The sequence below is a fragment of the Natator depressus genome, chromosome 15, assembly GCF_965152275.1.
Source record: "Natator depressus isolate rNatDep1 chromosome 15, rNatDep2.hap1, whole genome shotgun sequence".
Lineage (NCBI taxonomy): Eukaryota > Metazoa > Chordata > Testudines > Cheloniidae > Natator > Natator depressus.
In genome coordinates this window covers 26,350,552-26,576,574 of record NC_134248.1, presented here as the reverse complement: position 1 = coordinate 26,576,574, position 226,023 = coordinate 26,350,552, and the positions used below count along the sequence as shown (strand labels likewise).

The window sequence follows — 226,023 nt, the reverse complement described above, 5'->3', positions numbered from 1 at the left end:
GAGAAATGCAGAACCCTGCTGCTGCTCCCACAACCCCACCCAAACCTGCTGAAATGATCAAGTAGCTCACACATTGCCATATCAGTTTGTTAGTCTGAGTTCTAGATGACTACTTATGCTTCTGTAAGATGTGTGAGGCATATCTTGGTGATTCTCATGGTTGGTCTAACCCTTGGCCTATCTGAAGACTGGACTGGCTGAGGTTTTCTCTCTCTTTTTTTTTTTTTGTTACTGTAAAGTGATATAAAACTTTGTGAATAAAACTGACAATACAAAATTGGTTTCCTTTCTCAAACAGATACATGGAAACATTTCAATGTTTAGGGAAAGAAATAAAATGTATTGAGGAGATTAAATATGGGGAACAGGAGAAGAAGTGGGTAAATTAAACTTTCCTCCTGTGTTTTCTCTTAAGTGAGCACTCCAATTTAGTCCGTTTCCTAAAATAACTTAAAAATATGCTACAGGCACAAATCTGTATGCCTTCTCAGAATATCGTGTGTAGAAATGCATGGTTTCAAGTGGAAGAAGTTTTCCATCTCCAACAAATAAGCAAAAGTTGAATTAACATCCTATTATGTCACATCCTTGAAAGTACCAAAAGACCAAAATTCTGGAGTGCTGGGCAATGAAAGGCAATTGTGCTTTTTTTCATTGTGATAAAAAAATTGAGTAATAGAGAATTCGTCTCAGAAGACTTACTACTATTGTTGTGATCATGTGTTTAATTTAAACTCTAATAGTGATTTTTTTCAATCTTTTTTCATTTGTGGAATATAAAAAAACATGTCAAATGGATATGTGGTCCCTTTGGGAAATCTTAGATATAGTCTGCAGATCCTAAGGCGTCTACAGACCACAGGTTGAAAAACACTGCTCTAACAGATTTGTTGAAACAGAAGAAATGTATTTATCACAGACATATGGAATCATGAAACTTAAGTATTGAAATGGAGAAATTCCTCTTTCCACAACTTTCCAAAGTTCCTAAACAGGATTTGCTCATAAAGAAATTGCTCCGAATACTGGCCATTTTGACTTCAAACAGACTAAGAAATGGTATGTTCCATTTCTGTGTCAAAGTTCTGAGAGTAATTTCACTGTTGGAAAAAGTTAGAAGTTTATCAAATTAAACTTGAATTTTTCCAACCAATTAGCAGGAACAAAGTGAGTATTAGATTAAATGTGTGTAAAAGAGAGTTACTTCTCACTTAATTTCTATTTCCTTGAAGTAAGTGTTCAAGCTATTTGGGAGTAGGAGGAAAGGAGCATTTGAATATAAAGATTTATGCTTCTCAATCCATAGAAGTTGTAAAAATTTTCCCATACTGAAGAATGTGCTATTTTCAGTCAGTGACTGACAGGAGAACCTTCTTTACAAGACAATTTGGTTCTTCTATCTAGGACCCTACCAAATTCATGGCCATGAAAAACACATCATGGACCATGAAATCTTGTCTCCCCCAAGAAATCTGGTCTTTTGTGTGCTTTTACCCTATACTGTACAGATTTCATGTGGGAGACCAACGTATCTCAAATGAGGGGTCCTGACTGAAAAGGGTGCTGTAGGGGGGTCATGGTATTGCCACCCTTCTGCGCTGCTTTCAGAGCTGGGTGGCTGGAGAGTGGCAGAGGGCCTGGCAGCGCCCTGCCAGCAGCAGCGTGGAAGTAAGGGTGGCAATACCATCACCATACCATACCACCCTTACTTCTGCGCTGCTGCCTTCAGAGCTGGGCAGCCAGAGAGTGGTGGTTGCTGAGGGCTCAGCCCTGCAGGCAGCAGCCCAGAAGTAAGAGTAATACCATACGATGTCATACTTCCTTCTGTGCTGCTGCTGGCAGCGGCTCTGCCTTCAGAGCTAGGCTCCTAGTCAGAGCCTCCACTCACCAGCTGCCCAGCTCTGAAGGCAGCGCCGCTGCCAGCAGCAGTGCAGAAGTAAGGGTAGTAGTACTGCAACTCCCCTGACAATAACCTTGTGACTCCCCAAAACTCCTTTTTGGGTCAGGACCCCTACAATTACAACACCATGAAATTTCAAATTTAAATAGCTGAAATTGTGAAATTTGCAATTTAAAAAATACTATGACCATGAAATTGACCAAAATGGACTGTGAATTTGGTCGGGTCCTGTTTATATCCTTTAAGGGCAATCTACCATGCTTGATATAAGCAAAAATGATGAGCTTTGTGGAGTACCTTTCCCCACCCCTGTTAAAACTAGTGAGGTCTGTCTTTTGAAGAAGTAAGCTGAGAACAGAAAGTAACATTTTTTCAAGAAATCACTGGCCAAAGGGGAGAGTGCTCTGCTGTGCCTGCTATCTATGCATTTAGTAAAAGTATAGCAATAGCTTTTTGGTAGTCTGTTCTCAGTTCCTACCTTTCTGCTAGGCAGGGCAAGGTAGCTATACAGGTGGTTCTAGCTAGTTTCTGAGCACAGGCTATGGGTAGAGATTTGCAGTATTATGTGTAATAAATAACATCAATAAACAATGCTACATACAGGTGCTGTCATCTGAAATATGGGTTTTATTTCTCATATTAGTTGGAAAGTCCTATATTTGCTTCTTTAAGAACCACTGTTAATATTTTGTATTTCTAGAGTGTCCTCAGAAGATCTTGAACAGCTTTTTGGGATCCTTTTCACCATAGGAGAGTAAAATTAGCATTAGACCCTATCTATGTTCCCTTTTTACGTGTACAAGAGATGCTAGATCCTTCTATGCATATATGTACATTATTGTGGCACCAGCCAAAGATCCTCATCAGAATTGGGACCTCATTTTGATGCGCACTGGACAAAGACGCAAGAAGACAATCCCTGTTTAAAGAGGTTACATTTTGAAAACAAAGAAAAAGAGCAGAACCCAAGTAAACTGATCAAAGCATGAAATGAGTCTCATTAGTTCCACTGGTGTTATTTTGCAAAATAAAATATGGCCACTGCCCTTCTATTAAACCAGTGGTGGGCAACCTGCAGCCCATGGGCCACATGCAGCCCATCAGGGTAATCCGCTGGCAGGCTGCTACAATTTGTTTACACTTTCAAGGCTGCCTGCAGCTCCCAGTGGCCGCGGTTCCGGTTCCCCATTCCTGGCCCATGGGAGCTGCGGGAAGTGGCATGGACCACAGGGATGTGCTGGCCGCAGCTCCAATTGGCTGGGAACGGCAAACCACGGCCACTGGGAGCTGTGGGCGGCCTTGCAAACGTAAACAAACTGTGGTGGGCCACCAGCAGATTACCCAGAATGGCTGCATGTGGCCTGCGGGCTGCAGGTTGTCCTCTACTGTATTAAACCCCCACATCTCTACTGCTTCCTGCCACTTCCTTTGGAGCAGGGTTAGAAACACGTTTGGCCAATTTATGTGTCTCATGCTAGAATCAGACATTTAAGACAACTCACTCGCAGGGGGAAGTTGGAGCTGAGAGCCTTGATTAAGTTGTTTCTGTGTTTGTTCTGCCAAATACACCAGAAAGAAAAGGAGTACTTGTGGCACCTTAGAGACTAACCAATTTATTGATTGGTTAGTCTCTAAGGTGCCACAAGTACTCCTTTTCTTTTTTGCGAATACAGACTAACACGGCTGTTACTCTGAAACCTGTCAAATACACCAGCAGGGTCATTTTTATTTATAATCTACCAGAGCAGTATAAGGTACTTCTCAGAGAAATAGGACAGTTCCTTGCCCGTGGACCTGCCAATCTACACCAGGGAAAAGACAGACAAGTGAGATTATAAAATACAGGATTCAGATTAAGAAAACTGTGTTGCACAGGTTTGTCACAGCAATGCAATTTTTAACATTTCCTTCTCCATGTCCCTCTGGATGTTCCCTTTACTCATGCTTACAGCCAGTTAGCTCTTGCCCAGTGCATGGGGTTCCAAGGTTTTATCCAAAAGACACACACACACACCCGCCTCACCCCCCGACACGTCCTGTGATCCTTGCCTCCAGTCTGGAGGTTGCTGTGATCTGCATGTCTCAGGGAATCTCCAAATTCAGCTCAAACCATCCCCTCTGGACTACAAATCCCAGCATACAACGCGCCACCTGGAATTTAGCGGGGGGGTAGAAATCCCAACATGCCACGCTCCTTCTTGCTCTTAACCCCCCCGCCCCGTGGACTTCTAATGCTACACTGTAAAGCGTTGTTGGCCTATAAACCGCTATGATTAAATTGTGCTGTTGCATGCCGGGATTTGCAGTCTTTGGAGGCCACCTCCATTCTGCGGTGACGACGCCGTTCCCGTTGGAGATCCCGCTCCGCCTCTCCTCCCCCACCCTCCGCGCTTGGAGCGGCTGAGGCGGCCGTTACCTCTGCCCTTTGCCCCTTGACCGCTCTCCCCCGCTTCCTGCCGCAGCCTAAGATGGCGGCGGAGGTGGACTTCGGGGATCGCGAGCTCTTCGAGCAGCTGGACGGGGACGAGGCGGCGGCCCCGACGGCGCAGCCGCTTCATACCCGCTTCGAGGAGGATGAGGAGCTGGAGGAGGCCGGGGAGACGCTGCGGGAGCGGCTGAGGGACTCCGAGGAGACGGTGCGGCAGCTGCGGTCCGAGAATATCCTGACAGGAGGGATCTGGGCCTGGTTTCGGTTCATCCCCGGGCAGGGAACAGCCCCAACCGCGGTCTAGTTTCGTGCTGGTTCCTTTCCGGCGCAGCCTCAGTTCCTGCTTCTCCGGGGCCTGGGCTGAGGAGTCTCCTTGGCCCGCGAGGCACAAAACCTTTCAGCCCCTCTACTGTTCCCCAAAGGAGGGGCGCCGCCTCTTCCCTACTGCCGGGGTGGCGGCGGGGGCGTGTCTTTCTCCCTCCCTCTCATCTCTCTCTCCTCCTCCCCCCCCCCCCCCAAATGAACGTGGTCTCTGCTTCACCGGGGTGAGGCCTTGCTACTCCGTGGTCACTGAGTCTAGTTTGGGTTTTGCTGTGAGTTCCGCCACCCCACTCAGGTCGTAGTGATTTTCTCTGGGGCTGTGTCATCTGGGCAATAACCCAAAGTATGGCTTGATGAGCTGTTTAAAAATCTCCTTTGGGGAAAAAAAAAGTGATTCTAACTCAAATCATCATAGTTTGAAACAAGTCTGGATTCCTAGGGATATTGGATGTTGCAGTAAAGAAAAAACATCCCTGGCTGGTCTGCGGGTCACGTTTTTGCGGCTGTCTCAAGCTTTGACTGTTTAAAAGATCATTTTTAGTTTGAAGGGATGGATGCAATGCTCACCTTGTTCTGAGTTACTTTTGCATTTTGTAACTTTATGTAATCCAACAAAATGGTAAGCAAGTAACTTGAAGAGCAATTCTTTTTAGAGTCATTTAAATGAAATAGTTTTTGTACAGTCCTTTTCATCATATGAGGGTGAGAGATGTGGGTTTTGGGGGGTTGGTTGGCTTGTGTTTTTGTTAGTTAAACAATTTTTAACAATTAATCTAAAATGAGAAGGTTCTCGTTCCTCAAATGAAAGAGAGTTGGCAGGTCTGAATTCCTCTTCATCCTCTTTGGCCTTGAGTTTTCAGTTTTTGTTTTTGTGGTGGAAAGATTTGGATTCTTGATCATCTTGTGTTACAACTAAAAATGTGTAAATGTGGAAAGTGTATTTAAAAAACAACTTTTCTCTTGGTACTTCAACCTATTTGTTTTCCAGAATAAAGAAAAGCACCAATAAGTGTTTTATAGTTTAGAATTTAAAAATCAATTTTTACATTTTTATGTTGAATTTTAAACCAGAATAAAACCTGTAGCCTTACACTGCGTCCCAAGTTACCAGTGTCTCAGATGTTAACTTGTTTTTAAGCAAGGTGACAACAAGGTGGACTCGGAAATGCTCTTTGTAGCTAAAGTTTTATTCTCCTGTTTTGTTTAGTCTAACTGTGAAGTATTTCTTGGTACTTTCAAACTGTGAAACTGCTGGACTGAGTAAAGTATTTGGAGTTTCCTTTTAAATTAATGTTTTTTCCTTTTGTGGGGATGAAGGTATTTGTGGAGGAAATATGCATACCAGGGCCAAATGTGACTGTTAGTCCTGCCTGTTTGTATTTCTTAATTTATTCAGCATATTTGTCTTTGTATAGTGGGGTTTTTTAAATGATGATCACTTTCTGGTTCTTTAAATTTCCTTCACAACTTATAGTTTTAGGCTTGAACTTGTCCATATCTTAGTTCTCCGTTTACGTCGGACTTACCTTGCATTGCTTTCTCTCCCTGTAATGCTTGCTTTGGTCAGATTTATTTGAGTAATTTTAACTATAGCTTCTGCCATGGGAGTGATGTGTCATCCAGAGTAGATGCCTATCAAGTAGAGACAAAATACCATCAGTCACAGAACTTTTCTATAGTGCATATTGTGAGTTACTGTTTAGAAAGAGACAATTTTCTCTCTTTAAACCTGCTTTTCACACTCACTTTGTTCTAACCCTCTAAGTTCAGTTTTTTGGTTGGTGAGTTTATGAATGGCTTTATGTAGTGCAATAAAGTAAGTGAAAAAGCCCAAAATCCTGTTCGCTGTTCAGTACAACTGTTGTAAGAGTTGATTCTTTCTTAAAGTGGTATACTTTGATTCTAATGATTAATATAGAGGAAACCTGTATTCCTTGACAAATAATTAACATCAAGAACTTAGAAGAAAACTGAAGATTCTGACACGACCAAGGTATGTTAATATTGACTTTTCAAGTTGGAACACTCAAGCAATTGTGTATTGTAGACATAAAATGGACCTATGTTAGGCCAACTTACAGCCACCACAGCAATTGCTGCAGTTTTTCATGTTCATACTACTCCTTCTGTTGGCGGTACGTGTCCTCACCAGGAGCGCTTACAGTGACTTAAGGCGGGGGAATGGGGGTTTGAGAGCCCAGGCTCTCAGCTCCCTGCAAAGCTCCCAGCTGGAGCCTGGCTGCTGCCTAGGGCTCTCCCAGTGACAGCCAGGCTCCAGCTGGGAGCTCGAGCTGAGAGCTCTGGGTGGCAGCTGGACTCCAGCTGGGAACTCCGTGGGGAGCCCACGGCTCGGGCTCTTAGTACTGGTCAGCAAGGTTCCAGCTGTCAGTACTGCTGGGGCTCACAGCTGAAACACCCCCTCCCTCTCACAGAGCTGTCAGTTAGCCTGACAGGCAATGCAAGTAACCCGAACTACGTTGACTAAGCCTTATGCCTCTAGTCCATGTGGATTTACTATGTCGACGTAGCGGGTGAGTTACAGCAGCAGGAGAAATGCTGTAGTGTGCACGCTTACATTGTAGTGTAGACATGCCCTTAGTAATACAAGATCTAATCAATGAGTATATTTAACATAGACCCTTTCAGAGCATAGGTAGCTTGCCTAATCACCATCTTCTACACGAGCACCGTGAACATATAAAATTATCTTTTCTAGAAAAGGTTTCATTTATTGGGTTTCTAAAATGCCTGAGTACTCTGGACATGATCTCTGTGCATTCAGACTTGAATATATAGAATTTAAAGATGTTTTATCTTTTTATATAAATAACTGTTGACATAGCCTTTAGGAAAATGGATTTCTCTGAAATTGAGTAGCAATAATGATCAGACCTGATAATCACTTTGACCTGTTAGAAATTTCTCACTGAATAAATACTAATTGAATACATATATTTGTGGTGATCTGTCAATTTTGAGTTAAACTGCAGCCTGTTGTATTTCTTGTGCCAATTAGTAGTAAGAGGAGAGCAGTAATAGTCTTTCAAGCAACTTATTGACATTTCCTGCTGCGTTTGCTTGAGGTGGAAAAACTGGATTTAAACCGAGGGAGAACTGTAGCCTAGAATAACAGAATCGGTGAAAAGCAAATAGCATTTGTATTGGCCAAGCCTACTGCGTGTCTGCCTTGGAAAGTGAGAGTCCCCTTGACTAGTGGCATTGCTGTGATAAAATGAGTGGGCTGCTGCACACACTGTTCTTGCAGAAAGGAGGGGAAAGTAATTACACAGTAACTTTACAGTATCTTTTTTCCTTCCAGTGGACTTTCAGTGGACAGTTCTAAGTTAGATGGACCTTTGTTACAGATTTTATTTATGAACAACGTTATTTCAAAGTAAGTAACTTCCCCTGCTAATAGTGTCAGTCTAATTCCCTTTTAAGATTGCCTTTGTTTGGGCTTTGTTAGTGTGCAACTGTGACATGTATTAACTCATCTATGGCTGTGTTACAACAGTCTAATATAAACCCATTGTACCCTGGTTACTTATTCAGTTATAGCAAAATGTCTTTAATATCCTGTTTCCAACTGGTACACTACTTTCATATAAGCCTTTTTATAAATATAATTTTCTCAAACATACATATACTGAGGTATGTTTAAGTTAAATGAACACTAACAACTTGATGATTTAAATTAATTTTTTTAAAGAAAAGGAGTACTTGTGGCACCTTAGAGACTAACCAATTTATTTGAGCATAAGCTTTCGTGAGCTCAAATAAATTGGTTAGTCTCTAAGGTGCCACAAGTACTCCTTTTCTTTTTGCGAATACAAACTAACACGGCTGTTACTCTGAAACCTTTTTTTAAAGGTGTTTGACAGAACATCCTTTAAGTTCTGAAATGGGTGTTTAGTGCTTATATTTAAAAGCTTCTCTTTAGATGGGCACAAGATTCGCAATACAAAATATTCTCAGGCATACCTCTCCTTCCCTTCCTTTTTATGCACACACCTGACAGCTGCTCTTTTTATTTTCAGTTTCAGCTCTGCTGCTGCTTTAGTAATCACCGTTTTTAGGGCTTGAGGAAAATGAGTCTGAGTTCCCCAGACCTCTGTGTTTGTGATAAGAAGGTCATCTGACCACAGTGTAGTGAAACAGACTATATATAATATATAGCTTTCAAATGCACAAAATGAACAAACTGAAAACTTTTTCTCTAATTTTAAGTATAGTAAGGGTTACTTTTAACAGTTGTACATACCTTTTCAGATAGAAATGTCACTTAACAGTTGTTTGTGTCCCTTTTAAATATAGCTGCTACTGTTTTGCAGTATTATAAGTAACAGAACTGCTAGATAAAAGTATAAAGCCATCAGGAGTTTGGTTGTAAATAGGTACTAGAGGCTGAAATTTAGCATGCAGTCTAATATTACTAACTTCTTTGTTACTAGTATTGCAAAGTTTTGAATATTCTTTTTAAAGGAATATTTGGAGTTGTTGCTAACTTATTTCTCATTTAAAACAGTCATTAGACTTTTTCTGCTGTTCATATACATCATTTTTTAAAAAGAAAATATCTTTGAAAGAATCCACGAACTGATGCTTATGGTTTGTCTCAGTCAATTTTAGAGCAGCCAAATGAGTGGGAAAAGAAGTGTGAAGTATTGTAAAATCTGAAAAAGTTGGAGGAGGGGTATAACTATTGGGTCTGTAGTATATTTCTGTTTTTCCCTTGTCCTATATCCTACTTGGAGCCAGTTTGTAGTACTTTATCCAATTTAATTTAAGCATTCCAAGCAATGGGACTTGTACCATTTTCCTTGAGAAAGTGGACTGTGGAATAGTTTCTCAAGTACAAAGTCTTTCCTGATGTTTAGCCAATATTTTACACTAGTTATGCAAGTGTCCTTGTCCTTGGTAGTTACTTATATTTTTTTAATGTAAAACCAGATTTTTTTTTTTGGTTTTTTTTTTTTTGTTTTGTTCTAATCTTGATCTAACTATGTGGCTGGATATGTGGCATCCAGTTCCATTTGTCTGTGTTTAATTTCTTTTCATTATTTAATCCAGTTCTGAAATCCACAAAAACTATATTAAATAGCATGGTTGCAGTTTTGTATGTCTTTCTCTTCCAATTTATAGATGTGATGTGTTGGTTACATTGGGGCAGCATGAAAGTTAGATTTACCAGCTGTACCTTAAGATGTACACATCTAGCAATAAAAGGTTCCAAAATAAAATTCTTATCCTGAACATTGAACAAAGTAACTTAATTAATACAGTGTTTGAAATTTATAATTTCAGTTTCAGGAATCCTTAAATACACACATGCAGTCTGTTGTATTCTCTTATATTTCTACCTTTTGCAGGCAGTATCATCAAGAAATTGAGGATTTTATTTCTAGTTTAGTTCAAAAATATGAGGAGCAACAGAGAGCTGAACCAGAAAGGACCCACTTCAATGTTAAGCCGCAGGTATATAAGTTCAAAGAATATAGACCTCATCTGGACTACTGTGTGCAATTCTGGTCTACTATGTTTAAGAAAGATGAATTCAAACTGGAACAGGTTCAGAGAAGGGCTGCTAGGATGATCGGAGGACTGAAAACCCTATTTTATGAGACAAGACTCAAAGAGTTTGGCTTGTTGAGCCTAACCAAAAGAAGGCTGAGAGAAAATATGATTGGTCTCTATAAATACATCAGAGGGATAAATACCAGGGACGGGGAGGAGTTATTTAAGTTAAGCGCCAATGTGGACATAAGAACAAATGGATATAAACTGGCCATCGGCAAGTTTAGGTTTGAAATTAGACATGGATTTCTAACCATCAGAGGAGTGAAGTTCTGGAACAGCCTTCCAAGGGGAGTAGTGGGGTAAAACTTAACTGGTTTCAAGACTGAACTTGATAAGTTTGTGGAGAGTATGAGACTGCCTACAATGGCACGCAGTTGATCTGCGACTGCTAGCAGCAAATATCTCCAATGGCTGGTGATGGCACACTAGATGGGGAAGGCTCTAAGTTACTATAGAGAATTCTTTCCCAGGTGTCTGGCTGGTGGATCTTGCCCACATCCTCAGAGTCTAACTGATCGCCATATATGTCATTGGGAAGGAATTTCCTCCGGGTCAGATTGGCAGAGATCCTGAGTTGTTTTTTTTGCCTTCCTCTGCAGCACTGGGTGTGGGTCACTTGCAGGTTTAAACTAGTGTAAATGGTGGATTCTCTGTAACTTGAAGTCTTTAAATCATATTTTGAGGACTTTGGTAACTCAGCCAGAGGTTATGGGCCTATGATAGGAGTTGAGTGAATGAGGTTCTGTGGCCTGCAATGTACAGGAGTTTAGACTAGATGATCGTGATGGACCATTCTGGTCTTAGTCTGAGTTTATAGAAACATAATGGTTTGGGTTTTTTCCCTCCACTTTTTTGGTTGCAATATCACACTGCTAGTATATCCAAATTACGGAAAGATTTTTCCTACTACTTACAAATGGTATATTTTTCTTAAACGTTTGGAAGGAGAGAGTTCATTAAGTGAAACAAGGCATTTCTCTTCACCCTCTCCTCCCAACCCTCCCTTTTCTTCTTGCCGTCCCAGAGGCCGAGCATGTTTCCTCCATAGCATTCCCAGCCCATGACACCAAGGTTCTAGCCATGTCGCATCTTGGGTTGTACACAGTATTACCACTAGCCTACAAGTCTCATACTTCATATACTAGCATGTGGTTAATTTGTGTGTACATAGCAATGAAAAGCTGGAATTGGCAATTATATCATCTGTGTTTTATTTGCAGCAATTAAGGAGTTTTTTATGTGGTTTTTTTCGACTTTTCATATTAGCCATCCAGTATCCTGTTGGAAGAGGACCATAAAGTGACAAGCTCTAATACAATAAAAAAAATTAAGGAAGCTTTCAGTGTAAGTTAAACTTTATATTCTTCACTGGTAATACAAATAGTTCCAAAGTTCTATTCTTACATTTAGTCCACAATGTCATTATAAAGATATGCAAGGTTTTAGCAACGTAACTCTGATTGACTTTATTAGAATTCATGGTGCTTTAGCTGCATAATACTTGGAAAATTTACCTATATGTACATTCAGAAGGCATGGATGGATGTTTTTGTTATGTTTAAATCCTTAAATAGGAAATAAATTAATTCCATTATTTTTGAAATATTAAAATACTGTGCCTTTCTAATATCAGGTAATCTGATTGAAATACTGACAATTTTCTGACTCTTTCAACAGGTTGTAGGAAGTGTTCTGTATTTTACCAATTTTTGTCTTGATAAACTGGGACAACCTATATTAAATGAAAATCCACAGCTGACAGAAGGATGGGAAATACCCAAGTATCCTGTTTAGTAAAATGGAGCTCCTTTTTTTGTTTATATAACCAAATAACACAATCAGACACAAAGTTGAGATTAAAACTTTTTCTGCAATCTTTTTTAAAACTTCTAACTATGACAGTCTGCTGGGTCATATCAGTGTTGTATCTGAAATCAACTGAACTATTTAAAGTAGTTGGATGATAGATGTCTAATATGGTTGACTTGTTCATTGAAGAAATCATGTTCTGCATGAATTAATGTTGCATTCCCATAAACATGCTCTGCTGTCAATCCAAGAATTGCTGTTGGGACCACGTGTGACAGGCTCTGGAATGACTGCTTATTCCAGAAATGCTGGCTGTTTACTTCTATAAAGCAATTTATTTAAAGTGGTGAGGAGGGAGAGCTAACAAATCCTAAATGTACTCTATGGTGTTTTGACTAAATTTTAACTACATCTTGAAATTTTGGGGGGAAAATGAGTCATATTTAAGCAGAGAATATTTTAGTCCATTTTTCCAGTTGCTCTCTTCAGTATTTGAGAGCTGGAACTCAGGTAGAACATCCTTATTTATGTGATAGTTCTTAATTTCAGAAGAAATTAAATAAAATATATATATAAATAAAAATACAAACAGAAATTGATGTTCTATCCTTCTCTTCTCTTCTCCTTCCCATTCACTTCCTGCCTGCAAAAAGGCCAAAGTCTGTTTAAAGCGCCACAAAGTATTTCTAGGATCTCTACGTTTTGTTAGGCCTGTAGTAAAGGGGGACATTCATAGTCCAGAAGCCCAAAATGTCTGCCCTATTGCTTTATAATTCTGTAAATGATTTAAAGTGTGCCTGCAGCGAGTGAGAAATCCCATCTGTTTAGCAGGCCAACCTGGGTTTGTTATGTCAGCCTTTGACTACATACACATCACATTATAATTTGCTCTTCCTGTCGTCTGCTTTTTCGTAAACTATCAGGAAATTGAATTAGCACAGCTTTTCTACTATTTAGAGAGTAGGGTTCTGGTCAATGTAAATATTTTAGTGGCTTCCAAGAAAGTAGCTACATGAAAAGAGGATGGTTTGATGTGTCTGATAGTAAGGGAGGGGAAAGACTTTGCAGGGGGTGGGGAGAAATAAACCTTTGGGTCTCAACCTTGACATTTTCTTTAAATGTATCTGTTGCTTTATATTTCTGAGGTCTGTTTACATATATGAAGGGTGATATACACCTTAATTTAGCTTCTAGTGGCAAGGCCAAAGGAAGACTTCCTTTAGGCTTAGCCAAGGAAGCTTCTGTCTGTTTTGGCAGGTGGCAATATGTACTGAGTAAGTCAAGCTTTCAGGTGGGGACTCCTCTGTACAGATATTTCAGTGAATAAGTTTATAGTGGACTGCAATTGGAATTGATTTCTATAACTTGAAACTAGGGCTGTCAAGTGATTAAAAACCATTGCGATTAATCACATGGTTAATAATAGAATACCAATTTAAATATTTTTGGATGTTTTACATTTTTAAATATATTTCAGTTATGACACAGAATACAAAGTGTACAGAGCTCACTTTTATTTTTGATTACAAATATTTGCACTGTAAAAAAACAAAAGAAATAGTATATTTCAATTCACCTAATACAAGTACTCTAGTGCAATCTCTTTATAATGAAATTGAAATTACAAATGTAGAATTATGTACAAAAAAATAACTGTATTCAAAACCAAAACTATGTAAAACTTTAGAACCTACAAGTCCACTCAGTCCTACTTCAGCCAATTGCTCAGACAAACAAGTTTGGTTACAATTTGAAGGAGATAATGCTGTCCACGTCTTGTTTACAATGTCACCTGAAAGTGAGAACAAGCATTTGCATGGCACTGTTGTAGCCAGCGTCGCAGATATTTATGTGCCAGATGCACTAAAGATTCATATGTCTCATCATACTTCAACCACCATTCCAGAAGACATGCGTCCATGGTGATGATGGGTTCTGCTTGATAATGATCCAAGGCAGAGCGGACCAACGTATGTTCATTTTCATCATCTGAGTCAGCTGCCACCAGCAGAAGGTTGATTTTTCTTTTTTGGTGGTTCGAGTTCAGTCGTTTCCGCATTGGAATGTTGCTCTTAAGACTTCTGAAAGCATGCTCCACACCTCGTCCCTCTCAGATTTTGGAAGGCACTTCATATTCTTAGACCTTGGGTCAAGTGCTGTATCTATCCTTAGAAATCTCACATTGGTATCTTCTTTGCATTTTTGTCAAATCTGCTGTGAAAGTGTTCTTAAAACAAACATGTGTTGGGTCATCATCCGAGACTGCTATAACATGAAATATGTGGTAGAATGCAGATAAAACAGAACAGGAGAGACACAACTCTCCCCCCAATCTCAGTCCCCATGGGTCTGAGTCCTAAATTCTCAGTCATAAATTTAATTAACGCATTCTTTTTTTAATGAGCATCATCAACATGGAAGCATGTTCTCTGGAATGGTGGCCGAAGCGTGAAGGGGCATATTAATGTTGAGCATATCTGGCACGCAAATATCTTGTAACACCAGCTACAACAGTGCCATATGAACGCCTGTTCTCACTTTCAGGTGACCTTGTAAACGAGACGTGGGCAGGATTATTTCCTGCAAATTGTAACCAAACTTGTTTGTCTGAGCAATTGGCTGAACAAGAAGTAGGACTGAGTGGACTTGTAGGCTCTAAAGTTTTACATTGTGTAACCAAAAAAACCCTACATTTGTAAATTACGCTTTCACAGTAAAGAGATTGTGCAACAGTACTTGTATGAGGTGAATTGAAAAATACTATTTCTTTATCATTTTTACAGTGCAGATATTTTTAATTAAAAATAATGTGATCACTGTACACTTTTGATTCTGTGTTGTAATAGAAATCAATATGTTGAAAATGTAAAACATCCAAAAATATTTAATTTCAATTGATATTCTATTTAACAGTGCGATTAATTGTGATTTAGTTTTTTTAATCACAGTTAATTTTGACTTAATCGTGTGAGTTAACAGTGATTGATCGACAGCCCTACTTGAAACTTATTCTTGAGAATGCACTTGTAGCTTAACCCATGGGGACATTTTTCTGTATGAAGTACTATCACTGTCAATTAAAACAAGATTGAAATTCTGCTTTGTACAGTAGCAGTTCCTTATTGAAATCTAAGATACCAGCAAGTTTTCAGCCATATTCTCTCTCTGGATGGGCAAGAAATACAAGTAAAAGCAAAAAGGTTTGTATTTATCTTAACTATAAATTTTTTCAGATTAAAAACTTTTTAATAGTCACAATGCACATTTTAGGGTCCAGTATGTGGGGGAATAAATTGCTTTTTATGGTCCTAAATTAAGTTAACAATATTGAATTTTGCACTAGAAAAGTTTTGCGTTGTTTGGAATATAGGATGCTCAAAAGAGAGGCAGTCAAATTAATGTGTAAGAGAAATCTGTTTCTGAACTAACTGGTTTTGTGCTTTGCTCGCTTTTTCTAGCTAGCATTTTTAAATAAATGACCTTGTCATCTTTGCATTGACGTGCTGTCACATAGCTTTTGTTCTATGCAGCATTTTTTGTTTGGTCTGTTTTCTCTGCATTTAATAGAAAATGATCTTGGAGTAGTTTGTGTAGCCATTGTGAGGAAAAGTAGAATTACAGCAGAGTGGTCACTTTGGAAATTCCGGATGACCCTCTGCCTAGTTTTTCCAGCATCTGAAATACCTTATTTCAAATGTAAATAGTAGTCATGGAGGCAAGTTCAGTTTAGCTTTCCTATAATCTTCTGCATACTCAAGTGAAATATTACGTTTTGAAAGAAAAGTAGATTTGCAACCATGCTGTGCTGTAGATACTTCTAGATGGTGGATAAAGTATTCTGAGAGAGCAATTTGCACCAAATCTGTTTAAATCATACCTTCTGAGAAAACAAATATGCCTCCCCCTTCTCCTTCAATTCTGTCATTAAAAACAAACCCCTTATAAGAGACCTTAAAACCTAGGTTGCCCTTAGGGTTGCCAATTTTGGCTGGATATGTTTCTGGAGGTTTCATCACATGATGTAGTCTTTAATTTGAAGATTAATCTTTAATTCCTGGAGACTCCAGGGCAATCCTAGAGGGTTGGCAACCCTGGTTGTCCTCTTTATCCGCTCTCCCTTATCCTATTGGTAAAAGTGACCACGCTCACAGGGAACTAACTAACCAAGTGCTTAAAGAGGCACTAAATTTAAACTTGGCCCAAATATTAAATCTTTTGAAAACCAGCCTTTTTAAAATCAAATATCAATAGAAACACTTCTATGATTTAAAAAAAATTCCAAGAACTATTGTTTTTAGACAAGATAGTATTCTCTTGCAGCATTTCAGACCCAAACACTGAAGCACTAAGAACCTGAAAATGAATCTGTGACAACAAACAAAATTGAAACTGGCTTCAAATTTCTTTCATTTTCCTAGATGAGAGAAATTCAGACAGTGAATTGAGCATATTAGCAAGTAAATGAGATTTCTAAAATGTTCTTATAATAATCCAGAGTGGTGGTTATAGCATCTGAAAATAATTGTTTACAGCATATCTGTGAAGTAGATAGTGTCCTTTTAACCGAATCCTTCAGCTACATCGCTTTTATAATTCTCTCCTTTCCATCTTTTCCCCCAGCCTTTGTGTTGTCTGCAGGGAGCGTGGAAGCTCCTTGCAAATGGGGGAGCAGAGTGGGAGGTACTGGGAGCTGGCTCCAGGCTGGGAAGGAGGATCCCAGGGTTGCTACTAGACCCATTCCAGCCCCTTCAGGTCCTGCTCCCCCACTTGATCCCAGGTGGCACCACAGCCTCTCCATCCACTCCAGGTCCTGCTCCCATCCCTTCAGCGGCTTCTCTAGTCCCAGGGAGTCCTGTTGCCACCTCCATGCCTCTTCCCCTCCCCCTGGCTTACATGAGTTCACAATATTTCCATTACAGGGTTGATAGCCCCCTACACCCCGGTTGTCTAGATTGTAAGGTGTGGGGGGCAGAAACCTGATCTTACCTTGCTAGCTATTTGCAAAGCAACTAGCATACTATTGACATTTATATAACTTTCATTAAAAAATATTTCAGTCAAAGGAAAGAGAGTTCTTTAATGGTCACTATCTTCCTAAAGGGACATAATCTAATTTCTGTCTGGAAATATTACTTCAACTCTTATCTTTTCAGTTTTTGTTTTCTGCATTTGATAGTGCTTTATGTGGCTTTCTCTGTGATTAGTTTCTCATGTTTCACCTGACAGCAACAGAAACACTTTTTTTAAATAGGAAGATGATTTTTTTTTATTTTTTATTTTTTTATTTTTGTTTAAACTACAAAAATTGGGAGGAAGATGTATGTTTAGGTATAGTACACAAGTTACTTTACATATTTCTTAAAATTGAATATATTTCAAGTTAATGTAAATCTCTGCATGTAATAGAATAATGAAGAATAAGTATGCACTTCACTTCAGAAGTACATTTTTAAAGGGATAAAATTACAATATAAATTTATTTTATTGCTTTCCTTAAACAGGCCAAAACCTCATTGTTTCAATTGTGGTTCTGAAGAGCATCAGATGAAAGATTGTCCAAAGGTAAACTTTTCCTCAATATCTAAGATTCTCTGAATTACACAACATATTTCGGTGCAACAGGACGTTTGTAGAATGGGAAGAATCATATTGGTCATGATCTTTAATTAAAGATGAATAACTGTATGTATATCTCCGTAACACTTGTAACTTCAGAGATTTAAATCAGTATTTTAAATGAGCCTATCGTAGCATAATACGCCTCTACCCCGATACAACGTGGTCTTCGGGAGACAAAAAATCTCACCATGTTGTAGGTGAAACCACATTATATCGAACTTTCTTTTGGCCCCTCTGTTCCTTGTTCCCTGGCCACCCTCTCCAGAGACCCCTCGCCCCCTGCCCCCTAACAGGCACTCACTGGCAGTGGCGGGAAGCGGAGCAATGCGGCCCCAGCCCACTCCACTCCGCCAGCTCCCAGCTGCGGTGCTCCGCTTCCCACTGCCAGTGAGTGTGGGGAGGTTGGGGAAAGGATGCCCTCTGCACTCACCGGCGGTGGGAAGCGGAGCGATGCAGCCCCAGCCCGCTCTGCTTTCCTTTCCCCAGCCCCAGACGTGTTGGTTGGGGAAAGGTCCCGCGCTCACCTTTGGCGGGAAGCGGAGCACTGCAGCTGGGAGCTAGTGGAGTGGAGTGGGCTGGGGCCGGGCTGCTCCGCTTCCATCGCTGCTGGTGAGTGCAGGGGGGATCCCTTCCCTCAAACCCCCTCCCCTGAGTAACACAGCTGGGGCCGGGGCGAGGGAAGTGGAGCGGGCTGCTCCTGGCCCCCCACGAATCCCCCGGGCCACTCTGGGACTGCGGGCCCCACCCCCGGCTCCTGCCTCCCAGACCTGGGGCAGGGGGAGCCCCTGACCCCTCCCGAGACCTTCTGCCTCTTATCCAACCCCTTGGCCCCAGCCCGGCACCCTTAACACGCTGCTCAGAGCAGCGTGTCGGAGGTTTACCGCATTGTATGCGAACCTGCATTATATCAGGTCGCGTTATATCTGGGTAGAGATGTAGTTTGATCCTTCCTTTTTAAAGAAAAGTCTCTTTACATGTTTCTAGCTTTCCCACTGAAGCTGGCAGATTTCTAAGTTACACTGGAAGTTATAATAAAAATGAAACCATTCAGTGAAACAATGAGCTGGCCTTGGTCTTCTGATGTAAGATGTGTTCCATGCCCTTGACGGGTAACTTTCAAGCAGCTTTTAATAACTTGGTTTGGGTTGAGTGAATTGTGTGCTTAAATTGCAAGTTGCATTATGGTGAGTCTCCCAACTCTATTGTCTTTAAGCCACGGAATGCTACCCGTATAAATGAGAAAAGAAGAGAGTTCATGGAAGCCTGTGGTGAAGCAAGTAACCAGAACTTTCAGCAACGTTATCATGCAGACGAAGTAGAAGAGAGGTTTGGGAAGTTTAAACCAGGAATAATAAGGTATTCTCCCTCCCCCCCCCCCCCCCCGGTGTCTTCCCCCCTCCACACACATTGATTGGATCACTGTACTTCTCACAGACGCATCAAATAACTTCTCTGCTATTTGTAATGTACAAAAGTTGACACTTACTGTATAATAATTCTCTTGGTAACTATATCTTCAGTTGTGTTAAGACGCCTTTTGTAAATGTCTTCATGTGTTGATAAATTCCTCAAGTTTTTTTTCTTTTCATGATGAAACTTACCCCATTAATTCTACCCTGTCCAAAGTTTTCCCTGATTTGACATGTACTGAGTCCTCAGGTTAGTCTTTTAATGAGGGAGACTACAAATATTTCTGTGGTTCCTGTGACCCTTTTTTAGGGTCATTAACAGTTCATGCTGGATTCAGGAAATTTTAAGCTTTTCATTTAAAATATTTTTTCTATATAAAATATGGCTATCCTGTTTAACAAGAAGACAGCACTTCGGTTTAATCTAGCTTTACAGGAAGGATATCTTTTCCTATACAGATTACCTTAAAGGTTATAGGTTTCATCTCACAAATCCAGAATGAATTGTGGCTCTCATAGTAGAGGCAACTTTCTAAGGTCTAGATTTAGACATACATCCATTTATTTGCATTGTATAGGCAAGTTAATGTCAGAATGAGAACTATTAGAATGTGAATTTTAGCTTTCTAATTTCCTGATTTGTCATTTAACTTTGTAATCTTTAACATTAATGTAGTTCTGCATCTAATATAATAATTCAAATAGATATCCCAAGGGATTAACAAGGTATACAAATGAAACAACTTTAATTTTTTTTCCTCTAGAAGGTGACTGTCTTGCTTTTATAACTAGAGACTTCTGTAACTGAGTAACTTAATCTTAAATCAACTAAAAGTCTTAAAATATATGACAATGGTTATAGGAAGATTATTTTTGAGTTTTGGTATTCCTATGTTCTATCTAGTGACGAACTTCAAGATGCGCTTGGTGTCACAGATAAGAGTCTTCCTCCATTTATATATCGCATGCGCCAGTTGGGTTACCCACCAGGTTGGCTCAAAGAGGCTGAACTGGAGGATTCAGGACTTGCACTTTATGATGGAAAAGGTAAGTAGTATGCAGCTAGGAAAGCCTAGCTGACTGTAGAGGTAACGCATTCCCTTCCTACTTAAAGGAAGAATGAAACTACTGAACTCTTGAGTATACAAGTTTGCCAGTTGCTTGACATTGACTGTGGGTTATAATTAAGGCTAAGATTTTTGTCATGGTTATTTTTAGTAAAAGTCAGACAGGTCACAGGCAATAAACAAAAATTCACGGAAGAGTGACCTGCCTGTGACATTTGCTGCTGCGGCTCGATAGTTTCCCCTGCCACCGTGGTGGCTGGGAGCTGCAGGGTTCTCGCTCCCCCCCTGCCCCCGCAAGGCTGTCTGTGCTGGAACCCTGAAGAGGCTGTCACCTGTCACTGAAACCCTGCAGGGAGACCTTGAAAAGGCTTGCCTGTTGCTGGACTCCTGCTGGGGCCCCACTGGCTGCTAGCTCCAGTCCCGCAGACCTAGGGGCTGAAGCATAAAATGTCACGGAGGTCTCTGGAAGTCACGGCTTCCTTGACTTCCATGACCTCCATGACATAACGTAGCCTTAGTTTATAATTGCCACTAGTTGAGAGAGATGGTGTGAAAACAATCAAGGTTGCAGTAGAACTACTTTTAGTTTACTCTTTTTCCTGTTTTCACATTCTCCTGTGTGGGAGATGTCCCTGTCTGGTCATCCTGGCATTCTACTGAAGATAGACTGCAAAATAATTCATAGAATCATAGACTTTAAGGTCAGAAGGAACCATTATGATCTAGTCTGACCTCCTGCACAATGCAGGCTACAGAATCTCACCCACCCACTCCTGCAATAAATCTCTCACCTATGTCTGAGCTATTGAAGTCCTCAAATCATGGTTTAAAGACCTCAAGGGGCAGAGAATCCTCCAGCAAGTGACCCGTGCCCCATGCTGCAGAGGAATGTGAAAAACCCCTGGGGCCTCTTCCGATCTGCCCTGGAGGAAAATTGCCATATTTGGGGTTGGGAAGGAATCAGCTGAACCCTGAGCATGTGGGCAAGATTCACCAGCCAGATACCCAGGAAAGAATTCTCTGTAGTAACTCAGATCCCACCCCATCTAATATTCCATCACAGGCCATTGGGCCTATTTACCGTGAATAGTTAAAGATCAGTTAATTGCCAAAATCATGTTATCCCATCATACCTTCTCCTCCATAAACCTACTGAGTTTAATCTTGAAGCCAGATAGGTCTTTTGCCCCCACTGCTTCCATTGGAAGGCTGTTCCAGAACTTCACTCCTCTGATGGTTAGAAACCTTCATCTAATTTCAAGTCTAAACTTCCTGATGGCCAGTTTATATCCATATGTATATGTTCTTGTGTCCACGTTGGTACTGAGCTTAAATAATTCCTCTCTCTCTCTGGTATGTATCCCTATGATATATTTATAGAGAGCAATCATATCTCCCCTCAGCCTTCTTTTGGTTAGGCTAAACAAGCCAAGCTCCTTGTGTTCATACAATTGTCCACAGAGGCACATGACTTCACCACCACCACCACCATCCTGCCCTGATTTTAAAAAAGGAGTGGTTTGGTTACAAGGCAATATTTCTGAATGGTCCTGGGCTCTGACACTGACTTTGATCTTGGCGTGCTAAAGCTTGGATTTATAACCATTTCTGGGTGTGCCAGAGCTTCAATTTTAGGGCATGCTGCAAAGCTAATGGATTTTTCTTTGGCTTTTGGGGAATGCATGGATAGAAATAGGGATAATAGCAATAGCCGTCACATAACACATTCTTTTTTTTCTGGTAGCTGTTTTCTTCCTGCATCAGATGTGCTCCTTACAGGAAAGGTTGAGACTGCAGTGAGCCAGTTTTTCTCTTAATTTCTCCAGTCATGTTTAAAAATACCAATACTGCTTGACACCTAGCTTTGCTATGACAGTGAAGCAGCTCTGCTCTTGCTGAAATGACTTAATCACATGGTTGGAAGGATTTTGTCCCTTTGATCTCACTATCTTTTAAACCTCTGATACTAGACCATGGAGTCTGTGGAAAAGCTATTTAAGTTTGATATATGACCTGCTGTCAGACCTGCTCTTGCTTGATCACACTTTTTCAAAGTTCCGTAATTATTTCTATATTAATGTTTTGTACTCCCTCATTCAGACTTGTCTAGAGCATATATCAAAGCCCAAGTTCTCTTCTCTGTTTTTAAAAAAAAAACAAAAAAACCCAAAGACTTAATTTATTACTGAGTAGTTTGCCAATTTCGTTACATTTTAATGCTGATTATTCTCTATCCCCACAGTTAAGTAGCAATGATACAAGACAATCTCCTGATTTCCTATCATGTGTATTACCTGATTGAGGTATTTAAGATGATAAAAAAAATAATTAATCTTCTTTTCTCTTCAGAGTGACATTATTCTTTATCAGTTGCTCTTCCAGTTCATTCTCTCAAGAAAATTCAATTGATCCAGACTGCGTCAATAAAGCCTATGACTAGCACAAATTGTTAGCACGCATTTCTCCTATCCACTCTCCTTACACAGGCTTTGCAAACACTTCAGCAATTATTGTAAAACTTTAACCTTATAAGTCTTGCTTACTTAGATTAAGTTGTATTTCCTAGCACTCCATTCCACACTCATGTCCTTAGTTAATGGTTCATTAACTACATCCACATAGAAATTGTTGCCAGAGTCTTAGATATTTGTTTCTCAGGGCTGTGTTGCTCTGTGCCTAGCTTGGTTAAGTTGTCCAATTCTGAATGTGTTAAAAGAAGATGGAGGACATTCCTAGTTTATCAAGTGTTTTAGTTGGTTTTAAAACTTCAAACTGTGGTGCTTCTTGATGAAACCTCATGAGAAAATGTTCATTTTATTATTTTAATTCAGTGTCTGGCAGCAGGAAAACTATAATTTATGTATGGCCATTCTAAAAATATTAATATTTCCCTTGCCCTCTTTCCTTGTTCAACTTTCTTGTTGTGGAGAAACTTTTTTCCACATAACCACCCCACTATAGTCTTGGGTTTCCTTAAGTATCTCACTATTAAGGAGAGACCCCAGAGAGACCAGTATTGGAACATTACTCGAGTCAGTGGAACAAGAATAAGCAAAGCTGGTTCTTTACCCTCTTGTGTAGTGTGCCATTCTTTCCTTATCTGCCCTAGCTATGCCAATTCCTTGAGGTAATGAAGACTGACTCCCACAGCCAAAAAAAAGAGAGCAATGATTTCCAGACCTGTCTTAAGTCCCTGAGTGGAAAGAACACAAGCTAGTGACACAGAACATAGGATCAAACAACAGATGTAATGTTCTAGAGCCAAATTCTGCAAGGATACCAATAGTAGTGTCAGAATACTGCTATGGCTTTAGTTGGGACTTCAGTGGAAGCTGTGCATGCATCTAATGAGAAAATTTGCCACTGTATTCCTGCTACATTGGTTGCAAACCTTTTCTCTAAACTGTATTTCAACTTTGCAACGTGTTTGTGTTTTTCTGCTGCAACTTTTTCTCTAACGTTTTTCCTCAGTAGCGATATTAACATTTTATGATACTTTGTTATAGATGCTACTGGTGGTGAAACAGAAGACGAAAGATCCTATCAACAAAACAAGTGTGTCACTTACGATGTCTCTAAGTTAATAAACTATCCGGGCTTTAATATGTCTGCTCCAAGTGGGATCTCTGATGTAAGTGTATATGCTACACACAATTGGTGTGGTATTCTAAAACAAAATATTATTACCTACTTGTGGATTATTCAAACTTTGATGGTCAACTTCAAATAAGTTTGTTTTGAATTAGCCATTATTTGTGGGGGGGGGGGCGGGGGGGGATTAAGTATTTAAAAGTTAATAAAGATCTCCTGAAGAAACCTGTGCAATAAACAGTCTATCTGGACTTTTGCTGATGCTAGTAAACCTCCAGGAGGCTATTAATATATAATGCTGCTTATTTCCACTTTGAGACAGGAGCATATAATACTGTACCTGATGCTGATATTCAGATTGTCACTTAAATGCCAGTATTTTTAAAACAAAGCTGAATGCACGTTATTCATATGGATCTAAATTTTCTAAATGTAAAAAATGTTCTTGAAATGAGAGTATTACCATAGCAGTGCTGTACCATATAATCTTTATCTTTGCTAAACAAAAACTACATCATAATGTGTCTCAGGAATTGATGCATAAGTTCAGTAATGCATCTTTTAACATTTGGACAAAATGGGGCAGGTTAAGAAACCAGTTAAATAGGCACCTGTTGAGCCTTGATGTTGGAAGGTGCCGTAAAGAATTTTTTATTCCTTACACTGTTTTCTATCTGGTGGTTAAGAGTGGCCTCTTAATGTAGCTTTTCCTCAGTCGTTTTGTTTTGAATGTATTGTCATAGGTTTTAGCTTAACTATTACTAATAATTAGGAAGACTTTATTCAAGTTGTAGCTCTTTATGTTCACTTTTCCTCCTGAACTAAATTTTAATAGCTAACTACAAACTTTGAATAAGAGGTTTGCAACAAAATTGGCTAATATCTCGTTAAACTGGTGCTGTGCTTTCTCACCCAATATAGCTCTATGCAGCAGACATTTATATTTGCAAGTTGGAATGTAGCTCATCTTTTTTGCTAAAAATTCATATTTAGGGATCTTCCTCCTTCCCAGTGAGACAAATTTCTGATCGGAACATTTACTAATCTCAGTCCATATCATGTGTGTTATAGTTGCATGTGCATTATTAGCTGCAGCTTACTGAATGTCGAGCTTTATTGCTGATTTGTTTTTGTCTTTTTTCCTGTAGGAATGGAGGATATTTGGTTCCATACCCATGCAGCCATCTCAACAGAAGGACGTTTTTGCTAGCTACCTTTCTAATTTTCAGGCGGTGAATATATTTGTGTTATGTTTGCATACAAAAAATTGGAAAAATCTTGTATTTCTGTATTGATGTTACCAGTTGTCAGTGGTCTCTTGCCTCCAACTTTGGCCAAAGATGGCTAATAGAAGGTATTGGGTCTTGGTGTGAAGTCCTAAGTAGGTTTTCATCAGTACAATAGCCAAAAACAGTTCACGAGACTAGAAGGTAGCCCCTGAATAAACCATTACTCTTGTCCATATCCTTTTTAATCTTTTGGGCCGCCTGTTTGATGTCAAAAACCACTATCTTATAAAACAACTTAGACTTTCTCTTTATCTGATCATCTCCTAAACCCAGTGCTAAAAGACTCTCTAGTTCATAGTTTGTAGGAACAGTTAGCTTTCCATTTGGATATATGCCTAAGTTTTAAATTTTGTGTGGACTATATCTGAATTCCATACTTGTCTAAAGGTCCACTTTATAGTTGATTATCATAGGCATGCTTTCAGATGTTTCATGGTTTAACAGCTTAAAACTATGTTTACAGGACATATGTGGCAACTTTGTTACATAACTTTCTCTGAGACCTTTCTGTAAATGTTTAACTCCAACCTAGTGTTTCTTGCTTGACGCAAGGAACAGTAGGTTTAATTTCAGTCTCCTGTTTCTTAAGCTGGAAGTATGTTACAATTGACCAGACTTTTTTTTTATGGGGGTTGAGAGTAAAGCATTAAGTTGTTCTATAGGTAATTAAAGAACAATTTCTATGAGATTGCTACAAAGGAAATGTCCTGTTCATGTGACATGGTGGCTTCATGAGATCTAGTTGGGTAAGCATGGAGAAAAAGAGTGTTCTTGAGGCCCTGATAGGGATGCAGACAAAATTCCTTTCTCATTCACCACTGAAAAACTAAACAAGATTGCTGGGTTTTTTTATTCAACTACATTAAATGTCTCAAGTTTCTCTGACAGCTCAATATTTTGCTTACAAAATGGACCCTATCAAATTGAGATCATTGAGGATTATAATTAGTATTTTTGTAGCAGGAAATATTGCCGCCTTATTTCACATAAGAGTACCTGTATAATACTAATTTGTATTCTGTTTTCCTGGCTAACTTTTCCTCAGCCAAGTCCAAAATCTAGCAATAAAAGGTCTGCATATCCATCAAGTTCTCACAATTCAAAGAAGGTAAAAGGAGACAATTCAGCAGTATCAGTAGCTGACATGGACATGGATTCCGGTATAGTTTTCTTTTTTGCAATTATGATTTTATACTTTCAGAATAACTTACTCTGTAGTGAAATGTGGACTTCAATGCTAACATGGTTATCAATATTTCAATTCATACTGAATTCCTGACACATTATCTAAATGTATTGTATGATATTTTAACTGTACTGCTAAAATAGAGAACTAACCATATTTGTCAAATGCTTGTATTTTGGATTACAGTTGGGTCTTCTGTAATATACCAATATTCTTTGTCAGAGTATTTTACTCTGTGTTGTAACAGAGTGAGGACTATAGCTCAGCCCAAGAGAAGTGGAATCTTTAGGTTGCCACTCCCAGTCTAGACTGGTTCAGTAGTGACAATTATTATTTGGGTCACTGAATAACCCACAGAAACATGAGTTGGTCCCATCCAAATTTTGGTGGACAGGTATTCTCACTACAGCTGATGCCATCGTTGGTATTTTCAGAAGAGACCAACTGTCAAGTGGGCATAGAATTTGAATTGCCTTTCACCCTTAAGTGAGAGAAGGCATAAGAATGGTCCAGTGATTTAGCTTTGGGTTTGGGAGATCTGGGGTCAAGTTTTTCCTCTACCATAGATTTCCAGTGTAATCTCGGGCAAGTCACTTATCTTCTCTGAACCTCAGTTACTCATCTCTAAAATTAGGATTATAATATTTCTACCTCAGAGGGATGTTGTGATAATGTATACATTAGTGAGAGGTTGTTAGACTACAGTAATGGGGGTCATATAATTACCTAAGGTAGACAGAAGTGGCACAAATTGGGAATGAGGGCCAAGGAACCTTGTACTGCAGATACCTTCTCTGTGGATAAACTGTTTAGTTTTAGGGCTGTCACTCTTGCACTTTTCTAAATCCACTTTTTAGAATTAGGGGGTGGGAAATTACACATTTTGAAAGCATGAATTTTACCTGATTATAAGTTTGAACTAAGAAAATTCCCATAATAGAAACAGGATTAAAAATATACTCTCCAAGCTAACATGTTTTAGTGTTGAATATTAGTATACCATATAAGAAAGCTGGGAGGCAAAATCTAAATCAGTGAAACAATTTTTCCTAGTTCTCCCTAGATTTTTATGGTAGACTTAATCAACTGGGTTTGCCACCCACAGAATTCTCTAATTTACTGTTTAGAGGTATCATTTTATATTTACTAAAATAATAAATTTGAAGGGCTAATGTGTAAAAACAAGAATACTGTTTATATAGCACCAAACAGTGCGTTTGACCCTGAATAAGCCCCAAAGAGTTCCCTGCTCTGACGACTTAACAGTTTAAATGAAGCAAAGATAAAATGTCGTAGAAAATTCAGGAGATAATTTCAATTTTTTTATTCTAAATTGTTCCATTCTTACAACTTGTGGATTGCAACAGAAGTGAGATTTTTAGGAGGAATTAGAATGAGGAAAGCTTAATGGCTGTTTAAAGGACCAGAAAGCTTTCTTCTTTAAATGTCCTAAGAAGTCAAATTTGAGAATAATCTTCTATAGCAGTTCTCCCAGCTGCCCTTCTGGATTCCCTCAAACTGAGGAGGGAATTTCCACACATCTTGGATCTAAAATCTTTAAGGTTTGGCTTCAAACTTTGTTCAGTATTATCCATATTTAAGAGCATTTAAAAATGCAGCTTTTAAACCAGCCATCAGGGTTCCCTCTGGAATCCAAAATGGCAGATTCAGAATGGCAAGTTTCAAGGATACTAGGACGTGCAAAAATTTAAGCATCAGGATAGGCTTTTCAGCTGATATGGAGAAATACCGCCATAAGCTGCTGCTACGGTTCCAAAGGCTGAGAACATAAGTTTACGGTCTTTAACCAAAGAAAATATATTAGATTTGAAATCTGATTAAAAGTAGGGTAAAGTAGGAATTAAAGCCTCAGTACTACTAATGGAGATTTATTTAATCTTCTAATTTTAGATTTGGAAATGCCACACAGTTCTCTATCTTATGACAGTTTTCAGTTCCAACCTCCACTGCCACCTGGATCTCCATCGATTGCAACTCCGCCCCCACTGCCACGAGGAACTCCTCCACGTACTCCACCCAACTTCACATCCCCTCTACCTCCAGCGCCTAATGCCTCTCTTCGCAGGAATACTCCAGCATCAACTCCTTCCAGTGATTCTGCTCAGCCAAGAGTGGGGGATTCAGCCATGGATGAAGATACTTTGACCCTAGAAGAACTTGAGGAGCAGCAGCGATTGATTTGGGCTGCACTTGAGCAGGCAGACAGTACAAATAGTGACTCTGATATACCTGTTGATACACCTTTAACTGGAAACTCTGTTGCATCATCACCATCTAGGAATGAACTGGACATTATTCCAGAAGGAAGAACATCTGAGAAGCTGGTTGCAGTGGAAATTGGGATATCAGATACTGGTATGCAGATATCCAGAACTGAACATTCTAAAAGTGACCCTAATTCAGGGGATGGATTATCTGATCTAAAGGAAGATGACACTGATCATGTGGATTCTGAAGGCATGCTGGAGAACATCACTACAGGCTCAAAATGTGAGATTAACAATGGAGGAAATGAAAGTGTTACTCATGTGGTCACGAGTGCTGAATCATCTACAAAAAATTCAAATCCTGTTCCTGACATGAGCAAGTTTGCGGCAGGAATAACACCATTTGAGTTTGAAAATATGGCAGAATCAACTGGTGTTTATCTTCGAATACGAAGTGTATTAAAGAATTCCCCAAGAAACCAGCAAAAAAACAAAAAGGCTTCAGATTAACTTGTCTTCCTTTAAGGTTTTATGGTGCCCCCAAAAGAAACTTAAAGTGTCTACCAAATTGGATAATCTCTCATGTGCCCTTTTGTGAAGAACATCTGAGTAGTTAAGAGTGGACTAATATAGTTCTTCTGCATTCTTCCCTAGTGTTTTTTTTGTTTTTTGTTTTTTTTAAGTTCGTGCAGGGCTTCCATTTGACCAGGACCAGTGTTGACCATTCAATACATGAGAACTTGACTAAATCAAAACCTTCCACTAAGGGGTGAAAGGACTATTGATTTATTTGTTCAGCATATTTTACACTCTGTGATACATGAACCTCTTAAAACAGTGAGTCTTCGGTTGCTGTTTAATATTTTGGTTAAGATTTATACTATCGTTAATGGTGAGTTTCAGGTGGAATGGTGGTTTTTATCTGTCCTTGTACAGTAGTCTGCTCTTTCTACATTTTGCTAATTATCCTGTAGATAAGTTTAATATATTATTACAGTTTTTAAAAATTCCAGTATTTTAAAATGCTCCACATGAAAAGTCCTGGCAATCAGATGGAAATAATCAGGGATTACCAGCATTATCCTCACCATTTCGGATATTTTTTATAAATTAATTGTGGGTCAGTTTTTAAGCACCACTTCTACCTTTTGTAACATCATTCTTTATGTAAACTTGCTGTACATACCTGTTCATTCTTGTGTACAGAGGTTTAATAAATGAGTTTTCATATAAATATTTTCAAAAATGGTTGATTCTCAAACATCAAAGCTCCAGTAAGAAACTTGTTACTACAGCTACATGAAAACTGAGGTCATTTGGCTGTTGTCTGATTTAATTTGTCAGATATGTGAATTGTTATACATACTTAAAAAAATTAGTTGAAATATGAGAATGAATGTAGTTTAGAAACCTCTGAACTTGTGCTTTGCCATAAAATACATTTAACTATTAGTTATTTTAAGTAATTACTTAAAATCATAGCGTTCGAAGGGACTGCAAAGGTAATCTAGTCTTAACCCCCTGCCAAGATACAGGGTTTGTTGGGTCTAAACCATCCAATCCAGATGGCTATCCAGGCTCCTTTTGAAAACCTCCAGTGAAGAAGCTTCCACAATCTCCCGAGGCAGTCTGTTCCAGTGTCCTGCTGTTCTTACAGTTTGGAAGTTTTTCTTGAGAAATCTGCTTTGCTGTAGTTTTGAACCCACTGCCTCTTGTCCTGCCTTCTGTGGCTAAAACTACTTAAATAGTTTAGGTATAAAATTGTCATAATTTTGAAGAATGTCTTCTGGATTATAAGTAATTCTAAATTCTCTTTAATCTACTGTTTTTATCACTAAGATTTTTTTTTTTTTTTTTAAATCTTTTTATGAAGGACCTATGGATGGATTGCCTGGGCCTTACTGCAGCACTGCTGGTAGAAGGAGCCCTTCTATAGCTAGCCAAAGCTTTTGTTAACCATGTTCGTCAGTGCTGGCAGTGGGTTTGTTCTTCGTAAATGCAGGGAGGAAAAATCAGTTGCCAAGTAAGAAAGATGAATAGAGGAAGCAACTTATTTTCAAGACTCTTTGAAGCCATTTCAAAAGGAGGAAGAAGAATGTAACTGATACTAATATTAATGATTTGTTTTAACAAATAGTAGTGAAAGATGCTAACCGGAGCTTTGGAGCCCACAGTCGTCCTCCCACAGAACAGGTACAGAATAAGCAGTGTCAGTGGAAGATTTCCAGACCACCCTTTAAATTGAGAAATAGTTTTTCAGTTGGAAACACTTCAAAATATTTTTACAGTCAAAGATTTTTAAAATCAGAAAAAATTGGGCTGAGGGTTAGTATGTTTCTGTGTGTAAATAAAATGCCCTTCTGGAAGATTTTTCTTTACTAGGGGAGGATACAATAGGAAGAAGAGTGATAGTTTGTTTGAACTTGTCAGGGCTATGATTGGACTGTTTAGCTGTGGAAAGCAATAATAATAAGTTAGCATTTGCGGGACATTAAAATGTTCCAAACTGAGTCATTTGTTTGTTTTTTCTCAACTTTTGCCTTGGGGGGGGAAGTTAGAATTATAGAACAAGAGAGAATTTACGCTCATTTCCTTTCACAAATAGGTAGATATATATGTACTGTAGTTGTGAAACTGCGGGTTACAGAGATTTGTTTTCATAGGTTTTCTTTTGCAGTAGTTCCTTACTGAGGGCTGGATTCTGCCTGACTCACATGTAAATAATGCAGCACAGGGTATGAGGTAATCAAGACCTGAAATGTACACACCTTGGGTGTGTTGAGGCACTTATGCCTTGAACATTCACTTGCAGTTTTTGAATCTCTCCCCGCACCTGGAAGGCATTTTATAGCACTTGTGAAATTATTTTACTTTTAACATGACGTGTGGCCTGTATTTTATTTACTGAAACATGAAGTTTAAAATTGTTTGAACTATACTTAAACAGCCCTTTAACACTATTTAGCCTTTTAACAATATATATACAGTACGTTTACAATAAACTCATTGTGCCATTTTTTAACAGCTCAGAATAGAAAATTATTCCATAAAAGATAAATTGGATTGGGAAGAAAAGTAGAATGCAACTGTTAATTCTGCCTCTTGTTTTTAAGGGTGTTGGGAAAACTACTTAAGATATATGCAAGGGCGGCTTGTGGAGCTTAACACTTTTCTATCTGTTGTAAAGAAGCGTGTTTGCTATTTGCTATTTGGAAGATGATAGACTGAAGTTGCTCTTCTGAAGAAATTCAGAGTTTTTTGTTTTTGTTTTTCAAAAGCTTTTCTTAGACTCATTTAAAACCTCTAGTTATTCAGGTTGAGTTTACTACTGTACATTCACTCTAACTAGCAGATTTTTTTCCCATCTTCCCTGATAGTTGAGGTTTATGGCAAGTGATGTCAAAATTTAAATACACACTTGGATTAAAACCCACACCATCTGATTAACTCAGTTTTTAATATTACTCACTTTATAAATGTTTAAAAACTTCCACATAGCCACAGACATAGAAATGTACATATTGTTTGCAACACCTTTACCGCTTTTCCCACAGGGAGTTAAGTCTGGAAGTTGAACTCAGGTGTGTTATAGGGCAAAAGACCCAAACCATAAATGTGAGAAAATTACTGCTCTCTCAAATCAGTCAGATTTGCAGTATATAGTGGATATCATTAACTCTACTAAGACTTAGAATTCCGAGCATAAAGTAGTAATGATTATACTGATAAGTCCATATGGAGAACTTTTTTTCACTCCATTTAAATTCACTTCATTTTCTTATTCTAGCCATATATAATTGAATACCTACAAACATGATTTTTCTTTACAATGTAGGCTGCTAGCTTCTAATCTTTATCTCCAGTGATCTTTAATAAATCAAACTGTTTAACTTTTCATAAGCCTAGAAGTCTTAATGCCGGATCTGTCAAAAAACAAAATTAGAAATCTGTGATTTTTGTTTTTGTGGTCCAGGCCTTGCTTCAATGAATGTGCTTTAAAAATAGAGTGGGGAAAAATAAAAGTAATAGTAAGTTAACAGATTTTTTTAAATCAAACTCAAAATGACAGGGAGACAGTGGGCATGTGTGCAAGTCTCAGAACTGCTAATAAATCTTCAACCATAGCTTAAATTTTTTTCATTCCAATGGCCACTTCATGCCTTAAGTTGCCATAATTTTATAGGTAATATGTTCAGCATTTTACTGCTTTGAGAAGGCTCCTTTGCATTACTGTATCAGCAAAAGCAGTGGGCTAAATTAATGTTTGGTCCACTTCCACCTGAAGTCAGTAGAGCTATACTAAGGTTGGATTTGGCCAATTAAGTTTTGACAGTAGCAGATGTTCTCACTGCTGCTGGCACAGATATGACTGAGAATCTTAATTTCCAAATAACTTTTGGGTTGACTTTAGTAAAACTTTATGCAAAGTTCAATATGTTGCTAGACTAAACGCTTTTAAAGACACATGCATGTATGTATTGAATATTTCTAGCTTTGTCTTCCATGCCTGCTCAACATTTGAGTAGTTATTTCTACTTTATCCCAGAATTCACCTTTCATTTCAGTTGCTCGGTTTTGCTGAGACAATGTATTTTCTTGCTCTTTTAAAATATTTCTATTCATATTATGGTGATGGGTGTGGTATAGGAACCTAGATTACTCATTCATTTTAATGAGCTTTAATAACACTTGGTATGAGATAGGTATGGTGTGAACAGACACTGATCAAGTTTTCCCACATCCCTCTGTCAATGGGATTCAGTTCTGACTTGCATCACTCCTGCTATTCTAGTCTTGATGCTCTTTTCAAAAGAAATTCTATAAACATTGGGCATGATTGCCAGTAGGAAGCAGGAGAATCCATGCTCATTTGTACCCCAAATTACTACATAGGAACCCAAGTCTTAAAAACTAAATACCATGTACTACCCCTTCTCCCCCTCTTCCCTCACAGAACAGTTGAAAAGTTGCATTAGAAAAGTAGTATCAGTCAAAAGGGAATAATTTAAAAATGCAAACAGAATACTTTTGAATGAGAACAAATTTGAATTGACAGGTTAACACTATACTTAAAAATGGGTAATCTCTGCTCAGTGTCGTTTGTTTTTTGTTTGGTCTGGTTTTTGTATTGTATGTTTTGTTTTTTTTATTGAGGAGAGGCCATTGCATTTGTTACAATATCAATAGATCAATCAGAGCAGTAGCTTGGTTTCAGGAGTGACTAGTACTTGCTGTTTTAGAAGAGAAGATATGATGACTGTAACCAATATGAGTTTGCTGTGCAGGTTATCTGGCATCAGGAAGCTTGCTCTTCTTTTATCTTAAATGACAAATGTACTGTTCATAAACGTGATATTGGATTTGTCAGGTCTGTGAGCAGCTGTTTCCCTGTCTCAGAACTCTAAAACTACGGACTTTAAGTATATTTAATATCCTCTGTTAGGGGAAAAGGATACCTCAGATGCCTGCCAATGGGATACAGAACTTTAAATCTTTTAGTCACTAGTTCAAATCCAGGTCAAGTCAGAAGCAATGACAATGGATTGTCCGCTGTTTAGTGGTCTGCATACCATATGTTTCTGTGTGTTGTGATCATCTTTTTACTAAAACTGCAGTGAAACAGTCGTTACAACTAGTCCCCTTCTCAGCAGGAGCCAGATATTGTATTGCTGGATTATCCTCTTGCCCCTAGAAGTGATCACTCTAGAACAGGGTCGATGGATGCTGGTGGGGGGAGTGTAGAGAAGTTTGAACTGCTGTGGCCTGTGCCCTATTTGTTCTGCTGATGAACAGGATACTTCAGTCTCCAGGGCTGTCAATTTGGCAATGTTTGAAAGCACTGAATTCACCTCAGGAAGGAGAACATCTGCCATGTGTCCTGTAATTTGGGGATGCAAATCTTATCTCAGTTTGCTCCCATTTTTGGAACCGTATACTTAGAGCATTTAGAATAGTGAAATGCAATCAATGAGACTATAGTCTTAAATATGCTTACATTAATTTTTAAATGAAATATCTGCAGTACTTTCAGTGTAACTGCTATTCTGTAGTTATTCATGTAACATTTGGTAATCTAAGTTGGTTGTAATATGTATGTATTAATAGACTATTGAGTGCTTTAAATATGAAGATGAAACACAGATGAAATGTTATCAAGATATTTGCAAGACACACAGTAACTTTACTGAAAGGAAATATATATTACAACATAAACTCTGGAGAGAGAAGTCCAAAAGGAACAAAAACCATTTAAATGTATTAAAATTGAGTTAGTGTGTCAGGCTAAGTAGGGGTCCTATGCTACTGTTTACCACCTGAATCATGTACCCAGATTGTGTTGTCTTTAGATAGAAAGATTTGTAATTGAAAGTGAATGACTTTGCAGATTGATTCACCTCCCTGAGAGCATATTGTGTGTTACAAGGAGAGAAATTAATCAGAGGAAAAGGACTAGCAATTTAGTCATCAAAAAGCAGTTTATTAGTAGGGTGGATTTAATAGCATTAAAATTAACATGTTGTGTAAATGACTATTGTGTGCTCACTAACCCCAAAATGCTTCAAATAATACAACATTGCAAAGTAATCTATAGTGAAGCCTGTCTTATGTGTTTCCCCCTAAAGACTCAATAAAAAGGATTGCCTATCCAGTGGTTCTCAAACTTTTTGTATTGGTGACCCCTTTCACATAGCAAGCCTCTGAATGCGACCCTCCCCTTTATAAATTAAAAGTGGGGGAGGGAGTTAATTTAATAGGCTCAGGCTGTCAGCCCTGTGCCTGGTGGAGCTGGGGCTGACAGCTCACAACCCCCAGGTAATAACCTTGCGATACCCTGAAGGGTTGCAATCCCCAATTTGAGAGCCCCTAAAAACCCAAACAAAAGTATTTAAAGTGGTCACTAAAGACTGACCATTGCCTTTTGTAGGTGGGAACTTTAGTGCAGCTTTCACTATAATACATTGTTGTTTGGAAAAACTTTATAAAACATCCTTGTTTTTGAGCAAGTACATTTAATTTTTTTAATTACTACTCTTTTTCCCCACTGCAGGACACTGCCGCAGAAGAAAATACTTTTTGGTCGCATCAAGAATTTTATTGAAGTTAAAATTAGTCTGAAAATGAGGTAAGCAAACAAATGGGGATCATTTAGTAGCATCTGTTTTTCACCCAAAATTATGCTGTCTCAAATACTTTGCAAAACTTGGTAGACTTTGCTTGCTGTAGACCTGCAATAAGGGATACATGGATTTGGATCGGTTTTTACTGGTCTGCTGAAGCAGGAAAGGATTCATTTTAGGCAAGTGAAGAATGGGGGGGGGTGGTGGTGGTGGTGGTGGTGTTTTGTTTTGTTTTTTTTTTAATTTTTTTCCCCCCCAAAGGATGACTCTCCCTATGTAACTTTTGATCTAGCTATGCTGTGAGAATAGCTCCTGATTCTGGATTGGCTTACCAAGGTCACTAGTTCTGGGAGTGCTCTTTGTTACTGTTTACCCAATGCAGTGAATGGCATTTTACAAAACATGTTAGAGGAAATCTGAGACTCACCTGGCCTAACTTCAGTTTAATAAACTGTTACAATACAAGAAGGACTGGAGAGATCACTGATGCCTAATGTAGGAAAAGCTTATTGAAAACAATTCTGTAATCTTCCACTCACCTTTGCTGAGATTAGATTCCCCAAGTCTGTTAGCTTATTACAGGAGCCTCTTTCACAAATAAAATGTTTATCTAAATCTGCTTTACACGCCAGCATGTTTTTACACAAGTCCCACTTCTTCCCTCCCTCTTGTTTTGTCATCTGTTCATTGGACTTTATACCACATAACTACACGCACACACTAACTGTGGTCCTGTTACTTGTGTTTGCAAGATTACATAACACAGTATTCAGCTGGATCAGTCAAAAGATGTCCCATGCACAAGTCATGGAGACTACAAGGAGGCAATAAATACAAATGAGAGCCAGAACAGAAGTAAAATGGAAATAAATGCAGCTGTCTTTCTTAATTAGTATCTGTAGTAACTCGATAAAACAATATTTAATGGATAATAAATTTGCACGAGAGCCTTCCTTCACTGAACAGAGTCCTGCTATGTACAGAAGGAGGAAACAATAGGAATCCCAGTAAGTGCACAGGTGAAACTGAAATTTATGAGAAGAGCCAGAAACTGAGTGCAAACTGGGAACAAGCAACTGAAGAAGTGAACAGGAGCATAAAGGCCAAATTTCCTGTGCTACATATTGCAAGCATAGCTTATTTCTCTGCTTGACAGAATATTTTCTCTTGTGTGCCTCTATGCTGCTGCTGCTTGATGAAAGTCCATGGGGACTGAAATCTTCATCTTGCTAGAAAGCCATTCTCTGTGCTCGTTCCTTAGTACAATAAAAGTCAAATTTTGGCATGTGTTCTATACACTGCAACTTCTAGAAGAGAAAATGGGCATTTGCCATAAAGTAACACTATCCTTTATACACTAGAGGAATATTGCACTTTGTTTTTGCATAAGGTCACTTGTAAACTGACTTTGTATTTTATTTATAATAAACATGTGAACAGTTTTATTTATATCATGAGATCCTATAGGATGTTTATCATAAGAGAGCCTCAGTACAAGTAAACTCCACTTGTATGTATATTTGGTACCAACGGTGAGGAAAAACATTAAGCATGCAAAAATAGAAGGATGAACACACACCAATCATGTTTGGATTGATTGTAGAGATAACTGAAAACTTAGCAACTAAGCTTTACTATGAAATATAGCTTGGGTCAGAAGCACTGTTTGTTTATTACATCCCTAGCCATAACCAAGGATGTAAGATCTTAATATCTGTACAACATCTAGCACATTGCAGTCTGTAGATACTACTGTAATATAAATACTAGATATAAGTAGCAACAATAGGGCTTATTTCCTACCTTTTTTGTACACTAAAACCTCTAGGGGGAGAGGGCACATCTTTCACTACATGCTAGAAGGGCAGTGAGGAAATGCACACATTGTAGGAGGGCAGCCAGTTGCAAAATTGAGAATGATAGATATATCTCTCACACACACACACACTACTTTTTATAATTGAAAAATGAATCTAATTAAATTGAGGACTGGATTTCTAAGGAGAGTATGCCCAAAAATGTGTTTTAAAAAATGTTTTCTACTGCTGTTTTGAAAGCTCTAATTGGTTTAGAGGCTGTACAAAGATGAGAAAATGGAAGGAAGAGCAGTGTCACTTTCCCACATTCACTGAAGGAAAAGATCCTCTAGGACTGAAATAGGCTTAATTTATTGACATTTTACTATATGGTTACGATGCCAGAAGTTCTGTTCTAGCTGCATGTCACTGGGATATCCAGTGATTCAATGTTAAGAGTGTAGGAAAAAGTGCACAGAGTGCCTCAGACCATACAGCTAAACTATAGTAGAGCTGCTATTAGAATCTAGGAGTTCCTGGCTTCCAGTCCTGTGTCTAGTCCATATGGCCACTCTTGCCAATGCTTTACAAGTCAAAACAAAGTACATAGCTAAAGACTGGATAGGTCTATCTGCAATGAATGCATATGTAATTCAATCTATTTAAGGTTTGAAAGTGATTAATCCACATTGATACTCGAGTCCATTTCTATGCATCAATCACTTTTAGAAGTTGCCAAATAGTAGCTTTTAATATGTATATTCTATATATAATATAGAATGCTGTGATATGGTTCGAATGATGGCAGGGTGGTCCCTCCTAACTCTCCATTCTGTTCTCCAGCTGTTCCCTTTCCAGGGGTAAATACAATAAAGCTCTTGTTTCCTGTAGGATGGTTGTGCTCTTAATGGAATGAGAGTTCAACAAGAACTACATCTAAAATGATTGCACATTTTGTTATAGTTGGAGGCTTTTTAAACTGTGCTTTACCCAATTCTTGTTTCATGAGCTAGGGATTACCATTTTAGCTTGCTTTCTTTTCCTACAAGTATTAAGCTATTGTCTATAGTTTACTTGTATATATTTCATCATTTCATGCTGTTATACTACTTGCATTTTACTCATTTTGGCTAGTAAAACCTTCAACTAAGGTAACACATCTTCCAATCACTACTTCTCGCTTTATAATTCCTATGCATTAGTACAGTTGTTTTTTTACTTTGTAGAGCTGCAGCATATGCATTTGAATTGTGATTTAAAACATAGAACTACAGCAGTTGTATATAGAATAAGAACTGTTAAATGACTGAACTAGTCTCCCTCTAGCTGCAGGGAAAAGCTACTTACCTGAATCAACAGAAGATTTTTTCATTGACTTCAATGGGAGCAGAAGTAAGCTGCACCACTTACTCTTAATTTTAGATATTAAACTGATTTCTGTTCTTTACATTTTTATAGAGATAGTTTGTGTGTGTTTAAAAGGCCCCTTGAAACATATTCTTAGAACTGTTTTTCATATAGAATGTTAAAATGACTACATAATATTAGTGTACTCTACAACAGCAACTCACATACATTTATCAGGAAAAACAAATGCATGGTACTTACAGAGGCCAAGAGAAATACTTTGGTTCAGTGCTGATATAAACTTCAATCTGAAAAGCACTAGAGCGAGACATGCCATCTTTGATCTAATCTAGATGCTGTACACAGTGGGTTCCAGGTCTATGACTAGGGCTCCTAGGCACTACAGTAATACAAAGAAATTTACACTGCTCTTTACAAAACAGTCTAACACACGGTAGGAGTCTGATTCTGCAGACCTTAGTCTCAGTTATGAGTAGAGCCCTGCAAATCTGCAGCTATCCACAGACACAAATTTTGTAGCCACACAGGGCTCTATTCATATGTGTCAGCAGAAATACTTATATAAATAAAGATTACTCACATCAGTAAGGTTTGCAGGATCAAATCCTTATGTCATAAGCACAGGATGGATCCATGTATGTTTTTTAAATTAAAAAGAATGCATTAGTTAAAGCATTATTTTTATGATAGAAAAATTGTAATATTAGACCTCAACCAAAACTCATTGGGGGAGGGTAGGGGAAATCAAAGTTGTCTGAGGATGGGCATCAGTATTTGGTTCAATAACATTTAACAATTAGAATAAAAGCTAGTACTTAACATTTACGAATTAAAATTCTACCAGACGTTCGTTGCTAAACGCTGATCAGTTTATTTTAAACCAGTTATTTAGAGTCCCTGTTGCCCTCTTTCCCTTTGTGCTTTCACATGCTATACAGAAGGCTGGGCTAATGCCAAGGAATGAGGCAAAAATTAAATACAAATCCCAATTAGGCTTCAGTCAGCAGCTAGCGCAACTGCTTTTTTGTCTCCTTTTTGTTTAGACAGTATCTCTCATAAACCAAATGATCTATGAGACTGCAAACTCAGGTCTGCTTCAGGACTAATACAGCAGAGGTCTAGGACAAATTTGTCTGGAAATTGCACGCCATACAAGAGGTGGTAACTTGGAAGTGAAACAGTCCTTTGTATCAGGCTTAAGAATTTATCTAAAACAGCTGGTGCTGCTGGCATTAACAGGCAAATCTGTTTTTAAGGTTAGAAATAGGATAATGACACGTCCTCATATGGATTACTTCATAAATGTCTTAGAAATTAAAATATTTTGTGTTTCAGGGGATGGGAATGGAAGATAAATTTGTGGGTATTAAGACAAAAGGAAAGGAAGATAAAAGCAGTGACCAGTGAAGCCTCTTAAGATCTAGGCTTATTTGTATTGCCCTGTCTCGTATCCTTTTCTCTCCTTCTATTCCTACTTATTTGCCCGAACTGAAGCGGTCAACAGTTCGGTTAGCCACATTCCCATCCTATTGTCTCTTTCCCCCCCCTTTTTTTGTGGGAACAAAGCCTTTTATGAAGAGAAAGTCCCTGGCGTAGCACTTCGAGTTCTCTAAACTTGCTTTTTCCTATATCTGAAAATTCCTTAGGGGAGCAACAGCCGTGCTGCTGTTGCCATGGTCCTTGGGAGCCCCAGAGCTGTCCGCTCTGCAGTGGGCTGTGACTCAGCCCGGCTGCATGTGTCTTGTCAATTTCAAAGCCGAAGCTGTGGGAGGAACGTGTGATACTGACAAGTCGGGTCCGTGTGCCTGGGAATGACAACAAGCTTCCACTTCACCAGTGAAGGGGGACGATCCATGGGTCTTAAGGGATGGGGCGTTCCCAGCAAGGTCTGACTGAAACTGTCCTTTCCGTGCTGGAAAACCTCCCTTCTACTCTCCCATGCTGTCACTCCTTCCATTGACAGGGACGGGTCTTCGCCTCCTCTAGCAGCAGGAAAGTGGGGGTGGGGGGGAAGTGGAGAGAAATCCCCCACCTGGGCAAGGGCCTTCTGACATTTCCTGCCCCCGGAGGAGAACGCGAAGGACCCCCGAACCCCCCCCCCCCCCGGTGTGTGAGCGAACAAAGGCGGAGAGGGAAGGAATGGGGGGCGGGGAGACAAAGGGAAGGGGGAAGGAAGAACAGGGGAGGGCCCCCTCTGCGGCAGTCTCCGCCTTGAAGTGCCTGAGGCTGGGCCGGGCGCAGACGTCTGTCTACCCCGCCCCCTCCGAGCCGGAGAGGCGCCGTGCCGCCGCCGCCGCCGCAGAGGGGCCGGAGCAGCAGCGAGGAGGAGACAGCCACGGTGAGCGGGGCCCGCTGGGGCCGGGCCCGCGGCAGAGCCGGGGCCGGCAGGAGCTGGTGTGGCTCGCGGGAGGGGGGAGCGGGAGCCGTGGCCGGCGCGCGGGCCTCGGCTGCCCTCCCTGCGGCGGCTTCCCGCCCCCCGGCGGCTCCTCTGGGCTCGGCGCGCGCCCCGCCTGAGGGGGCGGCGGGGACCAGCCTCGGGCCGGGGGTTTGGCCCTGCCCTGCCTAGGGGTGGCTGAGTGAGGGGCGGGGGCGGTGCCCCGGGCCGGGGCGGCGGCGGCGGCAAGAGCCCCTCGGCGGCCTGGTGATTTGCCCCCTCCGCTCTGGCGTTGCCCGGGTGACAGTAGCCGGTTCCGCTGGATCTAGCAAGCGGGCAGCGTGCCCGACTGGCGTGTGCCGTGGCTCCGCCTGACTCGTGTCCAGCGCGGGGGGCCGGGGCCGGGGCCGGGGCCAGGGTTGCGGGGGGGCGGTGCGTTTCCACAGCCCCGCTCGGGCCCAGAGCGCTGCCCGCGCTCCGTGAACTGGGAGGGGCGGCGGCAGCGAGCAGGAATCAACTGGTGTGTGTGGGGTGGGAGCGCTGCGGCCCGCGAGACCAGAGCCGGTCTGGTCTCCCACAAGAAGTGTTACGGGGTCTTTAAAGCCCATGCAGCGCCGAGGGGGGTTTCCACGGTGCCATCTGAAAGGCCCGCGCCTGGGAACCTGTCAGAACTTTGTCTCGGGCTTGGAAGGAGCAGCACTGAGCCTTTTGTGATTCGAATAGATTTATTTTTCTGGGGTGTGGCGGTGCTCTCACATGCCCCTCGTTAGTATTTGCTAGATGTTGATATATGGCTCATCAGTCATCTGATTTATTTTCTTTTAATGTGCCCGGAGTTTCGTGTTTTAAGCTTTGTTCCCCATGTCTCCATTATTTTTGGAAATTGCTGATCTGCAGATGAGAGGCCCACCTGTGCCACCTCGCCAACTAGGGGAACTAGTACCAGAATCAATGATTGTGTTAGAATCAAAAGTGGGTCTAGCAGCTTCTTAGTGGTTGTGGTGTTTTGGAGTTTGTTTGGGTTTTTTGGGGGTTTTTTTTTTTTTTTGGTCTCTTCCTAAAGCAGATAAGGAGAGGAAGCATTGTCTAGTGGTTAAAGCATAGCACAGCACCAGGAGAATTGAGTTCTTTTCCTTTCCTAACTCTGGGCAAGCCACACAAATTGTGCTGTGCCTTAGTTACCCCAGCTGTAAAATGGGGGTGGGAAGATAAGGGCATTCACAAATTGCTCTGAGATTATTGGGTGGGAAGAGTTAAAAAAGTGTGATGTATGTGTTGTATAGGAAGTAATGTTATAAATACCTTTTAGGGCAAGTAAACCCAGAAAGAGAAGGGCCACAGGAGAGGAAATGCAGGGAGAGGACCTTAATGGCTGGTGTTCTGTTGTGTATTTTAGTTAAAGAACTCATGAGTGGTATACAACCTTAGTTTCAACAGAAAAGTTATCAATGCCAGGGAGTAATTTCTTTTTTGTTCCTGATACAACATGAAATGGAATTGCAAGTGAAGTAAAATGGAGAGAAACTGAGCAACATGTTTGGTTTTTTTCTTTAACAACAAGGTATCTTGGTCCGTGTCTACAGTACACAGTTTTGTCGACAAAAGTCAGCTTTCGTCGACAAAACGGAGGCATACGCACAACAGTACTCCTCCCGATGATTTAACTCCCCTGCTATGCTGACAAAAGAAAATCACTTTGCCAAGTGGCATAGAGCTCTTTGTGACATAGTTAGAGCGCCGCAGTGTCAGTGTAGAGAATGCACTTGCTTATGTCACCCTAACTGGCTTCCAGGAGGTGTCCCACAAGGCCCATCATGACCGCTCTGGTCAGCGGTTTGAACTCCACTGCCCTGCAGGTACACAGGCATGTGCCCTTCCCCAGTGTAAAGGCCCAGGAATTTTTGAAGGTCCTCTTCCTGTTTGCTCAGTGTGGACTGTTCACACAGCATCTTCCCAGCTGATCATGCTGGCTTTCCATGACAGACATGTTTCCGCATGGAGTACACTGGAGCTGTTGGATCTGCTGGGTCTGTGGGGAGAGGAGGCTGTGCAGTCGCAGCTTTGCTCAAGCTTTAGGAACTTTTGATATCTACAAGCAGATTGCTCATGGCATGAAGGAGAAGGGACATGCAGCAGTGCTGTGCTAAGATCAAGGAGCTGAGGCAGGCCGACCAGAAGGCAAGGGATGGCAACCATCACTCTGGTGCAGAGCCAAAGACATGCCGCTTCTACGAGGAGCTGTATGGCATTCTTGGCAGTGACCCCACCAACAAGAGCCCTGTGGATATTTCAGGGGGACTGGAGGCTGCGGCCAACAGAGTCATCCATGAGGATGAAGTGGTGGATGAGGAAGTGGAGTTGGAGGAGGATGTGGAACATGCAACAGGGGTATCTGCTGGCGTGGCAAACCAGACTTACTTTTGACTCAGGACTGGCTATACCCCTCTAATCCGCCCAGCTCATGAAGCAGGAGAGACAAGCTCTGGTAAGTGTGCATTTTGCTTTGATACAACACAGTGATAGCTATTGAGATCTCACTTACTTTGTTATACGGAAGAGGAGGGATAAGGGATAGAAATGAACAACAGAGCCTATGCAGCTACCTAGTGGGGGCCTAGCGGAAAAGTTTGTTAATGTACCCAGGATGTTCTGGGAATCTTCCATAGAGATCGCAAGGAAACTTTTGTGTAGGTACTCTACAATCCTTTGCTGAAGGTTCCTTGGCAGAGCTACCTTGTTTCTTCCCCCGCTGTAGGAAACTTTGCTGTGCTAACCAGCAATTATTTCTGCAGGGACCAAAGTGGCAAACAGGAGAGCAGCATACAGACCCGATCTGAAGCTGCATGCATACAGGAGATGCAAGTTACCCTCAGGAGTGAGATATTGAGTTAGATTACCCCAGCCTGTGGAAAAGAGTGCCAGTATTCAGAATACTCCCCCTACCACACATGCAATGACCCTCTTCGCAAACCACCTGGACCCTTTGTCCCATGTTGCCCATTTCCCCCTTCCCGACCCCACCCTCCCCACAGAACTTACCATATTTGGGACTCTCGCTGGGGTGTGTGCTAGCAAAGGGACAGTGAAAAAGAGGTGTATGTGACTTTATGATTCATGGCGTTGAGTGCACTCTCAATACTGTCTCTGTTCATTGTCTCTTTGGTTTATGCAGATGTGCCCTTGAGGACTAACTCCTACACACTGGCAGAGCTCCTCCGTCAGATAAACAGGTGAACCAGAAAGAATAAGGAGGTTACGTTTAGAGAGGTGCTGCTGTCAACAGATGCAGCACATAGCGAAACAAGAGCATGGAGGGAGACGCTTAATGAAAAACTCAGGCTGGATATCCTGGAAAGGAGACATGGGCAGGAGCGGATGATAGATGGACAGGAGTGGATGATAAAGCTACTGGAGGAACAGACAGCGCCCCTTGTAATCCACACCTAGAGCCTGGTTTCATAATGAAAGCTGAAGTTACACACAGCTGTGAGAACGTGAACTGAGAGACTGCTCCTCATTGCCATGTCACCCGTTTGAAAAACAATACATTTTATCCTTTATTTAAAGTCTAGTCTTTGAAACAAAATGAGTCTTTATTTGAGTCATGCACATGGTAGTTGCTGCTAAAATTCAAGCACAGTGGCTATAGGCAGGAACACTTGCTCACTACAATGAAACCTCAGGAAGCAAGCATTACCGGGGTTATTTAAGGTGGTAAGTGAACATTGCCTGACCAAATGCATCCCATAAAGACACACTACTGGTGCTTGTTATCAAAATGCTCCTTCAGAGCCTCACCGATTCTGATAGCCCCCCCGCTGAGCTGCTCTAATTGCCCTGGTATCTGGCTGCTCGAAATCATCAGCCAGATGATCCACCTCAGCGCTCCACCCATGGGGAAACATTTCCCCTTTTGCTTCACAAACGTTATGCAGAGCACAGCAGGCTTCTGTGACCATCGGAATATTTTCCTCATTGAGGTCTAACGTGCCAAAAAGGCAGTGCCAGCAACCTTTAATCTGCCAAAGGCACATTCAGTGGTCATTTGGCACCTGCTGAACCTGTTGTTGAAGTGCTCCTTGCTGCTGTCTAGGTTTCCAGTGTAAGGATTCATGAGCAACAGGAGCAAGGGATTGGCAGGATCTCCCATGGATCACTATGGGCATTTATACATCCCCCATTGGAATGGCAGCATTCAGCTTTCTATACAGTCCAGTGTTCCATAAGATGCATTCATCATGAACTTTCTCTGACCAAGTGGCATTGATGTCAGTAAAACGGCCCCAATGATCCACCAGCATCCTGCAAGACCCTCGAGAAGTAGCCCTTTTGGTTGATGTACTCTGTCGCAAGATGGTCTGGGGCCAAAATTGGGATATGGATATGCGTGCCATCTATCATCCTGCTGCGGCAAGGGAATACCATTGCCGCAAAGTCATCAATTATTTCCCACACATTACCCAGAGTCATAGTCCTTCATAGCAGGATGTGATTAATGCCTTGCACACTTGCATCACTGCAACCCCCACGGTGGACTTTCCAATTTCAAACTGATTCGCGACCGACCGGTAGCAGTCTGGATTTGCCAGCTTCCACACAGCAATCGCCACTTACTCTGAAGGCAGCTCTCATTCTGGTGTCCTTGCATCACAAGGCAGGAGTGAGCTCTGCGCACAGTTCCAGGAAGGTGACCTTGTGCATCTGAAAGTTCTGCACCCACTGCTTGTCATCCCATATGCCTATCGTGATGCGATCCCACCACTCAGTGCTTGTTTCCCGACCGCAGGACCGAGGGTCCACTGTGGCAAGCTGTTCCATGAATGCCAGCACCAGACTTGAATTATTTGTTTCCATGGCAGACAGCAATGCAGGCATCACTGATTCATTCTCTGTTTTGTAGCCCATGAAATACTGCAGGACCATCTGCGTTGTGCTCATAACGCTCATCAGCAGAACGGTCAGCAGCTCAGGATCCATGCTGTCAGGCAGAGATGGCAGGCGCACAGTTTACAGAGGTAGTTAAAAAAATGGCACAAAACAAAATCAGAAGCCCATGGAATGATGGGATGGAAAGAATTGCATCATGGGATGGTGAGCATGCCCCCATGATGCACTGTGATCCATTCCCAGATCTCCCAGCAGCAGAGGGTGGTGAGTTGCACAGTGGGACACCCACAATGCAACACTCTCTGTCAATGCAAGAGCTCAGACTGTGGATGCGCTCTGCAGACACAAAATGTTGTGTGGATGTGCACAACAAATGTAATTAAAACAGCATGTGGTTGTTGATATAACTTAAGTTGACTAAACTCTGTTGTGTAGACAGGGCTTTAGTTTGCACCATGTGTAAGTATTTAGTTACTGGCAAGTCTGTGGTTCTTTGCATACTTAAAATACATGATAGTCATAAAGTGCTAGTGGAAACAGTGTGAGTGGGTTATTAGTCCTTCTGTAGTTTAAAATATCAGCATTACAGTCTATTTTTGTTGCACTTAATACGTAATAAAGGATTTCTTGTATTGCTGGGGCTGCATTAAACTTTAGTATGTGCAATATATTTTCCCCTCTAATATAGAGTTGTAGGTATATATTCTTTTTGAATTGTAGATCACCACTAAGGTCAACCTTGCTGATTGTTGTATGCTTTTATTTGTATGGTTGTAGAGTGTGTGTGTGTGTGTGTGTGTGTGTGTCCCTTATAATTGGAAATTTTTCTGTTCCTGGAGGTGTACTATGTTTGTCTTAGACTGGGTCAATGAGGTGAGATAGGGTGCAGTCAGGGAAAAGTGCAAAGTTCTCTAGTTTTTTAGATGATCAGGTCTTTGGAACTGGAGGCTAAATCCATTTAAACTGAATCAATATAAAATACTGCATTTCATATTAGCAAAGATTAGTTTAAAGTAGTGTTACTGATAATCTCCATTTCTGTAGCACTCGTAGGGTATTCAGTTTAATTGAATGTGGCTAATGCCAATTAACACTTTTTAAAAGTATTGTAGCTGCAACCTTTTTTGTTAAATTTTACATGGCATTCCTGAATAATAATAGAAATTAGAGGTAGAGAAGCTCTCTTAGGTCCGATCTAGTCTATCCCCTTCTCACCCAAGTGCAGGATTCTTCTCTACACTATGCTCTCCAGATTAATTTTGGGTCTTGGTCTTGCAAATGTTCACTACCTTAAGCTCATACATGTAAGTAGTGCCATTGATGTCAATAGGATTACTCATGTATGTAAAGTTAAGTATGCCTTTGGATTGGGTCCTTAAAAACTACTTAAAATGGGGCTTTCAACTCTTCTTTCAGGAGACCATTCCATTGCCCTCAATCTCTTTCTTAAATTTTTCCTGATATTTAGCCTAAATTTTCCCTGGCTTAAAGAGATGCCCACTTAAAAATCGTATATTAAAAACAACTTTATTTATTCATGTTACCAACTGTATATTAAAGATGAAATAATTTATTGATTAAATTTACTTGTCACTAATTATACTGTTTCTTTACTTTTTGCATTTCAGCTTGAAAAGTCAAGTAACTTTCAAATTTAGGCTTTTGCTTCATAGTGTTGCCAGCTCTTGTGATTTTTTTATTTTTATTTTTTTTATCATGAGTTTTGTGATATTTGGTGCTTTTCTTAAAGCCCCATCTCCTGGAGTGAGGTGATTACTTGTGAATCTGTTTTCTTTTTTAAAGAAAAGTACACTACTTCTAGCCCTTATGGTTGTGGAGAAAAGCTTGAAAACATGAACCCTAAAGGCTCAATGACAAGAAGGCAAATAATAATTTTTTATTTTTTAAAAATCATAGGATTTTTAAGTTCATCACATTTTGGGGAATAGAATCATGATTTTTGAACACATAGGGTCAGCAATATTGTGTTCTTAGTGCTATGTTTTGGGTTTCAAATACTACAAAGGAATGTGCTTGTTTAAATACAAAATATAAAAGAAAACAGTTTATAATATATGGAAACGCTTGTACTTGCTTTTTTTTTTTTTTTTTTTTTAAGGGGGAGACCTTGAGTACTTATGTATGTGAAAAAAAACTACAGACTGCCTTCTTTACATTAGCATGTTATATCACATGGTAAAATAGACACCTTTTTTTCCTAGTGCAGATACAACTTTAGGGGGAAGAGTGACTAGCACCACTTCCTGGGAGGCTTGAGTGTTCCTTGGGGATCTCCTATCCATGTTCTGACCTAGCCCAAGTCTACTTAGCATATGATTGATGTTGATTTATGTCAACACTCAGGGTGGCTTGACTTTTCTTCCTTGTAGTTTAATGTCCTTTTCTTTGTTCCCTTAGTTATGTCAAGGTTTTTCTTGGGATTGATTGAGAATACTTCACCTTAGATCTTTGTCAAGAAAAAACTCACGTCATCTGTCTCCCCAGTATAATTTTTTCAAATCCCACTTTCTTCATCTGTCTATAAGATTCAGGTCAAATGTTAACTCAGGCCATGTCTACGCTACCCGCCGGATTGGCGGGTAGTGATCAATCTATCGGGGATCGATTTATCGCATCTGGTGTAGACGTGATAAATTGATCTCCGATCGCTCTGCCGTCGACTCTGGAACTCCACCACAGTGAGAGGCGGAAACGGAGTCGACGGGGAAGTGGTGGCTGTCGATGCCGCGCTGTGAGGACGCGAAGTAAGTGATTCTAAGTCGATCTAAGATATGTCGACTTCAGCTATGCTATTCTCATAGCTGAAGTTGCATATCTTAGATTGATTCTCCCCCCCCCCCCCCCCACCCTCGGTGTAGACCAGGCCTCAGTACCCTAAATGCAAGCTTTTGGATGTATGAATTAATGCAGTGGTTTTCAAACTGGGGTACATGAGCTTTCGTCAGGGGTGGATGTGAGAAAAATCCTGTAGTGGCGGACATCGCTCTCTATTTAATAAGACTTGGCAATCAATCATAGGTATATTATGACCCTATCTCAGATGGAGGAATGCAGTAGACTACATTATTTGGAAAGGTGCATGGAGCCTAATAGTTTGAAAACCACTGAATTAATGCAACCTTTGTTTAGGGTTTTGACATGTCTTTAGGGTCTCTGTATTGCTGACATGTAGAAAAGAGTTGGGCTCCTCACTGGTTATTTCATTGGGTATGTTAGCATGTCTAGAAATGTCTCCATTGGATGCAGTTTTGTTGTTTTATATTTTACATGTTTATAGTGCATTGGTGGCAAAGTTTGCAGACGATACTAAACTGCTCAAGATAGTTAAGATCAAAGCAGACTGTGAAGAACTTCAAAAAGATCTCACAAAAACTAAGTAATTGGGCAACAAAATGAAATTTAATGTGGATAAATGTAAAGTAATGCACATTGGAAAAAATAACCCCAACTACACATACAATATGATGGGGGCTAATTTAGCTACAACTAATCAGGAGAAAGATCTTGAAGTCATCGTGGATAGTTCTCTGAAGATCGTCCACGCAGTGTGCAGCAGCAGTCAAAAAAGCAAACGGGATGTTAGGAATCATTAAAAACGGGATAGAGAATAAGATGGAGAATATCTTATTGCCCTTATATAAATCCATGGTACTCCCACATCTTGAATACTGCATACAGATGTGGTCTCCTCATCTCAAAAAAGATATACTGGCATTAGAAAAGGTTCAGAAAAGGGCAACTAAAATGATTAGGGGTTTGGAACGGGTCCCATATGAGGAGAGATTAGAGGCTAGGACTTTTCAGCTTGGAAAAGAGGAGACTAAGGGGGGGATATGATCGAGGTATATAAAATCATGAGTGGTGTGGAGAAAGCGAATAAGGAAAAGTTATTAACTTGTTCCAATAATATAAGAACTAGGGGCCACCAAATGAAATTAATGGGTAGCAGGTTTAAAAGAAATAAAAGGAAGTTCTTCTTCAGTCCACGCATAGTCAACCCATGGAACTCCTTGCCTGAGGAGGTTGTGAAAGCTAGGAGTATAACAGGGTTTAAAAGAGAACTGGATAAATTCATGGAGGTTAAGACCATTAATGGCTATTAGCCCAGGATGGGTAAGGAATGGTGTCCCTAGCCTCTGTTTGTCAGAAGGTGGAGATGGATGGCGGGACAGAGATCACTAGATCATTACCTGTTAGGTTCACTCCCTCTGGGGAACCTGGCATTGGCCACTGTCGGTAGACAGGATACTGGGCTGGATGGACCTTTGGTCTGCCCCAGTATGGCCATTCTTATGTTCTTATGTTGGTGATGATCTCAGCTGCCCTGAGCTAGGTGGAGTAACTGAGGCACCACTCCTCTCTTTTTGATCAACAGTATCAGAACCAGCCCTGCAGGTCACGTAGAGCCTGCATTCTGAAGTAGATCTTGACTTGGGCGTCTTGATGTAAGAGGGAGAGGTAAGGGAGGAAAATAGTGGAATGTGAGTGTATCACATTTCTTCTCTCATCCTTCCCCCTGCTGCCAACCTGTCGCACCTTGATTAGTAGCTTAAAATTATAATTAACTTTATTCCTTGCTCTGTACTCTGAGCAATTCCTCACGTGTTCTGGGCTCTTCCAAAATGACTGCTGGGGAATAGAAAATTGGAAACAGAAATTACAGATTTTTAAGGACTCTAAGTGTTAGAAGATGGAAGGAAAAATTCTCTAGATAACCAGTTTTACTCTATAGTGATTGGAGGATAGGTGCCGTTTGTGGAAGCATGAAGAGTTATTTGGGGGACTTTATTTGAGAAATGTTAACTTTCACCTTTGTTTCTAACACACAGAACTTCTCAGCAGCCAGAAAGTATTCTATTAAAATCTAATATTGACTATGGAGAGGACTAGCAATTCTTAAATAGATGGATCTGCAGTCTCTTTGGGTTACTACTGTCTTGCCAACAGCCTTTCAAGGCATGTGGTTCTCCCCATAGCACTTGTCATAGTTACTGGGCTAAATGCACCTCTGACTCCTCCTAGTCTTAGACCATCACCTCTCTTGGTGATCACATGATCCTCACACTGGACCTTTGGTGGTTGTCTCCTGTGTATCAGTCGTGACCACCTGTACAGGTCTAATCTGTGTTCAGCAGCTGCAAGTCTGTTCCCTCCTGGGACAATGACCGTGGTAACTTAGTGACCAAACAACCTCCTTAAAGCGAAGTATTTCTTTATTTTAAATAAAAGAATTTGGGCATGTACACACTACCACTTATGTTGGTATGAGTAAGCCACCCCCCTGAGTGAAGCCACCCTCCTGAGTGTCGTTGTGGACAGCACTTCTCCCATCTTGCGGAGGGGGTTTTATTTTGCTGATGGGAGAGCTTTTCCTGTTGGCATAGAGCATCTTCACCAGACATGCTACGGCTGCACAACAGTGCAGCTCTGCCACTGTAGCACTCCTAGTGTAGACTAGCTCTTTAAGCGAAAACAGGCCTGCCTCTGGGGTCTGGCAGGCATAATCCATTCCCTTACCTCACAAAACACTTACCCCTTTGTTCCAGAGAGAGCTTCCCATTCCTCAAGCCGGTCAGTCCTTTTGATCTCCAAGTCCCTAGCCTAGCAAAACAAACAGTAGATCTTAACTGGGGACAGGATCGGTAAGATCTTCCAAGCTGGTAATGTCCTCCATTGTCCTGTAGTTCCCTCCCTCCCTCAAAAAAAAGTGTTTGGAGGTTGCTTATCTTGGATCCCTTCTGCTGCTTCCTGAATGTTTTTCCAATAGCCTCCATTGAGTTCAAGCATTATAGGTATGTGATAAACATTCCATTATACCATTGTAAGTTCTATCTGTATCAATAACTAGGTTACATATCAGTATTCCTAGATTGTGAAGCAGCTGTGATGTAGTAATCACAGAAAGGTGAGAGCTAGAAAGGGATTGCTGATTTTTAGTGGACAATTCTGAATGGCGTGAATTGTTCTAACTGCTCCCTCCACCCCCAGAACCATCTAAGTCTATCAAAATGAATGTTTACTCTGGAAAGTGGCCTCCTTGCTTCAGCTACTTCACTTACAATTACATCAGTTAAAAGCCTGGGGTGCTGGATGTCCTTGTTTATATGCATTCCATTTTTGAGAAAAACGGGAGATGGTGGTATTATTACCACATCCTACCTTCTGTGCCTTGACTACTTTCACTCCCAAACTTTCATCAGAACGGTACATTTTTAACAGTTTAGATGCTGTGCTCAAACTGATGTACACTAAAATTTCAGTCTCCATCACAAGCTGCATTTATTTAGCAAGGGGTGTGTGTGTGTGTGTATATAAAATATATATATATATATATATATATATATAAAAAAAATTTCAGTGTCAGGTGAAAACCAGCCACTGTAGGTAAACAGATGACCTGTTTGAATCTACACACATTTTAAAAGTAGGGCTACAGCAAATCCTTGTCTTTTAGGGGATCTGTAGAATCAAAACTTCCACACTGTTCACCTTTCCCACGAGTGTTAAGAGATTTCAGGATGCAGCTAACTAAGGGTGGAAGTCGATTGTTTTGTAAGGTAATGGGACCAAAGATCTCCCAGTGGCCAGTCGTATCGCTTCCTTTTGGTCTCTTGTCAGCATTCTGCTCATTAAATTAATATTTTTCCCAGCAGGACTTAATCTCCTTATGTTGAAAGGAAATTGGTTTTGTAACTCCACCTAGTTACAGGTAGAAGGAGGGAGCCTTTTCATCACGCAGGACCTAGATGCAAGGCTGTTGAGATTCCTCCTTTGGTTCCCGTTGAAAAATTCAGAAGGAAAAAGTAGATGTTAAGGAACGGCTGATTAAAAGGGGTAAGACGGTGAAAAGTTCTTCTCCTTCCCAATCCTAGAGCCTCAGACAGGACAGACTGATGTATGCTTAAGACAATGGACTCTCTAATCTTTCAATAAATTACAGAAGTTGTAGATTTTATAATGTATGTATGACTTTAAATAACAGAATATACACTAACAACTTGAATCAGGGTATTACACCTTAACATTGTTCATTCTGCAAATTTTGGCTTTTTATCAGCTATTTCCCTCTGTTAATTAAAGGTGGCGAAATCTAGCAATTGTTTTGAAATGGCAGCATAGCTTTACAAAGAATTACTCATGATGCCCTGAGCCAAAAGTCTATAACAATTCAGAATGGCCTCTTATTTATCTTTCTAATACTTGACTATAGAAAGTGAAGTGCATAATTCTTCATGGTTCTCTGGTGCATTCCATCCAGGGATCTCAGAGCACTTCAGAAATCTGAATTAAGCAGGTAGATAAGTAACCATCCCTCTTTTACAGATGGGTAAACTGAGGTACAGAGGTGAGGTGACAGTCCTGTGGGAAGTCTGTGGCAGAGCCAGGATCTTTACATAGAATTTAAGCCTTTCTGGGATGCTGGGATAGATAATTAATGTCTGTAAAGTGGTTTGAGATCTCAGGCCTTCAACTGCATCATCCATGCAAAGCGTCTCCTGGTGCCTTTACTGTGCCTTAGCCTATACTTCCTCCCTACAAGCCTTTACTTCCTCCCACAAAAAAACCCCCAAACGAATCCTTGTTGTTTACCCAGTTTTAAATGAGATGCTGTACTACGCAGGGTGAAGAGAAAAGAATACAAAAAAGGGGTACAGGATGATCAAGAGGTCTCATTAATATGTTTCAAGTTTACAAACTCAATGAGCAGTAAAGAAAAGAGCTAAAGATTAAATATAGAGACAATATGCATAATTTGTAATATTTTGTTAATATTATATGTGACTGAGAGGTGTAGAATCTATTAAACTATCTCAGATATGAAAATCTATGTAGATTGTTTGTTAGTTAATAAGTAACGTACTGTTTGTTCACGACCTTGGAGCTGGTCAGACCAAAATTGTGGTGCTTTTATATTAGTTCCAAGGAAGATGGGCTTGGTTTTATTCTCTGTAAATCCCTGACAACTGTGTAATACTGGCAAAGGACACAGTAGAACTGGTGAACAAATTGCAGCAATTGCAAACACTTTCACATGATATCGGGTTGGAAGTGAACATGTCGAAGACAATGCAGAATGAGCATTGTGCAGCAGGAATCATCACTCTAAATGGGAAAGTAATCAAGGAGGTTGACAAATATATTTACCTGGGTCAGCAGCTGAACAGAGACTACTCATTCGAAGGGGAATGCAGTAGGAGGAGAAAGGTGGGGTAGGCAAGTTTCAGCAAAAGAAAGACATCTCTAACAGATGATCAACTGCCCATGAAGAAAAGGAAAAAACTGTTTAACTCTATTATTCTACCAGCAATGATATATGGACTGGAAAGCTAAAGTGGAGGAAGAAAAATTTGCTGTCGCCCAGAGAGCAATGGAAAGGCAAATGTGTAAGATATCACTTCATGATCACATACTGAATGAGGAGATCAGAAGGCATACAGAGGTGACCGATGTAGTGCAGGCGATGTACGACACAAAGCGGAGGTGGGCGGGTCCTGTAGTCCGCAGGCAAGACAATAGGTGGACAACCCGCATCAATGACTCGATCCCCAGAGACCACAAGCAACCGCTGGGCCGACCAGAAATGCGCTGGGCTGATCCCATGACAAAATTCTTTGGCCAGAAATGGAAAGAACGTGCTTGCAATAAAACGGAATGCTGTGGCATCGACTTGTGTTCTTGGAGGGATGGACAAGGACAAGCCAGGCAAAGATAAATTTCACAAAGGTGAAATTTTATATCTGTTTAAACAAGAGATTCTCAGCTCTAGGCTCTGGAGCCTCAAAAAGCATGTGGCGGGCTTGCCGACAGCACTCAGGGTGTATATGAGTCTGATCAGCACTATCTTCGTTCTCTGTCTCTGGTGAGACTGTAGGGGGAACGTTTAGAAAATGGGACTACTATTGCTTTGAGCTGTCCTTCATGATACCAAGGAGGAGAGGTGGGTGCGGGGGGAAGCAACATTACTTCCCCTTCACCTTTCAGAATCCAGGAAGACCATAACAGGTGAGAGAGAGAGAGAGCCCCTTCCCTCTTAGTTCCTGAGAAGTAGGGAGATATAAGACTCCCTCAGTTACAGAGAACCAACAAATATTCACGGTGCAGTATCCTAATGTGCTTTGTGATAACGTGGGATGAGTCGTGACAAAGCAACATGTTGTGACTGTTGTGTGTGTCTACAACTCTATTTGGTGAAGTGGCTCTTTAAGGTTGATTAACAGATCAAAACCAGTGCCCAGTGGACATAACTTGAAGATTTTCCGTGTCTCGTCTAGTAATCACATAAATGTATAATAATACAATGTATAGCTTTAAACCTTGGTGAGCATAATCCTTGAGTAGCATTATCATGGTCACCCTAACTGGTTATATTATCTGTCAAGGTGTGCTGTGTAGGTGGAGAAATATCTTTTAAGGAGAAACTTCTTAATAGTGAGAATCTTTTGGTTTATATTTTTTAGACAATTTTGAAATACAATTCACCACAATGTAGTCTGTGCATTTACTAAAAATCTTATGCAGTAAATGAGTTTCTTGCAATGGTCCAAATAGGTTTCCAGTCTTCTGAAGGCAGGTCAGAAGTGCAAAAGATGGAAACAAATTTCATTCAATTTAAATAGAGATAACTATTAAAATATCAGATGTGCACACATCCAGGAATATGTCCCTAAAGAAAGAATATAAAGAATATATCTTATAAAATATAAAATGAGTCATAATGCTAACCTGGCCTGAATCTTACAAAATATCAAGAGAAAATCATGCTTTGTGGTTCAAACAGGATGGGTATCTAGCTAAATAAGCTCTTCATGAATACAGAATTCTTCTTTTCATGCTAGGGATTGTGTAGTTCTCATTGGAATATGTTGAAGTGCAATTATAATCAGAAAAGTAGCTGTGATAACTCAGAAAAGTGAAAATGGCAACAGCAGATGTTTCGTCTGAAAAAAGTATTTCTGCTTAGTTTACTGATGAAATTGGGTTTTTATTCCTTGTAGCCCTGCAAAGTCAACGCAGTTATGGAAGAGTGAGCTGAACCCTATTCTGCCTTGTCCATCATCAATTGAATTGTTAAGCAAGTTTCAAATACAAAATATTTACTGTTGATGCATGATCTGCAAAGAGCACAATCGCGTAGCAGGCTGAGTTTTTGGTGCTGGCAGTTACCAAAACATCTTGTAAACTGAGCAAATGTGATCTGGTGTCAATAAAGAAATAATAAACATAGAACTGTACAATGCAGATTTTTTTAGTGTAACTTTTTTATAACAGAACTGCTTTTTAAGAACATGTCTCAAATCAACAGGGGGAAAAAAATTAGGATGATTCATAGTGCCACCATTGAATGACATATACAGTATGTAGGGAGATAAAACAAGATGTTCTAAACTTTGGGCTACTCATTACTGTACTATCTTTAGTTATCCTTGGTGGAATACAAGTAGCCAAACATGGACTCCAAAATGCGAGCCTATATAATATGGTCTGAAATTTATTTATTTTGATTTTAAATAATAACTAAAGAAATCTGTCTAAAGTACTGCATCCTAATACATCATTAAGAATATAATTAACATCTCCGCAGGGGATTAAAATGGTAACAATTGATCAATTTAGTTTAAAAATGACCCCTCCTACAAAAGCTGTTTCATCAGTGCAGGCTGTTGCATTTTGCTTTATTATATGAGATGCTTACAGCTTTTTTCCTGGCTAGCATCCACCTTACACTTGTTACTGTTTCAGTAAAGGTTTGCAGCTAAAAATACAGATTGATTCTTGCACTCAGTCACATGCCCTTCAAGTTCAGCAAAGCATCTAATTGCCAAGTAGCTAATGATCTTTAGTGGGTATGTACATGGAGAGCCTGTTGTGATTTCATAGTTCCAAAATGGTTGTATTTCAGTAGTAAGTAGGTAAGAACATAAAGTGCATTGTGGATTACACAGGAACAATTCTGTAAAACTAATGTATGCAGACTTCCAAATTCATCATTTGGTTTAATTATCATAATACTAGCACTGACTTTGAAGCTTAGTGGGATATTATATACTGAAACATTCTTTCATTGTAAATGTGTAGGCCAACATTTTCAAAAGTGTTTAGTGATTTTGTGTGTCAATTTTTGGGTTCTCAACCTGAGACACCTTCATTTGAGGGGGAAAGGAGTCCAGGAGAGCTGGCTGTATTTTAAAGAAGCCTTATTGAGGGCGCAGGAACAAACCATCCCAATGACCAGTGGTTTCAAGTTGCAGTGTGGGAGGTCTAGGTTGGATATTAGGAAAAACTATTTCACTCGGAGGGTGGTGAAGCACTGGAATGGATTACCTAGAGAGTAATCCTAGAGAGTACCTAGAGAGGTGGTGGAATCTCCATCCTTAGAGGTTTTTAAGGCCTTGCTTGACAGAGCTCTGGCTGGGATGATTTAGTTGGGGTTGGTCCTGCTTTGAGCAGGGGTTGGGCTAGTTGACCTCCTGAGGTCTCTTCCAACCATAATTTTCTATGATTCTAAAGGGCACTGATATAAAATGATGGGGTCTAAATTAGCTTTTACCACTCAAGAAAGAGATCTCACAGTCGTGGATAGTTCTCTGAAAACATCCACTCAATGTGCAGCAGCAGTCAAAAAAGCAAACAGAATGTTGGGAATCATTAAGAAAGGGATAGATAGTAAGACAGAAAATATCATATTGCTTCTATATAAATCCATGGTACGCCAACATCTTGAATACTGAGTGCAGATGTGGTCGCCCCATCTCAAAAAAGATATATTGGAATTGGAAAAGGTTCAGAAAAGGGCATCAAAAATGATTAGGGGTACGGAACGGCTTCCATTTGAGGAGTGATTAATAAGACTGGGACTTTTCAGCTTGGAAAGGAGACGACTAAGGGTGAATATGGTAGAGGTCTGGCTGGTGTGGAGAAAGTAAATAAGGAAGTGTTATTTACCCCTCATAACACACGAACTAGGGGTCGCCAAATGAAATTAATAGGCAGCAGGTTTAAAACAAACAAAAGGAAGTATTTTTTCACACAACACACAGTCAATCTGTGGGCCAAGACAGGGTCAAAAAAGAACTAGATAAATTCGTGGTGCATAGGTCCATCATGGCTATTAGCCAGAATGGGAATATATGGGAATGGGAGACAAGGAATGGATCACTTGATGATTACCTGTTCTGTTCATTCCCTCTGGGGCACCTGGCATTGGCCACTGTCGGAAGACAGGATATTGGGCTAGATGGATCTTTGGTCTGACCCTGTATGACTGTTCTTATGTTTTACAGGGAGGGTGCTTTCTTAAAATCAGGCCCCTTTAATGTGTCTCAAGTGGGGTGCCTTAAAGAGCTATTACAGAAATAAGTCAAATTATGACTTTATGCAACTCAAAATTGCTACCGCCTTGCATTTAAAAATGAGTCAGACCCAAAAAATTACTGAGATTTTAAAAATAATAAATATGGCCACCTTTTTATTTACCTTTTGGTTTTTGAGTGTAGATTTCACATTTTCAAGCTTTTCTCTCAACCATGTGGGTTAGAAACTTTTTTTTTCTTTGAGAAGCTGGGGCTCTAAGGAGAACACCAAATATTGTGAGAGCTGGCAATACAGGTACCTGTAAGTGACCGAGGCTGCGCTCGGGAAATAGCAGCAGTATACAATTGCAAAGTAAAGCACGTAGATGCAAAGAGGGGAAACATTTTCACTGAATTTAGTTCCTTACAAAGTAGATATTGGAAGAAGCAAATACTAAAGTAATGCAAAAAAATGTATTTTGTTTAGAATTGAAGTTTGATGGCAATTTTAAATTATGGGAAACATTTTCAAAAGGTCCAAATCCTATGGACTTTTAATGAAACTTTTAGATTGTAAAGTCACTTGGGGTCAAGGTCCTCAATGGTGGGTCCTAACTAATGCTGATTTCAATACTTAGATATTTTTGGAAATTTAACCCTCGATATTACGGAAGTTTGTTTGTGGTCACTTAAACTAGGTAGTATAAACAGTAAATCTGAATACTGCTGAAGGCACTTACTTTACCATGAATAAATATCTGCCTTTGGAATTTTATTTTGTGCTGTTGTAAATGTATGTAATCGTACAAAGTACTGCTTTGCTGCAAGGGTTTGAGCTCTGTGTAACGCTTTTGAACCAGAAGACAGCTCCTCGCTCCTCCCCCTAACTTTCAGTCTTTAAGCCAGGGGTGGGCAAACTACAGCCCGCAGGCTGGATCCGGCCCCTCAAGGCTTTGGATCCAGCCCGCGGGATTGCCCGCTGGGTGCCGCAGGCCCCGTACCACTCTCAGAAGTGGCCAGCACCATGCCCCTGGGGGGAGGGGGGGCAGAGAGCTCTGTGCGTTGCTCTTGCCTCCAGGCACCGGCCCCCGCAGCTCCCATTGGCTGGGAACGGGGAACCACGGCCAATGGGAGCTTCAGGGGAGGTACCTGGAGGCATGGCAAGGGCAGCGCGCGGAGCCCTGTGCCCTCCCCCACTCCCCCCCCTCCCCGAGGCCCCACAAGGACATGGTGCCGGCTGCTCCTGGAGCAGTGCCATGTGAGGCCAGGGCGGGCATGCAGGGAGCCTGCCCTGGCCCCGGTGCGTGCTGCAGCCACCCTGGAGCCGCTTTAGGTAAGTGGCACTGGGCTGGAGCCCGAACCCCTCCTGCACCCCAGCTTCCTGCTCTGAGCCCCCTGTCGCACCTCTCCACCCCAATCCCCTTCCCTGATCCCCCTCATATGCCCCACACTTCTGCCCCAATCCCTTGCCCTGAGCCAATTCCTGCACACCCCACTCCCTCCTGCACCCCAACCCCCTGCCCCACCCTGCATACAATTTCCCCACCCAGATGTGGCCCTTGGCCCAAAAAGTTTGCCCATGCCTGCTTTAAGCCAATCTCATGATTTGAGGTATGACCTTTTTTATTATTATTTATTAATGCTTGGGGTTATAGAAAGCACCACAGACGTGAAACAAAGTTAAGAAATTACTTTCAGGCTGATGTTTTAAACAAAGCTTCCTATGCTGAACCATTTTAATTCAAGAAAAATCAATTTCCTAGTTTTTTGGTGAGCTGTGTTGAAATGCATTTTCCATAATTTTTTTTACCAGCTTACACCAAATGAAATTCTTACTTATAATATATGACTTCTTCACAGTATGCTCACATTTTCATTTGAGATTTGCCATTCAGCCAGCACACTAGTTGAGTCTTACATTGTAGCATTACATATTTGTGTGTCCAGTCTGTTAAATACTTTTAAAAGCTTGTGTAAAGTAGGTAGCTTTGTAGGCAGTGGTCCTTAGCATTCATATAACTTCTGCAAAGCATCAGTATGCTTAACAAAATTAACACACTGGAATTTTTTTTCTTTAGAATTTTGAAATTTGTTCGCATTAAAAGGCATATGCCAAAGGCGTTTAATCTCTTAAATGAGTTTAATTTTGATCTTCTTAATGAATCTCTTGAATAACTCATGCATGACTTGCTGTGGATGAATGTACACAAAATAATTGTTTCACACCAGTTATTCTACATGTACACCTAGTATGAGAAATAATGTTCTAGCAGGAAAGCATGACACAGACGATCAAGGTGTGTATGTTTTAGATATATAATTATTGTGAATAGGAGATGGGGGCTAGGCAGTGTTGAGATGATTTAAGCAATAGACGACTTCATTCTAGATTGTGAAATTGATAATATGTGGCTAGGGCATTCGCCATGTAAACTCTGCATTTATCCTGTGGCTTAGTTGGTGAGCTGAAACATTGGCCAGAGAAGTTACTACTTTGAACTGTAACAAAGCCATAGGTGCAAACACGATAATTACCAGTTAAAACAGTATATGACTGTGATGATACTATCTGTAAGGAGGGAGAGTCTAGAGGTGATAGAGCATTGTGCTGTCTTTCAGGTGATATCAACTAAGTTTTATTTAAAAAATTATCTATATTTATCTCTCTACTTGACATTGTATGGACTACACTGACGGTGTAGTTTTTTTAACACTTGATTATGGGGACAGTCGTGGCTGTTGATTTAGAAGTATGGTATATTTAAGAGGATCGTGATGAGCAGCCAGTTCCAACCACAGGACATTTCTTCCTTTGATTATTTCAAACAGTTTGCTTTGAGCCGATGTGAACAGAAGCAGAAATGTTTCTAAATGTCATACTGTGGCATACATACTGTCTGAGACAATTGAGAGAGCCTGACCACAATAGCTGTAAAGTGTCAGGGTCAAATTCATATTTTGAATTTAATTAATTAGCATCTTGTATGATTGGCTGGAGCTAAATGTGCTTCCCCTTCCTCTTCCTGGTATACTCTTAGGGTTGCCAACTTTCTACTCACACAAAACTGAACACCCTTGCCCTGCCCTCCTCTGAGGCCCCGCCCCCCGCTCACTCCATCCTTCCCTCCCTCTGTTGCTCACTCTCACCACCCTCGCTTGCTCATTTTCACTGGGCTGGCTCAGGGGATTAGGGTGTGGGAGGGGGTGAGGGCTCCGGCTGGGGCCTGTGAGCTCTGGGGTGAGGCCAGAAATGAGGGGTTAGGTTGATGGACAGGGCTCCAGGCTGGGGCAGGGGGTTGGGATGTGTGTGGCGGGTGAAGGCTCTGGCTGGTGGTGCAGGCTCTGGTGTGGAGCCAGTGATGAGGGATTTGGGGTGCGGGTGGGGGTTCCGGGCTGGGCATGGGGGTTGGGGGAGCAGGGGTGTGTGAGGGCTCTGTCGGGGGAGGCTCTGGGGTGGGGCTGGGGATGAGAGGTTTGGGGTGCAGGAGGGTTGCTCTGGGCTGGGATTTGAGGGGTTTGGAGGGCAGGAGGAAGATCAGGGGGTTGTTGGGGGAGCTCAGGGGTGCAGACTCCGGATGGCGCTTACCTCAAGCAGCTCTCGGAAGCAGCAGCATGTTCCCCCTCTGGCTCTTACACGGAGGTGCAGCCAGGCGGCTCTGCGCGCTGCCCTGTCTTCAGGCACTGCCCCTGCAGCTCCCATTGGCCATGGTTCCCAGCCAATGGTAGCTGCGAAGCCGGCACTTGGTGCAGGGGCAGCAGGCGGAGCCCCCTGGCTGCCCCTACATGTAGGAGCTAGATGGGGAGACATGCCACTGCTTCCAGGAGCTGTGCGGAGGCATGGCAGGCAGGGAAGCCTGCCTTATCTCCGCTGCACCGCCAACCGTACTTTTAACGGCCAGTGTCCCTTTTTGACTGGTTGAAAACCGGACACCTGGCAACCCTGTATACTCTGGCTGAAATTTTCAAAAATTACTAGGGAGTTCAGAGGCCTTAGTTTTTGAATGCCCAACTTGAGATACCTAAAAAAGCTGGATTTTCAGAAAGTACAGTAGAACCTCAGAGTTCCGAATTCCCAGGTATTCAGAGATTGTTTGTAACTCTAACTCTGAACAAAAAGTTATGGTTCTTTCAAAAGTTTACAACTGAACATTGACTTAATACAGCTTTGAAACTTTACTAAGCAGAAGAAAAATGCTGCTTTTAACCTTCTTAATTTTAATGAAACAAGCACAGAAACAAGCACTTGTCACATCTTTTTTTATTTTTTAAACTTTCCCTTTATTTTTTTTTTTTAGTAGGTTACATTTAACACAGTACTATACTGTACAGTATTTGCTGGTTTTTTTGGTCTGTGCTGCCTGATTGCATACTTCCGGTTCCAAGTGAGATGTGTGGTTGACAGGTCAATTCATAACTCTGGTGTTCTTAACTCTGAGGTTCTACTGTAATGTGCATATGCCCTCTGAAATTTAGGTTACTTTTAAGGTGAGTCAAGCGGAGCACTCAAAATTTGAGGGTCTTAATCACTGGTCATTTATGAAAATGTAGGCCTCTAAAAATACTGTTAATCTCAAAGTAATCCTGCTAAATTCAACAGCATAAGAATGCTTGATGTTAATGAAAGTTGAAATTTTAGAAACCATCAAGTTGTCTGTTTCCTAATTTAGCACTGTGTGTCTAAAGAGAAATCACAAACTCTTAAAGTGTTAATATAGTAGTATGTATTCTCTTAAACATTATTTTCTGCTGTCCTATACTAGACATTACAAATCAAGTTGGTATTGACGAAGCAATGACAAACTCTGGATCCGATGAAGTGAGCTGTAGCTCACGAAAGCTTTTGCTCAAATAAATTGGTTAGTCTCTAAGGTGCCATAAGTACTCCTTTTCTTTTTGCGAATACAGACTAACACGGCTGCTACTCTGAAACCTGTTTCCTTTGGTGACTGGTATTGCAAACTCTTGGGTTTCCTGGGACAGACAAAAAGTTAAATTGCACAAGAGAAGCTAGAGATCAAATTAGCAGTGACACCAACTGAGTCCCAAGGAAAGCTGCTTTGTGTTAATTTAAAATGTGTAGCTGTATAATAAAGTGATACACTTAAATCTAATTAGCAGGCATGTTATACTTACCATTATTATGTGCTTCTCAATTGAAGAGTGCGGGCTCACTTTGTTGCTACATAGGATGTGGCCCACTGAAAGAACTCAGAGCAGGAGTATCAAACTCATTTGGTGGAAAGGGACAGATTCCATGTTTAATGATGGCCTGTGGACTGGGACATAAATTTAGGACTACTTCTTCCTCCTTCAGTCCACAATAGATTCCCCCACTGATGTTTGTTAGAGGAAGGAGGAGAACCCACCCTTTATGTAATATCTAAATGTTCATTCAGTCCCTTATCACATTCAGCATCACTCTGTGAGAAAAGCAGCTCTCCTTCAGGCTGCTGCTACATGTGCTCCCTCTTCCTTCTCCAGCCTCATTTCTGTCTGCCTCTTCCACTATCTTTGAGAGTCTCTACTGTGCTTCCGTTTACATTTCCTTCCCAAAGGAGCTTCCAATTCCCACCTCTCTGAGAGCATCATTCCCCCACCCTTTTCCTGATCCATCTGTTAGGATGACCAGCAATGGAATTTAGGGCATGGGTTTTTTTTTCCTGTTTGCACAGCACCTAGCACGATGGGGCCGGGCCCCAATTCTGATTAGGGTCTTTAAGCACTACCATAATACAAAATTTTAATAACTGTTAATCTTGATGTTGAAGTGTCATCACTGGGTCTTGGAGCTGATGGTCCCGTGAATGGAAAGTGGGGCACTTTACACTCATGAGAGCTATTGTATCAGACTCTCTGCAAACTCAGGCAGACATCGCCGTTGGTTTACATTTGGTTCACATTTTAAGGTTTTCTTCACAATCCTGAGGGCTAGAAATGTTTGTTTTGCTTTTTTATGAGAACTGAAATTGTGCATATATCATGTGGGCCACATCAATATGTCATGCAAGCTGGATCTCGTTTGTGGGCCATATATTTGACACCCCTGCCATTATTCCTTTGGACCTCTCATGTCCTTTTATGTTGGTTTCTCTAATGCTGGTGGGAATCTCAGGTATATATGATAAGAATGTACAGGGTGTTGTAATTTTGTGTGTCATCGTGGTGTCTTGTGTGTGTGTTTGAGACCATCTCCTTTAAGCGCAGTTCATTTGTATCGGTGCCTGTGGTGATTCCCATCAATACCAGCACAAATGGAAGGTTTGTGTTGACTAGAAGTCACTGTTTGAGTGCAGTTATGTAAGACCATAGGAATGGCTATACTGGGTCAGACCAATGGTCAGTCTAGCCCAGTGTCCTGTCTTCCAACAGTTGTCAGTGCCAGATGCTTCAGAGGCAATGAACAGAGCAGGGTAGTTATTGATTGATCCATCCGGTCATCCAGTCCTAGCTTCTGACAGTCAGAGGGACACCTGGAGCTTGGGATTGCATCCCTAACCATCTTGGCTAATATCCATTGCAGTTTCAATGGGATACACAGCTTCATAAAGACTTAGGATGGGCATATATTTGACTGTCTCCCTCTGAGCATTCTCCCACCTTCTTGTATGATCTTTGGGGAAACCTGCAGTTGAGTTACTATGCAATGCCAATAGAGATTTGTTTGCACAGAAGCGGAGAGAAATAAAGGAAAGTGTCCAAATCAAGGAAACAAGCTGCTATTACATCATGTTAGTTATCACAAGAGGAGATGGTGTGAAAATAGGGAATTGTCTAGGCCCTAAGAGGAAATAATATAATGCAGAACAGCTTAAAGTCAATTTGTGCAAAGCAAAACAAAAAAAATATTTCCATGTTCCCCCAACTCTGCTAGGAGATACTAGTGTGAAAAGGAAGGTGCTGGGCTCTTTCTAAATGTAGAATCTGCACTTTAGCTGTGAAGATAACACATTTTAGTAAATTGCTGCTTGTTACATTTTTGTGTGTAGTTCGTTGTATTAAGCTATAATTTCGGTAAAGCTACATTATGTGGACTTAAATATACAGGTGATTGTGTTACGTTTGACTTGGTTGGAGGCTTGTATATTGAAGAAAACAAATGACACAGCAGATATATAACCCATGACTGCAGAGAATGAGATTAAACTATGAATGAGCACCCTGAGCCAGGAAATACAATATTAGAATGTTCTTGCTTCTTGTCTTCTGAATGTTTGCCAAACTTTATTTGAAAATCAACCTTGGGAGCTGCCTGTGCAAAAACAAAATGTAACCTCTTAGTATATTTTATATAAGTTGCTAGAATAAGATTTTTAGTCCTCTCTTGGCAGAAATTAGATGACTGCTACAAAGTGTAGCGATGTAATGAAATTAGTTTATGCTAAGAGTAAGTATGATTGCATGAAGCTTAGCCCCTATCAGTTTGCAAGGAAGCAAGAGCTCAGTTAGCAGTAGGAAGCAAAGGACACTTATGCTTCTGTCAGTCCCTCTGTCGTCTTCCTGCTGCTTCAGTGCATCCTGCTCTGGCAGAGAGAGAAGAAAGTATAGGATTAGATGACACCAAAGGATACCCTCTCTTCCAAGGGAGCAAAGTGTGAGTAAATCTTAGAGCTCTTTGTATTTTTAAATTTCCCCGCATTTCAAATCTAGCTACAATCTGTTTTATTATATTTCCTTAATAGGTTGTCCACAATTGCAGTTTCCTGCACAGTGAACACTGTAGAAAAACCGCACAGATATTTACAGAACTTAAGTAGCCCTCTAGGAACTCTTCCCCTCAAAAACAAAAACAAAACACCAAACAGACCCCTAGTATGAAGAATACTGCAGAGCAGCTGTAGTTTGTTGTATTAAAATTAGGGTATGTTAATGTATAATATAATCAACACAAAAATAGTAGTAAGTATCCTCTGCAAATGAACATGTACCTGGATTTTTATAGATTTATAAGGGAGCCACAGAATGTGTTTGTGCTAATATCTGCTTAGTTTTATTAGGAAGGAGTGAAGTAATTCTCCTCCCTGTAACCTATATGTCAAATGGTAGCAAAGATCTGTCTTTAGAGCCTCAACAATAAATTGTTGCTTTCCAGGATTATATATATTTACTTAACAAATATTTCAGATTTCAACCAGCCACAGTTATAGTAAGACTGCACCAGAGAGGCAAATGGTGCTCTTAATTGGAGAAGACCGGCTACCCCACAAAGCTAGCATGGCCCTTCATATAGTTCCAAGAGGAGTTCTAACAGACATTCTGGGAACCAGGCTGTTTACTTGTGACATCACAGCTAGTGAGGTCACAATACAAAGAGCGGGGAAAATGCACACATTCTTAACTTACATGTTGATACTGTCTGCATCCTAAGAGCCCAAGTTCAGGGAATTTCTGCTTGCAAAAGTTGATGCTGTCACAAGCAGTACAAGGATCTAAACCCTTGGATCCTGTTCTAGGCATTAGTGTTGTGACGCATGGGTCCTGGAAAGACGTATCTCAGCTCTTTGCAGGTGAGAAGAGGTGGATCAGATTTTCATCTTTTAAAAATATATTTGTAATATTGTATCTATGTATCTTTGGTTAGTGTCTTGCACTTTTTTTTGTAAATAAAAAAAAGTTCACTTTTAACCACTCACAGCTGTTGTATCTCTAGACCTTAATATAATTATTACAACTTCAGATTTCAAGTAATTTTCTTAAATGTGATACCCACAAGAAATTGGACAACTAATTATCCAAAGACTGATGGTCAGTCATATGTAGTTGATGTATATTGAAGGGGAAATACATATTTAAAATGTAAAGTACATGGTTTGACTACATCCCTTTTCCCTAACTCTTTATATGTTGCTTGCTCTCTTAGGCCATGATCTTGCAGTCAGATATGCTAGTATGGACTTCTGCACCTCTGGAGAGCCCCAATGACTTCAAGGAACTTTTTGCACAGGTGCATGGGTCCTTGCTAGTGGGTTGGATTTCTGGATTGGAGCCATAGATTGCAGCCTCCTTGGGGCAGGGATTATGTCTTCATGCATGCCTGGGCATTGCTGCAATACAATAAAATACAGCACTTATTTTCCACTACAGCATTTCTCTACAGAACAGCTGCACGCAAAACACTAAAAAAACAAATATGACGGTTAAAGAAAAAAGTTTTTGAAAATTTCAAATAATGTGTGTTAAATACACTATTAAATACATCAATTTTCAAGAAAACCGGTTATTGAAATTGAACTGTTTCATACAACAAGAGTCTATTGCCGTCCCATGGTTTAGTATTTCCCCACTAACAATCAATCTGTGACAAAGGGTAGATCTAGTTAGCCGAACAGGGAAAGACCCCAGAATTCTGAAAATATCCTGTCTTAGGCTGTACTTATGGAATACATATTTTGTCAAAGAATCTTGATAAACTGCAAGTGCAAAGTTTTCATGGTTTAAGGACTATAACCACAAAGATAGTTATGACATATGTTGTTCTTTTATCAGCATTAGTAGTCTTAACACTAAGAAATTAAAAGACAGGTTTGCTGTTTCAAACGTTCTGTTCCAGCTGCTGGCTCAGTTACTTCTGATGTCATACAGCATGTTGAATAAAACTACTACACAATAACTAAGCTAAGCTGCTCCACATTGCCTGTTTTGGGGAGCTTCCTTTTGGACAAAGAGGGGAGTTCAGTCTTCATCCATGTCATTTCTTTGGCCCATGTACTGGGACTAAATATGGTGCTAGTTGCAGGGTATAAGCAATAGAGAATCTAGATTCAAAGAGAGACTTCACAGACTTCATAGTCTAGATTCCCTATTGCTTATACCCTGCAACTAGCACCTTATTTAGCTATCCTCCTCTTGGCTCAGTTATACTGCCCCCAGAGAGAACTTACTGCTTCCCCATAGAGGTAGTAGACCCAGGACATTGCTGCTGGAGAGATGTCATGCCTAACTCAGGGTATTGGATTAGACATACTTCCTCCAGAGCGCTACTATTGCTTTTATTTTGGTAACTGAAATGGCACCCCACCTTCTGGGATTAGAAGGAACAATTTTGATATTTAAATTCTGATCCATACATCATCATCATCATACTGGATGCAGAGTTTGCCAACCCAATTTGTGGCAGTCTCATCAGCGAAGTGCAGAGACCTCAGACCACCATCAAATCTGGCCAGAGGGCAGTCATCCGTGACGTACAGCATTGTTTGTCTTTGGCCACAGCCACATGTGGGATCCTCTCATTGGCCCCGGGTATGAAGGCTGGCTCCATGTTGACCTTGACCCATTCAGAAATCTGGTCAGAAGGGCCCATGTCAAATCAAAACCTGGTACACATGTGGCTGAGTCATTTATAAGAGACCGGTTTCTGACATCAGCTGCATACCATTCTTTGATGTTGCAGTCACGCTGACATTGCAAAGAAGCGTGGGCAAGGCAAGCGGGCCCAGATGGGTGCCGCGGCAACAAACGTGCTCTTTATGGTCGAAGAGGACTGTGCATTGTGATAGGCTTGGGTTTGTCCTGATCTTCTCAACTATTCTGGGTTTAGCATCCTCACAATGGATGTGTGGAGGAGTGATGTTGCTTAACATGCGGAGCCACAGCTCTAGTGTGAGTCAAATTGTCCCAGTTACAGTGTGTATGGCTGAATATAGTTGTGTGTCAACCAACTTGATGCGAGACGAAGGGAGCCAGGCTGGAGCACAGTATTCTGCTGCAGAGTAACAGAGGCTAAACTGGCTGATTGGAAAGTTTGAGCATTTGCACCCCACAAAGTGTGAAGTGCCAGCCAATTTGCTTAGAAGGTTGTTATGTGGCCTCTCCTTAGCCACAGTTTTCCTCAGGTGGTTAAGATATCTTAGAGATTTTTCAGGGTTACTCCAAGAGACTGGGTGGGATTTATGTTTCAAGTGATGTCCATTGAGAAAGATATTCAGTTCTTGGACTTCTTTGGCATTGTAAAGATGGAAAACACTCGATTTTCTTGGTCACACTTGATTGTAAATGCCACCGACTACAATATTCGGCCATCTTAATCAAGCCAGGAATTAGGGCATCTTCAAGTTCTGGGAATGACTGTGCTTGGACACCTAAGCAAATGTCATCTGCATACGTGAACTTATGGGACTGGGTAAGAAAGCTGAAGGTCACTTGTGTACAGGTTGAAAAGCGTCAGTGCCAGCACAGAGCCTTGGGGTAGACTGTTGGTTTGTCGTCCACGTGCACTCAGAAATGTCTATTGTGGAGGAGAGGGTCAACAATGTTGATTACCCATGCAGGGAGTGCTCTTGACAATTTGACTGTGTCACATGCTGTGTACTAGACTGTGTCACATGCTGCTGTCAGGTCCAGAAATATGGCTCCCATCTTTGGGTTATTCTGAAAACCTTTTTCAATGAAAGTTGTCAAAGCTAGCACTTGATCATGCTCCAACCTGTCTGAAAGCCCCCTTGCTCGATGCTGAGTATTGATTCCACTTCTGGGGAGATGTACTGAAGAATGAGACACTCTAACACCTTGAATGGCATGGACAATAGAGATATTGGTTGATACTGACATAATGTTGCAAGCTCTTTCCCTGGTTTCAGGAGAGCAATGACTTTTGACATTCACCATGACTTCAGAAGTCACTTTTCAGTGACCACTTGCGTGAAGAACTGCGCCAGCCACTGATGGACACGAGTCCTGAGAACTCTGGTGATATGTCGTCACAGCCAGTAGCAGAGCACTCCTAATTCTGCTCAGACTTTTGTCTAACTCTGTGGCTGTGAACAGCTGTATGAATTGGTGAGTGGTGTTTCTTTTCTTTGAAACTTGACGCCATTTATTACGGACTTGTCATCTGACTTGGTTCTCATTTAGGGCCTTTGATACGTTCAGCAGACAGCTGGCAGCTTGGTTTGGCGTGACGGGTGGTCAGCTTAGGGTTGGTGGTTGCTGAGCTGCGCCGAAATGATGAATCAAATTCCAGCACTTTCAGCTTGAGTGAGTGACATCTAGATTCAGTGTTGTCTCTTCCCATCATCTAGCAGCAGCCAGTGACTTGGTTAAGTGATCAACAATATCTGGCTCGCCAGAGGATTCATGCATGGTAGCATGCCTTGGTGCCACCAGGCCAGTTTGGACTCTTGCTGTCATAGGCAGCCACTAATGGGCTGGGTGCTGAGGACAAACGTTTTGGGAATGTCCCAGTAATAAGTTAGCAGTAGAGAACTATACTATTCTTATCCAAGTACCAATAAAAATTACCTTAATTTCTCAAACATCTAGCTGTTGGCATTTTCCAACTGAATGACCCTGTTCTTTGGTACGAGCCACCTCTCATCTTTGGTTTTGAGTTCAGATAAAATCAAAAGTGACTCTGTCACTAATCTCAGACACTGTTCATCGGTTCAGGCAAAATAAGAAGTTAGTGGGCTCAGTTCAGACCATCTCTGAGGTGGAACAAACCACAATGGGGACCCAGGTTTGCTTTGGGGTGTTTGATTCAGGAGAGGTTGTACAGTGGTGTGTGTATACTTTCCATTTTGACTTGCCCTGTCTACAGCAGCTGGAGTCCAGTAGCTTAAACTAGAACGCATATGGCTTACACTTACCAGCCTAGGGAGCAAAGGGCTGAGAGGCTACGTTGCCCACATTCTAAATATGGATAAGGCCATTGTCTATCTCTGGTTGTATGTGTAGACAATGTTTTTAATACAAATAAGGGTGTGGGGGAACTACAGTCCTTTAAAGAGCTTGCTACATTAATAAATTAATTTCTCAGCTTGTTTTCTGTTAAAGAAATGTGATAGTGATGCATCCCTAACTCCTTCCACATGCTTTCACCTGCTTAATCCCTCCCAGAGTAAAATTTATTTTTCGTTGCTGAAATTGGCTCTGTGGAGTTTTGGGGCTTTTTTCCTTAGAGATTTTCTCCAAAACAGATTGAAAATGAGACTACGGTGCTGTTGCTTTTAGCCTTGATTTATTAACAGTGCAGGTTATCTGACACATGTTGTGTTTGCATTATCTCTGTAGAAAATAACCTGATAGTACTAGCAAGGCAAAGGACTACATTTATTTTGCCAGCATAAAGATGGACTAAATTATGACTATGAAATGGGCATTGTGACAAGGCTGCGAAGCTTGCCTGACTCCAGGTCTGACCGGTCAGACAAGGAATAGCTTCAGTCTGTAGAGTGTGTTCATAATTTTCCTGCCCTACAAGTTATGGGTTTACTGTTTTGTTAATTGTCCCCTTGAGAGGAAGGCAGTGAATAGCATCATACTATTTAGCCATTGAGCCAGCTATTGAATCAATGTCTAGTGAAGCACTTTGATGTAGGAAGGAAGGGGGTGGGGAATGTCTTAAATATTCTGCCTTTGTGGGTGGGATTCCTTCTGAAGTTAAGGAGACAAGGAAGGCATTTTAAAAATGTAACTTTCATTGTGAGGAAATCAACGTATTAAGAACATGTCACTGACACTGAAAAGCTACAGAATTCCCAGGACCCTGATTATAGAGCACACCTGCCAACATCTGAATACTATAAATAGGGACATTTGAGCTCCAGCTCCTCTAAAAGATTGCCTGTGTCTTGAGATTGTTTTCAAGATCAGATGTTGCATTTAATTTAGCATGGCTACGCCATGCTGTGTCTGTCTGTCTGTACTCCATTGATACAGGCTGGTGTAGCTGTATTTTACTTGACATTGTTTTTTACTAGTGAAAACAGTTTAAAACATGAGCAAGCTTGTAGTATAAATTTGACCTTGGGGAAAAATAGATGCTGTTTTAAGCTTAAAAGAAGTAAAGTGATCTGAAAAAGCTTTTTGGAGATTGGGGAAAAAAATTGTCTTTGAGACTATTCACTCCTTAGTGGGGATAATTGACACGTTTGTATTTTTGTTACAAATTTTCATCTTAGGTAGACAAACAATATTCTGATTAAATACAAACAAAACAGTAGAACGCCATTTCAATGAGTTGAAGATTGAAGCACAAACCAACAAAGGGAAGCAATGTCAAAATCTCCAAAAGAGATTCAACAACTCTGTGCTTCTGAGTTGATTTTTTTCCCTCTTAGGGCATGTTTACATTACGGTTAAAAACCCACAACTGGTCGGTGCCAGCTGACTCAGGCTCGCAGGGCTTAGGATAAGGGGCTGTTCAGTTGAGGTGTAGATGTTTGGGCGTGGCTGGGGCCTAGGCTCTGGGACTCTGTGAGGTAAGAGGATCCCAGAGATGGGCTCCAGCCTGAGCCTGAGGGCAGGTCTACACTACCACTCTGGTCAATCTAAGCTACGCAATTTGAGTTACGTTAGTAGTGTAACTCAAGATGACGTAGCTTAGATCTACCTACCATGGGGGCTACACTACACTATGTCGACCGGAGATGCTCTCCCGCTGACATTGCTTCTGCCTCTCATTGATGTGGAGTACAGAAACCAATGGGAGAGTGCTCACCCATCGATTGAGCATGTCTTCATTAGACCCGCTAAATCGATGCCGCTGCATCGATTGTAGCAGTGCCAATTTAGCTCCATAGTGAAGACCGTGTCTACACTGCAATTGAACAGACCCATAGCCCAAGCCCCTTAGCCTGAGTCAAATGGCACAGGCCAACCGTGGGTGTCTCATTTCAGTGTAGACATACCCTAGTCATGTAATTTCCTTGATGACTGTGTGTTTGCCTTTCACCTGTTATTGGGTCCGGTGCTGCTGCTGCTGCTTCTCTGGCTCAGCACAATAAACCCGGTTCAAGCTTATTTTTGTAACTGACTTTAGAGGCATGTCTGTCTTGTTCCCTGGCCCTAAGAATTATTTTAAAAATATTTGCTCATCCATCATCACCTCTGTAGATTTCACAGCAGTAACATTTTTAACCCTCTACACTTGGCCTCTCCCTTCTACCTGCCACTATTTCTTGTAGCAAATCTCCCAAAATCATCCTGGGGATTTTCAGATGTGTTTTAGATCAGGGATTTACACCACTGGCATTAAATTAAATAGATTTTGGCTTTGAAATGAATACAGGATACTGTAGCATTTAAAAGGCAGAATAAAATATATGTCTTTATTCCCTGCCTGTTTACCCTACTTTCCCCACCCAAAGGGAAAGTGCTTATCTCTTCTCTCTGCATGTTTAGTTAATTGAATAGTAAGTCTTCCGCTTTTTTTTATTATGAACATGTGATAAAGAGCAGAAATAGAGAGTTTGGAGATGATGGGTGAAAATGCAGGGAAAAAGTAAAAAGATTAGGACTGTTTAATTTAGTTAGGGGATGTGAGAGGTGTGTATGAAATAATAAATTATATAGAATAATTAATCAGGCAGTCCCATTTATTAAAATGCATTAAGGGGACATTCAATATAAATTGAAAAGCAGTGAATAAAAACAAATACAAGGAAATAGCCTTTTCTATACACATGTATAACTGACCTGTGGAACTCACTGCCACAAGACTGAGTCAAAATGTTTAGGGGGATTCTAGGAAACTATTATATAGTTAATAAGAATATCCATCTGGATTTGGCAGGAAAGAGTAGGAGGTATATAAAACCCGCATGCTTGAGGTCATAAGTCAACTTTTAACAGTCAGAATTTAGGAAGCAACTCTCTTTATGGCCAGGTTATTCCATAATTGTCCACTATGGGGTTCTGCACTTTCTTCTTAAAACTTTTTTACTGCCAGTGCCTGAGAGGACACAGAACTAAATGGATGACTGATCTGAACTGGTACAGCAAGTCCTATGTTCCTGACTTCATACTGAATCCTCATTTATTGCAAACTTGGACTTGAAACCAGCAGAGTCAAACTGGCCATGATTATGCAATTGGGTAGAGTGAGAGAATGAAATTCCGGATTACAACAGCTCTGTTGGTCCTCTGCACTCCTTATTGCAGCCTTTCTGCCCTGCTTATTTTCCTTCTAGGTTAATTTGTAGGGTTATTGCATGCCCTGAAAAGGGATAAACATGCAGGTTATTGTAAGTGGGACGTGCTTCAGAAGAAGAGCTGTAGAATTTCTTGTTAACTCCATGAGGTTTTAGTAATGAGAATCATTATGCGGAGTTAAATCTAGTACAAAGGTTCTCAAACTTCATTGCACTGCAACCCCCTTCTGACAACAAAAATTACTACACAACCCCAGGAGTGGGGACTAGGGACTGAAGCCTGAGCCCACCCGAGCTCACTGCCCAGGGTGGAGGGGCCAAAGCCCCACTGCCCTGGACAGGGGGCGCAAAGCCCGAGGGCTTCAGCGTTGGGCAGGGGGCCTGTAATCTGAGACCTGCTGCCCAGGGCTGAAGCCAAAGCCTGAGCCCTGCCACCCAGGGCTGAACCCCGTAGGCTTGGGCCTCAGGCGGTGGGGCTCGGGCTTCAGCCCCGGTCCCCAGCAAGTCTAAGCCAGCCCTGGCAACCACATTAAAACAGGGTCACGACCCACTTTGGGGTCCTGACCCACAGTTTGAGAACCGCTGATCTAATATTTCAATTTCAAGATACAGTATCTCACAACTCTGTACCTTTGTCAGATACTATGGTATTTCCTCTTTCTCCTTCTTTTGTATCCCTCCCTCGGTCTCGAAGACTTCCTTACCCAAAATGTGATGATTACCTTGGCTGAGGACTGTGTAAGATTCTCTTTCAAGCTAGTTGCTGGTACTTGGTCAGAAAGATGGGTACAAATTGCTTTTTAAGTTGAATTGCTCAGTTTAGTGCTGCCTGGTCCTTTTCCTCTCCTTCACCTCTCCCCATGGGTTTTGGCTTTGAGTTTAGGTTTGGGCAAGATCATGTGACAGAATCCAGGTAGCAATTTGTAGCTTTTCCCAAAAATACCTTTAAATCACAAATTCTTTAGGGAGAAGAAAATGGAGGCAGAAAAGCATATGAGCTGGCTTATTACGGCTAGACTTGGAACGAACTACAGTCATGAATCTTGATTTTAAAATGTTTGTTTTTAGTGAAGAGTCAGTTTCCTTCACTTTGGGCTAACGGTAAGCTGTCTTATTCAGTGTTGGTGGGACAGTGTTGCCTCTGAGAATACTGAAATGGGCTATGATTTTACTTATACAGCTGAGATCAATGAAGACTCTTGCAGTTGTAACCTGAAACTTTTGAGAGCAAGCGTTGCAATGGTGGTGTTCACAATTCCTGTATTGCTGAAGTTGGCTACAAACCTAATCACTGATTGATTAAATTACCAGCCTTTACTTAATAACTATAACTATGTTTGAAAAATTTAAATGAGCAGGTATTCTAGTTGTTCAAAATGGACCTAAGATGAGTCAGTTGTACTGATGGATAATAAAAACTAGGTTTAGCATCCATCTTGATTCAGTTTGCGAAAAGTGCTAAATTATGTTGAAATTATTTCTAAATCTTTCTTGAAACTTTAACGTTAATGGAATTGAAAGTTGAGAACTACCTGATTAGCCCCTTGTGTCAGAGGAAGTGCAGAATGGGGCTGCACACAGACTCTGGCATGGGGGGGCAAGGAGACAGATGGGGCAATGGGGGGGTATACAGAACCCTTGGGATGAGGGAGGGTTGGAAGTGGGGCTGCAGGGAGCCCTTGAAATAGAGGGGGATGGGAAGATGGCAGAAAGAGAGAGAGAGAGCTTGGGGGAGGGGGGGAATGTAGGGATACAAGGACACTGATGGATGCAGTGTATTTGGCCTTCAGAAGCAACAAAGTGTGTGACCCTCTAGTTCAGGGGAGTCCAACCTGTGGCTCTGGAGCCACATGCGGCTCTTCAGAAGTTAATATGCGGCTCCTTGTATAGGCGCCGACTCCGGGGCTGGAGTTACAGGTGCCAACTTTCCAACGTGCTGGGGGGGGTGCTCACTGCTCAACCCCTGGCTCTGCCACAGGCCCTGCCCCCACTACACCCCTTCCTGCCCCTGAGCCTGCCGTGCCCTCGCTCCTCTCCCCTCCCACCCCCCACCCCCCCGCTGCCTCCTGCATGCCACGAAACAGCTGATCAGAAGGTGCAGGGAGGGAGGGGGAGACGCTGATTGGCGGGGCTCCAGGTGTGTGGGAGGCGCTGGGAACGGGGCGGTGGGAGCTGATGCGGGCTGCTGATGTAGTACTATGGCTCTTTGGCAATGTACATTGGTAAATTCTGGCTCCTTCTTAGGCTCAGGTTGGCCACCCCTGCTCTAGTTATTCTTGTTTATAAAATGTATGCCTTCCTGTTCTTTCACAGCTTAGTCTGTATTTGTCATGACTGTCTGTCTGCTTTGATTTCAGAGGGCTCTTTTCTGTTGTTCATGCATGTGAAAGCTCAAGTTTAAGATTCATGGGTGATTTATGCATGCCTCACTAAAAGAATAACCCCAGAGACTTTCTCTTCATTTAGTCATAACTCTAACAAAGGGGTTGGAGACATGTTTCTAGGATCACTTGATGAAGAATGTTACTTTTAGCAACCTCAGAATTTTCTTATTTATGTGCATAACTTAAGCGCCAAACATCAGAGGTGGTAATTACAGCTTGTTAGTAAAGTGTAAATTTTTAGCATAGCTATAAGAACATGGTTTGAATTTGGCACGGCTGACCTTGAAATAGTACAAGAATGCTTCACTTAGTCACAAAGTCTGCGAGGCAGCATGACTGATACTTTTTTTGTTTCACAGTGAATTGATTTTCAGCAGCTCTAGCATGCTGTCCATTAATAATACATGAAGAGTAAAATTGACTTGGGTAGGTAAAAGGCATTGATGTTGTCCCTCCTCAGTCTTCAGTGCTGTAGAATGAATTTCGTGTAGCTCACGAAAGCTTATGCTCAAATAAATTTGTTAGTCTCTAAGGTGCCACTAGTACTCCTTTTCTCCTTCATTACTGCTTCTCCTGCTTTAGGATTTATCGTATGCCAAAATTGCAGGCCCGGGTGTTGGTAGTACTTGAACTGGGAGAACTAAAAGCCGCAAGCGTCTGGCCTGTGTACACTAAGACTACTTAGTACAAGACACTAAGGCTATGGCTACACTCCAGAGCTTACAATGGCACAGCTGCACTGATGCAGATGTTCTAAGCGGATGGCAGAAGCTCTCCCGCCAACATTATGCTGTCCACATTGGTGCTTAGGTCGGTGTAACTTACATCACTTGGGGTGGGGTGGCGGCTTACCCACACCCCTGAGTGACATACCTTATACCGACATAAGCTGTAGTGTGTACATAGCCAAGTAAATAGTAGGGTCAGGACCCACCTTTCAGTTCCTGCTTGTCATGCTCTGAGAAAATAGTTGAACAAGTAGAGTGTGATTTCTACATATCTAAATTTCTTCTAACCTTTTCCCCCAAGCTTTTGTTCAGCTCCCTAGTGCAATTTTAATAGTCATTTGTCATCACTGCCCTGTCAGTGTTTCTTTAACCAAAATGCTATTAACTTAAATGCTGCCTTTGTAAAATTTAGTGTATATCCAAGGTATGTTGACTGTAGAACAGTGTGTAGTTTTAAAGAAAAAACCAAAACACTGGCTTTAAATTCAAATTATATTTGAAGGAAGCAAATTCTAAAGCTTTTGTAGTCAGGAGAAAAGATGCCTTCCTTCTCTTAGAGCAAAAATCTCATGGCATGTCTCCTTGGGAAACCTATAGCTGGTCTCTGAGTCAGAGCTGCTCTTTATCCCAGCAACCTAATTCCTCTTCCTCCTGACTCTGGTTCCAAAGGATTGGAGCTGGGGCACTGTATTGGGGACTTTTATGATGAGCTAATGGGTCTCATGATTCTAAATGCTGGATTCCAAGAGAACTGAGGTGGGTGTTTACTTGTTAGCTCTCTGAGTCTAACAGACTCTGCTGATCCATCTTAGCTTTTCAGTTCAAATCATTTTAAAAAGCTTTCTGTTTGTCCTAAGTCCCAAGTCCCTTACTGACTTGCAGTTAGCTCTCTTGCTAGTCTAAATTTGTTTTCACTGGGCTGTTGCAACACTTTAAAAATACTTGACTTAAAACCGTACGGTGCATAGAATGATTACATCTGTGCTTGGTGGTGTTAGTAATGCTGTTAAGGGCTTTGTTTTTCATTCTTAAAATAGCTCTTTAGTTTAAAGCTCAAGCTGAACACAGCAGTGTTTAATGTCGTGAATTGTCTCAATGCTTTAGCTTCAGACTCGAGATTTCTTTCAGTAGGAAATAGTCTTCTAAAACGTGGGAAGTGCCTGACTCCCGCTGAGAATATTCGTGTTGTAGTTGTATGGGACTTTTATTGTACTGTACTTTCTGTACAGCAATTTCTTTACAAATTTTTTATTCTGTAGGATTTAAAATATGTATTTTATGTTGTCTCTAACGTTTTTATATACAGGCTTAATCCAAAGGCAGAAAACATAGAAGCACATACTGCATCCATGTTTGGGAAAAGATAGTTACTACGGACAAAGGGCATAAACATCGACGACATAAGAAAGATGAGTATGTTAAAACCAAGTGGGCTTAAGGCTCCTACCAAGATCAGCAAGCCTGGAAGTACAGCATTGAAAACATCTGCATCTGTTGCTGCTGGTAATGAAGATTTTAACATCTTAACACTTTTTTCTTAAGTATCCTTTCTTCTAACAAAAACTAATCTGAAGGTTGCAGTTGAATTCTTATATATCTGGTCTAACTCAACTGATGTCTTCAGTACGAGTTAAAATCTGAATTTACAAACTGGGCATAATTCTGAGTTCATAAGAAAAATGCATTTTAAAAAACTTAAAGGATTAGTTTATTTCCTTGAATGTTACTCCATTTACCTAGTGATATAATGTTCAAAGAATTGATCGTTCTAAGGAAGAGCATTCTATTTCGGAGTGTGCCACGCTTCCAGACTTGTGAATTGTGAGCAGATCACTCATAACAAATTAAGGATACCTGGAATGCAGCTGACATGTCATTATGTGGCATATTATTGGTTATGTGAGGTCTGAGGTATGTGCTTGCCAGTATAGCCAACTGCTGTTTATTTGCCCCTCAGTACAGTAATCTCTTAAAGTGATCATGCCATAATACAAGGCTTCAAGCCTTTTTGACAGTAATATGCAATTTTACATTCTAGCTCTTAAATTTAAATTTAGTGCCGTAGTATTGTGTATTTATTATTTTTGATCTTTCAGAAAGTTCCAGCTACTGAGTAAAATATGCTGGTACTTTAGAGTCTTAGAAACAAACATTAATTTCTGTATACATACAAATATTGTAAAGTCTTGGAGGCCCAAAGCTCTCATCTTCTCAAAGCAGCAATTTTTGCCAAATTGACCATCTAGTCAGGCAGCTCAAAAAATGAAGCTGATGATTATTAAATGTATCCCATTTTTAAATGGTCCAAAGGAGAGTAATGAGCTTATGGTTAAAGCATAGGCCTGGGAGTCAGACTCCATGGATTCTAGGCCTGACTCTATGGACTTCCTGTAGGTTCAAGCTTTTTTGTACCTCTGTTTCCTCACCTATCAACTGTGACTAATACTACCTCAGTGGAGGGTTAGACTTAACTTGCTAAAGAGTAGGAGGACTTGTGGCACCTTAGAGACTAACAAATTTATTTGAGCATAAGCTTTCGTGAGCTACAGCTCACTTCATCGGATGAAATAAATTTGTTAGTCTCTAAGGTGCCACAAGTCCTCCTTTTCTTTTTGCAGACACAGGCTAACACAGCTGCTACTCTGAAACTTGCTGAAGAGTGTAAAGCATCTTGAGATGTTCAAATTAAATTCACAATAGAAATACAGACTGCGATGTTCAAAGACACCTAAGGAAGTCAGGCGTCCAATTTCTGCGGGAAGTCAGATCTTGGATATCTTGGACAATCCCAGCACCAAAATGCAATTCTCAGTTATCCAGTTCTGATATGTTTATAATGGAACAATTTGGTACATATTCAGAATATGCTTAAGCCCAATTCAGAGTTCTGAGGCAAGCAATTTTTCTTGAAGAGTAAGTAAAACATTTTGTCGTCATAATGGTAAAGGTGGGCAAGTGGATTTTGTGCAGGGCTGGTAAATTTTCATTAAAACATTGCAAGACTGGATCAAAAGCTGTTTAGTTGTTAATTCCTTAAACTGGTTAAGGAAATGTGAGAATACTGCAATCTCAATTTAGTAGTAAAAAATACATGTTTACTTTCTTCCTTCAGAGTTACATACTGGATATTTTTAAATGGAAACAAGCTCATGATGCATACTGGAATATAAATGTGTTTTAACTGATATTGCTTCCTTATTGTGTTTGGCTCCAGTTCCAGCAGAAAAAGCAGTGTCCAGTGAAAAGCCGACAAGCGCACCCACCTCGGAGGCACATGATGACTTTGTGGATGACTTCAGAGTTGGGGAGCGTGTTTGGGTCAATGGAAACAAACCTGGCTTTATTCAGTTTCTTGGAGAAACACAGTTTGCTCCAGGACAGTGGGCAGGGATTGTCTTAGATGAACCCATTGGCAAGAATGATGGCTCTGTAGCTGGAGTTCGGTATTTCCAGTGTGAACCTTCACGGGGAATATTTACAAGGCCATCAAAGCTGACAAGAAAAGTGCTGGCAGAAGATGAAGCCAATGGTACACAGACAGCTAATGCTTCTAGAGCTACTTCCCCAGCCTCCACATCAGCTGTTAGTATGGTTTCTTCTCCCCCTGCAGCAGCTCCCCCTACAGGAATTCCTCAAAAGACTTCTCCACCAGCAGGCAAGGAACACTCCACTCCTACTCAAATTAGTAATCTTTCAAAAACTGCAAGTGAATCTATATCAAACCTCTCTGAAGCTGGGTCTGTAAAGAAAGGAGAAAGAGAACTCAAAATTGGAGATCGAGTTTTGGTAAGTTTTGGTATGAGTTCATCCCCATATCTCATTTCAATCTAACAACCTATAACTTTTGATATTGTTTAAATTTATTTTTTGTTAATTAGTGTTAATTCAATCCAGATTCAAATACAAGCTTTCTGCTCTGTTGAGTTATACAGGCTGGAAACTAAGAAAGTTATAATGAGATGGTCCATGCTGGTGGGGTGGGGATGATCACTGCCCACTACTGCATGGAATCAGAACCTGTGTGTCATATGGGCCCTACACTACTAACAGGTATTGAATATTCTCCCTAGCTTGTACAGTGCGGGACTGTGCTCTTGGAGTAGGAGCACCACAATTACACCATGCCAGGGATGTATGATTCAGATGGCTGTGCAGTATAGCACAGTGTCAGCTGTAAAGCTGCAGATTTGTTCTATGCCATGGCTTGGGTAATACAGATACTAGTCTCCAGTTTCCATTTTTGTTTAATAATCAGATTAATATATATCATTTGTTACTGTTTGTCTTTTTATGGCCTACTAAATCAATTTCCATCTCGCTTTCATATTGATTTATAATCATACATTAGAGTCCTATGCTGCTGCTGCTGTTACATAATGATGCCACTTATCAACATCCATCTGGAATTTCAGAAATACTGATTTTTAACTGAAATCTTCAAAATTAACATTAATTTCAATGTTGTTTTCTGTGTTTTGACTACTGGGCTAAGTAAAGCTGCTACAGCTCTCTACTTTAGCTCATCCCATTATGCCAGAGTATCACAGAACATATGGTGTAGAATTTCTGCACCCTGTGTGGAGATCTCCGAAATACTAATGCAGAACAGAGGCTGGTTTTGCAGCTTTCATTCTATTGTGCTTTGCCAGCATTCAGTAAAACCCTTAATCATGCTTTAACAAGCTATTTATATTTTCTTCATCTTGCTCTAATTTTAAGCAGTACAATAGTGCTAACTACAAACTGCAGACTTGTCAGAGATTTCCGTCCAATCTTTCTTTTAGTCATTCAGGGCTCAATGTCTCCAGCAAGCTTCTCAACAGTAGAATGCTTAATGGCTCCCATTAGTTATGACAGGCAGCAACAGAAGCAGTCTTTTAAGACCAGTGATCACCTGAGGATTAGCTGTTCTGCCACTGATCTGTGAGTTTAGTTGGATGCCCTTCATAAGCTTCAGAACAGAAAACTTTTGTATCACAGTTGTGATTTTTATTTTTTAAAATAGCTTCAAGTTCTCTTACTTGAAATGACCATTTTAAAGCTTTAAAATGCTGTGTATTGATTTTTGGCCTTAGCTTAGTCCAGTGCAATAGAACCTGGTACCTTTTTTGATAACCTCTTTGATGTGTGTCTGTGTCATAGAAGACTCCTGGAGAAAGATGTTCAGAGTTGTGGAAGTGGTGTTCAGCTGCTGGATGTGAGCACCAAACTTTGGTTGTGGGAAGGCCCCACAGAACTGGAATTATGTTCTTACAGGACATTTTTAAAGGCTTCTAAGCACCAAAGTGGTGGATTTAAAATAAAATTGAATTAATATTTGAAGGGTAAACTCCACCAGACTTACAACCATTTGGGTCTGAACTATTGAGTGTGTCCCTTGTATTAATCGCTCTTGGAGCAGGAGGTATAGCTTGCTGTAACTTTAGTATTTAAAGTATAGCAAATGAAGAGGCATCTTATGTTTAAATTTCCATTAGCTAAGACAGGACAGGAATTTGTATTACTGGCACAATCAGCATGTCTGAACATGCTGTGAAAATCTTGTCAAGAAAATTGCATGGATGTTATTGTTTTGTTTGTGGTGATACCATAAAAGTAATGACTCTGTGATGAAAAGGTGGGTTGACAAACAAGGATACAATTTCTAGGAGATTATTCAGTGTATCAAGTGAATGGTGAGCTACTGGTCCAATTCCCCAAAGTTTACTAGTGACTAAAAAGGAATTAGGGGTATCTTTATTATCTCATGCATTTTTAAAAAGTGTAAGTGTGTGTGTGAGAGAGAGAGATCTTTATAAAGAATATCTCTCTGCTAGTCTTAGCTACTTAAACACTGACAATCTAGTTAGTTGGTGCTCTAAGTCATTGCCTGAGGAGCTTGCAGTCTAATTAGACCGATCACACACAATCTTCCTCTGTATTCCTATATGTTTCATCTTGAAATATATGATGGGACGGTGATAGCATTTTGCAGACATGGATTAACATGTTTGCTCTTCATGGAGGAGGGGAGGGAGGGAATTTTCAGGGGGAATTTGACAGGAGGGGGGTGGTTGCTAGGCATGCCAGAATAGAGAGGGAGCTCTAAGCATATGGGCAGAATGGAAGAAGGTGCAAAAGAGTAATATGAAGTGAGAGGTGAGGCTTGATTCACTGGCAGAGTGAAGCTGAGGAGCTTTTGTTTTTGCTGTGTTAATAAAAATTAAAGATCCACCATTTAACCCTCCTTCCCCATCTATCAGCTCTGACTTTATCAGGAGGTTGACTCCTGCCTTCGCTTCTCCAACACTGCCAGCCTTCATTGCCCATTCATTAGTCCAGTGGTTCTCAACCAGGGGTACGCTTACCGCTGTGGGTACGCAGAGGTCTTCCAGGAGGTACATCAACTCATCTAGATATAGGCCTAGTTTTACAACAGGCTATGTAAAAAGCATTAGTTAAGTCAGTACAAACTAAAATTTCATACAGACAGTGACTTGTTTATACTGTTCTATATACTATGCACTGAAATGTAAAAGTACAATATTTATATTCCAATTGACGTATTTAATTGGTAAAAATGAGAAAGTAAGCAATTTTTCAGTAACAGCGTGCTGTGACACTTTTGTATTTTTATGTCTCATTTTGTAAGCAAGTAATTTTTAAAGTGAGGTGAAACTTGGAGGTACGCAAGACAAATCAGACTCCTGAAAAGGGGTACAGTAATCTGGAAAGGTTGAGAGCCACTGACTTAGTCCACTTCTCTCTCAAGGACCTTTCTGACCTCCCCCATGCTGCCCCAATGCAAGGGAGAAAAGCTTCTTATCAAAATGTGCATAGCCACTGTCAAGGTTCTTCCCCTACTCTGAACTCGAGGGTACAGATGTGGGGACCTGCATGAAAACCTCCTAAGCTTACTTTCACCAGCTTAGGTTAAAACGTCCCCAAGGTACAAATTAATTTTATCCTTTGTCCCTGGATCTCCACTGCCACCACCAAACTCTAACTGGGTTTACTGGGAAATGTAGTTTGGACATGTCTTTCCCCCCAAAATCTTCCCAACCCTTGCACCCCACTTCCTGGGGAAGGTTTGGTAAAAATCCTCACCAATTTGCATAGGTGACCACAGACCCAAACCCTTGGATCTGAGAACAATGAAAAAGCATTCAGTTTTCTTACAAGAAGACTTTTAATAGAAGTAAAGAAATCACCTCTGTAAAATCAGGATGGTAGATACCTTACAGGGTAATTAGATTCAAAACATAGAGAATCCCTCTAGGCAAAACCTTAAGTTACAAAAAGGACACACAGACAGGAATAGTCATTCTATTCAGCACAGTTCTTTTCTGAGCCATTTAAAGAAATCATAATCTAACACATACCTAGCTAGATTACTTACTAAAGTTCTAAGACTCCATTCCTGGTCTATCCCCCGCAAAAGCAGCATACAGACAGACACAGACCCCTTGTTTCTCTCCCTCCTCCCAGCTTTTGAAAGTATCTTGTCTCCTCATTGGTCATTTTGGTCAGGTGCCAGCGAGGTTATCTTTAGCTTCTTAACCCTTTACAGGTGAGAGGATTTTTCCTCTGGCCAGGAGGGATTTTAAAGGGGTTTACCCTTCCCTTTATATTTATGACAGCCACCACTTGTCGTCCTCAAGACTCTCCTCTGCCATTATACATACTGAACACTGCAGTCTGACAATGAGTAGGCAGGTGGCAAGTTGAGACTGCTTCTTGTTATGCTCATTTTACCACTACCTCATCCTTCCTGATCCTTGGTTTGCCTTTCATCTTCCTGTTGTCTTGTCAGACTTGTAGATTGTGAGTTCTCTGTGGTAGTGACTTTCTTTTGTACAGTGCCAAGCACAATGGGACCGAGATCTTTGATTGGGCCCTACAGAGTACTGTAATGCAAATAATTAATAAATTACAACAAAGTACATCATGCTGAGGTAAAATATAGAAGTTAAATAATCAATACATTTTTCTGTTTTGTTTTGTTTTTAAATGTGTGTGGGTCTTTTATAGCTGAGCTTCAACATTTGCATCAGTGGTGTGTGAGTGTGTGTGTGTGTTGTTTTTAAATCTAACTTCTTGGACTAATCTGTGTTCTAGATGCTAGACTCTGCTCTGCTGATGTCATCCCAAACAATACATTTAAATATTTAAATCTCCAGATTTGATTTCTATAGTACAAAAATAAGTAAACTCAGCTGAACGTTGCAGCGGCATAAGCCTATTTGGTTTTAAAGGCGCTCTCCCGCGCCTCGCCCAATCTATGCCCAGCTATCCATATCTTCAGAGTTGATAGTCACTGACTAAGTGCTGGTGGCAGACTTTAGAACTGTTGGTCAGCATCAGTTGCTGGGAAAGACCTGCTCTCACCTACTATAACATGCCTGTATGTTCAGTCTCCATTGGGTGGTATAAGTGCAGTCAGACCACTTCAATTTGACGATAGAGCATTGTTGTCTTACCCACAGCAGGATGGCTACACTGACTTCTTTGTAATATTTATTATTTCACAGTAAGACAAGTTATGTGGCCTATACAGTTTGTACTCTTGTCACCTCGCTACAGCAATAGTGGGTCTTCCTCCAGGGGGCAACTTAACCTCCCAGACCTATTGAACACATACTGACACTCCAGTTCGACCAGACCGTCACATCTAAAACTGAAATGCCAGCTGCATTCTTCTCGGTTCCTGGCCTGATAGCTGCTAGAAACATTTTTTAAATGTGGTAGGAATAGTCATGACCTCCTGAAAATTATTAGGAATATATCCTGTGCCTGTTCCTGAATGGGCAGACATTCAGAATTACAGAACACAAATGACAGGTTTCAGAGCAGCAGCCGTGTTAGTCTGTAGTCGCAAAAAGAAAATGAGGACTTGTGGCACCTTAGAGACTAACCGATTTATTTGAGCGTAAGCTTTTGTGAGCTCAAATACATTTGTTAGTCTCTAAGGTGCCACAAGTCCTCCCTTTCTTAGAACAAAAATGGTGAGCCTTCTGCAGTTTAGGTTTGTAATGCACAGGAGCAGTAAAGTTACATTGTAAACAGTTGCTCACTTGGGAGTCTTTATGGATACTTGAAAAAGGAAATCCAGTTCTTGGAGGGAAATTCAAAATGGCAATCTTATTTTGTAGAGGTGTGCGTTGCAGCTGGTTAGTTAAGATTGCATTCTGAAATGGATTTAAAATGGGGCATACATTTCTGTTTACATGCAGGTGGCCCTTCACTGTGAAATTTGATACTTTTTATGTTCTTTGTATTTTCTATGTAATGTTTATTTGATTTTTAAAAAATACATATTTAATGGACATTGTTTGAAATTGGTCTGTCTGCAATTCATCCTTGGCAGACTGACCTTTTTGTTGACTGATTTTTTTAATACACACACACACACTGTTTGAACTGAAAACGTAAGCAGAATCGGTAGCTGACATTTAAATGTTCTGACATGCACACAACTTTCTCCATCAGCTGCTATACTCGTCTATCGGATTTTCTCCTACAATGGGGAAGGCTTTATATGCAGCTGCTGAGAGATGTTGTATAAGCCATGTCTAAATCATTTACATATTAAATACACGTAAAAACTAATATATACCACTTTTTGTTGTGACGCAGTTAAGAGCTCTTTCCCCTACAACATACCTAACACGGAAGCAAGAAAATGAAAAGTTTAACCCATTTTCTGATACCTACTGTCTGTTCCTTCATTGCCACTACTACATACCACTGACTCACATCACAACCTTAACTCTGCCCTCTAGCATTACTAGCCTTTCAACACCAGCATTACCAAATTACCCCATCCTAACATTACAACCAGCAATGTTGGGAGGGGAAGTTTAGTAAAAGCAGCTAAGCATAAGGAGGATTTGAGGAGACAGTTAAGGTTTTGTCCATGGTCTCTGATGTACGCACTGGTAAAATATGTGCCTGTGGGTGGAAGACAGTTTTATAAGTTAGTTTCTTCTTCTGTGGTCTTGTTTCAAGTACGTTAATTGTTTCACAACAATTTTTTGTGTATTAACTTTGGAGTAGAACTTCATAACACTGCATGTTGCCATATTCAGCTCTCCCAAATACTTCTATTAGGATACTAATCTCTGTCCAAAACACATATAGATCTAGTCATAGAAGTAGCTTCCATCATACATCAGTCATACAGAGAAGGGAGCCCTGAAGGATCTTATCTTATCTTATCTCAGTGCCTATTAACAAGGATAGTGATGACAGGAGTGTAAGTGTTTGGGGCACGCATTGGGAGACAGTGCTTGTCAAAGGAAGAGAAATGCTACTGCATCAGGAGATGGCCTAGCTATGTTGACAGTGCAAGCTCACCCGAGACACCTCACATCAAGTTCATGTTGAACAATATACCTGTGGCTTACCTGTATGAACAAGGAGCACAAGAAGCAAAACTCAGAATTGGAAAGGACTGGAGGCTTGCTTTTTCAGTGGGCAGAGAACATCTTGTCCCCACATAAAAGGTTCCACGAATACCCAAACAGACAGCCAATACTTCAGGGCATGCAGAGTCTCAGCCAAGTTGTGTTCTCATGGATAATAAGAGCTGTAGGAAAATCTGTTTGTTTCAGGAGCCAACAGCATTTTTTTCCCTTTTATTTGAGCGGGGTGGACTCCAGATCACTAACACTAGAAGCAAACATCACAACTGGAAAAATAAGCTATTATAATTCATTTTTTTTCCTTTCTGACACTAATGTTCAGAGTAATTTAGAAATTAAAGAGGGAGACGCCCCATAGTATATCATCCTCTAAGCTCCTTGCTGTCCGTGGTTTCTTTAGATGTGCTTGAAATCCTTTTGAGGTCCTGATAAGCCAGGATCTAAGGGAGCCAGACCCAGCAAGTCTGTGCTTAGCTGCCTGGTTGTCTTAAGGAAATTGCAATAATCGTCCAAATTTCTAGCCAGCCAAAGGAAATACAACATACTAGTTTTTGAGTATTTGTTAAATACTGGAAAACTAAAGTGATATTAATAAAAGTTGGTGATCTTGGTATGACTCCTTTTAATTCTGATCTTATTTATTGTACTAGTGTCTAACTTTTCGATAAATAGTTAAGAAACCAAATGGAACCTTTAATTCAGGTAGAACATAACATAATCAAGACAAGATTTTACATCTAAAGTAAATTCCAGAATCTGGATGCGAATTAGCAGTGGTATTCAAAGAGGAAAAAGTAATAACCATAGGTAGTCCGTATTTTGGGATTATTGCAAAATAGAAAATAAATCTGAGTATTTGCCTTTTGAAAAGTTAATTAGTGTCACCTTCTGTTTCATTAGACCACAACATCATAATTGTATTGTTGGTACAGCGTAGCTCTTTTTTAAGAGTAGGAAGGCTGTGAAACCAACTGAAAATGAGAGATTATTTCCAGTGGTACCGCAAGTACTTTCTATTTGATCCATAAAATAAGTGATACACTATCTCTTATGTATTTTTTCCATGAAGGTATCTTATTGTAATAACAATATTAATGAGAAAATAATTTTGGAGATTCCTCTCTTGAGGAATATGGCACTTTCCAGGCGGATAAAATTAATAAAATTGAATTAATATGATCACATTTTTGGAAATAATCCCTCCATCCTTTTCCCAAAAGGTAAATGCAAAACTAGCAATATGGTTTGAGCTGGATGGGTGTGTTTAGAGGTCTCTCTAAATTCAGATACATCTACTTCACTTTTTCTTACCCTTTCAAAACTCAGAGAAAAATAAATATCTAAGTCTGGCCTATTCCTGGATGGGTTAGATGCTCTATTCAACAATCTCTTATCAAACTAACCTTCTCAAGGGATTAAAGTTCCTTCATTCATTTAACCAGAGTTACAGCTTTATCATGGTCTAACAAATCTGATGCTTCTACAGATGAGTGGTAAAGCTGCAACTTGGGCTTGCATCCATATGGTCACAAATCATTACAATCTAGATTTGCAGGCATATGCCGATGTGGCCTTTTTATAAGAGGTTGTTCACCTTGTGTGGACTCAGTGAAATCTGATCTTCTCTTATTTTATCTTATTGCTCACTGTAAATTGCTTGTTGCAAGTTACTTCCTTACAGTGAGATAATGGACATGAATTAATAAGGGAACGTGCTTGCTTGTCAATTTTGTCCCTTGAAATCGGGTGAACCTGTCGGAGAACTATGGGCAACCCTCCCTCCCTGCCCTCCCCCCAGCTTGAGGTCTCTGCCAATCCCTATCCCACATATGGTGATCAGTTAGACCCTGAGCAAGATTCAGCCAGCCGAGCACCTGAGAGAGAGAGAGAATACTTGGTGCTTCCGCAGAGCTAGTTAGGGATTTATTTATTTTTTTATTTTTATTTTATTTTATTTTTAATGAAAACATGGATCTTGCAGACTTCCGATTGTTAAAGATGTGTGGGCAAGGTTCAAAGCCAAATTAATATATGTTTTGGAAACTGTTTTGGGGTGAAGGGTATTGTTCTATATCTACTGTATTACCCAAGGGCCAAATTCTGCTGTGACATCCACAGCGTAGTTCTCAGATTTGTATCACTGTATAAGCATTGTGCTTTAAAGTCATGTGTTTCTAATTTTCAGCTAAATATGTTCCTCTGGACTACAGTGCCCTATATAAGAGATGGCTTGACTCCCCCCAAAATATTTTTTAGCACATTGCACCACTAACACAGATTCTTCTCTTTGGCTGTTTACACCCTTCAGCTGTAGCTTGCTTAACTGCAGTATGAATCCATATTTCCTACTTCTTGGCATTCTATGCTAGTTTAACAACAAAAGGCTTGTTAGAAGAAATAATGGCATGGAAAAAAGTTAACTGCCTTATGTACAGATTGCAAGAACTGAATTTGTAGAGATTAGTGGTTTTGCAATTGTTAAATTTTATAACCATACCCCATGTATTTACTAGATTTTAAGTACACGAGAACATTGCAATCAGCAAGTCAGATGACGTTCAGTTGGGAATAAACAAAACAAAACTAAACTTGACTTTGCCCATAACCCTGGTGATTGTCTATGTAAAATATCATTGTACTTTTAGTGTTGCCTTTGAACACACATTAGGGCAAGATGTCTTCCTTCTAATTTGCTTAAAGATAAGCCCACACATTTACTTTGCCTTTTTAATTGTTGGCACAGCAAGGTGTTCGGTTGGTTAATTTTAAATTAAATGTGAGACACCAAGGTGGAATGACAATTAAGCCATATAAGCAATTAACCTCTTATATGCACCTATTGATACTTTAAATTTGTTTCTGTATAGAGCCCTAAACTTTTTTTTTTTTGGTGGGGACTGGGGAAGTGGATATTTTTTCTCCAAGGGGAAGAATGTCCAGGGAACAGTCAGAACAACTTGGACTTAGTTTTGCTAGTTTACATATTGGATGGCTCAGACAGCACTTCTTCTTTGTCTCACATTGGAGCTTTATGCTTCTGCAGTGGTAAATTTGTATGAATCTTCTGCACCATGGAATTAGTCCAAGCTTTTTCCAAACAATTTCCTCTTCTGCAATTCTATGGAATGCCTTCAGTTACTGACATTTGGATTCCCATGTAGTTTTACAGGTTAATGAAAGCCACGTTATCAGGAGTTTTTGTTTTGTTTTTTGTTTTTTAAGCAAGCTAAACTATGGGCTCAAGTTCTTTAGCAGATACCTCAGGCAACTAATCAAGCAAAAAGTGCTAGTGTTGGGCCAATATTCAAAAAAGGGCAAGCAGGATGACCTGGTTAACTATAGGCCAGTTAGCCTGACATCAATCTGGGCAAAACAATGGAACAGTTGATATGGAATTCAGTTGAAGAAGTCTTAAAGGATAGGAATGTTGTTAATGGTGGTCAACATAGTTTTATGGAAGATAGGTCAAATCTGATTTTGTTCTCTGATGAGATTACAAGTTTGGTAGATAAAGGTAACGGCATCGATGTGATATATTTAGATTTTTATAAGGTGTTTCACTTTGTACTGTACAACCTTCAGATTAAAATATTATCACTATACAGTATCAATAAAGCACATGTTAAATGGATTAAGACTGGCCTAACTGACCTTTCAAAAAATAGTTGTCAATGGAGAATTATCAAATGAGGTGTTTTCTAATGGTGGTTTACAGAGTTGGTACTAGGCCCAGTTCCGTTCAACACTTTCAGCAATGATCTGGAAGTAAATACGAAATTACTGCTGATAACATTTGCAGATGATACAAAGATTGACAGAGTGGTTAGTCATGATGACAGGGCAGTCAGAAAGAGAGATCTGGATTGCTCGCCATACCTACAGAATGGGAGAACTGTATCTTGGAAAGCAGTGACCCTGAAAAGGATATTGAAGTCATGGTGGACAAGCTACTGAACATGAGCTCCCAGTGTGATGCTGTGGTAAAAAGGATGAACGTGATCCTTGAATGTAGCCACTGCGGTAGTATACTACCACACTCCACTCCTCCCCCTGTTTAGAAATTCAGAATTATATAAATATGTCTATTTGCATAGTTTGGTTCATTCACACCCACCTGCTTTCTTCAGGAACTTTTTGAAATGAATGCTTGTAAACTAGAGACGAACATCTTTCTTTCCTTAACATCACATTGGGGTAAATTTATGTAGTCTTAGAATTTATGACAGTTCTGTTTAATCACTATTTTTTCCCACATTTTCAATAAAACCCCAGCTGGGTCCCCAAACTGAATTTCTCCATCCCACAAAGGCCAGTAGTCTATATTAGCCACTTTAGTTCATTACTATTTTATATTATCTATCTTGAATATGTTGAGAATGACGATCAGCTAAAAATATTTGGCAGGTCTTCTCTTCGCTGTTCAATTATTTAGTGACCTGCCTCAGTGCGAATGAAGGTCACAGAGTAGCTGTCTTCATCACATTGTATTGTTGCCCTATTATTCATTTAACTTTTTAAAACTCTTGTACAAGGCATTTTTTTACTTGGTCATTTATGCCCCATTGCGAAATAAGCATGCCTCCAAATACAACAAATCATGTACGTTGCACAGGTTTTTGATATACTTCTCCAGCAACTCCTTTCCCATATTTTAATGGCTGTAGTAAATTGCATTCAATGTTACTATTGGCAAGGAGTATTTTAATAGCAGGATGACTTGCAATTTAGCCATATGACACTAAGGCCTGGTCTATATTTGAAAAGTTTTACCTGTATAGGCATTTTGGTTAGGGGTGTGATTTTTTTTTTTTTTCTGAAATAGTTACACCGGTAAAAGCCACATTGTGGACCCAGTTATACCAGTATAAACTGCACTGGTATAAAAGTGCTTATGCTGGTATAATTACATCCACAGTAGGAGGTTTCTAGCACTTTAACTATACCTGTGTAGGTAAAGTGCTACAACTTATGTGTAGACAAGCCCCTAGGTTTTATGTATCATACAGTTGCAACTCAGATTGTCCCACTAAGAAGTCGATTTTTAGAAATCAGTTTTATACAATCGATTATGTATGTCCACACTAAGCGCATTAAGTCGGCAGAGTGCGTCCTCACTATCATGGCTAGCATCGACTTACGGAGCAGTGCGCTGTGGGTAGCTATCCCACAGTTCACGCAGTCTCCGCCAGCCATTGGAATTCTGGGTTAAGCTCCCAATGCCTGATGGGGCAAAAACATGGTTGCAGACGGTTTTGGGTACATGTCATCAGTCGCCCCTCCCTCCATGAAAGCAACGGCAGACAATTGTTTCGCGCCTTTTTTCCGTGCAGACGCCCTACCACGGCAAGCATTGAGCCAGCTCAGCTCACCGTCACCACGGCTGTTGTGTCCTGGGTGCTGGTGTCGGCAGACATTGTAGTAAGTCTGCTAACCGTCATCATCCACCGCTTCCGCTGCAACCCTGCTCTCCTGCAGATGCCGTACCACGGCAAGCATGGAGCCCGCTCAGCTCACAGTCACCACTACTGTTGTGAGCATTGTAAACACCTTGCGCATTATCCTGGAGTATATGCAGAACCGGGCTAAAAGACGCCAGCATGAGGAGGATTTTGATGAGGACATGGACAGAGAGGTTCCTGAAAGCATGGGCTGTGGATATTGAGACACCATGGCGGCAGTGGGGTTGATAGCGTGGAACGCCGATTCTGGGCCAGGAAAACAAGCACAGACTGGTGGGACCTCATAGTGTTGCAGGTATGGGATGATTCACAGTGGCTGCGAAACTTTTGCATGCTTAAGGCCACTTTCGTGGAACTCTGTGAGTTGCTTTCCCCCACCCTGAAGCGCAGGAATACCAAGATGAGAGCTGCCCTGACAGTTGAGAAGCGAGTGGCAATAGCCCTGTGGAAGATTGCAACGCCTGAGTGCTACCAGTCAGTGGGGAATCAATTTGGAGTGGGCAAGTCTACTGTGGGGGCTGCTGTGATCCAAGTAGCCAGTACAATCACTGACGTTCGGCTATCAAGGGTAGTGACTCTGGGAAATGCGCAGGTCATAGTGGGTGGCTTTGCTGCAATGGGGTTCCTTAACTGTGGTGGGGCGATAGACAGAACGCATATCCCCATCTTGGCACCGGACCACCTTGCCAACATAAACCGCAAGGGGTACTTCTCAGTGGTGCTGCAAGCACTGGTGGATCACAAGGGACGTTTCACTGACATCAACGTAGGATGGCTGGGAAAGGTGCAATGACGCTCGCATATTTAGGAACTCCAGGCTGTTCGAGCAGCTGCAAGGGACTTACTTCCCAGACCACAAAATTTCCATTGGGGATGTTGAAATGCCAATAGATATCCTTGGGGACCCAGCCTACCCCTTGCTCCCATGGCTCATGAAGCCATACACAGGCAGCCTGGACAGTAGTAAGGAGCAGCTCACCTATAGGCTGAGCAAGTGCAGAATGGTGGTAGAATGTGCCTTTGGACGTTTAAAAGCTCGCTGGCACTGTTTGCTGACTAAGTCAGACCTCAGCGCAACCAACATTCCCATTGTTATTGCTGCTTGCTGTGTGCTCCGTAATATCTGTGAGAGTAAGGGGGAGATGTTTATGGAGGGGTGGGAGGTTGATGCAAATCACCTGGCATCCGATTTTGAGCAGCCAGACACCAGGGCAATTAGAAGAGCACAGCTAGGCACACTGCACATCAGAGAGGCTTTGAAAACCAGTTTCATGACTGGCCAGGCTACGGTGTGACCGTTGTGTGTGTTTTTCTCCTTGATGCAAACCCACCCCCCTTGGTTGATTTTAATTCCCTGTAACCAAACCACCCTCCCTCCCCCCTTCAAAATAAAGTAACTTTGTTTTGAAACCATGCATTTTTTCTTTATTAATTTTAAAAAAAAAAAAAGAGAACTGACAAGGTAGCGTGGGTGGGGTGGGGTGGGGGAGGAGGGAAGGACAAGGCCACATTGCTTTTTGTAGCCACACTACAAATCAAACTGTTTGAATGACAGCCTTCTGTTGCTTGGAACATCCTCTGGAGTGCAGTGGCTGGGTGCCCGGAGCCTTCCCCCCACCCCGCGTTCTTGGGCATCTGGGTGAGGAGGATATGGAACTTGGGGAGGAGGTCAGGCGGTTGGTTATACAATGGATGTAGCTGGGGTCTGTGCTCCTGTTGGCTTTCTTGCAGCTCCACCAGACGCTTCAACATGGCCGTTTCCTCCCCCATTAGCCTCAGCATCGCCTCCTGCCTCTGCTCTTCATGCTCACTTAATGCTTTCCTGGCCTCTAACACTGAATGCCTCCATGCATTAAGCTGTTCCCTATCAGTGCGGGAGGACTGCGTGAGCTCGGAAAACATGTCATTGCGGGTGTGGTTTTTTTGGCTTTCTAATCTGCAATAACCTCAGGGACAGAGATAAGGGGAGCGTAGAAACATACGCACCTGGGCGAGAGATAAAAAGGGAGAGTAAAATTTGAGATGATACATTTCTGAGAACAAAAGGGAGACTCTTTCACAGTGAATCGAGCAATTCACAGCAAACAGCACATGTGCTTTGGGTGCAAGGTCACATTTTGCCTTTTATATTGAGCACCTGCTGGTATGGTGACACATCACACACAGCTGGGCAACAGAATTCGGTTTCCAGGCAGCCATGGTAAGGCACAGGGTATGCAGGGTTGGCTTCTTATGCATAACATGTGGGAATGGTTTCAAACTGCAGCGCCATCCTTTCCCATAGCAAGCAATGGGTTGGGTTTCACATTTAAAAGGAGGGGCTCTGGTTTTCGGGTGGATGTGCAGCATACACCTCCCCCCACCCCACCGCGTGGCTATTCTCTGGGATGATCCCTTCACTCCTCCCCCTGCCACATGGCTATTCTCCAGGATGATCCAGGATGAATGGGGTCCTTTTACTGTTCCCTTACAAAAATTTCCCTATTTCAACCAGGTGATCATGAATTATCACTCTCCTGAGGCTAACACAAAGACAGCCTTTAAGAGTTAACTGTTCCTCTGCATTTTGTTTTCTACATACCTATTTTAAAATTGTTCATAATTTTATGTAAATGCTGAGCACTTACCATATGTTATCTAAAGAACTAACTTTAAATTATTATTTCAGGCAGATATATAGCTTCTATGCAAGACTAGAAATCTGCAATAAAATCAGATTTATACTAGAGATTTAGGGCCAGTATTTCTGTAAAATCTAAGATTTGGTGAAATCTCAGATATTGCAGTGGGGTTAGAAACGGATGGATATTTGACAAGAGCTTGAAGGATAGTTTTTTAGTTCTCTAACACTCTTGGTTGCATCCTGGTTTAAAGTACACTTGGTTTAAAGTACACAGGGTGTGGGATGAGGGCAGTGTGACGAGTCTGGCATGGACTTTGCAGCTTCATTTTCTGTTTTGTTTTGGGTTTGGGGTTTTTTTTTTTTTTTTTTTTCCTTTTAGCTTTTATTTTGAGAACAAGTTATGGATGTGTGTTTGCTGTTTAGCCCTTGGAAAAAAGTGGATGATTTGAGGGAGGAGGGAACAAATTTGGATTCAGGGATAGTTCTTCCAATGAAATACTGAATACGAAGCATGATAGTTAGACTGGAATGTAAAAAAGGTTTTGGGATCCCACTTGACTTCCGGTCTGTCAACTTAGTGTTTTTTTTTTTTTTTTCTTGTTGCTCTTTTACGAATGAGGACAAACACTGTCTTTTCTATGCCAGAAACTCCAGATACCAAACATTTTCCTAGTAGTATATTTATATGTTAGCTGTAAATATAAAGTGTTTTTATTCCCCCAGGGCAAAAATGACTTACTATTCCAGCATAAAAGCAAAGACACAAAGATACTCTGCAGATTAAATGTTACGAAAAGTGACCTGTGAAGGGGGAAAACACAGGTCTGCCTCCTTTAGCAGGTATAAAGACCACCAGAAAGGCACTTTTCTGCTTGTTTTCTCATTTTAGAAATAGGAGGGCCAATTCTGAACTTCCCTGTTTTATTGGAGGTTCCTGATATGCATATTAGGAGCTTTCTCTGTCATTAATTGAAGGAGTGTTGAATCTTTAATGAGAATTCATGTTTCTCAGATAAATAGGTGTAAATAAAAATAAAACAGTTTAAATAAAAATCACTTCCCCTCTCAGTCAGGTTTCACTTCCTTCATATCTATGATGTCACGAAGCTATTAGTGCTCTAGTCATTCAGAGAGTTTCTCAGGAAAATGAAGTGAACGAGGCCTAAATTGCTAATGTAAAAAGCTGTATTTTAAAATCTAGACCAGGCTTTTGAACATAATAAATAAGAGAAGTGATACAAACCCATTTTTTTTGTCTTGGCAGGTCATTTTAAGTTTCTTGTCACGGTACAGTTTTCTTTTCACTGCAGGGTGTGCTGGGAATTGCAAATACAAAAAAAAGTGCCAAAAATGCCCTTGATGTATGAGGGAACCTCTTGAAAAAGTAGTTTTGATTGACATTTGGTGCATATGAAACGTATAGTACTAGAGGTAGGAGCTGCACAGATTTTCTCACAGGGAGGCCACAACACACTGTTACCCTGACCTGCAAGACTCCTGCCGTGCTGGGCTTGTCCCAGCAGTAGATGGTCAGTCACACTGAACCCATCTTGAATCTTCACTTAATTTCTTCTCTCGTCCCTCCTTACCTCTCTTAGTGGTGAAGCTATGTCTTGTACGGGTGTAGAGCACCATCACGGTGTCTGGAAAGGTCTCCCAACACTTCTAAGCAAAGTGAATGATTTAGGATACACTGGTCAGGAGTACATGCTGAAGAAAATGCCTGGAAAGTGCTTTTTCTCCCTACACCAATTAAAACAGGTGCTTCCATTTGCAAGCCTGCCAAGCCTCATGCTTTATATTTCCTTTAAATGTATGAATAATTGTAGTATTTAGCTAATCTGAATTATTCCAATGAGGAAGCTAAAGTGCTGTGGTGTCGCCTCTCCTTCCCTCACAAACTTACAATAGGTTTCAGAGTAGCAGCTGTGTTAGTCTGTATTCGCAAAAAGAAAAGGAGTACTTGTGGCACCTTAGAGACTAACCAATTTATTTGAGCATAAGCTTTCGTGAGCTACAGCTCACTTCATCAGATGCATAAAAGTGGACTTACAATAATAAAAAAACTTACAATAATAAATCATTCTAAATAGGTGCAGGAAAAACTTAATTTAGAGTCATAGAGTTTAAGGCCAGAAGGGACCATCAGATCATCTGAAATTGGCTATAACCCAGGTTCCAGTGCTATCAATTCCCCACATCTGCACTGGGTAGTGGTAAATATATTTTTAGTCTTATTCAGTCATGTTTGTGGTTCCGAAGACACACTCAACATGTTAAAATAGAAGCAGTAGTAAAGATAGAGTAAACATTTCTAAATAGTTACTGGTTGAATCATATTTAATCCTTAATTTGCGGAGTGTTTATGAAATTACGTAAAAATATTTAGCACCTGATTTGATGTTTTAGTTTGGAAACTCAGTAAAAATTATTACACTTTCTCCCTCCCCCGCCCCCTTCAGGTTGGTGGCACCAAAGCTGGAGTAGTACGTTTTCTGGGGGAAACTGACTTTGCTAAAGGAGAATGGTGTGGAGTAGAATTAGATGAGCCTCTGGGAAAGAATGACGGAGCAGTGGCTGGAACAAGGTTAGTTTATAATCCTATAATAATAACCTTTACTAACACAAAATTGCTTGGAGTTTAAATCTTGGTTTTATATATCTTTCAAAACCTCTATATTAATGTTTACTTAGTCTGTGAGGTCTTTGGGATGGAGACCTTCTGTGTTGTTTGTGCATACAAAGTCTGGCACAGTGATGCCCTGATCCCTGACAGCGGTCTCTAGGTGTTACACAATACAAATAACGATAATTAATTTAGTGCAGCTAGCAGAGGGTCTTGAAAAGTTTCCTTTTCTCTCTGTTTGCTTGGAAGAATGCATGTGACAGAAGGGAAGTGGAGATTTAACTCTGCTAAACCCAAATGGAATTTCTGTAGGCCAAGGGCTTTCTAACTGCTGAGTTTTCTGCAAGTGAAGTGTTAATGCTTCTCAGAAAAGAGGTTGTAAGAATTTTATAATGAATAGTGCTAAGCAGCCTTAATACCAGCAGCCCCTTTCCCTTGTTTAGGGTGTTGATGTGGAATTCCTTAGAAGTTGCCATACTGTACATGAAAAGGTGATTCTCTGCAGTCTTAATCTATTTAATGCCCTCATCTGATTTTGCTTTTTCTAAAGGTATTTTCAGTGTCAGCCAAAATATGGCTTGTTTGCACCGGTCCACAAAGTTACCAAGATTGGATTTCCATCAACCACACCAGCTAAAGCCAAGGCAACTGTGAGAAAAGTGGTTGCAACGCCATCAGCTCTGAAACGCAGTCCAAGTGCATCTTCCCTGAGTTCTCTCAGTTCTGTGGCATCATCAGTAAGCAGCAAGCCAAGCCGTACAGGACTAGTAAGGTTCTTTTTCTATTGCATGCTTTACACTTCCAAATGGGAACCAATATGGCACTTGCCTGTGGTTTGCTTATGTAAACTGAGGATAGACCAGTTCTTGGGAAGAGCATAATATGTTTCATTGTGCTCTTTTTGTTTTTCACTCAAAGCATGCATGTAGGAAATCTTAGCTAGCCCTGAAGAACAGATAAATGTTTGTACATTTATCTTTATATATTTAACAGTTAACTCAAACTAACTGAGGTTTTTGCAATAAGAAAGGGGCTTATGCTACCAGCAAAATGAAGGGCATCAATGTATTCTGGGATCCACGCTGTAGAAAGTTGTCCATTTTTCCAGGGCTGCTTCTCCACTAAAGCTACATTAACGTTTGCAGACTTGGCCCACACTAAAGCTTCCAGAGATGAACTTGTATCTGACTAAACATAATATGAGAAGCCTTAGCCAGGCCAAAATGCAATATCTTTCTCTTGTTCCATTGGAGAGATGGTTGTGTGTAATGTGGAAATCCAACATCTGCCTTTGCTGATAAGAAGCCTCTTTCTTTTCCTAATTAGTTTTTAACTCTGTGAGCTTCTAAAGAGTAGAAACTGCAAAGTATGGTGTTGAGATTAATTTTAACATAGTACTAATTTGATCTAATATATTCTATATTTATGTTCATTTTTTAAAGTTTGGTACATAAATGTCATAGTCTTGGGTCAATTGTCCAATCTTTGGAAAGACCATGAAAGAGACATGTTCCCGCTCTTGGTTACAACTGCTGTGATACTGTTTAAAACTAATCTACCCAGAAAGCAAGGTTGTGATTTTGAATAATCGAGATTTTGATAGGAACTGCAGGAAGTAGGATCAAAAATGCTATCTATAGTTTAAGACCTGGGAAGAAAGTTTGAATTTCTAGGTTTCAGGTCAATTGTTACATATTATAACAAATTTACGATCTCTATACTTGCTGCACCCACAACTTGTTCAATAACTATTACTCATTAGTAGTAATTCTTGTACTTTCAGTTCTGCCACTTTCCCTCCCAGTGCAAAAAGTTTTGACAAAATGGAGGATAGGGGCACACTAAATTCTCACTGATCATTGTAACAGCCAATTCCATTAAGTGGAACAATGGGCACACTTGATCAAGCAAAGCTTTAGTCTCATTTGAGAGAGATTACATTTTGCAGATAGATTCATTTATCTTTATATCCTTAATTTTAGTCATGCCAAAGTGGTTCTTTCCAAAAACTATTAGTTCAGCTCAAATCCTCAGAGTGATTCCTATCAGATATCAATTATACTTCTTCAGAATGTACTGATAGTGACAAGGATTGCAGAACTTTCCCTTTTAGTCAAGGAAAATCCCCGTTGGCTTCAATGGGAGACTGTCTCAAATGAAGACAGCAGAATTTTGCTCGGAATATTTATCCATCTTTCATAGACGCAAAAGGTGGCAATGGGACTTCATGGGGAAGGCTTTTCACAATCCATTTGGAAACCTAAAATGTTCTTAGATTGCAGAAAGTGACCCAAGATTATGACTCCATATATAAGGGAAGAATGTCTAATTTTACTATGAGGACATTTTTATATCTAGCCAGGGCTCATGAAAAAAGGTGCTTAGCAGCAACCTAACAAGCTAGCCTTCAACTGAGTCTACAGAACCCATCTTAGACTGAGGCCAGCCTTTTGTTTTCATTTGAACTCTTCAGTCTCCTATATACCATCTGCTGATTGCCCCATAACAGTCTTGATGCACAGTCATGTCCCTTATTAACTTCCAGAGCAACTAATTTGAAATTAATTCTCAACACAGGAAATAAATTCTTTTCCCCTCTCATTGGTTTTGATGTATAAAGTGTGGGAGGAGCTGCAGTCAGGTATAAACAACATCTGCTTAGCTAGCACCCAAAATGCTTGTACAATAAGATTATATCCTTCCTTTTTATTTGATGAGGTTTTTAATGTATTTGCTTTTTTGAAGTTAACAGAAACATCTTCCCGATATGCAAGGAAAATTTCTGGCACCACCGCTCTCCAGGAGGCTCTGAAGGAGAAGCAGCAGCATATTGAACAGCTTCTGGCAGAGAGGGACCTGGAGAGGGCTGAGGTTGCTAAAGCAACAAGTCATGTAGGGGAAATAGAGCAAGAGCTGGCATTGGCTCGAGATGGACATGATCAGGTAACAAATAATGCTGCTCTTTTGACATGATGATTGTAGGACAGCCAATTTCACACACTAGGTTTTATTATTTGATTGGACAAGTCTGGGAGTAATGGGCACTGTTTTAAAATTAAGTCTTGTTTGCAGCCACTGCTCTTCTTAGAGGTTCCTGGGATGGTGAAGTTGAGACTTTTAAAGAAGTTATGTTCATTCTGAATGTTAAGAGGTGGTATTTTAAAACCACTGTTAAACATTGTACAGTGCCCTGAGCAGTTGGGTAAGCGGCGCTCTAAACATTTGCTATTAAAATTACACATTGGAAACAATCTCTCTTAGGCAATAACACCTTAATTAAGAAGCTCACAATAAATATTGTTAACAATCATTTCCAGATTGTAGACTAGAGACAGAAGCTACCTATTTGGTGCTATCTCGTCCATTCCCTAAGTGGCCATTGCTAGATTATTCCATGTAAAGTACAAGTTTTATTCCTTCATCCAGTCTATTTTTACACATCCCAAATGCTGATGCTTCCACCACATTCCTTGAGAGACCATTCCATATGTAATTAAATGAAATTCAACATTGATAAATGCTAAGTAATGCATAATGGAAGAGAAATAATCCCAACTGTATTTATACTGCAATGGGCTCTAAATTAGCTGTTACAACCCAAGAAAGAGATCGTGGAATCACTGTGGATAGTTCTCTGAAAACTTCTGCTCAGTGCTTAGCAGCAGTCAAAAAGGCTAACAGAACGTTAGGAACTATTAGGAGAGGGATAGAAAATAAGACTAAAAATATCATACTGCCACTATATAAATCCATGATCCGCTCACACCTGGGATACTGCGTCCATTTTTGGTTACCCTATCTCAAAAAGGATATAGAGAAACCGGAAAAGGTTCAGAGAATAGCAACAAAGATGATCAGGGGTATGGAACTGCTTCCATACAAGGAGAGACCAAAAAGATTAGGACTGTTCATTTTAGAAAAGAGATGACTAAGGGGGGACATGATAGAGATCTCTAAAGTCATGATATGGAAAATGTGAATAGACAAGTATTATTTACCCCTTCACACAATACAAAAACCAGGGGTCATCGGATGAAATTTAATACGCAGTGGGTTTGGTACAAACAAGAGGAAGTACTTTACACAACTAACCTGTGAAGCTCATTGCTATGGGATGTTGTAATGACCAGAAGTATAACTGGGTTCAAAAAAGAACTGGATAAGTTAATGGAAGAATGGTCCAGGAATGGCTATTAGCTCAGATGGTCAGGGGTGCAACCGCATGGTCAGTGCAACACTAAACCTCTGACTGCCAGAAGCTGGGAGTGGAAGACAACCGTGGATTACTCCTTAATTACCCTGTTCTATACAGTGCCCCTGAAGCTCTGGTACATGCCACTGTCAGAGACAGGATACTGGGCAAAATGAACAGTGATCTGACCCAATAAGACAGCTCTTATGTGATAGATCTCACTTCAGGAAGCCTTAGTCTGATATTTAGCCTAGATTTTGCTTTTCATATTTCATCTAATTCCTTCTAATTAATCACTATTATACCACACCTCCCCTTGTGGCTTATGCTGTTGGTGTATTGGTAAATGGTTATTGTGTGCCTGTCCCCTGGGTTATCATTTTACCATGCTATAAGTATTTTGTTCTTAATATTTCCTTTTACACCTCCATGCAGAATAGTTGACTGTCCATTTTGACTTTCCTGCAAACCATATGGCTTTCTTCACACTTAAATAGAACCCTGTTTAAACTTCTTCAAGTAAATATTGACTTGCCTAATCTTTTTACTTTCTAAATTCTATGTCATTGCTGCTAATTAGCATGTACTGGAAATGGAAGCAAAAATGGACCAGTTGCGGGCTATGGTCGAAGCTGCTGATAGGGAAAAAGTGGAGCTTCTCAACCAGCTTGAGGAAGAGAAAAGGTGAACCAAAAACTTTATTTGGGATTTCTCTCCATCACAAACAAGGTTTTGTGTTTCAAATGTGGTGGTTTGCCAGTAACAGACTAATTCCAAAGGGACAAATATAGGGTGTTGTGGCTGGTGTAAAGTCACCCGCATAGTTCATGCTATGGAGTTGCTTAGACCAACAGTTTGCAACCTGCAGAGGCGGTGGTACTGAGGCAGCCTCTGCAGGTTGCATCATACAGGGCTTAAAATAAAAGCTCTTTCTATAATAAATGCTATGACCCTGTTTTCACCAGCTGCTAGGGCAGCGAGGGACTACTTTAACTCTGGTCCTCGCTGGCCTTGGGCTCTCCTTCAGCATGTTGCCAAGCAACATAGCTGTTGCTATACATGACTGATGCACATTAACTGAAGTGGCATTTTGCAACTGGGGAAAAGTTCACAGCTTCAGCAATGTAGTATTTCTCCCTCTTCCTCCTAAATACTCTAGGTTTATTTTCTTTGACAGTTCTCTGCACTGTGTCAGATACAGTCTCATACAGTAACTTGAAATCCAACCACCTTAAATCTTTCACTCCCAAAAGCAGGGAGTTGTTGCGTAGACAGCGTTGTAATTACTGTTAAGATAAATACTAACTTAAATTCTTATTGTTCCTTTTCTTTACACTAATTGTCTGAAAGACCCTGTATTCCCACAAGCCCTGCCTTTGACTGAGAAGACTCGACGTGGTCATCTTCAGAGTCACTCAACAAAGTTCCAGCCAGTGCATGTTGTTCAAGGGATATGAGGCACCCTTTCTCTCCTCTCTACATTTCTTGTGGAGTTGAGTGAACTGTGGATCCAGTGTAGGTTGCTCAGAATCTAACTTCAGAGCCCTCTTCCACAGGAACACACCATCTGGTCCATCTCAGTCCACTTAAAGTTTGACTAGGATAAAAAGGTGGTGGTGGGGGAGTGGAGGTTGAGATCTTGTTCACGAATACGTTCTACCTATACATTCTAAAACTCTAGTGTAGATGAGGCAAGTTGTGCTTTAGCACATGTCTGTTCCTCCCCCACGGGCTTCCTCTCCAGGCAGCCAGCACAGGTAAAGATCAACTTGCTTTGCCTATACTAGAGTTTTAGAATGTGTATGTCTTAAAAAACCCAATTTCTTAATTTTTTTAATACATTTTCTAATTTTCTTACCCATTTTTAGCATGAATCATAGAAATTAGTGATGGCAAGTGGATCAAGTCGTTTTATCAGGTCATTGTTTGAGAGTCTAAAAAAGAAATGAATGAAATGGTGACTAGTTAATTTAAATATATTTTGTTTGTTTAAACTATTATTTTCTTGGTTAATACTGTGTCTTCCAAACTTTAAAGAACTTCAGGAAGGATTTTGATGTCATACTTTATTTTTAATGAATTTTTCAGTGTTCTCTCATTTAAAATCAGGGTTGAACTTTTTCTCTTCTCCCACTTTTTCTGGTAACTTGATTAAGTAATTTTAAAATATAATGTTGCTGTAGTTTTTAATTTCTCATGAAAAGTAAGTACAAAAAACAATCTCTCTTTGAAAACTGTCTTCATTTATGACTCATAGGAAGGTGGAGGATCTTCAGTTCCGCGTAGAGGAAGAGTCCATTACCAAAGGAGACCTAGAGGTAAAATACTGCCAACTTTGTAAAAGTCACATTTGGTAGGATACTGAAGTGCAAACAGTTGTAGATATTATATTCCTAACAGTGTGAAGACAATGAAAGGAAGAGTTAAAACTGCGTGTTGATATTCCAGGAGTACACAGAACAAATGGAAGGGGATCCCTAAACCTTCAAGTACCCAATTCTGCAGTCTTTGTGTAAGCTTAAATGGTCAAGATTGGGCCCTTAAGTGAATTGTATTCTTCAGCATGGCTTCTGTAGCTGAGTGGTTGCGGTTGTGGCAGAATAATTTAATTTATCCCTTGTAAAATTTCATCCTTTTTTGCAATTTTATAATCCTGCTAACATTTTTTTCAAATTATTTAAAAGAAACCAACAACTAGAAATCCATTTTAAATTCTAAAACTGGCAGTTAATAGTCATGTCCCTGTTGAAGTGGGTGCTGAAGATTTAACCACCTCAGTCTTCTGGGTGATTCATACCAAATAATGACTATCCCTGCACATCTCTCAACAAAGACTTAACATCGGCGTGCGTGGTTTAGGGAGGGTTCAGAATTAAGCACACCAGTGAAATACAAAGTATGTACTCTTATCACGATTTACCTTCCTACTTTGTCTAGCTGGTATGATGTACTGAACTCTACTCTAACATTCTGAAATAATTCTGTACACAGTGTTTTTATTGTTAATAAGAAAGAAACAAATTGAGACCATTTAAACACTGCCAGTTTTTTAATCCAAATTTAAAATAAAAATGTTGGACGTCTTCTGGTTTTTGAACATATTTAATCTGAAAAAACGTTGGTTACTCTTATCCCATTGTAAAGAACAGGAGAAATTTAAACTGACTGACTTATAACCCTATGAACCATTAATGATGAAAGTGCTAGCCTTGTGGTCCATTTCATGTGACATTTCCTTTAGTTCTACTTTGTGTCAGTCTTCCATCCATTTTAAAGTACCTATCTATACTCTGCTCTATTAGTTGTTCAGTCCATGAAAGTGTTTTTTGGATTTGTTTTGTTAAATCAATTGATAATTAAAATTGAGTTTAAAATCATGGCAAACTGTTTTAAGGACTCTGGTTGGTTGTTTGACAAGATGCATATCTTCAGGAGTATAAGCTGAATTTAAATTAATGAAATGCGTCCTGTTGTATTGGAGTGATAGTGTTAAGCATTTAATAGGTGAAATATATATCTATATTTTTTTTTTAATTTTTACTGATAGCAAAAGAGGCAGATTTCTGAAGATCCTGAAAATGTAAGAGGGCATTTAAGTGTGTGGAGACATCCCATGTTAACAGATTGTGTACAGATAAAATGCTTATTGATAGACTTAATCACTAACTGCATAATCTGCTATTGAAACATTGATTCTAGTATTTGTGTGCATGTTGCTTTCAGAGCAATTACAACACTTATCACAAAGAACGTATGTAATGACTAAACACTGGCATCCCCTTTAACTGAAGACAGGGGGAACGTATCGTCATTAGTTTTTAAAATAAAACCGCAAATTTAATACAGTGCAATCAACTGAAAAGCAATAGGAGCTTGCAGGAAACTACAGTCTTAGGCCCTGAAAAGTCTCTTCTGTAAAAGCAGGCCTCAACTTGCATTCATCTCAAAATCCTGCGTTCTTTCCCCTGAGCTCCCACTACTGTTCAGTGGATGGCACTGTACATCGTTTCATGAAATTTCCTAGAGAACAGATTTCATAGCCCCACCTCTCCTTACTGATTACTCTTTTTTTTTTTTTTTTTTTTGTTATGAAATGCTGAAGAGAAAGCAGTATCCAAGGAAAAGCGATTAAAAATACAAGAATGATCTCATTATTTACACTGTACAAAGCTATGGATTTTTCATTGTAGAGTAACAGGATTTCTTCCTGAAACACACAGAGAAATTGTTTAGGATTGGCTAGAAGAAATATATTCCTTTGCAAGTCCTTAAAATAAATCCCCTCTACACCATCCACAGTACAAAGCTGATGGAATTAAAAAAAAATCCTCTGCTTTTGATTTGGTTCAAGAAGATCTTATAATAGGCTGCCTCCTGCAACCCCTCTTCCCCCACCAAAATAGAAAGCTCTCAAGACTAAAACTGATTTCCTACTATGCATTCTTAGGTGTTCCTTTTATGAAGCTACTTCCGTGATCTGGGTCTCTTCTATTCTTCCAAATCAGGCACACGGTGTGTTAGAAGTAAATCTGCATGTGACTTTCCTCTTTCCTATTTTGTGCACTCCTCATTCCCCTCTGTCTTTATTCCAATTCTCTCTCTTCTAATTTCTCCCTCAACAGGCTTATTTCCCAAGAAAAACCCTTGTTGCTCTCCTTTTGAGTGGAGAGTGATGTTGGATTATTTAATGGAACACTAGATAAGAAACTATCCAGACCATGTTCTGTGGTGAACATGCCAGCACAGGGACTGAAGACTTGCTGCCCCAGTTACAGAATCATTAGTCAGCATTATAGCTTCAGCATAGTAGTACGGATGGATCAGTAGGTAGATACAGGTGCAAAACTAAGCTGTGAATTTCATTTCAAAGAGTGAGAGCAGGCACAGAGTGCAGTTGGCATGCATTGTTGATAACTGATGGCCTGCATTTGGGACTTAATGACTTAGGGTACATCTACCCTGCAAAAAAAACCCTTGGCACTTGGGTTTATGCTATGGGGCTCAAAATAGCAGTGTAGCCCATCTCACTCGGGCTGGAGCCTGGGCTCAGAAATCCTGTATGGGCAGGGGTCCCAGAGCCTGAGCTCCAACCTGAGCAGGATTGTCTACACTGCTATTTTTGGTGCCATAGCATGAGCCCAAGTCAGTGGCCTGGGCTTTGAGATTCACTGCCACAGGATTTTTTGCAGGATAGATGTATCCTTAGTGGAGTTGGAGAGGATGTAAGTCAGGGCAGGATTTGTCTCACCTCTCATCATCTAATTGTAATGCCCCAGACTAGAGAGAGTGTTCCCTGTCATTTTTCACATCTGAATCAAGCTTTAGTATTAAATTCCACTCTCCTTTATGTTACACCAAAATAAATCTGGAGTAACTTCATTGAATCTTCTGAATTCAGTCTGGTGTAACTAAGAGGAGAATTTGTCCCTTAGACTTGTCTCTTTGGATGATTGGAAGGGAGTTCAGACTGATCCACAGTTCCTCAGTGGATATCCCTATTTGGAATTGGAGCCTTTCCTTTGGAAGTCAGACTTATTTATTTTTGTTTGCTCATTGAGCAAAAGTGGTGTTTGGAGTGGAATGTTTTAGATTCCACCTCTATTTATATTTAGCTGAGCATCTTTATTTATTTTTGTTTTAGTGTAGATAATATCTGCGTGGTGGGATATTTTTGAATAAGTTCTGTTAACTCTGATCTCTGAAGGTTTTAGTGCTGTTGGACAGCACCTAGATATGTTTGTTATAGCTGCTATATAAGCAAGGGATTAAAAAGAGGCTTTGTGTATGATAGTGCACATTTTAGTAGAGATTCATGATGTAAGGAGAATTCTGGATATGCTCTTCTGCATAGATCCACCTCGGGGAATGTGACTAAGTAAGTATGTAGGTTTATCCCAAACCACTATTTAAAAAAAACCTCAAGACATTTCTAGAGCTGTTTAGTGGCTTGGTTTTTTTGTTTGCTGGATCTGAAGTCACACTAACTAGTCCCACAAATGCTCCGAATTAAAACTATTGCATTTAAAACTTTTAGACATTTTAAAAGTTTTCTCTTAATATCTCTAATTCCCATCAGAATACCAAACCACATAATGGAAAGCTGTTGGTAAAAGGACAATTCTTATTCTTCTGGAAAACTGGCAGTCTTGTCAAGCCCTCTGAAGATCTTCAGGAACAAAGGAGACATAGAATCACATAAAAACTTCATTAGCCCAAGGAAATGCTGAAAGTTTGGTCTCTGAAGCAAGTGTAATACTTTTGGATCCCTGTGTGTTGGGGCCTATTGAATTATGTTGGTAGAATTAGCTTATCATTTTCATCATGATGGATACAGAACTATTTTGGTTCAGCACCAGTCAACTTCCAGCTTTTGACACAGATAGAGAAATAACTTGATGTGATCAGAATGAAATAGTAAGGTGAAACCATCTTTTTTTATTGGTTGATGGGTGGAGGAGAACACAGCTGAAGCAAAACAAAGGCTTTTCCCCATCTCACTTCCTCTTCAAAGAGTACTTACGATCTTTATTTGATTGTTTGGGGCTGCTTTGAAGATGGTCACAATCAGCTTATCGCTATTTATACATAACACTGCTTTACAAGGATTTCAAAATATCTTGCTACAGACACTGGCAATGGAGACTTAGGTCTACATTACCTATGCCGGTGCACAATGCACGTAGAATGCCTGGGTATACACAGATCTCCTGCCAACTGTGGAAACAGTACAGTATGGGCAACGAGATGATGACAGATGGAGTAGGGCCTTGATGGGATCCCACATATCTTAATTCACATTATTCTCTTCTCCTTCGTATTCTACGGCTGGCTCTGCAAGATAAACACCTGTTTCTTCTAATTAATATTTCTTAGCTTAATTACATCCATCCACTGTACTTCACACTAAATTACAGCTACAACTAAATCACATAGAAGAACGTTGCTCCAGTTTGCCACGGGTAACTTCTCATGATGAGAAGCATGTCTTGCCGTAGACAGTAAAATAATATTCAGCCTCCATCAGGTGGTCACCCTGTTGTTGGGATGGTCACACCTCTTTCTAGGAAAGGACACTTAAACCAACAGGCATGAATATTTCTTTTTAAAATATGGCATATTTTAGGTTAATGATGATGTGCATTAAGATTGACACAATGTACTGAACTCTGCAGTTCAGAGCTGAGTGTAACATGCAGTTCTTAAGTCTGGATATGCTTTTCTTTTTCCCTCCCAGAGTGGTGCAAGTCAAGAAGGGAGTAACTGCTACACTCTTTCCATCTCTCTTAAACTCCATGTTTTCTTGCAGACTCTTGGGATAGCGTCTCAGCCCCTTTGCTGAATATTCAGGAGCTGTATCCTGATATTCCACAGTTCTTTATAAAACCTACCCCTTTGTGAGCAAAGGGCAGAGGGTACTTGGCTCTGCTTTGTGTGGTTCCTTTTTCTCTCTTGGAACACAATGCCTTTTAGAAGTACAAAGGGCACAAGTCCTCTTACTTCCTCTTCTTGGCCTAACCAATTTAGACTTGAGTGACGTACCATGGTCAAATCAGCATTTTACTTACAGAGCAATAAGTCTAAATCAGTCACATTTTCTCCCCTTCTGGAAAGGTGGGGAAAAGATGTTCTGTGTGTATTCACACCATTCATATAATAGCAACAAATGAATCTTGACATGCCTAGGACTTGCCAGGAAGATTTTTATGGCACAAACTTGAAAACCATAGAGAAATTAAAAATAGCATTCTACAGAAGCCCTAATCAATATCTACAGCCAAATTCAGACCTGCTTGGTGCTGCTCCTGTTCCATGGTGTTATTTCACCTATGACACCAGGTCTGAATTTTGATCCCCTAGTTCATAATTAAAAACCTAACTCAGCTACATCCAAATAAATATACATTAGTATGTTAGTTGGGGGTGATAGGGGGAAGGGGCTTATAGTTCTTTAAAAAGTATTAACTATTCTAATTTGTGCTGGTAAACTTCACATACTGATAAATAACTTCTACTTGGCTGCATGAATCTACCTTACTTTTTGTCCGTATTTCTTCTTGTTTGTGATTGGTTTGTTTTATTTCACACATCAGACCATTTACACTTTCAGTCCATCTCTCTCATCCATAGAGTTTCCCTGTTCATTTTACCCACTGCATCTTCTCTGCTCATCCTTGGTAGAAGATACTGGCAGCACGGCCTGCATGTGGCATCCTCCTCTTGTGCTGGCATGTGATGGTGGCACTGTTGTGTTCTCTTCCTTTCCTTTTTACTAACAGACGCAGACCAAACTGGAGCATGCCCGCATTAAGGAGCTTGAACAGAGCCTGCTCTTTGAAAAGACCAAAGCTGACAAACTCCAGAGGGAGTTAGAAGACACTAGGGTAATGGTTTTCACTATTTAAATGAACAAGACCTATTTGTAACATGGAGGATTTCTGATCACGCAGTCTGCGGGGTATAATGGATATTGAAGAGAGTGCCTGTCTTCTGCCATATTCTTTTATAGAAAGTAGCCAAGAAGGACACTACTAAAATGACTACTACATTTTGACTTTTTGTTACATTTTTATTATATATAGTTCTACAAAGGAATCCAGGTAAGATCTCTTCAAAATGGAAAGATATCACTTGACTACAGGTGCAAAGCGGCAAACAAAGTTGTGGATCTATTTATGAAAGTATTCAGCAGTTCACTTTGTAGCAGATAGTGAGGTTCTTTATGCTCCAAAAGAAATGCTGACTTGCTGTGAATAGACAGGTGTTCTCATTTAATTTACTCAAATTCTTCCAGTCTGAAGGTTTTTGGGGGATGGAGCAATCTGGACCTTATGTACAGGTTGTAACATTGGGTGCTTATTTTGCTGACCAGTGTATACTGTGGCCATACAGTTTGTTTGTTTGTTCTCCGTTGGTATGGTCCTTCCATAGGAAACCCAGTGGCACTAGTTACATATTCTGCTTACATCCGATTTTTTTTTTAATGCCCTTGTTAGAAAGGTGAAGAAGTTCTACATGTGCAGAGACTTGAAACAATGTCAGTATCTTTCTACCAAGAACCATATTAATCTCTCCTCTAGAAAGATGCTAACCCTGTGTCAAATTTCAGCTGAGACAGATCCTATGTGACTAGATTAGTTGACCCCAGTACTCCCTTCGCAGGTGTGTTTAGCAGAGTGTAATAGTACTTTATCGTACCGATGTGGTCTCAGAAGTCCAGAACCATGAAGAATGGAAATAGCTTCCAAGTTCCATATTTGGATGCCTTTGCACATATGAAAAAATGACATTTTTTATTTTGTGCTTGAAGGAATGACTTGCTTATGGTTTCTAAGCCTAAAGCATTCCAGTAATTTGAAATGACTCTGGTCAGCCTACAGCTCTGATTACTCCCCATTAATTTAGATTATTTTAAATAACAATGCATATTATGCATTGTAATGAATGTCAGTGATTTGACATTCATTGTTCTTAATGTGCTTGCAAGTGATCCAATCAGCTTTCTTCTACGACAATATAAAGCATGTTGATTTCATTTAAACTGATCATTTTCTCCACACCAGAAAGTGTCACATGTAATTAAAACAGAATGACAGGCAAACAGTAACCACACCATTAACGACAATGTACTGTTTACTAGTTATTTTTGTCAGGCAAGGAAGGGAATTTGAGTGGGAAGAATAGAGATGTGGATGGCTATTAGCCCTCTGCCATACATCTAATAAGAACCTATGTAATCCCCACACTTGCCTAGCAAAAATAGTTTGTGTTTTTGGATGCTAAAGATTAATAAGATGACTTTCTCCTATCAATCTGAAGTTTTAACTTTAGTATTTGCAGAAGTCCAGTAAGGTCTCTGTTTTCTGACAGGAAGTATATTCTATAGATTCCCACTCTTTGTTTATAAAGCTGTAGAGATGGATTGCTTTTATGTAGCAGGAAATAATCTTCTAAATGTATAGTAATCCAATAACTTTTATTTGGATGGGAGTAATGGATCCAAATTTTCATGATTTAGAGGCACTTGCGAAACTGAGGAATCTTAAAACTCCCACAGATGAATTACAGTTAATATTACTTGCAGCATGTGCATGGTATCATAGCATTCAAATATCTTGCACTGAGAGGGGATTCTTCAAAACTTGCTAAACCTGAGCCCAATTTGTAAGCATCTTGGCACCTCTGGTTAACTGACCATCAGTTAGCAGATGCAACACAAGCCAGTTGCTTTTTCTTTGGGGGGAAGAAAAGAAACCTCTCTACAGGGAATGAATTCTGCTTGGCTGGAGAGCTTCCTGTTGATTGAGGTTTTTTCCCCACCTGTCAGGTCCTTACTATTCTCAAAGAAACTGAGGAACTTTGGCTCTTTTCTAGACCCCAGGAAGGCAAAAGTGAAACTACACAGAAGAGAAAGAGGTGTGTCTGGTTCATTTTTGTCATTCTGCATCACTATGGTGATGGACCAGACTAGTACAGGAGCATACAACTATGCGTTCCTTTAACATGAGATTCAGTAGAGACCGAGCAACTCCCAGTACCTAAAGGGCCCCTGTGTGCCAGCGTTTATGTAACGCTACGGGGGGACTTCATCTGTGCCCAGTCCATTGCTGGGGTCCATGCTAGTGGATCCTAGGCCAGATTTGGGACATGTGTTTGTGGGGAGAAGAGGGTGCGTATTTTTTTTTTTTGTAGAAATATAGTTGTTGCTCCACTCCAGCAAACTGCCCACATAGGGCCTAAAACCTCAGACTTTTTGGCAACAACCAGTCAAAATTATTTGTATTTACAAAAGAGAAGATGCAAAGCCTACAACTATAGGACAGGTTAGTAAGAATTGTGTATGTTGGCCATATTGTATCCTCGCTATTGTTGGCCGTTCTCAGCAGACACCTCAGCATGACTGACCAAATTGTGCTAAAAAAATAAGTTTGGTAAAATATTACCAGAAAGTCAATGACTATGTGACAAAAGGTCATAAATCTTCCATTACATGATAGGAGTCTAGGTCACCTGTTGCAAGACATCACTGTTTATGAATTTCCTTGTTCCTAAATTCCTCTCACATGTGCACATCAATGCTGGGTTGAGAAGCCCTCGTTGATGGCTTCAGTGTTCATGGAATCTTGTAGCTGGAGAAGACAAACCCTCAGTAACTGAGAGATGAGAATAACCTTAAAATACACTACAGCTCTTCAGAATGTAGTATCAAATATTTGATGAGAACCTGTAAAACTGGTCCAAGAGGTGATAAGTGAGCTCAGCCCTCTATGTGAAGAATTCCACCTGGCATAGAAATGAACCAATTAACGCCAGCTGTATTATGATGATCCTTGCAATGCAAAGGAAAATATTTCAAGGCTAGTTGGTGTATCCTTTAAAGATAGTCTGTGAATCAAGCAGCTAGCAGTTGTCTTCATCCTTCTCCTCAAACTGAAAAGCCTTGAGAGAGCTGGTTTGCTGAGGTTCTTGAGGAACTATCATTTTTCTGCATTAGAAAATTACTCATCATAGCAGTTTCTGTTTTAGTTGTAGGGGGGCAAGGAGTAGGGTTTCCAACTGTCTAATCGCACAAACCTAAACACACTTGCCCTGCCCCATCCCTTCTCCAAGGCCCCGCCTCCCATTCATTCCAGCCCCCATCCCTCTGTCACTAGCTCTCCCTCACCCTCACAGGCAGGGGGTTGGGGTATGGGCTGAGGGGTTCGGAGTATGAAGGTGCTCCGGGCTGAGCCTGGGGCAGGGAGTTGGGGTGCAGGATGGGTTTTGGGGTGTGGGCTCTGGAAGGGAGTTTGGATGTGGGAGGGGGCTGAGGGAGGAGGTTCGGGGTACGGGTTCTGAGAGGGAGTTTGGGTGTGGGAGGGGGCTCAGGGATAGGGCAGGGGGTTGGGGTGCGGGCTCCAGCCGGGTGGTGCTTACCTCGGGTGGCTCCCGGAAGCGGTGGCAGGGCCAGCAGCGGCTCCTAGATGCAGAGGCGGCCAGGGGGTCTCTGCAGGCTGCCCTTGCCTGCAGGCACCACCCCTGCTGCTCTCATGGGCCACGGTTCCCCATTCCTGGCCAATAGGAGCTGCAGAGTTGGTGCTCAGGACGGGGGCAACGCGCAAAGACCCCCTGCCCGCCCCTGCACCTAGGAGCCGCTGCTGGACATGCCAGCTGCTTCCAGAAGCGGCATGGATCCAGGGTGGGTAGGGAGCCTGCCTTAGCCCCACTGTGCTGCCAACCTAACTTTTAGCAACCTAAAATCTCCTGGATTGGCTTCAGTAGCCTCTGGGAGATTGAGCCCGATTCCGGGAGATTCCCGGCCAAACTGGGAGGGTTGGAAACCCTAGGAAGGAGTGATGGTTTGTTTTTCCCTTATCTCTCATCTATTTGGCCATCTTTTCCTTTGACAAAGTGAGCTTTGGTCTAAGAGAGTCATTGAAACAGTTATCTAATATGCTGTACATTTTCTTCATTGTTCATGGGGCAGGATTTTGTTGATTAGATTCTGCAGTGATACATACCAGCTTTAATAGGATATGTGAAAGCCAGTCATTTAACTTATTAAACACTTCCTCAAGATATTGCTGCCTTAATAATATATCCTAGATAGACTGCAAGGTTATCAGTTGTTCCGTCAAGATAACAACTTCCAAATATCCTTGCTTATTCCACTTACTGTTTTATAGTAAGCAGTTCTTCTTCTTTAACTTTCAAATTTCTTTCCTGAGCTATGTCCCAGTACATACTGCAAAATATATTGCTGTTAATGGGTTATGTGGGAGAGGTTTAAAACACATTATGGTTTTGTTCTTGAGGTCATAGATGGAATAATATAAAACAAAGAGTGGGATCTGTACAAAATACTTAAAAAGAATAATTTCAGGTAAGTAATATCTTTAATCTTGATGTTGATAATACAAGGAGGAGCAGAGACAGTAATTTCCTGATCAGGAACCAATGGTTTTGTGATGCTTTTGCATGTCACAGGCTTAATTCTTTAACCCTTCTTTGGCATTCTGAGAAAGGCCTTGGGTAGTGTAAGAATAATTTTTAAAGACAGTCTGGGGATAGATGCAATGGGATTTTCAACTATTGGTACATCTAGACCAAATAAATATATTTGCATTTTTCTGTTAGCTTCAAAACCAATATGAATGGTATAAGGAAGCAATTATCAGGACAAATGAAGACTGCAAACTCTCCACCCTTCATCATTCCACTTTAAATTCGTCCGTAGAAGCATTTTGCTAACCTGTGGTAACCTATATACATGCTGCGATTGTAAACTTTTGCCTAACAAATTTTTTTTTCTTTTAACAGCTAACTTCAGAAAGGGAGGTTAAATACATTCTGGCTTAAATAAAAGTTATACGGGTGTAAACATAGGTAGTGGTACTTTTATTTTAAAAGAAAGGAAATAATTTAAAAAGTAAACAAAATCAAGTATATTAGATTGTCTTGGTTCATAGATTTCCATGTAAAGCAAACATTTGTTCTTATTTATGCTCCGTGAGCTACCTCAGTAGGAATAGGAATTTGGATTAGACTAGATCTGATTTTGGCCAGTTATTGTCAAAAAGGTTGGTATGGATATACTAATGAGGTTAATTTGTAATAATTGAAGATTTTTCTTGAGACTTAAAAATCTTTTCATGCTTTTATATGTGGTGTAACTATTTCTCTTTTTAAAATGCTGTTGATCATAGGTGGCCACAGTATCCGAAAAATCTCGCATCATGGAACTAGAAAGAGATCTAGCATTACGGGTGAAGGAAGTAGCTGAGCTCCGAGGGAGATTAGAGTCTAGTAAGCTAGTCAGCGATGTGGACAGTTCTCTCTCACTGCTACAAGAAATAAGTTCTTTGCAAGAAAAAGTGGCAGAAATTAGCAAAGAACATCAGAGTGAAATAAATTCACTAAAAGAGAAGTTTGGAATTGGTGAAGAATCTTATCGGAAGGAGATCAAAGCACTTTCAGCTTCACATGAAAGAATTGCAAAAGAAAATGAGTTGTTGAAAACTAAGCTTGATTTTGCCAACAAGGAGAATTCAGATGTGACAGAGCTGTGGAAATCAAAGCTGGAATCTGCTATTGCTTTACATCAGCAAGCAATGGAAGAACTAAAGGTTTCATTCAGCAAAGGTGTTGGGGCTCAGACTGCTGAATTTGCAGACCTAAAGACCCAGGTTGAGAAAATGAGATTAGAGCATCAAAATGAAACATCAAATTTAAAACTAAAACAAGAAAACGAAAGATCTCAGCATATGAAAGAGATTGAAGCTCTGAAAGCGAAGCTATTGGAACTCACTGAGGAGAGAGAGCGAAGCCTGGAAAGCCTGAAGACCAAACTAGAAAGTGCAGAAGATCAACATCTAGTAGAAATGGAAGACGCTTTAAACAAATTACAGGAAGCTGAAATAAAGGTAAAGGAGCTAGAGGTACTGCAAGCCAAGTGCAATGAACAAACCAAAGTTATTGATAGTTTAACAACACAGATCAAAGTTGCTGAAGAAAAGATTTTGGACCTTGATGCACTTCAGAAAGCCAATTCTGAAGGTAAATTGGAAATCCAGAAACTTAGCAAGCAGCTTGAGGCAGCTGAGAAACTGATACAAAACCTAGAGACTGAAAAGATTGATGGGAGTAGCAAGGTTTGTATCAACATCCATCTTTTTACTTTAATTTGTTTTATTTTAATTTACATTTCTACCTTTTTTATCTACAATCATGAGCTCATCAAAGAGGGGAAGATAGTCTTAGGAGAGACAGTATATTTTTTTAATCATCTGAAGAGGTTTAGAGAAACTGTCCACTACATCTAATCTGGAAGGCTGTATCTTGTCTTGTAGGGTTGTAGTTTGGGTAGAGGTGTGTGGGTCGTGCCCCCATAGAAGTTCTTTCTTGCTGTGAACTTATGAACCCTATAACCTCTGCTCTGAGAGCTGTGTTGGGGCACTCGTGGTCCTAGTAAGCAAGATGAATCCATGTATTTATCGATGTGTAATAAGTTAAATAGTGGATGTATTGAAATTAAGTGATGTGTGACTCTAGGAAAATCTCTTGCCTCTCTGATAAACATATTGAGTTGCACAGAGGTTTCCTCACATTCCTCATACAGTTTCTAAAAGCCTAGGAAGAGCGTGTACTGCTTTAAAGGGGGTCTTGTGGTTAAGGGACAGGACATGGAGTCATGAGATGAGTTCTGTTCCTCGTCTTCCCACAAATGTTATGTGTGATCTTGGACAAGTCATTTCACTTCTGTGTCTTGAGTTCTGTCTGGGGCACAGTCAGAATAGGTGGAACATTTAATGCCTGTGAGACTAGTGCAGGGAGCTATAAGTAATCACCTCATCAATGTGAAATACAGTGGCCTCTGGAATTCATCTCCCTTTAGATAGAGGGAGGAGGGATGAAGGAGAGACTCCTTAGCCCTTAATTATCCAGGAGTGGAAAACTGATAGGATAAATAACTATTTTCCCTTTCTCCCTCCTACTAGCCAGGAAGGGGGAAGAGGCAAGGGAAAAGGTGCTGTATCTAACGGGCCAGGAAAGCCATAAAATCACAGTGAGACAAGCTGATGGGGCATCTGTACATGATGATGGTGGTGTGTGAAACAGCATCATCACATGAAATGTCTTGAAGCAAAGATTGCCACACTGTGTGTGTCTCGGTGATTTTTCTGGCGCTCAGGCCAGTAACTGACAAAATGGCTCCGTAGTTGAATATCACTATATTATACAGGTGGAAGATTATTCTGCTACTGTAGTTTGGAATGAAGGGAGTGAAATGTAGTGTCTGGGCTCTTTCCCCTTCACACAAGATTTGTCAAGTCAGCTCTGTGATCATAAAGAAAAAGTAATGAGGCCACTTTCCTAAACCTCTCCACAAATGGTGCCAAAAAATTGGACTTACATGGACTTTCGGCATGATTTTCAGAGATCATGTCGAGCATCCACAATTCCCATGAAAGTCAGTGGGTGGTGCAGGTGCTCAATATCTTTGGAAATCATGCCAGCAATATGTAATATTCAATACAGTCAGTTATAAGGTGCTTACTAAATATTCCAGCAAGAAACGTTCTGTTGATGCAGTAAGCACAATTTAAAACACTTGAATATACCCAAAATGTCTAGCATTAAAGAATGTTTGCAGCATAATTCTGAGAGAACTAAATTTAGACTACTTTCAAATCACAAGGATTGTCTCAAACTTATTCCAAGATGCAGTTTAATACTGTGGTGCAGCCTGCAGTGGAAATCAGCTATATTCAGTTAACACACAACATTTTTCCTTCAGCTTTTGTTCACGTTTTTTTAATTTTTCTACATATGATGGTTTGAACATTCTAGTTATTTCCTTGAAGCTCAAGATTTTATGTTCTTCATGTTTTCATTCATGTTTGTAATTTTTGTTTTACTCCATCTAATCCACCCTGCCAGGCTAGTAATCTGGCCAAAGAACTGCAGGGCAAAGAGCAAAAGCTTCTTGACCTGGACAAAAACTTGGGTGCAGTAAATCAAGTTAAAGATTCTTTGGAAAAAGAGCTTCAACTTTTGGTGAGTAATTCTCAGAAATCTTGTCTGTACCCATTGGGTTCTCTTTGAGCTTTTTAGGGGGAAATCGTCACTATTATCCAAGGGTCAAATGTAACAGTCCTTACTCCAGCAAAAATCTCACTCATTTCAAATGGACTTTTGTCAAAGTAAGGAATGCAGGCTTTGAGTCCAAGTGCTTTGTATATCGGATTTCAAAATGAAAAGTACAATAAGATTAACTTTTACTTTATCAAGTTGTTGCCTAAGCAGAGCTCAGCTGTTACTGGTTTACAGTTAAAACATTGAGCCAGATCGAATACATCGTATAACACATTTTTAGAATAGTCATTAAGGTAGGTATAGTCCTTTTTCATTATAAGTGCTATATGAGTTAACTCTACTTCACTGTGTTATTTACAAGTAGCTTTTGAATAACAAATTTTCACTTCCTTCTTGTTTTGCAACATAATAATTAAATTTCTCAGTGTTCTACATTTGGGCTAGCTCCTGCTGCGATTATCCCAGCCTTAGGAGGAAGCAAGATGTGTGTGTGTGTGTGTCTCAGTCTTTCTATGTGGTCTTTCTAAGGCCATTGCTGTGTTTTATTATGTTGATTAAGGAGCCCCAGTATTTTATCTATCTCTGTATCCTGGCCTTTCCTCAGATGTTGCTAACTTTCCATCTCTTCCTGCCATTATGGATGGAGGAGGGAGGGATAGCTCAGTGGTTTGAGCATTGGCCTGCTAAACCCAGGGTTGTGAGTTCAATCCTGGAGGGGGCCATTTAAGGATCTGAGGCAAAAATTGGGGATTGGTCCTGCTTTGAGCAAGGGGTTGGACTAGATGAGCTCCTGAGGTTCCTTCCAACCCTGATATTCTATGATTCTGTGAAAAGGCTGGCATGAGATTGGCCACACGGCTGCATGGGGCCATTCAAAGAGCAAGTCCACCACAGCCTGTGAGCTAAAGTTTATAACTTTCTAAAATCGAGGTCCAGGAGCCCGCTACACTTTCGAGACCCGTAAACCACGTCTCCCATACAGAGCTGAGCTGCTGCTGTACCGCTGTCCTAGTTTACAAAGAAGCTCCCTTTGCTGCCTAGGGGACCCCCTTTCAAACGAAAATGGGGAGACTGTTTTTTTCTTTTACTTCCCTGTGTTGCCAAGTTCACAATAGACTATAAATTACAAGTCAAAAATGTATACTACACCTATGGCAGTAGTGGGTCTTTATCAAATCAGGAAGTGAAAAAAATAGTAACACTACTTTTAATGAAGTTCATATTGAATAATAGTGTGTCATTACCAGATAGTTAAAACTTGTCTTGGGTTTTCATTCCCTTCTAGAAAGGCAAGTTTACTTGTGCTGCTGAAGAGGCGGAAAGCGTTCAAAAATCTATGCAAGGTATGTTTCCCTAGAATTGAAATGCATCCCCTCAAAACCCGCTGGAAAAAAATGGTGCTGAAAAAAATTTCTTCAAGAGCCTAAAGGTTATATTTGTTAATTTAGCAGGATTTGTCTTGGCAACTAGGAATAAAACAGGATGTTTTGCCGCCTCCTTGTTTGATTTGAGTAATATGAATTCCTTGTAAAATTAGGTTTTCTTTAACAAGATGAGCCACAATAACTGGGGAATTAACTTTATCTTTTAAATATCATTTTGTTTCCATAGAAACTATTAAAAAACTGAACCAAAAAGAAGAGCAGTTTGCACTCATGTCCTCGGAACTGGATCAGTTAAAATCTAATTTGACAGGTAAGGAAATGACAAAACTGAAGGGTTTGAAATGTGCCATCAGCTTTATGCTTTCATGCCACCTTGCTGCTCTTAGCACATGGTGATGACTAATACCCGCATTGTGGCAGACATTGTGTCTGCAAACTAACGTTGGGAAGCTAGAAAGTCAGATTCCTGTTTGAACCAAGCCCTAGTCCTAAGCTAAAACAAAACATATCATTAGTGTGAAATGTAAACACAACTGAAAAACTATATATAGGGACACTGCAAATTGACCATGGCAAGGAAGTAATGGTAAAGTATTTCCTGGCTCAGCTAGCTTCCTGGTTGAACCTTTGTTGCTTAAGTCCTTTCCAGGGATCTGGTTAAAGCTTTGCATTAGTAATTTATCTGCTTTAATGGCACAAACAACACACATACAAAAATATGTTAATATTGCAACTGATCTAAGTTGATTATTAGTGGAGATGCTCCAGGGTGAAGGCTGGGAAATGATGACGCACTCAGGGTACGGCTGACAGCAGAGAGTAGGCAATGTGTAGCTATGCCTCAGTGAAAACCAGGATGTGCCTACTCTGCAGTATATAGCTACATGCATCATTGAAAGGCTCTGGCAGTGGGATACTGTGACAGTCTGTATCCCTATGTTCACCTGATGAAGTGAGCAGTTAAGCAACCAAAGCCATGCCTTTTTAATAGAAAGTTCAGGGTCTTAACAGATCATTCACCATTGATCTGGTTAAACAGAACTAAAGGCTCAAATTCCGAACTGCTACACTGGGGTCTCATACTACCAGAATTTGATATGGAAATTGTGCACATAAAGGGAAAAGAAAACATGGTGGCAGATGCCATGTCCAGGAAAGAGGGCCCTGACCTACTGTCTACAGGTCAGCCCGTGGGTAACCCTCCTGCAGCTTTGTAAAGGGGGAGGTGTGACAGTCTATATCCCTATGTTCACCCTTTTTACAAAACTATAATGGATTTTATACAAAATACGCCTTGTGAGGTACCATATGAAAACTCATAATGTGCTGATCATTATTGTCCTGGGAAAATGTGTGGCAACATTGTATGTAAAGTTATAAGATTCTACTGTATAACATTACTGAGACATATTCCAAGTTTAGAAAAACACGCATCCCAGCTTAGAGAATTGAGGGGACACAGGTCCATCAGTCCAGATTGTACCCTGGGTAATTCCACGGATATTACACTGGCTAAAATATCAGTGGAGATGGGGGAGGCACAGCTTGGTCATGTAGAGAACTGTGTAGGGTACATACCCTACAGGTTCAGGCATGTGTTTACTTGCCTGAAGAGTGGCTCACCATCTACACTGCTACATATAGCTATGCTGGGGGCGTATAGTGTATCCATTCTACACACTGCCATAAGGAGCGTGCAGTGTAGGGGTACCGTTAGTGTGTTCATGAAATGCAACATGTAAATGACATGTGCCTTGTAACAGACACATAGAAAGCATTTGACAGCTCATGAAAAGAATATGAACCCTGTTTACATGTGAAGACTCCTTTTTAGTGTGGTTGTTAACTACTTCTGTGACCTTCGAGCTAGCACATCACCATCCCCTGTCTCATAACCTGTAGTACCATTTCCTGCTGTACACGTCCACCTAATCTCTTTTTACTGCAGTCTAAACTGACCTTATGTATATAAAAGAAAACCTCCTAAGCCCTGCTTCCTAGTCTCTTCCTTGGAGGTAGTCATTAGCTTGCATGTATATGGAGCCATTTTCTACAGTGACTTGATGTAGCTCTCATTGCTCCTTGTGTTTACACTGCTCTAAAGACTAGTTGGTCTAATATTTTTCCCTTGATAGCTGCATGTAACTTCAGTTAAGCGAGTATGCCCAAATGTATCTGCTGGATTTCTCTCCTAATGGTAGAGCCCAGCATCAATTTTTAACAGCCTGATACCTATAGTTAAGTGAAGCATCGACTGCAAGTTCTATTCTTGATTAATTGCTTTTCCTGTGTCTCTCCATGTACAATGTTATACTTTTCTATTGGGAGTTTTACACCTTTCCATTACCCAAGAGCCTACAATTTACAGTCCAAACCCAAACGTGACTTTTAGTTTTGGAAGGTCAACTTGCTAATTTTATGGCACCAGGCTAACTCTGATGTTTACAGTCTCTTGTTAGCATTTAGGTGTGTTGTGCCTGGCCTGTGGATTAAATTTACTAGAATATTAACTTTTTTTATGTTCAGTTATGGAGAAAAAATTGAAAGAGAGGGAAGAAAAAGAACAGCAGTTGACTGAAGCTAAAGCCAAACTCGAGAATGATATAGCAGAAATAATGAAGTCCTCGGGAGATAGTTCTTCTCAGATGACAAAGATGAATGATGAGCTGCGGTTAAAAGAAAGGTATCCCGTTGCTGTCAGAGCATTTTCCTGCCATTTGTTCCTACATTTTTTGTCCTTTTGTAAGTAGCTATGAAAGCTCATCCTGAAACAAATCTGATTCCCGTTGATGTGACAACAGAGCTTGTGCCATCAAATTCATTCTGTCTTAAATACTCTGTACATATATCGGATTTAAAAGACACTTGGTTTAAAAATTATTTAATAACTTCTTATTTATGTAACAACATCTGGCACTTTTGAAACTAAATGAATATACTTTTTCAGTGTTTGAGTATCATTGCATTTCTTTTAGCTTAGACACAGAAAGTAAACTATACAATTTCTGGTTCTCCTGCACAAATACAATGCATGCAACCCAAACACTGCAAGGGAATGTGTGTTTGTTTTAAACATAATTTAATGCAAACATTTCTGTTTTTGCAAAACCCTGAACTTTGGGGTCAGATTTACCCTTACATTGGTACTTTTGTGTGCATTGAATCTTGTTATTGGTGCATTTAATTTGATAGAACATTCTGTGCACTTTTTAGTGTTTGAACAAACCTGTTTCTAAACTTCTTTTGGTCTGTACTAAAGATTTAATAGAAGCATGCTGCAACTTAGAGAGAGCGATGTGTCTGTACATTAGTTACATTTTCAGCAAAAAGTCATTTTGCTAATTTCTGATTTATTTATTTTTTAGAAAGCTAGAAGAACTACAAATTCAGCTTACAAAATCAGATGAGAAGTCAGCTCAGCTGCAGGAAAATATGGAACAGACAACACGTAAAGCTGAGCAGAACCAGCAGGAAACACTTAAGAATCATCAGGCTGAACTGAAGAAAATGCAAGATAAATTAGTAGACCTGGTAAGAAGAACTATAGAAAAAGCTAACTAGTTATGTTGGAAAGGGTATTAAAAAACCTAGATTTCTGATTGCATTCAAATTGCTCTAAAATCTGACAGGAAAAGCAAATTGAGAAAAGCCAGAATCAGTGTAAGGATCTGCAGATGACGCATGAAAAAAACAATTCTGAGATGGTTGCTGAGCACAATGCCGTCATCAAAGGGCTTAAACAGAATCTACTGGACACAGAAGAGATGCTGAAAAGTGCAGAAGAGAAAAACAGAGACTTGGAAAAACAAGCTGAGGAGCTGAAAAAACAAGCAGAACTTGCCAAAGTATGTGTGTCTTTTAAGCAAATAATTGCTCTATTATCTCTCTCCTTACAATGACTTACTCCTTTACCGTTTAACCTAACCCATCCCTATTAACTTTGGGTTTTGGTATTCACTCAGCGAAAATTTATCGACTAGATGAAGTATTATTAAGGAAAGGACACCTACACTATTGACTACTAGATAATCTTTTTATCCATATTTTAATTTAATACAAAGTATGGTACTTAGCAATTAACTTTATATCCTCATAGATTTCTGTTTCAGTCAGAGCCAGTTGGAATTAAATTTTATTTCTCTTTAATAAGGGATTTTAAGCATCTGGATTTTAAATAATTAAGTGTACTTAGAAATATTTTCTTTACAGGCACCTTGTTACTGAAATTTTGTTTTGTAAATCAGTTCTATGTTGTGTATAATTATTTTTCCCTTAGCTTGATTTAAATAACTTTCACTGATTTTTTTTCTCTGTTTCCTGGATATTGTTGCTTGCTTTCATCTCTCATTCATTGTTTATTTGCCTTAAGCCTTGTGTTATGTTACGCTTTAGCAGAATATTCAGTGTATAAATTGACACACGAAAGTTAAAGTATCTGACATATTTCTGATGTAGTATTTGAACAAATTAACCTTTTTATGATAAGGTATCATGGGTACATTACCCATGTAGTATAAACACTATATAAAGTAACTAGAAGTCAGTATCTAGTACAGCTCCCTGGATTAACTGTAATGCAACTCATCCAGGTATTGACTAAATCTTGTTTTGTTTTCTACAGTAGCTTTTTAAAATTGCTCCATGCTTAATCTATGTACGTGGTATCATTTAAATCACTTTTTTTGGGCAGGGAGGCGTTATTGGAGCTGTCTTACTAAAAAGCCAAACTCTAGTATGGATGAACACACAACTAGTGCATCTTTAACATAACTATCATTAATTAGTTCCACTAGGTTGTCTCACTAGCTAGTCATTGTTTTGTAATAAAAATGGCTTTAACGTTTTTCGGCAGTTGAGATTACCCAGAGACTTTTGTGTGTCAGTATATACGCTTTTTTAAATTTAAACTATAATAGCTCTATTTGTCCTTAATCCATACTTCTCATTTGTCTGTTTGACTTCATTTTTGTTTCCCTTCTCCCCAACTTTATTTCTTTAGTCTTTAACTTCTGTGTTAGCATCAGCCAAAAAAGAGATTGAACTAATGTCAGACGAGATGAGGGGTTTGATATCAGAGAAGGAGATTCTGGCACAGGAGGGAAATGCTTTAAAATTAGAGAAAGGTTCACTATTATCAAAACTACTAGAGTTGGAATCCAAGCTTGTGTTGTTGCAACAAGATCAGGAAAAGCTTTGGACAATAAATGAAGAACTTGATTCAGAAAATAAAAAAATCTTAAAGGAAAAGCAAGAAGCTGAAACTAAAAGTCAACAGGAAAGCACAGAAAAGGCAGCATTAATTTCTGAGAAACGAAAGTTACTTATTGAAATAGGGACAACACAGAAAGACCTTCTAAATATAAGTAGAGAAAATGATGCTCTACACTCTTCAGAATCAGCACTGCTCCAACGGCTGGAAGAACTTCAGTCCAGCAAAGATGCTTTGGTTCTGGAATCTCAGAAGCACATTAAGGAAAGAGAAGAACTGCAGGATAATCAGAAAAAGCTTTCTGAGGAGAGTACTACTCTTCTTAAAGACAAGGATGATGTCATCCAGAAGCTGAAAAGCTCTTATGAGGACCTGGCCAGAGATCAAAAGGAACTCTTGCAAGAATTATCTGCTCTGGCTGCAGAGAGAAATTCAGTCTTGGATAAAAATTTGGCTCTTGAAAGTACATATGTGGCCTTAAAAAATGAAAGGGATGATCTGTTGCAAAGAAGCCAGGACCTGCTATCCGAAAAGGAAGCACTCCTTAAAAGTCAGGAAGAGCTCCATGTAAGCTTAGAAACTGCTCTTAATGAGGAAAAGACCTTAAATATGAAAACTGAAGGACTGCAAGCAGAGCTAGATGCTGTGGTTAAAGAACTTAAAAAAGCTACCAAAGACAATGTAGAGTTGCAGTCCTCCCATGCTAGTCTCTCTAAGCTGCTTGAAGAGATTAAAGCCAGTAGGGAGACAACAGACTCCGAATGTATCCAGTTACTACAAGAGAAGGAAGCACTCTCTTCATCTGAGCGGAGGCTTTTGGCCGAAAGGGAGGAACTTTTAAATGAAAATAAAGCAATTGCGGAAAAGCTTGCCAAGACCTCAGAAGATGTCACCTTTGCTGAGAAAGCTCTAAATGAGAAAATAAGTCAACTGAGCAGAGAGAAGGAATTGGCTTCTCAGAAGTCAGTGAAACTTAAAAAGCAGAATGATGCCCTTCTCAAAGAAAAGGACATGTTAGAAACCAAATGTGCAGAGCTGCTAACTGAAAAACAGTCTTCTGCAAATGCACTGTGTGACTTGAAAAGAAAACATGACCTGGACATCTCAGCCAAGAGAGCACTCATTCAAGAGAAGGCAAAGCTCCAGAGTGCCATGGAAAGCCTCAAGAGAGAATTGGACAAGAAAACCCAAGAAAATCAAGAACTAGTAGGCTATAACTGTGAACTTTCAAAATGTCTGAAAGAGGCTCAGAGTGCCAAAACACTGCTAGGAAATGAACTTTCTGCTGTTTCACAAGCCAAGCAAGTCCTGATGGCTTCCTTCAAAACCTGTTCCTCCAGTAAGGAAATGTTAGCCAAAGAGAGGACTGAACTGCAAGAAGAATGTCAGAAATTAAATGAAGAGGTCAATATTATGCAGGAGAATTTAACAATAGAAAGGGAAGCTAGAAAGCTGGAAAAGGATTCATTCTTACTGGGACATGCAGAACTTCAGAACACCATCAGCTTCTTAGAGAGGGAGAAGGAGCAACTAACAGTTAAAAATAAAGAATTGCTGTCTGAGAAACAACTGCTGGTTCAGGAGAAACAAAAATCTGAATCCAAACTAGAGGAAATCGTAAAAGAAAAGGAGGTTCTCAGCACAGAGACTGATCAACTTGCCTCCAATATTGAAAAACTAAAGAGTGATTTTGCTTCCTTGACTAAATCGAAGGCGGAACTCCAGGACTTGCATGCCTGTCTCTCCAAGATCCTAGAAGATCTTCGGCATAGCCATGAGGTGACCGAATCAGAGCGAACGAAGCTGCTCCAGGAAAATGAGAGCCTGCTTGCGGAACAGAAGAATCTGACCATGATAAAGGAAGAAATCCTGAAAGAGAAGGAGAAGTTCTCTGAGGACTATTACAAACTGCATGATGAAGTCATGCTTTTAGCACAAACTAATGGTGACCTTTCAGCCAACCTACTGGTGTTACAGAACAAAAATCAGATGCTACTGGTGGAGAAGGACAAACTTGCTTTGAAACTAAAGGAAACCGAGGCTCTTCAGACACATACAGTAACACAAAAATCTGAGGTATTGAAACACATTGTTAAACCAGTCAAGTACAGTTACTAACACTGAGCACTAACTTCAATGGTTTTGATGTCTGCACTTTAATTGCACGACCAGCACTTCATCTTAATGTAGACAGACTGGAATTATCTTCCCTCTTGCTATATTACCCTGTTTGTCTCAAGTTGTCTGTAATGATGAGTGTGAAAGATCTTTTAACACCCATAATATAAAACAATTCTATGTCTAATCATAAGGAACTATGTTGTTGCTGAATGCTGTAAGAAAACAATTTTGAAACTGTGAATAAAAAGGAAAATGTTTTTTTTTCCAAATTCTATAGGAGAAATTTAACATTGGTAGAAAAAGTACTTTCTAGCTAACTGTAAATGGGCATAAATGAACATGATTTTAGACTTCGTGCTCACCTTACCTTTTTATTTTAAAAAAATTGAATAAAAAGAATATTAGTTTAAATTTACACAGTGATATAAAACAAAATCTCACTCCAGTATATGTAATTGGACAAAAGGAATTGCAAGACAATCCCCTAGCAGGCTTGGGTTTTTTTAGAACTTTCAAAACATGTTGTAATAAATTGCCATCTGAGTGTGTTCTTTTTATTCACAGTAGTGTTTACATTCACCACCAACAGAGCAGTAAATAGAACTTTGAGCCAGACCTTGCTTGACTTATAAACTGTAAAACCACTTAAAATACGAATTTTGAGGGGCGTTTTTTAATCCCAAATACTTTCAGAATATTTTACTCCAATCTAAAGCTTTGTGTATGATCTTCAAAGATTTAATTTCACAAGGGCAAGTCATCATTGACAATGTTAAAGTAACATGTAACATTAACTTGATAGCTAAATCTTTTTTGTTCTCCTATTTTAACTTTTAGGATCCTCTCACAGCAAATTTAACACAACTCCTCTTTATAATTCCACATCTTTCTAAAAGATCAGTCTGTTGGTAGTGAATATCTATTGAACAACTATGATTATAAGATGTTTGGGGTGTTTAAGGGTAATCACAGTGGATATAATTAGGGCCATTCAGGGATTTAATGAAAAAAAATCAACCTCAATGAGGACACAAGCATGGGATTGTAATTTATTTCTGCATGGAATTCGACCTTTTAAGATCTGTTTATACTTTATGCAGCTTCAGAATGCAGATAATTTCCAGTTTAAGTTATGAAAATGAAGCTGTTTAACATATTTGATTCAATATGGGCAAGAGCTGGCAAGTAACTGAGTTCTGCATAAAGTATACAGAATATAGTATAATGGCTGGTCTACTGCATTGGAGTGTTCCATCCAATAATAATTCTTTCTTATATTTAGGCTGCTAAAATGGCAGACGATGCTTTGCAGGTAGTGGAGCAGGTGACCAAAGAGAAGGATGCCCTTCATCAAGAAAAGATCAATACGCTGGCCTCCTTGGAGGACTCCAGACAGACAAATCAGAAGCTGCAAAATGAAGTAACCGCTTTTAAATGTTTATATATGAAAGTAGTCACAAAGTTCTTTAGAGACTTACAGGAACATTTTAAGGAATACCAGAATTATAATTCATGTGAAATCTACATCCAAATAGTCAAAAGCACTACAATTTATCAGTGAATATGTGCTCTTTGAGGTACCTACACTTTAGTCATATGTTGAGCTGGACATCTGATCACTTCCTTCTGCTAGTCTGATCTGATCTTTGCAAGTGAGAGGTTGTTTGAAACCCATTTTTTCTGTATATAACAATGACCTAAAAAGAAAAAAACTGTAGGTGCAGGTTTAGTTTTTACTCTTTAGTCCAGAAGTGTTTTTTTTTAAAGTGCCTAAATCAATAGGATCACAGCACAGGGGACAAGAGAAGGGGAAGGGAATATGGGGGAGCGGGGGAAAGGAGAAGAATGGGCTGAATAACCTTTGTCACTGTCTCACCACGGATCTCATCACGGCCATCTTGGCATGGGCTACTAGGTAGTGTAATACACAGAGAAGCTGTGGGTACTAATATAACTTTGTAGATTACATGCTTCTACCGCTCTAATGTGGTGTGTCCAGCTATAATTACAAATACTCTGTTACTTATATGTTCATGGACCCTGGCTCTCCAAGATACTGGAGCAGCATTTATCTACTATGATGAGAGATGCAGCATGGTACAGTAGGCAGGGCACAGATACAGAAGATCTAGGTTCTAAGCCTGGCTTCATCAGTGACTCAGTGTGTGGCCTTGGGCAAGTTGTTTACAATAACTTCTCTGTGCCTCAGTTTCCTCATCTTAAGTGGATAGTCCTTCCACGCCAATAAAAAGCGCTACAGAAGTGCTAACTAATAGTAGCATTAATAATCCACAAAAGTTCTCCCCTCCTAATCTAGCCTACAAAAAGTTTTTAGCTTCTGTGCATGGTTATTAAATGATGCTCTGTGTGACCTGAAGTTTCACAGCAGCATCTTCATTTCTCCTCCTCTGATTTATGTATTATTATTTATCATTTACTATTTATTATGGTAGCACATTTAGAGGCCACTCTCAAGATTAAGGCCCTACTGTACTGGGTGCTGTACAAATACACATGAAGTTGCAATTCCTGTCCCCAAAAAGCTTGCAACCTAAGAAATACCACAGTACTTTTCATGATGATTCTGTTTCCCCCTTTTTTTAACACTGCACTGTTTTTTGGTAGTGGTGTCTTCAATAGCACCTTAATCTCTTTTCCCCACATGTTGCCTCCAGGCTGCAGAGATTCAAGTATAAACTGACTGTTTGAAATAAAAAGATGTGGGGAAACGTACTTGAGCCCACTGGCTGGTACAGGCTGTGCTGATGATTCTCTAGAATTTTCTGATGTCTTTAAGATAATGAGCATTTTGAATGGGAAATGCGAGGCTAACCTAATGCCATAGGCTTCTATCTAAATATAATTTTCAATGATTTCAAGGCAATGTTGATTGCTGAGGAGAGATGGCATTATTAATGCCAGAAGTGGAATTTCTGGGTTGTTTAAAATAAAAAATCCACAATTCTATAATGCCATCGAAGTAGCTGGAGATTCTGGTTACATAAGATAATGTATTACTGAGTGCTTGTGAACAGTTGAGGTTTACAGTCTAAGTGCTTACATGATAGATGCAGGCACAGTAAATACTAGAAGGCTCTCTACAATTTGTGCCAAAACAACAAGATCTCTGAAAAGAATGGATTTTCCATTATTGCAAACACAACATCCAGCCTATTATTTCTCGCTGATTAAGGTACAGTAAAGCTTAACCATATGGTTAATTATGTATGTTTTTACCTAAGATCAGGGGGGAAAACCGCTATACAAATAGCACTCAATTATAATAAATCATACTGCATTAATTTTGCTAAAAACGTTGAGTTGTAGGTAAAGTGCTTACACAGGTAGGTGTTCTGTGTGAAATGTGGTGGACAGATTTCTAATGTTCTTCTGCTTATAATATTATCAGTTAGTCTTAAATTAACCTTTAACTTGCTATGCTGCTGGAATTGCATTGAACATAGTTAGGTTTGTTACACTTTTGTTAGTCAAATACTTCCCTGTGCAGACAGACTAATTTAACTCTTCACTCACCAAGACTTAAAAATAAAAAAGTGCAACAGTTCAAAACATCAGGCCTCCATTTTCACAAGTGCTTGACTATTTATTTACAAACATTTCGTTTGAAAATTATATGATTCCATGAATTTTTAACAAGATTTCCTTCCCTCCCCCCAAGCTGGACAAACTTAAACAAAACAGCCTGAAAAACGAAGAGGAACTTAACAAGTCAAAAGAACTTCTAAATCTGGAGAACAAGAAAATGGAAGAATTTAGAAAAGAAGTGTAAGTATTTAAATGTTTGTTGAGCCTTTGAACTCTTCCATAGTTGTTCTGTGTGAGTATGTAGCAGTTAACTTTCATAAATGAGTCTTTTTACCAGTTCATCTACAGTATCCTCATTTACAAAACAGAGGTACTTTGTTACAATTCACTACTAAGTTGGCTTCTGAAATATATAAAACATGGAAACCGAGCACTGCCATGGCTCTCTGAAAGTTACTGAATTATTTGTGGAGATGTTTTAAATTATGGTGCATTAATTGAATTAGTTTGAAGTGGTATACAGTTCTGCCACATGGGGGCACCAATTTGTTTAAAAAGCATCAATCCAAACAAATCTTGCAACATGTTTAAAGTGTTAGTGGTTCAAATGATTTTGTACATATTATATCTTTGATTTTAATTTTTTATCAATGGCTTATTTATCAAATTTGCACATACTGCCAGGCAAAGCCTGGTTTTTCTAACTTGTACCAGAGAAAATTCACCATGGTATGTGTAAATCAAGTTGTCTGTCTGCTGTCTTCTCTCAGGTCTTGTCTAGCATAGGAAAATATGTGATGTTTTAAAATGTGTCAGCTAGCATGTTGTTAAACACCACTTAGCCTCTAGTGTAGATGGAGCTCAGCGTGATAGCTGACCATGGTCCATTCCTAATCTAGACTGCCTTAGCCTAGATTCTGAAATTGGAATGTAGCTGGCAATGGGTGAAGCAGAGTGTGCTGCTGTTTGGGCTCACATTTATCTTGACTCTAGAGTGTTAATATAATCATTTTGTTTTGTCAATAAACTAAACCAATAGGACTCCAAAGAAAATGTAGGGAGTAGGTGTATCTGTAGTAAAAAAGTGCCTTAGCTGAGGCCATCCCAGGGCAGTACTAAAAGAAACACACACAGTCTCTCTGGTTTAAAGCCCTCTGGCCACAATTTGATTAGTGCATGTTAACCTCTGAATAAAACTATTAGCTCATAATTGGTATCCAGCAGCCTAAAACTGTGTCCCTCCCTGAACAAAGACACAGCATGGCTACTGGCCCCTCAGTGTCCCAAGCTTTAGAGACCTGGCACACTTAACCTCAGGTCTACAATCCCATCCTCTCTGTGTGGGGGGAATGTGGTGACCTGCTGGGGAGATTCAGAACCTGGAACTTGGACTGTAGGGCTGAGATAATTGCTTGAGATTTTCAAAACTGTGCAGGGGATTTTTGCCCCACACTTGACTGGTGCTGTGAGATCAAGGCAGTCCAGGCAAGGAGAGACAGTCTTTCTTGCAGAACACACAATATTAATGCTATGTTCCAGCACCTGCATCGCGGTACTGATTTTTCTGTCCTTTTAAAAACATAAATGGCCCCTTCTGGTGTGACAGGATTTTATTCCATCAGTAATTCCCACCTGCTTCAGCCCTTATAGAAAATGCCAAGGCAAAGTAATTATTTCCAGACTAGTTGCTCTACTCCTAGAACCCCAAGAAGTTAGCAGATCCCATATTTAATTAAAAATTATTCTTCTGCAACTTGTCAAGCAAAAATTATGTATAGAAATTGCTGTTTAGGCTTCTGTGTAGGGGACTTCTAGATAAAGGAGATTGGTTTCCTCTCACTTGGTCCTCTTATGATTCTGTTTAAGGCAAACCTTAATCATAGCCAATTGCTGAACATGGTCTCTAATTACCTGTTATTTTGGACTTCATGGATGTGGGGGGTAACTAATCTAATTTGACAGGTAATTGTAATACTGATTTAAGATTATTACATTATAAATACTTTGACATGTAAACAAAGTAATTAACATTGGTAAAGGATGGAGCTGAATTTTGCAGCTACAGCTTTCCTTGAATTCCTCAGCAGTCTGTGATTGCCAGAATGCCTTTGGGATGCCCTGTAGGTGATGGTAAACTCTTGTAATTGTGGAGGGGAATAATGCAGGAGAGCCCTTTCAATAGCCAGCTGTGGCTCTGTAGGTAGGGAAGTCTTTCAGTGGAAGTGGTAACCATTTTTGCAAAAGAGCATAATGTATAAAACTGGGCACCAGAGAAGCAGTGATACTGATTGGATTTTACTTACCTGGTTAATAAACACCCTGTCAAATGAATGCTCTTTTGGACATCAAATAAAATTCTCAGATACAAATGAATTACAACGGAATTCTGCAGTTTCACACAAATCCATGCCACTATTTGTGTGCCTTTAACATCAGGAATCTGACTTCCTGACACACTAGTGCCAAAATCAAAAGTCAAAGCACTGATATGGACTGCAGCACAGTAAACAAATGATGTTCAAATTAGATGTGTTCCTGCATTAGCAAACAGATTCATACCAAGATAATTTGATTCAGTGGGTGAGCCAGCACATTAAATACAGTTTAACTAGGCTGCCTTAATCGAGCATGAAAAACTGCATCAAAAATTGTTTACACTAGAGCCTGATCTTTAATAACTAATGTAGCTATGGCATAAGATCTAGGGAAAGGGCTGGAAAATGTTTGCGTTAAGTTTAATACACACCACACCGGATTACTTTTAATGTTGCTTGATAAAATGTTCATCCTATAATAAGAAATACTTTTGTTTAAACTGTAATTTAGCGAGTTAGCCAATAATGCTCCTGTTTTGTGAATCCTGTTACATAAATGTATCCCTCCGGGGCACATCAGCCATGGGTCATCGTAACATATTTTAGTATTCTAGTCAGTGTTCGACTGTGAAATATTGGCAAATATGACCACTGAGTATCCCTTTAGGAAAGCAAAATACAATGGTAAAAAAACTGCCTAGATGAAATAAAATGCAACTTTTTTTTTAAACATCCTGCCAACTTCTGTAGGTACCTTATTAAATGACATACACACAGACTATGCAACAGGCTTTTTTTTTTTAAATACATCCGTTAAAAATAATTATTAAAAAAGTCCAATCTTCTCAACAGCAACATGGATTAACGAAACTTGAAAATCCTAATTTGTTTTTTTTTTGCTATTAATGTTTGTTTATGTTGTGCATTTCACTGTAAGGACCACAAAAATAGACTAGTCATCATTACGTTTTGGCTCACCTGACTTCGTCTGTTCTTCAGTGTTTGGGTTGCAAGCCATTCCAGAGAATATTTCAGTCTGAACAAATGGAGTTTCTTTGATAATTTTAATTTCATAAACATTTCTGTTTGTGTTAGATTTGGTTAAAAACTCTGGGTATGTTTTTGTGCCTGTACGGGGGGTGGGATGTTAGAACTACCTGACTGTCTCTTCAGACATAAATAACATACTTCAAACAAAATTTAATACCATAAATTAGCAAATTTCTAAATCCGAGGGTTTTTAAACTCTTGGAGCCATGTAGAACTGGTAATAGGACGCTGAACAGACTTTCCCTTGCAGTGGTATCAGATGCATTTCAAGGAAAAGGAAGTAATTGTATGTTGTGCTCCCACCGCTCTCTTTTTCGGGGTTAAAGCTATCAGTGTGCATTTAAGGTATAGATTGTCACCTTTATTATAGATCCTATTAGACACGTGACCTAGATGTATTTTTCCAAGCTGTGAAGCTGATTCTCTCCCACAGTCTTTTCTTGCCTGTCTTGTTCCTATGGTAACCATGCACTCCCTGTCCTTGCAGAGAAGCGCTGAGACTGGCGGCTGCTCAGAAGTCCCAGCAGCTCACAGCCTTGCAAGAGGAGAACGTTAAACTTGCCGAGGAGCTGGGCAGGAGCAGGGACGAAGTCACAACTCATCAGAAGGTAGGGTGGCTAAACACTTAACTGTTCAGTGCTAGAGGATGCTGCAGTTTGATTGTTTAAAATAATCCATACTGTTTCCATGGATGCCTGTATGACCCTGTAATGTGCGTTTGTGGTTTAAAGGGATAGTTCATTTCAAGAGTGTTTAAATACATTTGCAAACCACCTCCGTTAGAAGGTTAGAATCATAGGATGGTGGATGGTGATATGACCCATAAAGAATCTTTATAACAGAGATGTCCATTTGAAGGCTTCAGGTAAGTGTGAATGAAATGTGCTGTAGCCAACTCCATATGCAAGGGTCTACTAAAGAGACACTCTAGTGGGATATTTTTATTTTCCAAACAACTTTCTTGTCACATCCTTTCCCCCTATATTAAGAGAAACTGTAGTTGTTTTCAAAAATCCATCCTTCCAGAGAGAATATTTTAAGGTGGTTTGGAGAATACTGTTCAAAACCCCTTTACTATGAAAATGGTGGTGGAAATGTGCACATGTGTGCGCTTCTGTATTGGGTGTAAATGGTGGGTATTAGAGGACTGGGGTTGGTATAAGGTTTTCTGGTGGCAGTGTAAAGTCTGTAAAACTCTACTGCCTTGTACATGTCAATAGAACCTTAAAATACATTTATTGTGGATGGAGCTTATTACATTGGTACTTGCAAATAAAGATTTAGAACTTAAATGTTAAGTGGCTTAATTGAAACTCTAGATCTCACATAGAATAATTCTGGTTATGTTAGAACCTCTTCCTGAAGTACAACCATTTAAATTATTTTTTCAAAGTTTGCATTTGAACTATGGCACCATGCTCTCTGACAATAGCGTGTCTCATTCTAGGACATGACGTGCAATGTAAAAAAAATAAGGCTAAGAGCAGTATGTGAGCCGCTGTCAGACACGTCGCCATTGCATAGAGCATGTGCCTTTGTGACAGCACTTAATGTGTTCTGTGTTTTCAAGCTTTACTGGAAGTCTCCCTTCCAGCCCTGCTGCAGAACCTCATGCTCCACCAAGATTTGAGAGGGCACACTTTCCTCAAAGCACCTCTTAGAGCTGAAGCCTGAGCAATTTTTAAGTCCTCCTGGGTGCTGTGACAGGAATAGTGCATGGAATCCTTCACCCTACAAAGTGCTTTGAAAGATGATTGCGGAATGTCCCTGGCATGCAGGCTCTCACCCGCCTCCTGAGTAGTGGTGTGATAATAGGATGCTGTCGTCTTAAACAACCAATGGGAGCCTTTTTTCCCTTTCAAATTATGTCCGAGCCTTTGCAGGTAGCCAGCTCCTTTCTTCAGACCAGCCACAACTGGAAAAGGCATCCTTGGCAGCAGGGCCATCCATTAATCCATGGCCTTCAGTGCATGGTCCAAGGAGCCAGGCTTTGGGAGGTCCGAGGGAGAATGCTGCAGTAGCCCATGCAGCTCCTGGACTGTCTTCCCAGGGGGATAATAGCAGTCTGGATCACCTAGTTATGGATCTGCCAGCCTTAGCTCTCCCCAGCCTGCCCCACTCCCAGTCCCCCCACAAACACACATGCTCTTTGACAGCCAGAAGCCTCTGTGGAGCTGTGCTTCATTGTTGGGCAGAGGAGTGGACCTCCTGCCAGGCTCATCTAATCCTGCCATCCTGCACAGTGTAAATTTACCACTTCCGTTGCATCCAGGGCTCTCTTCCCATGAGGGGAGCACAGGAGTTGCCCCAAGGCACTAGTATCAAGGAGTCTTCCAAGGGCTTGGAGGAGAAACAGCTTACGTGCTTACTGTAGCCATTCATATCACATGAAATTCTCCTTGGCGAGGAAGGAATCTTAGTAATAATCTGAGCCCTTGAAACCCTGAAATGCTGGCTGCTGGGTTTGCTCCCTCTGCTCGTCAGTCCACATTGCTGCAAACCATGTAATTCACAGTGTCTATTTGAATACCAGGGAAATGACCTCAGGGGTAATTGTGCTGTGGTACAAAGGAGCAAAAGTGAATTGGTGCCATGGAAAATGTAAATTGTAGTGCCACATAACTCTTTAATGCAGCTCCTCTCAGCTCAGTTTTGGTTAGCTCAGGGTTGTGTAATGTGCAAGATCTCTGCTTAGCAAAACTTTTATCTGTTTCTTGCTTTGGATGGAACTTGGCTGCTTAGAATGAAGTCTAGCGGTTCATAAACTAATAGCAAGCCTCCAGTGAGATAAAAGGACCAATATCCTTCCCTTAAAAATAGTCCTTTGCACACCACTCCTGAGCGCCTCTCAGATGTGTCTAATTCTGAAATCCAAGAAAAACCTTGTTCTCCTCATAGCTCTGATTCTCATAATGAAGTCAACTTGCCTTCTGCGAGGATTCTAGCTCATGAAACTCTGCCCTGTGCTAACACAATCCCACCGAATCCCATCACCTTCTCCCTTTTACTATCACTTGGGTAAATGTACCATTACTGGGACATGCTAGCATGTAGGCCTCCTTTCAGGATTCCATAGTGCAGGTCTCTGCGTTTCTCTCTCTATGGAGGTAATAGTGAAACTGCTCCAGAGCCCCTGTAAGGGGCTGGATTCTGCTCAGCTTGGAATGAGAATGTTGTTGACTGAATGAGCATGTCAGGATAAGAGTTCCTATCCTTTCAGTCCATATGGGGCCCAAGCAGATGGTGTAGGAAAGCTCTCAGAGTGAGTAACATTGTAAGGTGAGTCCATGAAGAAGGAATTTTAATATAGAGCATTGCTACATTGGGGATGCTTTATAGTGAAAAGTAAAATTCCATCTTAACCAGGAGAATCAGGTTTCACGTAGAGTTGGCCATAGACCCAGTCTGCCTCTTTGTACAGTGGATATTATTCAAAAAATAAGGAAAGAACCAAAATGTAGCAATGTTTTGCTCTTTGATTTTTGTGCCTTTTAAAATACAGTAAGACAGGTATCAAGCATATGTTGCAAGTATTTTGAGCAGTCACTATGGTAACCATATAAATTCTAGCAAGAGTGTTAGTCAACTGGGTTAGTGAATCTATGGACACATGACACATTTTGCAAAATTAATGAATACAGTGTCATGAATGATTTATCCTGACATCTAAAGGTTAAAGTGGCTTATGCTGCAGACACTGAGGGGGTTTCATCTATATTGATCCATAAATAATTAGCTATTTGTAATTAGCTAAAGGATTCCCCAGTCAGATACATACTGAGCTTGGGGAGCTTTTCTGGCTTGCAATGTTTTTATGTTGGTGCTCTCAGGCTTCAGACCAACACATGAGTTTTAACTTCAATGAAGAGATTGTGGAAAGATCTGTTAGCTCAGCTTATCCACTCCTCTGTAACCCTGCTCAGTAAGGTAGGTGGTGTCTGCTTGAGACCAACTTCTTAAAAAATATGCAGTGGAGCAGATTATTGGAAAGAGAATGATCTCTGAGTGGGAGGAAGAAAGGGCATCTGTCATGACCCTGGCCTCAGACACCAGGTGCCACCACCAAGCTTCTCATTTGAAAATGTTACCTCAGGGCACCCCTCCCTCTGCTTCCTTGTTACAAGGACACTGTCCTCAGGAGCAGGAAGTCCCTGACAGGGATGGTAGGTGCTCCTTGAAGGCCACCGCAGAAATCCCCAGTCACAACAGCTCCACTCCAGACTGAATTAACAAAGTTGTAATGTATTATTTACAATTAAAATCTTTGCATGAACTTAATATTGAACAGTTGGATGTTCCCACTATCCTTTTCAAGCCCCAGAAAGTCTTATTTCGTACTTCAGTTCAGGTTTCCTGTTTGTAAGCTATGGACTCCAGTGTGCTTCCAGTATGGTCTCACCACTGCCTTCTTGGCATTCTGGATCTGTCAGCCCTAATGGACAAGTTCCAGGAGAGACCCTTCTTGGCAGCTTCAGCAAGCCCAGACAACACCACCTCCCACTGGCCAGTCTCCACACTCTCTCCCAACAGTCCTCCGCCAACAGCTGACTTTCAAACGAAGATTCCAGGGTGATGCTGGCAACACAATGGGCCCTCACAGAGTCCTGAGGATTCAAACCCCTATCACATTTCCTCCCACATATTTTACCTTTCACACACTTTGTACCTAAAATAATATAAACCTAAAGCAGACCCTAACATTCTTCACAATAATCTTTCCATCTCCCTTTCTACCAACAAGCTGCTCCTTGTGACTTGGTCCATACAGCAGACTGCATTGGCTCACCACCCCCAGGCAGGTAACGAAAAGGGAGGCCAAAGTTCCCTTCTTGACTTGAAACCCACAACTTCATTGATGTTTTCTTTTCTGTTTCCATCTTGTCATAAATGCTGTGGGATTTGCAAAGCTAGACAGGAGCAGGAGAAACTTCTGCACCCATGGAACTGTTCAAAAGGCAGCTGAGCTGACAGCAAGGTGGCAGTGTGACTTGGGGAAGGGATGCACATTTTGGGGGCATTATGATTGTGGCTTTCAGGGATTTTCAAAGTCTGAAGAGAGTAGAGAGCAAAAGGAGTTAAGACTGAAAAATGAGGCCATCCCAGAGGTAACCCAAGCAACTGGATGCTGGACTGTGTTGCTTGTTGGTGCGAGGTTAATGCTGCACAGGTGGCCTGTGGGGAGCTGCAAACGATGCCTACTGATGAAGGAAAGCAAGTTGTTTACTCCAAGAAAAGGCAACCAAAAGGGTGTGATCCACAAGTGTCTTATCTGAGGATGAGGGAAGGATACAGAAGAGGACAAGGGATTTTTAAAAATATCTCGAAGGGGAAAAGTGACTAGCTGGGTGAATGGTGGACTTAGAGAGAGCTGAGATTCTGGACATAGAATCCACCTACCCCCATTGTCCTCCTATGTGATACTCATGTACATGGTCCCCTACCTATGTGAGCATTGGTTAAATATGTAGCTTTTTAAGGACACCGTTTCTTTCAGGACTTTTAAATTAAACCCTTCTCCCTTCAGAATTTCACCGCTTCCCCACTAGCTTCTACAGAAGCACAGAATTCAAGGAGATAATATAGCCTGCTTGTGTGTAGGAGGCAGACAACAAATCCTCAGAAGCAGGGGGTGTGCTTTGTTCTGTCAGTGAAATTGCTATTTTTGACTTCCAACGTGCTCGCAGGAATATGATGGCATATAATCCAAAGATCCCTGCTATTTAGGTCATTTAGCAGGGTCTTGCACGGCTGCTGGCTCTTCCATATGATCAGTCTCCTATAGAAGGAGATTTTGTTATCTTCTGAGCCTTTAGATAATTCAGTGGCCTTAGTTCTCTCTCTTGGTTCTACTGCTGTTCAAGTGAATACATAAGCAAAGTCATGTAACGTTGTACCCCAGCAATAAGAGAACCACCAGTCCTAAAACAGGAAGCCTTACAGTACTAGAGGATGGGCAATGAAAATTAACATGCTTGTGACCTGAACTTATCCTCAGACCTGAGGATGACAGACAGACCTTCACTCCCACTGTAATTTACTTTGCTCTGGATGCCCAATGTGCGCGATCTCTTTGGACACCCTTATGTGCCACTGGCATTCCCAGGAATAATTTAATTTGATGGTATTCCACATCTGGTCTGCACTGCACATTGAATAATGGTTAATTGGTATAAAACAAGGGCTCACTGAAATGATGAAGAATTTCATCAGACTGAGAGTGACCTAGTTGCTATCTTTCTAATAAGGTCTCATTTAATCCATGTACCTTCTCTGTTGATCACTGCTTTCACACCCAGTTTATGTTAACATGTTTGGATGATGGGCTGCAGTTTACACCACCCGTCATTGGTGAAGTAGATGATGTATTGGTATAAAGGTGCCTGAACTCTTGCAAACTAGTTGAGCCTATTTGCACTCATTAACCCAGGCCACTGGACCTGTAGAGGCAGTTTTTTTCTGTGCAGTGTGTCCTGGTTATGCCTACAAGTGCTAGTTAACATCCCTGTTCATTGAACAATCTGTGATTATATTTAACTTGCCCCTGGAGAAAACAAATTACTTTGCCAAAAATGTTCCATGCTTCAGTAGCCGCAGCAGACGTGGGGAAACTAGGATATGTTAAATTGAACAAACCATTTGATTCTTGGTGTATTCGCTAAATGCTCACTTTTGATGTTTGTGTTTTAGCTGGAAGAGGAGAGATCTGTACTCAATAACCAGTTGTTAGAGATGAAAAAGAGGTAAGCTTTTCCAGGTGTGTGTGTGTGTTCAAGTATACAGTTCTATGGAAACCGTAACAAAATGTAATACAAAGCTAATAGTACAGAAAAATGTGGTTCTTTCTTCCTATCTTCCAGTAGTGAAATGTACTGGGACTGTTGCACAGTTTGGCATTGAAATAATTTTACATATGGAATACTAAAAATACATGCAAACAATATTTTTACTATTTTCCACGCTAAAAGTTGGGTGAAAATGTAATTGGCTTAATATTAGGACACATTCACCAGAACTTAATCTAGTATTTACCAGCTGCTGTTATTCAATTAACTGTCTCCTACCTTTTACTGATGTTAAATTCTCCTAATTTCAGTAACCAAATAGTTTAGTGATATTTTTAGTCTCTGCCAGAATATTAGATCGCTTACACATCTGACAAATGCACATAAGGCAACTCCCACTTCTTTCACCACTGTTTTTACATACTATGAGATTGTTCTGGGTTGCTGGGACTCCTCCATTGGAAACCATATCCTCCAGTGAATGGTCCCAAAGTACAAACTTTACTCTGGTCCCATTTAATGTAGAGTTTGTTAAGGAAAACTAGACAGCTCACTTGGACAGGTACCATCGTGTGAGCTGTACGTAGGAAAAACTGTAGATTTGTCTTGGAGAAATTGTGTGGTGCTTGGGGAAGGATCCTGCTCTTCACAAAACTGATTCCTCTGGCTAACAGAGGGATCATTAAGCTGAACTCTATCAAATAAAACAGTAAAATTACTACTTTTTTTTTTTTTTTGGTAATTTTATTGGCAGGTATCAGATGTCATCTTAATATTCATGCAAAGGTTCTTAGTTATCCTTTTAATGTGTTGACCCCATTTTTGTTCCCTAACCACTTGATTTCCTTTGGATGTGCCATGCTGTATTACGTTTTGCACTTTTCCAAAGGACAGTATGTATATGGTATATTACACAAGTAAAAGCGATGGATCTGATCATTGTAATAAGATCATAGAGTATCATAGGACACTGAGACCTTAACTCATTCTGTTACTAGGATCACCCAGTATCTAGATCGGCAGTTCTCAAACTGTGGGTTGGGACCCCAAAGTGGGTCGCGACCCCATTTTATGGGGTTGCCAGGGCTGACTTGGACTTGGTGGGGCTCGGGGCCGAAGCCTGATGGATTCAGTGCTGGGCTGCAGGGCTCAGGTTACAGGCCTCCTGGCTGGGACTGAAGCCCTTGGGTTTCAGCTTTGACCCCTTCCCTGCCCAGGGCAGTGGGGCTTGGGTTTTGGCTTTGGCAGACTGAGGCTTCAGTTCCCCCTCCTGGGGTCTTGTAGTAATTTTTGTTGTCAGAAGGGGGGCGCAGTGCAGTGAAGTTTGAGAACCCCTGATCTAGATACATTCTCTAGTTTAAGTATGTTTTTTAATAAAGGGATGGGAATGAGAAGAGAGAACCTGAAAATATAGAGGAGGGGGCAGATCCTCATCTAGTGTAAATTGTCATATCTTAGCAGAAGTCAATCGAACTGTGACAGTTTACCCCAGCTGGGGATTTGCTCCAGAATGTCTAATATAGAAGAAATGAGAAGGTGTGTAGGGTGTGTTGGCTTCTTTGAGCTTGATCTCAACCAGGAACCATAAAATGTAACTATTTAAAGCTACAGTTAGATTTCGACTCCTTTTGCAAAGCTTCACAAGCAAGGACAATATCATTAGGTCCAGTACAGTAAAAAAAAAAAAAAAATTACCCTCAGATACACATTTAATGATGCATTTTTACATTTGTGGATACTCTATCTCGGGCAGCTGCTGTACAGGAACACTGACACTTGTACAGTGATTGCCAGATCTGTCCATCCTTACATACCGTCAGTCACTTGTCCTAAAAGTCTACATGCAACACCAGCATTTTAATGGCGCATTTGACAAACATGATTATCCTGTTTTATGGAATAGGCTGTGATATGAAGGCCAAAATAAGCACTAGAACAAGTCAGCCTGATTCAAACAGAGAGCAAGCCACTGATGCTAAAATTTGCTGAAATGTGACATTAATTTTATGTTAAAAAATATAGGGGTTAAGCTAACCATGCCTAATTAAATAAAAAATGTCTCTTTCCTCATCCATATCTCCCCCTGCTTCCCCCCCCTCCCCCCCCGCGCACACACTAAAGATGGTGTCCATTGATGTTTCCCCCTGCCTTCCTTAGACTTTTTCAGGATGCAGAAGCGGGGACATCTTTTATTTTAATTTGGCCAAATGTCCAGCTAGCAGCAGGTTCCCCACCTTCCTTCACCCACAGGAATTCCTTTTAGTATCGATGGACTGTCTATGAAATATTCCAGTCAGGAATGACAAATGTTTGATAGTTATGAATCTGAAACTAAGAGAGGATTCTATGTGACTTCAGCTCATTAGATTCATTGTGGATTGCTAACTGTCTTACTGTCTTTGAGCTTGCGCTATTTATCAATACTCATTTCACTCCTCTCTCTTCCCTTTCCCACCCTTGCTTCCTTTGCTATATCTGTGTGTCTTTAATGGTAAGACTCAAGAAAGTCTATCCACGTTACAATAAATAAATTTTTTTTAAGTAGAGTTGTTGTACATATTTTTGGCTGCCTTTGTCCCTCAGTGTCTTGCTTTTGTTTTGTAAAATATTCAGCAGTATATATATTTCTATTTTTTACAACAAAAAAAGTCAGTGCAAATTTAGTTCTTCTTTACTGTATTTTGCATTTCTCTCTCATGTTTCTAACATGTGGTTCTTGTTATCTTGCATTTTTAAAGCTTGCCCAGTAACACTTTAAGGTACTTGCTTCATTATTGGAATTTCTTATTTTTGTAGTAAGGGAAGAATCTGGGTAATTTGATGTGAAAAGGAATCCATATCCCACACAACTTTTTATATACTCTGCACAGAGTGTAATTTAACTTCTTATACAGGTGTTTTCTTTACAGCACTTGGAATTGTTGTATAAAACTCATACAATCCAACATCTATGTGCTACTTAAACTATTCGAGACTTGTTAGTAAATAGACATTTGTGGTATGAAGGGATGAATTTTGTATAACAGCACCCATCTTATTACCAGGTGATCATGAGTATTTTCCAGCTGCTTTCGCTTGCAAGTCATTATATAAAGCTAATTCCAACTCAACATGCATCCTTCAAGTTTAACTAACCCTAATATTACCTCATATTGCAGATGATATTGAAGATTAGAATATCAGATGAGTGAATTATCTGGTGATGCTGATAGGTGAATGTGATTCAGGCCTAAGTGAAAACGCTGCTTAAAGCAACACACCTACAGTATTTGTAGGTTTTCCTTTTTGCACTTTTTAGAATGCCTGAGTGGGTCCACGACACTTCAAGATTTTCTTCCTAAAGACACTGCCCTCTAAATGATAAGGCAATGGTACATGAAAGGGATCTTTCTCTCCTCCTCTTGTTTTCTCTCCTTCATTCTGCTCCCCTCTTCTTTCTCCCTTGTGTTTTTATAAAATAGAGTTATACACACACATAGAGTACTGATAAATGCATGCAATCTCTCCCCGTCTAAGTACAGTGTAATTTGCCCTCCTTTAGGTATCAGACCTCCCCAGTGCCCACATTGTATTTCCCCCTTTTACCAATACTAAAAAATGGTCAGCCATCCAGTCCTTCACTGATTTTCGTACAAAACATTTGTGTGATGCTTTGAGATAAAGATTTGATAAAGTTGAAATGTTGGACAATATTTTGATGCAAGCTTTTGATGCAAGTCCCCGAGGGCTCCCATCTTCCCTTCCACCTCTCCCTTCCGGGGAAAGACAAACCCCATGGTATTGGATCCCTGTACATGAAGGGTTTGTGAGCAGCACCTCTACAACATATTTTCCCTTCTTCCAAATATACTGTGTGGTCAGGGCTCTATGGCTGAGGGGGAAGATCGGTGCAATGTGTCATCAGCCCCCTCCCGCTACTCCCAAAAAACAGCGTGGGTTTCTCTGCAGACCTTGCTTTGTCTATCCAGTCTCACCACTCTACACAGCGTCCCCAGTTCAGCAAAGCATTTAAGCATGTGTTTAATTTAGAGCAGTGAGTAATCCCATTGAAAACCCATGACATTGCTCCCATGCTTAAAGTTAAGTACGTGCTTAAGTGCTTTGCTGAATCAGTGCCAGTGAAAGCACTTAAGGGGAGACTCATTAAATGCTCTTTGTTAACAAAAGCTTAAGTTTGTATTAGTAGGAGAGATTCTTTACTCAACACTTCAATTTTGTGTTTCCATGAAATTTACTTTCATTGTAAAAACAGGAACCTGAATGTTGTGAGGTGTGTACATCACTCTCCATAAACCCCAGATTCTCCACTTACTGCTTCCATTCATGAGTATAAGCATAATCTTAACAATGAAAGAATTACTTGTACGGTCATTGTTGCTTGAGTTTTCTATTAATCCTGAGTCACTGACAGTACTGTATGTCATGGGCTGGATATCATGGGTCTCACTAACTGTAGATATCATGGATATTAAAAATCTCCATCTTGGGCCTATCAGTTATACTATATCTAGTGTGCATTGTTCTGTAAGGACATACTGTAATATTGACCACTTGGATAGTCTTAATAGATTGTTAGTTTTGTTTGATTACTTGGCTGACAATCATTATGACATTCAATCTTCTTGAAGAATCTGCTCCTTCATGATTAAAACTTAAGTACTCCTCCAGTTAAATTACGTGGTCAGTTTTCTCAGAAGTATATAAAAAAAAGACGGTTAAGAACTTGAAAAAGATGGCCATGATTTTCAAAATGGAGGTGCCTAATGTTAGGCTCCTAATTGCATATTTAGACACCTAGAAAAGTGGTCTGATTTTCAAAAGTATGGTGCTCTTAGCAGTTCCTGTTGAAGGGGATCAGTGGAAGCTGATGGAGCATCCATGCTTTTGAAAATCAGACCACTTTTCTAGGTGCTTAAATGTGGGGTGTAAGAGTCTTATTCTGAGCACTCAATTTTGAAAATCATGGTTTGTCATGAAACTCTGTTACTTTCAAAACTAAAAGGTATTTTTGCAGCAGTAGCCCTCAGAGCACAAGTTCTCATTATATGGGTACATGAATTAATTGGGACACTTATGAATATTACAATACAAGACTTTATCAAATCCCTTAACGTTTTGGGATTTTATTCCTATTCCGGTCTGCTGTTATTGGCACTCTTTTCCCTTGCTATTGAGAAGATAAACTATTTCCTCAATGCTCAATCCACACGCTCAATCAGTGATGCTCTGAGACCTCACCACTGTGGGGTTATTTGTTAAATATGGTACCCATGTAGTATCATTTTGCACCACCTTCTAACCCATTGGACTACTTTTTAAATCATTTACTCAACGCATGAAAACAAATAGGAATGGAGTGCTTTTCAGACAGCCTACTCATTTATGAACTGTGCAGTTTCCCATGTTGGGGTTTAAAAAGTCTACTTCTGTGTAGTAAAAGAACAATTTCTGTGTGGATTTCTGCTAAGACAGTAGCTATTGTAAAGGCCCAATAGTTCTCAAAATATATCTCTATGGAGAACATGACATTACTGAAATAAGTGAGGACCAGCTGATATTTCCACCATCATCCATGCTTTGCATGACAATTGTATAATGAGCTTTGCATGTACTTTTTGTTGCTTGTTAATAGTTATTCCAAGAAGTAACACAACTCTGAAGTTAGGTTTTTGTGGATCATTCTGTGCAACATGTTTTTTTGATTCTATATCTCCCCAATCTATTAACTTTTTTCTTTAAATTCAAATGGATGCGATGATATGCAGATTCTGGCATGTATCTACATAGGTAAACCTTTTTGTTTTGTTTCCACAGTAGTAAAATCCAAAATGATTTTGCAAATATAAAATCTCAGTGAAATATAGAACCGAAACATGCTTTTAAGAAAATTTTCTAATGATAGTTAATTTAAAATATTAAACTATGAAACCTAATTTTCTTGTTTCAGAGTAGGTTGATTTAAGCAATGTTAACTGAACAACTCTTCAGATGATTTCTGGAACTCTTTGACTTTCTTTTAGAGAATCCGTATTAAAAAAAGAAATAGATGAAGAGAGAGCTTCTTTACAGAAATCCATCAGTGTTACTAGTGCCTTGATCACAGAGAAAGATGAAGAACTGGAAAAACTCAGAAATGAGGTATCTTTTTAGAACCATAGTAGTCAAAACTGTAAGCTGTCACTGGCTTTTTTAAAACATTTTATTAATGAATTCTGGAACATACAGATTTTTCCAAAACTGGTGCCTAAAGTTGAGCTTCTAAATCATTCCTTCGGTGTCCCAATAGGTGGCTGATATTCAGAGGAGCTCAGCGTCCACTGGCTTCCTTAGTTGTGGGTGCTCTCAGCACTTCTGAAAATTAGGCCACTTGTTTACGTAGGTGTCTAAATAGGGATATAAAATCATGCTTTGAGCGCTCGCTTTTGAAGAGCTTGTTGCTATTTCTGTCTTTACTTTTTTTCAAATCAAAGTAGGTTTTAAACATTGTTTTTGTGTTTCAGTCACGTGTTTAATGGCTTATCTTTTTGGTGGTAATCTAGCGTTTATTCTACTATAATAACATTCCCTCATTGCTTTTGGTTTTACTCCAAACTGCCTAAGCATTTCCAATTAATTATTGCAGATCTCAGTGCTCCGTGGAGAAAATGCCTCTGCAAAAACCTTGCAGTCAGTAGTTCAATCATTGGAGTCTGATAAATTGAAACTTGAGCAAAAGGTGAAGAACCTGGAGCAGAAACTCAAAGAGAACAAGAAACAGCCGTCTTCTATAACTAGCTCCTCAGGTAACACACAGACTGTCCATTTACTGTATCAGTGCTCCCACTCTGGTCTATTTGAGCATTTTCGTACCTTTGCTGTTAACTGATCAATATTGCGTACCTGTAAACCAGACCATTAGCAGAGATCTTAATATGTTGAACTTCCTCTACTGAGATGGCTTTACCGTTGTTCAATAGTCAAGTTTAAGACTTTGAATGAAGGAAATGGGACTAAATTAAAATCTTAAAATCTGATAACATTATTGATGTCACTAGTTGCTCCCACTTACATCAGTGATGAATTTGTCCTGAAATATCTACGTGAATCCATTTCAAATTCCTATCCCTATAAATGGTATATTTTTCCTGTGCAAAAGAGCATTTCTTAATGAAGTCTATTATGACTCCTGGAAACCTGTTTTCTCACACCAGGAAAAGAAATCAGACCTGGTCTTAGGACAGGACTGTGAGCCAGGACCCTTGTGAGTTCTAATCCCAGATTTTGTGTGGACTCCCTCTACTTTTTTCCAAGTCCCTTACAGTTTCTGCCTTGATTTCTCCATTTGTAAAATGGAGCGAATATTTGCCTCATCGGGAATTTGTAAGGGTTAGTTATTGCTTGCATATCACTTGAACATGTAATGTATGATATTGAAAGTACTTCTGTATAACATACCAGTGCTAAATATCAGATATATCAACATAAGTCACTTTATTGATGGCTTCTACTGACTAATTTCGAAATATATGGACATGAGGTTATCCCAGAGGGTAGAGAACTTACATGGTTTTGGTTTGTTGTTGTATGTTTCATAATAAGGTTGCAGGATTTTTACATCTTGCTTTTTTTCTCTAAAAGGTGACACTGCTGCTAATCCACTCCAAGAAGAAAAAGCAAAGGAGAGCCAGGTATTGGATCTGAAATATCAGCACTCTAAAGTAGAAACATACTTTTAGCAGCCTGGGCTTGAATAAAATGTCTTCCCAAAGATAGCTTACTAGATCCTATCTAAATAGGGTTGTAATGGATTGATTTGTAACCCCTTTGTTCCTGATTCTCAGAGTAGATGAGGGAGAATATGAATGGCAGAGGGAAGAGGATGATGGAGGTGGGTGGCAGCTGTGGAAGTGGCCTTGGGGATGTGTAGCCAGGAAGGAACCAGGGCAAGAGGGTAGAGGCAGAAGAACAGGATGCTTTATGGCAAGTAAAGAGCCCCAGAAAGAATCCAGACCCGCTGTCTGGTCACAGGCGACAGCAACTGACTAGCCATCTGAGAAAAACTGGTAGGAAGGCGCATGCCTGGCTGGGAGGAGCTGCCAGAAGGGTTGTTGCTTATTGAGTACATTCAGTTGATCAAGGAAGCTGTTTCTGATTGGGCCACATTAATGGCACATCAGATTAAGAGAGTCAGTTAAAAGCTAAGGCCAGAATTTTCAACCCTAGATGCTAAAGCTAAGCCTTTAATCCCATGAGAATCTTGATGCTTGCTAACTCAGAAAAGCAGGTACCTATCTTCAGGCTCATGCAGTTGAAAACATTGGTCTTTGCTTCATTAACCTAGCTACAGAATTTCACTCAAACTGGGATGGGGGAATTGCTCAGGTATAATGGAATAGTCTTGGTAAAAGGCTTATGGAAAAACTTGCACAAATGAGGCGATGGTTATTACTTTAGCTAAAGAACCTGTAAAGTTATCCAGTTTACTATCCATGAGGATAGATGTTGCAGGAAACAAAAAATAGTATGCATAACCATGAAACAATTTCGCCTGTTTAAAGATGAGTGGAATGTAATATGTAACGTGCACAAGTCCATGGGTCCGGATCTAATGCATCCAAGGGTGCTGAGGAAATTGGCTGAGGTGATTGCAGACCCATTGGCCATTATCTTTGAAAACTTGTGGCGATCAGGAGAGGTCCCGGATGATTGGAAAAAGGCAAATATAGTGCCCATCTTTAAAAAAGGGAAGAAGGAGAACCCGGGGAACTAAGACCGGTCAGCCTCACTTCAGTCCCTGGAAAAATCATGGAACAGCTCCATTTTGAAGCACTTGGAGGAGAGGAAGGTGATTAGGAACAGTCAGCATGGATTCACCAAGGGCAAGTCATGCGTGACCAACCTGATTGCCTTCTTTGATGAGATAACTGGCCCTGTGGATATGGGGAAAGCAGTGGACATGATATATCTTGACTTTAGCAAAGCTTTTGATACGATCTCCCACAGTATTCTTGCCAGCAAGTTAAAAAAGTATGGGTTGGATGAATGGACTATAAGGTGGATACAAAGCCGGCTAGATTGTCGGGCTCAACAGGTAGTGATCAAGGGCTCGATGTCTAGTTGGCAGCTGGTATCAAGCAGGGGTCGGTCCTGGGGACGGTTTTGTTCAACATCTTTATTAATGATCTGGATGATGGGATGGATTGCACCCTCAGCAAGTTCGCGGATGACACTAAGCTGCTGGGAGAGGTAGATACGCTGGAGGGTAGGGATAGGGTCCAGAGTGACCTAGACAAATTGGAGGATTGGGCCAAAAGAAATCTGAGGTTCAACAAGGACAAGTGCAGAGTCCTGCATTTAGAATGGAAGAATGCCGTGCATCGCTACAGGCTGGGGACTGACTGGCTAAGCAGCAGTTCTGCAGAAGAGGACCTGGGGATTACAGTGGACGAGAAGCTGGATATGAGTCAACAGTGTGCTCTTGTTGCCAAGAAGGCTAACGGCATATTGGGCTGCATTAGTCAGAGCATTGCCAGCAGATCGAGGGAAGTGATTATTCCCCTCTATTCAGCAATGGTGAGGCCACATCTGGAGTATTGCGTCCAGTTTTGGGTCCCCCGCTACAGAAAGGATGTGGACAAATTGGAGAGAGTCCAGCGGAGTGTAATGAAAATGATCAGGTGGCTGGGGCACATGGCTTAGGAGGAGAGGCTGAGGGAACTGGTTGTTTAGTCTGCAGAAGAGAAGAGTGAGGGGGGATTTGATAGCAGCCTTTGACTACCTGAAAGGGGGTTCCAAAGAGGATGGAGCTTGGCTGTTCTCAGTGGTGGCAGATGACAGAACAAGGAGCAATGGTCTCAAGTTGCAGTGGGGGAGGTTGGATACTAGGTTGGATATTAGGAGAAACTGTTTCACTCGGAGGGTGGTGTGAAGCACTGGAATGGGTTACCTAGGGAGGTGGTGGAATCTCCATCCTTAAAGGTTTTTAAGGCCCAGCTTGACAAAGCCCTGGCTGGGATGATTTAGTTGGTGTTGGTCCTGCTTTGAGTGGGGGGTTGGACTAGATGATCTCCTGAGGTCTCTTCCAAACCCTAATCTTCTATGATTCTATGTTTATTTGATTAACAGTAAAGTCCTGGAATGGGGAATACCATTCTGTTTCCTAGTAACTATTTCCTAGTGTGTGTATAGATTAGAAGCAGTGTCATTAACATTCTAACCTCTGGTTTCTCTTTCTGTTTTTTTCTCCTCGTGTCCCTTGCTTTCATCCGCTGCTGGCAACATTTTCCTCCAATCAGCATATGGTTTGTTTCTGCTTTCTACACTTTTTTATTTGCTGCATTAATTTGCTACGTATTGCTTAGCTCACTTAGCTGCTTTCTATTCAGCTATGGGAAAACTCAAATGGTCTTTTATCAGAATGCTGTAACTGTCTGCAATCTGGTCTGGGAGTTCAGTCTACCTTTGAGGGGCCCAAGTTCAGAGATAATGCATGCCCTGTGTTGTTCCATTGCCCCTTTAGGGCCCATTCACCTGTTATACCCATGGTGTCTCACTAATAATCCGATGAAGTGAGCTGTAGCTCACGAAAGCTTATGCTCAAATAAATTTGTTAGTCTCTAAGGTGCCACAAGTCCTCCTTTTCTTTTTGTTCTAAATATGTTACTCTTTGTTCTAAATCTCCCAGATTGACTTCCTGAATTCAGTAATAGTGGATCTTCAAAGGAAAAATGAAGAATTAAAGTTGAAGGTGGAAATGATGTCTGAAGCAGCTCTCAATGGCAATGAGGAGATAAACAATTATGACAGGTATTAATATTAAAGGAAAAGGTGTTTGGTTTGTGTTGTGCTGATTCCAGTATAAATCACTTCTGTCAGCCTGTGCAGCTGAAGCAGGTCAGCCTGACTGCCGACAGAGCGAGAGACCTGAGCCATGAAGTGCAAATGTGACTTGCCCGTATCTCTGAGGTGACTGGATCCAGACTTTTTCTGGTCCACCTCTAACTTCTAACTGGTAGCACATGCTCTTTCTCTGCAGCTCTGAAACAAACATCAGCATGTCCTAGTTATCAATTCCCAACAGTGACCCTGGCCCCCTATAAATTAGGAAAACACCCTCTACTCCTAGAAGCTGGTGTCTGAGTGCAAATGTGGAGGAACCAGTCCAGAACTCAGCGTTTTTTAAATTAATTGTGGTGTCATATCCCCTGTATCAATGAAAAAAGAAACTATTTTTACCAGTTCATACAAATGCCTTTGAAATAGTGGATGCGTATTTGTGTAGATTAAAAAATGTAATGAATAATTTGTTTATTGGCTAGAGTGGATATAATCACCATGTGAAGAATCTGAGCAACTGCAGAGCTACGGGGGAATCCAGAAGCTTTGCTGCCTTTTTTTGGCCAGGAGGGGCAATGATTCTCTTCGCTGTTTGTGATTCACTGATATATGCCTTGGTTTTAACCGTATTGGATGTTGTTATAAACTTTTATTTTTAAAAAAGTTTTTTTTTGGTGGAAGTTTATTATAATGTCCTTTGGGTTTGTTCGCCTTTAAGAGACTATCCAGCCTAACCTATACCAATTTTGATCTTGCAGCGAGGATGAAAATCAGTCAAAGAAAAAACCTCGCCTCTTCTGTGATATTTGCGACTGCTTTGATCTCCATGAAACTGAAGACTGTCCAACTCAGGCACAGGCATCAGATGACCCTCCCCATTCGACTTATCATGGCAGCAGAAAAGAAGAGCGCCCCTATTGTGAAATCTGTGAAGTGTTCGGGCACTGGACAACCAATTGCAATGACGACGAGACCTACTAATGCAATACAAGGCCAGGAAAACAAACTTTATTTGTATGCACTAATTGGACAGTTTACCCCACCAGCATTTGTGTGTACAGACATCAGGAAAAGGGACAGTGATTCTTGACACACACGTCCTCGGTTTCAAACCTATAGATATTTTGATCTTCCATTCATAAATACCTTATTTCCCCCTTAATAAACTAAAGTGACGTATAAATAAATTATTTAATAATGACTTTTTGCCATTTATTCCCAACTTCTGGGTATGAACCATTTCGAACAAGAAATGTCCCCTACACCATTAAATTTATCAATAGGAAAAATGTATAGGAACAAAGCATTATAGTTATAGCTTATTTAAATACCTTAAAATTATGCTGTTAATTTTCATATTTGCACTAAGACATTTTAAGGCTGCATTTGTATATTCAGATTTTTTTTTTAAGCTTTTGACACTGGAATGGGTTGAGAAATATTTCATCTTTATTTTCCTCTACTCATTAACTATTTTACTGTGCTCTTGATCAAAGAACTTGAGCTCTGTGCACTACCTATAAACGTAGTGCCTTTCTTTCCATTGGACTACAGTATGAAATTTTTAAAATCATGAAGCAGGTAAGAAAACATAAGCTACTGTGGGGAATTTTTAAAAACCTGTATGCTGTGCACACTTACTACCATTTATGTGACATCCATTTCAGCTTCTATAGAGTGTGTGTATATATACATATATATATTAAAAATTATATTTTGGAAAAAACATGTCTTCTCATTCACGTTTTTAAATTTTATTAGAACTCATCACAGGACCTGTTTATGGGATAAACAGTACAACATGACTACTTCATTTGTTGACTTAAAAATATAAAACCACCTCAGTATTGGGAGATTTTTATTAATGTGTTTCCTGTGGAAAAAAAATCTTCCAGCACACTTGTATCCTCGAGCAAGTTTTCAGTAAAGTCCATAGGAAACTAAGCATTTATGCTAACTATTTCATGATATGGTTTCCCTGGTTTTTATTTTATTTTCAGATGAATGTAACATGGAAAATTCAACATTAATAACTGTGGATTTTCTTATAAGCAAAAACATAATAAGGAATGAAGAAATCTAAACCATCAAACACAACGTGGTCTAGCTTGTGTCACTCGTACTAATGTTGAGATGTACCTTATTACACGGACAATTAAATTAGTTTCAGAGGGGCTGCTCATATAGTAAGAAAACACTCAACATGAACCAGGGTGGACCCACTGGGCCCTAAATCATTTATTCAGATGGCTTAAATCTATCTTCTTTTGAATGTCTTCTAGCATATGTAAAAAGAACTGAAACTATACTGTATCTTCCCTGCTACCTGTACAACATACAGTATAGGGTTTACTCTTTTCTATAACTGTATATAAGCCTTTGATGTATTTTTCTCAAGATTATCAACCAAGTATCTGGCACATGATATAAAGTAAATCTGTAATCATTTTAAATTTGGGGTAACGAATGTATTATAGTAATAGGAACAAAAGCAGGGAAATCAGTATTAATTTGAAGAATGAGTGTACTGTTTCTCCTTTAATAAATGGTTATTCTCTTGTCACCTTTGTCTTGCATTCTTGCTATTTCTCAGAGATTGTGCAGGGGCCCTTGTTATTTAGAAATCAAAAAGAAATAGATAAATGGAAGAACTTTTCTAGTGACTGATGTCTGATGTTCCCACATCCCTGTACCTCCAAATCCCACAGGAAAAGAGCCCATCCATTATGGATTGTGTGGGATTATTCTACTAGAAAGGAAGTGATTGGGTAAGAAAAATTCCATTTGGGCTGCTGGGGACCCAAACAATGTGTGTTCTAGAGCCGATTATTTTTAATGGAGAAAGGCTGTCTGAGATTTACTTCTCATTCAAGGAAGATATGTTCTGGAAGGTCAAGAGGTGGCAGTGAAGCTTATAAAACGTATAGTGGCTTTACATTCAAATGGATACTCAGGTCTATTTAAGACCAAAATTTAGGCTTTCTAAAAAAAATAATTTGCAAAACATAACTTTAATAGAAATGTTTACATATTATATATATTTTAAATTCCAGTGAAAACAGAGTCTCTGATGTGGATTTAAACACTGGGGCAGGTGCTGTATGTGCACAGTGGAGCTCTGATCAGGGCCTCTGTGAACTACTGCCATACAAATAATTATTAACTTAGTACAGCTAACACAGTATCTTGACAGATTTGTACACTCTCAAAGGCATTTCCCCATCGGTTACATCTGGGTCATTTCCTTGTCTACCTGGTGTAGGGGAGGTTTGAAAGTTGTTGGTCAATAGTTAAACATTCACCATGGATTGGGCCAAAGCTTCTGCTGTTGCAGACAGAAATTGTGCCATGAAAACAATTCCCACTTGTCAGGAAATTCAATCTAGAATACAGCAGCATTGTAAAACATGCTGTCCTGGTGTATTTTTTTACCTGTTGAGCTTTGGGGCAGTAACGAACCCGGACACGATGGGGAGAGACAGCAAGAATGAAAGGGTGTGGCTACTGCCTGGCCAGCTGAGAGAGAGATTGGGTGCAGGGGGTGGGTGCGAAGAAGCATGCTTGAGTAGAAGGAGTTGTCAAAAGGCCTAAAACAGTGATACTCAGACTGAGGCTCAAGAGCCACAAGTGGCTTATCAATGTGTCTCCTGCAGCTCTTTGCAGCACATATTAAAACACTGTGTAATTTAATTATTAACCAATCAAGATGCTTTTACTATATTGTTAACCAATTGTAGTTGATAAAATGATCCTTGGTCAGTCATTTTGCTATGAGAATTATATAATATAAATATATAATATAAAAATAGTAAATGAAACAATCAATTCACACTACTGTGGCTCTTTTGGGTAAGGTTGATCGCTAATTTGCTCCTGAACCACTGTCTGAGTATCCCTAGCCTGTAGCATCTTGAGCACTCTGCAATGCTTTTCTCAAGGTAGCAGTTTCTGATGGTTTACATTAATGGCATGTCAGAATGAAAGGGTCAGTTAAGAGCTAGACCCAGTGTTTTCAAACATGGAGGCTAATGATAGGCCCTTAATCCAACAGGAATTGTGCTGCTTGCTACCTCAGCCACCTCTATGTAGTTGCCTAACTTTAGGCTCCCACAACTGAAGAAGACCCTAGCAGAGGGAGACCTGGCTGATAGGGACAGAAGATGAGGGGTCATATGCAACTGAGGCTTATGGTCACATGTAAGTTATTTGGCACAAGGGGGGCCCTCCTCTAAGCAAGTTAAGATGGGACATTAGGGAATATTCTAGGCAATGGTCTCAGCTGGAACCACTCACCACCTCCAGAAACCTGCCCTATGAAGAAAGATTAAAAAAAACTGGACATGCTTAATCTTCAGAAAAGAAGAGTGAGGGGAGACCTGATAAGTCTAAGAACTGGTTTAAAGAGGACGGTGATCAATTGTTCTCCATGTCCACTGAAGTTAATCTCCAGCAATGGAAATTTAGGTTGGTACTGGAAAAAAAAATTCTAACTATAAGGATAGTTAAGCCCTGCAGTAGGCTTACAAGGAAGGTTGTGGAATCCTGATCATTGGAGGTTTTCAAGAACAGGTTAGCCCAGAGGTGGCCAACGTGAGCCTGAGAAGGAGCCAGAATTTACCAATGTACATTGCCAAAGAGCCACAGTAATACGTTGTCAGCCCCCCATCAGTCCCCCCGCTCCCAGTGCCTCCCGCCCACTGATCGGCACCTCCTCCTCCCGCCTGATCAGCTGTTCCATGGTGTGCTGGGGGAGGGAGGAGCAAGGGCACGGCAGGCTCAAGGGAGGGGACAGGAATGGGTAGAGTGGGGGCAGGGCCTGTGGCAGAGCCAAGGGTTGAGCAGTGAGCACCCCCCAGCACACTGGAAAGTTGGCGCCTGTAGCTCCAGCCCTGCAGTCGGTGCCTATACTAGGAGCCGCATATTAACTTCTGAAGGAGCCGCATGTGGCTCTGGAGCCACAGGTGGGCCACCCTTAGGTTAGCCAAACATCTGTCAGGGAAGATCTAGGTTTACTTGGTCCTACCTCAGTGCAGGGGGATGGACTAGATGAGCTCTTGAGGTCCTTTCCAGCCCTACATTTCTATGATTCTATGGCTGGAACTTGCCAATCACAGATTTATTATTTATGGATCACCAAGCCACTGCTAAAACAGCTTTTTCCACATTACCTGCAGCACTGCTGATAACACACTACAGGGCTTTTAGTTCTGTCTCCAATGTTTACTGAAAAGCAACACAGACCCAGCTTTATCAACTCATACTCTAGTGCAAAATTTTAACTCTATAAGGGCTAGAGACTTATACCAGTAATGAAATGAGATATAGCAGCATGACTGGCACTTGGAGGGTGATTTTTTTTTTTTTTAACAAGACCTTGTCTTCATTGAAATGGGTTCGCTGGTATAACTGTCCCTGTGCAGACACAGCTAATACTGGCAAACAAAAAAATATTTCCCCAGTATAACTGGGTATTTCTAAACTAGAAATTCTTCAGTCGACCTACCGATGGTGACAGTGGGGCTTAGGTCACCCTAATTACACCCCATAAGCAGTGACGTTTTTACAGCCCTGACCTACCTTTGTAGCAGGGACCAGCCCTCTGTGTCTACAATTTTTGCCAGCCCTAGCTACATAGGCTAGGGCTGCGATTTTAGTCACACTCTGAGGTGACGTGGCCAGGGTGGCAACCTATTTAACCATAGACCAGCCCTAAGATAACGATTCCAGTAACAACCCCTCCCGCCATGGCAGGGTGACCGGCCAGCAAGTGTGAAAAATCGGGACGTAATGGGGGGTAATAGTCACCTATATCAGACAAAGCCTCAAATATTGGGACTGTCCCTGTAAAACTGGGACATCCGGTCCCCCTACCCCACGGGTGCTGTTACCCCAGTAACTCTCCCTCCTCAGTGCAGGTGCTGTTACCCCAGTACCCCACCCCCGGGGCAGATGCCGTTACCCCAGTATCCCTTCCCCCCCCCGGGGGCAGGTGACGTTACCCCAGTACCCCATCCCCGGGGCAGATGCTGTTACCCCAGTATCCCTTCCCCCCCCGGGGACAGGTGACGTTACCCCAGTACCCCACCCCCGGGGCAGATGCCGTTACCCCAGTATCCCTCCCCCCCCCCGGGGGCAGGTGACGTTACCCCAGTACCCCACCCCCGGGGCAGATGCTGTTACCCCAGTATCCCTTCCCCCCCCGGGGGCAGGTGACGTTACCCCAGTACCCCACCCCCGGGGCAGATGCTGTTACCCCAGTATCCCTTCCCCCCCCCGGGGACAGGTGACGTTACCCCAGTACCCCACCCCCGGGGCAGATGCTGTTACCCCAGTATCCCTTCCCCCCCCGGGGGCAGGTGACGTTATCCCAGTGGCCGTTACCCCAATATCCCCCCCAAGGCAAGGTGACGTTACCCCAATATTCCCCCCCCAGGGCAGCGGCCGTTACCCCAATATTTCCCCCCGGAGCTGTTATCCCAGTGGCCCCCCCGGGGCAGGGCCCGCTACCCCAATACCCCCCCCGGGGGAGCGGCCGTTACTCTAGTACCCAGCTGCCCTCTCCTCACAGCTCCTTGAATGCCCCGGGGCAGGACAAGCTCCGCGGGTCACGGTCCCACACCCGCCCTCGTCACTGGGGTCACGTGTCTGCGCTGCCGCCTCCCGGCGCGCGGGGCAGCCGTTATAGCCGGGCTCCGGGGAGGGGCCGGGGCGTTGGGAGCCTTCTGGGGCTCGAGGAGGCGGGGCCTGAGCGGGGAGATGGAGAGCCTCGCCGAGTCACGTGATCGGCGCTGTCATGTGACCGGCCGGGCCTGGCGCGGGATGGCGGCGCACCTGAGCTCGGGCCGGGTGAACCTGACGGCGCTGCGGGAGGCCGGGCGCAGGGAGCTGCGCGAGTTCCTGGACAAGTGCGCGGGCTCCAAGGTGAGGGGGCCCGGCCAAGCGCCCCTCGCCCGGGGGCCTGAACCGCTGCCTCTGGGACCCCTCCCCCTCCGGCGCCTGCCAATAACTGCTCCCCCCGTCCGGCTCCGAGGCCCCTGGCTACCGGGGCTGCCCCCCGCCCCATCGCCGCTCCGACCTGTCCGGCTGCGGGGCCGCCCCCCTCTCCCTGCCCGGCTCCGAGACCCCTGCGGGGCCGCCCCCGGCTTTACCTCCTCTCGATTTGCAGCTCTGACTCCCGGGGGAATTTCTCCTGTCCTCCCCCGGCGCGGGGTGCCATGTCTCTCCCCGGGGCTGTAGTTTGAGAGCGTTATGGGATGCTCTGGTCTCTTCCCCCCCCCATCCTAATCTGCAGCTGTACGATCCTTTCTGGGCTCTTCTCAGGGGCTGGGGAAGCGACTCCTCTTCTCGCCTGGTCCTGGTCTATAGTTTTGACAACCGCGGGGGTGGCCCCACCTTGAGATGCCAACCGGGCCTTCCTGGTCTGCAGATATTTCCCTGATAAACAGCCTAGCAATAACAGTCGATACCCTTTCCAGGCCCTTCTGTCTCAGCATCTCCAGGCACTTCAGACTTCCGGTAAATGCACCTTGTCTCATGGGCTCTAGACCTTAGCTAGCCCCCATCCAAACATCCCATGTGGAAACACATCCAAACTAAAATAAGGAATATTCCTTTCTCTGTCACTTGCATTCACACTTGACTAGCACTTACATGCAGAGGAAGAGGTGTTAGGAACAGCCCAGCTGCTTCTTTGACACCCTGTGCGCTCTAGGGACCCCTGAAGTAAAGAGCCTCAGGAGCCCATGGCAACATCACTGCACAGGCCCGCTCAAGGGTGGTAATAAATTATCCCAAAATGCTTTGCAAACTCAGACTAGAAACTCAGCCATTGTGTAAGGCTGGCCCCAGTGCTGGGCTGTCCTATGGTCAGAATGTGCCAAGCAACTGAGTCCCTGCCCTATAGGCCTCAAGTTCAGTCAGAAGACGGTGCAGGATGTGTGGTTGTGGCATCTGGACTGCTCTGTAGGCCAGATGCGTTCAGAAGGTTCTGGGAGGGAGTGTCAGGTGCAGTGTGGAGTTAGTGGAGGACAGACAGAGTACCATGGAGAGGCAGAGGAAGGAGGTGACGGTGAGGGTAGAGTCAGGTAAGAGTGGAGTTGTAGTACATGAAGAACAGGAGTTTAGTGAAAAGCAGCCATGCTGGCCAGTGGCTGAAGTGGTCATGACAAATGGTTACAGGAGCTTGGACTGCTGACTCTTGGTGGCTTCGCAAACTATGTCCATGCTGTGCAGCATCATTAAAATGAAGCCACCTCTGTGGGGTAAGGCAGGCAGAGCCCAGCATGTACCAGTCACTGCACAGGAAGTTTTGCCTTTGACGTGTCTTCACTAGGGTGAGTAGAAAGCTCACTTAATGCTCTTACCAGGTGCCCCGCTAAACTGGTCGACAGTGACCATGACACTGGGTCAGGTTTTGTACTTGCACTGAGTGGAACTCTACTGTCTTCCGGGTAGTCAATGCAGCTGCACCAGATTTGCCCCAGAGTCCAGCCACCTCAATTCCTTATCACTTTCCCCTTTGCTAGACTCACTGAGGCTGCATGGTTTTCCGATTCAGTAAAAATCTCTTGGGAGGTTTAATTAGCATATTTGAAGCGTGTTGTGCTCCTCTGATGAAAGGAACTAGAGATGGGCAAAGGGTTGTTGAAATTCACCCGTTAATTCATGATTGTCTTTTAAAATCGGCACTTCCTCGGAAAGCAAATGTTTGAGCTTCTGAGGGCAGCTCACCTTCCCCAGGGTTTTCTTTCCTCTTTGGGGCAACTGACTTTTCTCCGTGGATTTTTTTCTTCCTAGGCAATAGTGTGGGATGAGTACCTCACAGGACCCTTTGGATTAATTGCACAATACTCACTTTTAAAGGTAAGCCCTACATGGCATTCATGTTGTGCTGATTAATACTGAGACTCTCAAAAGCTATTCGGACCCTCAGTCTCATAATTGCCTCTAGAGACTGTTAGCACAATTTCTATAAACTGTCCTAGTTTTTGCCTTTCAAACCCTAATTCTTACTGTCCAATGCTGTCACCACGGTTTGCCAGTCTTTTATTTCTCTGCTATAAAGCAACAATCTAAATGTGCTTCAAGAACAGACTCTGCCTTTTGGAATATCACTTACTGCTCTTCTGCCAACTCGCCTCCCACAGACCAGATGTGCAGAACCTCCATCTTTAATGGTGGTGTAATGCAGTAAACTAATAATTTATATAATCAGCATATGGAAATAGAAGAGAAATCCATGTTGCTATCCTTAGATAAGGTGTCACGGTAACAACTACCGGATCAACTCCAGCTGATGTGGCCCTTTCTGAAACCAGTTTTCAAAATAACAGGAGTGGAGTTGGATACCTTGATTGAATACCATTTTTGTCTCCTCACAGGAACATGAGGTGGAGAAGATGTTCACCCTCAAGGCAGGCCGTCTGCCCCCAGCTGATGTCAAGAATATTATTTTCTTTGTCAGGCCCAGGCTAGAGCTAATGGATATAATTGCTGAAAATGTGCTCAGGTACAGTTGGTGTTTCGGTGAAAAGACAACAGCTGCTTCCCAGAGCTGTGGTGGTGCAGTGGAGTTAATGGTTTCTTTTCCCCCCTCCTCCTCCCATCCCAGGTTCATACCAGACGTAAGTTATGAGTGACATAAGTTGGGCAGATTTCAACCCACTCACTAATAAGTCTTTCACTTCAGTGTGAAACTACTACACAACTTGGCATGACTGGGATCAGAATCATGGCCTATACATACAGCATCACTGAAATGCCGTCATTTCTGGGGTTGGAGGATGAGAAGCAGGTGCATAGCAACAGGATGGAGAGGGGGAAATTTTTGGTTAAGGACACCAGGGAAAATCTCTACTCAGTTTTTATTAATTGCCCTGGAACCATTCATGTTCATCAGAGCAGATAGCTCTTGTTTGAAAGACCCACCCACAGTCAACGGCAAAAGGTAAAGGCCGAGTCAACCCTGCTTGGGATTCGAACCTGTAGATCTGGGCAGAATAAGTATTGCCGAGCTGCTTAGGCCACAGACCTACTGCTTAATCCTTGCGCCATCCCCTTCACTGTAAAGATGTTGATTTGTACAAAATATTCTGAAATAAAAGGCTGTGAGAAGGGTTGCCTTTATTTATAAGGAACTTGAAAGTATCAATCAGGAACTCTGTCTTGCTTCCATTCAGTGCCCCTTTGTCTTCTGTATTGTCAATCTGAGAAACCAAGGTCAGTGTACTGTGTTACTGTACTCAGTCTTATGACAACTTAAGCTGACTCTCTTTCAGTGAAGACAGAGTTCGCTCTCCACTGAGGGACTTCCACATCTTGTTTGTGCCCCGTCGCAGCCTATTGTGCGAGCAGCGGCTGAAGGATCAGGGCGTTCTGGGATCCTTCATTCACAGAGAGCAGTACAGTTTGGACCTCATTCCGTTTGATGGAGACTTGTTATCCATGGAGTCTGAAAGTGCATTTAAAGTAAGTGCTGATTTCTTCCTTGAGGGAAAAGATACTTTGCACATTTGTGTTGCATCCATCATCCAAGGATCTCAGAGCACTTTTCAGACTGATTAGCCACAAGGCAATAAAAAGAGTTACAGGGCAAATGTGATCGGACTGTAGTAGAACAGTGGACTGGGAGTCGGAACTCCTGGGGTCTGTTTCTGAATGCCATGATGCACCCAAGGACCCATCATTTTACCAGGCTATGTGTCAGCTTTCCCATCTATTCTAATGGGGTAATACTTGCATGAACAGAATTTGTGAGGCTTAAATAACTAACCTTTATAAAGAACTTGAAGTTTCCTGTGTTACAGAAGGGTAAATTGTAATTGTTAGGGTGTCACACACCACAGCAACACAAAGACTTAACACTTGTCTTAAGATGGGCAACAGTGCTGTGTATATATATATCCTGCATTGCCAGCACATCACATGTAGCGCCATTAAGTCTGTGTGCGGCTTCCTTTAGCCATCTCCCCTTAGTGTATTGAATCTAGCCCTGTGTGAGCAGCAGAGAGGATGTTCAGACGTGATAAAACTTGCCAGCTTGGTGACACATTTTCTAATTGACCAAGTCACAGGAAAGAGACTTGTTGTTTCAGCTCTGTTACTCTGCTGCATTAAATTAGGAGCAGCACGTTGGCTAGAGAATTCTAAAATAATGGGTTTGATCTCGTAACAGTTCCCGAATGGTCGTTATTAACTCTAATTGCTCTGAGCAGAGAGAGCCCCCAGGACGAGGAGTTGTGCGGCTTGTGAATCCAGCTCCCCTTGTTGCTGGCCCACATCAAAGTTGCTGCTTTGCAGTCCTGTCGCTGGACCGCCGGTTGGTGTCACAGCAGCAGTGTTTCCAGGAGGAGTAATCAAACTACCCATTGTCGCTCCTGGCCCCAGCTGTAAACTTCCCCCTCCTCTTGAATTCTTCTCACGGTTAAGGTCTCTCTACTCTGTGGAGGAGAGCGCTGGGCTTAATCTCACGGTCATTTTTTCTCACAAACTGAATTTTTGGTTGTTCTGTGCATGTGTCTAAACAACCAGCCTGCACCTGCAATGCTGTATGGACGGCTAAATAGCATAGTGAGCGGTAGCATTCACTTTCACGCTCTGACTCACTTTTTAAAGTGAGTTTAGTGCTGGAAACGTCCCCAGTTGGCATTGCTGGAGATCACTGTCCTATTTAACCACAGAACGTGTACTGCAGGGGGTGGGGAGGAGGCGGGGCAAGGTTCCTCGACCCTGACCCCATGTAGAAGGGCAGGAAGGGCTAGCTTAGTCTCCACAGCCCATTCACTCCTGGAGCATCTTCTGTGGGCTTGTGTATACAAACCATTGGTGCAGGGCAAGCTGGGGCATACATCTATTGTGTGCTAGCTTTGAAAGCAGGGTAGATCAGAGTCCACTGGGGAACTTTTAGTGCGTGGCAGCAGGGTCCTCATGGACAGTTGGTGTATGGCAGGTCAGTGTGGGGTAGATTTACACCCCAGCTCAGCGTGCACTCACTGTTCATATAGACAACCCTTCAGTTGGACAGCTAGTGCTAACTATAATGATGATTTTGTGACCTGCATGCTTGTCCACTGGGGCCTGCAGCGAAGCACCAGCTGGTATCCCAGTGCTCGCTGATAGCAAGTAATGACTTTGGATCACTGAAACCTGGAGGTGAAAGGCTCCGTATCCTTTAAGCAATCCCTCAAGCCATCCAGTTCAGCCAGGTTCTACGTTTAAGATGATCAGGCTAATTAAATATCCTCCGTTTCTGTAACCTTCCTTTCCCTGTCATTTAGGAGTGTTACTTGGAGAGTGACCAGACAAGTCTGTACCATGCAGCCAAGGGACTGATGACCTTACAGGCACTTTATGGAACTATCCCACAGATCTTCGGGAAGGGGGATTGTGCACGGGTAAAACAAATTTAAAACATCTTTGTTTCTAAGAAGGTAAATCCTTTTGTTTCTGGTGGTTGTTTTGGAGCTGCCACTAATGTGTGTTGGGTTTATTGATACTGTGGGTCACGAGCTGCATTTTGCTGCTTGGGCTCTTGTTGGCTGAAACAATTCTCAGTCAATCTGTCACTGCGGGTTTTACTGTCACGAGCCCCCTCTGAGTTGCTCCCCTAAAGGAACGTGTTTATAAGTGTGTTCCCTACTGGTCTTCTTGCCTGCCCAGATATCTTCTCCCCCTCCCTGGTGAAAGTCAGCTGGCTGCTGAGAGGCTGACATGCGGTGATATGTATGTCTGTATTTCACTGGAGTTTGGACAGTTCACTTGGTTTTCATGAACGCTATGATGTTGGAATCCCAGAAATTTGTGGGTGAGGTTCTGTGGCCTGTAATGTGCAGGAGGTCAGACTAGATCAGGGATCTCAAACTCGAATCACCACGAGGGCCACATAAAGACTAGTACATTGGCCCGAGGGCCGCATCACTGACACCACTGCCCCGCGCTGTCCCCGGCCCTGCCCCCACTCCACCCCTTCCATGAGGCCCTGTCTCTGCCTTGCCTCTTCCCACCTCTTCCCTGCCCCCATTCCAAACCCTTCCCCAAATCCCTGCCTCTTCTCCGCCTCCTCCCCTGAGCGTGCGGTTCCCCGCTCCTCCCCCCTCCCTCCTGGAAAGCGCTCTGCGCCGCCAAACAGCGCCTGCAAGTAGGCAGAGGAGCGGGGACGCGGCGCACTGGGGGGAGGGGGAGGGGAGCTTGGTGGGCCGCAGGAAACAACTCCGGGGGGTGGGAGGAGCTTGGCGGGCCGCAGGAAATAACCCCACGGGCTGCATGCGTGTTTGAGACCCCTGGACTAGATGATCACAATGGTCCCTTCTGACTTAAAGTCCACGAATCTATGAGTAAATTGGAGTTGATAAAGACCTATTGACCCTGACCAATGAATGAATGTTCTCTGCTGTACCTCTTTAGTGCTTTGTGTAATTTAATTTAAATATCCCAACCAGTCGGGCTTGCACGCCTCCCCACGGAAGACAGTTCCACAGACAAATAGATTTCACTGTCAAGAAGATTCCTTGATATTTGACCTAACTTCATCCCTTTTCTCCTAGTTAGACTCTCTTAACCACTCTAAATAATTCCCCTCCCTCCTTGGAGTTAACCGACTGCGGATAGCTGAAGGGTTTATGTACCTTCATCTTTATTCATCACTTAGTCAAGTTACATGTGTTGTATCCTTTTGCTCTCTCCCCATAATTCGGTCCCTCTTACCAGATCATTTTTGTTCTTATTCTCTGAACTCCGTGCGGTTCATAAATATCTCTTTTGGTAAGGAGGCATCTGGAACTGAATGCAGAGTTCAGGTTCTGTGACCATTCTGTCAGACTAAACTAGCCAGTTTTGTCGTAGAATAGTTCGGTTTGTTTCTTAATGGCCCTTCCTCCAGTTGTACCAGTTACACAGCTTGCCTCTCCTCCCATTCACTTCTTATACATGCACTTCTTTTCCTGTTTTCATACGTGCATATGTCTCTAAAGCTAGTTATCACAGCCACCCTTCATGGTCTGAGCCATAACGAACCAAATATTTTATTTCCAGCATGTGGCTAACATGATGATCAGGATGAAGCGAGAGTTCCCTGGAGGCCAGAACTCAATATTTCCAGTCTTTGATACCCTCTTGTTGCTTGACCGCAATGTAGACCTGTTGTCGCCTCTAGCTACTCAGCTTACATATGAAGGCCTGATTGATGAAATATATGGAATTCAAAATAGTAAGTGCAGCAAACCATGGATAGTGAAACGAATGGAGTAGAATAAAATTCCTGAGCGCTAGAATAAAGTGCAGGGTGCCAAGTGGAATTTGGGATGAAGATGAGAATAATTTAGCTGAACCTACAGAGGGGTGGCTTAGTTGCTTGATGTAATTAAGAACCCTGGTTTCAATCCCAAAAAGGTGAGCTCAGTGCTTCATCTGTCCCAAGAAGACGAATTGAGCACAATGCTCTTCGCTACGTGTGAGTCCTTGGGATGTCAGCAGTACATTAGTGATCCCAGGGCACTTTTCACAAGAATAGGGATTTTAGCTAAAATGTCCCCTCAACATGCTGTTAGTTTCCACCCTCCACTGAAGCTGATGCTCTCTGCACGCGCTTTGTAAAGCCGTTTACCCCGCTTTCTTTACGCTCCATGGGATCATGAAAACTGTAGGGCCAGAAGCATGTGGAGCTGGTAACTTCCACCTAATGTACTGATGAGGGTGAGCAGAAGGCATCTCTCTGGTACTGTATAGATCTGTGTATAGGGCTCCTTGTTTACATGTAGCTAGTAGGGATTTTTACCCTTTCAAATTAGGGGAAATCCTCTTATATGTGGCAACATTTCTTCCAAGTTGTAATATGGGTGTTTACACAAGGCTAGAGCTGCCTCTTGCTTGGGGAAAGGTTTTGGTTGGTTGGTCAGTTTAAGTCCTGGGGTTTGAGCTCTAATTTGTCATTTATTTTCTTGCTGTGTTGGTAGCTTATGTGAAACTCCCTCCTGAAAAGTTTGCCCCTAAGAAGCAGGGTGAGGGTGGCAAGGATCTCCCCACGGAACCGAAGAAGCTTCAGCTGAATTCTGCTGAGGAGCTGTATGCTGAAATTCGAGACAAGAACTTCAATGCTGTGGGGTCAGTGCTAAGCAAGAAAGCCAAAATCATATCTGCAGCCTTTGAGGTAAAGGACTTGTACACCGTAGTACTGCCCAGTAGCATGTCATCTGGGCAGTCTGCTCTTTCTGGGTGGAGAGTTGGGCCTGACTGCTCTGCAGATTTGAGCATGAAACAAGGCTAAGATCCACTAATACCCCTTCCAATGCCTACCTTAGTATTACATGAATGCAGCCTTTGGCATTTTATTTCCCTAGTAGTTTTCAGTAAACTGAACACATGGGATCCAGACTGTCCCATAGTTAGTGATGGTTCAGATTCCAGGTTTTGGCTTGAGCTCATCTCCACTTTAAAACTCTTTAGGGTCTTGAAGTAGCTTAAGCATCTTAAACTAATCTAAAGCCTCATTATTATTAACTGGTTTCAGAGTAACAGCCGTGTTAATCTGTATTCGCAAAAAGAAAAGGAGTACTTGTGGCACCTTAGAGACTAACCAATTTATTTGAGCATAAGCTTTCGTGAGCTACAGCTCACTTCATCGGATGCATACTGTGGAAACTGCAGAAGACATTATATACACAGAGACCATGAAACAATACCTCCTCCCACCCCACTCTCCTGCTGGTAATAGCTTATCTAAAGTGATCACTTTCCTGACAATGTGTATGATAATCAAGTTGGGCCATTTCCAGTGCACATCCAGGTTTTCTCACCCTCTCCCCCCCCCCCCAACTCACTCTCCTGCTGGTAATAGCCCATTTATTAACTTTATAGCACCACCCAGCGTGCTAAGTGCATCATAAAAATACCAGAAATAAAGACTTGTCCCTGCCCAAAAGAGCTTACAGTCTAAATCAGACTTGATATTTATATAGCGCTCATTATCACACCTCAAAATCTGGAGTGTGTTTATCCTCTCAGCACTCCTGTGAAGTAGGAGAATGTTGTTATCCCCATTGTACAGATGGAGAACTGAGCCACAAAAAGTGAAATACTGGCCCAACTGAAGTCACTGATAAAACTTCCTTTGACTTCAGTGGCAACAGGATTTCACCCTAAGTGACTTGCCAAAAGTCACTGTGACATTCCCCAGGGTGCAATCTGAACCTGTGGCCTGCTGTGTCCCCTTAGCTCTCCAGCCTGGGATGCCTTTTATACTACTTTCCTGATGAACACCAGCCCGTCCAGGCTCTGCTCACTCTGCCACCAGCATGCAAAGTCACTCCGACCTGAACACATGACTGCTATGCCCAGCCATCCATGAATTGCATACAGAGCCACACCCGGATATCCCTCAGCCCACGCCTTGCTCCCCAGACATGTGCGTCTTGTACTGCTCAGTAGCCCACTTGACAGTCCAAGCTCCTAGATAGTTCATCCCTCCAGCAATTGGTAATGATTACGCACCAGGCTTGTTGACTTAAGTAGAGATTCCCAAGTACTTCAGCAAAACACACTGATTTAAATAAAACAAGTTTCTTAACTTGAGAAAGATAGATGACAAGTGATAAGGCCTAGAAGTCAGAACTGGTTACAAAAGAAATAAAAGGATAAACACACAACCTAATTCCTAAACTTTACCAAGGCTAATAGGCTTCAAAGCAAAAGGCTTGTCTCACTATGTGCTGCAGTACATTTCACAGGTTGGCCTGGGCCCACTCCCCTGCTTTGTTCAGTTTTTTCAGAGTCGTTGTTGTCATCAGCAGAGAGATGGAAAGGTGGCTAGGGACACTTTTTTTCTCCCCTTCTTATACCCTCAACCCTTTGTGCTGAAAAATTCCTTCCTGAGTTATGGGGCCAGGCAGTTCCATTGCATACGTGAGCTCCAAACTGTCCTTCAGATGAATTGTAAATTTTCTTGTTTACAACTCCCCCACCACCACCACTGGAGACTGTCCGATTACACCGGTAATGGCGCCTTAGCACTTTGCTGGCGTGCTAGGGTGTTTTTGTCTCTGAGAAGTTGGTTTGTGGGCCTTACTCAGAACCACAGCATGTTTCAGTAACAATCCTATAGCAAAACCTCATAATTTTACATGCCATGTTTGTTTCACACATTTCAACAGGATGAGGCATACTTTGCACAAAAGATATCATAACCATATACAAGTGGTGAACATGGGGTACAGGGTGTCACAGTCACACACACAGTCGGAGACACAGCAGGGAATTGAATCTGAGTGACTGGATCATCCTCCCTCCTTTAGGAAAACCGAAGAACTTGCAATTGGAGGAGTGGGGCATAAGACCAGTGGAGGGCTGGCTAGAGAATGGGAGGCGCTTATGCTGGTTTAAGGATTTCTTCAACTGCAAGCTCTTTGGGGCTTGGCCATCTCTTTGTGCTAGATTTTGTACACGCAACAATGGGATCCTGACCGCTTCTAGCTGCTGCCACAGTCAAATACACAATAATAAGAGTGTACGTGGCTAAGGACTAATAGACACTAGTTGCCTTTTAGCCAATTGGCACCTATTACAGGTGTGCAGTTTACCAACAGTGAGACTCAGTTGGCCTGTCAGCTGTTGCTCATTAGCTGTAGAATTGAACACTCTTCTCCCCCTACCCCCCGCTTTTAAAAACAAATACACATGCAAAACGAGGAAACAAAAGTCACACAGTGCTTAACTGTGTGACGTGCTGTGCTGACACTGTTAATTTTGTGTTCCTTCCATCTGCTTTTAGTCACTTCTGCCAATCTTAAGGCCAGTTAGATGTACCATATATCCATCTAAATTGTGCATTCAGATTTGACTTGCAGTAATAGACACTTACTGGGGTATTAGTGTTGGAAACTCCCAAAGATTAAAATACTTCACACTGGAAGGGAGGAAAGAGATGTGAGATTTTGTCAGATGTAATAGGTGATAATGAAACAGCAGTACTCTGGCAGCGAAGGGCTTGTAAATTTCAGACTTCATTATCGCTCTCCTGCCTGTACTTGCCCATTTGTATAGTTTACATTTTAGTCAAGATAATTTTTAAGAGCGCTTACTTTTGTATTCATTGTGACAAGATGTGGATGGGTTGACTGGGCAAAACACAAATGTCTGAATTGTTCTAAGAATTCATAGATGTCTGCGCTTCATCAGACCAGGTTTTCTAGATTGCTTGGGGCAGACTTTAACGATTGGGACTTATTTTAAAAGTTGTTTCAAACTAAATAGGCTGCTATTCAGTTTTGGAGAGAGGGGAAATACTCTCTATTCCCCTTCCTCAGGGTACGCCAAGCACTTCACGCTTCTCTGACAGCTTTCATCTGAGGAGCTGAGAGCTTCAAAAATGCTAGTTAAGTCGTACACCCTGCGAGAGAGGGGTGTGTTCTCCCTGTTTTGCAGTGGGGAAACTGAAGCATGGTGGAGCTGGATAACATGCTTAACCATCAGTCAGGCAACAAGTCAGTGGCAGTGCCAGCACCAGAATGCCCCATGTTTCTGACCCAGTCCCTGCTTTAACCATTAAACCTGCCTCCTTACGCCATCTTGTCCAGCTCTGTAATGAACGTGAAGTTTTATACTCTCTACTACCCATTGATAGAACATTGTAATATCATCTTTCAACCTGGGTTTCATCTTTGCAGTTTCCTTTGCTTCTTCTCTTTACAGCCCTTCGAGTGTAGCTTTTAAAATGTTTCAGGCAACACTTTGCAGATTGCAGATCCCTGAAATGTTTGAAACTGTTGCATAAGATTTTCAGTCTCTTTTCTAAACTAGACCTAAGGCGGGAGAGAGCAGTGAGACATCTGCAATCTCCTTTTCTTTCTGCTTTCTCAAGGATTCTCCTTATATTTGACAGAAATAAAGATAAGAATTTAAGCTAATATTTTACATGCCTGTCAAAAAAAGACCCACCTGAGTAAATGGGTCAGTAGAATTTTATAAGATTGGTTTAATATCTACTGTATGTTACCTTATCCTAGGGATTTAACTCCTTAGCTACAGAGCAGCTACAGTGTCTATGCTTTCGAAATAGTATGTCACAGTGACTGCATCTCAAATCCAGTGACACTTAATGATAAGATCTTGAATAAGATAAGATCTCCTCATACTACTTGATGTATATGTGTGGAGGATCAGCAGCCGTTCTTATCTACCAAAGGAAATAAAACTTCACTTTTGTGGGCCTCAGACTCCCTATCTGTGAAATGGGGATAATAATACTTGCCAACCTCAGAGGGCAATTGAGGCTTGCTTAACGAACACTTGAGAAGTACTCTGGGATCTTTGGATGGAAAGCACAATAGGAGTGCAAGATGCTCTACTATTTGAATATAATTGCACAGAGAAACGTGATTAGCAGCCTCTCTTGCAAAATAAGATATCACTCTGATGCCAGTGGTGGTTTTCTCATGGTGCATTTACATAACAGCTTTATAAACTGATGAAGCAACAGTGCTGTTCTAGGAAACAATATATTTTTGTAAATGCGGCCTATCTGAAAGGTCAGATGTCACTGAAGGTAACCGATCAGTGTTTCAAGATGACAGTAATGAAGCTCACTACTTTCCATTTTTCGTAAAGCAATGAACACAGTACACGCTAAACAGACAAAAACACACCTTTTGATGAAATGATTTGCAGACATTGATTATTATAATGAATAAGCTCTAAAGTGTCATTGCTGGGTTTTTAGGAAAGACACCATGCGAAAACAGTTGGGGAGATCAAGCAGTTCGTTTCACAGCTGCCACACATGCAGGCAGCAAGAAGTTCTCTAGCAAACCACACCTCAATTGCGGAGCTAATCAAAGACATTACTAGTGAGTATCCTTTTCAGTATTCCACCTACAGTTGATCTTGTGTTATGTCTTGCAGCCAAAGATACAACTTTGCTGATTTCATAAAAAATTCAGACACCAGGAGCAAAATACTGGCCTTATTTGTACTTGGGCGACTCTGCGACACCATCTAATACACAGATAAACTGACCCTTATTTTTAGGTACCAGCTTACTAATGTATTGAATTTGTTTTTTTTTTTAAGCATCAGAAGATTTCTTTGATAATTTGACAGTGGAACAAGAGTTCATGTCAGGAATAGACACTGACAAGGTGGGTGAAGAGCAAGATCTTGCCTTTACGTGATTTTTATCTTCTAACCACAGTCTCCTAATCACAAAACTTGGTGGGGGTGTGTTAATACAGAGAAACCTAGACAATGGCTGACTCTGATTTGATGTCAGTCTTGAAAACTTTTAGTGTGTTCCTTGTGCGTTTTGGAGATGTTCTTTCCAAGTGGTGCATTCCACTTAGGATGCAGTGGGCACAATTTAAGTAGGCTTTTTATAAGTATGTCTTGGTCTGGTAAGTTGGACGAAAAGGGGCTTTGCCCCTTTATGGGCTCCCTTGTAACAGGGCCAAAACGGAGGAAAGCTTACAGCGATGGACAGGAAGGGAAGGATCCAGTTGGGGCCAGGCCAAGATTACTGTATTGCCCTTCCTGATGACTGAGAGAGGTATTTATACCCCACGTAGCCACGAAGAGGGCCTCTTTATGAGGATCTGGCTGGAAGCTCCCACCTACCTATCCATGTACTTTGCAAAGGACCAGGTTTGCTTTTGGCATTCTGTGGCCATTACTCTGGTTGCCTCTTCTCTGGGGGGCTGGGAAGGAATTTTCCCCTCACTGCCAGATTGGCCAAGGCAGGGTGGGTTTTTTCACCTTCCACACAGCTGATCTGAGGACCCAAGCGGGTGGAATAGAGGGTTAGGTTATCATCTCGCAACTTGTATGTATAACTTGTAGTGGCTGTCCAGGGCAGGTACTTGCTATGGAAGGGATACGCTTATCCGATCAATTGGATTGGGAAAGGCTCGGCAGGAAAGCATCTTTTATGGGAGCTGAGTATAGGGGGTTCCTAAATCTGCATGAGCAGGGAGCCCATTCTCCCTCCTCCCTGCACTGTACAATTTATTGTTGGCTTTTCCTAGACATTAAAGTGAATAAAGTTGCAGCCTAATTAACCTGCATCCGTGGCCTCCTGTCTGTCTTCTGGTGTGGATGGGCAATAGCTGCTGTGCTATTCTATTGGCCCGGGGAGACTAAGGTCACCGTTACAATGCTGTGGTTCTGCTGCATAGAGTACAGTACAGGCAACTGTCGACACAGCTTCAGTGCGCTGTGCTTTGAATTGTGTAGTGCTCTAATGATATGGGGGTGGGTGGGGAATCAAGGATGAGAGTTTGCAAAACACTTGCAGTGTATCAAAGAGGATCATAGATATCCATTGTTAACACCATTGACAAAGCTTGTTAATTGGAACCACCAACGCTACAAAGCTATTTTGCATATATCTAAGCTGCTTATGTAGCTGCTGTGATCCCTGTTTTACCCTTCCCATAGTGATGGACAAGGAGGTAAAAGCATCTTCCGAGAATATTATCTTTGTTTTGCCATTAAGAGCAAAAACAGAGCTTTTCTTTTCAGCTCTGTTAAAATCCTAACCTAGGTTTTTGGTTGACAGCTTGGATGTCTGTTTCTTTATAGGTCAACAATTACACTGAAGATTGCATTGCTCAAAAACATCCACTGATCAAGATATTAAGGCTGGTTTGCCTGCAGTCCGTGTGTAATAGTGGACTCAAGCAGAAGGTGTTGGACCATTATAAAAGAGAGATTCTCCAGGTCAGGCTAGAATTGTTTAACTAATAATGTGGATATTCCTTGCAAATTAAGGCCTCAATCCTGGAAAGATTTGCACACCATACATATCTGTGCACACATGAGTGATCCTAACTGAGTTAAATAGGACTATTCACATGTGTAAAACTTCACAGGATCAAGGCCTACATGTGTTTTTAATCACTGTCCTGTGTTTTTAAAAACTTTTAACTGTGAAATATATTTAATATTTAAAACATGCATATAATTTTGTTTTGGGCCACTGTCATGCTTTCTGTTGCACACTGCAAAAAGACATTTATAAACATTCATTTTAACTTTACACACTCACTTGTTCCCCTATGAGTTGTCTTGAAACTGTGTCCCTAAAATCAGTGTTTAATTGAATTCACTATTTAAAATGTCTCTCATTGTCTTGCAAACCTTGATGGTGTCTTGTCTATAAATTTCAGACTTCAGCAAGTTGTTTGGTTAGTGTCTAGTGTTACATAAAAATCCCCTGATTTTATTTCTACTTGCTCTTGATGCGTAAATGACAGTACTACATTAAAGGCAAAATCTTCATGTTACAGACTTACGGCTATGAACATATATTAACCTTAAACAATCTGGAAAAGGCTGGACTCTTAAAACTTCAGACAAGCAGCAGAAACAACTACCCAACAATCAGGAAAACCATGCGGCTGTGGATGGATGATGTTAATGAACAGGTAAACTGAATACTTCTATCAACAGACAGACCAGTTGGAAGATGGACTCAGGTGGCGGGTGGGGAGAGCTTGTACATTTGCAAGATTTTAATATGCTGAAGTGTCACTTTTCAGTAGAAAACTCTACTGCTGTTCATTTCCCTCTCCTTCTACAGAACCCAAATGATATTTCATATGTGTACAGTGGCTATGCTCCATTAAGTGTGCGTCTGGCACAGCTGCTTGCTCGCCCAGGGTGGCGTAGCATAGAAGAAGTTTTAAAGATGCTCCCAGGACCCCACTTTGAAGAGAGGCAGCAGTTACCGACTGGCCTTCAAAAAAAGCGTAAGCTTCTTTGGAGTAACTTGATTAGTCTGTGACCGTTCTACTGTTAATTCACTTACAGAGTCTGATATAGTGACCGACAGCATCCACCTGGACTGTTCATTTGATTAGTAATTCTAGGTTTATTATCTTCCCAACTTCAGTACAGTGAGCTGCCTTTGATCATTGCCCTAAGGTGGTAGAAATAATTCCTAGCTATTGTACTGTGTAGCATTTTTCATCAGTAAATCTCATAGTATTTACAAAGGAGGTATTATCTCCATTTTACAATAGGGAAACTGAGCCATAGAGAGGCTGGGATTTGCCTGAGGTCACTGGCAGAGCCAGAAATAAAACCCATTCAGTGCTCTATCCACCAGCTCCATATCACTTTTGCAATTTGACCAAAATCTGTGCTTCAGTTTGGACCTAGGGTGACTTCAGAATAACCCTGTCCTTTCAGCGCCAGTCCAGTTTGTAACTGTCTCTATAAATGTTCAGGTCAACAGGGAGAAAACAGAGTAACACTGGTGTTCTTTCTGGGAGGCGTGACCTATGCTGAAATTGCTGCACTGAGGTTTCTTTCTCAGATGGAAGATGGAGGCACAGAATATGTCATTGCCACCACTAAACTAATCAATGGCACAAACTGGATCAAATCCCTGATGGAGAAACTGGAGCCCGCACCTTTTTAGAAGCTATGTAAAGATTCAGTAAAATGCTTCAGGCTGGCATTGGGCCTTCAGAAATGACTGCAACTGGAGAACATGAAATCATGTTTGCACTGGTGCATGCGGTGGCTACACTCTGCTCTGTTCCTGCTATATACAGAACTTCCCTAATTACTGAGTGACTCTGGCAGAGGAATATGAGGGAATAAACATCAGTATTAGAGCTGTTGGTGTCTGAACTATAAAATCATAGACCTAACAGGTTGTTACGCTGTCTGATCCGTCCCTCTCTGACAAAGCCCTGGGATGCTTCACCTTCAACTAAGGGAGACTGGCCCATAATCTAATGGATCTCTGTGCCAGCAAGTCTTTCCTGCTGCCTTTAGTTCTCCATTTCTTAATGTCTTCCCCCTTACATCCATGCCTGCTTACCACAGCTAGAGGAAAGTCGTGTGTCCGTCGTCCCCCCCCCCCCCCCCCGCTGTCAATATTTGTTACTCTTCCTCTCTTCGGTATCTGCTCAATGGTGGTGGCCCAGTTGCTTGGTTGTACGAGGAGCCGGGGGGGATAGGAACAGTCAAACAGACAGCAAATGAGTTTGCAATAGACACTCTCCCCTTCCTATCTGCCTTCCCAGGGAATGATACTCTCTGGTTTCTTTCTCCCATTGCATAGGTCCCTTTTGTACAGTGCAAGCTACTGCTACAAGTTGAATCTGTTTTTCTGGATATGTCTACAAATCCAGCTGTTTAATCCTTGCAGGTCATTCATAACTAATAATAAAAAGACAGGGAGAGCTTAAGTGGCAGAAGTCACCTACATTCCTCAAATCTCAAGGGCTCATCCAAAATACAGCCTCTTTCCCTTTAGTTTGTCCTTACACACAAGTTTCTAGCAACATCACTATCTGAAGAGCCATTGCTGCCTCCCATGGCTGCTGTGTACGTACTGATGTTACTGGCTCTGTGCGTGGCTGCTTCAGAGCACATAAGCTGCAATAAATATGTAAATCCTCAGTTACTGATGACAAAGGGGCTGCTGGAAGCCACCATCCCATGTGAGCAATAAAGGAGAAAAAGCTACACAAAAGTTGTATACAATGAGTCTGTACTCTATAGACTTGAATATCTGCTTAAAGAATTAACAGCAGGGGTGGGCAAACTACAGCCCCATGGGCTGGATCCTCAGGGCTTTGGATGCAGCCTGTGGGCTTGCCACCCCTGTGGCACCATTCTGCTCCCCTGGGGGGGCGGTGGCAGGCAGAGGACTTCACACACTGCCCTAACTTGTGGATACACACCCAAAGCTCCCAGTGGCCAGGAACCCCTCCCCCAGGGATGTAGTGCCAGCCGCTTCTGGGAGCCGTGCAGCATAGGGCCAGGGCAGGCAGCCTGCCTTAGCAGCACTGCCACTCCAGGTAAGCAGTGCCGGGCCAGAGCCTGCACCCCTGCCCCAGCCCTACATTCATGGCCCTGCATGCAATTTCCCCAAGCAGGCCTTGGGCCAAAAAGTTTGCCTACCCTGGTTATATACAGCTTCATTTGTTACCTCTTAAACAGCAATGATTGCTTAACAAGGAGAAGCTGACAAACTAATGCTCCGTTAGAGCCCTTGTGATGCACTAGGCCGGGGGTGGGGGGAAGGGGGGTCTCGCAACACATTTTTTTGGTAGCCTCAAAGTGAGGCCTAAAACTCTTGCTGATGGCCGCACTGACAAATTTTTCCTAAATAGGCACATACACATGTCCAACTACTTGTAATTTATTGACCCCTTTTGCAGACTCAATAATAAAAATAATGTCGTTGTCTCTCTTCTTTACTGGCCCTAAACAGAACAGAAACACAAATAAGCTGCTCTGCAGGGTCTTGTCTTTTTAAAGAAGACTCTGCTGCTGTGAAAAGTGATAGTAACAAACAGCACTTTTCACAGCAGCAGACACACTCAGGCCTGGCAAGCCCAGGGGCAAATTAAGCCTTAGATGGGGAGGTCAGTAGGGGGCAGGTATTTGGGGGGGGGAGGGAGAGCATAATGGGCTGGGGAAGGCAGCGAGGGCCAGGAGCAATGGGGATGTGAGCCTCACAGCTGGGGGGGGGTGGAGCCCCATGGCCAGAGCCTGCTGCCCGCCACTCAGGGCTGGACCCTGACCCTACCGTCCCCAGCAGTGGTGGGCAACCTGCAGCCCACACATAGCCCATCAGGGTAACCCACTGACAGGCCATGAGATGGTTTAGCTGGATTCCGTTCTCCCACATCATTGCCAGAGCTGGCCACTCTATTTCAAAGCTGTAAAAGGGCTCCCTTGTCTGAGGGAGGAGCCGAGCCACAACGAGCAGCTGTGGCAGCAGACGGTCAGTGTAAATAAACTGTCTTGTGACCCGCCACCCGATTACCCTGATGGGCCGTGTGTGGCCTGTGGGCCGCAGGTTGCCCACCACTACTCCCCAGGAAGGTGAGGAACTCACTAGTTGTCTGCTCCTCCAGCATTTGTCTCTCCAGCCAGAGGCAGGGTCCAACCCCTGCTCATGGCCCTGTGGGAGGGACCACTGCTTTGCCCCCCCATCACTGCCCAGGAGGCTGTGGCTGTAAGAAAAGCCCGTAGTGGCCGCCTTTGAGAAACACTGCACATGAGAAGTGCTGAGTATCATCAGCTCCCCTTTCAAGCACAGTGGGTGCTTGACCCCCCCCCCCGAGTTTAGGAGAGCTGGATTAATTATTCTCAGCAATTCACCTAGCTTTCCTGAATTCATAATGAGCTGAATTCCAGTGTTACTTATGCAGCTGGAGCTCAAGTTCAAACCAGTCTAAAATGTTTGTCCCTTAAGAAAAAGAATCCAGGTGTTTTTTCAAGCTCACCGTCATACCCTTTGTGCCCAACGACAGTTTGCTGTTGCTTTAGCGGAGCATTTTACTGGAAATTCATTCAGATTTGGAGCAATTTTAATAACTTGGATCCAGAAATCTGGGTGAACATGCAGCACTTGAGGCTTATTCCCACTAGGTGCTGAGCACATTTGCCTGACACTTAACTTTAAACAGGTACTTAGTCTCAGTGGTACTACATCACATGCTGAAAATTAAGTACATGCCTACGTGCTTTGCTAGACATCGCACCTTGCAAAATCAAGCCCAAAATGTAGTCCAGTGAAACAGAGGGGAAGCTTCTTCCCTTTGAAAGAGAGGGATGGTAAATAAACCTTGTAAAATAAATATCAGAAGAATGTTTAAACTCTAACTCTTCTGAAAATTCCAAACTATTAACATGAATAATAACCGGGAGACATTTTCAGCAGAAACTCTTGCCTTAACAAATGTCTCCTGCTTTAGAATTCATCCTCTTTTGTAGGGCACATTCCTCCAACCCCATAGTTATACTCTTGTTAGTCCTTTAAATAGTCTCAATTTTTTGTTGAATTGTGATCTAAAAGACAAGGTTTGTGATTAGATGAACATTCTATGTTTGTTTATTTTAAATTGAAGTTCCGTGAACATTTGTGAAACAAACCCTAATATTTAACCAAATCCTCCCTTTAGTATGTATATTCTTCAAGCAGAAACAGAAGACTTTACTAAGGGCAGGTCTACACTACAGCTGGGATCGATGCTCTGTGATGAATCCACCAACGGTCAATTTAGCAGGTATAGTAAAGACCCATCAAATCGACAGCAGATTGCTCTCCAGTCAACCCCTGTACTCTACCCCCGATGAGAAGAGTAAGGTATGTCAACAGGAGATTTTCTCCCATCGACCCCCGCGGGTCAACACAGCCTCAATGTAAAACTGCTTAGCCAATATCTGGGCTATGTCTACACTACCGCGGTAAGTTGACCTATGTGAATAACATAGCTGGAGTCGACATACCTTAGGTCAAGTTACTGCGGGGTCTACACCGAGGGGGGTCGACGGGAGAAAAAAAATCTCCCGTCAACTTACCTTACTCTTCTCGTCAGGGGTAGAGTACAGGAGTCGACTGGAGAGTGATCTGCTGTCGATTTGGTGGGTATTTACTAGACCCACTAAATCAACCGCTGGTGGATCAATCTCAGAGCGTTGATCGCGGCTGTAGTGTAGACCTGCCCTTAGATTTCTACCATACTAGTAATATACTCTTAGTTAACATTTTTATTTCTTTGATAAGTACTTGAGGAACATTTGACTTTTTAAAGTATGTAAAAAAACTGAACGGGAAATTTACCACTTGATTGTTCTTACCTCAGGTATGCGTGAGCTCTCTAGTAATAAAGCAGCTGTCAAACTGAGGCCTTATATCTTATTACAGAACAGTGGGCTGATTTCCCAAGTATTGGAATCAATACTTAGCACCTTTGAAAATCAAGCCATAAAGAATTACAAATTGCACCTCTGCAGAGTTCTTTGCCTTCCACTTTTAACCATATACAAACACATTTATAGTACTCAAATATACTAGGAAAGATAAAGTGACAACCATGAGTTTAGGTTTAGTGTTTAAAAAAAAAATCAAATTGACAGCTCTTCAATAGGCTTTCATAATTTTATTATTTAAATTGATTTTTCTTTCATTTGGATATACATTTTCTCCTGTAATACTGCATCATTTTGATACTGCCTGAGACTGAGAGAACAAAACTGAGGACAGAGAAGAGTAAAACCAACTAATCTGGTTTTACTAGCCAAGCTAAGTGAAATGTAAAAGGTAATAGCATAAATAGTTAAAAAACAAGAAGTGCTAGACTATTTAACTTTTTCATTTGTACTAAGTTGTTAGTAACTGGACTTGTTTCATAAAAAAAATATTTTTAACCTGCGTATCAAATTAAACTTCAACTTTGGCCAGAAAGAGCGTTGTGTGTCAGCATATCATTTCTGAATGGACATCAGAACTAGCAGCTAGATTGACAGTTACACAGACACATCAACTACAGGGTCTCTTCCTGGAAATATGCAAGAAACAAAGTCCGGAGTTGACCAATTCTCCTGGGGAGCAATTACTACTTAACAAGCTTCCTGAGCTTGTTTATGTTCCCTTCTAGCTAAGGTCTTTCTGACCATGGGGTAATAATTTGATAACAAGAGATCCTGATTAAATTAAGAGGCCATTTGCCAAAGCATAATGTCTCAATAGGTAAGAGATTTGATTTGCAGTAGATGCTCTTGCTTCTCTGTGCTGCATATATGTCTGGTTGTTTAAAAGCCGAACCAAACAACCTTTACCTTTTAAACAGGATCATTAGTAACCAATTCACTGAGACTAGACTGACATCTTGACATTTTTTCTGTCATTTTAAAAACCAAACAGTCTCTCTCTCTGAGGCAGAGATTCTGTGGTGTGGATATGTGAAATACAGTATGTACCAAACTGGACTTGTGATATTGCAGAGGTAAGCCTACCTTCATTCATCATTTTTGATAACCGGGCCTAACTAGATCTACAGGCATCCATCCGGTCACGTCCTGTTGATCTTAAGAGATTCCTCAGTTCCACTCCAGTATCATCCTCCTCCTTTTTAATGGCCTGTCTGTGAGAACAAGGCTGTTAAGAGCAGAAAATTATACAAAAAGCAGAATATGCACAATAAAGTATCCAAAAACATAGGAAACTGACTGGTGAAATAAGAAGAAGGAGATGAGCTTAAGATCTGATGCAGAAAAAATAAGGATATTTACGAAAACACACTGTTAAATGACAACTGGGAGGTGGGGAGTTTCATGCATTTTGAAGTATGCAATATATTGTTCACATCAAAAATCTCCCTAGGATTTATGGCAATACCAATGGTTGGATTGTTCTGTACTGGTGTGCTGTCAGCACAGAGAAAGCAAAGGGTCTATGTCATATATAATAATTGGTCTCTGACCACACCTAGTCCATTAGTACTGGTGCAGGCTGTAAATACAACCTCATTACTTCTGACTCTTCGGATTAGCAGACCAGAAGGGGATCAAACTACATCACCAACCTTTTAGAAGCCAGAAATTCAAGAGAAAGCTACAGAACAAAAGCAAACAGAAACAGAAACTTTAAGAAGTAAATGCAGTCACCTATCCCACGGTAAGCAGTTTATTTATCTCTTTGTCAACATATTGTTCTATAATTAAATTCACGTAAAACATTGGTTAGTAAATAATTTCCATACTCTGAAAAACTACATCTAACAGATTTTTTTAAAATTGCAGTATTTTAATACACCTGACCATAGCGTGGGGTGTGGGGAGTTTAAAAAAACATTAAAACAAAATATATATATATATATATATATTTTTTTTTTTAAAGCTGCTGTTTAGATTTCACTTCATGTTTCTAATTAATCACTCCTTTGTTAAGTGGTAGGATGGAATTCATTTTGCTTCGACTGGAGGTATATCATTTGAAAGAAAAATAATCCTTTTTGGTTAGTATTAGCCTAGTTTCATTTTCCTTTTGGTCATGCATACAAAGGTACAAATATTTTTGCTCTGGTAATTTTCTGATGAAGGATCAATGAACATGCAACTGGAGATGGGGGTAGGATTCCTTACACATCTGTCCTTATAACTTAAAAGCCTAAGTAAGTAGCAAACAACTATTGCAAATATGTTGAGATTTTACACAAAGTTCACTAACTGGTGGCAACTGATTGGGCAATGCACAAATATATATTTAACTGGGGAGGAAAGAAGTTTAAAACATCTTATCCCTTTCCCTTTAAAAATAAAAAAGGTTATTTTAACAGGAGTTATGAAGCTTTCAGATAAATAAATTTATCTTTAATCCCAAATCTTCCCCTGATCCAAAACAAAAAGCCTGCTCTGTGCCCGTCTGTCCATTAGAAGCAATTATAACATTAAATATTAATAGTGGCTTCTCTGGAGGAATGGACCACTTTGATTAGAGCTTTTTGTTGGTACTAATGCACCATCGGCGAATGCTCTAAATACAAAGCTCGCCAGCCACATATCAATTGACAGAAGGGAATAATTCCAGGAATTGGCTGGGACGTCATCTGCTTGCTCGTGCCCTAGTCCACCCATATGTATTTTTAACCTTGTTTATTTCTTCCACTCTCCCACCCCACCCCAAGTCCTAAACTGGTTTGTGATTAGATCCTGCAGCACCTTTCAGCACTACACATCCTGAAAACTCTGAAAAAGACTTTCCAAATACACATACACTGTCCCGGCCTGACACTCTCCCCTGGCAATTAAAAAGCTTCTGACAAACCATAGTGTCTACAGACATTGTTTATACAGCACCACCAGAAGCTATCTGAATCCAGACTTTTCTACATGCAATTAGCAGGCTCTCCCTCAGCTCTGCAACCGCCTGCTCAGAATGGCTCATTCTCCCCTTTATTTCTCTTCCTTTCAGATCAGGGTACGTTAGTGGGGAGCAGAGTGTGAGACAACGGCAGAAATCCCATCTGGCTTGTGGTGCTTGGAGGAACCATGCAGGAGTCCTTCGCTGTCCACTTCCTGAAAGTGCTGAAGGAGCTCCTGGCCTTCGTGCTGTTCAGTTACACAGTGCTGATTGGGGCACTGCTCCTGGCTGGCTGGACAACGTATTTTTTGGTGCTTAAGTGACGGCTCCCCTCTATCTTCTTTGGCCACAGACTAGTGCAGAATGTTCAACAGTCACCACCAAGTACCCTGCAGCTGGCGTCTGCTCAACAAATAGAATGTCAGTTCATTTTGGCCCCACAAACTTTGCAAGTCTTTGTTTTATTATTGGCTAAATACAACCTTATTTTCTTATGTAAAACAAAAAATGATTAAAAAACACCTTGCTGACCCCCAGTGGCTCTTCCAGACTCAATCTTTGGGATCAACCCTGTCCCATGCCTGAAGGATCAGAAAGATGGCTGGCAATTTTGTTTTCTGATCAATCTTCTCCTTTTTGACATCACTCCTGAAAATAGCAGCTTGTTGAGGGTGGTGGATGAAAGGGAGGGAGAAAGCCCAGAAGTGGTGCAGAACCATTAGAGTGTGAGTTGGCCTCTGAGCAATCAAGTCCAGACATGTCTGCTTCAATCAGCCTTGTCATGGAGGTAAAGGCATCAGAGGCTTAACTTTTTAATTTCTGATCCTCTTATTCAGTCCTGGAAGTGCTTCCCTCAAATCAGCATAACCCATGTCTCCTCTCTTTTTCTTTCCACATTTTTATCTGATGTGTCCAGTTTTCCAGCCTTTCCCACCGGAGCATGATATTAGCATATTTGGAAGAGTTGAAACCAGCAAGGCAAGAGTTTTACTGGGACCATGCTGTATAAGAAAGCACTAAAAATATCCTATTCAACTAACCACCTGTCCCAGGAGAGAGGGAATAACGTGACTGGCTAGGATTTTCTGTAATTTCTATGGGTCAGAACTGTTCATCTTAAAATAGTGGTAAGACTAAACAGTGGTATCTGGTAAATCAGCATCACTCCATTGAAGTCAGTGTAAATCAACCCTAAATCTCAAACATGCTGAAAATGTGTACCTTCATAAAACTGTATTAATTTCTTAAGCTTTTATTTAAACAGACAGAAGTGTAAAAAGGACAAGTGTCCTTGGGAGTTTGTTCAAATAATTCTATGATTTTTAGAAAGAAAAACAAAACCTATCTTTTAACTTTCATGACCTACATGGCATGTTTCCAACTTCTAACAAACATTTTAATAACTGCAAACTACTGGGTTGAAAATGAGCTTACAGAATGGTAAAATATGGGCAACCACATGGTGTTCTTCTAGATACCGCAGTTTACACCAATTGCAGTGTTACAACAAAACACAGATGTTGTTTTACTGACATCAACATCTTGGTCTAAGGCCTGCAAAGGCTTAGACGTTTTACAGTGAATAGCCCCACTGACTTCAAAGGGAGTCTGAGACTATTCACAACGCGTAAACTTGATCATGTACTATACATAAGTCTTTGCAGGATCAGGGTCCTAGTGCGCAAGTGATTTCTCTCGTGGTTTGTGTCACACAGGGCAGTCCACTGAGCTGACGTCATGTTAGCGAAATCTGCTTCTAGCTCATTCAAGCCTGGTTTTATGCCACTTAAAATGTATTTCTGTATAAAAATGCTAGAAAAATTAAAGTGAGTAAAAAAATGTCATTTGAATTAAAGAAATTACCACACACACACACACACACACCTATTTCACAGTCCCTGCTCTTTTTAATGTCATCAGAAGTCTGTGGATCTTTGGTCATACACCGACACTTGGCCTGTTGTGCCCTATAACTAAAAATATTTATGACAGATTTTCCCTCAGAATGTATTTATACTACTCCCTTCTAAATTAGTGATCTGTTGATGCCCATGACAATGACTGAATAAAAAATAAATAGAACATTTTAATACAAATAGAAAACTTTTAGAAGCCAATAGTTAAAAGTTTGTCCGGTTAATTTACAAAGTGCCGTTCCTGTCTTTAATTTCAGATCATTCAAATTGTTCATTACCTAAAGACTAGCAACTTCACTCCCAAGAACAAATGTAGTCATTGGACTTTATAAATAGCAAAGTAGCCCCATTAAAATCATTAGGTGTTTGTGCTGGATAATTCTAGATTACGTGTCAGAAAGGAACAAGAAAAGTTGCTCATTGTAGAGTGAGTTTTAAAATGGAAAAATCCACAAAGGATACAGCTGTGTCTATAATGTAAAGAAATGAAGGAAGATATTAGAACGAGCTCTATTAAAAAATTACCAGGCAAAATTCACACTAATGCCCTAAATCTGCAAGCCCTTATGTGGCACAGAGAAGTGAGTTCAAGATCATTATACTCCAGCATGCGTGAGTTGAAGCTGTGCATGAGCATAAATAAGATTAAGCAATAAGGGCCTGAGCCAAACCCCACTGAAGTCATTGGGAGGCTTTACATCAGGTGCTAAGCATAGTCCACTGAACTGCATTAAAAACAGAGTCAAAGAATGGTCACATCTAAGGAGACAGGCTTAAATATAATCCTCACCATGCTAATAGAATGTTTATCTACTTTCTTAGGGCTCAGTCCTGCTACAAACCTGGTGGTCACACAGAAAAAATCTGATTTAGGAGCACATTCTCCTCCGGCAGTTCCTGTCACTACTTTTTACTTGTACAGACAAGATTCCACATTTGCGCTATCCACTTCAACCCCTAAATTCTCTTTACATATGTGTAAACTTTAAATCAGATGAATAAGACTAATTTATTTCACTTTTGATTCCCACTAACTCATTTTTATGGCATCGATACAGCTTAACAAAAAAGGAAAAAACAGATCTATTTGCCAGAATAACAAGATGTCAGCATAGAGAGGAGAAATAGTTGTTATCAAGCCAAACCATAAGGAAAAAAGTTCAGATGAGCTGACAATTTCTCAATGAGACAATATTAGAGGCACAACAGCAAACTATCCCAATGCGGAGAAGAGCCAGGCAGACTAGTAAGAGGCCAACGTGACTCCATCAGTTCTTTAATGACTTAAAAATCAAAAATCTAAAAAATGAAAACATGGACAAATTGCTGAGTACAAATCAACAGCTCAGACATGTACAGGCAAAATCAGAACGGCTAAGGCACAAATTAGTTACACCTAGCAAGAGACATAAAAGACAGGAAGAAGAGGGTCTTTAAATAGATTAGGCACAAGAGAAAGACAAAGGAAAGTGTAGGTGCTCTACTTAGCATGAAAGACAGCAAATAACAGATGACATCAAGAAGGCTGAGGAGTTTAATGCCTCTTTTGCTTCAGTCTACACTAAAAATGTTAATTGTAACCAATACTTAACATAATTAAGATTTAGATAAGTTACAGCTTTTGAAGACATCTAAGTACTTAAGAAACTAGCTGAAGCAATCTTGGAGATTGTAGCAATTATCTTTGAAAACTCATGCAGGAAGGATGAGGTCCCAGAGGACTGGAGGAGGACATAGTGCCTATCTTTAAAAAGGGGGACAAAGAAGACCTGGGGAATTATAGCCCTGACAGACTAATTTCGATACCTGGAACAAATTATTAAACAATCAATTTGTAAGCACCTGTAAGATAAGAGGGTTACAAGTAATAGTCAGCATGTATTTTACAAGAACAAATCATGCCAAACCAACCTTCCTTCTTTGATAGGGTTACTGGCCTAGTGGCTAGAGGGGAAGCTGTAAATGTGAGAGATCTTGATTTTTTAGTAAGGCTTTTGACACAGTTCCACATGGCAGTCTGATAAGCAATCTAGGGAAACATGGTCTAGGTGAAATTACTGTAAGGTGGGTGCAGACCTGGTTGACAGGGCTTACTCTGAATAATTACCAATGGTTGCTCTCAAAGTGGGGGGGGGGGACCGTAGCAAGAGGGACCGACCCCCCAGGGGTCAGTCCTGGGTCCAGTACTATTCACTATTTTCATTAAGGACTTGGGTAATGGAGTGGCAAGTATGCTTATAACATCTGTGGCAGACACCAAACTGGAAGAGTAGACTGGCACTTCAGAGGGCAAAATTAAACTTCAAAACAATCCTGACAAATTGGAGAATTGATCTGAAATCAACAAGAAGAAAATCAGTCAAGATAAGGGCAAAGCACTACACTAGGAAGGTAAAACCAACAGCTGCTGAAGGGGCTGAGCTCAGTGTGGGGCGCATTAACAGGACCACATGCAGGCGGTAACTGTCCGGAGACCGGCGGGCAGGGCTGGGCGCCAGGAGCGAGGGGGGCCAGACCGGAGAGTCCCGGGGAGCCCAACCCAGCGGATCGCGGGTTCGAGACCCGACCTGTGAGGCGAGGCTAAAGCCCGGGGACGTTCAGAGCGGAGACAAGGAGCCCGGGGGCTGGGACCCAGGCCAGCCTTCAAAGCTGTGCGGGGCTGGGACCCACAGGGCGGGGCTTCGTGTCCACGGGCGGCAGCCTACGGCCAGGGCGCCCGAGGCTCGCCGCCAGGAGACACGCCCCGCTCCGAGGGCGGCCAAGCCCGACCCCGACCCCGGCTCGGCTAGGGGATCCGGAGGCGGGACAAAGAAAGCCCCGCAAGGCTGGGGCCGGTTCACGAGGCCCGCCCTCGGCGCAGGGACTGGACAGGCGGCTCTCCCCGCCCGCTCTGGGGCAGGGGCGGGGCTGCACGCTGGAGACACCCCCACCCCCCAGCAGCGCGGCGCGCGCACTCCGCGGCTCCTCCCCCCGGCGGCCAGAGCAGTGCGGCTGCGCCGGTAGGGGCGGGGAGAATCGCCGGGAGGCGGAGCCGCACGCCTTTTGGGGGCGGCTGTTACGTCACTTCCGCCGCCCTGCCCTCGTCTAGGGGAGATGGCGGCCGCTGTGCGTAGCCGGTGGTTCCGGTGCTGCTCCGCCCTGCTCAGGTATCGCCTGGCAACCCCCTGCCCCCCCCCGCTTGAGAGCTCCTCCATCCGCGCGCCCGCCCCTGAGACTCCGGTGTCACCTCCCCGTGGGCCGCCGCCTGACCCGCTCCCCCGCCTGTGAGCCCGAGCGCCTCCTCCCTCCTTCTGAAACCTCCGGTCCCCTTCCGCCACCGCGACACCCCCCTTAACGCCTAACCCAGGAGACCGCTGCGCAGCTGCTCGAGCCATTCGCCGCACCCCTCGGTGCCTCAGTTTCCCCTCCGTAAGGCGGGGATGAGCCCCGCGCTTAGAGATCCGTGGCGCACCAGGGCTAGAGAAATTAAAGGGTCATTGGAAAGGTCTGGCCTTGGGGACTCACCCATTTTGAATGGGCTGCTCATTAAAGCTCATGCTCAAATAAATTGGTTAGTCTCTAAGGTGCCACAAGTACTCCTTTCCTAGTGGCTACAAAGGAACTTTGGGCCGCTCCATTTTAATTTTTTGTGATACATCCTCAGGAGTTTGAAAATAAAATTATTTTACCACACACACACACCCGTATCCCTGCAGGACTTATTGTCACAGTTCATGCACACATTTTAACAGATGTGGTTTGCTTAATACCATGAACCGCCAAACACTTAACGCATGCACTTAACTGTAAGCACATGAGCAGTCCCACCTAAGTAAAAATATAAGAATTAATTTTCACTATTTGTTTACATTTTCATAATCCTCTCAATTGACGTAGTGAAATTAGGCTGTTCTCACTTTTCTTGAGAGTCAGTCTCATGTTTTGGTTCCCAGGAACTAGTGCAGTGTTTGAGTTGTAAATAGGTATGGAGAATGTTTAAATCTAAAACAGTTTTTGTTTGGATCATAAAAAGTAATAAAATCATTTCTATTATTATTTTTAAAGTTTATGCCTAAATTATCTGAGAGGGCCCCTTTAAGTCTGTAGAGTGCTAAAGATGTTAACATTAGCAAACATTGTTTGATTTACACAAGAAGTCTCATTGTGTGGGAACTTGTGAGAGTGAGGTGAAGTGGCTTGGCTCATACATTTAGTTCTCACTGGACTGTTTGTTTAATTGAATATTTTTGTAGTATTTTAATATGAAGATGCTATTCTTTCTCTCCTTTTCAGCTACATGGACCACCTCCTCTTATTTGTGATCACATAACATCCCTGTATAACTACAGCAATTGCTTATCTGAAGTGATATTAGGACAGAATGTAACTTGTTTTAGTTGTCTTTTAATGCCATTTATCTGCTGCGAATGATAAGCCAGCCTTCCACAGACCACCGGTGTTCCACATGTCACAATTTGAGAATGAGTTACAAAATGAACTGATCGCGCATTCTCAGAAATATGACCTGGAAACTATATAAATGTAGTGAGGGACAGAATAGATGCTTTTCACTTTTGGTTCAATACACTACCATACCATTTTATTTGAACAATAAGGCCCTGATGCTACACACCTTTACATTGACATAATCCCATTGACTACAATAGGACTACCTGTATATGAAGTTAAATGTGCATAAGTATTGGTTTCAGGACCTCTGATTATAAACCTACTGTTCTGCTTATTTGGCCCTGTTAGTGTATTTTATTATTAATCTAAATGCTTGGTATACCTGTTAATTATATTAACTGCTGACAATATGCTTATTACTGGTTACAATACACAACGTGTTTAGCTTGTATCTTTCCTTAAGACTGATTAGGTAATTAACTTTAAAACAAACTTGAATTTATTATTTGTATTGTGGTAGTGCATAGGAAACCCAGTCATGGACAAGACTCTGTGCTAGGCAAACACATAGCCAAAAAAAAAAAAAAAAAGTCTACCCCCAAAGTGTTCTGCTCCTCCAGAATATTTATTTCCCCCTGTGCAGCTGTCTGTATGCTTATATTTGTTTCTCATTCCCAGACAAAGTTTTCCTGTTCTGGCTAATGCTAGGAGACGCTGTTTCTCAGGACTGAGTGGCCCATGGAACAAAATGGTGGGAGTGGGTTTTGGAGTAGCCCTGTGTGCAGTCCCTATTGTACAGGTAAATATACTGGAGTGAATGTAATTTTAATATTCTAAGGTGTTTGGTGGAAGAGTGTGCTTGTGGCAAATAGACCATTCTCTTGTATTAATTATAACAACCTCCCAGTTACAGTGTGATGTTATTAGTATGCATATTGAAGTATGCCTACTGAGTTTTCTGGGACATAGTTGGACATCTAGAAATTCTCTGCATCTTAACTGACTTTTAAAAGCAGCACTAATTTAAAGTGATTCCACTATGAAGAGTATGACTTAAATCCACTCAGCAAGAAACCATAATTCATTTTTAAAGATCAGTGGCAACATAAAATAAATAGATTTGCCCTAGTATCAGTTGTCACATAACTAAAATACTATTTTATAATAAAATTATTGAAAAGTACTTGCTGTTACCTTGTGATGCCTCAAGCTGCCATGGCACATCATTCAGGAATCCCATTATTAACAGAGCAAACCCCACAATTCCTGGGGGGAAAATTTACTTGTGGTCCTGGTATGTAATTAAGAGAGTTTCAGCTCTTGCACTTTGCCTGGTGTGCCTGAACTTTTACAACCCACTGATAACCATCAGACAGGAAACAATACAAGAATGTTTTGCATATAAAAATATCCTGACACAGGCAAATATTGGGAGATAAAAATATAAACACTGGGTTTAAAAAAACCTTGCAGGAAAAGATGTTTTGGTGAGCTACTTCCTGAAACGCGGGCCCTTCAGAGAAGCAGTTACAGGATATGAGTAGAAGAGAATGGAACTATTGGAGTAAGATTTTGTTTTACTTTTTATAAGTTAGTTATTTAAGAGTTAAGGCAGACCAGCAATTTTTTATTTTAGCAATGGCGCCTGTGGTTTTTTTACTTACCGGAGAAGATATTTTTATCATAAGTTGTCTGTCTTTGAAAACCAGTGTAAAGATTGTGTAAATCTTTTGTCTTTCAGAAACACGAGCCCACTTCTCTCAGTCATGAAGCTTTGATTAGAAGGGCAGTTTCTCTGGTAACAGACAGTACTTGTACTCTTCTCTCTCAAACAACATATGCATTAATTGAATCATTAACAGAGTATACAAAGGTAAGATGAGTGACTGCCTACATTAGTACAAAGTTAATACTGCAACAGTTGGAGTATTTAACTCTCTGACAAAGACAAGCTCTAACTGCACCTATTAAATCAGCTCTTATACCTAAAATGGACTTTGACTTCACAAATCAATGTAACAGGGATGTAGAGTTTCTGGGGTAGCAGTTCAGCTTGAATTGGTGCATCACACATGTCAAAATAAGTGAACTGAACAGAACATGTCCCTGGTGGACAATAGAGGAGGTGTTGCTGCGGTTTTGGAGTGTTCGTGATAGAAGGCACGAGCGATTTTTAGAGGTTTGTGAAACTCTTCAGGAGAAGCTTGGGCACGAACTACTTCCTGAAATGTCGGCCCTTCACATGAGGAGTGAGTCTAAATTTTGAAAATAGCAGCCTAATAGCTAGACAGAAAAAACCAAAGCCAGATATCAAGCGGTCTTTAAAAAAATACATCCATTACTTTCCTGACTTCTTTTCTCTGCAAGAAAAATATGTAGGTTCCATCAGAAACAAGTATTTTTCCCAATCCAGTTAACGGAGTCTGAAACTCCAGAAAGGCCTATTTGAAATGCAGTGTCTTTAAGTTCCAAATTAAGCTGGTAGTAAGATGAGGCCCTGAAACATAAACTCTTGTATCAGAGGCCCAGTCTAAGGTCTGAAGCCTGAACCAAAGTACTTCCAGGCATTGCTAAGCAAAGGCTGGGCTGTGAGCCAGAGGCAGGCCCCACTCACAGAAGTTGGCAAGAAGAGGGCTGCTAGAAGCAGGTGCATCCACACAAGTGCTGATAAGAGGAATTTGTGCCAAGATGGCATCAGAACACTCCACAGAGATAACAAGGAACAGGCAGGTGGATCTTAAAGACAAGGTCAAAAGGACAACATGATGGATAGATTTGTTTGAACCAACATGTAATGGGAGAAGCAGCACCCTAATAAGTAAAGGGGCTGCACCTCAATACGTCAGGAGGGATGAGTAATCTGTTCCGCACCTGTAGAAGAATAGGTCCAGCCTAGGGGGCAGTGGAGTGTCCCGCCACTGACTGAGCTGTGTCCATTGCCAGGGGGCACATATTAGTAGTATGCCCTGTAGAGTCTATAGGAAACTATTACTGTGCTTCGTTTGACAATAAACCTGGCTGGGTGCCTTTGTACCGTACTAGAGTCTGTGGTCTTTGGGGGTTCTCTCGGGGTCTGCTGTGTCAGCTGTCTGCGCAGAGCTGGGGCAGCACACACAGGGAACACGCGCGCAGCCGACTGCTATCATCATCGAACAAGAGCAGAGCACCACACCAGTAGCTACTGACAACAAGCAGAATAGTTGTCCATATTAACTACTGATTAGCATTGCCTTTAATATATCACTGTAGATAAGTAAATGTAGAAACTGAAGACTTACATGCATACAGAGAATTTATCCATTACATGTCATTCGTGCCAATATTTTCAATAAAAAATAAGCAGTTTGGCAATATTTCAGTTCTAAAAGGTGTAATGAACTAGCCAGTTTGTGTGTATATGTATTACTGCCCTCTGCTAAATAGAATCAAAGTGTTTGTGTATTATAGGTCCATATTTCAAGGAAAATTCCCTTCTAGCTCGAGTGCTAATAGACTTGCTTTTTCAGCAGGAGAATCAGAGTTCTCTCTCTGCTGTTACTATTAAGTTCCTAGGATATCACAAAACTTGTTTTACAGTATTAAAAAACTGTCAATTTCTAATTTTTCTAGACTTTAATTACAATGAAGTCTTTCCATTTTCAACAGATTTTCATATTAATTAAATTCATGAACACTTTAATACAATACCAGCAAAAGCAAAGTTCAAAAAGCACTTCTGACACTATCCAGAAATGATTTCCTCACTAAATATTGTAGGGGATTAAAACAAGGGAAAGTGTTAGATCTTTTCCCATTTTTGTCTACTGTGTAACATAAGCTAATAATGTGAGAGCATCAGCAGATGCAAAATTAGTTTGAACATATGCAAGTACTACTTATTTGAGTATCTTCATCAAGTAGCTGTGCTAGACTTATTCTCTTTTGTAGGCAGTTTACACACTGGTGTCTCTCTACCAGCAATATACAAATCTTCTTGAAAAAATGAATTCCAAAGAGGTGGATGCAGTATGGCAGGTGATCATAGGAGCAAGAGTTGAGGTAAAGAATTAACTAACTTCTGCAGTCATCAGTGTGTCTCCTTTTTGTTATTTAAGAAATATTTCTCCATTTATTAATTTAACATGGCTGTAAGAGTGCCTCTTACAAAAAGAGGGTTCAGATAGTATTATATGGCATTTTGTTTTTAATTATAGATGACTACAAAGCAGCAAGAATTCCTGAAGTCAGAATCCACTTGGATGACTGCTTTACATCTTTCAGAGATGGCAGCAGAAGCTGCATATCAATCAGGTATGCGGGCATTACTGTAATACACTCCTAAGTATCAGCTGGAATTTGTAATTTTTAGCAAACTTTCCCCTGGCTCATAGGCAGTATTTATTATTAAAAAGGTGCAGGCAAGACAGACTAAATCTAAATATACTTAGTTAGTATGCAGACTGAGAACCACATGGTCTGATTTTCAGAGCTGCCAAATACCTGTATCTTCCAGGGAGGACACAGCTGCTCAGTTCCTCTGTATTTTCAGTTGAAGTGCTTAGTACTTCTGAAAACCAGGCCCATAATTTAACACAATCATCTAATTATTTAAATTTAAAATAATAATGAAGACTTGATTATTTCATTTAAGGAAATAAGGAAAAACTGCATTATAAATTTGACTAAGAAATATTCTTGAAATATTATATTAATGAAATAGTGAGAGGACTAGGTTGTTCAAGGTTTGGTACTGTAATATAGTCATTCACAGAGTGCAGGTTCAAATTCAGAACAGATCACTAGTGACTGAAAATTGCCACCATGTGATTGATGATTGTTCAGTCTTGGTTTATTTCTCACAGAGCATGTGGCCACATCACATAAAAATCACAACCTAATTTTGCACTAATTGGCAATCCAAACTTTGTTGGCGGGAATGTTCTGAGGAAAAATTCCCTTTCTGTCATATGATGATACAGTCTAAAGATATCTACTATATCAAGTTATTAACCGACAATAAAGAGGAGTAAACTGTGATTTGAAAACTGATTTGCTTAGAACATGAACGGTTTAGTAAAACATAATATTTAATTACCACCAACTTAATCCCTGCCTTAATTGATGGCATTTTATCATACAGGCTATTTCTGAATGAATTTACTTAAATTACTGTGTTTTTCAGGTGCAGATCAAGCTTCAGTGACAGCTCGCAACCATATTCAGCTGGTGAAAACACAGGTGCAAGATGTACGACAGCTATCACAGAAAGCAGAGATCAAATTAGCTGAAGCTCAGACAGAAGAGCTCATTAACACAAAAGTTGAGGAATCATCACAGCCATGCAGAATCCCTGAAACCACAGAGGAAGTTGATGAGTCCTATCTTCGTGAAGATTGAAAAAACAAAAAACCTTCTAAATATCACCTTTGGAATATTTGATAGCATACCACTAATTCCAGGGCCCTGAGTTTCCCACATCGTTAAGAAAATAGATGTTGGATAAAGAAAAGTCATTGAAGACAGGCATGCTATCTGTTGATAATTGGTGACAGTGGGCAATAATTCTCTTCCCCACAAATTTGCTATACCTAACCACCAGCCAGATTCAGGTGTTTGAAACTTCTTTATTTTTTAAGTTACCATTATTATAATATGCATTGCCAGTACATTTTTATTTAAGTGTACCACTATGCAAATGTGAAATTAGCTGTTAAAGATACTTTGTTGATGAGTGTTTGGGTCTGCTGCCATGAGGGTCTAATTCAGATGATTTAATATTAAACCCTTGCAAATGCCCAATGTCTAAAACTAATTGTAGATTGCAACCAAAGAGGGACATTTAAAAATAATTATTCTAGTCTGTGAAGCAAGTTAATCTTGGTATTATATCTCCCATTGAACAACAGAATTACATTTCATAATCAGAAAGTCAATTTGGTTAACAATGTTGACTTTTTTGTGCCGTTTTCTAATTATTTTGACTGACAATTCATAATGGAAATCTCATTGTTTAATAAAACGCAGACTACTGCACTTAATTGTATCAAAAGATGACAATTGATAGAATTGCTACAAATCTTGGGAATCTGTAGGATCTACACTTAATGATTACTGTAGTATAGAGTATGGCAGTTGTGTGTATGCAGACTTGCTTGTAATCTAATAGGAACATAACCAGCAAGATGCAATACAGCTGGTTTTCCAATGGTAGTGAAGAAAGGATTTTGTTGCCGTGCCACATTTAAAAAACAGTGTTTGTGTCAATAGGGAACATAGTGTTGCAAAGGCAGACACCACAAATAGTGGCAAATGCTATTTGATCATAGAACACAGTGCTCCGAATGTGAATTTTCAAGCAGCATAGCTGCAGTCTGCCCCAAATTGCACAAAAAAAAAAAAAAAAATTTAGCTTCCTCCTGGATTGTCAAATGACAATGTTTCACTGCAGGCTGTGTTTTCAAGCCACATTTCAACAGATCATGAGTATCTCATTTCTTTCCCTTTGTCATTTAAGCAGTTTGTTAATTTCATAAGGAATATATGGTTGTATTTCCCCAAATTCACATGTTTTACAGTCTGTACTGTAGAATAGTGGCTGCTAGATTTTTATGAAGAACTCCCTTTAATATTTGTGTAATGTTGAATTACAAGACAAATGAGTAGTGGTAGTAGATATCAAGCCAACAGGTATGGTTTAGGGAAACAGACTTCTGTGTATTAGTAATTGTTAAAAGTGCCATTTTCTCCAGGACCCCAGTCTGTGTGAAAGTTCCCTCCCCAAAATTTCTTGATATTCTTGTGTTAGATTATAGGTGTTGGGTGGTACTTACACTTGTTTTGGCGTTTATAACTAGCAATGTGTGTGTGGAAGTCTTCCAGCCCAATACCACCCTTCCCTGGGAATATCTTTCTGAACTTCATTTCCGTTTTACCTTTTTAACAAGGGGATCAGATCCCTGTAGCACTGTGTGACTGCAGCTAATGGGGAGTTTTAAACTCTAGTTAGATTACTCTGCACTCTTTTCTTGTGTAGTTTAATCCTCGGTCATTTTAACTCTCCTGCATTAGTAAGAAATAAAATTTCCTGATATTTGCTTTGTTGTAATCAAATGTTTGGGTTTGCCCTGTATGTGCAAAGTACATTGGTATCGAATGAAAAGATGTAATAGAAAATTTCTCTGCCCCAGCCAGAAGAAATCTTACAGGTGGAGGGTGAATACTTTTGTAACACTAAGTTTAGAGGTTAAATTAAAGCCTATGTTTACCAGCGAGTCTCTTCAAAAAACAAAAAAAAATTACGCTTTGGTGATGGTCATAGCAGCCTTTAAGGACCCCTGAATACAGTTCTAGGATGGAGGATTATGGGAACCACCCCTAACAGAGGGGAAGGGGGAATTATTTGCAGTTGCACTGTTGGCACAGGGCTCTAAGCAAGCAACACTGCCACACGGGGTCAGCCTCTCTCTGTAACTGCACTGTGTGAACAAAGGTAAGTAGCTGCAGATTAGTTGGTGGAGAATTCCGGTGCCAAGCCATTTATATTTATCATCCAAAATTGCACGTACTAGCATTGTTGAATATACGTGTACTTGGTACTGGCCTCTTGTGCCTGCCACGGTGCCAGTGTAGCTCTGTCACATGTTTGTGTGGCAGAGAATGTCAAGAAAAGATTGGATCCTATTTATGTAGTTCCCTTTCTGAGTCAGACTTCCCACCCAAACCAGCTTGTTTCCTTCTCCTCTGTGATTGCAGTTGTAAAGCAGCATACTCCCACTTGTAAGAATACAAAGAAGTTGGAAGGGGGAAAAAGGTAACTTTTTCAGCCCAGTACTGTTACAATATGCTGTTAGCCCATGTTGAGAGGACGACGAAGGAAGCCATGTAAAGAGGAATGCTTCACCTTCTTGATGAAACCATGGCAAGCAGAGTAGACAGACAACTTGCTTGTTACAGACAATAACCAATACCTCTGCACCTGTAAACTCAGCCCTGTAACATGAGTCATTAACACCCAAACCAATTTGTCTACTTTGCCATTGGAGAGAGGCATGGTAGAAATCTTAGTTAAACATGAATGGAAGATAAGCCCCTTTCAAATGTATCCTTCTGTGAACCACATTTGAGATGACAAGAATTTAGTGTGGTTGGACTTTGATCTAGTCTTTATTTTTCCAACACTTGTTTGAATACACTCAAAGCTCTTAAAATTGATCAGCCCATAGATGCTGGAGCTTTTCACTGAATCAGAGTCCTTTCCAGTCCTATCTACTGATTGCAGCTTATCGCTGCATGCTTAGGTTAGTTTGTACAGTGCTTGGAGAGGCACACGAAACATTTCTTACAGTATCTCACTGAATTTGTATCTGGGATTGTCTAGGGTAACAAAAGAAATGATATAGTGGTATTTCATAAAAGGTACCAACTCCTATCCTGGATAGTGGCACTGACACACACACACACGTGATTTACACACCTCTGGAAATGGATAAAAAGCGCCCACACAGAATATCAGTGTCCAGTGAACAATCTTCCTCCCTCTCTCCTAAAAATCCAAGCATTAAGTTTTACTACCCTACCTTATGCCTTGGTTACAAATAGAGCAACATAGAAACATTTTTCAGACTTAAATACCTTCCTAACCATGTTTTTAACCCTTACATCAGGGATTACTACACCTGAATGGAAAGGTGGGAGGGTACAGTAGTATTCATTAGAGACTTAATACAAAATCAGCTGTGGCCTAAAATTTAAGTTTAGGTAAAGATGAACCCACATTATGGGCTAGTCTCTGAATGGCAGTTCTGCTTTCATACATGCTCCTCTTCAACCACTTACCTATTTATATTAATCTCTTCCTAGATGCTTACACAGGAATTGCATGCTTATTCCATGGCAGAGTCCACTACAGGAAAAGTGAGCAAGTATCTGTCATACAACAGTGACAAGTGGACTAGTATCCAGTGTTACAATCCCTGATGCTTTCAGACAACTACAACCCTAAGTAAAACGGTGAGACCCTCTGACACCAAAAGGGAATTGACAAGAACATCAGAAGTAACTAGAAAGGCAGTTCAGGTTAAGCACTAACAAAAACAAGCAGAGTAGTGACAATGAAGGCATAATACACTGGCAAGCAGAAACCCACAACAGAAGAATCCATTGATTTGGTGTAGTTTAAATAGTCTTGTCACAAACTTGAAAAGACAGGGAAGCAGAAATGTCTTGCTTCTAGTACCAGCTCCGTCAGACTCTCCTCTCTCTGGCCTTGTGCAAGGATGTAGCTTACCCTCTCCATCCCTCAGTTTCTCTTGATGAGAGACCTCCCTGCAGTGGATCTCAAAGCACTTTACAAACATAAATTAAGGACCATCTCACATCTGTGTGGTAGTACTGCCCCTCCAGTTGCAGGTGCTAAGGCCACACAGTAATCAGACGAGAATTGAGGTCTCTCTCTTCCAAGAGCAGCACTTTACTGCCACTTCCAGGCCTCCTCCCCTCACCTGCAACACAGCAGTGCAAGGATGAATTATTTCATGCAGTTGAAAAGCTCCATATGAGTACAAGGAGGATGGGTCTTCTTGAACTTTACTCAAGGGATTGACTCAGATAGTAGCACCAAGGTGACATACGACCTGTGTAGGCATTTATACCACACTCCACCACAAGGCCATTAATTAGCAAGTCCCACTTCCCATAAAGCCTTACAGATGTATTTTCCATTTGCAGTTGTGTAACCTCTGATGTAGGTAGCTGTCAGCTAACCCTGGATTTCCTTTTGATAGTCTCATCTCAGTTGTACTTCCAGTAGAACAAGAATACTCAGAATGTAAATACTTTCAAAACAGTATTTATTTATACCTGCTGTTAAAAAAAAGCCATGGTTATTACAGTGATTAATAACAATTTGTTTCTTCTCCCAATCCCATTGTCAAGTATTTTTGTGCAAAAATTCCAGTGCAAGTAGATAAATTCCAAAGAGCTGGTTAGAAGTCAGTGCTATCGGAACTAAGTACCTTGTGGTGTAATGGCTATGTTAAGAACAGACAACACAAAGGTTTCTGGACCATTTTCTCGGTGTTCTTTCCCTCATATCCCCATTAAGTAAATTTAGTGCTGGCGAAGTCTGCTGGATTGCTAACCCTGGACAGTGAAGTCCTTCACAGGAGATGCACAGACCCCGCAGCATAAGCTTGTCCACACTGCTTCTCCTTGTGCCTTAGCCCTGATTTCAAGGGTTAATGGGCGAGTTCAGGCTCTGTTGCCTGTTTAGTTACAGGCCTTCCTACTAGAGACTGCTAGTAAGGCTGGCAGCTGTAACTGGGACATTGGTGTCCAAGGCCACCATCAGAACTGGCACTAAGTCCACCACCTCACTTTGCATGCTACCGAACAGCCACTCAGCACCACCCAGGTAGGCTGAATTCAGATCAGTGATCTAGAGAGGAAGCAATCCCAAACCCAAATCCCTGAGCTAGCTACCCCCTAAGTGTTTTCGGTTCAACCTTGTGATGCTTCAGTAACCCAACTATATAGTTTCAGAGGCTCATTGCAGAATATTACCCTACTGTAAAACTACAGTCTGTTAATAAAAATGTATCATCTACAGCAACTTTGTTTTGTTTGTTTTTAATGTCAGTTTAAGCAACCTGGAGTAACCACCACCGTCATTCTGTTCCCCCCTTAGCACCAGTAGTCTTGTTTTGCGAGTTACTGAGTTAATGATACAGCACATCTAATACGGTCATCCTTTACCAGCGTCCACATGATCCACATCTCGGTGGGGTTCAGCTTGTGCACTATCATCAGTTCTTTGTACAGACATGGATCAAAAGGATTAAAAGGCCTCTGGATTCCAAAGGTCTTAAAGCCAGCATGGTTCAATGGAGTCACTGCCATCTTTGCCAGACACATTCCCACAAAGACATCATCTATTGGGAAGAGTTCGGTGTCCTCGGCGGTGCTCTGGAGTCGCTGCACTGTCGTTCTGGACATCACATAGCCACCGCCACCAGCATAGAGAGGATAGTAGGGCGCTTTGTACATAGACTCCGGGATGAAATATTTGACTTTGGTGTTTCTTATAGGACGGGCCTGGCTGATCACATCCCCAACAAAGAGATCCTGCCCAGGTTTGAGTTCCTTGAGGAACTCAACAATATTGTAGGTGTTGACAAAAACATCGTCATCGCCCTTCAGCACAAACCTGGCATGGGGACAGTCCACCATGAACCAGCGGAGGAAGTGCAGCTCCTTCAGCGTCAAGTTGAAGAAGTTGTCGGTGAAATCCCACTGGACAATGTCATCGAACTCTTGGCTCTCATAAACCAGCAGCTGATGGAGGGAGTGAGCCTGGACTTTGGCCTCCGAGCGCCCAAGCAAGAACACCAGCTTGATTGGCTTGCTGCCAATGGCCACTTCTTTCCCCCATGTGTTCCTGATAGCAACCCTACGGTCTATGTTGATTGGGGGAGACTTGATTGCCAGCAAGAGGAATGTTTCCTCGCTGCATCTCGTGGGCTTCAGCAGTGTTGAAAAGTTCCTGCAGTGCTTGTACATTAAGAAGGTGCGGTGAAGCTCTGGGAGTGCAAGAGAGGAATTGGCAATTGTCAGGTCTGGCAAACATTTGCTGAGTTCAGTGTGCTCTGGGGCCCAGAACGTATGGCTGGGATTTGGTGCAGCTATCTTCCTGGCTGCTGGAGACACAGCCAACTTAGTCTCTTTCCTTATATACATAAGGAACGCAATCAATGTGACTGAAATGGTATATAGTCCAACCATTCTTATCCTGGGATACATCTCAAACTCTGGAGCAGGAGCCAATCCCTGCGTGGTTAAAGGAACACACAACATTTATTAAAGGAGCATGTAGGCTTCTTGTCTCAGTGCCAAAGAGACTTTCTAAATAATTATCACAAGAGACTAAAGGCTAGATTTACAAAGCTATTTAGGGGCCTAAAGATGCAGATAGGGATCCAGTGGGATGTACAAAAACATCTAAGCAGCTTACATACCTAACTGCCCCAGACTTCAATAGCAAAATTTTTATTGAATTTAATGGGATCAGGAGCTGTCCCATTACTCCACTTAAACAAGGCAGGACACATGTTTGTCCCTGCCCAGCCCAGAGTACTATGTCAGGGCTGCTCACAGGAGCCCCTTGAGAGCTGCTAAAGTGCTCAGATTTGGGATGGGGGGGGGGGCGGCGGCGTGGAGGACAGATTCTAATGTTGGATGGTGAGCTCATTAGCCTATGAAGTCAGTCACTGCTCAGTTTGGGTCCAATTTCCATCCTCTTCTTTGGGAAAGGAGGGTACTCAGCACAAGACCAGCTCTGCAAATTCAAAGCTAACACTGCTCTTGGGCAGTGCCCAGGTGCCCAATATGTATTATGAGAAGGTCTCAGGAAGCACAGCGAACCATCACACAGGCACATAGGCCAAGTGCTGCAGCTCACAAGGCTCTTGCAAGGACAGAGCTAGCTTGATGCAAGCTATTCAGACTGCTCTTCCCATCAGAGTCAAAGCCCTATTCGCATCATCTAGTGTCAGCCTGTTTTAGGAACATTGGGGGCAACACCAGGGATGCTTGGATAGCATGGTAGTTTGGTCTGAGGGCCTAGATGTGAGTACAGGTGGCAGGCAAGTCTCTGGGCTTCCTTCCCTGCTCACTTCCCCCCCCATCTAGTTCTCTTTGGGGTTGCATGCTGTTTGCGAAGTCGAGGCCTTGGGGCGCTTCACATCTGCCAAGTTCGTCTAATCTAGCCATTTGTTTGGCCAGCTGGAGCTGATCAGTCCATTTTAAGTTTTGCAGGGGGTTCCAGGTTCGCAAACCTGGAATCCCATTTCTGAGAGAGTACACTAGCTTTTCCAGGGCCCTCATGACTGTCAGCTGAAGCAGCCAATGCTGCATAGCCTCTACATTCAGTATTGTTTTAAAGGCAGCCTTAAAAAGAATGTCATGGCATTTAATCACAGATATCCTCAATTCTATGCAGGCATTAGAGCACAGAACAAGCCAACAGGTTTCTATTCTGTCCCTCCAGCTACCAAGCTTGCAAATTAGTGCAGCTAAAAAATTCATCTAAGTGAACAGCTTGTCTGAAGTGCAATCCTAAAGCTTGGGTTTTGTTAATACGATCTCTCAGGTAAAAGCCCATATCCAAGTCCTACAGCACATGGGTTTTACAGCACCTTCCTTCCTTTCAGCATCTTTGTGAAATCAGAAACTACATCTCCTGACACCCACCCTTGTGCCTTGACCATAAAACTTTTTTTCTTTTTAGCACATCTATAGAATCATAGACTTTAAGGTCAGAAGGGACCATTATGATTGTCCAGTCTGACTTCCTGCACAACGCAGGCCACAGAATCTCACCCACCAACTCCTGTAACAAACCCCTGACCTATATCTGAGCTACTGAAGTCCTCAAATTGTGGTTTAAAGGCTTCAAGGTGCAGAGAATCCTCCAGCAAGTGACCCCTGCCCCACGCTACAGAGGAAGGCGAAAACCCCCCAGGGCCTCTGCCAATCTGCCCTGGAGGAAAATTCCTTCCTGACCCTAAATATGGCAATCAGCTAAACCCTGAGCATGTGGGCAAGACTCACCAGCCAGATACCCAGGAAAGAATTCTCTGTAGTAACTCAGATCCAACCAAATTACATAGCCAATATCCCCATTATTTCCTTCAACTATTCTTGCCTGTCCATCTTCTTCCATGAAGTCCCCTTTACCTAGAACTCCCCTTCATACTTCTAACATCTTCTCTAAGTACCTCTTTAAATCCTACTTTTCAAGAAAGGCTTATTATTCTCTATTAACTATCAATTAGGGCTGTCGATTAATCACTGCTAACTCACACGATTAACTCAATGTATCAACCACACTGCTTTACAGGCAACAACTTTCCCTCTTCCTTTTAAGAAAAGAAAAGCACTTACCAGGCCCCATTCCCCATCCAACTCCAATTCTGCCAGAGAGTTCTAACAGGCCATTAAAGGCAGAAGGAATTAACCTAGTTTTCCCCTCACCAAACGTTCCCATTTAGAACTTTAAAGTGTCGGACAGGCACACTGGTGCTTGCTCTGGCAATGAACCCCACATTTCAGTAGAAGGGCACTCGGGGCCTGAATCCAACATTAGAAGCATTACAGGAATCCTGACTTTACACAGGGATGACACACCCTTTTTAAGAGCTAGAGAAGCTGAAGAGGCGGATGCTGCTCCCAACTGAAAGTGTTTAAGTTTATACTGTTTAACTGTTAGTAAAGGTCTTTGGCCTAGGAATCCAGCAACAAGCAGGTGTCAATGCTGCCTTAGAAAACAGTGTTTACAGTTAGTCACATTTTTGGCATTTGCATTTAGGGTGGAATTTACCATGGCAGGATCAGAAGCCCACACCCATACTATGACAATACCAACGCCTGCAGGGTACACCAGACGAAAGGGAACCTCAGAGAGGTTAAGGTTTAAAAGCTGTGGCCAAACCATAAAGCATCCTGTTACACAAGGGCTAATTTTGGGATTAGGGTTGCTCTACCTGGGCCAGTTTCTTGATGATCCATCATGCACGTGAAATTTAGAACTGGTTGCAACATTCCCAAGGTATCTAGCATCCGATCAACAGAAAGACTGAACTTTTTGCTGTCCTAGGCAAACTGGATCATTTATGCCATTCCCAGCCCTGTAACATTTTGTCGCCCTTTAATACAGACACATTATTTGTAGTGGCCTTGTCACTTGTATACTGAATCCACTGGTCAATAACTGAAGTAAATCAGAGGTCTGACTTTAGACTCGCTGGTACAATCAAATAAGTCCTTAGTCATTAAAGGACCCAAACATCCCACCAAAGTCTAATCAGTAACGTTCCCAAACCTCACAACGCTGGGCTGTCATTTATTTAAAGGAGATGGCGTGCAGAAAAAAGAGCTAGTCTCCCAGCAAAGCTTGGAAGGGAGTTTTGCAATTCCCTTCCAGGATACAGCATCTTCTGCTGAACCCCGCAAGACCAGGCAACGATCGGTGCAAACCATTCCTCCGAGTTTTACAGGGCTCCTCCTCCCCTCTTACCTTTCCTGTAGCACCGACTGGTCCTCGGGGGCTGCTGCTCTGCAAGGAGCGCTCCTTAAATGCACCGTGCAAGTCCCCGCCTGCTGCAAACAAATCTTTCACCAGGCTCCAATTTAAACAGAGGGAGGCGGGGGTGGTGCATGGAGGCCTGAACCCTCTTCCAGCCCCCTCTTTCTGTTGTGCGCTTGCATCTGGTTCTGGGAGACGCTCGCTCCCCGAGCCTGCTGCAGTTAAAGGCGAAGCTGCATCCAATGGGGCTCGCGCTGCCCTAGAGCCCGGCCGGGGTCGCCATAGAAACGGCGGGCAGACTGGCGCGGACGGGAAATTAGCCGGCTCGCGCAGCGGATGCTCCGGGATTTGGGGAAAGCGGGGCGCGGGGCGACGGGCGCCAGCGGCCGGTGAACGGGCCAGCTGCGGGAGAGCGCCCAGCCCCCCATTCGGGGATTAGTTTAATGAGGGAGGCATTTGCTCTCAGGCAAATGGAGCCTGAATGAATTCAAACCCCCCCGCCCCCGAAAGTTGCTGAGGAAGGCGGAAGGTGCAGCCGGGGGCTCGGGCACCGGGAATGCGACAGGCCGAGCGGAGTACAGTGGAGGGACACCGCTTTTCGGCCTAGGCGCTTTGGTTTGACTCCCTCCCTCCCGGCTCTTTGCGGAAGGAGGAAGCAAGGGTCTGCCCCCCCCCCCGCGACAAGCTCTGTCCCCGGGCTGGGAACAGTCAATACCCTCAAGACAAGGCCTGGAGTTTTACTGGAAATTCTCTGCCCACCCCCCTGCTCCCTAATTTCCCTTTTGGCTGCAAGGGCTGGATTCAGATTGTGCGTGGCGCGGGGCCTTCCCAGAGCGCCTCTGCTGGCTCCCGGGGATCAAGATTGAATGGGGGGGGGGGTTCTTAAATAGAGCACAAGCTCGGCCCACATGTAAACTTAATTCCTATGGGTGACGAGGGGAAGTGTTTATGTCATCCTGCTGCGTTAGGCCGGGCTCCCAGCCATATCTGCAGCTTTTAAGATTTGTTTTTGTTTTGCTTTTCTCTTTCCAAGGAAAATCTTCTAGGTCGGATCCGGTGCTGGGCTGCCTGCCTGACTCTTCAGAGGACCCAAAACAATAGCTAGGTCTGAGGAGTGTGAATTGTCTTAGAATGACTCTCAGCTGGTGTTAATTCAGAAAGCCACAGGGGACAGGTGAAATGTTAGCACTGTTAACTGATTCACCACTGATCACTTGAGAGACAACCAGTTAGACTGGGACTGTAGGCTGACCATAGAACAACACTGCTCCCCAGTTGGAGCTAGGGTTGTCTGGCTCTAATCCTTCATCAACAGCCATCCCCAAGGAATATATTTGACAAGAGCCCTCTGTATTGCCCAGCTCTCGCTCTTTTTCTGTAGCACCTAGCATCATTTGCTGAAACATATTACAATGTGTGTGGAGCTGGGGGACTTCCCCACTTTATCCCATACCTTCCTGTGTCTTCCCTCTGCTCAGGAAAGTTCACCAATAAACGCTTAGGGAGTTTTCTTCATTTATAACAAATACACTCTGCCCTTTTCAAACCTCTTATTACTGCTATCCAACCATCTCTTCTTACAAGCTCCTGCGGCATAAGTAGGTCTCCACTTCTTCTCTAGCAGACCCATGAGGGCCACACAAGCTGCTCTCTTGTGACCTGTCTTGTCAAGTTCTCCTTGAAGGGCAGCTATGCAAGTTATTGTTTTCTAGCCCAGTGTACAATATCTCAGGTGTGCAGCTCTGGTGACACCATCTGGCTGAGAAGGCAAATAGACCTGCCAGCTTAGGACTCTGCCTTTATGTTTTCTCCCTGGAGAAAGCAGAGCATTGAAGACAGCTTATCCTCAGCTCTCAACTACTGTTAAAGATGCCACACGACAGCAGCCACGAACAAACGTTCCAGACATTCTGAAAATGAATAGACGGCAGAGATGACACGTAGCTGTTGATAGTGGGGAGGGGGAGGAGCACAATTTAAAGGTTCTGGTGGTATGCAGCAGGGTTCAGGGCAAGGCATATAAAACACTGCAGAAATTTGGGGGCATGTGACCCTGCATGTTCCCCCATGTGTCGCCTCTGATTCACACCCAAGTGACAAGAGTTCAGATGACACTAGGAGCTTGACCTGCTGATGGCAACAATTGTCAGGCCCAGGCCTCCCTGAAATGAAACAGCGTTGAAAACAGTTTGTGTGTTAGTGTGGATGAGACAGAAATAATTTTCAACAACCACTACAGAAAGCATGAGTTAGTGGTACAGCTGGGAATAAAACCCAGGAGTGCTTGTATTTGCCAATCCAAACTCCATCAAACAACTGAAAAGGCAGCTCCCACTGAGACTCCTGCTGCTACATTTAAGCTCATTGCCATCAGTGACTTCTGGTTTTAAGAACTTCTCTTTGGCCATGAGGCGTGCTCCTGCTCCTGGTGGGGCTGCTAGCCCATCTCCCTAGCCTATTAGGGACCAATTCCTCACCCAAAGGCCATCTGGAAACTCACAAAGTTATTCCCCTAGCCAAAGCAGGAACCCAGAAGCCTTTCCCTTTGCATTTCTTCCCACAGCTCCAGGGCCGGCCTCAGCAGCCAGGGCCCTTCCCACAGCTCTTTTGTCAACCAAGCTCTTTCAGCCTGACTCCTTCCCAGCTGGGTCTGATCGTCTCCTCTCCCAGGCCCAAACCCATGTCTCTGAACGGGGCTGGCTGGCTGGCTCCATACCCGTAACGGGGCAGATCACCCTGTTATACACCCACTGAAGTCTGGCAAAGCTCCTGGTGACTTCAGGGGGGTCACAGCAAACTCAGCAGTCAGTGGGAGTTGAGCGTATCTCCAAGCCTCTCAGGCTTGGGCCCTACAAACCCAAACCAACCAACACCTAGCAAGCTTCACAGGTTTATTTCAGTGGTGGAGTCTAGGTTTTTTTTGCTGCACATATATTACATGAACCTGCCTCATCAAGCAAGTGCTTCTCATTTCTTTATTGGTGCTGGGCATCGGATGCGGCTGTCCACTGAATCAACTGAACTTGGAATGCTACGGTCAGAGGCACAGGCTGGATTTCTTGGACTTCCTTCCCTTCAGGACATTCTTTGTTTTTTCCTTTTCCTGAGGAAAACAGTTAGTCATTGTTTCTAGGAAACAACCCTAGAAAACCCCACTACTCTGAATGGGCTGCATGTGTCCTTGAAGTTTTTGCAGTCATTCCAGTTCCTTAATAAAGATCAATTTGAACATGAATTTTGTTGGATAAGAATCCAGCACTGTTAAGTGTTAAGATGCTCAATCCAGCTGGGTACAGTTTTGCTTTGTTGTTTTAGAACTCAATATCCACCAGTCACAGGAGAGAGAAACAGAAATTCCAAAGCACATGGAGAATCTGTTCAGGGGTCAAATGAAACCTATAGGCCTCAGGCTGAGAATACATCTTTCAGTGTTTGGTCAAATCATTCATTGTGGATGAGACTTCACTCTTTCCCCTGTTGGTGAGGGATCCTAATTAAACGATAGTTTTCACTATTTGTACGTATTTGTTGAATAGATGATGCACACTAATTTCAGACTATGGGTTATTAGCAAATCGTTCACTGTGGCTGCACCTGCATTAGCAAACTCTGTAGCTACCATTCATTGGTGCAGGTCCAAGAGTGGTAGCAGTGGAAGCTGTGGTGTAGACAGAGCTTAGATGTCTTCTATGGGATCTATACTGCAGTGGTGAATTACATCTACTACTGTTAGTACCAGGTTTGCAAGTGTAGCTAAAGCTTTTGATCCTTCATTATTTGTAGTATGCGATCGGCCATCTAACTCACAAGACATTTCGGCTCCATGAATGGCTGACATACCTTTTAAACAGGAGAATAGCGAACGGTGAATAACCCACTGTTCAGTGTGATAATTTGTGATACAATTCACGACACTTTCAAGATTTGCACACCTTTTCATGAGTCCCTGGCAGTTGTCTGCACAGCCAGGAAAAAACAACAAATGCAGCCAATCACACCTTAAATTATTGCACCAGCTCTTCTGAGCTCCAAATAGTTCAGGTCTGACTTGTGGAAATATGACCAACTCTTTGCCTACAAACCCTAAACAACAAATAGAAACCCTCAAGCTACTTGGTGCATGCTGCTGGCTGAGCAGGGGTACCACAGATTATGTCCCTAATCTTTGAAAGACAATCAAGTATAGATGTAGTTTGACTTCTATATTTGGAGGGGCAGCTCCATTCAGGCCAACGGGGCCATGCGTGGGGGGCAGGGCAAATTCCACAGCTGCCGGAGGCTTGCAGTTTGGGGGGTGTGCAATGTCCCCTACCTCCCACAAACTATGCCCATGCAATCAACTTCTCCCCTGCTCTGCCAGCCAAGGGAAAGGGTTGGCTAGCCTTAATATGCACAGAAGTAAGGAAATGCCAAACTAAGCAAAATCCTCTGCTTAATCCCAATGGGTTTTCCAAGTCCATGATAACATACTTGGATATTTATTGTGCATCTGACTCCATCATTGTTGCGGAGGCTGCATGAGGGGATATTCCAGTCATAAAAAAAATAAAAAGAAACCCCAGGTGCTAAGTGCTACTTGAAACCTTTCAAGCCTGCCCTCTGCAATGGTTACAATACATTTGGTTTGTTACAAGTGTGCTGACACTAAGTGGACTAGCACTGTGGCCGTGGCCTCCTTCCCTATATGGGTGAGTGGGTTGCTAGGGTGGTGATCAAGTTCAGTGCAGCGTCCAGGAGCATGAAACTTCCAGAAACGTTTAACGCTTGTTTCAAATGTGTATCTTGCTCTATGGGGTGTGTGTCGCAGCTGGTTCAACAAACTGTCTTTTCATACAATTTTCTCTCAAGCAGGACAAGCACTGGCCGAAAAGCAGCTGGGACACTGTCTTCTAGGACAAGGTAGGAGCTAGGGCACTGGGGAATCAGAAAGTCACCCTGAGGCTACAAGAGAGTCCTCTTCCCACAGAAATATTGAAAAGCAAGGACCTCACATCCTGTTGTCACCCTTCAGATGGGGGTGGGTCTCATTCACAGACAGGGAAACTGAGGCACAGAGGGGTTAAGTGACTTTCCCCAGGTCACACAGTCAGCAGCAGAGCTGGAAAAGATGCTAAGAGTATTGATGGCCAATCCCTTACTCTAAAGACTAGTGAAGTCCAGTGAATAGGAGAGGCAGGGCTGAAAATTAGGGGACTTAGGTTCTATTCCTGGCCCTGCCATGGGCTCATTGTGTGAGCTTGAGCAAGCCACTTCCCCTTTCTGTGCCCTGATATTACCTTTGCCATGTGCGTTGAGATCTACAGATGAAAAAACACAATGAGATTGCTAAGTGTTCGTATACGCTATGTTATTACTAGACAACACTCCCCTATTGGATCAGCTAGCCCATGCCATGCCCTGAATGTGTGTGTGTGTGTATATATACACACACGCACGCACACACACAACTAGCTAGCTAGGCAACAATTGAGCAAGGTACTTAAGCATGTGTCTAACTTTAAGCACACGTAGAATCCCAGTTTGGTGAATGGAACTACTCGTGTGCTGAAAATTAGGAACATGTTTAAGTTCCTTGCTGAATTAGAGCTATGAAGATGCTTGTGCGCAACCTACAGCTGGATGGATGGAGGATGCTGGCGCTGCCTTGCTCATTGTGCATCTCAGTGACGCAGCCCTTCCGAGGGGCTCTAGAAATGCTGATAGCTTAGATAGGTCTACCTCTGCTGTTACCTTTGGCAGCCACTGTGGTTTTCTGGCTTGCAGGACTTTCTCCCCCAGTTTTGGTTTTTTTGTTCTTGTCTTTGCTCTTCTTACCATCCTAGAGAAAAGAAGTTTGTTGTTCTTAGTAGGGAAGGCTTCCAAGCAGCTTGTGCGAAGCGAAGTTTAGCCCTGAAGTCACAATCTCCCGACTGGGACATCATGGTCACTTTCACACAGCCGGGTGATGTCGCAAGCAGAGCATTAGGATTTAAAAGGCGCTGATCAGCAGCAGGAGCTCAGCAAAGAGCCTCTGTACTCAGAAACGAGAGAATGTCAGAAAATAGGAAATGTCAGAGCCACTCTACAATGGGAATATTTCCCGTAAGGCCTCCGCAGCTCTTTAGGATTTATATCTTACCTAGGAGCAATGCAAGAAGGGACTTGAGTGAATGATTTCAGTGTATACAAGGGAGACTGCAAACAGATCTGTTCCTCTTTAACATAGGACCATATTAATAACACCACCACCTAACTCTTATCCAGCACATTTCATCAGTAAAATTGTCCATGTGGGGTATAAGGGCTTTTCCCCTTTCCTCTGAAGCATCACGCATGTGTCAGTGCCACAGACAGGCTACAGACTTCACGGACCATTGGCCATATCAGACTGGCACAATCATATGGGCTAGTTTGGCTTTACATTGACAAGATAATCGAGAGAGCCTGTGTGTGGTATAGTCTCATCTCCAAAGTCAAACCTATGTATCTCCCTAAGGGCCCGAGCTCCTGCCGTCCTTCCTCACCAAACTGGCCCCTGGAATGAGGAAAAACTCCTCTGAGCTAGGGCTGCAGGATCAGGCTCCAACTGACAACCTTCTCTTTAGGCCTGTGCAGAGTACTGAGGCCAGCTGAGATTCTGCGTTCTGTGCCCTGATGCCCAGCAGCAAGGTTCTACTTCTGCTACCTCTCAAGCGCTGTCCATCAGCTCAGGCCAAATTTTGCTCCCCTTGAAACACATCCAACCCTATGGGGTGTCCCACAAGCCAGGACCAGTCCCCATGCTCACACATGCAGAGTGCTCCCACTGGCAGCAATCGAACCCATTCATCCCGTCAGGGCAGCGTCTCGTGCTTCGCGTTATTAGCTGGGATGAGGATTCGCAGCTAATACTAGATTCCAGAGTAACAGCCGTGTTAGTCTGTATTCGTAAAAAGAAAAAAGAAAAGGAGTACTTGTGGCACCTTAGAGACTAACCAGTTTATTTGAGCATGAGCTTTCGTGAGCTACAGCTCACTTCATCGGATGCATCCGATGAAGTGAGCTGTAGCTCACGAAAGCTCATGTTCAAATAAACTGGTTAGTCTCTAAGGTGCCACAAGTACTCCTTTTAGCTAATACTAGAGTGGCTGGTACCTTCTCCTTAGGAGACGGTGGCTGAGTTGTTTCCTCAGAGATGAGGACTCCTAAGTCACACACCACGGCCACAAGCTGGTCGCCTGTTAAGAGGCTCTCCAAGTTCACGTGCCCAGACCCCAGGCTTCTCAAAAGAGGCGGGTCACTGCGGAGTTCAACGGGGCTTTCCTTTTTCTTTTTCTGCTTGTCGCCCTGCACAGCACAGATTTGATCATGTCCAAGAGTCACGCACCTTAAGATCACAGTTCATTCATCAAACACCATCAGATCTGGGAACCCCAGTCCAGATTTATACCTGTGACACTATAACCACCCCCGCCCCATCCAGAATGAAGATTGAGTAAAATGGTTGCATCGAAGGTCTCCACCTGAGACTGGAAGGGGGCTCAATACCTGGGCAAGAACTTTAGGAATAAGTGGGAGGCGTCTCATAGAAACTGAGGCCCTGATGATTACTTGGCACAGACCAGTCAAGGGACCAAGTGCTCAGTGCCTGGGGGAATAACCTCAGCTGAACAACATAGACACTGTTCTGTTGTGGCTCATGTGGATATTTTTTCCGTTTGATATTTTTTAATGCAGCCTCTCTGCAACCGTCTGCATCATATGGAGTAGCAGCAGATGCCCTTCTGCACCCCCGACAGGGGTCTGTGTAAGTGTAGATCATCGCTGGCAGGCTGAGCAGGAGCACAGGTTAATTAAAAGTGAACTGTGCCTGTAAGTGACACTTCCTTACTCTTTGTGTGGGGTTGCTTAGCACCCTTAACCAGTCTTCACAATAACAACATCCTCCCTCACCCCATCTCTGTTATTACCTTACCACCATCCTTTGGCTTCCCCTTCTCTGCTTTTCCCTTATCCGCTTTCCCCTTTTTGCCTGCATCTTCAGCCAGACCTGCAGCAATGGGCCATGAAAACACCTAGCAAGATAGAACAGCCTGGTTCTCATGCTGCAGTATTTGGGCTGCAAACAGCACAAGGGATCTCGGTTTGTTACACCAGAATTAAAAATATGCAAATACAGGGGAACGTTCACGTTATTGTCAGGCTTTCAAAAAGCTTGTTTTCCTCCCAGCCGGACTGTGTCCCTCCATCCCAGAGCATGCCAAGCATTTACCTTTTCCTCTACAACAGTGACGGTGGTTCCAGCCATGAGGAAGGCTTTCAGTGCCGCTAAATCCCCAGTGACATGCTCCTTCCTGTGGCTGCACTCAATGGTCTCAGCCCAGTGCTTCCGAAGGGTAAGGTGCCTGTTCGCTAAACGAGAAAACACAAAAGGAGCAGTGAGGCCCACCTTGACATCTCAGCTGGGCCTGCAGAGCACACACGGGGGCAGTGCCAGCTTCCCCCACACTGCTCTGCTCTAGAGCACCAGCAGGAGGGAGTGGGGAGCTGGGTTTCCATGATCCATTCAGTCCTTGGGCTCTCAGCTCACACTGCCAACATGGGGAGTGGCCGGGGGCAATTCATCCCAATTGTGGATGCCGTCTGTTAGTGATGTGGACACTTGCCAGCTGGGAACTAGACTTTGAGACCCACCAAACTCTATCACGCTTGCTCTGGTGATATCCCAGAACAGAACCAGCTGGCCGCAGCCCTATAAGTATGTTTGGCTCCATTGCAGTCAATGGGCTTACACCAGGGCTGAATTTGGCCCACTGTTTTAAGTCCAGTTTGGCTACAACAGAGAAGCTCACCCGTGGGGTGATCAGAGGAGAATATGATGTATAATAGAGAAACAGAGCATCTAACGGACACTGTCTGGGATGCAGTAGAGAGCTGAGTGAAGGAGACGAGAAATCCCATTACCATGCGAAGCCAGGAGACTCTGGTGAGATGCACTCCTGGGTAATCAGCTAGCTGCCTAGATCAGGAGCAGCCTGAAATCACTTTCGAGGCAGACACGTGTGAGTGAGTTTGATGCCAGGAAGGAACAAGACCATTTTAAGGGGAAGAACAATTGTTGTCACATTCTCACTTATGCCACAAAGCACAGTAACACCCTCCCCTAAAATAACCCCACTGGCCTCCCATTAATGGCAGGACCCAGTTCAAAATTGCCCATCTCCTACAGTATTTAAAGACCTCCCGGTGCCTTCCTCCAGCTTATATCAAGGATCTTGTCCCTCTCTCCCCTCCTTCATTCATCTTGCACTGGCCTCCCCTTCTGTCCCTTCACAGGATCATTCCACTTCTGGTGCAAGAGCCTGCTCCTCTGCAGCTCCTGCCATCTGAGAGAGCCCCCCTGAATCTCTGCTTCATTGACTCTCCATCTCATAGAAGATCTCAGCTCCTATCTCCTTTACTTTTGCCTCTTAGTTTCTCTCCCCCTTTGCTAGTATTTATTTTAACTTTGTGACTATGAACCCAACCCCCAAATCACTGCACACAAAGAACGCTCACTGACTTCAGCAGGAGCTCCACGCACAAAGCAGATCTAGGGTTGGGCCCTGCATTCATGCTGTAACGCACCATATGCAGGTATGATGTTATACAAAATAAGGGCCTGATCCTGCAAACTGTTGCTCCCAGAGGTGGTGCCGGCTTCTATGAGTAATCCCTTTGACTACTCGCAGCAACCAGCGGTCCTCCTTGCAGAATCAAGCCCTGTAGCCTTCTAAGCACTGAAACAACATGTGCTGTAGAAACGGAGCACTGACAACTGAATAAATATTTTGATATTTTGTCATTCAAGGACATCAGTTTCAGGGTTTTTTTTTTAAAATCCCTGAAATTCTGTTTGGATCAGGAATTGGTCTTTTTATTTCACACTGGGCTTCTGGGGTTTCATATGATCTATAATAGTGTAATTATCACACCAAATGAAATTACAGATTCGAGACAATCACTAGGGAAATGTAAATCCTAAATCTGATTTGTATTGACTGCATTTATTTGGAGAGCAATATCTGTCCCAGACCAGATGTCTTGCTGGAGAATAATACCACCAATTAATTAAGTAGCATGGTCTTGATAACGTATCTAGCAGTGATCTACACTACTGGAGACGTGTTGATGGCAACACATTTCAATGTAGCAGCTGACGACATTCCAGGAAGACTGATAAACCCCCAAGTTCAGTTTAAGGTAAGAATTTCTTGATTCTGTGGTACCCCTGTTTGCCGGAGGCTCCTGTTTAAGCAGAGAAGACAGAGCTGAAGACTCCGATCCTCCTGTGTCAGCATTCCCTGGTGGGCTCCCAGGGTTTGGCGTAGCCACCATTTGACTCTGATGGAATTTTATTACCTGTAACAGAAAGGCATCAAAGGCACCTATAGAAGGGGTCAAATTCTGGCTGAGTCTGCACACAGACACAGGTTGCAAGGGGAGAAAAGTGCCTGTCTATATCATGGCACTTCTGAAATGCCACTACACAGACTTCCCCTATCATGAGAAACATGGAAGGGACATTGGAGGCATGCCCAGTAGTGCTGACTCTGGTGAACAGGTCTACTGAAGTCAGTGAGACAAAGTCTACATATTTAAGCACATAAACACACCCTTCTGTGCAGAATACTACTGTTCACTGCAGGAACAGAGTACATGGAGGCAGAGGACCTATAGGGCTGCTCTCAGACAGAAGGTGGACACACCTCAATACTACCTTTGCAGCATATGTCTGTGCCCAGATTGTGAGATTTTAAAAAGAATACATTGGAAATTCTTATTATTTGCCTTTTGGCTTTTTAACCTGTAGAGTTCCCATTTTCAAGCTTATCTCCACAACCATGAAACTAGCAATTTACTTTTTTTTTTTTTTAAATGAAAGTAGAGATTCTGTTGCACTCACATGACTTCAGAGCCTAGAGTTTTAAGAAAGGCATCAAATATATAAAAAAAATCATCATAAAAATCTCAAGAACTGGCAGCATTCCTTCAAACGGTCTCTGAAGCACAACAGCTGGGCAGCGCCCAAGGTGAAAGGGGAAGTTAGCTTCCATGGCCAACTCAATCCTTGGGCTCTTTGCTGAGACTTCCAAACAGAGGCCAGTTGCAGGGATGTGTTTTTTGAGATGTTGACAGTGGCTGCTGAGAACTCACCAAACTCATTTCATACAAGCCAACTAACAACTTTCAGTCATTAATAACCTGGGCTGTGTTACACCAGCAACCTGGAGGTGAAAGGCTTGGGAATCCCTCTCACCAACCACCCCGTAGCTCCCTTTGTTTATATTTGAACTCATTTGAAAACAGACCTCAGAATTGTTAGTGTCCTCGGCTTCCTCCCTCTCCACAAACTCGTACGTCACATAGTAGCTGTGAGTGATCACTGGAGACTCTGGGCCGCTTTCCAGCTCCTCTGGCTTGCTGGGGTTGGGGACGCCTTTGATTTTCCCAACATTCACCACCAGTTGTGCTTTATTCCCAATGAGATCTAAGAGGAAGACAATCCAGCCATCAAGTTACAATGTACATTCTCCAGGATGGAATTTGAGATACTGTACCAAAGCAAATTAAAGGAGTACTTGTGGCACCTTAGAGACTAACAAATTTATTTGAGCATAAGCTTTCGTGAGCTACAGCTCACTTCATCGGATTTCCTAAGCAAATTAGGAAACTAAGGGGTCAAATATTTTAGTGGAAGGGCTGTTTGGCAGGGGGGAATCCTCTAAGATATGTCTACACTGCAGTTGAGAGGTATGGCTGCAGCAAGCATAGACACAAGCTAGCTAGGTGAAAACACAGCCTAGTTCCACCAAGGAGCAACCAATTTAGTTCCTGATCCATTAATGCCAAGGCAACCACTGGCCACATGGGGTCACTCAAAAACTATGCAAAGAGCTCCCTTTCCCCAGGTAATGGGCTTGCTGCCTTCACAGCTCTATTTTAGCCTTCTAGACCCTCATTCAGGAAAGCAAGTTCAGTGCTGTCCTGAACAGGGGCCTTAACGAGGGGCTTTCCTTCTGCGGGAACCTTTCAAACATCTGACTTTAAATACAGTCAAGGGGATTTAAGCACTTGCTTAATTATTTACACACTGAAAGTTAAATGTATGAACGTATTTTCTTGAATCAGGACCCTAATCCACCAGCACAGAGCAGCAACCTTGAGTGGGAAAGGGCTGATCTAAAATCAAATGCAAGCCTAGGCAATAAGGGCTTGCTCATGCTCAGCCCAGCTGATTTTATTTCCCTTGCAGGGAGGCCAGAATGCGGAACTGGAGACAGCATCTCCCTTGGATGGCAAAAGACTGATGTCACAAAGAGAGAAAAGTAGGATTTTATAACAGCTGGGCTGTGGGTCTGAAATCCAAGAACTGCAGATCTTTGTTTGATTAACAGCTAAAGACCAAATTCTCTCTCTCTAGGTTTTTATAAGGCTGTCCTTCACCATGGTGCCTGTTCTGGGATGCATGAGCGAAGTTCCATTGGTATCAATGGAAGTTGTGTATGCATAATCCAGATAGATTCTTCACCCAGGAATATAGAGAAATAATAAGAATAATGAGGACTACCTAGCTCTCACATACTGCCTTTCATCTCTAGCTCTCAAAGCACTTTACAAAGGAGGTCAGTAAATATCAATATCCCCATTTTACAGATGGCTAATACTAGCCAAGAGAAATAATTGGTTGTATAAAGTTCTCAACCATCTTCTATTTTGCCCAAATGTAAGAATTTAGAGAGAGTTTTAGAGGATACATCAAGACCCTTAACATTTAATGGAATTAAAAAACAGAATGATCATACTTAGTACTTACAGATATTTATAATTAGACATCAGTTAATTAATCCTCACAGCCCATCCCCAGATAGGTATGTGGGAACAATTATCCTCATTTTACAGATGGGTAAATTAAGGCAGAGAGAAGGGGGACTAACTTGATCACAAGCAAACAGGAAGCCATCAATGAGTCTAGAATGAAAACTGAGGACCCCTGACTCCCAGTCCCATACTCAATACACTACCCCAAGATGCCTATAAAAAAAAATTACAGATTACTACGGAGATATTTATACAATAAAGTCTCACCTGGCTTGCTAGACAGACCATGGAACTGATGCCTCTCATCAGGCGATATGTTCCTATCGTCCAGTATACAGAGTTTGGGCAGGCTGTCTATTACAAAACCTCTATAGCCAGGAATGAGCACTAGTGGGTTACCCTGGAGCACAAGCGTTCTGAGCCTCCGCAGAGTGGCCAGTTTAGAGACTATGCCCAACAGATCCGTAAAATTATTAAAACTTAGGTCAAGAGAGAGAAGATTTGGCCTAAAAGAGAAGAGAACAGTGTTAGGGTGTGTAACAAGCAGCATTCAGGTCAGTATATAGGGCCCAGCCTGGAGTCTAAGCAGAGCTCTCATTGAAGTCAATGAACCCAATGCATTTTACTTGGGCCACTGCATGGTAACAACTTGGAACTGCAGGGGAACGAAGATGGATTCAAACTGGGAACCCACAAGTTACATGCTCAATATGCTACTGACAAACCCCTGAGCTGTCCAGGCCATCCCTGGCATGCTACACACAGGACAGCTGACTAGCGTACAGTATCCTTTCCTAGCACAGGATCTAATCGCAGGCCCTTATTCAGGCAAGACTCATTAAAGACTTCAGGATGTTCCCCTTTGAAAATGCAGACTGAAACAGGAGCACAGGAATTGCCATACAATCAGAGCCATGCTCCACCCAAACCCGAATCCTGTCTCTGACAGTGGCCAGGACCAACTGCTTCAGAGGAAAGTGCACAATTAGTGGATAATTATAAATAACCTACACAGGATGGAAGCTGTTTCCTAGCCCATCTGTTCATGGTTGGTTTGTGCCCTGAAGTATTTCATCTATAAACTAATTCAATGCACCCTGCTTGCTATAGCTATTAAGACATAAAAGATAGAACAGGCTAACTCAGGTGTGTGAGCAGCTCCTACCCAGGTGCTTTACACTAGCTACTTTAACTGATGCTGTGTGTCACTCTTCAGGGCAACCACACCTGTATTTCCTCTCAGTGGTCCTACAGGCCACCCAGTCTCAGGCTTCCAGGTCCCCAGCCATTTTCCTTTCTAGGTGGAGACCTGCATCTATCTCCCTTCTGACCGGGGTATTTCTAGGCTGCACAGTTCCCTGACTACACTGGGTTAATCCCAGCACAGCCAGGCCACCCAAGGACACCTGATGGCTTTCTCTTCAGAGATAGTTAACAGGTGCCACAGGTTAGAAGGTACCACACAGCACTTCCTATACAAGCCTACTTTATTCTTAAGGTAAAAACACTATGGAGAAAATATATTAAAAACAAGAACCTACACACATGCTAATAAGCTTACCAGAGATCACCCAAGCCCCAACCAGGCTCTGGCAGGAGCAGTTCTTCAATACCCCATCTGTGGGATTTCCTTTGCAGTCACAAGTTCATCCGTGCTTCAGCTCAGAACAGATGCATGGTTTTATGTGGCCTCAGCAGGCCAAATCCTTCCAACCCTCCCCTAAGGATTAGGGCCCTCCATAGACCAGGGGTCCTGTCTGTTTGCTGGATCAGAAAGGGCCCTGAGCCAGTTTAAAACCAGGCTATTTATCCAAAAGTCCTTTCTTCATCTGTTGGTCCTTGGAGAATCCACTTTGAACTAGCATATGCAGCTTCTCCAGGGAAGTGGCTTCAAATGGCTGACAACAGAGGAAGTATATTAGCATCCTCCTTCCTACTAGAGAAGGTACAGATAATTCCACCATAACATGTACACAATTGCATTTTTAATGCAATGGGCCCCCAAAGGTATTAACCCTACTTCAATAAGGTTTTACTTAGTTCAATAAAGTTAGTTTAGTTCCATCAGGTTTGTTCAGGATATTATGATATTGTCAGGCAGTCACGCTATGGTCCCTTTAGTGTTGGGAGTTACCAGAATTCTGCTGTGAGATATTTATCCTCGGAAGAGCCCAACAGCCTGTTGTAGCCCAGCCCCAAATGCTGGAGTTCCGGAGGTGGGAGAGAACACAGATTCTGCAAACCGATAATCTCATTGCCACAGAGCTCCAAGACCTGCCAGAGAAAGAGGAAGCAACAGTTATTGGGGGAGGGAAATGATGCTCTAGAGGTTTTAAGTGTCTTTTTCTATGTGTTCCTTCTGCTGTAGCCCACTACGGTCCATTCAGTCTGTCCTAGGCAGAAGAGAGACTCATCTTGACACACCTTCTCTGTCTGGCCTCCCAAAGAAAGAGTCAGGAACCTGCTTATTTACCTTCAGTGTTCTAGGAAGGTTGGCAGAGTTTATTTTGCTGATTTGATTGGCACTGAGTATGAGCTCTTCCAGGTTATGAAACTTCAACAAATTTTCATCAACTTCATTTACCTGGAAAGAGATTCACATTCACCTTCAGTCAGCTGTCTCTGAAGCACAGATGTATCTTAGCATGACAATACAGCACACAGGGCAACATCAGTGCCTGATTCTATGGTTCTCACAAAGGCAAAACTCCCACTGGCTTCCAAGTAAGATTTCTATCTGATTTCTTCTAATCCAACCTGTTCCGGTTGCTTTATCGTAGCATCCAAGCGCCTAAGTACATTTGTTTTACCTGAATAAGAACTGCAGGATCACACCCATATTTTGTACAAATTGTGGGGTTGATCTTGAGACGCACTGGTCACCTGCAGCTCCCTGATTTCACCAGAGGCTTTGGGTGCTCAGCATGTCAGAGGATCAGGCCCTAGAGCTCCTAAAATGATTCTCAGAGTTACAAAACAGAGTTATACAAGGTGGCAGCAGAGGGAGAGAGAGGCAGAGGAAACACGGAATGTGGTGGAGAGTGAATGAGGTGAAGGGACATCTGGAGGCACTCTGATCATTATTGATTATTGGTTCTCTTCCTCCCTAGGAACAGGCAGGCATACAACCGGAGTTTAGGGGGTGCAGCATCTACAGCAGTTTCATTCCCTCTCCAGTATGTTTACTTGATAATCTGAACAGGAAACAGACCCAGCCTCCCAATCCCTTCTGTCAAGTCTTAATGAGTCTTTGGACAACATCTAACATCACCGGAGCCTTGTTTCAGGAAAGCCCTTAAGCAAATGCTTAAGGCCACCCATATTCAGGGCAGCATTTAAACATGTGCTTAATTCCCAGTGAATTGAATGGGACACAAGCACATGTTTACAGTTAAGTATGTGTTTAAGTGCTATCCTGAAGAAGGGTGCTTTCCTCAGTCAAGGCCTTAATGCTGGACTTTTCTTATGGATAAATAAATGGGGTGAAAAAGATCATCACCCCTGTTGGGATGGGTTTGCTGATATTACTGAGACATGTTTGAAAACTATAAAAAAATATAGTGATATCGCTGTTTCTGAAAAGCTCTTGTGAGATGTATTTTTTTACATCTTGCCCATCACAAAGAAAATACAATGTTCAGGTTTGATTTGTTTTCTAGAACAGGGAGGTTATGGCAGCATCTTATCAGAGCACAAATCTGTGAAGAAAGGGGCTGAATGACAGCTATAACACTTAGCCCTCACACAGCACCAGGCAGTGAAAGCCATTGAACAAAACTGTAAACCCTGTATAAAACTGGAAACCACTTCAAGCCAGGGGATACTGCCACAGCCCCAGCATCCTTAGCTTCAGTACCCTTGGCAACAGTTGGATATTAATTAAGGAATACTTACAGCTCTTCTGTTAGATAGGAACATAGTAGCATCTACTTTATATGTGGGGAAACTGAGGCAGAAAGGCTCCGTGACTTGGCCAAACCACAGAGGCCATGTCAGAGCTAGGATTACAACACAGGAGTTCCTGGCTCCCAATCTTGCACTAAGTCTTTCCCTACATTTTAACAATAGTGAAGATCCCGCAGGTTGAACTCACTCCTTTATCCACTATCCTTAAGGACCTGAAGAACAAGAAGATGAAGTTGTCCCGGATAAGCTGCGGCGATTGTACTGCCAGCTCCCTCAGGTGCTGATCCTCGGGGCTGCAGTCAGGTGGCAGAGCCCAGGGGGAGTCCTGGCTGCTCACAAACTCCATTAAGGTCTCCAGGCTCTCTTCACTGGGAGTTCCAATTTCCTGGTGCTGGGCTGTGCCTGCATCTGCATCTCTCTGGGCTGCATTTCCTCCAGGTTTCCTTTTCCTTAATTCGAAACGGGACCTGTTCTACAGGGGCAGAAGGGGAGCGCATGTGCAGAGGAATGAGGGCAAACTGAGAATTTCTGGGGCTCTGGGCCTGGCAGACCCTGCCTGCTGGGGATAAAAGGGCTGGGCCTTTTTAAAAACCAAATTTAAACCATCTGAGGTGTCTAGGTCCCATTCCCCACCTCCATATGCACATAGGCCTCCAAGTGCCATAGGATGATCCCGGCTCCTTGAGTAGGGTGACCAGACAGCAAGTGTGAAAAATCGGGACTGGGGGAGGTGAGCAGTAATAGGAGCCTATATAAGAAAAAGACCCAAAAAACCAGGACTGTCCCTATAAAATCGGGACATCTGGTCACCCTATCCTTGAGCGTTCAGTCTGCAGCACAGCTGGCCCCCAGGGGCCATTGCAGCACCCCAAGGCGTGTGTTTGGGTCTCAGCCTCACACCGCCGGTGACACAGCGCCCCGCTGGGAACACGCTGGCCTGGCCTGGCCTCGCGGCGGCGGGACCCGATGCCCCCGCTCTCTGGGCGCGGGGACGCTGCCCGCAGGCCCCTCTGCAAAGCCACGAACAGGCTGTGGCCGCTGGGCTGCACCCCCAGGCCAATGTCCTGCACTGCCGGGACCGCCCCCCCCCTTTCCTCCAGGCCCTGCCCAGGCACCCCAGCTCCAGTGCCGCAGGACCAGGAGCTGCCCCCTACGTGTCTCTCTGGCTTGGGGGGGGGTCCTCTGGCCCCCAAGCGAGGCTGCGCAGGGGCTGGGGTGCGAGGCAGCCACCCGCCCCTGTGCACTGGCCGGTTGCCGGACGATGCCCCCGCCAGGCAGGAGCCCTCACCCAGCTGCCGCCGCCGCAGGGGAATTCGCCCAGGCGCAGCCGGCGGAGATGCTCCCGGAAGGCGGCGGAGGCGCTGAGGCCGCCCATGGCTGGAGCCGCCACATGCGGCCGGCCGGGGCCTGTGGCAACGCCGCGTCCCCAGTTGCTAGGAGACTGACCTGGTTGCTAGGTAACAAACCCCCTCCCCGCCCGGGCGGCGCGCGCTCCACGCGCCCCCTCCCTGGCCGCGGTGCGGCGCCCCTCCCCCCTTCCCCCTCTCCGCCGCCGTGTCCAGGGCAACGGTAGCCCGGTGCGCGGGCCCCGCCAGCCCGCGCAGCCCCGCCCGCGCGGCAGCCAAACCCCCTGTGCACGCACATTGCCCCCAGGCCTGCTGGAACAGTTTGTAGAGTGGGGGTGCTGGGAGCCACTGAACCAAACTGTAAACCCTGTCGAGGAGGGACACCACTACAAGCCCGGGGGTGCAGCAGTACCCCAATTCCAGCCCCTGTGATTGCAACCGCAGCACCTCTGTGCACCTGGCGATTGCAACGGATCTGCCCACGGTGCAGCCAGCACCCGTCTGCCCAGACGCTGTCGTCACATCTGCACCCACAGTGTCTCCGCACCCACATTGCCACCGCACCGTAGCTGAGCGTACAGCAGCCTGCGTTGGTACCCTGTGCGTGTGTTCCAGCACTTGCCCGGCCGTTTTACTCCTCGACGTGAAGTGAACAGCTGTATATACTCTCGCCTCCAGTGGAATTGTTTATTGCAGTATCTGCAGTACATGCAGTGAACTGTCCAATGAAGGAATCAAAGGCCTTTTGAAGGTTGGTTGGTTCCTTGTTTATGAAGTGATTGAAAACGCCGCAGCAATTATTGAGGATGAGATCCAGAGAGCTTGAGGGAGCAGGACTTCACAAAGGGCTCGACGCTATGGAGTAGCTTAAATGATGGGCCACAAAATGATTAACCAATAAATACAAATGTGAAAATATATGGGGTGGGGAGAATACATTCCCTGACAGAGAAGTTATTGAACAACTGGATCCAGGTTTGAGATCGATTAGGAGGAGATTTGCTCTGGCTTTTCCCTTGCAATTAAATCAAGGTTTATAGGACTGTAGTAAAATACTGCAGAGCAAACCGACACTGTATTGATGATGTCAGCTTGTGGCATCCATTCCCCCTTCTTGCCCCCCCCACTCCCTGCTACTGTAATGTGACCAGTGGTGTTTCTGTACTTGTGGGGACACGGTGGTTGGCTAACCGCATGCATGCTGTGGGGAGTATAACATGTACTGCTTGTAGCTTTAAAAACACATGTGCTCAAGTAGCAGTAGTGGCCGAGCCAGGTTTTGCAACCGGGGGGCAATGGGTAGTGGGACGGCGAATGAGCCTGCCCCACACTCACCCGGCAGTAGCAGCTCCTGGGGGGCTGGGACTGACTCTCCACGCTGGGCACTGTGACCTGGTGCATGGGGTCCCAGTGCCATTCAGATTTGGACTGGCCACCCTTCCATCATGATGGAGGGCATTGTAACATAGTGCACAGGGTCCCCATGCACCACATTGTAATGGCCAGAGTAGGAGCCAGGCCCCGGGACAGGAGCTGTAGCAGTCAGTTGAGAGCGGGGCGAATTTGCTCCCCAGCCCAGCATGAATATTCGTGTTGTACACCTCTTTTTGTCAGTTGCATAGTATGCTTGAAAAAGTGCCACCCACACACCTAAAGGCTGCTGGGGGAGAGACGGTAGCCCGTCTGGCCCCTTATTAGCTCCACCACAGTCCAGCAGCTGTCCAACCCCTCTGCTTTTCAGCCTGGAATGCGTGGTGTCACAAGGTGCCAGCAAAGAACCCAGCTACACAGTCAAATGTGAGGATGAGTTGGGCCACTTGGGATTATTTACGATTATCAAATATTTCTACTGCACAGCAAATCATGCTAGACAATTTATAGTACAACTAGAAAGACTTGGGCTTCTCTCCGGAAGTTCTTGGTCTAATTAATAGTAAAATGAATACTCTAGATTGTGAGCTTCAAAAATTCCCCTCTTTAGGGATCTTTCAAACAAGCTTTTAATTGTCCATAAAACGCCAGTGGATCAGTTTTCAATTACTCTACTGTACATAGGGGCTACACAGGGGAACATTGTACCTCCCAGTTAGGCAGCTCTCCAGGACAGATGCTGATCTGTCACCTTATCAGCATGACACAGCATTGCTTATTGCAGATCGCTATGGAAGGATGTGCAAAGGGAGCCGCATACACACAAGATAGTGGTTTGGGGTGGAAGAACCATGCAAATAGCTTATCCCCAGTTGAGTATAATGTAGTGGATCCTGCTATTCATCTCTGAGAAGCTGAAACACCAAAAAGCATCAGTAGCATAGAGAGATTTTCTGGATCAGAGCCAGTTATTTATTATCTGTTTTACCAGAGCTCATCAGGGCCCTACTCATAGACCAGGACTCCACCCTGCGAGGTGCCGTACAAACATCAAACAAAAAAATGGTTCCTGCCCCAAAGAGGTTACAAGCTAAGTACAAGACAAGAGACAACAGATGATACAGTGCAGACAGATGGGGGAGTGCAAGGAAACATCGAGACACCACTGGTCAGCATAATAAGCAGTGGTCTCAGCACACCAGCAGCCTAATCATTGTCAAATTTTTGGTTGGCATCACAGCAAAGGAGAGTTTTGAGGAGGGGTGGGGTTGAAGGAGGATGAAGAGGCAGCTTTACAGATGTTTGCAGGGAGCTCCACCTAAGTGCTTGTTTGAAACGTTAACAAGAGTGTGGTGGAGGTTGGCTTCAGGGGCTGATCAGAGGCAGGAGTCGACAGCTCGCTCATGAATGAGAGGTGATGGGTAGGGTGGAGATAGGCTGGGTAGGGCCTTGGAAGTGAAGCCGAGCAGCAGAAGAGGTATGTTTTGATGGTACCTTGTTAAATGAAAGACGTGCAGGATACCCACAGACTGGATGGAAAATAATTAAACAGCCTGAGCACACAACACCTTTACTCGCTTTCCCATCTTCCCAGATCAGACCTGCCCTGCTGAATTACAGGCACTCCTCTACTTCCCCGTCTCAGACCTGCCTGCAGCACTGGGAGCTCCCTTGCTTTCCCGTCTCAAAAAGAGAGGGGCTGGTCCAATGATTAGGGAACTAGCCAGGGCATGGGAGACCAAGGTTCAATTCCTTTGTTTGTGACCTTGGGCAAATCAGTTAGGCCCAGATCGTCAAAGGTGTTTAGATTTCCAACTTCCATTGATTTCAATGGCCTTAGCTTCTCTGTAACTCAGTTCCCCACCAGCAAAACAGGGTGTTGGGAGCAATGCCCTGCTTCACATGGGTGTTGGGAGGTTATGTATGTTACAGAGTGTGAGGGTCTCAAGAGGGGGTCCATAGAAGTACCTTAGATAGCTCTCCTTGCTGTGCTCTGCAGCCTGGGTCAGATGAGCTCACATGATGGGTGCCCACAGGCCACTGGTTGGTCCAACTGAGCTCTTAATCTGGAAAAGTGGAACAGCTGCACCCAAAAAGTTTGTGAGCCTCCATCCTAAAGCATTAATTTGACAGCTTGAAAAATAACAGCACCCTAAGAGTTAAAGCCTAGTAAGTTACATTTGCGTAGCACAAGATGAGAAGAGTTACAGCCCTCCACTTACGGGTCCCTGTCAGCTTTGATTGACTCTTTCAGGACAAGGATTTGCTC

The 226,023-nt window shown here is 41.9% G+C and overlaps 7 protein-coding genes across 18 annotated transcripts; 5 read left to right on the top strand and 2 right to left on the bottom strand.

Moving 5' to 3' along the window:
- Positions 1 to 4,350: 4,350 nt before the first annotated feature.
- On the top strand, positions 4,351 to 29,609 carry ZCCHC8 (zinc finger CCHC-type containing 8). The gene is made up of 14 exons (XM_074973284.1): positions 4,351 to 4,560; positions 6,602 to 6,642; positions 7,969 to 8,043; positions 10,019 to 10,124; positions 11,493 to 11,570; positions 11,904 to 12,007; positions 15,170 to 15,235; positions 17,537 to 17,597; positions 18,868 to 19,010; positions 19,968 to 20,110; positions 23,637 to 23,761; positions 24,870 to 24,953; positions 26,056 to 26,170; positions 28,108 to 29,609. Exons 1-14 carry the CDS (start codon positions 4,369 to 4,371, stop codon positions 28,932 to 28,934), a joined length of 2,160 nt encoding a protein of 719 aa, XP_074829385.1. The 5' UTR covers positions 4,351 to 4,368; the 3' UTR covers positions 28,935 to 29,609.
- Positions 29,610 to 40,911: 11,302 nt separating this feature from the next.
- CLIP1 (CAP-Gly domain containing linker protein 1) lies at positions 40,912 to 154,875 on the top strand. 5 transcript variants are annotated; one of them, XM_074972998.1, is made up of 28 exons: positions 40,912 to 41,044; positions 78,566 to 78,762; positions 80,474 to 81,045; positions 98,207 to 98,331; positions 98,921 to 99,137; positions 101,116 to 101,313; positions 103,143 to 103,246; positions 104,820 to 104,880; positions 106,110 to 106,142; positions 110,839 to 110,943; positions 116,245 to 117,189; positions 118,979 to 119,095; positions 120,420 to 120,477; positions 120,746 to 120,829; positions 123,046 to 123,202; positions 123,885 to 124,050; positions 124,149 to 124,364; positions 125,519 to 127,804; positions 129,132 to 129,269; positions 131,529 to 131,635; positions 135,248 to 135,368; positions 141,448 to 141,500; positions 144,281 to 144,301; positions 147,563 to 147,680; positions 148,165 to 148,324; positions 149,160 to 149,209; positions 152,206 to 152,327; positions 153,116 to 154,875. In XM_074972998.1, exons 2-28 carry the CDS (start codon positions 78,669 to 78,671, stop codon positions 153,336 to 153,338), a joined length of 6,651 nt encoding a protein of 2,216 aa, XP_074829099.1. In that variant the 5' UTR covers positions 40,912 to 41,044; positions 78,566 to 78,668; the 3' UTR covers positions 153,339 to 154,875. The 5 variants fall into 5 exon arrangements, with proteins under 5 accessions (XP_074829099.1, XP_074829103.1, XP_074829100.1 ...); XM_074973002.1 differs by lacking the exons at positions 40,912 to 41,044; positions 110,839 to 110,943; positions 125,519 to 127,804; XM_074972999.1 differs by lacking the exons at positions 40,912 to 41,044; positions 125,519 to 127,804; positions 144,281 to 144,301.
- Positions 154,876 to 159,114: 4,239 nt separating this feature from the next.
- On the top strand, positions 159,115 to 176,200 carry VPS33A (VPS33A core subunit of CORVET and HOPS complexes). The gene is made up of 13 exons (XM_074973270.1): positions 159,115 to 159,278; positions 161,154 to 161,219; positions 161,738 to 161,865; positions 162,635 to 162,824; positions 164,633 to 164,749; positions 166,386 to 166,560; positions 167,306 to 167,499; positions 172,063 to 172,189; positions 172,413 to 172,480; positions 173,916 to 174,053; positions 174,623 to 174,760; positions 174,916 to 175,084; positions 175,565 to 176,200. The coding sequence occupies exons 1-13, from the start codon at positions 159,177 to 159,179 to the stop codon at positions 175,756 to 175,758; spliced, it is 1,806 nt and encodes a 601-aa protein (XP_074829371.1). The 5' UTR covers positions 159,115 to 159,176; the 3' UTR covers positions 175,759 to 176,200.
- Positions 176,201 to 181,379: 5,179 nt separating this feature from the next.
- LOC141999488 (uncharacterized) lies at positions 181,380 to 183,478 on the top strand. The gene is made up of 2 exons (XM_074972982.1): positions 181,380 to 181,764; positions 183,061 to 183,478. Exon 2 carries the CDS (start codon positions 183,138 to 183,140, stop codon positions 183,270 to 183,272), a length of 135 nt encoding a protein of 44 aa, XP_074829083.1. The 5' UTR covers positions 181,380 to 181,764; positions 183,061 to 183,137; the 3' UTR covers positions 183,273 to 183,478.
- Positions 183,479 to 187,891: 4,413 nt separating this feature from the next.
- DIABLO (diablo IAP-binding mitochondrial protein) lies at positions 187,892 to 195,032 on the top strand. Of its 2 annotated transcripts, XM_074973049.1 has the most exons (6): positions 187,892 to 188,011; positions 189,933 to 190,053; positions 190,996 to 191,127; positions 193,182 to 193,292; positions 193,448 to 193,544; positions 194,416 to 195,032. In XM_074973049.1, exons 1-6 carry the CDS (start codon positions 187,959 to 187,961, stop codon positions 194,628 to 194,630), a joined length of 729 nt encoding a protein of 242 aa, XP_074829150.1. In that variant the 5' UTR covers positions 187,892 to 187,958; the 3' UTR covers positions 194,631 to 195,032. The 2 variants fall into 2 exon arrangements, with proteins under 2 accessions (XP_074829150.1, XP_074829151.1); XM_074973050.1 differs by lacking the exon at positions 193,182 to 193,292.
- Positions 195,033 to 199,097: 4,065 nt separating this feature from the next.
- B3GNT4 (UDP-GlcNAc:betaGal beta-1,3-N-acetylglucosaminyltransferase 4) lies at positions 199,098 to 212,681 on the bottom strand. 7 transcript variants are annotated; one of them, XM_074973041.1, is made up of 4 exons: positions 211,426 to 211,540; positions 211,079 to 211,210; positions 210,031 to 210,130; positions 199,098 to 201,056 (listed from the first exon to the last, which is right to left on the bottom strand). In XM_074973041.1, exons 2-4 carry the CDS (start codon positions 211,114 to 211,116, stop codon positions 199,941 to 199,943), a joined length of 1,254 nt encoding a protein of 417 aa, XP_074829142.1. In that variant the 5' UTR covers positions 211,117 to 211,210; positions 211,426 to 211,540; the 3' UTR covers positions 199,098 to 199,940. The 7 variants fall into 7 exon arrangements, with proteins under 7 accessions (XP_074829142.1, XP_074829143.1, XP_074829145.1 ...); XM_074973042.1 differs by having other exon boundaries at positions 210,043 to 210,130; XM_074973044.1 differs by lacking the exons at positions 211,079 to 211,210; positions 211,426 to 211,540 and adding an exon at positions 212,543 to 212,681.
- Positions 212,477 to 222,479, bottom strand: LRRC43 (leucine rich repeat containing 43). The gene is made up of 7 exons (XM_074973081.1): positions 222,326 to 222,479; positions 221,225 to 221,509; positions 219,605 to 219,715; positions 219,266 to 219,405; positions 217,399 to 217,637; positions 215,570 to 215,800; positions 212,477 to 212,682 (listed from the first exon to the last, which is right to left on the bottom strand). The coding sequence occupies exons 1-7, from the start codon at positions 222,410 to 222,412 to the stop codon at positions 212,477 to 212,479; spliced, it is 1,299 nt and encodes a 432-aa protein (XP_074829182.1). The 5' UTR covers positions 222,413 to 222,479.
- Between the last annotated feature and the right edge of the window lie 3,544 nt (positions 222,480 to 226,023).

Coding starts and splice junctions, on each gene's coding strand:
- ZCCHC8 (XM_074973284.1), top strand. CDS start 4,369: ATGGCGGCGGAGGTGGACTTCGGGGATCGCGAGCTCTTCGAGCAGCTG. Junction 6,643..7,968: donor AAGATTCTGACACGACCAAG/GTATGTTAATAT, acceptor TTTTCCTTCCAG/TGGACTTTCAGTGGACAGTT. Junction 23,762..24,869: donor CTCCAAGTGGGATCTCTGAT/GTAAGTGTATAT, acceptor TTTTTCCTGTAG/GAATGGAGGATATTTGGTTC.
- CLIP1 (XM_074972998.1), top strand. CDS start 78,669: ATGAGTATGTTAAAACCAAGTGGGCTTAAGGCTCCTACCAAGATCAGC. Junction 129,270..131,528: donor ATCAGAAGCTGCAAAATGAA/GTAACCGCTTTT, acceptor CCTCCCCCCAAG/CTGGACAAACTTAAACAAAA. Junction 141,501..144,280: donor TTGTTAGAGATGAAAAAGAG/GTAAGCTTTTCC, acceptor GCATTTTTAAAG/CTTGCCCAGTAACACTTTAA.
- VPS33A (XM_074973270.1), top strand. CDS start 159,177: ATGGCGGCGCACCTGAGCTCGGGCCGGGTGAACCTGACGGCGCTGCGG. Junction 161,866..162,634: donor ATTGCTGAAAATGTGCTCAG/GTACAGTTGGTG, acceptor ACTCTCTTTCAG/TGAAGACAGAGTTCGCTCTC. Junction 166,561..167,305: donor AATATATGGAATTCAAAATA/GTAAGTGCAGCA, acceptor CTGTGTTGGTAG/CTTATGTGAAACTCCCTCCT.
- LOC141999488 (XM_074972982.1), top strand. CDS start 183,138: ATGCAGGAGTCCTTCGCTGTCCACTTCCTGAAAGTGCTGAAGGAGCTC.
- DIABLO (XM_074973049.1), top strand. CDS start 187,959: ATGGCGGCCGCTGTGCGTAGCCGGTGGTTCCGGTGCTGCTCCGCCCTG. Junction 188,012..189,932: donor TGCTGCTCCGCCCTGCTCAG/GTATCGCCTGGC, acceptor TCTCATTCCCAG/ACAAAGTTTTCCTGTTCTGG. Junction 193,293..193,447: donor TCATAGGAGCAAGAGTTGAG/GTAAAGAATTAA, acceptor TTTTAATTATAG/ATGACTACAAAGCAGCAAGA.
- B3GNT4 (XM_074973048.1), bottom strand. CDS start 212,308: ATGCAGGCAAAAAGGGGAAAGCGGATAAGGGAAAAGCAGAGAAGGGGA. Junction 210,131..212,240: donor AGCCAAAGGATGGTGGTAAG/GTAATAACAGAG, acceptor TCTTTTCTCTAG/GATGGTAAGAAGAGCAAAGA. Junction 201,057..210,030: donor TGCCAAAGGTAACAGCAGAG/GTAGACCTATCT, acceptor TTAACCACGCAG/GGATTGGCTCCTGCTCCAGA.
- LRRC43 (XM_074973081.1), bottom strand. CDS start 222,412: ATGGGCGGCCTCAGCGCCTCCGCCGCCTTCCGGGAGCATCTCCGCCGG. Junction 215,801..217,398: donor TGGTCTGTCTAGCAAGCCAG/GTGAGACTTTAT, acceptor TCTTCCTCTTAG/ATCTCATTGGGAATAAAGCA. Junction 212,683..215,569: donor AGGGAGCTACGGGGTGGTTG/GTGAGAGGGATT, acceptor TTTCTCGTTTAG/CGAACAGGCACCTTACCCTT.